At 46.7% G+C, this 226,318-nt stretch overlaps 2 protein-coding genes and 1 long non-coding RNA gene across 4 annotated transcripts; 2 read left to right on the forward strand and 1 right to left on the reverse strand.

Moving 5' to 3' along the window:
* Positions 1-14,015: 14,015 nt before the first annotated feature.
* On the forward strand, positions 14,016-25,354 carry LOC139228300 (uncharacterized). The gene is made up of 3 exons (XR_011587541.1): positions 14,016-14,055; positions 23,427-23,451; positions 25,299-25,354. It is a non-coding gene; the product is annotated as an uncharacterized lncRNA (long non-coding RNA).
* Positions 25,355-39,146: 13,792 nt separating this feature from the next.
* LOC139228040 (uncharacterized) lies at positions 39,147-63,278 on the forward strand. Its single transcript, XM_070859189.1, has 8 exons — positions 39,147-39,201; positions 40,875-40,922; positions 45,144-45,283; positions 46,042-46,119; positions 50,985-51,039; positions 56,317-56,480; positions 59,212-59,280; positions 63,198-63,278. Exons 1-8 carry the CDS (start codon positions 39,147-39,149, stop codon positions 63,276-63,278), a joined length of 690 nt encoding a protein of 229 aa, XP_070715290.1.
* Positions 63,279-93,077: 29,799 nt separating this feature from the next.
* dstyk (dual serine/threonine and tyrosine protein kinase) lies at positions 93,078-199,795 on the reverse strand. 2 transcript variants are annotated; one of them, XM_070859479.1, is made up of 13 exons: positions 199,482-199,795; positions 164,699-165,087; positions 130,868-131,552; positions 119,140-119,378; positions 116,249-116,332; positions 112,739-112,915; positions 108,786-108,915; positions 107,579-107,735; positions 106,265-106,397; positions 103,186-103,299; positions 97,891-98,005; positions 94,819-94,953; positions 93,078-93,714 (listed from the first exon to the last, which is right to left on the reverse strand). In XM_070859479.1, exons 1-13 carry the CDS (start codon positions 199,708-199,710, stop codon positions 93,533-93,535), a joined length of 2,769 nt encoding a protein of 922 aa, XP_070715580.1. In that variant the 5' UTR covers positions 199,711-199,795; the 3' UTR covers positions 93,078-93,532. The 2 variants fall into 2 exon arrangements, with proteins under 2 accessions (XP_070715580.1, XP_070715579.1); XM_070859478.1 differs by having other exon boundaries at positions 199,419-199,795.
* Positions 199,796-226,318: the final 26,523 nt, after the last annotated feature.

Here is a 226,318-nt window from a genome sequence, read left to right on the forward strand (position 1 = left end):
ACAAACATCAAATTAAAATTTGGTTGCCGGGGGTGATGATGCACTCCAGTCCCTCCGGTGCCCACTGTCATGTATTCAACCAGCAATGTAACCCATGTATAATCTGACCTAAGTTGTACACTGTGAGAACACTGACCACTAGGTGGTGAACTTGTGGGAGACGCTCCTAACCTGGACCTTCAGATATAAAGGTCCCACTTCCATCACTTGAGTGCTATGGAATAAAGGACAGGTCACAGACTGACCTTCTCTCAAGCATGGGCCTCGTGTGCATTTATACTGTATAGTAAGGACGTATCACCCACCTCTCGCGGAAGGCCGCGAGCGTACTGGTACACACCGTGCGCTACATCTCCAGGGACAGCCTGGCTCGAAAGTAACCGCGGAAGAGAGGCAGGCAGTCGGGCTGAACGACCCCCTCGACCGCCCGCTGCCTGGACCGGCTGATGGCCCCCTTGGCCAGGTCCAGGAGCAGCCCCAAGAGAAGTGCCAACCCTACAGGATCCACCTGGTTTGGAGCATCCAGTAACTAAAGGTTAATCTCCAGAACATCACAGCAAGACAAAGATCATAGGAGCAATAAATATTCTGTTTTTTAAAAAAAATCTTTGAACACTTTTGTTAACTGGTTATCAAAATATTGGACATGGCAAATAGGGTGTTTGGCTGACAGTCATGAATCACTGATTCCTGGGATCAGAGGGTTGTCCTAGGAGGAGAGATTGAGGAGATTGGAGTTTACAAGAATGGGAGGTGATCTGAAGCATATAAAATTCTGAGGGTGATTGACAGGGTAGATGCTGAGAGGTTGTTACCCCTGGCTGGAGAGTCTAGAACCAAACTCCTGAGATTTAGGCTCACTCTAGAACATAGAAATTAAGAGCAGGAGTTGGCCATTCGGCCCCTCGAGCCTGCTCTGCCATTCAATAAGATCATGGCTGATCTACCTCAACTCCACTTTCCTGCACTACCCCATATTCCATGATTCCCTTAATATTCAAAAATCTATCGATCTCTGTCTGGGACATACTCAACAACTGAGCATCCACAGCCCTCTGAGGTAGAGAATTCCAAAAATTCATCACCTTCTGAGTGAAGAAATTTCTCCTCAGCTCAGCCCTAAATAGCCGACCTCTTATTCTGAGACTGTGACCCCTAGTTCTGCTCAATCTCTCCTCATAGGACAACTTTCTCATCTGAGGAATCAATCTAGTAAACCTTCATTGCACCCTTTCTAAGGCAAGTATATCCTTCCTGGGCGAATTTAATCTACAGATAGATTGGGCTAACCAAGCTGGTAGCAATGCGGTGGAGGAGGATTTCCTGGAGTGTATAAGGGATGGCTTTCTAGACCAATATGTCGAGGAACCAACTAGAGAGCGGGCCATCCTTACTTCGTGTTGTGTAATGAGAGAGGACTAATTAGCAATCTTGTTTTGCAAGGGCCCCTGGGGAAGAGTGACCATAATATGGTAGAATTCTTTATTAAGATGGAGAATGAGAGTGTTAATTCAGAGACTAGGGTCCTGAACTTAAGGAAAGGTAACTTCGATGGAATGAGTCGTGAATTGGCTAGAATAGACTGGCAAATGATACTTAAAGGGTTGATGGTGGATAGGCAATGGCAAACATTTAAAGATCACATGGATGAACTTCAACAATTGAACATCCCTGTCTGGAGTAAAAATAAAAAGGGGAAGGTGGCTCAACTGTGGCTAACAAGGGAAATTAAGGATAGTGTTAAATCCAAGGAAGAGGCATATAAATTGGCCAGAAAAAGCAGCAAACCTGAGGACAAGGAGAAATTTAGAATTCAGCAGAGGAGGACAAAGGGTTTAATTAGGAGGGGGAAAATAAAGGATGAGAGGAAGCTTGCAGGGAATATAAAAACTGACTGCAAAAGCTTCTATAGATATGTGAAGAGAAAAAGATTAGTAAAGACCAACATAGGTCCATTGTAGTCAGAATCAGGTGAATTTATAATGGGGAACAAAGAAATGGCTAACGAACTGAACAAATACTTTGGTTCTGTCTTCACTAAGGAAGACACAAATAACCTTCCGGAAATACTAGGGGACCGAGGGTCTAGTGAGAAGGTGGAACTGAAGGAAATCCTTATTAGTAAGGAAATTGTCTTAGGGAAATTGATGGGATTGAAGGCCGATAAATCCCCAGGGCCTGATAGGCTGCATCCCAGAGTACTCAAGGAAGTGGCCCTAGAAATAGTGGATGCACTGGTGATCATTTTCCAACAGTCTATTGACTCTGGATCAGTTCCTATGGACTAAAGGGTACCTAATGTAACACCACTTTTTAAAAAAGAAGTAAGAGAGAAAACAGGGAATTCTTGACCGGTTAGCCTGACATCAGTAGTGGGGAAAATGTTGGAATCAATTATTAAAGATGAAATAGCAGCGCATTTGGAAAGCAGTGACAGGATTGGTCCAAGTCAGCATGGATTTATGAAAGGGAAATCATGTTTGACAAATCTTCTAGATTATTTGAGGATGTAACTAATAGAATGGACAAGGGAGAACCAGTGGATGTGGTGTATTTGGACTTTCAAAAGGCTTTTGACAAGGTCCCAAACAAGAGATTGGTGTGCAAAATTAAAGCACGTGGTATTTGGGATAATGTATTGATGTGGATAGAGAACTGGTTGGCAGACAGGAAGCAGAGAGTCGGAATGAATGGGTCCTTTTCAGAATGGCAGGCAGTGACCAATGGGGTGCCACAGGGCTCAGTGCTGGGACCCCAGCTATTTACAATATTCATCAATGATTTAGATGAAGGAATTGAATTTAATATCTCCAAGTTTGCAGATGACACTAAGGTGGGTGGCGGTGTGAGCTGTGAGGAGGAAGCTAAGAGGCTGCAGGGTGACTTGGACAGGTTAGGTGAGTGGGCAAATGCATGGCAGATGCAGTATAATGTGGATAAATATGAGGTTATCCACTTTGGTGGCAAAAACAGGAAGACAGAATATTATCTGAATGGTAACAGATTAGGAAAAGGGGAGGTGCAACGAGACCTGGGTGTCATGGTACATCAGTCATTGAAGGTTGGCATGCAGGGTACAGCAGGTGGTGAAGAAGGCAAATAGCATGCTGGCCTTCAAAGCTAGAGGATTTGAGTATAGGAGCAGGGAGGTCTTACTGCAATTGTACAGAGCCTTGGTGAGGCCACACCTGGAATATTGCGTTCAGTTTTGGTCTCCTAATCTGAGGAAGGACGTTCTTGCTATTGAGGGAGTACAGTGAAGGTTCACCAGATTGATTCCTGGGATGGCAGGACTGACATATGAGGAGAGACTGGATCAACTGGGCTTGTATCCACTGGAGTCTAGAAGACTGAGAGGGGCTCTCATAGAAACGTATAAAATTCTGACAGGATTGGACAGGTTAGAGGCAGGAAGAATGTTCCCATTGCTGGGGAGTTCCAGAATCAGGGGTCACAGTCTAAGAATAAGGGGTAAGCCACTTAGGACCGAGATGAGGAGAAACTTCTTCATTCAGAGAGCGGTTAACCTGTGGCATTCTCTACCGCAGAACGTTGTTGAGGCCAGTTCGTTGGATATATTCAAAAGGGAGTTAGATATGACCCTTATGGCTAAAGGGATCAAGGGGTATGGAGAGAAAGCAGGAAAGGGGTACTGAGATTGAATGATCAGCCATGATCTTATTGAATGGCGGTGCAGGCTCGAAGGGCCGAATGGTCTACTCCTGCACCTAATTTCTATGTTTCTATGTTTCCTTAGGTAAGAAGACCAAAACTGTATACAATACTCTAGATGTGGTCTCACCAAAGCCCTATATAATTGCAGCAAGACTTCCTTATCCTATACTCCAACCCCCTTGTAATAGAAACATGGAAAGTAGATGCAGGAGTAGGCCATTCGGCCCTTTGAGCCTGCACCACTATTCAATATGATCATGGCTGATCATGCAACTTCAGTACTCCATTCCTGCTTTCTCTCCATACCCCTTGATCCCTTTGGCTGTAAGGGCCACATCTAACTCCCTTTTGAATATATCTAACAAACTGGCCTCAACAACTTTCTGTGGTAGAGAATTCCACAGGTTCACAATTCTCTGAGTGAAGAAGTTTCTCCTTATCTCAGTCCTAAATGGCTTACCCCTGGTTCTGGACTTCCCCAACATCAGGAACATTCTTCCTGCGCCTAACCTGTCCAATCCCGTCAGAATTTTATATATTTCTATGAGATCCCCTCTCATTTTTTGAAATTCCAGTGAATATAAGCCTGGTCAATCCAGTCTTTCTTTATATGTCAGTCCTGCTATCCCGGGATTCAGTCTGGTGAACCTTCACTGCACTCCCTCAATAGCAAGAATGTCCTTCCTCAGATTAGGAGACCAAAACTGTCATGTATCTTACATTATTATATATAACTGTATCCTAACATGCTACACATGACTGTAATAAGATATGACCTGTAACCACCAGCATACCTTACCACCAGGAGTGCACTTGCAAGAGACAGGTATATAAGGACAGGTCTCAGGCAAGTGCAGCATTCCAGAGCTGTGAAATGAAGGTGCAGGTCCAGAGTGACCTTGACTTCACTACATGCCTCGTGTGCTGAGGGGACAGGACTTTACAGTGGCGACGAGTTACAGGATTACAGAATCCACAGAATGGCGAACAACGGATCAGATGAAAAGTACAATGCGGGAGACAATTGGGAGGACTTTATAGAAAGGCTCCAGCAAAGCTTTGTAACCAAAGACTGGTTAGGTGACGATAAGGCCGACAAGAGAAGAGCTGTGGCTCGAAAACATACGCTTTAATGAAGGATCTGTTGGCACCCGAGAAACCAGCAAGCAAGTCGTTTGAAGAATTGAGCACACTGGTAAGAAACCACCTGAAGCCAGCGAGCAGCCTACACATGGCCAGACACAGGTTCTACAACTACAGACACTGTGTGGGCCAGAGCATACCCGACTCCGTGGCGGAACTTCGGAGGTTGGCTAGTTTATGTGAGTTCTCCGATGAACTGAGGAGAGAAATGCTGAGAGACTTTTTCATTGAAGGAATAGGCCACGCAGGCATATTCCGAAAGCTCATAGGGACCAAGAACCTGACCTTAGAGGCAGCAGCACTGGTTGCACAGACATTCTTGGTAGGGGAAGAAGAAACGAGGTTGATTTACAATGCAGGTACAACAACTAACGAAATATCGGAACAAGAAGTTCACAGCACTAAACAAGCTGCTACCCCCACACACAGACAAAACCAGGAGAACAGGCTCTCGATAGCAGGCAGAAGCCATCGAGGGCCAGAGGAACGGCCGTTCACACCTCATCAACCCACAATGCGAGCAAGCAACTACAAACTGAGAGAAGCTCAAGAGAGATCAGCCAGATGCAGCTCATTCTTTGGGAACACTTTGAACAATGGAACAGGTCTGTGCTGGAGGTGTGGGGGTGGGCACTCGTCAAGGGGATGTCGATTTCAGCAGGCTGTTTGCAGAAATTGTGAATTTACAGGGCATTTGGCCCACATGTGCAAAAAAAGGGCAGCTCGGCTGGTGTACGAATTGGATGGGTCGGAAAGCGGACCAGAAGATGGTGGGGACAGTATCCGGGACACCGATATACAGCGGGTCAACACGATCAATGGCCGCTGCTCCTACAACAGGACGCCTCCTATAATGATGAGGGTCCTACTCAACGGGATATCTGAGAACATGGAGCTGGATACGGGAGCGAGTCAATCTCTCATGGGCGCTCAACAATTTGAACAACTGTGGCCGCATAAAAGAGACAGACCAAAACTCACAAGGGTCGACACCAAACTAAGTACCTATACCAAAGAAATTGTACCAGTCCTCGGCAGCACCATGCTCTCTGTCACATACAAAGGGACAGTGAACCGACTTCCCCTGTGGATTGTCCCCGGAGACCCCCCAGCACTGCTGGGGAGAAGCTGGCTGGCAAAACTAAACTGGAAATGGGATGATGTCCATGCCATGTCATTAGAGGAACGGACCTCCTGCTCAACAGTTATAAAGCGATTTGAACATCTCTTTCAGCCAGGTGTGGGCACTTTCAAAGAGGCCAAAGTCAAAATCTACATCACACAAGATGCTAGACCGGTCCATCACAAGGCCAGAGCTGTACCCTATGTGATGAGGGAAAAGATTGAACACGAACTAGACAGGCTTCTGCGGGAAGGCATTATATCACCTGTGGAATTTAGCGACTGGGCAAGTCCCATCGTCCCAGTCATGAAGCCTGATGGATCCGTACGAATCTGTGGGGACTACAAATCTACCATAAACAGAGTCTCCCTACAGGACCAGTACCTGCTGCCCAGAGCGGAGGACTTATTTGCCACATAGGCTGGAGGTAAACTTTTCTCAAAATTAGACCTCACATCTGCGTATATGACGCAAGAATTGACCGAGGAATCCAAGCTACTCACCACCATCAACACACATCGAGGCCTTTTCATGTACAATCGAGGCCCATTCGGCATCAGGTCGGCAGCTGCCATATTCCAGCGCAACATGGAGAGTCTGGTTGTATTTCAAGACGACATACTTATCACGGGCAGGGTCACCGACTCCCATCTCCGTAATTTGGAGGAAGTACTAAAGCGGTTGGATCGGGTAGGCCTACGAGTCAAGAAATCCAAGTGCCTGTTTCTCGCACCCGAGGTTGAATTTTTGGGCAGAAGGATTGCCGCTGATGGAATCCGCCCAACAGCGTCCAAAACAGAAGCAATTCGCCTGACACACAGGCCCCAGAATGTCTCAGAACTGCGCGCCTTTCGCGGCCTACTCAATTACTTTGGGAACTTTATGCAGAACTTAAGCACGCTGCTGGAGCCTCTCCACGTGCTACTCAGGAAGGGGTGCAATTGGTTTTGGGGGGATGCCCAGGAACGCGCCTTCAATAAGGCACGCAGCCTTCTGTGTTCCAACAGTGTTTTGACTTTCTTTGACCCAGGTAAAAAGCTAGTTCTCACATGCGATGCGTCAGCGTATGGGGTTGGGTGCGTTTTGCAACATGTCAATAGTGTGGGCAAATTACAACCCATAGCTTATGCCTCCAGGTCACTTTCACGGGCGGAACGCGGGTACGGAATGGTAGAGAAGGAGGCGCTCGCGTGCGTGTACGGTGTCAAAAAGATGCACCAATACCTTTTCGGGGCCAAGTTCGCGTTAGAAACCAACCACAAGCCCCTCACGTCCCTCCTATCCGAGAGCAAGGCAATAAACCACTGTGGAGAGCCTCGCAACCATGTTTGCAACGCACGGAATCCTGAACATATTGGTCAGTGACAATGGTCCGTGCTTCACCAGTGCAGAATTCCAAGACTTTATAATTGACCACGGCATAAATCACGTCAAGACGGCACCGTTCAAGCCGGCCTCCAACGGCCAGGCGGAGAGAGCAGTGCAAATCATTAAACAAGGCATGCTTAAAATCCAAGGTCCCACGCTGCAGGGTCACCTGTCGCGACTGCTGCTGGCATACAGATCTCGTCCGCACTCACTGACTGGGATCCCCCCCCATGCAACTGTTGATGAAAAGGACTTTAAAAACAAGGCTCTCATTAATCCTCCCAGACATGCACGAAATCTTTGAGGCAAAGCGCTGTAAGCTGACTGAGTACCATGACAGAAATTCGAGGGGGAGATGGAATGAGATAGGGGACAAAGTGTTTGTACTAAACTATGGCAGGGGTCCCAAATGGCTTGGAGGGACAGTAACGGGCAAGGAAGGAAACAGGCTACTGGTAGTACAAATGGAAAATGGCAAAACCTGCCATAGGCATGTAGACCAAGTCAAAAGCAGATTTACCAACAACACTGCGGAACCAGAGGCAGACTACAATGTGGAACTCGCACCACACCTGGTGGACAGACAGAGGGAACAACCTGAGGAAAGGGCAATCCCAACAGACAGCCCAGGCGAGTCAACAACAATCACACCAATCGAAACAGACAGCCCAGGCGAGATACCAGCAACCACACCCAAAGAAAAACAGACACCAAGGCAAACAACTGAACCACAACTCAGACGCTCTACACGAGAGCGTAGACCACCTGAGAGACTGAACCTATAAAGACAATAAGACCTTGGGGGAGGGTGATGTCATGTATCTTACATTATTATATATAACTGTATCCTAACATGCGATACATGACTGTAATAAGATATGACCTGTAACCAGCAGCATACCTTACCATCAGGGGTGCACTTGCAAGAGACAGGTATATAAGGACAGGTCTCAGGCAAGTGCAGCATTCCAGAGCTGTGAAATAAAGGTGCAGGTCCAGAGTGACCTTGACTTCACTACATGCCTCGTGTGAATCTGTACTGAGGGAACAGGACTTTACAAAATCGGCACACAATACTCAAGGTGTGGTCTCACCAAGGCCCTGTACAACTGCAGTAAGACCTCCCTGCTCCTATACCATTTGTTTTCTTAATGGTTTGCTGTACCTGCATATTAACTTACAAGGACACACAAATCCTGCTGAATTCCAACATTTACTAATCTCTCAGCTTTTAAAAATATTCTGCTTTTCCATTCTTCCTACCAAATAATATCACATATTATTGGGCCTTTCCCTTGAACTGCTGCAGTCCTTGCTGTGATGGTGCTCCCACAATGGTGTGAGGTCAGGAATTCCAGGGTATACTTGCATTGGAGGCTGTTCAGAGAAGGTTCACTAGGTTGATTCCGGAGATGAAGGGGTTGACTTATGAGGAAAGGTTGAGTAGGTTGGGCCTCTATTCATTGGAGTTCAGAAGAATGAGAGGTGATCTTATCGAAACATATAAGATAATGAGGGGGCTCGACAAGGTGGATGCAGAGAGGATATTTCCACTCATAGGGGAAACTAAAACTAGGGGACATAGTCTAGAATAAGGGACCGCCCATTTAAAACTAAGATGAGGAGGAATTTCTTCTCTCAGAGGGTCGTGAATCGTTGGATTTCTCTGCCCCAGAGAGCTGTGGAGGCTGGGTCATTGAATATATTTAAGGCGCAGAGAGACCGATTTTTGAGCGATAAGTGAATAAAGGGTTATGGGGAGCAGGGAGGGAAGTGGTGCTGAGTCCATGATCAGATCAGCCATGATCTTATTGAGTGGCGGAGCAGGCTCGAGGGGCTGAATGGCCGACTCCTGCTCCTATTTCTTATGTTCTTATGTTAATGAAGGGATGGCAATATATGTCCATGTAATCCACCTTTCTCTCTTACTTTCTTTTTCCCATCAGCATTATCTAGGCTGGTATTAGGGGTAATATAAGGCCATAGATATATAGTTACTAATCATAGAATGGTTACGCTGTGCGCTTCTGAAATGATGAATGCTTCATGCACGGGGCCACCTTGCCCAGGCCTTCGCAGCCCAGAGTTAGAAACTTTAACACAGAAGCTTTGCGGTTTACGGTGCGGTGCTGATTATGTTGCGTCGAGTACTTCTGTTTAATTACATTTTACATAACATAAGAACATAAGAAATAGGAGCAGGAGTCGGCCATTTGGCCCCTCGAGCCTGTTCCGCCATTCAATAAGAGCATGGCTGATCTGATCATGGACTGAGCTCCACTTCCCCGCCCACTCCCCATAACCCTTCACGCCCTTATCGCTCAAAAATCTGTCTCTCTGCGCCTTAAATATATTCAATGACCCAGCCTCCGCAGCTCTCTGGGGCAGAGAATTCCACAGATTCACGACCCTCAGAGAAGAAATTCCTTCTCACCTCCGGTTTAAATGGGCGACCCCTTATTCTGAAATTATGCCCCCTAGTTCCAGATTCCCCCCATGAAGGGAAACATCCTCTCAGCATCTACCCTGTCGAGCCCCCTCAGAATCTTATACGTTTCAATATTGTGGGTTATGCTGCTGTCTGACTGCATCTGACTGCTCAGGTCTCGATAGTAAGCTGGGAATCTGCTGCCCCCACTACTCAGCTGCAAGATCAAATTCCCTTTTAAGTCAAAGGGACAATATTGTCTTGCAGTACACCAATTATGCAATCCCTTCTAATATTACCCGAAGATTTAAATACAATGATACTAAAATATGCAGTACAGAGCGGAGACGTGAAGCTTTGCCACGACTCTCCTCTTTGTTTGTTCGACTCTTCAACGGCAAACAACCAGAAATGCCCAAACTTCGCTCATGCTTGGGTTGCCAACTCTCCAGGATTGGCCTGGAGTCTCCAAGAATTGAAGAACACTGCAGCCAGCATAAACCAAGAAGGAAAATCATCGAGACATTAAAATAAAATGGTGTTTTTTGTCATTTTATGTTTGACAACTTTTGCGGATTAGTTATGAAAATATTGGAGATGGGGGAAAAGTCAATGGTCATCCAATCGGGTAGCAAAGAGGCTGTTCCTTTTCCAGAGGATGGACCAATTAAACAAAAAGCCCTGCATTTACATAGCGCCTTTCATGATCACCACAGGGAGTGGTTGAGGCGAATAGCATAGATTCTTTTAAGGGGAAGCTAGATAGGTATTGCTCAGGCCACCTCCCATCCTTCCAATGAAGTACTTGTTAAAGTGTAGTCACTGTTGTAACGTAGGAATCGTGGCAGCCAAACAGCGCACAGCAAGCTCCCGCAAACAGCAATGTGATAATGACCAGATCATCCTTTAAGTGATGATGGTTGAGGGATAAATATTGGCCAGGACACCGGGGATAGCTCCCTTCCTCTTCTTCAAAATAGAGCCATGGGATCTTTTAACGTCCACCTGAGAGAGCAGACGGGGCCTCGGTTTAGCGTCTCATCTGAAAGACAGCACCTCCGACAGTGCAGCACTCCCTCAGCACTGCACTGGAGTGTCAGCCTAGATTTGTGTGCTCAAGTCTCTGGTGTGTGATCTGTCTGCAGAATGGGGCGGAGGGGGGGGGGGAGGGGCATCTGAGGCAGGAGGTCATGTGATGAAATCTCCAGGAATACACCCAACCAGAGTTGGCAACCCTATCTCACACTGTGCATAGTTTCACTGTGCCTAAAATTATCTTCTTAATTATACGCAAAGACCGAACTAGTTTAGAAGAATAAGAGGTGATCTTGAGAGGTGATCTCTTTGAAACATATAAGATTCTGAGGGGGATTGACAGAGTAGACACTGAGTGGTTGTTTCCCCCTGGCTGGAGAGTCTAGAACCAGGGACCATAGTCTCAGGATAAGGGGTCGGCCATTTAAGACTGAGATGAGGAAGACTTTCTTCACTCAGAGTGTTTGAAATCCTCTACTCCAAGGGCTGTGGAAGTTGAGTTGTTGTTATATTCAAGGCTGAGATAGATAGATTTTTTGACTCCTGGGGAATCAAGGGATATGTGAATTGGGCAGGAAAGTGTTGAGGTCGAAGATCAGACATGATCTTATTGAATGGTGCAGGCTCGAGGGGCAGAATGGCCGAGTCCTGCTCCCAATTCTTATATTCTTATCTACAAGTTAAGCTTGAGGTGATGCTCATAAGAACATAAGAATTAGGAACAGGAGTAGGCCATCTAGCCCCTCGAGCCTGCTCCGCCATTCAAAAAATCATAGCTGATCTGGCCGTGGACTCAGCTCCACTTACCCGCCCGCTCCCCATAACCCTTAATTCCCTTATTGGTTAACAATCTATCTATCTGTGATTTGAATACATTCAATGAGCTAGCCCCAACTGCTTCCTTGAGCAGAGAATTCCACAGATTCACAACCCTCTCAGAAATTCCTTCTCAACTCGGTTCTATCTGCATATGAACAAGGGCTTCCTGTGATATGTCTGCCCAATAGCTCTAAGGGTTAGCAGCTACATAGACTAACAAAGGATATACAGCACAGAAACAGGCCATTCGGCCCAACCAGTCCATGCCGGCGTTTATGCTCCACTCGAGCCTTCTCCCGTCCTTCATCAGTTAACTTTAATCAGCATAGCCCTCTATTCCCTTCTCCCTCATATACTTTGTCTAACCTCCCCTTAAATGCATCGATATTATTTGCTTCAACAACTCCCTGTGGCAGCGAGTTCCACATTCTCACCACTCTCTGAGTAAAGAGGCCAGTAAAGTGGAGTTGAAGTGGAAGATCAGCCATGGTCTTATTAAATAGTGGAGCAGGCTCGAGGGGCCGAATGGCTAATACAGCTCCTAATTCTAGTGTTCTTAACAGCAGAGATGTGGGAGCGGTTTTCTTTGGAACAGAGGAGGCTGAGGGAAGATCTAATTGAGGTGTATAAAATTAGGAGGGCCCTGAATAGGAAGGACCTGTTTCCCTTAGCAGAGGGATCGATAACCAGGGGACATAGATTTAAAGTAGTTGGTAAAACGATGAGAGGGGAGTTGAGGAGAACTTTTTTTAATCCAGAGGGTGGTGGGGTCTGCAACTCACTGCCTGAAAGGGTGGTAGAGGCAGAAACCCTCATCGCATTTAAAGACAGAAAAGAGAGAGATAGACAGAAAGAGGGAACGAGAGAAAGAGAGAAAGAGAGAAAGAAAGGGAGAAAGAAAGAGAGACAGAAAGAGAGAAAGAAAGAGAGAAAGAAAGAAAGAGAGAGCGAGGGAAAGAAAGAAAGAAAGAAAGAAAGAAAGAAAGAAAGAAAGAAAGAAAGAAAGAAAGAAAGAAAGAGAGAGAAAGAAAGACTTGCATTTATATAGCGCCTTTCATGACCACCGGACGTCTCAAAGCGCTTTATAACCAATGAAGTTCCATGACCTACAGGGCTACAGACCAAGTGCTGGAAGGTGGGATGAGCTAGATAGTTCTTTTTTGATCGGGACGATTGGCCGAATGACCTCCTCCTACGCTGTAAATTTCTATGATGCTAAGATAGGCTGCTTGGCCATTCTGTCAGTGGGGGAGTGATGCTACCCGCTACAACAGGTATATGAATAGGAAGACAAATAGCTAAATTAGAGTTATTTAAAAACACAAAATACTGTCCATGTGAAAGGGATGCATTATCAATGTAACACCAGAGTTCATTTTCAAAATATTGTTGGAATTTGCCATCTGCACTCCCCCCAACAGGAATATCCCTCTCAGTAAAGCATTGCTCTATCAATATCAAAAGAGAGGAAATATTCTCCCACATGTTTAAACAGGAGTGTGTGCACCCACCTCATAAGGGTCCTTCTCTGACACTTTCTTCCTGGCGATGGCTTCAGTAAAAAAAAGACTTGCATTTATATAGTGCCTTTCATGACTACCGGATGCCCCAAAGCGCTTTACAGCCAATGAAGTACTTTTTGGAATGTAGTCACTGTTGTAATGTGGGAAACGTGGCAGCCAACTTGCGCACAGCAAGCTCCCACAAACAGCAGTGTGATAATGACCAGATAATCTGTTTTAGTGTTGTTGATTGAGAGATAAATATTGGCCCCAGGACACCGGGGATAACTCCTCTGCTCTTCTTCAAAATAGTGCCGTGGGATCGTTTACGTCCACCTGAGAGAGACGGGGCCTCGGTTTAACGTCTCATCCGAAAGACGGCACCTCCGACAGTGCAGCACTCCCTCAGCACTGCACTGGGAGTGTCAGCCTAGATTTATGTGCTCAAGTCCCTGGAGTGGGACTTAAACCCACAACCTTCTGACTCAGAGGCGAGGGTGCTGCCCACTGAGCCACTGGCTGGCACAATACCTACATCTGGCACCAAAAAAAATACAAATGGGCCAATGACTAAGGCCTCACTCATCACAAGGGTTGCGGTAAACACCCTTGGGCAGCTCCACACCTCCGCTGAGAAGTGGGTTGGATCAACATTTCTGCCTGACAAAAGTTCCCCGGTTCCCTCTGCGTGGAGCCTCTGCAAATTCTCCCCAGCCATGGGCTTCTAGCCCTGGGTGAGAGGGTCCTTTTCTCTGCGCTGCACCTGACTGGGCTGGGACAACCCCCTGTAACCAGCTATCCACTGCTGGGGAAGCATGCTACCTGCCCGGGCGCCGCAGTGTTATTTCTTCCTGACAGCCGTATCGCTGATCGCTGCGAGATTGGCAGACAGGGGCAGCTACCAAGTGCTGCAAGTCTCGGAGAAGACTGTGGAGAGTTGCACCCAGCACTGCTCGCAGACGGTAAGCTCTTCTCTCACCAGGCGATACGGAAAGTTGTGCACCCTTGCAGATTTTTTGCCAAATGCAAAATTCACGAAAAAAAACTCTTCTCTGAAAACGATCAACTCCACTTGGTGAGGTTTCACCAGTTTCCTGTTCGCTGTTAAATGTTGCATTGATGTGATGTGGAGTCATGTTAAGAGCTCTCTGTTTTCTCTCTCTCTCTTAAGTTCAGCAAATCATTTGTTCTGTTGAATTTGACTGTTCCCCGGCAGATCTACAGAGGCCAATCCTATAGTTCAATATATTTTTTAAATCATAAGCAAATTGAAATTATTTGTCTTCTTCCCTCTCTCCTAAAGCCTCGCCATCATCATAGGCGGTCCCTCGAACGAGGATGACTTGCTTCCAGATGAGTTCACAGATGTTCCAATGAAGGACCCGATGTTCCAGTCCTGAACTCCAATTAATTAAAATGCTATTTAATTAAATATTTAAAACAAAAACATTTTTTTTTGTTTGAAAAATAAATTTAAATGTTTTGAAGGGGCTAAAAAAAATAACCTTACCTTATTGTACAGGTTTTTTAATGTTTAAATTATTTTAAATATATATATTTTAATGTTTTTTTAAACTCATACGCCGAGCAGGCCTTGCGCTTTTCCCGGCGTAAGAATTCCACGGGTATTCGCTGGGCATATAGCCCAACTCTCTGCCGGCGGAGGCCCTCTTCCCGGGGATGGCTACGATCTGTCAAGAGAATTCCTGACAGATCGCAAGTTCCGGGGTGTGTGTAGGTGAACCCTAATTCCAGAATCCCCTCTGGGTGGGGTAACAACGGCCGAGGCTCACAACTCAGTATTCTTTTAACTGTTAACTTCTTAAAGATTGACTCATTGCCCATTAGAAATGAGAGAGAAATTCACAGAATCATATAACAGTTACAGCACAGAAGGAGGCCAGTCGGCCCGTTGAGCCCGTGCCGGCTCTCTGCAAGAGCACCTCAACCAGTCCCACTCCCCCGCCCTTTCCCCATAGCCCAGCGATTTTTTCCCCCCTTTAGGTAACAGGGGTCACAGTCTAAGGATAAGGGGTAAGCCATTTAGGACCGATATGAGGAGAAACTTGAGAAACTTCTTCACCCAGAGAGTGGTGAACCTGTGGAATTCTCTACCACAGAAAGTTGTTGAGGCCAATTCACTAAATATATTCAAAAAGGAGTTAGATGTAGTCCTTACTACTAGGGGGATCAAGGGGTATGGCGAGAAAGCAGGAATGGGGTACTGAAGTTGCATGTTCAGCCATGAACTCATTGAATGGCGGTGCAGGCTCGAAGGGCCGAATGACCTACTCCTGCACCTATTTTCTATGTTTATGTTACTTATCCAATTCCCTTTTGAAAGCCACAATTGAGTCTGCCTACCCCCCTCTCAAGCAGTGCATTCCAGATCCTAACCACTTGCTGCGTAAAAAGGTTTTTTCTTACATTGCTACCACAAGGAGTAGCTGAGGCAAATAGCAATAGAGGCATTTCAGGGGAAGTGAGAGAGGGAGGGAGAAAGGAATAGAAGCAGTTGTAGACAAGGTTGGATGAAGTAGGGTGGAAGGAGAGTTGTGAGGAATATCAAAGCCAGCACGGACCATTTGGGCCGAATGGCCTATTTCTGTGCTGTAAATACTGTGTAACTCAACATAAAATACAAAAACTATTACTGCACCAAATTACCAGGTGGCAGTGACAGTGTGTCCGTATTCATAGAATCGCAGAATGGTTACAGCACGGAAGGAGGCCATTCGGCTAGTCCCACTCCCCCGCTCTTTCCCCGTAGCCCTGAAAAAAAAATGATTTCAGGCACTTATCCGACTCCCTTTTGAAAGCCACGATTGAGTCTGCCTCCACCACCCTCTCAGGCAGCGCATTCCAGATCCTAACCACTCGCTGTGTAAAAACATTTTTCCTCATGTCGCCTTTGGTTCTTTTGCCAATCGCCTTAAATCTGTCTCCTCTGGTTCTTGACCCTTCCGCCAATGGGAACAGTTTCTCTCTCTCTGTCTGGACCCCTCGTGATTTTGAACACCTCAATCAAACTTCATATCTCCTCTCCAACTTCTCTGTTGTTGCAATATTCTAAACGCACAGCAAATGGACTCGCATCTGAAAGAGCAAGGGTGGTTGAGTATTTCAGCACCGACTTACACTTATATACCACGCGTTCCTTTCCAACATTACAACACTGACTACAGTTCTCGGGGTCTTTTAAATATGTTGTGTGGGCACCTGTAAATACTTTGCAAAGGAAATTCGTCGCTGAAAATGGTGGAATATCGAGGGGCTTGAGGAGCAGGTGGAGGGGAGATAGGGAATTGAGATGTAAATTGGCAGGAGCTAATCCAGAAGATTTTTTTTAAATTAGCAAGTGCCTTTGTTTTTGTGGACTGATTGCTTAGTGATTGACTGGACGAAGGAAATCAGCCTCTTAAAAATGTTAAACCATTAAACTTGAGTCAGGAACAGTGTGGCAAAAAGGGGAACTTGGGGATAAAGTATCTTCACTGGCTCTTTGCTCCCAGTTGTGTGGCACCTTAACACGCTCACCCCGCCCCATTTATGGGCAGCTATGTTGCCTACCTGCCCTCAAATGTGCATGCCATTCTGACAGATGGCAAAAGGGGTGGGGACCCATCGTGAATGGGCCTGTGCCAAAGTACGACACACCCCGCCCAGATTACAGCACTTTCAACAACAGGGCACTTCACCGGTGTGAAACATAGAAACATAGAAAATAGGTGCAGGAGTAGGCCATTCGGCCCTGCGAGCCTGCACCACCATTCAATATGATCATGGCTGATCATTCACCTCAGTACCCCACTCTTGCCTTCTCTCCATACCCCCTGATCCTTTTAGCCATAAGGGCCACATCTAACTCCCTTTTGAATATATCCAACGAACTGGCCTCAACAACTTTCTGTGGTAGAGAATTCCACAGGTTCACAATTCTCTGACTGAAGAAATTTTTCCTCATCTCAGTCCTAAATGCCTTACCCCTTATCCTTAGACTGTGACCCCTGGTTCTGGACTTCCCCAACATTGGGAACATTCTTCACGGGAACAGCCTCCTCCCATCTTTCCTCATCTAACTCTAATCGCATAACCCTCTATTCTCTTGTCCCTCATACGCTTGTCTCATCATCATCATAGGCAGTCCCTCGGAATCGAGGAAGACTTGCTTCCACTCTTAAAATGAGTTCTTAGATGGCTGGACAGTGTCTTAAGACAAAAAAATAAATTTGACACCGAGCCACATAAGTAGAAATTAGGGCAGGTGACCAAAAGCTTGGTCAAAGAGATAGGTTTTAAGGAGCGTCTTGAAGGAGGAAAGAGAGGTAGGGAGGCGGAGAGATTTAGGGAGGGAGTTTAGGGCCCAGGCAGCTGAAGGCACGGCCACCGATGGTTGAGCGATTATAATCAGGGATACTCAAGAGGGTAGAATTTGAGGAACGCAGACATCTCATGGGGTTGTGAGGCTGAAGGAGATTATAGAGATAGGGAGGGGCGAGGCCATGGAGGGTTTTATAAACAAGGATGAGAATTTTGAAATCGAGGCCTTGCTTAAGCGGGAGCCAATGTAGGTGACCGAGCACAGGGGTGATGGGTGAACGGGACTTGGTGTGAGTTAGGACACGGGCAGCCGAGTTTTGGATCACCTCTAGGTCACGTAGAGTAGAATGCCGGAGGCCAGCCAGGAGTGCGTTGGAATAGTCAAGTCCAGAGGTAACAAAGGCACGGATGAGAGCAGAAATGATAAATTACATAGGATTACATAGAATATATGACACAGAAATACACCATTTGGATCAACCAGTCCATGCTGGCGTTTATGCTCCATTCCCGTCTTTCCTCATCTAACTCTATCTGCATAACCCTCTATTCCCTTCTCCATCATACGCTTGTCTCATCATCATCATAGGCAGTCCCTCGGAATCGAGGAAGACTTGTTTCCACTCTTAAAATGAGTCCTTAGGTGGCTGAACAGTCCAATACGAGAACCACAGTCCCTGTCACAGGTGGGACAGATAGACGTTGAGGGAAAGGGTGGGTGGGACTGGTTTGCCGCATGCTCTTTCTGCTGCCTGCGTTTGGTTTCTGCATGCTCTCGACGATGAGACTCGAGGTGCTCAGCGCCCTCCCGGATGCACTTCCTCCATTTAGGGCGGTCTTTGGCCAGGGACTCCCAGATGTCAGTGGGGATGTTGCACTTTATCAGGGAGGCTTTGAGGGTGTCCTTATACCATTTCCTCTGCCCGCCTTTGGCTCATTTGCAGTGAAGGAGTTCCGAGTAGAGCGCTTGCTTTGAAAGTCTCGTGTCTGGCATGCGGATGATGTGACCTGCCCAGCGGAGCTGATCAAGTGTGGTCAGTGCTTCAATGCTGGGGATGTTGGCCTGGTCGAGGACGGTAATGTTGGTGCATCTGTCCTCCCAGGGGATTTGTAGGATCTTGCGGAGGCATCGTTGGTGGTATTTCTCCAGCGACTTGAGTTGTCTACTGTACATAGTCCATGTCGCTGAACCATACAGGAGGCCATTAGCTTGGTGGCAGTTTTAAGGGCCTGGTCTTTGAACACTCTTTTCCTCAGGTGGCCGAAAGCTGCACTGGTGCACTGGAGGCGGTATTGAATCTCATTATCAATGTCTGTTCTTATTGATAAGAGGCTCCCGAGGCATGGGAAATGGTCCACGTTGTCCAGGGCCGCGCCGTGGATCTTGATGACTGGGGCGCATGTCTAGCCTCGCCTTATTATTTGCTTCAACCACTCCCTGTGGCAGCGAGTTCCACATTCTCACCACTGTCTGGGTAAAAAAGTTTCTTCTGAATTCCCCATTGGATCTTGGTGACCATCTTATTCTATTTTTATTTCAGTTTCCAGCATCCGCACTATTTTGCTTTTGTATGTTATATTGATGTTCTCTAGTTTTGCTCTTCCCCACAAATGGAAACACTCTCTCTCTGTATCCACTCTAACAAAACTTTTCCTAATTTTAAAGACCTCTATTAGCTCACCCCTCAGCCTTCTCTTTTCAAGAGTCTAATCATCCTTTCCTGATCGGTATAACCCTTTCTTCTGATCGGTATAATTTCAGAGCCGACAGTTATATTTTTTTGCATTTCAATTTATTTTTTATTATGAATATATCATTTCCATTGGAGTTGAGAGTATGGAAAGGTCTTTAATATTTCCTCTGGTGTTCAGTGAAAGCTCTATCCTCAGTACCTCAGTACCTCGGCACCTGGGAGCCCCTGGCCAAAGACCGCCCAAAGTGGAGGAAGAGCATCCGGGAGGGCGCTGAGCACCTCGAGTCTCGTCGACGAGAGCATGCAGAAATCAAGCGCAGGCAGCAGAAGGAGCGTGTGGCAAAACAGACTCCCCACCCACCCTTTCCTCCAACCACTGACTGTCCCACCTGTGACAGAGACTGTAATGCCCGTATTGTTCAGTCACCTGAGAACTCACTTTTGTAGTGGAAGCAAGTCTTCCTCGATTTCGAGGGACTGCCTATGATGATGACTCAGCATGGTTCTGCAGACATTATTCATACTCTGATACAACAGCTTAGGTTGTCACCTATTGGCCACTCCAACAACCAGATCAAGGTATGTCATGAGGTGTTCTAATTATAGATTCATTCGAAATCACAGCACAGGAGGAGGCAATTTGGCCCATCATAAATGTTCCACCACTAGCTCTTCAAATAGAGCATTACACTCTAATTGAATTCTCTTTGGCAGTTACCAAGTTGCAGGAACATGTCAGTGAAAAGGTGAAAGATGTGAGGGGCAGGCTGGTGCTCTTCAAGATACAAAGCTGATGTAAGTGGGCATGCAGGTACAGCAGACAGTGAAGAAGGCAAATGGTATGTTGGCCTTCATAGCTAGGGGATTTGAGTATAGGAGCAGGGAGGTCTTACTGCAGTTGTATAGGGCTTACTAAGGCCTCACCTGGAATATTGTGTTCAGTTTTGGTCTCCTAATCTGAGAAAGGACGTTCTTGCTATTGAGGGAGTGCAGCGAAGGTTCACCAGACTGATTCCCGGGTTGGCTGGACTGTCATATGAGGAGAGACTGGATCAACTGGGCCTTTATTCACTGGAGTTTAGAAGGATGAGAGGGGATCTCATAGAAACGTATAAGATTCTGATGGGACTGGACAGGTTAGATGCGGGAAGAATGTTCCCGATGTTGGGAAGTCCAGAATCAGGGGACACAGTCTTAGGATAAGGGGTAGGCCATTTAGGACTGAGATGAGGAGAAACTTCTTCACTCAGAGAGTTGTTAACCTATGGAATTCCCTGCCGCAGAGAGTTGTTGATGCCAGTTTATTGGATATATTCAAGAGGGAGTTAGATATGGCCCTTACGGCTAAGGGGATCAAGGGGTATGGAGAGAAAGCAGGAAAGGGATACTGAGGGAACGATCAGCCATGATCTTATTGAATGGCAGTGCAGGCTTGAAGGGCCGAATGGCCTACTCCTGCACCTATTTTCTATGTTTCTATGTTTCTATGTAACACCACACTGTGGGCTCAGTGCTTTTTCTTTATTCATTCACGGGATGTGGGAGTCACTGGCAAGGTCGGCATTTATTGCCCTTCCCTAGTTGCCCTTGAGAAGGTGGTGGTGAGCCGCCTTCTTGAACCGCTGCAGTCCGTGTGGTGAAGGTGCTCCCACAGTGCTGTTAGGGAGGGAGTTCCAGGATTTTGACCCAGCGACAATGAAGGAACGGCCGATATATTTCCAAATCGGGATGGTGTGTGACTTGGAGGGGAACTCATCATCATCATCATAGGCAGTCCCTCAGAATCGAGGAAGACTTGCTTCCACTCTTAGAATGAGTCCTTAGGTGGCTGAACAGTCCAATACGAGAACCACAGTCCCTGTCACAGGTGGGACAGACAGTCGTTGAGGGAAAGGGAGGGTGGGACTGGTTTGCCGCGCGTTCCTTCCGCTGCCTGCGCTTGGTTTCTGCATGCACTCGGCGATGAGACTCAAGGAGCTCAGCACCCTCCCTGATGCACTTCCTCCACTTAGGGTGGTCTTTGGCCAGGGACTCCCAGCTGTCGGTGGGGATGTTGCACTTTATCAGGGAGGCTTTGATGGTCCTTGTAACTTTTCCTCTGTCCACCCTTGACTCGTTTGCCGTGAAGGAGTTCCGAGTAGAGCGCTTGCTTTGGAAGTCTCGTGTCTGGCATGCAGACAATGTGGCCTGCCCAGTGGAGCTGATCAAGTGTGGTCAGTGCTTCAATGCTGGGGATGTTGGCCTGGTCGAAAGATGCTAATGTTGGTTCGTCTGTCCTCCCAGAGGATTTTTAGGATCTTGCGAAACCATCGTTGATGGTATTTCTCCAGCTACTTGAGGTGTCTACTGTACATAGTCCATGTCTCTGAGCCATATAGGAGGGTGGGTATTACTACAGCCCTGTAGACCATGAGCTTGGTGGTAGATTTGAGGGCCTGGTCTTCGAACACTCTTTTTTTCTCAGGCAGCCGAAGGCTGCACTGGCGCACTGGAGGCGATGCTGAATGTCCTCATCAATGTCTGCTTTTGTGGACCATTTCCCATATCTTGGGAGCCTCTTATCAACAAAAGCAGACATTGATGAGAGGAACTAGGAGGTGGTGTTCCATGCACCTGCTGCCCTTGTCATTTGAGGTGGTACCATATACAGTAGACACCTCAAATCACTGGAGAAGTAGCACCAACGATGTCTCCGCAAGATCCTGCAAATCCCCTGGGAGGACAGATGCACTAACGTTAGCGTTCTCGATCAGGCCAACATCCCCAGCATCGAAGCACTGACCACACTTGATCAGCTCCGCTGGGCGGGCCACATTGTCCGCATGCCTGACACAAGAATCCAAAGCAAGCACTCTACTCGGAACTCCTACATGGCAAGCGAGCTCCAGGTGGGCAGAGGAAACATTTCAAGGCCACCCTCAAAGCCTCTATGATAAAATGCAACATCCCCACTGTCACCTGGGAGTCCCTGGCCAAAGACCACCCTAAGTGGAGGAAGTGCATCTGGAAGGGTGCTGAGCACCTCGAGTCTCGTCGCAGCGAACATTCAGAAACCAAGCGCAGGCAGCGGAAGGAGCGAGCGGCAAACCAGACTCTCCACCCACCCTTTCCCTCAATGACTGTCTGTCCCACCTGTGACAGAGACTGTAATTCCCGTATTGGACTGTACAGTCACCTAAGAACTCACTTTTAAAGTGGAAGCAAGTCTTCCTCGATTTTGAGGGACTGCCTATGAATGAATGAATGGTCGCGGGTTTGGGAGATGCTGCCGAAGAAGCAGTGGTGAGTTGCAAAATTGCAAAGTGCTGCAGTACAGCGGGACCTGGAGGTACTTGTGCATGAAACATTCAGGTACAGCAAGTGATCAGGAAGGCCAATGGAATAAATGCCTTTATTGCAAAGGGGATGGAGTATAAAAGCAGAGAAGTCTTGCTACAGTTATACAGGGTATTGGTGAGGCCACACCTGGAATACTGCGTACAGTTTTGGTTTCCATATTTAAGAAAGGATATATTTGCTTTGGAGGCAGTTCAGAGAAGGGTCAGGGTTGATTTATGAGGAAAGGTTGAGTAGGTTGGGCCTCATTGGAATTCAAAAGACCGCAATCATCCAGGCAAGTGGAGATTATTCCATCAGTTGCTTGTCACATGCTTAGTACAGGCATTCCTTTCAATTGAGTAGACACATTTCCATAAATTGGAACTCTTAATCAGGCCAGAGAACTTTAAAATATCTTCATTCTTGGGATGTGAGTTGCTGGCAAGGCCGGCATTGTTGCCCATCCCTAGCTTACTGATGTTATGAATCTTTGGAATTCTCTACTCCAGAGGGCCATGGATGCTGAACCGTTGAGTAGATTCAAGGCTGAGATCGATAGATTTTTGGACTCGAGGGGAATCAATGCATATGGAGATCGGATGGGAAAGTGGAGTTGAGGTCAAAGATTAGCCATGATCTTATTGAATGGCGGAGCAGGCTCGAGGGGCCGTACAGCCGACTCCTGCTCTGAATTCTTATGTTCTTATGAACTTGAGACCTTATGCTCTATACCAGCAGCAACAGCAGAGGTAGTATTGGCACAGTTAAATAACCAAGTCATTCTCTCTGCAAACAACAGCTGCACATTTGGAAAAATGTGACATTCTTCACTAAACTTGCAAGGAATGAAAACAAACTCATCTGAATAACTCTCAGCACCTTGTATTGCCGGTTACATAACCAACACGTCACTCCCGAAACAATAGATACAGTTCTGAACGATTGGAAAGATGTGTGTTACAACAGATCTAATGTTCTGTTTCTCATTTGTCTATTTACAGAATCTTCCATGCCGAGTTATTAAAGGTATGTTTCGCTGTGAGATTATTTTGATTTGTTTTTTCTCCCCCAGTTAAAATAATACGGCGTCAATGTTTCACTGCTCTACAGCGCAGGGGCAGCAGAGGAAAACAGACAGTGGCACTTCGGAGTTGAACAATTTACACTTGTGTGCACAAACCCTCACCCAATGAGGGTCATTTTGACTCGGCAGTCGCTTTACATCGTTCCCCATTTGTATTTCCATTGAAACGGAAGGTCAATCAATGTTCCCCCCCAATTGTGTCAGCCGTGGCTCAGTGGGCAGCACTCTCGCCTCTGGGTCAAAAGGTTGTGGGTTCAAGTCCCACTCCAGGGATTTGAACACAAAAAAATCCAGGCTGACACTCCCAGTGCAGTGCTGAGGGAGTGCTGCACTGTCAGAGGTTCTGTCTTTCAGATGAGATGTTAAACCGAGGCCCCGTCTACCCTCTCAGATGGATATAAAATATCCCGTGGCACTATTTCGAAGAAAAGCAGGGGAGTTATCCCCGAAGTCAATATTGTGTCTCACCTGATGTGTCAGCTGTGGCTCAGTGGGTAGCATGCTTGCCTCTTTTAAGTTAGAAGGGTGTGGGTTCAATTCCCACTCCAAGAAACTTAAGCACAAAAATCTAGGCTGGCAGTCTCTGTGCAGTGCTGAGGGAGTGCTGCACTGTCGGAGGTGCCGTCTTTTAGCTGAGACATTAAACTGAGCTCCAAAGATCCCGTGGCACTATTTTGAAGAGCAAGGGGAGTTCTCTCCTGGTGTCCAGGCCAATATTTATCCCTCAATCAACATCACTATAACCGATTATCTGCTCATTATCACATTGCTGTTTGTGGGAGCTTGCTGTGCGCAAATTGGCTGCCGCGTTTCCCACATTACAACAGTGACTACGCTCCCAAAGTACTTCATTGGCTGTAAAATGCTTTGGGACGTCCTGAAAGAAAGAAAGACTTGAATTTTTATAGCACCTGTCACAACCTCAAAACATTCCCAGGCACTTTACAGCCATTGAAGTACTTCTTGATAGTAGAAGTGACAGTGAGTGTCACCAGGGAGAGTGCAAGGAGGGAATCTACAGCCACACCTGATCCTGTCCTCCCCGATACTTCCCTGCACCTTTGCCAGCAGGGGTCAGGGGTCACTGGAGGGTGGGCAGCAACTCTCCAGGTGGCTCTGATGCTTCACCCTGGGGAACACCAGTGAAATGGCCAGAGACCAACAAACAAACCTGAGACCTCCTGGCCTGTGTCCTTTAATGCTACTTCAGCTGAAGGCTTTGGCCACTGGAAGATCGCACCAGGAGGAGTCCATTCAGCCCCTCGAGCCTGTTCCGTCATTGAATTAGATCACGGCTGATCGGTATCTTAACCTCATTTACCCGCCTTGGTTCCGTGACCCTTAATTACCCTCGCCTAACAAAGAGCTACCAACTTCAGTCTTGAAATTTTCAATTGACACCCAGTTTCAACAGCTTTTTGGGGAGAGAGTTCCAGATTCCCACCACCCTCTGCTTCCTGACATCACTCCTGAACGGCCTGGCTCTAATTTTAAGTTTATGCCCCTTGTTCCCCCACCAGAGGAAATCATTTCTCTCCACCTACCTATCATCTCAAACACCTCGATTAGAGCACCTTGTAATCTGCCATTGAAAAGCACTTCATTGGCTGTAAAGCGCTTTGAGATGTCCGGTGGTCGTGAAAGGCGCTATATAAATGCAAGGCTATACTCAAGGGAATACGATACGTACTAGGCAACCAGGAGGGATTTAGGATTAGACGTTTTTAAGCCAAGAGCTGCTGTGAGGATCATCTTTCCCTCGCTCACGTTTCCTTCTATATTTTGTTAGGAGACTGTCTGCCCGAGTACCAGGATACCTGGCCTCTCTCACCACCTCGAAACACCGAGATCCACATCGTTCTGCTGAAGGGGGTCGGTCCAGTGCTGGAGATTAACTTCACCTATTCAGCTGACGGTAAGAATGACGGGAAATTAAAAAAATAAGCAGCCTTTCCAATAGCGTAGTGGGTAAACGGATTGCTGCGTGGGAAGATTTCGGCCGGCTGAATGCTTGGCTCTGTGTACGGTCGCACAGCGGTCATGTTACTAGACCAGTAATCCCGAGGTCTGGACTACTGATCCCGAGACGCGAGTTCAAATCCCACCACGGCAACTGGGAGAATTTAAATTCAATTAAATAAATAAATCTGGAATAAAAAGATTGTTGTAAAAACCCATCTGGTTCACTAATGTCCTTTAGGGAAGGAAATCTGCCGCCCTTACCCGGTCTGGGCCTATATGTGACTCCAGACCCACAGCGATGTAGTTGACTCTTCATGCCCTCTGAAATGGCCCAGCGAGACACTTCGTTGTATAAGGAGGCAGCTCACCGTCACCTTCCCGAGGGCAATTAGGGAGGGGCAATAAATGTTGGCCTTGCCAGCGACGCCCACATCCCGTGAAAGAATTAAAAATATATTCTCATGGCTTTTAATTCACAGAGGGCATCGCAGATGTGGCCCAAATCTGACCTCGTCATTTCCACGTACTGTCCAGCAAGGTTCACTGCACTGTAGTCAGGAGACTTATTGTCGACTTTGGTCAGACTTATTGTAGACCATGTGTACGCTTTTTGACTCAGAACCCCACCACCCGACGACCTGTACTTCACTGGGCCCTTGCGGAGGGTGAGGGGCTGTGCTGTATATGATGCTCATTGTACTGAGTTTCGTTGTTTTGAACAGGAGGCTCGCTGCCTTTCACAATCTCCATTATTTAGGTAAATTAAGCACCAGACATTGACATTGAAATTCCCGCAGGGTATCAGACTAACATAAGAACATAAGAAATAGGAGCAGGAGTCGGCCGTTCAGCCCCTCGAGCCTGCTCCGCCATTCAATAAGATCATGGCTGATCTTCGATCTCAACTCCACTTTCCCGCCCGATCCCCACATCCCTTGATTCCCTTAATGCACAAACAGCTGTTGATCTCAGTCTTGAAGATACTCAACGACTGAGCATACAGACATCAGAGAATTCACAGCCCTGCTCATCGGTGGGATGGAGGGTGGGGGTAGGGTGGGCCGGAGACATTCATTGGTCGTGTCCTGGTCTGACTGGGGACCAGCCTGACACCTATGGAGATGACCACAGGACCGGAGCATCATTTGATTGGACAAGAGGGAAGAGAATAAGATGGAAGAATACAAAAGATGCGGGACCCCCAAATTTTCTTTCACTAACTTTTGAATTTTTTTCTTCAGCAAACCTCGTCTCCACCAATAGGACGGTGATCGCCATCTCCCAAGTAGGGTGGATACATTGCGTAACATTCTGGTACATCAGGGGATTCCCTGCACAGACCAACCACAGGGGTGAACGGGTCAGTAACAATTCCTTTATTAAATAATCTCTCGTGCTCCTCTTGTCCCCCCAGGGCATCTCAGTATCAGCCTTGCCTCTGTGGGCAGCAATCTCGCCTCGGAGTCAGGAGGTCATCGGTTCATAGTCCCACTCTAGCAACTTCAGCACATAATCTAGGCTGGCACTCCCGAGGCGCTGTCTTCCGGATGAGGCATTAAACCGAGGCCCCGTCTGCCCTCTCGGGTAGACATAAAAGATCCCATGGCACTATTTCACAGAAAAGCAGCGGAGTTATAAGAAATAGGAGCAGGAGTAGGCCATTCGGCCCCTTGAGCCTTCGCCGTCATTCAATGAGATCATGGCTGATCTTCTACCTCAACTCCACTTTCCTGTACTGTCCCCATAATCCCTTGATTCACTTAATGACCAAAAAATCTATCGATCTCTGTCTTGAAGACTGAGCCTCCATAGCTCTCTGGGCTAGATAATCCCAAAGATTCATCACCCTCTGAGTTCCAAAGGTTCACCACCCTTATCCCCACTATCCTGGCCAATATTTATCCCTTAACCAACAGCACTAAAACAGATTATCTGCTCATTGTCACCTTGCTGTTGTGCGGACTTACTGCGCGCAACTTGGCTGCCGTGTTTCCTATCGTACTACACTTCGGGACATGCTGAGGTCGTGAAAGGCGCCATAGAAATGCAAGTTATTTCATTTTCATTGATCTGAAGGTTTTAAGTTTTGCTGGGGGCACGGGCCAACTTAAATAGCGAGGGCGAGAATGGTTCATGGTGGGAGGGCACGACCATGTTTACACCACGGTTCTCCTGACCGTCCACTGTAATCACGGCAGCAGATTCATGGAAAGTCCGGGGAAATGACCTAGCCTGCGTTTCCGCCGTTCCTCAGGGTTTCCGCCAAAGGTCCGGCGGATGTTTCCCGAGAACTCCCAAGGATATTCAACGACTGTGCGTGTGTGTTGTGTCAAATTATAATAGAAAGGAGGCCAGTCATGTGTTCTGTAATCTTTTCTTTCCCCAGTGGAGTCTAACCTTCTATTCCTGTCATCGGCTAAAACCTGCACAACTTCTGTCTGTTAATATCTACAGCATCCCGCCCACACAAGCGCTAGTGAAGAATGTCCGGTTACCGGGTGAGTATCTCTCCGTCTGGCACAGCACAGCCAACTGGGCAAGCTGGATTGGGCAAATTTAACAGTGAACGTCTGTGCCAAGTAGAGTTGCCAAGTCTGGTTGGGCCTATTCCTGAAGGCTTGTTCACATGACATTAGACATAAGAAATAGGAGCAGGTGTAGGCCATTTGGCCCCTCGAGCCTGCTCCGCCATTCAGTAAGATCATGGCTGATCTTCGACCTCAACTCCATTCTCCCACCCAATCTCCACATCCCTCTATTCCCCTAGACTCCAAAATTCCATCGATCTCAGCCTTGAATATATTCAGGGACTCAACATCCACAGCGCTCTGGGGCAGAGAATTCCAAAGATTCACACGACATCTAATCGCACGTCACTTGATCATGTGACATCTAATCATGTGACACTTGAGAGTGTGGCATCCGATCACCATGGCACCTCATCACGTGACATATGATCACACGGCACTTGATCACCTGACATCATACCACGGGGCATTTGATCACGTGAAATCTGATCACACGGCACGTGATCATGTGACGGCAGATCACGTGCTCGCAATTTGCAGATGTTATTGCCTGTACCATATAAAGGTTGGATTGCGTGTAATTGGATGCCTTTGCGCGTGGTTTTGAGTGAGAGTCGGGGGTCTGCCCGCGAGCAGGCGGAGGAAGTTATGGGCGCAAAGTTCTGCTCTTTTCTTGAGTTCCTCGGAGCAGTGCCCGAGCGATTCCGTCTCCATTCCCGGAGACTCCTGGATAACGTGGGAGGGTTGGGATATCCTGATACCATCACCAGCTCGCCCAAGAGATCCCTGGCAAAGAAATGATCCCTAATCCAGGGTTACAGCCAAGCTGTTCTCTTCCACATGTATTATGTTTCAATCAGATAATTATTTAAAAGTAAACATTTCAGGATGAACCTGTATCAGTGCAATTATTTTGGAAAATGCAGTATGCAAGCACATTAGTCTGTGCTATTACATAACAAATTGAAACTTTTAGAATGCCACGCTCGGTTACACATCATTTCAAACTCATTATACACTTTAAATAGGTTGTAGTTACTTTTGTACAGGCTGTGGATGAGCTTACAATACCATGGGACATTTTTACTACAATAAAGAACAAGAACTTGCATTTCCGTAGCACCTTTACTGTAGTAAAACGTCCCAAGACGCTTCTGTTAAGTATAGAAACATAGAAACATAGAAAATAGGTGCAGGAGTAGGCCATTCGGCCCTTCTAGCCTGCACCGCCATTCAATGAGTTCATGGCTGAACATGCAACTTCAGTACCCCATTCCTGCTTTCTCACCATACCCCTTGATCCCCCGAGTAGTAAGGACTTCATCTAACTCCTTTTTGAATATATTTAGTGAATTGGCCTCAACAACTTTCTGTGGTAGAGAATTCCACAGGTTCACCACTCTCTGGGTGAAGAAATTCCTCCTCATCTCGGTCCTAAATGGCTTCCCCCTTATCCTTATGCAATAAAGGTTCACACTGAGTACTGTTTAACTAAGCAAGGTACAACCTTGCTTCTGCTTTATTACGGCCCAAAGTGCCTGACTCTCAAAATGGCTGGCCTTTTATACCAGAGCAGCACCATGTGCGTGCTGCTCAGTGGCCTCCAACAATGACGCCATCTGGTGGCTAAAAACAGAATGTACATACATGACAATACTCCCCCTCTGAGATCTTATCACAGCCTTTCACAGGTTGAGATGGTCTGTTGCTTTACTCTCCCGGGTTGACCGTCTCAGTTCGATTCCGGCCTTGCATGAATGTGCGGAGTCTGTTGTGGCTGATGGCTGGATGACTGAATTGTTGGGGGTGGCAGTGGCCTTGTCAGGAATTGCAAGTCCATTTTTATTGAACAAGTCAGTGATGGAAATTCCGGGTTCACTGATGACCCTTGAACCCACTGAAGGCTGCTGGTAGGTTGGTTGGTCGTCGACGGTTTCTTCGTCCGACTGCTCTGGCTCGTCTGTGTGCCTCAGCTTTGTCTGATCCATGTGTTTCCTGCAAGTCTGCCCATTCTTGAGCTTAATAACAAATACTCTGTTGCCCTCCTTGGCCATGACCGTACCAGTGATCCATTTGGGACCCTGACCATAATTCAACACATATACAGGATCATTAACAGAAAACTCGTGTGACACAGTTGCGCGATCGAGGTACCCTTATTGACTCTGTCTTCTGTATTCAACATGACTACCTAAATTCAGGTGTACAAGAGATAACTTGGTCTTAAGACCTCTTTTCATCATGAGTTCAGCAGGCGAGACCCCTGTGAGTGTGTGGGGTCTTGTCCTGTAACTCAGCAGTATGCAAGACAAGTGGGTCTGCAGTGACCCTTGGGTTACTCTCCTCATGCTTTGCTTGATAATTTGTACTGCACGTTCTGCTTGCCCGTTGGACGCAGGCTTGAACGGTGCTGACCTTACATGTTTTATGCCGTTACGTTTTACAAACTCCTGAAACTCCTGACTGGTGAAGCATGACCAATTGTCGCGAACATGACATTGAGATTCTCTATGGTTGCCGTGGATTTACTGGATGACATGATTATGCATTCTATCCACTTTGAATAAGCATCCACCACCACTAAAAACATCTTGCCCAGGAAGGGACCTGCAAAATCTACATGGGTCCTGGACGAAGGTTTGGATGGCCATGACCACAGACTATTTGGCGATTCCGCTGGTGCTTTGCTGAGCTGCATGCAGATGCTGCACTGATGCATGCATGCTTCCAGCTCAGAATCAATTCCTGGCCACCATACGTGGGACCTGGCAATGGCCTTCATCATCACTATACCAGGATGTTTGCTGTGTAACTCACACAAACTTCGCTCTCCCTTTCTTAGGCATTACAACACGATTACCCCACAATATGCAATCTGCTTGAATAGACAGTTCGTCCTTGCGACGAATGTATGGCTTGGCCTCCTCGCACATTTGCTCAGGTATGGCAGACCAATCCCCTTTTGAGGATGCAACCCTTTACCATCGATATCATCGGGTCCTGGCTGGTCCAGGTCTTTCTTGTTGAGCCGTGACAGGGGTACCTTCACTCTCAAAAGCATCCATGATTAACATTAAATCTGCCGGTTGTGGCGTTTCCATCTCCGGTGTGGGCAACGGCAACCGGCTCAAAGCATCGGCACAATTCTCTGTGCCAGGTCTGTGGTGAATGACATAATCATAGGCAGATAATATCAGCGCCCACCTTTGGATGCGGGATGAAGCGTTGGTATTGATACCTTTGCTCTCAGAAAACAATGAAATGACGAAGCAGCTTGTGATCGGTCTCTAATTCAAACCTCAGACCGAACAGGTATTGATGCATCTTTTTAACACTGTACACACACGCTAAAGCTTCTTTTTCTACCATACTGTCGGCTCTTTTTGCTTTAGACAAACTTTTCGATGCATACGCGACAGGTTGAAGTTTCCCCGACGCATTGGCTTGTTGTAACACGCAACCAATTCCACATGACGATGCGTCACAGGCCAAAACTAAATGTTTACATGGGTCTTAATGTACCAGCAGCTTGTTCGAGCAAAGCAGACTGGTGCCTTTCTCGAAAGCTCTGTCTTGCAATGCGCCCCACACCCAGGTGTTGTCTTTTCTCAATAGCATGTGCAGTGGTTCTAGTAAGGTGCTCAATTTAGGTAGGAAGTTACAAAAGTATTTGAGTAGACCCAGGAATGAACGCAGCTCCGTCATGTTCTGCGGCTTGAGTTCTTGATGGCTTTGGTTTTCACGTCAGTAGGTCTGATGCCATCAGCGGCGATTTTCCTCCCAAGGAATTTGACCTCCGGTGCCATGAAGACGCACCTCGAGCGTTTAAGTCTGAGTCCCACTTTGTCCAAACTCAGTCGAACCTCTTCCAGATGGTTCAGATATTCCTTGGAGTCATGACCGGTGACCAGGATGTCACCTTGGAACATGACGGTTCTAGGAATGGACTTCAGTAAACTTTCCATTGCTGCAACCGAGCGAATTCCAAACGGGCACCTGCGGTAAATCAACAGTCCTTTGTGCGTGTTAATGCACGTAAGTCTCTTCGACACCTCAACCAATTCCTGCGTCATATAGGCCGACATCAAGTCCAGTTTTGTGAACGACTTCCCTCCGGCTAGCGTTGCAAACAAGTCATCAGCCTTCGGTAACGGGTACTGATCTTGTTTCGAAACCCTGTTGATCGTAACCTTGTAGTCTCCACAGATTCTGACTGTGCCATCACTTTTCAGCACAGGAACAATGGGGCTGGCCCATTCATTTAATTCGACCGGTGATATGATCCCTTCACACTGGAGACTGTCCAGTTCAATTTCAGCCTTCTCCCTCATCATATACGGCACTGCCCGAGCTTTATGATGGATGGGTCTTCTATCTGAGTCCACGTGGATCTGCACCTTGGCTCCCGTGAGGTTGCCGATACCCAGTTCGAACAGCGAGGGGAACTTGCTCAATACTTGGTCACATGTATCTTCCTCCGACGACAAAGTCTTTATGTAGTTCCAGTCGCATCTGATTTTCTCCAACCAGCTCCTGCCGAGCAGCGTTGGGCCATTGCCTGGAACAATCCACAGCGGGAACTCGTGAACCGCACGGTTATGCGACACATTAATTTGTGCACTGCCAATCACCTTTATCAGTTCTTTGGTGTACGTGCGCAGCTTGGCGTTAACAGGGCTCAGCCTGGGCCTCGCAGTCTTAGTATCCCACAGCTTATTAAATGCCCTCTCGTCCATGATCGATTGACTCGTCCCCGTGTCCAGTTCCATCAATACCGGTATCCCGTTAAACTTCACATTAATCAAAATTGGTTTACTCTTGGTTATGAAAGAGTGCAGTCCATACACTTCCTCCTCTGGCATCTCGGATTGTGTATCTGGATCCGCGCTAGTCTGACTCTCATCCTCCACGTGATGTGTCGCAGCACGCTTGCTCAACTGCGGACACTTGCATTGGAGATGCCCCACTCTCAGACAGCCTTTGCAACTATATAGCTTAAATCGGCACTGCTGGTGCCGATGATTTCCCCCATAATGCCAACACGGAGAAGTCGGATACATTCCCACTGGCGGATTTTGGGCAGCCACAGGTTTTGCGAACGCAGCCGGATAGGCCCTGCCATGTGCCGCTCTGCCGAATCAAGTGCATTTACAGTACTTGCCGAGGTCCAGTTCTTCACCGACATTTGCTTTAAACTCCTGTCTGTCGTCATACATGATTGAGCGATCTGGATGGCCCTTTTTAAATCCAACTCCTCCACCGGCAGAAGTTTGCGCTGGATCACCTCGTGGTTGATACCGATAACAAAGAAGTCCCGCAACATGTCTGCCAACACCATCCCGAACGTGCACGGTCCCGCTAGACACCTCAGACCGGCAACGAATTCCGCCGCGCTCTGGCCCTCCGATCGAACGTGTGTATAAAACCTGTATCTCGAGATGATGATGACGTCGTCTGGCTTGAGGTGCTCCCATACCAATGTACACAACTCCTTGTACGTTTTCTCTGTTGGATCACTAGGCATGAGTAGATTCTTTATCAGACCGTAGATCTTTGAACCGCACACAGTGAGCAACACGACCCGGTGCCGATCTGCATCATCGACCCCCTTCATTTTGTTGGCCATGAAGTAATGGCTCACAGAGTCTGCCCAATCTTCTCCCTCCACGAATCGCTCTAAAAATCCAATCGTGCTCATTTTGCAAACAAAGGTATTCTCGTCGCCAAATGTTATGTATGCAATAAAGGTACTGTTTAACTAAGCAAGGTACGACCTTGCCTATGCTTTATTTAGTCCAAAAGTGCCTGACTCACCAAATGGCTGGCCTTTTATACCCGAGCAGCACCATGTGTGTGCTGCTCAGTGGCCTCCAACAATGACGCCATCTGGTGACTACAAACAGCAAGTACATACGTAACAGAAATGATCCCGAATCCAGGGTTACAGCCAAGCTGTTCTCTTACGCATTATTATATTTCAATCAGATAATTATTTAAAAATAAACATTTCAGGATGAACCTGTATCAGTGCAATTAATTTGGAAAACACAGCACGCAAACACATTAGTCTGTGCTGTTACATAATAAATTGAAACTTTCAGAATGCCATGCTCGATTACACATCATTTCATACTCATTATACGCTTTAAATAGGTTTTAGTTACTTTTGAACAGGCTGTGCATGAGTTTACAGCACCATGGGACATTTTTACGACAATAACAAACAACAGCTTGCATTTCTATAGCACCTTTACTGTAGTAAAACGTCCCAAGGCGCGTCATGGGACCGTTATGAGACAAAATTTGACACCGAGCTGCGTTAGGACAGATGACCAAAAGCTTGGTCAAAGAGGTAGGATTTAAGGAGCGACTTAAAGGAGGGGAGAGAGATAGAGAGGCAGAGAGTCTTAGGGAGGGAATTCCAGAGCTTGGGGCCTAGGCAGCTGAAGGCAAAGCCGCCAATGGTGGAGCGAAGGAAATTGGGGATGCGCAGGAAGCTAAGGGGATCAAGGGATATGGGGATAGGGCGATAAAGTGTTGAGGTTGAAGATCAACCAATCTTATTGAATGGCAGCGCAGGCTTGGGGGGCCGAATGGCCGACTCCTGCTGCTAATTCTTATGTTTAAGGGAATTTAAGGAAACAGCAGCATAGTGGTTATGTCATTGAACCAGAGGCCTGGACTAATGATCCAGACACATGAGTTCAAATCCCACGACGGCAGCTGGGGAATTTAAATTCACTTTAATTAAATGAATCTGGAATTAAATAAAAAGCTAATGTCAGTAATGGTGACCATGAAACTACTGGATTGTTCACATTAGGGAAGGAAATCTGCTGCATTTACCCGGTCTGGCCTATATGTGACTCCAGACCCACAGTAATGTGAACTGTCCCTCTGAAATAGCTTAGTGAGACACTAAAGGGCAATTTTGGATGGGCTCTAAATGCTGGCCTTTTTTTAAATTCTTATGTTCCGAGAATTGGAGGAGGGCAGAGATCTTGGGGCACCCAGGATTTGCTTCTGATCGTAGTGGCACTCCCAGCCCTGGTGCAAGTGAGGCGCTCTCCCAGTGACCCCACGAACTCAGTCAGGGTCAGAGGGCACGGGTTAGGCATAATCCCCTGGGACGGGGGCCCGCACATGCTTGGGGCCTCATAGCCTACGGCCTGAATTTAGAACTGCTGACTGTGTGAGGTAACAGAGGGCACCAGTGAAACAGCAGTCTGCATTTCCTGGGGTGGGGAGGGCAGGTGGGGGGGGGGGCGTGGGGGTGTGTGAAATCCCGAGCACGTACATTTCATCGGTGTAATGTAAGCACCTGCGAACATGCTCACAGGTTTGCAGGCCGCCTGTAATCTCTGCGGTCTGGAATAGTCCGTGTTCCATGTGTATGTAGAGTGTGTGAGGTTGCAGCCCCTCTTCCATTATTTGAAGGGGCTGCTCCTCAAATTGTGGTTGCACTTCAGTCCCACGCTCCTGATCTTTGGGCACCCTGTGCGGAGGGGAGCGGGCGGGTCGGAAGGCCTCCTCGTAGGACTGCTCCTGGGCACAGCCAAGGGGGCCATCAGCCGGTCCAGGCAGCGGGCGGTCGAGGGGCTCGTTCAGCTCGACTGCCTGCCTCTCTTCCGCGGTTACATCCGAGCCAGGGTGTCCCTGGAGATGGAGCACGCGGTGTCCACCGGTACGCTCACGGCCTTCCGCGAGAGGTGGGCACCGGAGGGACTGGAGTGCATCATCACCCCCGGCAACCAAATTTAGATTTGATTTAAGTTACTAGTAAAAGTTTAATTTGATTGTGTCGGTTTTAGTGCCCCCCTTTAATCAGGGAGCACTTGTATTAAAGTTTGCAACAAAATAGATGTGGGGCTGTTGCACTGTGAGTGGCTTAGCCACGTCATGTGATGCTTGTGACAGCTTGGGCACTCCCAGGCCTGGTGCAAGCGAGGCACCCTCCCAATGATCCCACTAACTCGGTCAGGTATAAATTTATGAGGGGCCTAGATAGAGTGGATAGGAAGAACCTATATATCTCCTCTCAGGTGGACGTAAAAGATCCCATGGCAATATTATCAAGACGAGCAGGGGAGTTATCCCCGGTGTCCTGGGGCCAATATTTATCCCTCAATCAACATAACAAAAAAACAAATTATCTGGTCATTATCACAGTGCTGTTTGTGGGAGCTTGCTGTGCGCAAATTGGCTGCCACATTTCCCACATTACAAGAGTGACTACACTCCAAAAGTACATTGGCTGTAAAGCACTTTGGGATGTCCGGTGGTTGTGAAAGGCGCTATATAAATTCAAGTCTCTGTCACAGATCGATAGATTTTTAACCAATAAGGGAATTAAGGGTTATGGGGAGCGGGCGGGTAAGTGGAGCTGAGTCCACGGCCAGATCAGCTATGATCTTTTTAAATGGCGGAGCAGGCTCGAGGGGCTAGATGGTCTACTCCTGTTCCTAATTCTTATGTTCTTTAGCAAGTGGTCAACAACCAGGGGGCATAGATTTAAAGTAATTAGTAGAAGGTTTAGAGGGGATTTGAGGGGAAATGTTTTCACCCAGAGGGCGGTGGGGGTCTGGAACTCACTGCCTGAAAGGGTGGTAGAGGCAGAAACCTCACCACATTTGGAAAGTACTTGGATGTGCACTTGAAGTGCTGTAACCTACAGGGCTACGGACCTAGAGCTGGAAAGTGGGATTAGGCTGGGTAGCTCTTTGCCGGCCGGCACGGACATGATGGGCCGAAATGGCCTCCTTCTGTGCTGTAAATGTCTATGTCTATGTTCATGAGACTTAATAAAACCCCAGTTAATTGAGTTAAGGTTCTCCACGATGAGGCGTGCCGTTGTGGTGGATGAACTGGTAGGGTTCAGTTTATTGTTAAACCTTTGCTAATAAACCAGCTAGCTCTTTACAGCAAATGTGTAGCTGTGAATTCTTAAGCAAAGAACCCATGAAGCAAATACACTAGGTATGTATGAGACAGAGCTCCTCCCCAAGGTTGGGTAAACTTCATTAAACCCTGCGTGCCTGCAGTGCCCCGAACCCTTTCACTCGGTTTCACACGTTGGTAAAACCGGTTTAACCTGCAGCAGAATAACACCAGTTTCGACTATAAATTTTCTCACATAAAGTGAGGCGGAACCTGATCCTATCAATGAACATCCACTGTGAGAACGAGAAACTGAATTGTGCCCCCAGCAGAAATTAAAAGTTTCAGATAAAAGACAGATAAGAACATAAAAAACATAAGAACAAAAGAATTAGGGGCAGGAGTAGACCATTCGGCCCCTCGAGCCTGCTCCGCCATTCAATGAGATCATGGCTGATCTTCTACCTCAACTCCACTTTCTTGCACTATCCCCATAGCCCTTGATCCATTAATAACCAAGAATCTATGCCTTGAATATACCCAATGACTGAGCCTCCACAGCCTTTTGAGGTATAGAATTCCAGAGATTTACAACCCTCTGAGTGAAGAAATTTCTCCTCATCTTAGTCCTAAATGGCTGACCCCTTATTCTGAGACTGTGACCCCTGGTTCTAGACTCCCCAGCCAGAGGAAACTTCCTCCCTGCATCTACCCTGTCAAGCCCTGCAAGAATTTTATATGTTTCAATGAGATCACCTCTCATTCTTCTAAACTCTAGAGAATATAGGCCTGGTCTGCTCAATCTCTCCCCATAGGACAATCCCCCCATCCCAGGAATCAGTCCGGTGAACCTTCGTTGCACTCCCTCAATGGCAAGAATATCCTTCCTTAGGTAAGGAGACCAGAACTGTACACAATACTCCAGGTGTGGTCTCACCAGGGCCCTATATAATTGCAATAAGATGTCTTTACTCTTATACTCAAATCCTCTTGTAATAAAGGCCAACATACCATTTGCTTTCTTAATTGCTTGCTGTACCTGCATGTTAACTTTCAGCGATTCATGTACTGTGCCAGCTGTGGCTCAGTGGGTAGCACTTTCGCCTCTAAGTCAGAAGGTTGTGGGTTTAAGTCCCACTCCAGGAACTTGAGCACATAAATCCAGGCTGACACTCCCAGTGCAGTACTGAGAGAGTGCTGCACTGTCGGAGGTGCCGTCTTTCAGATGAGACGTTAAACCGAGGCCCCGTCTGCTCTCTCAGGTGGACGTAAAAGATCCCATGGCACTATTTCAAAGAAGAGCAGGGGAGTTATCCCCGGTGTCCTGGCCAATATTTATCCTTCAATCAACATAATAAAAATAGATTATCTGGTCATTATCACATTGCTATTTGTGGGAGTTTGCTGTGTGCAAATTGGCTGCTGTGTTTCCTACATTACAACAGTGACTACATTTCTAAAGTACTTCATTGGCGGTAAAGCGCTTTGAGATGTCCGGTGGTCGTGAAAGGTGCTTTTATTTTACAAGGACACCCAGGTCCCTCTGAATGTAAACATTTCCCAATTTTTCACCTTTTTAATATACTCTGTTTTTCTATTTTTCCTACCAAAGATAGGACTTACATGTCTATCGCATCTTTCATGACATTAGGATGTCCCAGAGAGGTTTACAGCCAATTAAGTATATTTGGAGTGTAGTTACTGTTGTATTGTGGGAAACGCGGCAGCCAATTTGTAAACAGCAAGATCCCACAAATAACAATGTGACGAATGAGTTTTAGCGATGTTGATTGAGGGATAAATATAGGCCAGGACACCTGGGAGAACTCCCCTGCTCTTCTGCAGAATAGTGCCATGGGATCTTTTACGTCCACCTGAGAGAGCAGACAAGGCCTCAGTTTAACGTCTCATCCAAAAGACAGCACCTCTGATAGTGCAGCACTCCCGTGGAGTGTCAGCCTAGATTTATTATGCCTAAGTCCCTGGGGTGGGACTTCAACCCACAACCTTCTGACCCAGAGGCGAGTGTGCTGCCCACTGAGCCACAGCAGACACCACACTCTGGAACAAAATGGGGAGGGGAAAGCTCACCCTTCCTATCCTATGGATTGATTTTGGTGCTTATTAAGTTGAAGGCTTTCTCATTTTATCCGGGACAACTAAATTGCTAGTTGGGTTCCGGACAAGTTCATTTCCTCAAGAATCATTTGCCCGAACATGGGCAGAAACCACAAAGAGATCCCGAAGGAAATTCCCAGCGACGATGTCTAATGCAGTCGCAGCTCCTGCAACAGGAGGCCGGTGCCTCAAATGTGGAAGAAGGAGGTTGGAGTTTGGCCTCGAAATTCCTGAGTTTGGGAAAGATTTCTGCCCAGCGAGGGCTAGGAGTTAGAGGCAGAATCCAGTTTCAGTGGGATTTTTCTCTGTTTAAAGTCACCGTTAAATTCTGGTGGGGGATGGGAGAGGGGGAGGTAGGTGGATATTCTGATCACCTCTCCCCACTTCTGAAGGGGCGTCAAGGGCTCCCTAGCTATCTCGGAAAGTACCGTCCATTCTGTTCTTATAAGGCCATCTTCACGTGATCTCACACACACCCACACCATCTCATATTCTCTCAAACCCTGTCACATTCTGTCACACTCCCTTACATTCTCTCACACTCCCTCAGTCCCTCAGTCCCTCTCATACTCGAACATTCCCTCACACTCCTTCAGAGGGAGTGAGGGAGAATGTGAGGGAGAATGGGAGAGAGTGTGAGGGAGTGAGACAGAGTGTGAGGGAGAGAATGTGAAGGAGTCAGAGAGAATGTGAGAGAGAAGGAAGATACATTTATATAGTGCTTTTCACAAACTCATAACAGCCAACAAACCATTTTTTGAACTGCAGTACCTGTTGTAGGAAACACGACGGCTAATTTACGTACAGCAAGCTCCCACAAACAGCAATGTGACAATAGCCAGACAATCAGTTTTAGTGAGGTTGGTTGAGAGATAAATATTGGTTAGAACTCCTGGGATAACTCCCCTGCTCTTTTTCGAGAGAGGGCTCCAATATCTTTTACATCCACCTGAGAGGGCAGACGGGGCCTCGGTTTAACATCACTTCCGAAAGACGGCACCTCCGACAGTGCAGCGCTCCCTCAGCACTGCACTGGGAATGTCAGCCTAGATTTATGTGCTTAAGACCCTGGAGTGGGACTTGAACCCACGACCTTCTGACTCAGGGGCAAGAGTGCTGCCCACTGAGCCACAGCTGTCACTGTAACAACAACAACAACAACAACGTGTATTTATATAGCGCCTTTAACGTAGTGAAATGTCCCGAGGCGCTTCACAGGAATATTATGCGATAAAAATTTGACACCGAGCCACATAAGTAGAAATTAGTGCAGGAAAGGGTAGGTTTTAAGGAGCGTCTTGAAGGAGGAAAACGAGGTAGAGAGGTGGAGAAGTTTAGGGAGGGAGTTTCAGAGCTTGGGGCCAAGGCAACAGAAGGCACGGCCACCGATGGTTGAGCGATTATAATCAGGGATGCTCAGGAGGGCAGAATTAGAGGAGCCTAGACATCTCAGGGGGGTTGTGGGGCTGGAGGAGATTACAGAGGTAGGGAGGGGCGAGGCCAGGGAGGGATTTGAAAATAAGGATGAGAATTTTGAAATCGAGGCGCTGCTTAACCGGAAGCCAATGTAGGTCAGCGAGCACCGGGGGTGATGGGTGAGCGGGACTTAGTGAAAGTTAGGACACAGGGCAGCCAAGTTTTGGATCACCACTAGCTTACATAGGGTAGAATGTGGGAGGCCGTCCAGGAGTGGATTGGAATAGTCAAGTCTAGAGGTAACAAAGGCATGGATGCCTTTAGTGTGAGAGAATGTGAAGGCATGTGAGGCAGTGTTCTAGTGCAGCAACCTAAGAAACAATGTATGTGTAAATATTTCTCAGATGTTGTTCGAATCTTAAATAACACGGAATCTTCCAGTGACTCAATTCCTCTATTTTCAGATTGCAACAATCCCATCATGAAAAGATATGCTGAGGATGACTGTCCAGGTACGGGGAGGCGAGGGGGGAGGCGGGGGGGGGGGGGTGAGGAATGGGTATGAGGGAGCAGGCCTGTTTACAGTGCAGAATGTATACCTCCCCCTCAGAGAAGAACTTGACCAGAGTCTGACATTTCTACTCCCTGTGGCTGTCAGGCTGAAGAACAGCTCAAGGAGCAATGTGAACAGCTCTGGTCTCCTTATTATTAAAAGGATGCACTGGAGAAGGTGCAAGAATGATTTACCAGGATGCTACCAGAACTGAGAGGATATACCTAGCAGGAAAGGCGGAAGAGGTGTGTTTTCTGGAAAAGAGGGGCGACCTCGTTTGAGTTTTTGAAGAGGAAGACGTGGAGATAATGTTTTCACTTGTGGGGTGTCCAAACTAGAGGTCAGATATATAAGACAGTCACTAATATAAAATCCATCGGGGAACTCAGGAGAAACTTCTTTACCCAGAGAGTGGTGAGAAAGTGGAACTCGCTGCCACAGGGAGTGGTTGAGGCGAATAGAACAGATACATTTAAGGGGAGGCTAGACATGTACATGAGGGAGAAAGGAATAGAAGGATGTGCAGACAAGGTTGGATGAAGTAGGGTGGAAGGAGAGTCGTGAGGAATATCAAAGCCAGCACGGACCAGGTGGGCCGAATGGCCTGTTGCTGTGCTGTAAATACTGTGTAACTCGATAGAAAATACAAAAACTATTTGAATAAATTACTGCACCAAATTACCAGGTGGCAGTGACAGTGTGTCCGTATTCATAGAATCGCAGAATGGTTACAGCATGGAAGGAGGCCATTCGGCCCGTCGAGCCCGTGCCGGCTCTCTGCAAGAGCACCTCAGCCAGTCTCACTCCCCCGCCCTTTCCCCCTATCACTGCATATTTTGTTCCTTCAGCTACTTATCCAATTCCCTTTTGAAAGCAGTGATTGAGTCTGCCTCCACCACCCTCTCAGGCAGCGCATTCCAGATCCTAACCACTCGCTGCGTACAGTTTTTCCTCATGTCGCCAATCGCCTTAAATCTGTGACCTCTGGTTCTCGACCCTTCCACCAATGGGAACAGTTTCTCTCTATCTACTCTGTCCAGACCCCTCGTGATTTTGAACACCTCGATCAAATCTCCTCTCAACCTTCTCTGCTCTGGGGAGAACAACCCCAGCTTCTCCAGTCTATCCACATAACTGAAGTCCCTCATCCCTTTTCTGCACCCTCTCTAAGGCCTTCACATCCTTCCTAAAGTGCGGTGCCCGGAATTGGACACAATCCTCCAGTTGAGGCCGAACAGAGAGACAGACTATTATCTGAATGGTGACAGATTAGGAAAAGGGGAGGTGCAAAGAGACCTGGGTGTCATGGTACATCAGTCATTGAAGGTTGGCATGCAGGTACAGCAGGCGGTTAAGAAAGAAAATGGCATGTTGGCCTTCATAGCGAGGGGATTTGAGTACAGGGGCAGGGAGGTGTTGCTACAGTTGTACAGGGCCTTGGTGAGGCCACACCTGGAGTATTGTGTACAGTTTTGGTCTCCTAACCTGAGGAAGGACATTCTTGCTATTGAGGGAGTGCAGCGAAGGTTCACCAGACTGATTCCCGGGATGGCGGGACTGACCTATCAAGAAAGACTGGATCAACTGGGCTTGTATTCACTGGAGTTCAGAAGAATGAGAGGGGACCTCATAGAAACGTTTAAAATTCTGACGGGGTTAGACAGGTTAGATGCAGGAAGAATGTTCCCAATGTTGGGGAAGTCCAGAACCAGGGGACACAGTCTAAGGATAAGGGGTAAGCCATTTAGGACCGAGATGAGGAGGAATTTCTTCACCCAGAGAGTGGTAAACCTGTGGAATTCTCTACCACAGAAAGTTGTTGAGGCCAATTCACTAAATATATTCAAAAAGGAGTTAGATGAGGTCCTTACTACTCGGGGGATCAAGGGGTATGGTGAGAAAGCAGGAATGGGGTACTGAAGTTGCATGTTCAGCCATGAACTCATTGAATGGCGGTGCAGGCTAGAAGGGCCGAATGGCCTGCTCCTGCACCTATTTTCTATGTTTCTATGTTTATACCAAGTTCGTCATAATTTCCACGCTTTTATACTCTACGCCTCGATTTATGAAGCCCAGGATCCCGTAAGCTTTTTTACCCGCTTTCTCAACCTGTCTTGCCACCTTAACGATTTGTGCTCATATACCCCCGAGGTCTCTCTGTTCATGCACCGCTTTTAAGATTACACCCTTTAGTTTATATTGCCTCTCCTCGTTCTTCCTACCAAAATGTTTCACCGCGCTTGTCTCCGTTAAATTTAATCTGCCAAACCTTTGTTTGAGTCCTGGTCCTGTGTTTGCATCCTGAGAAATGGAAGCTGACTGAACCAGAGTGACCTCCGAGCGGAGGAATAAGGTTCTGTGACTGTCCTATTGCAGGTCAGAAAATAGAAACAAAAGTACGATTAAAAAGTTATTCATTTTCCCTTCCGAATGGCTCAGTGGGTGATTGCACTACATGGAGTAAGGCTGAGTCCAATAGACCCTCACTAGGAGGGAGTGACAGGGTAGATGTTTCCCCGGGCTGGGGAGTCCAGAACCAGGGCTCACAGTCTCAGAATAAGGGGTCGGTCATTTAGGACTGAGATGAGGAGAAACTTCTTCACTCAGAATCTTTGGAATTCTCTACCTCAAAGGGCTGTTGGAGACTCAGCCATTGAGTATATTCAAGGCTGAGATCGATAGATTTTGACACTAAGGGAATCAAGTGATCTGGGGATCGGGCGGGAGAGTGGAGTTAGAAACATAGAAACATAGAAAATAGGTGCAGGAGTAGGCCATTCGGCCCTTCGAGCCTGCACCGCCATTCAATGAGTTCATGGCTGAACAAGTTGAGGTAGAAGATCAGCTATGCTCTTATTGAACAGCGGAGCAGGCTCGAGGGGCCGTATGGCCCGCTCCCACTCCTAATTCTTCTGTTCTTATGTAGACAAGGACTGATCAGTACCCAGTTAGCGCTGATCTCGGGGTGCTGCTAAGAATTCTAAATTCTGCAAAACCCTTTCAGTGGGGAGGAGAGAATCTCGGCAAGGGTTTCTGATTATTACCCATGGCCGGAGCTGGAAAGCAGGTGTGTCAGAGGAAGCCAGGATTGGACTAGGCTCCGATGGCCCTCCCTGTGTAATGTATTTACTTCATGGGTTCTTTGCTTAAGAATTCATAGCAACACATTGCTATCAAGAACTAGTTGGTTTATTAGTAAAGGTTTAACAATCACACCACACATTACCAGTTCATCCACCAGGTTCACAACCACCTGCCTCATCGTGGATCCCCCGAACCCAACTGACTGGGGTTTTATTGAGTCTTGTGAACATCACGTGACTGGCTAAGCCACTCACAATGCAACAGCTCTACAAACCTGTGAGCATACTCACAGGTACATACATTACAAACGCCTTTCATACGGCCCCTCAATAAAATCATGGCTGATCTTTGACCTCAACTCCATTTTCCCGCCTGATCCCCATATCCTTTTATTCCTTTACTCTTCACAGCCATTGAGGTACTTTATGGCATGTAGCCATACATTGGATAGGAGGGCGAGATGGGAGCAGGAGAAGGCCCAACGGCCCCTTGAGTCTGCTCTGCCATTCAATAAAATCACGGCTGAACTTCGAATTCAACTCCACTTTCCCGCCCGATCCCGATGTCCCTTGATTCCCCTAGACTCTAATAATCTACCTATCTCAGCCTTGAATATATTCAGAGACTCAGCACCCACAGCCCTCTGGGGCAGAGAATTCCAAAGATTCGCAACCCTCTGAGTGAAGAAAGTCCTCCTCATCTCTGTCTGAAATGGCCGACCGCTTATCCTGAGACTGTAACCCCTGGTTCTAGACACTCCAGCCCGGGAGAAACAGCCTCTCAGCATCTACCCCGTCAATCCCCTTCAGAACCTTCTATGTTTCAATGAGATCACCTCACATTCTTCTAAACTCCAGAGAGTATAGGCCCAGTCTACTCAATCTCTCCTCATAAGACAGCCCTCTCCTCCCAGGAATTAATCTTGTGAACCTCCGCTGTACCGCTTTCAAGGCAAAGTATATCCTTCCTTAGATAAGGAGCCCCAACCTGTGCGCAGTGCTCCAGGTGTGGTCTCACCAAGGCCCTGTACCGTTGTAGCATTTCCTGCCTGAACCTGTTGCCATATAACTGTGTAACGTAACCTCCTGTTCTCCAGAGATCGCCATCCAGTGCGTCCTGAACAACACTGACTTCAACGTGACCTACACCAGTTCCCATCCCAACCACGAGTACTTTGTGTCGCTCTGCATCTGGAAGGGCCGATACTGCAGTGCCGCAGAGGCCGAGCACCTCGCGGTAAGTATGCAGCAACCCCTCCCCCCCCCCCCCACATCGCCAACTCGATCAGAAACAGGAACTGAACCTTCCGGAAGGCAGACCGCGGGCCGGTCGGCGTCTGAACGGCAAGTGACAGGGCCCACGTGGTTCAGGCTTGGAACTGAGCTCTTCCGGCACCTGACACCGATCGACCTGCGTGTGTACGTTTCCAGAACTTTCCGCGTTCGAAAGCACGAATCCATCAGGCAGAAGTAGTGCAGGTGTTCTGTGTTTGAATTAGTATAGTATTAGGCGGTCCCTCGTATCGAGGATGACTTGCTTCCACACCAAAAAGGGACGAGTTCACAGATGTTTCAATGAAGGACCTAATATTCCAGATCCTGAACTACATCCTGAAGGGTGGAAGATGCCTGTGCGTGGATTTTTTTAACGTGGGCTGGCCGTTGCACACCAGCCACCACACGGGCTTGACAGAGCTCGGTCTTGGTCCAGTGGTAAGGGTTAACCAGGACAACTGGAGACCAGCTCTGCTGCACGGACCTAGTGCGCACACATGCTCCTACTGTCCAGAGATCGCAGTGTGGTCTGGGCCGTGCTGCCCCTGAGCCCTCGGCTCTCCTGGGCCCCGAACCCTCGGCTCTCCTGGGCCCCGATCTCTCACCGTTCCTCCGCCCCGATCAAAAATGGAGCAGTAACAGAACATCAGTTAGTCTCCTCTTATCTTGGAGACATCAAATATCGACGCAATGTGTTTGAATTCTGTGTTTGAATTACAGGCCCCCGTGGACACGATTGGGAAAACCAACAGCGTCATCTTTAAGAATGTTCTGGCCATTCCGTGTCTGTGTGTGCGGGTCAGTGTTCCAGCTTCTCTTCAATCTTTTGCTTTTAGCATGGAATGTACAACACAGAACCAGACTATGGGCCCACGGTTCCGTGCCGGTGTTTATGCTCCACACGCGCCTCCTCCCACCCCTCTCCATCTCCCCCTCTCAGCGTCTATTCCTTTCTCCCTCATGTGCTTATCGAGCTTCCCCTTGGCGGAGATGCCGCCTTTCGGATGAGACGTTAAACCGAGGCCCCGTCTGCCCTCTCAGGTGGATGTAAAAGATCCCACGGCACTATTTCGAAGAAGAGCAGGGGAGTTATCCCCGGTGTCCTGGGACAATATTTATCCCTCAATCAACATAACAAAAAAACAGATTATCTGATCATTATCACATTGCTGTTTGTGGGAGCTTGCTGTGCACAAATTGGCTGTCGCGTTTCCCACATTACAACAGTGACTACACCCCAAAATGGAATTCATTGGCTGTAAAGCGCTTTGGGACGTCCGGTGGTCGTGAAAGGTGCGATATAAATGCAAGTCTTTCTTTCTTTAAATGCATCGATACTATTCGCCTCAAACCCTCCCTGTGGCAGCGAGTTCCACATTCTCACCACACTCTGGGTGAAGAAATTTCTTCTGAATTCCCTGTTGGATTTATTAGTGACTGTCTTATATTTATGACCCCAGGTATTGTTCTCCCCTTTGCTGGAGAAGAAAGCCCCGGCCTGTTCAGTCTCTCTTGATAGTTACAACCTCTCAGTTCTGGTATCACCCTTGTATACCTTTATTTGCACCTTTTCCAGTGCAAAATATAATTGTTAGATAAATAGTTGAATTAAGCGTGAATAAAAAGTCAATGTTTCAAAAGCAGGGTACAGCAGCGTTATCTGTTTATTCTACCTTGTACTCATTCGTTTTCAATTAATGCCAACTAACTATCTCACCAAAATTGACGAGGGGTGTTTAATATGTTTGTCCATCTGTGATGTCCTTACCGAATAAAATTCTATCCATCTCAATCTTGAAAATTGCAATTGACCCCCCAGCGTGCCCAGCCAACAGAGGGAGATAGTTCCAGATTTCCACTACCCTTTGTATGGAAAGGTGCTCCCTGATTTCACTCCTGAAAGACTTAGCTCCAATTTTAAGATGGTGTCCTATTGTTGTGCATTCACCCCGACAGAGGCAATAGCTTCTAAAATCACATTATCAAATCACTTTATCATTTTAAACAAGTTACAATGTGTCTGGACCTGCGAAACTCAAGGAAATACAAGCCTCGTTTAGGCAACCTGTCCTCGAAATTTAACCCTTTTAGCCCCAGTCATCATCATCAAAGGCGGTCCCTCGAACGAGGATGACTTGCTTCCATGAGTTCACAGGTGTTTCAATGACGTTCCAGTCCTGAACTCCAATTGAGGGGGTGGAAGATGCCTGTGCGTGGACTTTTTTAACGTGTGGTGACCATTGCACATCAACCACCACACGGGTTTGACAGAGCTTGGCCTTTATCCAGTGGCAAGGGTTAACCAGGATGACTGGAGACCAGCTCTGCTGCACCGACCTAGTGCGCGCACATATCGCAGTGTGGGCTGGTCCGTGCTGCCCCTGGGCCCTTGGCCTCTTCTGGGCCCGTACCCTCATTTGCCCCACCTCCGCCCCGATCACTCGACGCAAGTCCGCCACGGCCTTCCCGCTCCTCTGCTGTACCAGGGCCCCGCTGAAGCTCCTGCCCACGCGCCAAACTGGGTCCTGGCGCAGAAACTGCAGCTTCCAGTGTGAGCTGACACAAATGTGCGACGGCTTCGAGGTGGGTGACTGGGTGACGTAGCCCTGGTATCGTTCTGGGGAATCTTCACTGAACCCCCTCCAAGGCCAATATATCCTTCCTGAGGTGAGGTGCCCAAAACTGAACCCATTTACTCCAGATGTGGTCTGACCAACGCTCCTTACAACTAAAGCTTCACTTCTTTTTCAGTGTCAGCTGTGGCTCAGTGGGTAACACACTCACCTCTAAACCTAGAAAGTTGTGGGTTCACAATCCCACTCCAGGGATTTGAGCACATAAATCTAGGCTGATAGTGCAGTGCTGAGGAAGTGCCGCACTGTCGGAGGTGCCGTTTTTCGCTAGGCACATTAAACTGAGGCCCTGTCTACTCTCTCTAGGTGGATGTAAAAAGATCCCATGGCACTATTTTGAAGAAGAGCACGGGGGTTCTCTCCAGTGTCCTGGGGCCAATATTTATCCCTCAATCAACATCACTAAAATAGATTATCTGGTCATTATCACGTAAGAACATAAGAATTAGGAACAGGAGTAGGCCATCTAGCCCCTCGAGCCTGCTCCGCCATTCAATAAGATCAGGGCTGATCTGGCCGTGGACTCAGCTCCACTTACCCACCCGCTCCCCATAACCCTTAATTCCCTTATTGGTTAAAAATCTATCTATCTGTGATTTGAATACATGCAATGAGCTAGCCTCAACTGCTTCCTTGGGCAGAGAATTCCACAGATTCACAACCCTCTGGGAGAAGAAATTCCTTCTCAACTCAGTTTTAAATTGGCTCCCCCGTATTTTGAGGCTGTGCCCCCTAGTTCTAGTCTCCCGTGACCAGTGGAAACAACCTCTCTGCCTCTATCTTGTCTATCCCTTTCATTATTTTAAATGTTTCTATAAGATCACCCCTCATCCTTCTGAACTCCAACGAGTAAAGACCCAGTCTACTCAATCTATCATCATAAGGTAACCCCCTCATCTCCGGAATCAGCCTAGTGAATCGTCTCTGTACCCCCTCCAAAGCCAGTATATCCTTCCTTAAGTAAGGTGACCAAAACTGCACGCAGTACTCCAGGTGCGGCCTCACCAATACCCTATACAGTTGCAGCAGGACCTCCCTGCTTTTGTACTCCATCCCTCTCGCAATGAAGGCCAACATTCCATTCGCCTTCCTGATTACCTGCTGCACCTGCAAACTAACTTTTTGGGATTCATGCACAAGGACCCCCAGGTCTCTCTGCACTGCAGCATGTTGTAATTTCTCCCCATTCAAGTAATATTCCCTTTTACTGTTTTTTGTCCCAAGGTGGATAACCTCACACTTTCCGACATTGTATTCCATCTGCCAAACCTTAGCCCATTCGCTTAACCTATCCAAATCTCTTTGCAGCCTCTCTGTGTCCTCCACACAACCCGCTTTCCCACTAATCTTTGTGTCATCTCAAATTTTGTTACACTACACTCTGTCCCCTCTTCCAGGTCATCTATGTATATTGTTAACAGTTGTGGTCCCAGCACCGATCCCTGTGGCACACCACTAACCACCGATTTCCAACCCGAAAAGGACCCATTTATCCCGACTCTCTGCTTTCTGTTAGCCAGCCAATTCTCTATCCATGCTGATACATTTCCTCTGACTCCGCGTACCTCTATCTTCTGCAGTAACCTTTTGTGTGGCACCTTATCGAATGCCTTTTGAAAATCTAAATACACCACATCCATTGGTACACCTCTATTATATCCTCAAAGAATTCCAGTAAATTAGTTAAACATGATTTCCCCTTTATGAATCCATGCTGTGTCTGCTTGATTGCACTATTCCTATCTAGATGTCCCGCTATTTCTTCCTTAATAATAGTTTCAAGCATTTTTCCCACTACAGATGTTAAACTAACCGGCCTATAGTTACCTGCCTTTTGTCTGCCCCCTTTTTTAAACAGAGGAATTGCTGTTTGTGGGAGCTTGCTGTGTGTAAATTGGCTGCCGTGTTTCCCACATTAAAATAGTGACTACACTTCAAAAGTACTTCATTGGCTGTAAAGCGCATTGAGACGTCCGGTGGTCTTGAAAGGTGCTATATAAATGCAAGTCTTTTCTTTTCTTGTTTATATTCCAGTCATGTTGAGATAAAGACCATGAGCTTTTGTGATTATTTTCTGTACTTGCATTAGCTTTTGGTCTGGCCTCGTCTGCATCCTGATTCCCCTTCGCTCCTGGGACTCTCACTATGAACTTCCCTCCCAAAACCTCTCCACCTCCTTCTTCTCCTTTAAGACCCTCCTTAAAAACTCAGCTATCTAACCAAGCTCCGAATGTCTCCTTCTTCGGCTCGGAAGTTACTATTTTCCTTGGCTACGGTGAAGAGCCTTGGAACTACTTTCTATGTAAAAAGGCACTATATAAGAACAAAAGAATTAGGAGCAGGAGTAGGCCATTTGGTCCTCTTCGGACTACTCCACCATTCAGTAAGATCATGGCTGATCTTCTACCTCAACTCCACTTTCCCACCCGATCCCTATACCCCTTGGTTCCCTTAGTATTCAAGTATATTTTCTATATGTATCCCTATATACTCATATACAGGTTGAACCTCCCTTATCCAGAACTCCCTTATCCGGAACCACCCCTCATCCAGAACCATTCCCGGCCACCGGGTGGCGCATGCGCAGAACTCCGACATGAACAAATTGAAGTCCTTCCTCGCTGCCGACTCCCACAATCGCTGGCCTGACCCCACGATCCACTGCCCCCACCCCCACCCCCCATTATCTCTCTGTCGCACTCCCAGTCCCAAGCCAGTTCGCCCCGATATCCCCTTGCTCAGTACCTGCACCAGCCAATTTAACGTGACCACCCCTCGTACAGAAAAATCCCTTATCCGGAACAGGCCAGCTCCCGAGGGTTCCGGATAAAGGAGGTTCAACCTGTACAAGCAGGTTGATGTTGTTTTGACTGTGGCAGTCACTCCCCCTGTAATGTTCTGATGTAACTTGGCTGCCCTGCTCTGGAGGTCCATGCAACAGAGAAAAACTGGTCATTTCCCCTTGGGGAATCAGGTTAGCAGTGAAGAGTAATCCCCACGATGACCAACTCTCTATTCCTTTTGCCACAGGTAGCCACAAAAAGCCACAGTCTGCACCATGAGGAAATCGAGTGCCCATTCAAAGGTACGCGAGGGGCTCACGGGAGCGCCCAACGACTATAAAGTGCCTCAACCTGATACTCATAATGACGCACACGTCCTTGTTGTTATCTGCAGTGCAGTTTTGTGTAGGAAGCTCACTTCTCCTTGGAGATGCTTACATTCTCTCTTTGGGATCACTCAATTTGTTTCTGAAGTTTAGAATTTGGTTTCTACTCAAAGCTCATTCCCATGATGGTTTTGTCTGGGGCAGAAGGGTCGTGAGTTCAAGCCAAACTCCAGAGACTTGAGCACATAATCTCGGCTGATGCTTCTGCACTGTCAGAGGTGCCTTCTTTCGGATGAGACATTAAACCGAGGGCCCGTCTGCCCTCTCAGGTGGACATAAAAGATCCCAGGGATCTATTTCAAAGAAGAGAAGGCGAGTTATCCCTGGTGTCCTGGCCCGTTATTTGACCCTCAACCAACATCACTAAAAGAAACAGATTATCTGGTCATTATCTCAGTGCTGTTTTTTGGGAGCTTGCTGTGCGCAACTTTGGCTGCTGCGTTTCCCACATTGCAACAGCAACTACACTTCAAAAAGTACTTCGTTGGTTGTAAAGTGCTTTGGAACGTCCTGAGGTCTCATCGGAACAACGACCACTCCGACAGTGCAGCGCTCCCTCAGTGCTGCACTAAGGTGTCAGCCTAGAATATGTCACTAGAATGCGAACTGAAATACAATCTTCAATCTCAGAGGGGAGAGCGCTAACATAGGGCTAGGGCTAGTAAATGAGGGAAAGGGGTGGGGGGGGGTCACATAGTGATTTCAATGTGTTATAAAATCGGTTCAACAGGCTTGGGCAAGGGCATCATCCCAATAGGCCTTGTGTTGCGTCGAATTAGCTAGATGTTCGAAAGGTCAAACAAATAGGTTCGCAATTTTCCTTTTAGGGTTCCCACAGTAAGTTTAACCTGAACAAAAGACTATGACACTAGATTCACAAGCCAACTTATCTTTAATAAATGCTTTAACATACATTGCTTCAAGAATATAGGACTCACAATCTATATAGATATTACCCAATTTGGTCTGAGGTGATCAGTCTCCATCTACATTAATGATTTGGATGAAGGAATTGAGTGTAATATTTTCAAGTTTGCGAATGACACTAAACTGGGTGGCAGTGTGAGCTGTGAGGAGGACGCTAAGAGGCTGCAGGGTGACTTGGACAGGTTAGGTGAGTGGGCAAATGCATGGCAGATGCAGTATAATGTGGATAAATGTGAGGTTATCCATTTTGGGGGCAAAAACACGAAGGCAGAATATTATCTGAATGGCGGCAGACTAGAAAAAGGGGAGGTGCAACGAGACCTGGGTGTCATGGTTCATCAGTCACTGAAAGTGGGCACGCAGGTACAGCAGGCGGTAAGGAGGGCAAATGGTATGTTGGCCTTCATAGCTAGGGGATTTGAATAAAGGAGCATGGAGGTCTTATTGCAGTTGTACAGGGCCTTGGTGAGGCTTCACATGGAATATTGTGCTCAGTTTTGATCTCCCGAAGGTTCACCAGACTGATTCCAGGGATGGCTGGACTGTCATATGAGGAGAGACTGGATCAACTGGGCCTTTATTCACTGGCGTTTAGAAGGATGAGAGGGGATCTCATAGAAACATATAAGATTCTGACGGGACTGGACAGGTTAGATGTGGGAAGAATGTTCTCGATGTTGGGGAAGTCCAGAACCAGGGGACATAGTCTTAGGATAAGGGGTAGGCCATTTAGGACTGAGATGAGGAGAAACTTATTCACTCGGAGAGTTGTTGACCTGTGGAATTCCCTGCTGCAGAGAGTTGTTGAGGCCAATTCATTGGATAAATTCAAGAGGGAGTTAGATATGGCCCTTACGGTTAAGAGGATCAAGGGGTATGGAGAGAAAGCAGGAAAGGGGTACTGAAGGAATGATCAGCCATGATTATATTGAATGGTGGTGCAGGCTCGAAGGGCCGAATGGCCTACTCCTGCACCTATTTTCTATGTTTCTATGTTTCTATCTGACTTCAGCTTAGGGATTTTACCCCAGGTTCCTGCGGTCGAGCGTTGCTCCTAGGTTCTCGCTAACTTCCTTCAAAACCTTGCGCCTAGTTATACCCTTTCTTCTCTCAAGTAAACACGCGTCGGTTTTGACAGATTCTGCTGACATTTCATCTTTGTACATATACAGCCTTCTGTTAAGCCTGTCTTGCCTCCGTGAATTATTACCAAATTGGTGTCTTTGTTACTGCGTGTGCCCCATATCTTGATCAGTTAGGTCTTTTCATCTCTTCCCACCCTCTGCTGTTTCCTACAGCGTGTTTCTGCTAAGGTCACTTCCCCCTGCCATTTGGCCTACATCTATTATTCCTGCAACTGACCTTTTGTTGGTTCATTAGCGTTTGTGGGGACCCTGTTAACAGACATTCCTTATTCACACACACTTTCTTACACATGGTGACTCCTTTGAATTTGGCATTACTATTTGGCAGCTTTTATCCTCATCCACTGGGAAGTGCCTGTTGTTTTCAGTTCAAGAGACACTGAGTCTACCCTGAAGCAGTAATTAAATTCTTATTAATCATGAATTCTTTCTGATATTTCCACACCTTGGCAAAAGCCCAAAGGCATATGTTTGACATGCCTGATCTCATCTTTTCTCTTTCGGGTGCCCACAAATCAGTTGTGCTGTTTCCCATCATTGTATCTTACAAGTCTCATATCCCTGCTCTTTCCTTGACCTGAAGCGAACAGTTTCTCCTTATTTACTCTGTCAAAAACCTTCATGATTTTAAGTGCCTCCATTTAATCACCCTTCTCTGCTCTAAGGAAGGCAACCCCAGCTTCTCCAGTCTCTCCATATAACTGAAGTCCCTCATCCCTGGAACCATTGGAGTAAATCTCCTCCGCACCCTCTCCCAGGCCTTCACATCCTTCCTAAAGTGCGATGCCCAGAATTGGACACAACACTCCAGCTGGAGCCTAACCAGTGATTTATAAAGGTTTAGCCTGACATCCTTGTCATTGTACTCTGGCTCTGTTCATACAGCCAAGAACCCCTGAGTTTTTTTTCAATATTTTTCTCTGCTTGTCCGGCCATCTACAAAGATTTGTGAAAGTACACCCCCAGGTCTCTCTGTTCCTGCACCCAAGTTAAAATTGTATCATTTAGTTTATATTGTCTCTCTTCATTCTTCCTAGCAAAATTAATCACTTCACACTTCTCTGTTAAATTTCCCCCGCCACCTGTCTGCCCACTTCACCAGTCCGTCGATGTCCTCCTGAAGTCTGTTACCATCCGCCTCACTGTTCACTACTTTTCTGAGTTTTGTGTCATCTTCAGACATTTAAATGATTCCCTGTATACCCAATTCCAAGTCATTAATATATATTAAAACACAGTAACTATTTGTACTATGTCTCCTGATGCATGCGCAGAAGCGAGAGTTAGGACAAATATCAACGACCCACCTCCCCCCCATCCCCAGCGCAATTCCCACTAACCCTTTTCTGCGCATGTGCCCAACGCCACGTTACTAACCCACAGTGACGGTAGTGGGAGGCGGGGAGAGCAAGCTGGGGTAGGGGATAGGCAGAGTGAGAGAGAGAGAGAGAGAGATAAAGAGAGCTTGGGGGGTCAGAGAGAGAGAGCTTGAGAGGGCAGAGAGAGAGCTTGGGGGTGAGAGAGAGAGAGAGAGCTTGGTGGGGAGAGCGAGCTCGGGCAGAGCGAGAGAGAGAGAACTTTGGGGGGGGGGTGGGGGAAGAGATAGCTTGGGAGTGGGGAGAGCGAGTTTTGGGGAGGAGCTTGGGGGCAGAGAGAGAGAAAGAGAGAGAGAGAACTTGGCGGGGGGGGGGAAGAGAGCTTGGGGGGTGAGAGAGCTTGGGGGGGCAGAGAGAGAGCGAGCGCTTGGGGGGTGGGGGTGGGGAAGAGAGAGACACAGATGGGGGGTGGGATCGAAGGGAAGAGAGGGAACTCGGGGAAGATGGATCACGTTCTTCCAACCCCCTGGTGCGTGCTAGCTTGGTGCGTGTGTTACAAGGGGCATTGTTGGGGTGGATGAAATCCAGAAGTCACAACATTGTCACTATTCACTTCATACCCAATAAACCTGTTAACAATCCGCACACAATGCCCCATCTATGGGGGCAGGGGGGCGCGGTTTAAGGTCTTGCGCTTGGGTAAGGATCTTCAGCTGGCGGAGGCAGCACACAGGGCCTTTGGCTGGAACTTGGTGGCTTTTGGGGAGATCTATCCTCTTTGGCTTTTGAAGTCAAAATGGATCGAATTACAAATTGGAAAGTCAGTCAGAACTTGGGCTGGGCGGTTCCAGTTACACATTCCAGAGGAACTTCAGGATGTGGCTTATCCTCCAAGGGGACCAATCAGCAATAAGTCTGGAGAGCCAATCAGAGAAACGCCGCATTTATACTAAAAAAAGCGGTGGTGCCAATACTGACCCGTTGGAACACCACCGTATACCTCTCTCCAGTCTGAAAAGTAACTGTTCACCACCACTCTGCTTAGTCAGTTTTGTACCCAAGCTGCCACTATCCCTTTACTCCAATGGGCTTCAATTTTGCTAACCTGTGGTACTTGATCAAACATTTTTTGAAAGTCCAGATACATAACATCAACTGCACTATCCTCATCCACCCTCTCCATTACTTCATCAAAGAATTCAATCAAGTTAGTCACGATTTGCCTTTCACAAATCTGGCTGTCATTGATTAACCCATGCTTTTCCAAGTGAAAATGAATTTTGTAGAACAGTTCCCCCACCACCAGCGTTAGGCTGACTGTCCTCAGTCTCCTTCCCACTATTTTGTGACCTATAATATAAACCCAGCACCATAACAGCTCCTCTTCTGCTCCTTAACTCTACCCTGTCTTTGAACCCCTCACAAACATCATCCCTTTCCAGGGCTGTAAAAGTATCTTCGATCAATACTGCTACAGTCCATTCCTTTTTTCCTTCCCTATTTTTCCTGAATACATCGTAGCCAGGGATTTTAAGTTCCAATTGCTCCCTTTGTTTGAGCCAGGTCTCTGTTATTGCCACTATATCACAATGCCATGTGGTGACTTGCGCCCGAAACTCACCAACCTTACTTGCCATGCTGGGTCCACTTAACGTACATGTACCCCACCTTAGTCTGACTTGTGTCTCTCAGGTTGTCTGATCCCTCCTATTGCTGAACTGCTCTTAATTATCACGCTGTTTGTCCCTCACAGTTCTCAGTGCCATTAAAAAAGAAGTTATTTCTACCTTGCTATTCGCTTGCAGGGAGCCATTGCCTGAACATTAAGCTGGAGCCAACGTCTTTATTTCTCCAATTGCAACCCAGTTGCTTTCCAGCGATCTGCACGATCAGGATCAAGGCGATGTTCTACTTCAAGGAGGGCAACACAGGCTGGCTCACAAACATGTCGGAAGTACAAGAATTTCTGGTAGGTTTCAATTGATGCCTCTTAACAAATGGCACCACTGCCAGTTATGGTCAGCGGCAAGCTCCAAGATCCTGTAAGGCCTGGCCAATAAGGGCCAATTGGTTCGGTTGTCGGTGGATAAATGGGTGGAATCAGCAACGATTGAGTGGAGGGGCCATTAACTGCTGGCTCAGTAGTAGTCAATGGTTAAAAAGAAAGACTTGCATTGACATAGCACCTTTCACGTCCACCGGATGTCTCAAAGCGCTTTACAGCCAATGAAGTACATTTGGAGTGTAGTCACTGTTGTAATGTAGGAAATGTGGCAGCCAGTTTGTGCACAGCAAGCTCTCACAAACAGCAATGTGATCATGACCAGATAATCTGTTTTTTTAATGTGTTGATTGAGCGATAAATATTGACCAGGATGCTGGGGATAACTCCCCCGCTCTCCTTCAAAATAGTGCCATGGGATCTTCAACATCCACCTGAGAGAGCAGACGGGGCCTCGGTTTAACGTCTCATCTGAAAGACGGCACCTCTGACAGTGCAGCACTCCCTCAGCCCTGCACTGGGAGTGTCACCCTAGATTTTTGTGCTCAAGTCCCTGGAGTGGGATTTGAACCCACAACCTTCTGACTCAGAGGCGAGTGTACTGCCCACTGGGCCACGGCTGGCACAGTTGTGGTTTAAATTGAATTTTCATTGCAAGAAGGAAAAGTCAGTTTAAAATTCCTGAAAGAGGGAAAACATCAATTTGAACATCAACAAGAAGCAGTAGGGATAATTATTGCCTCTCCCTGTGATAAGAAATTTAAAAAGGATTAGTTTAATTTTTACAGGGGCTATCTTGTTATTATTTTATACACTCGAGCATTTAGCTCGGGGACTTTCTACTCCGACTCTATAACTGTTATTCAACTGCCACTTATGTTCATTCAGCTTTTGTTAAATACATTTGCTCAATGGCATTATACTTAGAATGAGGTATGAAGGCATAATGCTCTATTTACTTATCAAAGGCAAGCTAGATCCGATGAAGTTGTCGGATAAGTGCAGGAACTGAAAGCAATTAGGAGATAGAGCTTTCGGTTTTATTATCCCTGGTGCGTTACTGATAGCTTACCACGGGCCACAAGCTCAGTGATCCTCCTTCCCTCTCCTGGTCACCTTCCTCCTGCCCCGCCCACTCCACCAATTTAAGTGTCAGCTGTGACTCAGTGGCTGGCACTCTCTCACTTCTGAGTCAGAAGGTTGTGGGTTCAAGTCCCACTCCAGGGATTTGAGCACATAAATCAGGGCTGACACTCCCAGTGCAGTGCTGAGGGAGTGCTGCACTGTTGGAGGTGCCGTCTTTCGAATGAAACATAGAAACATAGAAACATAGAAAATAGGTGCAGGAGTTGGCCATTCCACCCTTCGAGCCTGCACCACCATTCAATAAGATCATGGCTGATCATTCACCTCAGTACCCCATTCCTGCTTTCTCTCCATATCCCTTGATCCCTTTAGCCGTAAGGACCATATCTAACTCCCTCTTGAATATATCCAATGAACTGGCATCAACAAGTCTCTGCGGTAGGGAATTCCACAGGTTAACAACTCTCTGAGTGAAGAAGTTTCTCCTCATCTCAGTCCTAAATGGCTTACCCCTTATCCTTAGACTGTGTCCCCTGGTTCTGGACTTCCCCAACTTTAAACCAAGCCTGCTCTCTTAGTTGCAGGTAAAAGATCCCATGGCACTATTTCGAAGAACAGGGGAGTTCTCCCCGGTGTCCTGGCCAATATTTATCCCTCAATCAACATCACCACCGCAGATTATCTGGTCATTATCACATTGCTGTTTGTGGGAGCTTGCTGTGCGCAAATTGGCTGCCGCGTTTCCTACATTACAACAGTGACCACACTTCGAACAGTACTTCATTGGCTGTCATGAAAGCTGCTTTCATAGTGCTGCAAGTAGTATGTGCTGAATTAACTGTTCGTGGTCAAAGAGCTACTGGAACTGTATCCAACCAAGAGTCAACATTTTTAGGATGGAGAGGGAGATAGGCGGGGGAGGGGAAACAAAAACATAAGATTATCCTTCCCTATTATACGTTGCATCAACGCATGACTGAGGTCTTACCGTGTGTGGTAACAAAAGGCTCTCGAGACACACACTGCAATTCTAGCGTCTCTGCCTGCTCTCGAGATTCACATTTTCCAGTGTGTCTCTGCTAAAACAATGTTCACTCACAACTCTTATACAGGTCTTTGAACTCTATATTCCATACATACATGGCACATCAAAATACAGACAAATAACAAACTGACAATAAAAACTAAACACACAGACACTCAACGTCCTGAAATTGGTTTATTGCCACAATCAACTCTTGCCTTGAATGTTATTACTATAACTCGCAGGTGACCATTGGAATGGCTTTCCTGTGGAGATTTAAACTTTGCTTTGCTTTGATTTTCCTTTTACAATCCATGCTCCTCCGAAAAGATGCTTGAACGTTTGACCCAGCGTGTGCCATCTCGGACTGCGCCCAAAGCGAGGTGTACCGGAAATACGAGCTTTCGCTCCCACAATGTCCTTCAGGGAAGGGAAGCTTCTGCTCCCAGCCGAGTCTGATCGACAACTGACTCTAGTCCCGGGGCCACTGGGGAGGTGGCACTGCCCACGTCCCAAGAGAACGTAAGAGAGGGGAGTCGCCCCGGACACAATGGTTGTGTAGTAATGTGGATCTTTGCCAACTTGCAGGTCTCCGAATCGAAGACGCACGAGTTCAGCATCAAGTCATCCCTGCAACACAAGCTGTTGTGTGTGAAGGTGGGTGTCTCCTTCTGTTGTGTTCTTGCAGTGTTTATCATGTTTACTGTCCATGTAGGATGCACCAAACATCGATTCTTTCCTTCTTCCTCCCTTTTCTGCCTGTTTCCTTCTATCTGCTCCTGATGGTGTTGAATCCTTGCTGGCGCATGGCTCTTGGGGAAAGGTAACTTCGATGGTATGAGACGTGAATTGGCTAGAATAGACTGGCGAGTGATATTTAAAGGGTTGATGGTGGATAGGCAATGGCAGACATCTACAGATGACATGGATGAACTTCAACAATTGTACATCCCTGTCTGGAGTAAAAATAAAATGGGGAAGGTGGCTCAACCGTGGCTAACAAGGGAAATTAAGGATAGTGTTAAATCCAAGGAAGAGGCATATAAATTGGCCAGAAAAAGCAGCAAACCGGAGTACTGTGAGGATTTTGTAATACAGCAGAGGAGGACAAAGGGTTTAATTAGGAGGGGGAAAATAGAGTATGAGAGGAAGCTTGCTGGGAACATAAAAACTGACTGCAAAAGCTTCTATCGATATGTGAAGAGAAAAAGATTAGTGAAAACGAATGTAGGTCCCTTGCAGTCAGGTTCAGGTGAATTTATAATGGAGAACAAAGAAATGGCGGACCAGTTAAACAAATACTTTGGTTCTGTCTTCACGAAGGAAGACACGAATAACCTTCCGGAAATACTAGGGGTCCGAGGGTCTAGTGAGAAGGAGGAACTGAAGGATATCCTTATAAAGCTGGAAATTGTGTTAGGGAAATTGATGAGATTGAAGGCCGATAAATCCCCGGGGCCTGATAGTCAGCATCCCAAAGTACTTAAGGAAGTGGCCCTAGAAATAGTCTATCGATTCTGCATCAGTTCCTATAGACTGGAGGGTAGCTAATGTAACATCACTATTTTAAAAAGGAGGGAGAGAGAAAACGGGGAATTATAGATCGGTTAGCCTGACATCAGTAGTGGGGAAAATGTTGGAATCAATTATTAAAGATAAAATAGCAGCACATTTGGAAAGCAGCGACAGGATCGGTCCAAGTCAGCATGGATTTATGAAAGGGAAATCATGCTTGACAAATCTTCTGGAATTTTTTGAGGATGTAACTAGCAGAGTGGACAAGGGAGAACCAGTGGATGTGGTGTATTTGGACTTTCAAAAGGCTTTTGACAAGGTTCCACACAAGAGATTGGTGTGCAAAATAAAGTACATGGTATTGGGGGTAATAGAGAACTGGTTGGCAAACAGGAAGCATAGAGTCGGGATAAATGGGTCCTTTTCAGAATGGCAGGCAGTGACTAGTGGAGTGCCGCAGGGCTCAGTGCTGGGACCCCAGCTCTTTACAATATACATTAATGATTTAGATGAAGGAATTGAGTGTAATATCTCCAAGTTTGCAGATGATACTAAACTGGGTGACGGTGTGAGCTGTGAGGAGGACGCTAAAAGGCTGCAGGGTGACTTGGACAGGTTAGGTGAGTGGGCAAATGCATGGCAGATGCAGTATAATGTGGATAAATGTGAGGTTATCCACTTTGGGGACAAAAACACAAAGGCAGAATATCATCTGAATGGCGGCAGATTAGGAAAAGGGGAGATGCAACGAGACCTGGGTGTCATGGTACATCAGTCATTGAAGGTTGGCATGCAGGTACAGCAGGCGGTGAAGAAGGCAAATGGTATGTTAGCCTTCAAAGCATAAGAACAGGGAGGTCTTACTGCAGTTGTACAGGGCCTTGGTGAGGCCTCACCTGGAATATTGTGTTCAGTTTTGGTCTTCTAATCTGAGGAAGGACGTTCTTGCTATTGAGGGAATGCAGCGAAAGTTCACCAGACTGATTCCTGGGATGGCAGGACTGACATATGAGAAGAAAATGGATCAACTGGGCCTTCATACACTGGAGTTTAGAAGGATGAGAGGGGATCTCATAGAAACTTACAAGATTTTGACAGGACTGGACAGGTTAGATGCGGAAAGAATGTTCCCGATGATGGGGAAGTCCAGAACCAGAGGACAGTCTAAGGATAAGGGGTAAGCCATTTAGGACTGAGATGATAAGAAACCTCTTCACTCAGAGAGTTGTTAGCCTGTAGAATTCTCTACCGCAGAGAGTTGTTAATGCCAGTCCATTGGAGATATTCAAGAGGGAGTTAGATATGGCCCTTATGGCTAAAGGGATCAAGGGGTATGGAGGGAAAGCAGGAAAGGGGTACTGAAGGAATGATCAGCCATGAACTTATTGAATGGTGGTGCAGGCTCGAAGAGCTGAATGGCCTACTCCTGCACCTATTTTCAATGTTTCTATCGGAACCAGGGCAGTGCCCATCAACCTCGCCCATGCAGCCACTCGCATTGTGACAACTCTAGACCATGGGTGTCGGGAGGTTGGCACCCCAAAAGATGATGTCTCAGCTGAACCCATTCTTCACCCAACATCCACACAATAGTAACTCTTGCTTGGGAGTGCACAGTCTATTTAAGGCTTTATTATGTGCCTGTATATACTAAGTATTTACAGCACAGAAACAGGCCATTCGGCCTAACAGGTCCGTGCTGGTGTTCATGCTCCACACGAGCCTCCTCTCTCCCTTCTTCATCTAAGCCCATCTACATATCCTAATACATCCATTCCTGGAGCTGATTCCTGGAAGCATTGCTGTTATTGTGGGTTCAAGTCTCACTCCAGAGACATAAAAATCTAGGCTGACACTTGAGTGCAGTGCTGAGGGAGTGCTGCACTGTTGGAAGTGCTGTCTTTCAGATGAGACGTTAAGCCGAGGCCTTATCTAGTCTCAGGTGGATGTAAAAGATCCCATGGCACTATTTTGAAGAAGGGCAGGAGAGTTCTCCACTGGTTTCCCGACCAATATTTATCCCTCAATCAACATAAACAAAGAAACAGGTTATCTGGTCATTATCACATTACTGTTTCTGGGAGCTTGCTGTGTGCAAATTGGCTGCCGTGTTTCCTAAATTACAACAGTGTCTACATTCCAAAAGTACTTCATTGGTTAAAAAGCACTTTGGGACTTCTGGTGGTCGTGAAAGGCAAGTCTGTCTTCCTCTCAGTCTTTATTCTTTCTCTTTTTCTGCCCCACCCACCCTTCCTCCCTCCCTGCCTGGCTGGAAGGTAATGGATAAACATATGGACAGGAAAAGACCCACTGGTCCATTCAGCCTGTCCTACGACAACAACAACAACTTATATTTATATAGCGCCTTTAATGTAGTAAAACGTCCCAAGGTGCATCACAGAAGCAATTGGAAAGAAAATTTGACACTGAGCCACATAAAGAGATATTAGGACAGGTGACCAAAAGCTTGGTCAAAGAGTTAGATTTTAAGGAGCGACTTAAAGGAGAATAGAGAGCCGGAGAGGTTTAGGGAGGGAATTCCAGAGCTTGGGGCCAGGCAGCTGAAGGCACGGCCACCAATGGTGGAGCGATTGAAATCGGGGATGATCAAGAAGCCAGAATTGGAGAAACGCAGATATCTCAGAAGGTTGTGGGACTGGAGGAGATTACAGAGATAGGGAGAAGGGTTGCCATGGACTGTGATACCAAAAATAAAAATAACCTCCCCAACATCTTTCAATCATCTTGTATCACTTTCTCTGCGTGCTTCAACATAACCTTTCTAGTAATCTTCTCCAAATCCTTCCTGCAACTTCAAAGTAGCCCACTCAAAAAGCCTTCTCATTCAGATGAATAATGTTCAAGCTCACATACCTACTATAGTCAAACACCACTTCAGGCAATCTTTACAAATACGTCCTCTTTTGTGAATAAATGCCGCCCCACCTCAGTCAGTGGTGCCTGTGAGGGAGGAGAGACAATGGAGGTACTGATTGGTGTGTGGGTGTAGTCGATTTAAGCTGACGTTACTGTTCATGCAACTTTTCATTCTCTTACAGGTCTGGTCTGATGATATCTACGCACTGCCTGAAAAAATCTACTGTACACAGCCAAGTAGGAAAGCCCTTATAGTTACTTAAAGCGGCCTTTCATTTATATTGAATGTGAATAACTTCGAATCTTCCTATTGTAAGCTCGAGGAACAGCAACTTACCTTTCGATTAGGCCCTTTACAGTCTTCCTGACTCAACAATTGAGTTCAACAATTTCAGAGCGTAACCTCTGCCCCCATTATTTTCAGACGGCAGCTGTTGATGACTCTGCCTTTTCCATTCACACCTCTCGACCCATCTTTTTGTTTCTTCACTTGTCCCGTTAACTTCTCACTTTGCCTCACACCATCATAACTGTTTGTCATTTAATCTCTCCTGCCTTCCACCCTATCACAGACCTTCCCTTTTGTTCTTTCCTCCCCTCCCTGCCCCTGCACTTGCTTAAAATCTGTTACATAGCATTACACGGGATATGCGGCACAGAAACAGGCCATTCGGCCCAACCAGTCCATGCCGGCGTTTATGCTCCACTCGAGCCTCCTCCCGTCTTTCCTCATCTAACTATCAGCATAACCCTCTATTCTCTTCTCCCCTATATGCTTGTCTAGCCTCCCCTTAAATGCATCGATACTATTCGCCTCAACCACTCTCTGTGGCAGCGAGTTCCAGTCTCACCGCTCTCTGGGTAAAGAAGTTTCTCCTGAATTCCCTATTGGATTTCTTGGTGACGATCTTATATTGATGGTCTCTAGTTATGCTCTTCCCCACAAGTGGAAACACTCTCTCTGTATCCACTCTATCAAAACCTTTCATCATTTTAAAGACCTCTATTAGGTCACCCCTCAGCCTTCATTTTTCAAGAGAAAAGAGACCCAGCCTGTTCACCCTTTCCTGATATATATATATATATATACCCTTGCATTTAGAATTTTTTCCCAGTTCTGAAGAAAGGTCATCAACCTGAAACGTTAACTCTGTTTCTCTCTCCACAGATGCTGCCTGATCCACTGAGTATTTCCAGCATTTTCTGTTTTTATTTAAGATTTTGCTTTTGTTCTGATCTTCATTCATGCTGAGGTAGCTTTGTTTTATATTTAATTATGAAAATTGTTAGTTATCTCTACTTTTCACTCAGCCTCTCTCCTGTGTGCTGCCGCCACACTAAATTAGGGCGAGTTACTATCCTGGAATCAGCTGAGGACATAGAGTCTTTTCTGACTTTAATTCAGATGGTCTGCATTTAGAATTTTTTTAATGAAGTACTGTCTAGGTTCAGAGTCAGGGAAAAGAACGGAGCGAAAAAAAGACTTGCATTTATATAGCGCCTTTCACGACCACCAGGCGTCTCAAAGCGCTTTACAGCCAATTAAGTACTTTTGGAGTATAGTCAGTGTTGTAATGTAGGAAACATGGCAGCTAATTTGCGCACAGCAAGCTCCCACAAACAGCAATGTGATAATGACCAGATAATCTGTTATTGTGATGTTGGTTGAGGGATAAATATTGGCCCAGGTTGCCAAATTAGGTTATTTTAAGGGTTAAGTCATGGCAGGAGAGCCCAGACCCGTGTCATACTCCTCCTGTGCCATGTGGGAAATCAGGGATGCTTCCAGTGTCCTTGACAACTATGTGTGCAGGAAGTGTATCCAGCTACAGCTCCTGTTAGACCGCATGACGGCACTGGAACTGTGTATGGATTCACTCTGGAGCATGCGCGATGCTGAGGATGTCGTGGATAGCACATTCAGTCAGTTGGTCACACTGTAGGTAAAGGTTACAAAGGCAGATAGGGAACAGGTGACCATCAGGCAGAGCAGGAGTAGGAAGGCAGTGCAGGGGTCCCCTGTGGTCACCTCCCTCCAAAACAAATATACCGTTTTGGATGTTGTTGGGGGAGATGGCTCACCAGGGGAAGGCAGCAGCAGCCAAGTTCATGGCACCGTGGGTGGCTCTGCTGCACAGGAGAGCAGGAAAAAGAGTGGGAGAGCGATAGTGGTAGGGGATTCTATTGTAAGGGGGAAGTCACAACCGAGACTCCAGGATGGTATGTTGCCTCCCTGGTGCAAGGGTCAAGGATGTCTCAGAGCGGCTGCAGGGCATTCTGGAGAGGGAGGGCGAACAGCCAGTTGTCGTGGTACATGTAGGTACTAATGATATAGGTAAAAAGCGGGATGAGGTCCTACAAGCTGAATTTAGGGAGCTAGCAGTTAAATTAAAAAGCAAGACCTCAAAGGTAGTAATCTCAGGATTGCTACCAGTACCACGTGCTAGTCAGAGTAGAAATAGCAGGATAGCTCAGGTGAATTCGTGGCTTGAGTGGTGGTACAAGAGGGAGGGATTCAAATTCCTGGGACATTGGAACCGGTTCCGGGGGAAGGTGAGACCAGTACAAACCAGACGGTCTGCACCTGGGCAGGACCGGAACAAATGTCCGAGGAGGAATGTTTGCTAGTGCTGTTGGGGAGGGGTTAAACTAATATGGCAGGGGGATGGGAACCTATGCAGGGAGACAGAGGGAAATAAAATGGGGGCAGAAGCAAAAGATAGAAAGGAGAATAGTAAAAATGGAGGGCAGAGAAACACAAGGCAAAAATCAAAAAGGGCCACATTACAGCAAAATTCTAAAGGGACAAAGCGTGTTAAAAAGACAAGCCTGAATGCTCTGTGCCTCAATGCGAGGAGTATTCATAATAAGATGGATGAATTAACTGCGCAGGCAGCTATTAACGAATTGGGATTATGGAGGCATGGCTCCAGGGTGACCAAGGCTGGGAACTCAACATTCAGGGGTATTCAACATTCAGGAAGGATAGACAGAAGGGAAAAGGAGGTGGGGTGGCGTTGCTGGTTAAAGAGGAAATTAACGCAATAGTAAGAAAGGACATTAGCTTGGATGGTATGGAATCTGTATGGATAGAGCTGCGGAATACCAAAGGGCAGAAAACGTTAGTGGGAGTTGTGTACAGACCACCAAACAGTAGTAGTGAGGTTGGGGATGGCATCAAACAAGAAATCATGTTGCCTTTGGTTCTTCTGCCAATCACCTTAAATCTGTGTCCGCTGGTTCCCGACCCTTCCGCCAATGGGATAGTTGCTCTCTATCTACTCTGTCTAGACCCATCATAGGATGGTTACAGCACGGAAGGAGGCCATTCGGTTCCTCGAGCCCGTGCCGGCTCTTTGCAAGAGCACCTCAGCCAGTCCCACTCCCCCGCCTTCTCCCCGGAGCCCCGAAGGGTTGAATGGTTTTCTTCCGTGCTGTAACCATTCTATGATTTTGATCACCTCTATCAAATCTTCTCTCATCCTTGTCTGCTGATAGAAAATTGGATGGATTGCTTTCAGTCTTTCAGTCGTCTCTATGCTTGGTGTTAACACTGGTTGTTGAGAGTAGAAATGTGTTGCATTCCCGAATGGTGACCTTACTCCAGGAGCTCCAAATATTCCCAGCGCTTGTTAGTCTCATTTTTCAGTCGGTATTATCAGGCTATTCTGAGATCTGATTAGCAAACAGACTTCTCTGAGCTGCCAGGAACTCACTTTAATCCGTTTACTCAGTACTGGACTTGTGATTTCAATTACCCCAACACTCAGTTTCAGGTTCATCAGAAGTCCGCTGGGATCGCACCCACTCACAGTGTCGGAGACTATTTATCTAAGGGCGGAGCGGGGGTGGGGAGGCAGTAGGGAGGGAGAGCGGGAGGAGGAGCGGGGGTTGGGCAGCGGGAGTGAGAGTGGGGTCACAGGGAGAGGGGGCAGCGGGAAGGGGAGCGGGGGAAGCGGGAGTGAGAGCGGGGGGGGCCGCGGGGAAAGTGGGCAGTGGGAGGGCGAGACAAGGTCCTTGCAACCTCATCATCGTCATCATCATAGGCAGTCCCTCGGAATCGAGGAAGACTTGCTTCCACTCCTGAAGTGAGTTCTTTGGTGGCTGAACAGTCCGATATGAGAGCCACAGACTGTTACAGGTGAGACAGACATTCGTCGAGGGAAGGAGTGGGTGGGACTGGTTTGCCGCACGCTCTTTCCGCTGCCTGCGCTTGATTTCTGCATGCTCTCGGCGACGAGACTCGAAGAGCTCAACGACCTCCCGGGTGCACTTTCTCCACATAGGGACTGGTCAGGGACTCCCAGGTGTCAGTGGGGGTATCCCACTTTATCAAGGAGGCTTTGAGGGTGTCCTTGTAACGTTTCCGCTGCCCACCTTTGGCTCGTTTGCCGTGAAGGAGCTCCACATGGAGCACTTGCTTTGGGAGTCTCGTGTCTGGCATGCGAACTATGTGGCCTGCCCAGTGAAGCTGATCGAGTGTGGTCAGTGCTTCAATACTGGGGATGTTAGCCTGGTCGAGGGTACTGATGTTGGTGCGCCTGTCCTCCCAGGGGATTTGCAGGATCTTGCGGAGACATCGTTGGTGATATATCTCCAGCGACTTGAGGTGTCTTCTGTACATCGTCCATGCCTCTGATCCATACAGGAGGGTGGGTATTACTAAAGTCCTGTAGACCATGAGCTTGGCCCAATCCACATCCGGACCGGGGTCAAACAGGGCTGCGTCATAGCTCCAACCCTCTTCTCAATCTTCCTAGCTGCCATGTTCCACCTCAGTCAACAAGCTCCCCGCTGGAATGGAACTAAACTACAGAACCTCGCAACCAAACCTAATCTTGTCTCCGCCCGATTTTCAAGACCACGTTTTTAAAGCAGAAATGTCTGGAGACCAATCATGACCAGGCACTCTTCAAACTACCAGTAAAACACTGCGGAAGCTGAAATAGATACCGAAAATGCTGGAAGCACTCAGCAGGTCAGGCAGCGTCCTCGGAAAAAAGAAAGACTTGGATTTATATAGCGCCTTTCACGACCACCGAACGTCTCAAAGCGCTTTACAGCCAACGAAGTACTTTTTGGAGTGAAGTCACTGTTGTATATGTAAGAAACGCAGCAGCCAATCTGCGCACAGCAAGCTCCCACAAACAGCAACGTGATAACGAACAGATAATCTTTCTTAATTATGTAGATTGAGGGATCAATATTGGCCAGGGCACCAGGAATAACTCCACTGCTCTTCTTCGAAATGGGATGGGATCTTTTATGTCCACCTGAGAGAGTAGACGGGGCCTCGGTTTAACGTCTCACCCGAAAGACGGCACCTCCGACAGTGCAGCACTCCCTCAGCACTGCACTGGGAGTGTCACCCTAGATTTTTGCGCTCAAGTCCCTGGAGTGGGACTGGAACCCACAACCTTCTGACTCAGAGGTGTGATTTTTCTCTGGTGGAGAGAGTCCAGCATAACCTTAAAATTAGAGTCAGGCCGTTCGGGGGTGATATCAGGAAGCACCACTTCACACAAAGGGCAGTGGAAATATGGAACTCTCCCCCCAAAATGTGTCGAGGCTGGAGGGGTCAATTGAAAATTTACAAAACAGAGATCGATAGATTTTTGTTAGGCAAGGGTATTAAGGGTTACGGAACCGAGGCGGGAAGATGGAGTTAAGATACAGATCAGCCACGATCTAATTGAATGGCGGAACAGGCTCGAGGGACTGAACGGCCTCCTCCTGTTCCTATGTCCCTTTTCAAAGACCTGTTGATGAAGGTTCACAGTAATTTGTTTGGGCCACACAGCCCGTTCAAAAATCCGCGCGTGCATGGCTTTTATTCAATTTAAAAACCGTCTCACTGGGCGCGCGGGTCCCCTGGAGCGCTGCATGTTTGCAGGTTAAAGGAAACACTGAGTTTGGTGTGTCGTGACTCGCAGCACGGACAGCTTTCAGAAAAGTAATCCCACTCGGCCATTTCAACCGCGATTCAAATGTCTTGTTCTGTTTCCATCTTTCAGAGAGAACTGTATCTGGGTGGTTTGCTGCCACGTCTTTGCTAGGCCTGATCGTCTGCCTGCCAGCCGCACTGATCCTTTACAAGAAGTGTGAGTGTCAGAGGTTTGCACAGTTGTTGCTGTTGTAAAACTTTTTAAAGGTTCTGGGACAAGACACCAATAGGCAGCAGTTAGTATGTTTGAGCAATAGATCAAGATTTATTAAGCTTACAGCAGTAGTATACTTAACAAAAGGCGATAACTGAACGAAAGCTCGCAGCCCTTGGTCTCTGCAATCTTTCGGACACAGGTGACTTGGTCTTCAGTCTGTTTGTTGCTCTTCCAGCCGTTTGTGTGTGAAGCTAGAGTATCGCTGTTTTAACCAATTCTTTATCAAAGGTTCGTTTGGCCAATGTCCATATATGGTCTTTAACAAAATCACCTTGTTAATTGGTTCTAATGGCCAAAATACCAGTGTCACTCAAACCAGAGTTAGTATCTTGACCACTCCTGCCTCCAGTAATTTTCCATCAACCCTACTTTGTCCATGTTATCTTGTTTACAAATTCCTTCACCTCCTCGGAATTGGTCTGATTTATGCTCCTTTATGCTAACCGTTAGCGTTGCCTAGCAATTTCTACTTTGTTAATATAATCATTTGACCTTGACCCACAGCCCATGGCTACTTGTTATTTTTGACTGCCTTTGCGCACATTTGAGCACCCTTGAACATTCCATGCCCACAGAGAATCATGGGTAAGATTAGTTTGGTCAATGACCAGAAATTGAATATATATACGAATCTCTAATACCAGTCTTTCATACACTATACTTAGAGCGCCCTCTGCAACCAGTAACAACTTGATAATAGCGTAGGAAACCCTCAAAGACACTTCACCGAGGGGTAAGGGAAACGACTGAGAAGCAGAAAGAAAGAGTTGCATTTATATAGCGCCTTTCACGACCAAAGCGCTTTACAGCCAATGAAGTACTGTTTGGTGTGTAGTCACTGTTGTCGGAAACGCGGCATCAATTTTTGCACACAGCAAGCTCCCACAAAGAGCAATGTGAGAATCGGCAGATAATCTGTTTTTTTAATTATGTTGATTGAGGGATAAATATTGGCCCAGGACACCGGGGATAACTCCCCTGCTCTTCTTCGAAATAGTGTCATAGGATCTTTTACGTCCACCTGAGAGCAGACGGGGCCTCGGTTTAACGTCTCTTCAGCACTGCACTGGAGTGTCAGCTTAGATTTTTTGTGCTACAAGTTCCTGGAGCAGGACTTGAACCCGTGACCTTCAGGTGAGAATGCTATCCTGAGCCACGGCTGACAGAGTGATCGCACAGAAATTCAATTTAATCAAACGGACAAACTCAAATTAAAAATCAAGTCAAAGCTCTCCGTTGTGAATCAGTTACATCCAGGGGCGGATTAACTACGGGGGCGGATGGGGCTGGCCCACCAAAGAACATAGGCCCAGCAAATAAATGTAGGAATAAATATATAAGGCCTCCAAAATAGGCTGAATAGAATAGACAATGAGAGGAAAAAGATCGAGGAAAATAGATTCACTTGTTCATACCTATATAAACTAATGTACCGATATACAGAAGTACCTATATACACTAATGTACCAATATATGGAACAGAATATGTACTAGCCTGTTTCATTTCACGTTATTGAGAGAAATTTGCATATATGTATAGGAATCTAGTATTACAATGTTACCGGAACCAGAATATATACCTACTTGATACAGAATATATGTTTTCATTGTTGAATACACTGGCCTATGTTTTCATACTGAGAATCAGAATCATATACATAATGTAATGAACATGAACAAAGATAACTATCGTCCCATTGGGATCAGTTTACCCCAGGCCCATCAGGCCCTGCTGCAGTGCTAACCTAGGTTATGTGCTCAAGTCCAGGAGTGGGACTTGAACCCATGACCAACCAACTCAGAAGCGAGCTACAGTGTTGGAGCCATTGATCCGTCAGTGCATGATGTCTCAAGCAGAATCTTTCCATGGTTTATATTCGAGTCCCACCTGCCAACTGAACCAATCTAAGATCATTTTAATTGCACCTTTCTAGATTGTCACTCAGTAGAGAGACAGGTCTTAGAATGTTGTAACTATCGGTGAGAAGATGCTTCTTTTATTTATTCATTCTTGGGATGTGGGCATTGCTGGCAAGCCCGGCATTTATTGCCCATCCCTAATTGCCCTTGAGAAGGTGGTGGTGAGCCGCCTTCTTGAACCGCTGCAGTCCGTGTGGTGAAGGTACTCCCACAGTGCTGTTAGGGAGGGAGTTCCAGGAGTTTGACCCAGCGATGATGAAGGAATGGCCGACATATTTCCAAGTCAGGCTGTGTAACTTGGAGGTGGTGGTGTTCCCATGCGCCCGCTGCCCTGGCCCTTCTAGGTGGTAGAGGTCGCGGGTTTGGCAGGTGCTGCCGAAAAAGCTTCACTAATAAGAGTCACGCCAGTCCTGTGCACACTTTCTCATCCAATCTCAAACAGTATTGGTTCAGAGTTCTTATCCAAGGCCCTAAGCTGCTTGAGCCAAGAAGAATTTTCCTTCATAGAATCATCGAATAGTACAGCACAGAAGGAGGCCATTCGGTCCATCGAGTTTCTGCCGGCTCTTTCGAAGAGCAACCCAGTCAGTCCCACTCCCCCGCTCTTTCCCCCTATCCCTGCAATTTTTCTCCTTCAAGTATTTATCCAATTCCCTTTTGAAGGCTACTATTGAATCTGTATCCACCAATCAGCGACCTGGCTTCGCCGTCGTCACGTTCCTGCAGTGGCATGCCGTCGCACACTGCTCCCTCCAATGGCTCCGGCCGGCCTGCGGGCAGGAACAGCAGGAGGGACGAAGGAGCGGCAAGAGTCTGTAGAGGGATGTGATCGGGGCCCAGAAGAGGCGAGGGCCCAGGGGCAACACAGGCCCAGCCCACACTGCGATATGTGTACGCACTAGGTCCGTGCAGCAGAGCAGGTCTCCAGTCATCTTGGTTAACCCTTGCCACTGGACCAAGACCTAGCTCTGTCAAGCCCGTGTGGTGGCTGGTGTGCAACGGGCAGCCCACGTTAAAAAAATCCACGCACAGGCATCTTCCACCCTTCAGGATGTAGTTCGGGACCTGGAATATTAGGTCCTTCATTGAAACACCTGTGAACTCATCCTTTTTTGGCGTGGAAGCAAGTCATCCTCGCTTTGAGGGACTACCTCTGATGATGATCCACCACCCTATCAGGTTCCAGATCCTAACCACTTGTTGCATAAACAAGTTTTTCCCTCAGCTCGCCTCTGGTTGTTTTGCTAATCATCTTAAATCCACGTCCTCTGGTTATCGACCCTTCAGCCATTGGAAACCGTTTCTCTTTATTTACTCTATCTAAATCCTTCATGGTTTTAAGTACTTCTATCAAATCTCCTCTTCGCCTTCACTGCTACACTCGCCTTATTTCGTGTAGTGGTAGCTATATGCTACAGGGGGAATACACACTTAGGCCAATTGCCCAGCACCATGCCCGGTATTGTGGGGCGCAATCCGGAAATGTAGCGTCCGGCGAGACGGGCAGTTAAATCTCTCGCAATTGGCCTGTTCCAAAAAGATAATTGTTGGCGACAATAACGGGGTGCTCGCCCGGCGCTAGCAGGATGTGACGCTCAGCACCAGCTCCGCACATCGTCACAACCCCCCCCCCCTCCCCCTTCAGTTAGTGACGCGCACTGGGCCACCAGGGAGGGTTTTGTGGCCCAGTAGCCACGAGGAGACGCCAGACTGCCTGTTGGCGGCCCGGGCGAACCAGCGGCCGCCATTGTCGTGCCAACTGCAGAGTCAGCTGACAAAAAAAAATGATGGCTGCCGCCACGCTAGGCCCTATCCTTTTGGAACATTGGGTCACTACGTAAAATCACAAGCGAATCAACACCTTTTTGCTACTGTACAACTGTGAATCAATCGTGCGTGAATCAAACACCAGGGTGTCACTCCAACAGGATCCCTGGCCTGATGAAGAATGTTGTTTTGATGTACATCAGCTGCTTGTAACTTTGCAGGGGAGGAGTTTGGCTTGTAACCTTGCCTGAGGTTGCATTAAGAAAGTAAAGCTTGCATTTCTATAGCACCTTTCACGACCACCGAATGTCCCAAAGCGCTTTAGAGCCAATGAAATACTTTTTGAAGTGTAGTCACTGTTGTAATGTAGGAAAAGCAGCAGCAAATTTGCGCACAGCAAGCTCCCATACACAGCAACATGATAATGAACAGATAATCTGTTTTTGTTATGTAGATTGAGGGATTAATAATGGCCAGGACACCGGGGATAACTCCCCTGCTCTTCTTCGAAATAGCACCATGGGATCTTTTACATCCACATGAGAGAGCAGATGGGGCCTCGGTTTAACATCTCATCCAGAAGATGGCACCTCCGACAGTGCAGCACTCCCTCAGCACTGCACTGGAGTGTCAGCCTAGATTTTGTGCTCAAATCCCTGGAGTGGGACTTGAACCCACAACCTTCTGACTCAGGGGCAAGAGTGCTACCCACTGAGCCATGGCTGACCTCGACAGTTAAATGTGGTTAGCACCAACAGATCTTGTAACATAGGATCCTATTTATTTACATCCTTGACACTGTGCACTGTGAGCACGGACATCACATCTCATTAAACATTTATTGACCTACATTCTGTTTGTTTCGCTGTTTTCCTTATACCGGGTGCTTCAGTTAATACAGCTCCTGTGATAGTCTAGTTAGTGACCTTACCAGTCAGTGTGATTACTGAACCACACAGTAACCCATGTCAGTCGTGACTCAGTGGGCAGCACTCTCGCCTCGGAGTCAGAAGGTTGCAGGTTCAAATCCCACCCCAGGGACTGGAGCACGTGATCCAGACGGACACTGCAGTACCAGTACTGAGGGAGTGCTGCACTGCCGGAGGTTCTGCCCTTCGGATAAGACATTAAACCAAAGCCCCGTCTGCTCTCTCAGGTGGATGTAAAAGATCCTGTTCAAAAAAGAGCAGGGAGTTCCCCCTGGTAAAGAGGCGGAGAAGTTTAGGGAGGTAATTCGAGAGCTTAGGGCCTTGGCAGCTGAAGGCACGGCCGCCAATGGTGGAGCGATGACAATCTAATGGAACTCTGAGATGCTTGAACTTCAGCATGCCAGGGAGTGATGGTACAAGGGTCCACGGCAGCAAACCAGCGCAGTGAGCTCCAGACCTCAGCCACTCCGTCAGCCATGGCCACAGGAATCCTGGCACATTTTCTCAGTAACAGGGAGATTAACCAAAGATTATACTGATGGGGCTGATAGCCCGTGGGCTACCTGTGGCCCTCTGCATTCTGCCAATCCGTCCCTTGAAGGTCAGACAACTCCGGCTCGCCTTGGACTTAAGATTTCTTATTCGCTGCTTTGCCCTGTTTGAATTTTGTCAGCCAGGAGATTTGGAAAAGACTGCTTTTAGCCTCATTGTTGGATAAATCCTAAAGCAGAACACCCAGATCTGTTAGTACCAGCAAGTTGAGGTATCTGTAAATTGATGGGAACATGGATTTAAATTTTATGGGGCTGAAATTGGCCTTCGCAGGCAACGCAACATGCATTCATAAATAAAAGACTTGCATTTATATAGCGCCTGACATCCCAAAGCGCTTTACATTCAATGAAGTGCTTTTGGAGTGTAGTTACTGTTGCAATGTAGGAAATGCGGCAGACAATTTGCACACAGCAAGCTCCCACAAACAGCAATGTGATAATGATCAGATAATCTATTTTTTTGTTATGTGGATTGAGGGATAAATATTGGTCAGGACACCGGGGATAACTCCTTTGCTCTTCTTCAAAATAGTGCCATGGGATCTTTTACGTCCACCCGTGGGGGCGGACGGGGCCTCGGTTAAACGTCTCACCCGAAAGACGGCACCTACCGACAGTGTAGCACTCCCTCAGCACTGAACTGGAAGTGTCAGCCTAGATTTATGCGTTCAAATCTCTGGAGTGGGATTCGAACCCACCAACCTTCTGAGTCAGAGGCGAGAGTGCTGCCCTCTGAGCGACGGCTCAATCACAGCAAATCAGGAGCAGGCTTTACATTGAAGACTACGGGACAGACAATCGTGCACAGTGTAATACGGGCGGCCGATTTGCTATAGGCATCTTCCAGTATATTGGTGAAGACCACACTCTTTATGAAGCCCCTCTGGATCCATAGATGCACTTAACCAGCTCACAAAGATCAAAGGCTTGGAAACTCCTGCTTTGGTGGACCTATCTTTCATATAGATGGAGCTACAGATCATGTGGTAGATGCTGAGAGGGTGTTTCCCCTGGCTGGAGAGTCTAGAACTAGGGGGCACAGTCTCAGGATAAGGGGTTGGCCAGATAAGACCGATGAGGAATTTCTTCATTCAGAGGGGTGTGAATTTTTGGAATTATCTGTCCCAAGGGGCTGTGGCTGCTGAGTCTCTGAATATATTCACGGCTGAGATAGAGTCTAAAAATCTATCTAAGGGAATCAAGGGATATGGGGATCGGGCAGGGAAGCGGAGTGGAGGTCGATGATCAGCCGTGATCTCATTGAATGGCGGAGCCGGCTCGAGGGGCCAAATGGCCGACTCTTGCTCCTATTTCTCATGTTCTTATCAAGACAGACTAATAGATGGATAGAGGCGGAGGCTATAGGCCTATAAATAAGATAGTGTCTTTCAATGCTCTACTTGTTGAATTAGCCCCAGCACCAAAATAGTGTTCCTTTGCATGTTCTTACTGGTGAGCAACAGGGATAAGTAACAGTATTGGAACCAAACTCCACCAACACCCATAGCGCCAGGCGATGAACAGATCCCAGGACATGTTAAGCAACACGTCCGCTGAGCACCCCAGGGGAAAGGGAAGCGAGTGATTGCCGCACCACTATTGTAGCCTGTTTTTATGAGCCTCTTTCTGATGCCACACAGACTTCATGCACTGAGTCGGGATAAATGGGTCATTTTCCGAATGGCAAACAGTGACTAGTGGGGTTCTGCAGGGATCGGTGCTGGGTCCTCAACTATTTACAATCTATATTAATGACTTGGATGGAGGGACCGAGTGTAATGTAGCCAAGTTTGCTGATGATACAAAGATGGGTGGGAAAGCAAATTGTGAGGAGGATACAAAAAATCTGCAAAGGGATATAGACAGGCTAAGTGAGTGGGCAAAAATTTGACAGATGGAGTACAACGTGAGAAAATGTGAGGTTATCCACTTTGGCAGAAATAACAGAAAAGAAAATTATAATTTAAATGGAGAAAAATTGCAAAGTGCTGCAGTACAGAAACCTGGGGGTCCTTGTGCATAAAACACAAAAAGTTAGTATGCAGGTACAGCAAGTGATCAGGAAGGCAAATGGAATGTTGGCCTTTATTGCAAGGGGGATAGAGTATAAAAGCAGAGAAGTCCTGCTACAACTGTACAGGGTATTGGTGAGGCCACACCTGGAGTACTGTGTACAATTTTGGTCTCCGTATTTAAGGAAGGATATATTTGCATTGGAGGCTGTTCAGAGAAGGTTCACTCGGTTGATTCCGAAGATGAGGGGTTGACTTATGAGGAAAGGTTGAGCCTATACACATTGAAGTTCAGAAGAATGAGAGGGGATCTTATCGAAACATATAAGATAATGAGGGGGCTCGACAAGGTGGATGTAGAGAGGATATTTCCACTCATGGGGGAAACTAAAACTAGGGGACATAGTCTCAGAATAAGGGGCCGCCAATTTAAAACTGAGATGAGGAGAAATTTCTTCTAAGGGTTGTAAATCCGTGGAATTCTCTGCCCCAGAGAGCAGTGGAGGCTGGGTCATTGAATATATTTAAGGCGGAGATAGACAGATTTTTGAGCAATAAGGGAGTAAAGGATTTTGGGGAGTGGGCGGGGAAGTGGAGCTGAGTCCATGATCAGATCAGCCATGATCTTATTGAATGGCAGAGCAGGCTCGAGGGGCCCATTCCTGCTTCAATATCTTATGTTCTTATATCTCCTTTTGCATCCCACAGATAGGAAGAAATCTCGGCTTTGTCGGAAACTCCAGGAAGAAAATGAACAGCTGAAAATGCTAATGGTGCCAGGTAATAGCACACACCGCTGTGCTCGACTTGTGTTCTTCCCCAGTAACTTTCCCAACATCTCTACTTCCCTCTGAACATGGAACAGGAGGAGGCCATTCAGCCCCTCGGGCCTGCTCCCACCATTCAATGAGATCATGGCTGATCCGTATCTCAACTCCATTTATCTGCCTTCAATCCATATCCCTTGATGCCCTTACCCGACAAAAATCTACCAATTTCAATCAAACAACCTTTTTTGGGGGAAGAGTGTGCCAGATTTTCACTAGCCTTTGTGTGAAGAAGTGCTTCTTGACATCACCCCTGAACGGCCTGGCTCTCACTTTATTATGCCCTCTTGTTTCAAACTCCCCCAGCACAGAAAATAGTTTCTCTCTATCTACCCCATCAAATCATTTTAGCATGTCACATCTTGGGACTTGTGACCATTATTCCACAGAAAAGATTTGAGGGAAGAAAAGAGTTACGTTTAAATGTTGTTTTACTTTAAAAAGCAAAGTATTCAGACAAGTTTAGAAACATAGAAAATAGGTGCAGGAGCAGGCCATTCAGCCCTTCGAGCCTGCACCGCCATTCAATATGATCATGGCTGATCATGCAACTTCAATATCCCATTCCTGCTTTCTCTCCATATCCCCTGATCCCTTTAGCCGTAAAGGCCACATCCAACTCCCTTTTAAATATATCTAACGAACTGGCCTCAACAACTTTCTGTGGTAGAGAATTCCACAGGTTCACCACTCTCTGAGTGAAGAAGTTTCTCCTCACCTCAGTCCTAAATGGCTTACCCCTTATCCTTAGACTGTGACCCTTGGTTCTGGACTTCCCCAACATTGGGAACATTCTTCCTGCATCTAACCTGGGGGAAATAACAATGAGGTGAAAGGTGCTTAATATACTAATGGTCTGAGAGTATTGAACTTGTTTTCCTCAAAGACCATAAACATCATTACAGAAACGGAAAATGATGGAAACACTCCGGGTCAGGCAGCAGCTGTGGAGAGAGAAACAGAGATAACGTTTCTGGTCGATGACCCTGCGTCAGACCTGGCAAAAGTTGGAGATGGAACAGGTTTGAAGCAAATGTATGGCAGGGAAAGGGGGGAGGAAAGAACAAAAGGGAAGGTCTGTGATAGGATGGAAGGCGGGAGAGATTAAATGACAAAAGGGATGATGGTATGAGGCGAAAAGGGACGGTAATGGGACAAGTAAAGAAACAAAAGATGGGTGTAGAGGAGGTGTAAATGGGAATGGCAAAATCAGCAACAGCTGCCTTCTGAAAAAATAGGGGCAAAGGTTATGGTCTGAAATTGTTGAACTCGATGTTGAGTCCCGAAGGCTGTAACGTGCCTAAACGAAAGATGAGGTGCTGTTCCTCGAGCTTGCGTTGAGCTTCATTGGAACAGTGTCGGAGGCCGAGGATGGAGAGGTCAGAGTGGGAGTAGTCAGGGGAATTAAAGTGACAGGTGACTGGATACTCGGGGTCACAATTTACAGACTGAAAGGAGGTGTTCTGCGAAGCGGTCACCCAATCTACGCTTGGTCTGCTCAATGTAGAGGTGACCACATCGTGAGCAGCAAATACAGTATATTAAATTGCAAGAAGTACAAGTAAATCGCTGTTTCACCTGGAAGGAGTGTTTGGGGCCCTGGACAGCGGGAAGGGAGGAGGCAAAAGGGCAGGTGTTGCATCTCCTGCACTTGCACGGGAAGGTTCTGTGGGAAGGGGACGGGGTGCTGGGGGTGATTGCAGAATGGACCAGAGTGTCACAGAGGGAGCGGTCCCTCCGGAATGCTGAGAGGGGAGTGGAGGGAAAGATGTGCTTGGTGCTACCATTGTGCTGGAGGTGGCAGAAATAGCAGAGGATTATCCGCTGAATGTGGAGGCTGGTGGGGTGAAATGTGAGGACAAGGGGAACCCTATCATGGATCAGGGAGGGGAAGGGCAGAAGTGCGGGAACTGGGATTCTCCTTCTCTATTGCATCTGTTCCGACAATGCCACCTCCCGCACCACTGCTTCCGACACGTCTTCCTTTTTTCTCAAACGAGGAATCCCCTCGACCCTGTCCTTCCCATTTCCCGCACTTCTGCTCTCACCCCCCCCCCCCCTCCCTCCCAGGACCACGGCAGAGGTCTCCTGTTGTATCGCTCATGGATGAGTCTGTACTTCCCTATGCCTCCGAGAATGCCCTCAATAACCTTCTCAGCCAGGTAAACTTTCAGTAAACAACAGAAAACCCAGTCAGTAAATAATTTCTAAGCTACGAGAATTATTCCTACAGGGTGTCTCTCTCTCCATTTCTCAATGTGATAAGAGTATCATCATACTAACTTGCAATGATTAAACAAATTTACTAGACAATGAGCAAGTTTTAAAAAATCCATTCTCGGGATGTGGCAAGGCCGGTATTTATTGCCCATTCCACATTACCCCGAGGAGGTGGTGATGGGCCTTCATGAACCGCTGCATTATTAGTAGCGGTTTTGATACAACTGGGTGACTCGCTAGGCCTTCAGAGGTCAGTTAAGGGTCAACCTCGTTGGTGCGGGACTGGAGTCACGTATAGGCCCAGATTTCTTTCCCTCAAGGACATCTGTGAACCAGATGGGTTTTTACGACAATCCGACAGTTTCATGGTCACTATTTACCGAGACCAGATTTTTTATTTCCAGACGGTGGGATTTGATTTCCCGTTCAAGATTATTAGCCCAGGCCTCTGAATTACTCGTACCACCTCTGCTGCTGAAACCCTCATCCATGCCTTTGTTACCGCAAGACTTGACTATGTCAACACACTCCTGGTCAGCTTCCCATGTCCTGCCCTCCAAAAACTTATCATCCAAAACTCAGCTGCCCATGTCCTAACTCGCACCAAGTCCCGCTCACCCATCAGCCCCCATGCTCGCTGACCTACATTGGCTCCCGGTTAAGCACCACCTCAATTTAAAAATTCTCACCCTGGGTTTCAAATCCCTCCATGGCCTCGCCCCTTCCCTATCTTTGTAATCTCCTCCAGCCCCACAACTGCCCTCCGAGATATCTGCGCTTCTCTAATTCTGGTCTCTTGAGCAACCCAGATTTTAATCGCTCAACCAATGGTGGCTGTGCCTTCAGCGACCAAGGCCCGGAGTTCTGTAATTCCCTGCCTAAACCTCTCCACTTCCCTTTCCTCCTTTAAGACACTCCTTAAAACCTACCTCTATGACCAAGCTTTTGGTCATCTGTTCTAATACCTCCTTATAAGAACATAAGAAATAGGAGCAGGAGTAGGCCATTCAGCCCCTCGAGTCTGCTCCGCCATTCAATGAGATCACGGCTGATCATCTACATCAGCTGCACTTCCTGCACTATCCCGGGGATAACTCCTCTGCTTGGGATGTTTAATTGCGTTGAAGTCGCTATATAAATAAAGTTGTTGCTGTATCAGTACAGTGCCTGTGTAACAGAAGTTGGTATTTGTTGCTCCCACAGTCAAGCTGCTGTTGCTCTGCTCCTGGGATCACGGGTACTTCCAGGATGTGATCGAGGCCTTTGCCTGCTACCTCCAGCAGGACTGCATGTGCGAGGTGAGCCTGGAGCTGTGGGAGAGGAGGCAGATCGCCGAGACGGGCACCGCTATCTGGCTGTCGGAGAAACTGGCAACGGCCGATAAAGTCACCGTGATCTGGTCGAGGGGGGCAGAGGTGAAGTGGCGAGCCAAGTCGCTGGGGGAGGGGGACAAACCTTACTTCGTGGAGTTTGAATTCGGCGACTTGTTCACCCCGGGGCTGGTCAGCGTGGCGGACAAGCTGGCAAAGTCCCCGACGGACAAGTTCTCCGTCGTCCACTTTGAGCGGATCAGCGCGGATGTCCAGTTGCCAGAGATCTTCAGGAAGCAGCACACATACAGACTGATGCGGGACCTGCAGAAATTCCAGCGGAGGCTCACTTGTGCGGCAGAGACGGACTCCACGGGAAGCAAGGCGCAGCAGAAGCTGAGTGACAGAATCGAGGCATTTGCCACGTACCAGCAGCTCTCCCCGACCTGGTTCGAGGACTGGCATTACAGAGAAGGGGACAGTCGGGCACTGCGCTCTTCATCTGCACTTACGGAAGAGAAAAAAGACATTTATATAGCGCCTTTCACGACCACCGGGTGTCTCAAAGCGCTTTACAGCCAATGAAGTACTTTTTTTGGAACTGTAGTCACTGTTATAACGTGGGAAATGCGGCAGCCAATTTGTGCACAGCAAGCTCCCACAAACAGCAATGTGATAATGACCAGATAATGTTTTTTTTTGTTATGATGATTGAGGCATAAATATTGGCCCCAGGACACCGGGGATAACTCCTCTGCTCTTCTTCGAAATAGTGCCATGGGATCTTTTACGTCCACCTGAGGGGGCAGATGGGGCCTCGGTTTAACGTCTCATCCGAAAGACGGCACCTCCGAGAGTGTAGCACTCCCTCAGTACTGCACTGGGAGAGTGAGCCCAGGTTTGTGTGCTCAAGTCCCTAGATTGGGACTTGAATCCACAGCCTTCTGACCCAGAGGCTAGAGTTCTACCCACTGAGCCACAGTTCAAATTTCTTATTTAATAAATTAATCTGGAAGCAACCAAAATGATTCAACAATGTTTAATTTGAAGTAAAACAAAAATAAGCTGAAGCCTTGAACACACACTCACAGGGAAGAGTTGAGGGCCCACTTGCTTTCAAAAGGTATCAAGCAGAATGTGTCTGAAGGGCAGGGAGTAGCTCTTGACAGAGCTCTCTGCTTTTCATCGGTCTCTTATTTCTCATGTCAACACATTCAACAATGGGCATAAAGTATAGAACTTCTGGTTCCTCAGGATTCCTTCTAGGTGATTCATACTCCGGGAACTCGCCAATTTGAACCGCAAATTCTTTGCCGATTATTATTTTCACTCTCTGTCTCAATCATCCAATGTCATGGCCATCGTTCCCGAGCTTGGGGCCCAGGCATCCGAAGGCACATCACCAATGGTGGAACCATGAAAATTAGGGATGCGCAAGAGGCCAGAATTGGAGGAACGCAGGGATCTCGGAGTTCTGTCGGTGCTGGAGAAGGTGAAAGAGATAGGGAGGCAGCGCTTGCACCTCAGCAGGTTGTAGGTCAAGTCCCACTTCAGAGACTTGAGTACAAAGATCTAGGCTGACACTCCACTGCAGCGCTGAGGGAGCGCTGCACTATCAGAAGTGCTGCCTTTCGGATGAGACGTTAAACCGAGTCCCCATTTGCCCTCTCAGGGTGAATGTAAAAGATCCCTCGGCACTATTTTGACAATGCTCTGTGGAATTAGCTCCGGTGTCCCAGCAAATAATTAGCCCTCAACCAACATCACTAAAATTACATTTTCTGGTCACTGTGGAAGTTTGCTGTGCGAAAATTGGCTACCGTGTTTCCTACATTACAACAATGACTACACTTTAAAATTACTTTGCTTTAAAATTCGTGAAATACAAGTTCTTTCTTGTTATGGAGCACGTACATAGAGACAATGCACCTGCAATAATAGACACATCTGCTGGTTGGGAGCTCTCTAAAGCAGACAGCTCTTACAGTTCTGTGCCCAGCCTCTGAGCGCCATCTTGTGATAAGTCAGAGAAATGTGAACACCAAGGGCGAGTGGTGAAAATGCCTTCGGTTCATTTTAAGCAATGTACTGATCAGCACAATCCCCAGTTCATGCTGTATTAGGCGATCTCGGAATGGGACAGTGGGTCTCCTACCAGAACAGAATCAGATAGGGTTAGTGCTTCTGAGGGCGGTAAAGTGTGCATGTGTGGACATCACGTTGGGTTAGGTCAGCTGAGATACCCCAAGGTGCGAGGCCTGTGGACACTGTCTGTCTGAACTTGCACATCAAGTGAGAAAGGACAGAACAATCCCGGAGGGAAGTGTGAGGGCGGAGGTGGATTCCTGTACCTCGGTTCTGCACTGGTCGATCTGCTGTCACTCCTTTCTGTTCAAATCTGCTCCGACTACGTTTTGTACAGCTTCGGACTCCAGCTTTCATTCAGCAGCCCCCACAATGTGATAATGGCCAGATAATCTGTTTTTGTTATGTTGATCTGGGAACAAAGAAATGGCAGACCAATTGAACAAGTACTTTGGTTCAGTATTCACTAAGGAGGACACCAACAACCTTCCGGATATAAAAGGGGTCGGAGGGTCTAGTAAGGATGAGAAACTGAGGGAAATCTTTTAGTCGGGAAATTGTGTTGGGGAAATTGATGGGATTGAAGGCCGATAAATCCCCAGGGCCTGATGGACTGCATCCCAGAGTACTTAAGGAGGTGGCCTTGGAAATAGCGGATGCATTGACAGTCATTTTCCAACATTTCATTGACTCTGGATCAGTTCCGATCGAGTGGAGGGTAGCCAATGTAACCCCACTTTTTAAAAAAGGAGGGAGAGCAAACAGAGAATTATAGACCGGTCAGCCTGACCTCAGTAGTGGGTAAAATGATGGAATCAATTATTAAGGATGTCATAGCAGTGCATTTGGAAAATGGTGACATGATAGGTCCAAGTCAGCATGGATTTGTGAAAGGGAAATCATGCTTGACAAACCTTCGGGAATTTTTTTGAGGATGTTTCCAGTAAAGTGGACAAGGAAGAACCAGTTGATGTGGTATATTTGGACTTTCAGAAGGCTTTCGACAAGGTCCCACACAAGAGATTAATGTGCAAAGTTAAAGCACATGGGATTGGGGGTAGTGTGCTGACGTGGATTGAGAACTGGTTGTCAGACAGGAAGCAAAGAGTAGGAGTAAATGGGTACTTTTCAGAATGGCAGGCAGTGACTAGTGGGGTACCGCAAGGCTCTGTGCTGGGGCCCCAGCTGTTTACATTAATGTACAATGATTTAGACGAGGGGATTAAATGTAGTATCTCCAAATTTGCGGATGACACTAAGTTGGGTGGCAGTGTGAGCTGCGAGGAGGATGCTATGAGGCTGCAGAGTGACTTGGATAGGTTAGGTGAGTGGGCAAATGCATGGCAGATGAAGTATAATGTGGATAAATGTGAGGTTATCCACTTTGGTGGTAAAAACAGAGAGACAGAGTATTATCTGAATGGTGACAGATTAGGAAAAGGGGAGGTGCAACGAGACCTGGGTGTCATGGTACATCAGTCATTGAAGGTTGGCATGCAGGTACAGCAGGCGGTTAAGAAAGCAAATGGCATGTTGACCTTCATAGCAAGGGGATTTGAGTACAGGGGCAGGGAGGTGTTGCTACAGTTGTACAGGGCCTTGGTGAGGCCACACCTGGAGTATTGTGTACAGTTTTGGTCTCCTAACCTGAGGAAGGACATTCTTGCTATTGAGGGAGTGCAGCGAAGGTTCACCAGACTGATTCCCGGGATGGCGGGACTGACCTATCAAGAAAGACTGGATCAACTGGGCTTGTATTCACTGGAGTTCAGAAGAATGAGAGGGGACCTCATAGAAACGTTTAAAATTCTGACGGGTTTAGACAGGTTAGATGCAGGAAGAATGTTCCCAATGTTGGGGAAGTCCAGAACCAGGGGTCACAGTCTAAGGATAAGGGGTAAGCCATTTAGGACCGAGATGAGGAGAAACTTCTTCACCCAGAGAGTGGTGAACCTGTGGAATTCTCTACCACAGAAAGTAGTTGAGGCCAATTCACTAAATATATTCAAAAGGGAGTTAGATGAAGTCCTTACTACTCGGGGGATCAAGGGGTATGGCGAGAAAGCAGGAAGGGGGTACTGAGTGCATGTTCAGCCATGAACTCATTGAATGGCGGTGCAGGCTAGAGGGGCTGAATGGCCTACTCCTGCACCTATTTTCTATGTTTCTATGTTAATATTGGCCCAGGACACCTGGGATAATTCCCCTGCTGCTCTTCGAAATGGTGCCATGGGATCTTTTACGTCCACCTGGGAGCAGACAGGGCCTTAATATGTCACGACACTCCCTCAGCACTGCACTGGGAGTGTCAGCCTAGATTTTTGTGCTCGAGTCTCTGGAGTACGAGTTGAACCCACAACCTTCTGATTCAAGGTGAGGGTGCTGCCCACTGAGCCACAGCTGATACTACAGCACTACTATTCATGGGGGTTCTTAGGAAAGCTCCCAATTATCCATATTAAATATTGGAAAGATTGAAGCCATTTTCTTTGGTCCCTGCCACAAACTGCATTCCTTAGCTTCTCCCTAGCATCTGGGAGGCTGAACCACACTGTAAACAACCTTGGTGTCATATCGGATCCTGAAAAGGAGCTTCCGGCCACATATCCACAGCATAACTAAAGCCGCCTATTTCCACCTCCGTAACATCGCCCGTCTCAGCCCCTGCCTCAGCTCATCTGCTGCTGAAACCCCAATCCCTGCCTTTGTTACCTCTAGACTTGACTATTCCAATGCACTCCTGGCTGGCCTCCCACATTCTACCCGATGTAAACTGGAGGTCATCCAAAACTCAGCAGCCAGTGTCCTAACTCGCACCAAGTCCCGCTCACCCATCATCCCTCGTGCTCGCTGACCTACAATGACTCCTGGTTAAGCAACGCTTTGATTTCAAAATTCTCATCCTTGTTTTCAAATCCCTCCATGGTCTTACCCCTCTCGCCTATTCCTGCACCTATCCACCTTGTGCATACACCTTTCCCTCTCACCTGCCCCTTTGAATGTGAAAAGAGGTGGGGATAATTATATCTTGGCTCAATTGTTCAAACATGTCTGATGGGAGGAACTAGTGCAGAACAGTAGAGCATGTGATCTATTAAAAACACAAGGAATAGGTTAATGTTCATCTTTATTATATAGCACCTTGTATTTTGTGCATTTTTTTCAGTTTTTATATAAAACAAAAGGATTTGAGAGCAGAGGCATTTTAACAATGGAATAACGTTTCTTTTTAAAACAAGTACTTGATCTTGAAACTTTACTCAATGGCTTAATTGGAGAAAGATTACAAGGAATACACAATGGTAAAATATTAATAATGCACCCAACTAGATACCGTTTTCTCATTGCACTGGAGTCCAATCATATTTAGCATTTTTTTAAAATCTCCATTATACTGCCAAGTCTAGTCACCATTTACATTAAAACAAAAAAAAACAGAATTGTGTCAGAATGTAACAACAGGGAAACAAACAATTGTTCTATACAGGATTGTGCTAATGAATTGTGCAGATCGCCAACAAGCTTTTCCCCACAGGAGTCTCCCTCATAACTGGATAGACGGTGATGTTTAAACTCCTGTCCCTGTCCTCTCCTCAATTAGAGGGGAGTGGATAGCGGAGTCACACGGGTGCACACACAAAAATACGCACACACACAGAAAATGCCCATCTAGGTTGTGGAATCCTTTCCCCACTAACAGGGTTTAACCGAAGCAGGAGGTTTCATCAAGTGCTGTGGCGAGTGGTTTGAGAACAGTCACAGAATGGCATTGGGCAATTTAGGGGCAAGGTGACAGAGTTGAAAGGGAGGACAGAAGATGGGAGAGAATAATAGGGAGAGTTTTAAAAAGAGAATGTGGGACTCATTTACTAAAAATTGCATTCCATTTCCCCCTCTCCCACGAGCTACATCAAAATGCCAGTGTAAGTGTTCACCCACTCCAAGTCCTTGCTGTTCCTCGCTCTGCTTACCAAATCCTGTTGCAGTGCACGTGGCCAGAGTGCGCAATGGTTGGAGGAGGTCTTTTAAGCATTGCTTAGGCAACTATGACACTATGAATACACTGGCCTCCCTCTCAAGTTCTGCAGCGGTGTATTCAACAGCTAGCCCACTGACACCGGGATGATCCAAGAGGCGAGCTTATTTTTCCCCAAACATAAATGCGTAATTGGGCTGAAAATATAAAATCAAAAAAGCCGTAAATTCTCAGACATTAAAAGTCACAAGGAATAAATCAGAAGCTTTATCGAGGGATCTTTAGGATTACTGATAATTTGCACGGGTGTTTTTTTTTTAAAAAAAGCAGTCATTTAGCTACTTGTCCAATGCACTTTTCCTAATAAAGGTTTCAAACTGGGTCTCACCGATAGGATTAATGAACCTTGATGGGCATTTCTCACGCACCACGTACACACATTACACAAAAGGATGCAGTTATACTCCTGCTCAGTGTATTATACAAACAAACTGTTTAACATGATGTAGAGTGTCTAAATTATTCATAAATCATATATGCATGGGCCACATGAATTAGGAGATCATGCGGACAAGTGCACATATCCCCCTCCCACACCCGGGGCTTGACACACATGGGACAAGGAGAGAGAGAGAGAGAGAGAGAGAGAGAGAGAGGGAATGCTGGCTGGTCACGTTACCAGATGGAGAATGGAGGTCGATATGGATTTGGCACGACTGAAGAGGACAGTGTGCACAGCCTTGTGTAAACATGTCGAGCCACGAGTCAGCATTTCGGGAGTTTGTAAAAATACTAGACTGGTGTGTTTTCTTTTGACTATGGAGTGAAAACCAGTACCTTAAAACAATAAAAACACCACATTGCCAAACCGGTTCAGGTAACAGTGTTGAAAGGTAGAGAGAGCTCACCAAGAACAGATTTACACACACACACACACACACACACACGGAATTGTCTCCCCTCTCCAGCCTGTGAGTTGAGCAGAGAAATTACTCCTTTCGCCCAGTGGGAATTTACAAAAAAAACAAACTGCGAGGTGCAATGGCTCTCGTTGCCTCTGCACAAATGCAAAATGAGGAACAAGCTTGTGCATGGGGTGTCTTTTAAAAAAATAACTGCAGCAGCCGAGGCAAGTTGGCTTTGCCTTCCAGAGTGTCCAATTTAAAACTGGCTGGAGTTGAGCTCACCTCCGCAGTTCAGTGCTGTAACCGTCTGCCTTCAGGCCTCACGTCAAGAGCTTTTTGTTTTTAAACCTCAGTCGCACCGTGCAGCAGATAAGTCCAAGTGCCTTTTTTAATTAAAAATTGTAAGCCTCTTTTTCCAAGGGTTGAAATGCTATGAGGGAGACTAGCCCACAACCGGACAAGACAACACAAGTGAGATAAAGTACTTAATCGAGTTGTTTTTACAAAAAATACTGACCTGCATCCCCAATAGCCTTTCTTAAATGGTTGAACATAGCATCCAAACATCTCAGTACAGGTCATCTTGTGGGACTAACGAGAGATTTATACGTTTTGAGTTAAAACTCTTGCACTCACACCACTGCTTAGAAGTCCAACATTCAAAGTGGTCTGAATTAGTGTTGCTACAATTGGTTGATTTTATCTTCAACACTCGAGAATCTTTGGCGATGATCCCTGTGCATTCCATGGCGTATAACCTGGTTTTATTCGCTTGCATGAAATCTCTTCAATCCCTCCCTCACTTTCTGTACAGACCGGGCAGCTCCTGCGGCTGTTGGGATGACATGGCCTGCTCCTGCACCGCACAGGGCAGGCTGTACAGCTGCATTCACTGTAATAACTTGGCAAATAATTATACTTCCTATTTTCTCCATCTTCCATATCCAATTGAGAGAGGGGGACACAAAACCAATCGCCTGGACCCGACCATACCTTAACACAATGCGCCAATACACTTATACCACAGCTTCACTCAAGTGTTTAAAGCAATGAGGTGTTATCTTGAGAAACCCAAATTAAATCCAGCAATTACCAGGAGTGACCCAAAGAGAATTAATTTAAAAAAAAAGACAAATTGCACACACATCATCTTCCATCTGGAATTTGAGCAGAGTTGGCAGAGTGTATCAGAGATGGACTTAATGCTTTTCAAAAAGTGATGCACTACCTAGATTTATTTACAGAAGGATCTGAAAACTTGGCAAATGATTCTCTGTGATTGAGTGAAGCTCCCCCTTTTAAAAGACTATGTAAAATCTAACAGGCTAAAGATTTACTGCTCCCTCCAAAACCATTCACTTTTACAACGCAGACTGTAAACTACTTCCTTTGGAGATAAACCCTGGGCCTAAGAAAGGGGTTCTGGTTATCTAAACTCAAGAACGCTTCAATAGATTGAGATTTCTTACACGGCTTGCTTTGAAAGCAGTCCTGCCTCTTTTAGTGTTTTTCTCACCTCAATACTGGTTTGCTGTGAACCATGTTCAAGTCAGTAGTGATTTCTCTCATTTCTTGGGCTTCTGCAAAAAGGAGGTTTTATCTTCTAGGGTTTAACAGGACCATTAATGTTTTCCAAGTGCTATTGTTTCCCACCCAAATTCCCAATATCGGTGAACTTTTTTTTGTGCTCATTGAGGGAGGTCAATGGCCAAATGGAACTTTCCATTGGACACCCAGCACCAGCAATACACAACCCGCAAGTCACGTACAGCAGGGGCCAGATGGAGAATGAAGCATTCTCTTGAGCCGCAACAATATCTTTTAATCAAATCTCTACTCCGTTAGTTTGAATGTTCCTGTTCACCCACCACCTGCGGTTGCCCGTGTGGCCAATGGAATTAAGGCTGGTGTCATCTCAGTTAATGCAGAATCCTTTGGCAGTCTGAGAGAAATGATTTCCCCATCACTGGTCTGATTTGGGTTCACACCCAGGTCCCAGAGGAGAATGAATATTGCACCAAACCCCCCTCTGCTGCCCCTGCGCCACCTCGTCTCGTGTTTTACACCCCATGGGATGTGGTTCGGAACTCGCTCGGCTAGTTCTAGCTCCATTTAAAAAAATATATATATTCTCCCGTACACAAATGCAGGGAACCAAAAATCTGAGCTACTTTAAGCAAGACAAATTGTAACTAATCCAAGTTACAGCTAATCTAGACTGATGGGCACAGTCGATTTAGGACAATATCTCCCCTCTGGACACAAGCCAGAATCCCATCCAGACAGCAGAAAGTTAGGTCTAAAGTTATTGCTAAGTCTCTGGAAAATAAAATGAACAAATTTCAGAAAGTCTCAATCCAGTTATTGGTGGGCTAATGACAACACAAATAAGACCGACATTAAGTTGTGTAGACAGGCTGATCACCCCCGTGACCCCCTCTCCCCCACACCCCCAAATTCTACAAACCAAATGGGACCTTCTGCTAATTGTCCAGTGGTTTTGAGGAGTTAAGTGTTAACCTCCCCTTGTAGTAATTATCTGTGGGGTAAGAGTTGTGTCACGTACAGGGTCTCGCTTGTATAGCAGCTCCTTTTATCTTCAAACTTTTAATTTCAAAACCGTGCCCAGCCCCAGAGCTGCTACATCCATCCAATTTGCTTCACTGTCAAGTACAATAGATCCATGGGGATTAAATGGGGGAAAAGAGGGGCCACCTGCCCTCCTGTGCAGTGTAGTGTTTCGGGGTTTGGCGGTTTTATTAGGGAAAAGTCACAGACCAAGACTACTTCCCTCTCCTCCCTGCATCCACCAAAGTCCGGCGGAGACTTGGAAGTGGGGCGGAACCAAGAGCTGGTTTCCAAGGCGACCTCCCAACAGATCAGTAAATGCTACCAAGGAGACCCATCACTCTATCCACCCTGACAGTAAAGCAAACGGGGCATTAAGGTTTCAAACTTTAAAACATGTAAAATCCAGGACAACTACCCATCAGTGATGCTACTTGCCCTCGGATCTCACCTCCCCCTATAAAATTATTTGTATTTCTAATGCATGATTTAGAAGACTTTCAGATCAGTGACACTGTACTTTTTTCTTCCAAAAGAAACACTGGTAAAAATACATCAAAGCGCATTGAGAAACTCACTGACCACGAGAGATAGCTTCCACATGTGTCCAAGGTGGTGCAGTCCTTGAAAGGCACTCAGGTTCTCAAACATAAGTGCAGCCGCTCGGAATGCCTCTCTCATCTTGGGGGAACACAAGAGTCGGGCAAACAGCAGAATTAGTATCAACAGGATCATCCATCCCGCAATCTCTCGGTAGCTGCGAGACATTTGGGGAGGATTCTCTCTCCCTTTCAGTCTGTGCGCTCCTGTATTGCGACATGTTGCTAAATTGCTCAGACGGAGCTATATCGCTGCCGCCCTCACTCATCCGCCAACCCCCGAGAACTGCATCCTTCTCTCAACCGTACTAACTTACACACAGTCCCAGACACTGTCCATCGAAAGAGCCGCTACCAAAACACGTCAACAATTCAAAGACCTGCATTTTAGCACCAACAAAACAACCAATCTGAACCGGTCAGAGTAACTGAGGAAGTCGCTACAAGAGTCCATTCTAAAATGCAACTAACCAGGGGATTTTTTTTTTGGTAATAAAATTAGTGTTTACATCACCGTCAAGCGGCTGTAGAAGGATGAAGTGTTAAATCCAACAATCGGTCCTCAGTGCAGAGTGATGCAGTGAAGCAAAACCTGAACTCGTCAATTCGGCTGTGTGTGCTGGGGCCAAAGTGATAAATTGAGGGGTTTCTCGGTCCAAGGATGAATTTGAGCCCGTTTTCCACAGCCTCTGGTCGCTCGGATAGGCCTCATTCAATCTCTCTTCTGCCCAACAAGACATCCATACAAGACATCTTTCCTGTGTTACCACAGCATATGCTGCTGAAGGTATGCCTATCTCTTAGTTTACTATGGGGGGAAAAAAGCAACGTTTTGGAAAGATTATGGACTTCAACAGGGCACAACTCAAACATTTAGAACAGAAGCCCTTTAACCTCAAGAGAGGTACAACTCTCACTGAACATGTTAATTAAACACAACAGTTTAAAAATAACACACATTTATAAAACACCAGATTAGAACACAAATCTCTTAAGGGGGGGCGGATAGGCTTGGACGGTACAACAAAATGCGAGATAGCAAATCAGCACCAGCACTCTTTTTGGCTAAAATAGGATGGAGTGTTAAACGAGGCTGTCGATTTGCTATCTCGCCTATTCACCTAGCACCACACCCACATCCTCCTAGTTTCCTATCACAATGCATTTATCGAATGGAGTTGACCCTCCCAGTTTGCTTACAACCAACCAATGCGCCCATACATCCAGGCAGAGCCTGCCATTGCTCAACAGCTACACAATGTGACAAGAGGGCAGGCAGGCAAGGTCACTAGAGCAAGTCAAACTGGGTGGTCTTCAACTTGGTTCTTCCAACACCTAAAATGGAGGCAATGTAGTGTTTAACGTTGGGCAGTTCCAAGGGTTCTCAAGTCTGGGGGGGGGGGGTTTCCACTCCTTCATTTCTTGGATGCGTTTTATGGGTAGTGCAGGACTGTAGTGACCTTTGCTCTCCATCGCCCCCCTCCCAGGAGTTACACTTGCTTTAGGTAATCACCAGAAGCTGAAGATGCCATTGGGTGGCAAACACTTGGCTAGCGGTGGAATTCACTCCCTGGAACATCGCTAAAGGCACACCAAGGGCTTTTCTTCCGCATTTCACTTTCAAGCATCAACACTTTTCTTATTGCCAGCACACTTTCATGTTTTCCAATTCAGTTGAACTATGATTATGTGCAGTAGTGCTATTGTTCATTGACAAGGATCTTCATTCAACAGGAAAAACCCCATGTAAGCTGCTTGGGGGTGTGATTCTTGTGTAAAGCCTCCCACCAGGCATAAGCAGGGACAAGGAACTAGGGAGCGACACATTCAAAAGGAGGGGGGGGGGGGGGGGGGGAAAGAAAAAAAAAAAAAAAAAGAGTACAGGAGCTATAATCTTCATCCCCCGACTTCAATCCAGTACACAGCAGTACAGATGCAACAAATAGTGTGACTCTGCAGTAGCTTCCCAACAGTTCCGAGTTTCAAGCCAAAAATTAAAGTGTAAAATTAGTGCAAAGTGATACTATTTTGGAAAAGACACACACACACAGACACACAGAGTGCCAGCGGTGCAAAAAACATATACTACTGTGTCCGGGATTAAAAGCGGTTGACGAGAAAATAAACTGTGAAAAATGCCAATGTGCAAACCTTCAGCCTCGAACAGACAAACACTTACCCCCCCCCCCCCACCCCCCACCGCCTCCAATCCATGAACACTAAGGCAGCAGTTTACATGGATCAGAGTGGAGAGAGAGAGAGAGAGAGAGAGAGAGATGGATGAGAGAGATGGAAGGAGCAATGAAATGAGCAGCTGCATTCCTATCGGTCCCTTCTCTTAATGGCATTGTGTAACAACTCTGGAGAACCCCCAAGCAAGGTTTGCTCAAAAATACTGTCCAGAAAGGAACACCCAGTGAGTTCCTTGCACCAGTCCCTACAAGCCGTCAAATCGCATCCCCACACAAGTCCAAAAAAAAATGAATAAAAATATCAAGTTTTGCTTTCTTGCTGCATAGCAGAAGGTAAACAGTGATGCTGCTGAACTAGTGTTAATACTGAGTTGACCGAAACAACCTTGCCTCAATCAACTGGTTTCTTTCTTGGCGTTCGCCCCCCACTCCCCTCCCCTCCCCCACTTTGTGGAGAGTTCCTGCAAATCCGCGCTGCCTCTTGCTCACTCTTCACGTTGAGCCATCTTTGCACTGCGGCCCGGAGTTGCTTTTGCAGAGCCTGCTCATGATGCTTTGCAGGATGGGCTGGACTATCCCGAGCAGGGGCCTCTGCGAAGGGTCGCCGCTCCAACACGCCTCCATCAGCTGCCAGCATTCCTCGTCAAACGCAGGTAGCCGCTCCGGCCTCACACCTAGGGCCAAGAGAATCAGAGATATGGAGTATAAAAGTAGGGAAGTCCTGCTGCAACTGTACAGGGCCTTGGTGAGCCCACACCTGGAGTACTGCGTACAGTTTTGGTCTCATTTTTTAAAAGGAGGGACATGCTTGCATTGGAGGCAGTTCAGAGAAGGTTCACAAGGTGATTCCTGAGGTGATCAGGTTGTCATATGAAGAAAGGTTGAGCCTATATTCATTGGAGTTTAGAAGACTGAGAAGTGATCTTATTGAAACGTATAAGATTCTGAGGGGGCTTGACAGGGTAGATAGAGAGTGGATGTTTCCTCTCGTGGGGGAATCGAGAACTAAGGGGCATAGTCTCAGAATAAGGGGTCGCCCATTTAAATGAAAATGGGGAAGAATTTCTTCTCAGAAGGCCATGAATCTTTGGAATGTTCTACTCGAGAGCACTGTGGAAGTTGGGTCATTGAGTACAGTTAAGGTGGCGACAGACAGATATTTGAAGGATAAGGGAGTCAGAGGTTGTGGGGAGCTGGCAGGGAAGTGGAGTTGAGGCCATGATCTTATTGAATGGTGGAGCAGGCTCGAGGGGCCAAATGGCCGACTCCTGCTCCTATTTCTTATGTTCTTATGAATCACGTTGTGCAGGAAGCCGCCATTCGGGCCATCCTCAAATCCCCTCCAATCCTTCTCCCAATTACTTTAAATCTGTGTCCCCCTGGTTATTGACCCCTCTGCCAAGGAAAATAGATGCTTCCTATCCACTCAATCTAGGCCCCTCAAATTTATACACCTCAATCAAGTCTCCCCTCTGCCGCCTGTGTTCCAAAGAAAGCAACCCGAGCCTATCCAATCTGTCCTCATAGCTAAAATTCTCCAGTCCTGGCAATGTGCTCGTAAATCTCCTCTGTACCCTCTCTGGTGCAATGACATCTTTCATGTAATGCGGTGACCAGAACTGCATGCAGTACTCTAGCTGTGCCTAACTAGTGTTTTATACATTTCAACTTCTGCTACTTTAAAGGATGCTATTCAAATACGAGTATTGGTTGAGGCAACCTCCATCTTATTTCATTTGGCACGTGTATAGTTAAATAGAAGGGTGGTTACTAAGTACCTTTCTTCACATTGGTCCACAACTGATCCTTGCTTGAACATTTTTCAAAAGCTTCAGGGAGCTTAATCGTTCCTGTGCAGAGATACCAGAAAAGGATTCCGAATGCGTACACATCCACGGAATTATCGTACTTTCCTAAAGAAGTGGGGGGGGGGGGGGAGGGGGGGAAAGAGGGAAAAAAAATGCAAGGATTACAATATTAATGTTTGAGGATATGCTGTGGCAGTGTCAGCTGTGGCTCAGTGGGTAGCACTCTCGCCTCCGAGTCAGAAGGTTGTGGATTCCAATCTCACTCCAGGGACTTGAGCACATAAATCTAGGCCGACACTCCAGTACAGTGCTGAGGGACTGGTGCACTGTTGGAGGTGCCGTCTTTCGGATGAGGCGTTAAACCGAGGCCCGGTCTGCTCTCTCAAGTGAATGTAAAAGATTCCATTGCACTATTTCGAAGAAGAGCAGGGGAGTTATCTCCGGAGTCCTGGCCAATATTTATCCCTCAATCAACATTTTAAAAAAAAGATTATCTGGTCATTATCACATTGCTGTTTGTGGGAGCTTGCTATGCTCAAATCTTTCCGCCGCGTTTCCCACATTACAACAGTGACTACGCTCCAAAAGTACTTCATTGGCTGCAAGGGGCTTGGAGACGTCCAGTTCTCGTGAAAGGCGCTATATCAATCTAAGTCTTTGCTTCTTTAGTATTGTTGTGCGCGCTAGAGGGGTACAGGTCAGGGTCGTGCATTCAATTCCACATGTGATACAATTCTACTAGTGCTCCTCTTCCTCACCCTCCCTCCCCAACACAGAGTCTCAGTAAAGCCATTCAGGGGCTTGCTGTTAGAGGCACCACTGAAGACAAGACGTCGGGTTTCTCCTGTCCGCTTCTCAGTGGGCAGTATTTGCAGAGACCTGGCACCAGGCTCGCTCGGGGCTATCTTGCACCCGCTGTTCGTATCAATAGATTGAAAAGTGGGATGTTGGATTTGAGGTGCAGATCAGCCATGATAATGAGGGGCTGAATGTCCCACTGTGCTGTGCCTTTGACGAAGCCAATTCCAATGAAAGTGGCTCAGTAACGGAGTGGGTTCCCTTTACGTCAAATTAAGTCTGGTTACATTGCAATAGCCCTGTACACAAGAATATAATTTTCTCACTTTTACTGCAGACCCTCTCTGCTGATTTTTTTTTGTGCGGGGATGGGGGGGGGGGGGAAACGACACACACATACACAGAGCAGGAGTATGGTAGCATACTGGTTATGTTACTGGACCAGTAATCCAGAGGCCTGGAATAATGATCCGGAGACACGAGCTCAAATCCCACCACGGCAGCTGGGTGGGATTAAATTAAATAAATCTGTAACATGAAACTACCGCATTGTCCAAAAAAAAACATCTGGTTCACTAATGTAACTTTAGGGAAGGAAATCTGGCATCCTTATCCAGTCTGGGCCTGTGTGTGACTCCAGACCCACAGCAATGTGTTTGATACTTAACTTCACTAGCCAGTTAGTACTACAAAGTATACGAAGAATACCTTCACCACACGGACTGCAGCGGTTCAAGGTGGTGGCTCACTACCACTTTCCTCAAGGGCAATTAGGGATGGGCAATAAATGCCAGCCTTGCCAGCGACACCAATATCCCATGAACACACTTTTTAAAAAAAAATATATATAAAAGATCTGGGAAAAGGAGACCATCCATTCGGCCCAGACCAGAATTAGACTGGTGGCCGAGAGTCTGTGACAACAGCCTTGCTGCAGTCGTCACTCTGCCTCCGGAGGCATAGAGCAACACTACTTCCTTGAGCAGTGATTAATTGATTCCAATGGCACTGTTTGTATTGTTTGCACCACAGACAATGGCTGAATGGCTAACCAGAGTATAAATCACAGGACAACACACGTTTCTGGCTGGCGGCTGACAGCGTTCAAAATCAGAACTCCAATCATCAGAACGGCTCGACTGAATTGTAGCTTTACCTGCATGCTAAAGTATAGATCAGCAAACTGATCTCCCAGCATAACCGGTAATACAGGACTGGAGAGGGGACGCCACACACCTTTCCAAGCCCATCGCAGCTTTCAATGCCAGAACCGAAGAATGGCAAGAAAATAAAAGGTAAAAACAGATTTGACATTAAAGTAGCAGATATTAGAAATACAGCAGTTAGTCAACCAGCATCAGAAACACTGCGGCACATTTTATTACATTAAAGGCGCTATATAAATGCAAGTTATTGTTGCCACCAATGTTCCCGCTCAGGTCGCGGCCGTGCACTGATCGTGAAGTCCCACGCAGGCCGCTCACCAGCCTCTGGAAAAGATGCGGTGCACGTGCGGCCTCGCGGCAAATTTAAAGGGCTGCCACATCGGTACGTCTCGACCCAAGCCGTCCCCATGTGTTTCATGTGTGGGGTAAGCTATTCAACAAAGGGCATCAGATCTGTGCCAGATCCTGCTCTCACCTGACGTCGGCGCACCTAGTGGAGCGATCAAGAGTGGAACCCCCTCTCTGACTTTATCCTCCTCAGAGTGGCTGCTGAGAGGTTGTTTCCTCTGGCTGGAGAGTCTCTGACTAGGAGGCTCAGTCTCAGGATAAGGGGCAGGCCATTTAAGACTAAGATGAGGAGGAATTTCTTCACTTAGAGCATTATGAAGCTTTGGAATTCTCTAGCCCAAAAGTACTGTGGATGCTCAGTTGTTGAGTATATTCAAGGTTGAGATCATTAGCATTTTTGGACACCAGAGGAATTATAGGATGTGAGGATAAGGCGGGAAGGTGGAGTTGAGGTTGATGATCAGCCATCAGAGGGGACATATGGCCTACTGCTGCTCCTAATTTTTATGTTATGTTTTTAGCTCAGAGACACAGCAACCCTAAACAGACACTGCTGCCAGGTCAGCCGGGATCAGCTAACTCAGGGGCATTGAACCCGGTAGCATGTCGGCCGTGCGGCTTTGTACGACCTTTACCCACAATCCTGAGAGCCCACAACTCTTTCCCAACACGACCCTGGATAACAATTGTGCCTGGAAGTTACCCCCGTAAAACAAGTCTGCGCATTTACCTGAGAACAGCTCAGGGGCCATGTGTATAGGGGTTCCCACGATGCTCCCAGACATCATCGCTTCGGGCTTGCAGAACCCCAGGTCAGTGATTTTGGCTCGATTCTGCTTATCCAACTATTGAATTACAAAGAGAGACATCAAATACATTTTAAACTAAAAACACCCAGTGCACTGCTGAGAAAATGAGACGACAAAATGCAATTTTAGCAGGATAGGTAGATAAGGTGGTTATGACATACAGGATACTTCCCTTTATTATCTGAGACATAAAATACAAATGCAGAGAGGTTATGCTTGAACTGCATAAAACACGAGTTAGGCCACAGCTCGAGCACTGCTGCAGTTTTGGTCACCACATTGCCCATCATCATAGGCGGCCCCTCGAAGAGAGGATGACTTGCTTCCGCGCCAAAAAGGGATGAGTTCACAGGTGTTTCAATGAAGGACCCAATATTCCAGGTCCCGAACTACATCGTGAAGGGTGGAAGATGCCTGTGCGTGGATTTTTTTAATGTGGGGTGGCCGTTGCACACCAGCCACCACACGGGCTCGACCAGTGCTAGGTCTTTGTCCAGTGGCAAGGACTACCCAAGTCTAACTGGAGACCAGCTCTGCTGCACAGTCCGAGCGCACACACATATTGCAGTGTGGGCTGGCCCGTGCTGCCTCTGGGCTCTCACCTCTTCTGGACCCCGGTCACTTCCCTCTACGGAACCATGCCACTCCTTCGCCCCCTCCTGCTGTGCCTGCCCGCGCTGCAATCAGCGACCTGGCTTCGTAGCAGTCACCCTCCTGCAGTGGTATGCCGTTGCACGCTACTCCCTCCAATGGCCCCGGCCTGCTGATGGTCAGATTACAGGAAAGATGTGATTGCACTCGAGAGGGTACAGAGGATATTTATGAGGATCTTGCCTGGACTGGAGAATTTTAGCTAGAGGAAAGATTGGATAGGCTGAGCTCATTTTCTTTGGAACAGAATTTAGCAGAGTGCAGTGTCAGCCGTGGCTCAGTGGACAGCACACGCGCCCGAGTCAGAAGGTTGTGGATTCAAGCCCCACTCCAGGGACTTGAGCACATAAATCTAGGCTGACACTCCAGTGCCCTGCAGAGGGAGTGCTGCACTGTCAGAGGTGCCGTCTTTCAGATGAAACATTAAACCGAAACCATGTCTGCTCTGTCAAAGATCCCATGGCACTATTTTGAAGAAGAGCAGGGGAGTTATCCCCAGTGTCCTGGCCAATATTTATCCCTCAACCAACATAAAAACAGATTATCTGGTCATTATCACATTGCTCTTTGTGGGAGTTTGCTGTGTGCAAATTGGCTGCTGCGTTTCCCACATTACCAGTGACTACATTCCAAAAAATGCTGTAAAGCACTTTGAGATGTCTGGTGGTCATGAAATATGCTATATAAAATGCAAGTCTCTTTCTCTTTGAGCAGATTCGGGGAGATTTAATTGAGGTGGAAAAATTATGAGGGGCCTAAAGCGGATAGGAAGGACCTATTTACCTTAGAGTGGTCAATAACCAGGGGGCATAGATTTAAAGTAATTGGTAGAAGGATTAGAGGGGAGTTGAGGAGAATTTTCTTTGGTGACTCAGAGGGTGGTAGAGGCAGAAACCCTCATCACATTTAAGAAGTATTTGGATATACAACTCAAGTGCCGCAACTTACAGGGTTACGGACCAAGGGCTAGAAAGTGGGATTAGGCGGGATAGCTTTTTCCACAGGCGCGGACACGGTGGGCCTCCTCCTGTGCCGTAAATTTCCAGGATTCTATGAGATAAATAAAAACAACTTCTAACAATGTGGTGCTGCCATTTTGCCCAGTAACTATTCGAACGGCAGGAGGGAGCATGCCTGATGTCCTCGTGAACAATCTTCCCTCAACCAACCCACCAGCAATAACAGATCACCCGATTATCCCATCGTGGTAGCGTCCTAGCTCAGTACATACTAGGTCGTGCATTCACTCACAGATCAATCAGGCAGCTTTTGACTCACTTTACTCATGGCCTACTGCTGAGTTGTAGCATTGTGGTGCCATAAAAGAATGAGTATTAAAGGTGAATGAGTGAGACAGTTGGTTAAGACTAGGTGGCTCACGTGGAGAAAGAGCATGTCAAAGACTTGATGGGCTGAAGGACCGTTACAGTAGAGAAAGGCCAATGATATTTAAAAGTTACAAAACATTGGGGGTGAATTTCCTTGGGATGACTCCTGCTTCACCGCCATAACTTTCGTGGAAATCCCCCTCACCCATGTAGACAAGGAACATAAGAATTAGGAACAGGAGTAGGCCATCTAGCCCCTCGAACCTGCTTCGCCATTCAATAAGATCATGGCTGATCTGGTCGTGGACTCAGCTCCACTTACCCGCCCTCTCCCCGTAACCCTTAATTCCCTTATTGCTTAAAAATCTATCTTTGACTTGAAAACATTCAATGAGCCAGCCTCAACTGAACGGGAGAAACCTGGAGGAAATTCAGCCCCATTATGTTGTTGGAGAGTTAATACTGTACTTTTTGGTTCCAAACTTTTCCCATGTAACAGTAGCCACACTTAAAAAGTAATTCATTGGTTACAAAATGGGCCTATACTCTCGAGTTCAGAAGAATGAGAGATGATCTCATTGAAACATACAAGATTCTAAGGGGGGTTGACAGGGTAAATGCTGAGAGGTTGTTTCCCCCTGGCTGGAGTGTCTAGAACTAGGAGTCACAGTCTCAGGGTAAGAGTCGTCCATTTAAGACTGAGGGTTGTGAATCTTTTGAATTCTCTGCCCCAGATGGCTGTGTATGCTGAGGCTTTTAATACATTCAAGCCTGAAATGGATAGATTTTTGGAGTCTAGGGGAAATAAGGGATATGGAGATCGGGCAGGAAAATGGAGTTGAAGTCAATGATCAGCCATGATCTTATTGAATGGTGGAACAGGCTCGAGGGGCAGAATGGCTCTACTGCTCCTAATTCTTATGTTCCAAGGAGAACAACCCCATCTTCTCCAGTCTATCCATGTAACTGTAATCCCCCACTCCTGGAATCATTCGAGTAAATCTCTTCTGCACCCTCTCCAACCTTCACATCTCTCCTAAAGTGTGGTGCCCCAAATTGAACACAATACTTCAAGCTGGGGACGAACTAGTGTTTTATATAAGTTTAGCATAAATTCCTGGCTTTTTTCATCTATGCCTTTATTTATAAAGCCAAGGATCACGTATACTAAATTATTGACTATAATTTTGTCGTCATAAAGGTTATACCGATGTGTGATGACTCATTCTTCAGGTAGAGAGAATTTGGCAAGGACTGAGTGAAATGCTTTGAGAAAAAGACACAATAAAATGTCTTTTTTTTTTTTAAAAGCAGCCTTGACATATCCAAATGAATTATAATGAAGGGTTTTCATTGTCAGCTAAATGTGCATCATTCTTCTTTCAGCTTAGTGCTTCAGTATTGAAAGACACAATTTCATTTACAACACAAACCAGGAAAGGTTGGTGATGAACAGGCGAGGAAATCAATTGTGCTTCAAAGTTTAAAAAAAGATCTTGTGATAATAAATGCCAAACTCAATTGCCAATGATGGCAATTTCCTCCCTTTTGTGCAAGAAATAACAGAAAACTAGTTAATATTTAGACAGTGTTCATTAAAATGAAAGGAGCAGAAAATTTGAATCAATAGCCAGACCAATTTTTAGATCTACAAAAAATAACTGAGTTCCTGAACTCAGCACCCAGCATCAAGAAAGAATCTTGCATCTCATTGTTTCGGCAACACGTTAAACTGAGGACGCGTCTGCTCTCTCAAGTGGACGTAAAAGATCCCGTGGCACTTATTTCAAAGAGCAGGGGAGTTATCCCCAGTGTCCTGGACAATATTTATCTCTCAATCAAAATAACAAAAACAGATTATCTGGTCATTACCACATTACTGTTTGAGAGCTTGCTGTGCGCAAATTGACTGCTGCGTTTCCCACAGTACAACAGCGATTGCACTCCAAAAGTTATTCATTGGCTGTAAAACGCTTTGAGATGTCTGGTGGTTGTGAAAGGCACTATATAAATGCAAGTCTTTCTTTTATTTCTGCCTGACCTCAGCAAAGGTTGATTCCCCTCCATAGAAGCAGTGTCAATTTTTCTTATTTCCAACACTAGCTGCTCCTGCATCAAGCGCGAAATTACCAGGTGTTATGGATCAACATGGTCTAATATGCAGATTACAACGACACCAAATAATTTCAAATAGGTCTCTTGGAAATGGCACAGAACCATCTACTTGCATTGGATTCAAAACTAGGCTACAAAGATGGAAAAAAAAACACGGGTGCATCCATATATCCATATTCACTGCACCACATTGTTCCATGAAGAAAGTCTCGAGAGAGTGAGAAGAAACAATGTCCCTAGACTCAGCTGAAATATTGAAAGAACAAAAATAGACAGAAGCCCGATTCAAAAGTTTGTCAAACACACAGATTTGGGGTCGAAGGAGGGGGAGGATCCAAGCCGCATTACAGGTTTTGATAACTGGGATGAACAACTTTTTATTCACATTGAATAAGACACAAAGTTAAGGCTTAGCATCAACTCTTTCCACATGTTCGCAGCTATATTGCAGATTCCTTGGAGAGTGTCTTATGAACCATATCCGACCGCTGCCACGAGTCAACGGATGTGGGGTCAACAATTAACCTTGAAACTGGGTAACCTGCTACTGGAGAATACATAGAAGGGTGCGACCACTGCCAATGAACCGGAAGTGCTCTGTGCATGCCCGCTGCCGTTTGTCATGGGAGCGGGTTCGATACATTGTTTTTTAAAGCCGGGAAGGGAGAAGAGTTGTTGAGAAAGCCAGGAAAATTTTGAAAAGGGGAGAAAGGGAGCAGGCTGCTGAAAAAGCCGGGATCCTCCGTCTGTTGTGGTGAATGTTATTTTTAGATTTCGGACCAGTTACGCGCAGAATGCTTCTGCGCAGTTTCCGGTTCGTTGACAGCAGTCACCCCACACACAGAAATCCCATGAAATTCTACCAGCATCTCAGAAGGTAGAAAATGAGTACAGACCAATGAGCACAGGCTAAACCTGCTTTGTCAGATATATTCTAAAGAGGGACCAAAAGAGCATTTCAAATGACTAAAACCAGTGGAGAGACGAGAGAAGCTGGGATCATTCTCCTTTGAGTAGAGAAGGTTAAATAGAACAGACCGAATAACCAACCATTCAATAAACAACAGACAGGTAAAAGGCAACACAAGCCTACTGTGTGACGTTAGAATCTTGAGATCTTACCAAGACGTTTTTCAATTTGATATCTCTATGCACGAGTCCTTGGCGATGGAGAAAGCGGATACCTTCCACTACATCGAGTGCAATCAGCAAACGCACTTCAAGCTTGAGACCAACCTAGAAATTGGAGAGCAATTTCTCAATTCAGAGCAAGACTTTGGTGACTTTATTAGGATCAGACAGTGTGTCAGAGGTCACCAACCATTGTGATGCCATGGTTTCAAAATCCTCCACTGAATTTCTTAAACAATAAAATGCTCACCAATCCGAGAGAAATGCATTTCTTTTAAGAAAATTGAATTACGTTGAGGCTCTATAAAGTAAGATGCGTGTGTAAAGAAATGCAAGATCCAAATCTATGCTCGCTAGTGTATATTCAGCTTGCTACTCCAAGATTAATGCACTGATCTATACTGCAGTCTCTGAAAACCAGAGAGAGGACATATGTGTGTGTGTGTGTGTGTGTGTGTGTGTGTGTGTGTGTATGTGTGTGGTGGGAGGGGGGTTGGGGGGTGTGCGTGTGCACACTAGGCCCATGCAGCAGAGCCAATCGTCTTGGATCCCCTTGCCATTGGACCAAGACCTTGCTCGGTCAAGTTCATGTGGTAGCTGGTGTGCAACAGCCACCCCACGTTAACAAGTCACACACGGGCATCTTCCCTCTTCCTGCTTCCCCCTGCCCCCCCACCCCGCCCCACCCCATAAATTCGGGCCCTGGAACAACAGGCTCGCATTGGTCTCATCAGTCACCCGAGAACTCATTTTAGTACAGAAGCAAGTAATGCCCGACTCCGAGGGACTGCCCAAGAAGAAAATCTTGGAAATCTGAAGTGCTGGACATCTGGAACTAGATCTAGGCCCCAAGTTTGCATATGTGTTCCTTCTTAAAATGGGGAGAGAGCACGGTGAGAGTTTTCCGATAACATGCTGACTGCATTTTGGTAGCAAAGTAGCAACCAGCTGATTGAGGCTGAGAGTTCAATGTGATGTCTAAAGATCTACCTCTGCGAGGAAAACAAACAACTTGCATCGATTTCACCCCTCGTCAAGTCTCTCAGAAATGTCTCAGCGTACAATGAATTACTCAGTGACAGTTGGCATGTCGACAAAGAAAGCAGTCACTTTGCAAACAAAGGTGGACCAGTTAAATCTATTTTAGTGGTACTGAGACAAGAGGAATGTTGGCCAAGTTATCTGAAAATCCTCTGCCACAATTTCCTGGGACTCTTGCGCTGTTCAACGGGTCCTACGCCAGGAAATTCCAGGCCAAGAAGTTCGATTTGGATGAAAAGCACATCAGCGATGCTCTCGCTAATTCTTTTTGGGCGCACGTCCCCTTTAACGGGCGGCGTGGCCCATTCAAATTCCACGGGTGCACGGTTTTTCAATTTAAAAGCTGGTGAGCAGCCGGCGCAGGACTTCCAACCACTACGCAGCTAAACAGGAACATTGCACATCAACCCTCCCTTTCCTCAACAGCAGATCATCTTAATGGAACTCCTTTAAATCAAGAGCATGAGAGACAAACAAGAATCTTTAAAGTCATCCTCGATTCATTTCCCTCAGCGTTGCTTATGAATCATGAAAGTCATTAATTATTCCCTCACTCAACAAATCTGACCAATAGTCATGCAAATGAACCAAAAGGAATTATTCCTCTTTACTCCATTTTATTTTGGAATTATGTTAAACTTGTACAAAACCTTGTTTAGACCACACTTGGGAGTAGTGATCAGTTCTGGTCTCCAGATTATATAAAAAGGATACAGAGGTACCGGGGAAGGTGCAAAAAAGGATTTGCTAGAATGATACCAGAACTGAGAGGTTACACCTATTTTGGAAAGATTGAACAGGCTGGGTTTCTTTTCTCCAGAAAAAATAAGTCTGAGGGGTAACCTGATGGAGGGTTTTAAGATTATGAAAGGGTTTGAATAGGGTAGACGTAGAGAAGATGCTTCTACTTGCGGGCGAGACCACAACTGAGGAGCCATAAATACAAGAGTCACCAATAGGGAATTCAGATGAAATTTCTTTACCCAGATGGTGATTAGAATGTGGAACTCGCCACCGCAAGGAGTAATCAGGGTGAATAGCATAGATGTATTTAAAGGGAAGCTAGATAAGCACAGGAGAGAAAAGAGAAGGGTATGTTGTTGGGGTGAGATGTAGAGGACTGGGAGGAGGCTTGTGTGGAGCATAAACACTGGCATGGACGAGTTGGGCCGAACGGCCTCTCTCTGCGCTGTAAAGACTCTAATTTTCACCACCCCACCCCCCCCCGCCCCAAATATGAGTTAAGGGGACTGACAGGTAGCAAACCTGCTCCAGTATCCACGGCAGTCTGTGAGCAGCAGACAGAAGGGATGAGCATGGCTTGTCCTTTGATTGTTTGTTCCTTGTGGAGAGGTGCCCATTTTTGTTCCAGAGCGAGCGAGAGAGAGAGAGAGAGAGATGGCAGCATGTGCATGAGGTGGTGCACAAAAGTTACTAGTTACAGCTCCACACTGCCCAGCAACTTCCTTCTCCAGGAACAACATTCATAAGATGGAGATAGACTGATTTTTGAACGATAAGGAAGTTAAGGGTTATGGGGAGCAGGCAGGGAAGTGGAGTCGAGGCCAAGATTAGATCAGCCATGATCTATAGAGCAGGCTCGAGGGGCCAAATGGCCAACTCCTGCTCCTATTTCTTATAAACTCTTGCTGCAGGTGGTAGATCTGATCGATGGGTTTAAAAAGTTAAAAAGGATTTGATTGGGTTGACACAGAGAAACCATTTCCTCTGGTGGAGAAAATCAAGAACAAGGGGGCATAACTTTACAAAAGGTAGGAGAAATCTGGAACTCTCTCTCTCTCTCTCTCAAGTGTTATGGATGCTCGGGGTCAACTGGAAAACTTGCAAGACTGAGATCAATAGATTTTTGTTGTGCAAGGGTAACAAGGGTATGGAGCAAAGGGGCGTAAATGAAGTTGGGGTGTAGATCAGCAATAATTTAATTGAGCGGCGGAGCAGGTTTGAGGGAGCTGAATGGACAGAGCCAGAGACTTGATGTGGAATAGCAGTCGGCCTCCTCTGTGCTTACCTTCAGCCCAGCATAGAGATCTCGATGTAGTCTCTCCATGATTAACAGGACAGCAATACTGGTGCCACCTCCATAACTGTAGTCTATAACTGACCCATGAAGATCAACCAGTCGCTCGTGCCTGGGTAAAGATCTGTTGGAGGGAAGAAAAAAAACAACCATGGTTTCTAAAAATGGGAATGCCATAGATAAAATGCTGCAGGAGGGCTGTCCCCATATCTAGCAACATTCGGAATTCTGTATTTCAATGGAGTTCAACGCTGACCAAGATATTGCTCTTCCATTCCAGCCATCTGTACTTGAAGGAATTTAGAAACAAGCAGCACGCACCTCCCTCCTACTTACCTTCACCTTCCAAATCAGAGGTGACTTCCACTGAGAATGTCAAACTCGAGGATGTCTTCTGAGCAAGTTATTTCCCAGATTTAAAATCAAATCCTTGCTGCAAAATGTCACGGCTAGGATTCTCTTCCCATCCCCGTCTCTCTCCTTCCCACTATTCTATTATTTAATCTTACTACAGAACCTCTTACATAGTCACATAACAATAGTTACTTATGAAATGTAATAAGTCAATAAGAGTCAACTCTTAAGAATTGATATTTTATTTTTTAGTAAACACATTTTGTGGTTAATTTTCTGCAGCTATCAAAGCAAGGCATGTCCATTTTGGGCAACAGATCCTATTTCTTAAGTTATTATACGATAAGGGAGTCTAGGGTTATGGGGAGCGGGCAGGGAAAGGGAGTTGAGGCTAAGATCAGATATGACCTTATTGAACAGCTCGAGAGGCCAAATGGCCAACTCCGGCTCCTATTATGTTATAACAGAATATTTTCAACTTTGGTAATCCAGTGTCCGCATCAAGCACGCTTAAAATCAGGTACAACCAGATGTACAGTGAAGGTCCCAACAATATGGTCAACTTCAGAAACTCCCACCTGTGAATTTTTCCAATTTTGAACGGTGGGAATTTGGTGTCGGAACCCACTCTCACCAGGACTGGGTGGAGACAGTCCAAACTCATTTTACACAGGACCAGCACAAGACCTCAATCAGCTTGCACTGGATTCAAAGCTAGGGTTTCAGCGATAAAACCTCATCATCGAGAGCAAGCTATCGATCGCAGCCAGACAAGAGCTGCCCTGACTGAGAACAGTTAACAGACACCAGACGAGGAGGAACTTCGGGCCAGTGTAAATTAGCACGATGCAGAATGTAACTTTACACGATTGGAGGAGATGGCCCTCTCTGAGAAAAGACGCAGCTCCGTGGCACAACAATCTCAGATGACCAGCTCGGCACAGCTCCTACCTGGTGTAGTGGAATTCTAGCGCGAGGTCATTCCAGTGCTTGTCATCTGGAGGTACGACAGACTTCAGTGCACAGGGCGAGTGACCAGCCCAACTGTCACACAGGTACACTACTCCATACTGGCCACGGCCCAGCTCACGCCCAAGTTTAGGTTTACCTGTGTTAGAGAGACAAACACCTTTAGAGTACTGCGTTCAGTTCTAGGCACCGCGCTGCAGGGAGGATATATTGGTCCTACAGTGCAGATTCACCAGAACGATACCGGGGCTAAAAGGGTGAAATTTTGAGGACAGATAGCATAGACTTATATTCCCTCAATTGTAGCAGATTAAACTGTTACATATGTGGATTTATATTTACTCTGCACAGCCACCAGAGGGCACATCCCCTGGAGTGCCAAGGGATCCCATAATCCCTTGGGAGCACAGGTATTTAAGGAGGCTTCACATGTTGGAGAGGCACTCTGGAGACCTGCAATAAAAGACTAGGGTCACACTTTACTTTGAGCTCACAGTGTTCAGTCTGACTCTTTCTCCATACACAACATAAACAGTGATCTGATTGAGGTGTTTGAGATAATTAAAGGATTGATAGAGTAGATAGAGAGAAACCATTTCCTCTGGTGGGGGGCATCCAGAACAAGGGGGCAGAACGCTATTAGAGCTGGGCCATTCAGGGGTGAAGTCAGGAAGCACTGCTTCACACAAAGGGTGGTAGAAATCTGTAACACTCTCCCCCAAAACAGCTGCTGAGGCTGGGGATCAATTGAAAATTTCAAAACTGAGAGATTGTAAGATTTTTGTTCGGCAAGGGCATTAAGAGATACAGAACCAAGGCGGGTAGATGGAGTTAAGATATCGATCAGCCATGATCAAATTGAATGGAGGAACAGACTCAAGGGGCTGAACAGCCTCCTCATGTTCCTATTACAGATAGAGATTTTTTAAAAAAAAGTCTGGCTATATAGTAGGATTATTATTTCGTGCATACGCTCTTCATTAGTGAACAATGCATGCATTAACTCAGAGGTCACGTAAAGCATGGTTATAGTGACCTCTACGTTAAAGAGAGGGTGTTTTATGGGGTATCTCTACTCAAGAAGCAGTTGACCGCCCCGCGCCCCCGCCTGCCGCCCCTGCCCCCCCCACCACCCCCCCCGCCAAAAGCCCAACAAAAAGTAAACGAAACACAGAAATAGCAACTTTACCGTGTAGCAGCAAGTCCCGGAGAGAACGACTTTCCAGTGAAAGTCGAGCGAGTCGTGGGGCATGATCTTTCCGTACCCTCAGCCACAGATCTTCCGTCTTCTCAAGTCTTCCTGAAAGACCCGTTTCAAGCTGCAGAGGAACAGCAGAGAAATCAAACCATTTGATGCATTTAAGGGGAAGTCAGTGCGTTAGAGAGGGAAGTTAGATAAGTAAAAATGAATAGAAGGTTATGTTGACAGGGTTGGATGGAGAGGGATGGGAGGAGGATAGAGTGGAGCATAAACACCAGCACGGACCTGTTGGGCTGAATGGCCCGATTGTAATTCTATGTAACATGCTTCAGTGGCCCCTTCAATTTCAGTCTATTTTCACTTTCTATCAGGAGACAGGTGGGGCAAAGTCTCTGACAGAAGAGTTTTTGTGCATCACGTCTCAGAAACATCCCAAAGTGCTTCATGTACAATGAATCACTTCGCAGCACAGTGACTTATTCAGAGAGCCACCTTGCACACAGCAAGATCCCACAAGCAGCAATAAGATGAACGACCAATTAATCTGTGATACTGGTTGAGGGAAGAACTTTGGCCAGAATATCAGGACGATAAATAGCACCGTGGGATCTAGAATGTCCCGCTGGAACTGGTGGAAGGAGCCTTGGTTTGGTGTCCCATCCAAAGAGGGCTCAGGCATGGTCAGTATACTCTGCATTGAAGAGTCAGCCTGGATTATATGTTCCAGTCCTGAAATGGGACCTGAACACAAAGCAAGTCAGAAACAAGTGTAATAAAAACAGGAAATGCTGGAAATCTCAGCGGGTCAGGCAGCATGTGTGGAGAGGAAGCAGAGTTAACATTTCGGGTCAATGACCCTTCGTCAGAACTGGAGTGTGTTCGGAAAGAACAGATTCTTAACCAGCACTGAAAGGGGGAGGGGAAGAAAGAACAGTGATAGGGTGGAAGACAGGAGAGATTAGAGATACAAAAGGGATGATGGGCTGAATTGAAATGGTAATGCCAGGAGTTAGAAAAACATTAGTCAAGACAGGGCGTGAATGGTGGGATAATGACCAGCTGCCATTAGAGAATAAATAAATAAATAAATAAACAGGCTCGGGAGGAGGGGGGGGGGGGGGAAAGAGAAAGGGAGCCAAAGATTGGCAGCAGTTACGCTCTGAAATTGTTGAATTTGCTGTTGAGTCCAAAAGGTTGTAAAGTGCCCAAACAAAAGATGCGTTGCTGTGCTTTGAGCTTACATCAAGCTTCACTGGAACAATGCAGGAAACCGAGGACAGAGAAGTCAGAGTGGGAATGGAGCAGGGAATTAAAGGGACAGGCGACCGGAAGCTCAGGGTCACACTTACAGACTGAACGGAGGTGCTCCGCAAAGCGGTCACCCAATCTATACTGGGTCTCGCCAATGTAGAGACCACTACATCGTGAGCAGCGAATACAGTATACTGAATTGAAAGTACAAGTAAATCGCTGTTTCACCTGGAAGGAGTATTTGGGGCCCTGGAGTGCTAAGTAATCCAACACAACACTCACTGCTCAGAGACGTGTTTCAACTCCCCTTAAAGCAGCCATCTGAAATCAGGGCCGTTAATAGCATTAAATCATTTCTATCCACAATGCAATAAGCTGGGACCACCATCAGAAAATCCCAGAAACGTGAGTGTTATATATGTAAACTTGTATATGCCTTGTACAGCCACCAGAGGGCTCATCCCCTGGAGTCCCAAGGGATCCCACAATCCCTTGGGAGCACAGGTACTTAAGGAGGCCTCACAGGCTGGAGAGGCACTCTGAAAACCTGCAATAAAAGACTAAGGTCACACTTTACTTTGAGCTCACAGTATCCAGTCAGACTCTTTATTCATACATAACAGTGAGGATGGAAGAATATTAACGAGGAGGATAGAATCATACAGCTTATAGCCCTGCATATATTTCCATTTCAAGTCGGCAGCAGAGGGTCGGTAACTAGAGGACATATTTATGCTCATTGGCACAAGAACTAGGGGGTAGTTAAGATTTTTTTTTCCCCACGCAGAGTGTGGTTACAATCTGGAATACACTGGGTAAAAGGGTGGTGGGAGTAGATTTAATAGTAACTTTCAAAAGGGAATTGGATAAATACTTGAAAAGGAGAAATTTACAAGGCGATGGACTTACCAACCCACACACTTTCTTGTCGTGATTCTCAGGATGTGAGAGTCACTGGCAAGGGCAGCATTCAATGCCCAGGCCTAACTTTCCAGCAATCAGCCTGAGCAAATTATAGAAGTTTACAGCACAGAAGGAGGCCATTCAGCTAATGGTGTCTGTGCCAGCCGAAAGAGAGCTATCCAGCCTAATCCCACTTTCCAGCTCTTGGTCCTTAGCCTTGTAGGTTACGGCACTTCAAGTGCATATCCAAATACTAAAAAACAATGCTGAGGGTTTCTGCCTCTACCACCCTTTCAGGCACGGAGTTCCAGACCCCCACCACCCTCTGACTGAAAAAAGTTCTTAACTCCCCTCTAATCCTTCTACTAATTACTTTAGATCTGGTTATTGGCCCTCTCCTCTGCAAAGGGAAATAGATCCTTCCTATCCACTCTATGCCCCTCATAATTTTATACACCTCAATTAAATCTCCCCACTGCTCCAAAGAAAACACCAGCCTATCCAATCTTTCCTCATAGCTAAAATTCTCCAGTCCTGCCACCATCCTCAGAAATCTCCTCTGTACACTCTTCAGTGCAATCACATCTTTCCTGTAATGTGGCGACCAGAACTGCACACAGTACTCCAGCTGCAGTCGAACTAGTGTTTTATGCAGTTCTAGCATAACCTCCCTGCTCTTGTATTCTATGCCTCGGCTAATAAAAGGAAAGTATCCCGTATGCCTTCTTAACCACCTTATCTACCTGTACTGCTACCTTTAGGGATCTGTGGACAGATACTCCAAGGTCCCTCTGTTCCTCTACATTTCTCAGTATCCTACCATTTATGATGTATCTCCCTTGCCTTGTTAGCCCTCCCCAAATGCATTATTACCTCATACCTCTCCTGATTAAACTCCATTTGCCACTTTTCTGCCCACCTGACCAGTCCATTGATATCTTCCCACAGTCTACAGCTTGCTTCCTCGCTATCAACCACAAAATCTGCCAAGGGTACTCTGGGATTGCGACCTGCTGTGCGAGACATGCCAGCCCTAACAGCCTAAAGACAAAGTTGAAGCAGTTAAAATCGCCTGTCGTTCCAGGGGAACACAGCCGACCTTGGGTCCAACCCACAACACCCCCTCCCACCAAATCTCCGGTACTGCATTGAGCTATCAGCCTAGGTTGTGGTCAAGTCTCTGGAGTGGAACTAAAACCCACAACCTTCTGACTTGGAGGAGACAGCTACCCACTGAGCCACAGCTGACACACGAGCCTATACAAGGTATACCTTTCAACCCTAAGTGTAGAGTGACACTTGCCTTGGACTAAGCAATGCCTCAATTTCAAAATTCTCATCTTTGCTGTCAAATCCCTCCATGGCCTCGCCCCTCCCTATCCCTTTAATCTCCTCCAGCCCTGCAACACCCACTCCCCTCCGAGATGTCTGCGCTCCTCTAATTCTGCCTCTTGAGCATCCCTGATTATAATCGCTCCACCATAGGTGCCATGCCTTCTGTTGCCTAAGCCCCAAGCTCTGGAACTCCCTGCCTAAACTTTGAGACACTTCTTAAAACCAAACTCTTTGACCAAGCCTTTGGTCACCTGCCCCAATTTCTCCTTATGTGGCTCGGTGTCAAATTTTTTGTCTCATAATACTCCTGTGAAGTGCCTTGGTACGTTTCATTATTTTAAAGGTGCTATATAAATATAAGTTGTTGCTGCTAAGGGAACAGAATCGATCACCATGCCTGAAGTATGCGAGGGTCCTGGTGCAAACGTTAAGTGTAAATGCAAAGAACAAACCTGACGTAGAGAGGCAGCAAATGCTTCATGTGAGCTGTTGAGCCGGGTACGGAACTGACTACATATGCTCTTCGCAAGTTTTGATGCACAGAGGCTCTCGATGGCGTCCTGTGCAATTTTCCTCTTCCACTCAATCGTCACAGCTGGGGGATGTACCCAAGGCATCCTATGAATAATCTACGTGACGGGAAAAGACACATACACAACAGGAATGAGCTTTGAGACTTTCCAACAAGGAACCTCACCAGTCTCTGGAAACTTGCACCTGAAGATTTTGTCAATTTTAGTTTTTTTTTTTTTTGGCAACTTTTTATGCTCGAAAGATGCTCTTTTGCAGTTTCACGGGTTCCAGCAACCCTCCTGTACATCACCCAAGTGGCCAGTCTTCATCGATGCGTCCACAGACAACATACTGGCAGATAACTTTGATAGTGAAGACATGCATTTATATCGTGCCTTTTACGGCCACTGGCAGTCTCAAAAACACCATACAGCCAATGAAGTAATGTAGGAAATACGGCAGTCAATCTGCGCACAACAAGCTCCCACAAACAGCAATGTGACAATGACCACATAATCGGTTTTAGTGATGTTGATTGAGGGATAAGTATTGGCCCCAGGACACTGGGGAGAACTCCCTGCTCTTCTTCGAAATAGTGCCATTTTACCTCTGAATCTACATCCACCTGAGTGTTTAATGTCTCATCTGAAAAAAAACACCTCCAACAGTGCAGCACTGGAGTGTCAGCTTAGATTTTTGTGCTCAAGTCCCACAACCTTTTGACTCAGTGGAGAGGGTACTATCCACTGAGCCACAGCTGACATCACATGGCAGATCTGGCCATTCACATCCAGCAGGAGACACTGGACTGCATTCGGGAGTGGGAACCCTGGTTATCTTTCTTGCAGCCCTCCCATTACTAAACACAGAAACATGGAGGGCAAATGCACTGCCCCATATTGCTATTCCTCAGTTGAGATCAAGCAACTCAATATACACCAGCAAGGGATAGAACTCTTCTGGTCTGCATGAATCAGGATATACAACTCGCAGATTATCAGGCCAAGTCATTGTTGAGAAATTAACCAAATGGAGGTGGACTACAATGTAATTGAAATTACACTGAATTGAAATAATTGTTCACCAATCTGAAGATTATACTCTTAACATTATATTTCAACAGTGCTAAAACAACACTTGCCATTTTCCCTCCAATTCCCTTTTTGGCTGATGGGTCAGGAGATGTCCTCCTCTCAATCTTCTGCCAGCACTATTCTGTACCCAGCCAGCAGATGTACAAGTGCAGCCTGGAGCCACTCGCACTCCAGTTTGCTGCTTTCCCTGTACACAAATACCGAGGCTTTCACTCAACATCAATTACCAATAACATTCCATCCCAACTTATCCCAAGGGTCAATCCTAAGGGTGAATCCATGTTGTATCAAGCACCAGTACAACCTGACCAACACATTGCCTCGACAAGGGAAACCAGAGTTCAATTTTGCAAATCCTTAAGGTTAGCTGGATAATGCTGTCCCTCTTAAAGCCCCATGCTTAAATCAGCAGTGCAATGCTTGAACCTCACAACATCACCATACAAGAAAATAAAGTATTCAGTATATATTCACTGGACAGGGTCCCTCTGATGGAGAGAATGGGTCACAAAACCAGACCTTTCCTGATTGCATTTCACTCAGCTCTGCTGGAAGGTATGCCTATGGGGTTTAGAAATGCCTTTGGGGTGGAGGAGAGATGAGTTTTGCAGCACAGCCCTGTGACTTACAGATGGTGGGAGGGTTGTTGTGGGTCAGGTTCAAGGTGGTCTATGTTCCCCTGGAACGATAGGACATTTTGCCTGTTTTTAAGGTTGTGCTAGGACAGGCAAGTTCCATACATCTTGGCCACAATCACAGAGTACATTTCATATCAAGTGGATACGAAATTGGTCAAGGGACAGAAGGCATAGAGTAGTGGCGAAAGATTGTTTTCCAGACCGGAGGGAAGGATACTGGGGTGTTCCAAGGGAGTCGGTATTAGGGCCATTGTTCTTTGGTATATATTAATGACCAGGCCTTGGGTACACAGGGCATAATTCAAAGTTTGCAGATGACACGAAACTCAAATGTAGTAAACAATGAGCAGCATATTATATTAACAGACTTCAGGAGAACATACAGACTGGTAAAATGGGCAGACACATGGCAGATGAAATTTAATGCAGAGAAATGTGAAATGGTACATTTTGGTTGGAAGAAAGAAGAGAGGCAACAAGAAATAAACGTTACAAATTTAAAGGGGGTGTAGGAACAGCGAGACCTGGGGGCGTAAGTACACAAATCTTTGAAGGTGGCTGAACAAGTTGGGAAGACTATTAAAAAAAGCATATGGATCCTTGGCTTTATGAAGAGAGGCACAGAGTACAAAGCAAAGTTATGCTAAGCCTTTATAAAATACTGGTTAGGGCCCAGCTAGAGTACCGTGGACAATTCTGGGCATCACACTTTCGGAATGATGTCTAGACCCTGGAGAGGGCACAGAAGAGAGTTACTAGAATGGTACGAAGGATGTTGTGATTTCAGTTATTCGGAGAGACTGGAGAAACTAGAATTGTTCGCCTTAGGTTAAGGGGAGATTTAATAGTGTTCAAAATCATGAAGGGTTTGACCGAGTAAATAAGGAGAAACTGTTTCTAGTAGCAGAGCGTTGGTAACTGGAGAACATAAATTTAAGGTAATTGGCAAAAGAACCAGAGACGACATGAGGAATCATTTTTTATGCAGTGAGTTGTTACAATCTGGACTGCCTGAAAGGGTGGTGGAAACTGATTCAATATTAACTTTCAAAAAGGGAATTGGATAAATATTTGAAGAGTGATCATTTACCGGGCTATGGAGAGTGGGATTAATTGGAGATATCTTTCAGAGAGCCAAGCAGCACAGGGATGATGGGCCGAATGGCCCCCTGCTGTGCTGCATGATTCTATGATTCTTTTCTCCTGAAGGCACTGACTTATGTTGGAGGTGCAGTTGCCAGGTACCTCATGAAAGTGGCCATTCTTGACATATGAAGCCTAGACTGCAAGGGTCATTGGTACATTTGACTGCGGGGAGCATCACATCCACACATGCATACCTTTCAGCAGAGGTGACTGGACAGCAATCAGCACAGGCACCCTGGCTGATTGCTCCACTGCCCAGTGCAAGGGCCGAGATCGAATGTACCGCCATTACTGCTCCCGTAGCGGAGATAAGTTACCCGGAATTAAACCTGGGCACCTTCCAATCAAAATGCCTACCCACGCAGTACATTTAGCCATCGGTGGACATAACGTAAAAGTATTTCCACATTAGGGGACATAAAAGGAGGACACGTCTGTGGACACAAATGACAAGGACAGACATCTAATGATTTGGGAGATACTGTACTGGAATGGGGTGACTTTGAAAGCCTTTAAAACACCAACGACTATTCAATGGTGCTTCTCAATTCACCAGAAAAAGCATCTTTACCTGCTTGATCTGCTCCCAAAGCAACCGGGACACCGTTGATCCTGAATGGAATGTCACCTCAACGTGATATGCAGCGTTTAAAATCTAGAAAAAGACAGTATTATTTCCCAAAAGGCTGAAAAGTTACAGTATTTAGCTTCAAATCACAGCACAAGTATCACCGAGACATGGCGCGTGGCAAGTGCAGTATACTTGGGACTTTAGCCCTTATGGTTAAGCAATGCCTCGATTTCAAAATTCTCATCCTCGTTTACAAATCCTCCATGGCCTCACCCCTCCCGATCTCTAATCTCCTTCAGCCTCACAACCCCCCCCACCCCCACCGAGATGTCTGCACTCCACAAATTCTGCCCTTGAGCATTCCCTGATTATAACTGCTCCAACCATCCGTGACCGTGCTTTCAGCTGCATAGGTCCCAAGCTCTAGAACGCCCTCCCTAAACCTCTCTTCCTTCCTTTAAGATGCTCCTTAAAACCGACCTCTTTGACCAAGCTTTTGGTCACCTGCACTAATTTCTTCTTGTGTGGCTCGGTGTTAAATTTGTTTTGTTTTGTCTTAAAACATTCCTGTGAAGCACCTTGGGACGTTTTACTATGTTAAAGGCGCTATATAAATACAAGTAGTTGTTGTTGCTGTATGGTTCCCAAAGCTCTCCACCACTAGGGTTTTCCTCATCCCATGTCTGGGTCTGTTATAGACGCATTGATGGATATTGATTGCTGCGATAAGTCAACAACTCCATTATTGTCGTATCATGCGACTACAAGGATGGCAGAAGGCAAACGAGATGGACCCGGGTCTTTTATCATCCATCAATTCCTCATATCCGAAAAGTTTTGGCCTTAAAAAGCGTACTGACGTAGAGTCTTTTGCTTGCAGTGCTGATTGGTCTGTATGGTTTTATAGGTCACATGGTCATAGACTAATCACACGTGCAGAATCAATTCCAACACGGCGTATTGGTCTCCGCCCCGAGCCTCAGTTTGCCATTGGGGGACTCCCAATCGCCAACACACTTTGGCTCTCATCTCCTGCTTGCTGGCAATACTACAGGAGGCACGCTCGTTGGATGACACGAGTACGTGTTGCCGAGCTGTACCACTTGACATGACAAGCAGGAGCCAGGGCTGAGTGACACCAGAATTTAAAACAAGGGAGTAAAAAGCAACTTCTAAAATGAGGGAGAGGGTGGGAACAAAATACCAAAAAAGAATGCATTAAAAAGGAAAATAACTTTGTAGCTTATGAAAAACGGTCAGGAATATTATAAGTTTCCGGTAAATCCTGGGTCCAATCATTATTGGCACCTTCAGGCATCTCACTGGGGTTGCAAAGATATTACAGGACAGGACGAGCATTGGGGCAAGTATCTGTAATGAAAGCTCTACATAATAAGAAAGGAGGGTTTGCAGGCAATTAGAAACGTGGACATGCAACTGCCCTGCAGTAAGGACCTATTGCTGCAAGGGAGTTGTGTGATGCCCCCCCCCCCCCAGAGTCCCAGCAATCCATCCCTCAAAGCTCAAGAAAAGCATTCCTACTTGCTATTATGTTTCTCATTCTTTGGGCTTGCCTTGTGTGCATTTTGTGGACCTGCTTGTTTGGAGATGTGGTCGACAATTCCTAAATCACAGCAGCAAGATCGCAAAGATATCGCCAAATACTGGACTGATTCCTGAGATGAGCAGGTTATCCAATGAGGAGAGCTCGAGTAGACTGGGTCTATACTCTCTGGAGTGAAGAAGAATGAGAGGTGATCTTTGAAACATAAAATTCTTGGGAGGACTTGACAGAAGCTATTTGCCCCTGGTTGCAGAGTCCAGAACTAGGGGTCTGAATCTCAGGGTAAGAGGTCACCCATTCAGGACTGAGATGAGGAGGAACTTCTTCACTCGGAGGGTTGTGAATCTTTGGAATTCTCCAACCCAGAGGGCAGTTGATGAGTATATTAAAGACTAAGAGCGATAGGTTTTTGGGCATCAAGGGATGAGGGATAGGGCGGGAAAGGAGAGTTGATGTACAAGTTCAGCCATCACCATACTGAATAGCAGAGCAGACTCGAGGGGCCGTTTGGCCTACTCCTGCTCCTGCTCCTATTTCTTATCTTATGTAGATAAATGGGAAGCTGGATTCAAACGTCTGCTCACTGACCTTCCAAGGCATTGCACAGAGAGTCAAAAACCAAGTGAAGCGAGGTTAGACGGTTCGGGGTGGGGTGGGGGGGGGGGCGTTAATTAGATAGGGACTTGCACACATATGCAATTCAGTCCCCAATTAAACTCGTATGCTCGATCCTTAATTTTATACATATGTTGCTTTAATTTTATGAATAAATCGCAGAAGTTATGGCAACTTGGGAACCAGTGAAGTCGAGCTGGTTGGAGCAGTAGAGGCCGAGAAGCTGTACGCAGCGAAACAGAGTTGCTACTGCACAAGTCTACACAGACAACTTCCATTTTGAATGGGGCATTAGAATTTAGCTCGGCACTTGACATGAAATGAAGAATATAGTATAGGCCATTCGGCCCATCACACATGTGCAGGTTCTTTGAAAGAGTGATTCAATTGCTCCCACTCCCCTGCTCACTCCCCATAGCTGTGCAGATATTCACATTTCAATTCCTCTTAGAATCTGCTTCCACCACCCTTTCAGGCAGTGCAATCCAGATCATATCTCACTGCGTTAAAAAACATTCTCCTTGTCCTCCCCCTCTGGTCCTGTTGTCATTTTTTTGAACAATGTGTTATAGCTATCTGGCCCCGAGAGTCCGGTGCACACAACCATGAACCCACCAAGGCAAAAAGGTTCAAACACGGCCGCTGTACAAGTGCAGAGAACCCTCGCTCTCTGCCATCAGATCTTCTGATCTTTCACCCACTTTTGACGCACCTGTTTCAGGTGATTGCTGGTGACATTGTTCGTGGCAGAATCCTGATTGGATTTCTCCAGGCTCTTGAGGCAGCGTTCCAAGGTCCCGACAAAACTCTCGCGAAGGTAGTCGACGGAGCTGATCAGTTTATTGGCGACCGCCTGATTTAACCGTGAAATAATCAACTCTTGAATCTGTTTGATGCAGCACTTAATGTCATTATTGCCAACAGTCTCACCATTCTCTGAGATGATTATGTCTGCGGGGGGAGGGGGGGACACACATAATAGAAGAGGCACAATTATGACGACTGGTATTAGGCTAGTTTTGAAATACAAATCAAATGACAAAAATATTGAAAACAGAGATTACATTTCATTTTAATGATGTTATTACCACTGAGGCACATCCATAACTGAACCAAAGATTAGAACAGTCTCATTGAATCAATGCAAGTTAAGTTTGTCACATGATTCAGGACAAAGCAGGTCACTTGATCAGCACCCCATCCACCACCTTCAACATTCACTCCCTCCACCACCGGCGCACCGTGACTGCAGTGTGCACCATCTACAAGATGCACTGCAGCAACTCGCCAAGGCTTCTTCAGCAGTACCTCCCAAACCCACGACCTCTACCCCCTAGAAGGACAAGGACAGCAGGCGCATGGGAACACCACCACCTCCACGTTCCCCTCCAAGTTACACACCATCCAGACTTGGAAATACATCACTGCTTCTTCATCGTCGCTGGGTCAAAATCCCGGAACTCCCACCTGAACAGCACTGTGGGAGCACCTTCACCACACGGACTGCAGCGGTTCAAGGCGGCGGCTCACCACCACCTTCTCAAGGTCAATTAGGGATGGGCAATAACTGCTTGCCAGCGACACCACATCCCATGAATGAATTTTAAAAAATTGTTCATTAATTCAGAAAAACAAACTTTGGCGGGGGCGAACATCCTATAAGTGATCCATGACTTAATATAAATTCATCAGTAGAACACTGGAGGTTTGAAATACAGCAGATGGCATATATTGCAATGGAACCTTCGAGTGCAATGTGTGACAACAGGATTTGAGCTCACAATGCTGGACCTGTGAAATTTGCATTTCATCCCTGGAAAAGATTCCAGATTCCCAAACTTGGATTAAGTGCATTGTGAACTTAGCGCAAAGTACTGTTGGCTATAGGTCTGTCACTAGGGCTGGCATAGGAACACAGAACAGGAAGAGGCCATTCAGCCCCTTGAGCCATGATCACGGCTGATCTGCACCTTAACTTCATCCGCCTACCGTGGCTCTGTATCAATGAAAGCAAGTTGAGGGGATGAACTAAGACATTAAAGTAAATTGGCTTAAGTGTGACTTATTGCATAGGTGTAGAATTCGGACAAAGATTCTTTACCCAAATTGTGGATACACTTTGTTTGTTGTGCTGTTGCACACTGCTATCAATATGTTAAAATGCTGTTTCCCCTGGCTGGGGAATCCAGAACCAGGGGTTAAGTCTCGGGATAAGGGGCTGGCCATTTAGAGCTGAGATGAGGAGAAATTTCTTTATTCAGAGGGTTGTGAATCTTTGGAATTCTCTACCCTAAAGGGCTATGGATGCTGTATCGTTGATTATATTCAAGGCAGAGCTAGATAGATTTGTGGACTTCAGGGGAAATAGAGGGATATGGCGATAGCGCAGGGAAGTGGAGTTGAGGTCGATGATCAACCATGATCTTATTGAATGGCACAGCAGGCTCCTGCTCCCAATTCTTATGCTTTTATAATGACAGCATTGGCAATTACATAGAAACACAGAAAATAGGTGCAGGAGTAGGCCCTTCGAGCCGGCACCGCCATTCAAGATCATGGCTGATCATTCCCTCAGTACCCCTTTCCTGCTTTCTCTCCATACACCTTGATCCCTTTAGCCGTAAGGGCCATATTCAAGAGGGAGTTGGATATATCCAACAAACTGGCATCAATAACTCTGCGGCAGGGAATTCCATAGGTTAACAACTCAGTGAAGAAGTTTCTCCTCAGCTCAGTCCTAAACGGCCTACCCTTTATCCTAAGACTGTGTTCCCTGGTGCTGGACTTCCCCAACGTCAGAAACGTTCTTCCCACACCTAACTTGTCCAGTCCCGTCAGAATCTTGTATGTTTCTATGAGATCCCCTCTCTTCCTTCTAAACTCCAGTGTATAAAGGCCCAGTTGATCCAGTCTCTCCTCATATGTCAGTCCAGCCAACCCAGGAATCAGCCTGGTGAACCTTCGCTGCACTCCCTCAATAGCAAGAATGTCCTTCCTCAGATTAGGAGACCAAAACTGAACACAATATTCCAGGTGAGGCCTCACTAAGGCCCTGCACAACTGCAGGAAGACCTCCCTTCTCCTATACTCAAATCCCCTAGCTATGAAGGCCAACATACCAATTGCCTTCTTCACCGCCTGCTGTACCTGCATGCCAACTTTCAATGACTGATGAACCATGACACCTAGGTCTCGTTACACCTCTGTTTTCCTAACCTGCCGCCATTCAGATAATATTCTGCCTTCGTGTTTTTGCCCCCAAAGTGGATAACCTCACATTTACCCACTCACCTAACCTGTCCAAGTCACCCTGCAACCTCTTAGCGTCCTCCTCACAGCTCACACCGCCACCCAGTTTAGTGTCATCTGCAAACTTGGAGATATTACACTCAATTCCTTCATCTAAATCATTAATGTATATTGTAAAGAGCTGGTGTCCCAGCACTGAGCCCTGCGGCACTCCACTAGTCACTGCCCGTCATTCTGAAAAGGACCAGTTAATCCCGATTCTCTGCTTCCTGTCTGCCAACCAGTTCTCTATCCACATCAGTACATTACCCCCAAGACCATGTGCTTTGATTTTGCACACCAATCTCTTGTGTGGGACCTTGTCAAAAGCTTTTTGAAAGTCCAAATACACCACATCCACTGGTTCTCCCTTGTCCACTCTACTAGTTACATCCTCAAAAAAATTCTAGAAGATTTGTCAAGCATGATTTCCCCTTCATGCTGACTTGGACCAATCCTGTCACTGCTTTTCAAATGCACTGTTATTTCATCCTTAATGATTGATTCCAACATTTTCCCCACTACTGATGTCAGGCTAACTGGTCTATAATTACCCGTTTTCTCTCTCCCTCCCTTTTAAAAAAAATTGTAACACTAGCTCCCCTCCAGTCCATAGGAACTGATCCAGAGTCCATAGATTGTTGGAAAATGATCACCAATGCATCCACTATTTCTAGGGCCATTTCCTTAAGTACTCTGGGATGCAGACTATCAGGCCCCGGGAATTTATCGGCCTTCAATCCCATCAATTTCCCTAACACAAGTTCTTGCCCAAGAAGAATATCCTTCAGTTCCTCCTTCTCACTAGACCCTCAGTCCCCTAGTACTTCCGGAAGATTATTTGTGTCTTCCTTCGTGAAAGCAGAACCAAAGTATTTGTTCAATTTCTTTGTTCCCCATTATAAATTCACCTTTTTGGGTATTTGGGCATGGCTTACTCATGCATGGAATAGAATCGATTCCCTCGTCTCTCCCCCCACCCTCCCTTGACACTGGTTCCAGGGGAAGGTAAGGAAACAGACACTCTAAAATATACTGCAGTATCTCTGTTAGATATGTTAACGGAAGTTATCTGCGGTGTCCTGGTCAATATTTATTTCCTCAATCAACGTCACAAAAAAAAAAAATCTAATTATTTGGTCATCATCACATTGCTGTTTGTGGGAGCTTGTTCTGCCACCCTTACCGAGCAGAGCTGCCTGTGCAAGGCCAATTATCCCATGGGGAAATGACTGGCAATGCAAGACTGGCAGAGCAGCACGTGGCCAGCCTGGCATTGCCCATGGACCTTGATGCACAATTCACAAGAACCGTGGCAAACACAAGGTGCTGGGCTGGCTTACAGCCCCCGAGATACTGGACTGGGCAGTTTGCAAGCTACTTGCCAGAGGAAGACACTTTGTTGGTCACTCCTGAATGGAACGGCTGAGGAAGCTCTCCGGGGGAGTAGGGGAGGGAGCCCAATGACTTATTATTCGCTGAACTGTTGAGAATCATATCTGTGCCCCATATTACACCAAGGTTTGGTGGCTTTGCCAAGATAAAATAGTCACTGGACCTAAAAGTAACTGACTGTGAAGACCTCTGAAACAGTGACGATTTGATGGGGTGCTGTATAAACACAGGGTCAGGATATCGTGGGCCAAACACCATTTGAGCAACTAACTGAGGCCAACACTCCAACACACATTGTCAAAGGTGCTGCCCTTCAACACATAAAACCATCTACCTATCCCAGTGCTTCAGCTGGATGTTAAAGATCACAACAGTACGATTTGAAGAGCAGATATTTCTGTGTTGACCAGGCCAATGTTCCTCCTCAACCATTAGGGTCAATTGGTCACTCGCACAGAGAGAAATCACCTAGAATTTACAGCAGAGAGATAGGCCATTCAGCCCAACAGGTCCACGCCAGTGTTTACACTCCACACAGGCCTTCTATCACCCTTCTTCATCTCACCCCATCCTTCTATCCCTTCCTCCCTCGTGTTTATCTAGCTTCCCTTTGAACACATCTATGCTGTTCCCATGATCTTTCCTACCACCTACGTTAAGCTAACTGGTCCGTAGCTATGTTGCCGCTCAGCTGTGCAGTCTTCTGCAAGGTCCCGCACAAGCCGCTCACCAGCTTTAATAAGAGAGACATTGCGCAGGCGCAAACATTTTATTGGGCCGCGCATGAGAGTCGGGCGGAGCAGGGGGCAGTGCAGCTTATTGGGGACATTGGTGCAGAGTTCCCAGGGCTTGTTCGCTCTCCCATTAATATAGGAGTAACATTAGTTATCTGCCAGTCCTCTGGCACTATCCTCTTTTCTAATGAAATTTTATATATAATATATATATAAAATTATATATGTGTGTATGTAATAAGTGCCTCTGACATCTCTTCCCTAGTTGCTTTCAAGATATGTGAAAGAACTTGCCTCATCGTCTGGTACAGATTGGCATCACTTTTGCCTCCAACAACCACTCGTTGCATTTCAAAGTGCCCTTTGAAATATTTCGACAACATGTTATATAAATACAAGCGTTACATGTCTTGTGAATTTTTGCTCTGTGGGCGATTTAAGAGCTGTTGCAGTGAGACATAGGGCCACTAGGTGTCACTCTTGGCCATACAAGTATCTGAATGCAAGCTTCAGACACAAACATGAAATAGACTTTTAACGGCCAGCTTCAGGAGCAACAAAAAGCGTGGCACAAGATGCCATACGGTCTGGTGCATGGACTTTAGCTTCTTTGCTCCACCGATATCAATTTTAATTCATTTGGAAGTCGTGTCACTGCCATGTTGGGTAATGCGAGAGCAAGGTCCCAAAAACAGCAGGGAGACTTAAAGAAAAAAACACAAATCTGCTTTAAGGATGTTGGAGAAGAATGTTGGCCATGATGTGGAGCTCGAAATCTCTTCTTAGCCTTCCCTACTTCAATGGTAACAACCCCAGTATCTCGAGCCTTCTCTTGTAACCGCATACTGCCTTGGGAGTTACGTGGGTTTCTTCCATTCTGCTGCAATAACTTCACATATCCTTTAATTTCCTGAGCACTGTTGCAATCTCCATTTCCCACACTCAGCCTCTATCATCAGTCAATTGGGACAAACTGTGGGCAGTGTCACACTGCCGCTCCACAGACACGCGCTTGAGATTGAGCCACATTGCCCAAAACTCCTTTCACTCACGATCCTTGCAGCTGTAGAACGAGCGAGCACGTGGACAGGTCAGTGCTCGACTCGCAGAGTTTTGTGCACAAGATGCGCACGTTCCACACATTTGCAAGTGAATGCCAGTATCATGCCTGTATGTCTTGGCGGCGGCTCAGTGCGTAGCGCTTTAGACTCAGAGTCAGAAGGTTGTGGGTTCAATTCCCAGTCCAGAGACTCAAACACATCAGTGCAGTGCTGAGGGAATGCTGCACTGTCGGAGGTGCCAGCTTTCGGAGGAGATGTTAAACCGAGGCCCCATCTGCGATCTCAGGTGAACGTAAAAGATCGCACGGCACTATTTAAAGATCAGGGTAGTTCTCTCCAATGTTATGGCCAATATTTATTCCTCAACCAACATCACTGGCACAGATTATCTGGTTGTTTATTTAATTGCTGTTTGTGGGAGCTTGCAGTGTGCAAACTGGTTGCTGCATTTCCTAACACTGCTACACTTCAAAAGCACTTCATTGGCTGTAAAGCACTTTGGGACATCCCAAGGACCTGAAAGATGCTACAGAAATGCAATTTCTTTCCTTACATCTCAGGCAGGTCGAGACTGGGGTTTTTTTTTTTAAAACTCAATTATTGTACGAGACCAAACAAAACATATTTAGCTTAAATAGGAATCTATACCAACCACAATAACATTAGCGGAGGGGGAACATGATCACTGCAAATGCTGGGCATCTCGCAACAGTTGCATATCCCTACGATTTCTGTCCATGAAACAAGCTCTCCGTTTAACCAGTTACCTCCTGCGCCCCCTTGAACAGATTACACCCAGGCCTTGTGACACTCACCATACTGCGCAGGGCCAAACACCTCTTTCTAAACTCCCTGCGGCCTGCTCCAGGGCTCCCGTGTCACCCCCCAGCATTTTTTGTTACTCATAAAGCTGCATCACCAATTCTTGGTGTATGTATGCTGAACCTCACCCTGCCACCAGAGGACGCTCATTCCCCTCGTCACAGCCTCTCGCCAGTCAACTGTGCATTGAGAAGACAAAATACTTAAACTCCTGTCATTATTCATCATCCCTTCGAGAGTGGGGGGAGGGGGGTGGGGGTGCTAAAGAGAAAGAGAGACTGGAATTTTTTTTCATTTCAATTACAGCACATGACAAACTCCACATCAAACCAATAAAACAAGGGCTGACAATTACCCCGCTCGTGGGCAAGACTTCAGCGTGTGCCAGGAATGCTGCACCAACAGCTGGCATCTCTACTGAATCAACCGGAACTCAAAAACAGTCCATTTTAAATAGTAAGAGGAAAACGCTGGCAATGCCCAACAGGCTCGCTCGTCCTGCAAGGAGCATCTCAACAGTGTCAACAAGACGGATCTTACATGGAGGCTTGTTTGTGGAGACAGCTTTGTTTTTAAACTGGAGCAAGACTGAAGCTTGAACAGGACAAATTAACCCCTTGTGGAATGTTTCCACATCTATTAGCTGTTGATGCATTATATAGCCGATGCCTAATTATCTAAGCCTAAACGGATGTGAACTTGGGATAAATGGTTCATTCTCGGGTTGGCCCAAGAAGTAACCAGTGGGGTGCCACAGGGATCAGTGTTGGGACCCCAACTATTTACAATCTATATTAACGACTTGGAGGGACAGTGTGTAATGTAGCCAAGTTTGCTGATGATACAAAGATGGGAGGAAAAGCAGTGTGTGAGGAAGACATTAAAAAATCTGCAAACAGACAGACAGGCTAAGGGAGTGGGCAAAAATTTGGCAGGTAGAGTATAATGTTGGAAAGTGTGAGGTCATGCACTTTGGCAGAAAAAAAATCAAAGAGCAAGTTATTATTTAAATGGAGAAAGACTGCAAAGTGCTGCAGTACAGCAGGACCTGGGGGTACTTGTGCATGAAACACAAAAGGTTAGTCTGCAGGTACAGCAAGTGATCAGGAAGGCCAATGGAATCTTGGCCTTTATTGCAAAGGGGATGGAGTATAAAAGCAGGGAAGTCTTGCTACAGCTATACAGGGTATTGGTGAGGCCTGGAATACTGCATACAGTTTTAGTTTCCATATTTACAAACGGATATACTTGCTTTGGAGGCAATGCAGAGAAGGTTCACAAGGTTGATTCCAGAGATGAGGGAGTTGACTTATTAAGAAAGGTTGAGTAGGTTGGGCCTCTACTCATTGAAATTCAGAACAATGAGAGGTGATCTTATTGAAACGTATAAGATTATGAGGGGGCTTGACAAGGTGGATGCAGAGAGGATATTTCCACTATAGGAGAGACTAGAACTAGAGGGCATAATCTTCGAATAAGGGGCTGTCCTTTTAAAATTGAGATGGGGAGAAATTTTTTCTCTGCGGGTTGTGGATCTGTGGAATTCGCTGCCTCAGAGAGCTATGGAAGCTGGGACATTGAATAAATTTAAGACAGAGAGAGACAGTTTCTTAAACGATAAGGAAATAAGGGGTGATGGAGCATGGATAGGTTAGTAGACCCGAGTCCATGATCGGATCAACCATGATCGGATCAACCATGATCTATTAAATGGCGGAGCAGGCTCGAAGGGCCGTATGGCTCCTATTTCCTATGTTCTTATGTAACTTGTATTTATATAGCGCCTTTAACGTAGTGAAACAACCCAAGGCGCTTCACAGGGGTATTATGCGATAAAAATTTGACACCGAGCCGCATAAGTAGAAATTAGCGCAGGTGAGCAAAAGCTTGGCTAATGAGGTATGTTTTACGGAGCGGCTTGAAGGAGGAAAGAGAGGAAGAGAGATGGAGAGGTTTAGGCAGGGAGTTCCAGAGCTTGGGGCCTAGGCAACAAAAGGCACGGCCACCAATAGTTGAGCGATTATAATCAGGGATGCTCAAGAGGGCAGAATTAGAGGAGCGCAGGCATCTTGGGGATGTTATGGGGCTGGAGGAGATTACAGAGATAGGGAGGGGCGAGGCCTTGGAGAGATTTGAAAATGAGAATTTTGAAATTGAGGCGTTGCTTAAACTGGAAGCCAATGTAGGTCAACGAGCACAGGGGCGATGGGTGAGTGGGATTTGGTGCGAATTAGGACATGGGCAGCCGAGTTTTGGATCACCTCTAGTTTCTGTGGGAGGCCTGCCAGGATTACTTTGCAATAGTCAAGTCTATTTTGTTAATTTAGCTAGTATAGAATCATACAGCACAGACGACCATTCGGCCCATCGTGTTTGTGACGACTCTTTGAAAGGGCTATCCAAATTTCCTAGCCCTGAAAATTCTTGTCAAGTATATATCCAATTCCCGAGTGAATGTATAAATATATTTCAATATGGAACAGACTGCAGATATGGTGGGAATCCAACATAAAATCCATTTGCAGTGTTCATTCTTACACAAGGCAGAAGTTGAAGAGTCATTAAGATGGCAGTTGGTCAAGTTTGAACAAGAAATTGGTTTTAAAAAAAACACGAACTGCAACATCATCAACACGCACAGTGCTGTCCTTCCCTCAGATCGAACGTAATCTTAAATCGGACTGATCGAACACTGTGGGCCAAAATCCAAGCCTCCCCAGGGCGTGTACGGACCCGGGAGGGCATCGCAAAAGCCAGTTTTCAGCGCACAATGTGCATGCGCTGAAAATCGGCTTTACCGATCTGTCAAGCTGGGGCTTGACAAATCCTCCGCATCTCTGGAGTGAGGACATTTGCAAGGGCAAAATTGCGGGATTTATCCATATCTTGCCCAGCGAATGTCCTGAAAACTCTTGCACCTGATAAAAGCAGGCGCATAGCCTACTTTTACAGGCGTTAAGAGTTTTAAAATACACAAACATTTTAGAATATTATAAAAACACATTTTATTGTTAAAAACCCTCCCCACTACGGTAAGTTTATTTTAAATCATAATTTTAAAAATGTAAAATTTAAAAAAAGAAAATTGGAATATATATTTTTTATAACAAATAACTAATTTAATTAATAAAAATGTGGTGTATTTTTTCTATTTTTTTATTAGAAGTGTGTGTGTTTGGGGGGGGGGGGTGGGGGGGTGGGGGGGAGTTCTCATTTATAACAATGGGCACTCCAAGTTATGGAGTTCCCATTATTATGAATGAGAACATACTTTACCTGATTGGCTGCCCAGAGCCATGTGACTGCAGCTCCAGCCCTGTGCACGTCCCGACGAGCACGCGCTGCAACGCGCATGCCGACCGGGATTTCTGGGCCAATGTGTCAATTCCCCCTCCACTCACCCCATCCTGCCAGGATCTGAGTCGGGACAAATCCCAGTCAGAAACAATTTCTCCAACAAGCCACTATTTCCTTCATTATCATCGTCAGCGGTGGCTCAGTGGGTTGCGCTCTCGCTTGAGTTAGAAGGTTGTGGGTTCAAGTCCCACTTCAGGAACTTGAGCACATAACTCTAGGCTGACACTCCAGTGCAGTACTGAGGAATGCTGCACTGTCGGATAAGACATTAAACCGAGGCCCCGTCTTCTCTCTCAAGTGAACGTAAATTATTCCATGGCACTATTTTGAAGAGCAAGGGAGCTCTCCCCGGTGTCCTGGCCCAATATTTATCCCTCAATCAGTATAACAAAAACAGATTATCTGGTCAATCATCACATTTCTGTTTGTGGGAGCTTGCTGTGTGCAAGTTGGTTGCCACGTTTCCCACATTACAACAGTGACTACACTCCCAAAGTACTTCATTGGTTGTAAAGTGCTTTGAGACGTCCAGTGGACATGAAAGGCGCTATATAAATCCAAGTCTTTCTTTTTTCATGAATTCTCAATGCACAGATCGATGATCAGGGAGTTTATAAGGCGGGTTGGGGGGGGGGGGGGGGTGCGTGGAGGGAGGGAGAGAATCTGCTCCAAGTCACACACCATCCTGGCTTGGAAATATATTGCTGTTCCTTCACTGACTCTGGGTCAAAATCCTGGAACGCCCTCCCCAACAGCGCGATGGGACTGTAGTGGTTCACCACCACCTTCTCAGGGGCAAGTCATCAATAAATGCTGGCCTTGCCAGCAATACCGACATCCCAGGATCAATTTTTTTTTTTAAAGTCAACCAGCAAAAAAAAAAATGCATGTAAAATAATTAGCCCAATCAAATGTTTGGCAAGTCATGCTGAAAGGCATTGCTTCAGTTACACAATACAAATGAAGCATATCTTTGGCTTCTGCAAATATGGGACAGCCAAAGACTTTCAAGACAACCGTGCTCCTTTAGTAGATGACTCCATTTCTGTCACTAGTCTTTACTTTTGTCTGCTAACTTTACAAGCTCCTAAATCATTCCTGCGCCCTCCCCTCCCCCGCAGCAGAACTAAGACTGCTTTGTTTCCACCTCCGTAACATTGCCAGTCTCCGCCATTGCCTCGGCTTATCCCACGGCTGAATCCTTCAGCCGTGCCTTTGCTACCGCTAGACTCTAGACTCGACTGCTCCAATGCACTCCTGGCTGGTCTCCCACATTCCACCCTACGCAAATTAGAGGTGATCCAAAACTCGGCTGCCCGTGAGCCAATTCACACCGAATCCCGCTCACCCATCACCGCTGTGCTCGCTGACCTACATTGGCTTCCGGTTGAGCATGGCCTCGATTTCAAAATTCTCATCTTTATTTTCAAATCCCTCCAGGGCCTCGCCCCTCCCTATCTTCCCCTCCCCCCACCCACCCTATGAAGTCTGCCCCCCTCTAATTCTGCCCTCGAGGATCCCCAATTATAATCACTCAACCATTGGTGGCCATGCCTTCTGTTACCTAGGCCCTAAGCTCTGGAACTCCCTGCCTAAACCTCTCTTTCCTCCTTCAAGAGGCTCCTTAAACCTACCTCTTTGACCAAGCTTTTGGTTACATGCGCTAATTTCTACTTATGCCTCCCGGTGTCAAATTTTTAATCTGACAACACTCCTGTGAAGCTTTAAAAGCGCTATATAAATACAAGTTGTTAACCCGTAATAGAAAACACTTGACCCTCACCTTTGAATTGCAAGTTCGCCGCCTCTTCCAAGAGCTCCTCCTTCATGCTGCTGAGAGTCTCGACGATCATGTCTCTCATTTCCTCCTGCTTCCTGTTGGCAATGTTCATCAGCGACTGGAACAGCTCATTCTCCTTGTCCCGGGTGTACTCCAGCCTCTTGGGAGTGATCTGCAGGTCGCGCTGCATGTCGAAGGCCTGGTTGATGAAGATGTCCAAGCAGCGGCAATGAACACCGTTCAGCACAGTGGCCGCGTCCACCAGGTGCATCTGCACCACCTGCTTGGCAAAAGGGCCGAGCTGCCGCAGCTTCTCAAAGTGCTCCACCAGCGTGCTCTGGGCCTTGCTGGTGCCGGCCAGCCCGCCCCCCGCGGGGCTCAGGTACTCCAGTTTGGTGAGCTGGCGGTGAAGGCAGCTCTTCTCCTTCTCGGACTTGGAACTTTTCACCGGGGGCTCCTTGTCCGGTCCAGAGTGCAGCTCGCTGCTCAAGTGCTTGGGCACCTTGATGAAGAAAACGGGCAGGGTGTGCTTCTTCTTCAGCTCCTGCAACTCTCTCTCTTCGCTGTCCGCCAAACGATCCTCGCTGATGGCATAGACGACAACCGGCAGCGAATGTCTCAAACAGTCGTCAAGCACGCCCCCGTCTGCCCGGGTTTCGTGGCATGGAAGAACTAGAATATCCATTTCCTGCAAAAAGAGAAAGAGAATGGTTAGAAAGGAGAGAAAATCCCACATTAACCTCGGCACCACTCTTGCCCCGGAGTCAGGTGGTCATGGGTGCCAGACCCATTCCAGAGACTCGAGTACATAACTCCAGGAAGACACGACTGCACTGTCAGGCATTAAATCTAGGGCACCCGCCTGCCCGCACGGGTGGACGCGAAAGATCCCAAGGCGCTATTCAAAGACAATCAGCGGTGTTTTTCTGGTGTCCTGGCCAAGTTATTCCCTCAGCCCACCTAACCAAAACAGATTATCTGGTCCCTTATCGCATTGATGTTTGTGGGAGCTTGCTGTGCACAAACTGGCTAACGCGTTTCCTACACTCCAAAAAGTACTTCATTGGCTGTAAAGCGCTTTGGGATGTCCTGAAAGGTGCTATATAAATGCAAGTTTGTTCTATTCTTTCTTTAAGACGGCATTAACATTCCGCCAAAGAGTATTTTCTTTTTGTAAGGACGCGACTGCCAACGAAACGGAAGCGGACTGCGTACGCATTGCTGCCCGTTTATCACGGGAGCGGGTTCGCCCCCAAAAAATTTTTTAATTCCGGGAGGGAACGAGCTGGTTCAAAAATGCTGGGAGGGAGCAGGAAAACTGTTGGGAGCAGCTGCGAGAAAAAGTGGTCAAAAATGCTCTTTGGAAAAATAGCTTCCGGTTCCAGAATAATGCACAGTATGCTTCTGTGCAGCTCCCAGGGCATTGGCAGGAGTCACTCCGTTTTTTAAATTAGTTCCTGGGATGTGGGTGTCACTGGCAAGGCCGGCATTTATTGCCCATCCCGAATTGCCCTGGTGAAGGTGGTGGTGAGCCGCCTTCTTGAACCGCTGCAGTCCGTTTGGTGAAGATGCTCCCACAGTGCTGCTAGGGATTAAGTTCCAGGATTTTGACCCAGCGACGATGAAGGAATGGCCGATATATTTCCAAGTCAAGATGATGTGTGACTTGGAGGGGAACATGGAGGTGATGGTGTTCCCATTCGCCTGCTGCCTTTTTCCTTCTAGGTGGTAGAGGTCGTGGGTTTGGGAGATGCCGTCGAAGAAGCCTTGGCGAGTTGCTGCAGTGCATCTTTTAGATGGTACATACTGCAGCCACGGTGCGTCGGTGGTGGAGGGAGTGAATGTTTAAGGTGGTGGATGGGGTGCCAATCAAGCGGGCTGTTTTGTCCTGGATGGTGTCAAGCTTCCTCAGGAGTTGCTGGAGCTGCACTCGTGCATTGTAAGGACTGAATGCTGGAGTCAGGGAGCGGAACTGGCCTGGCAAGTGTCACATGTTTGCACGACAGCGCAATGCAAGCTTTGACTCGAGGCACTGAAAGCATGGACCAAGGATTCAGCAATCGAGGGCAGAGATAGGGGCAAAAGCAGGCAATGCTGAGGAAATGGAAGAAAGTGCTTCAAGTAACGGAATGGATATTGGAGGCAGAATTCAGCTCGAGATCGAGCAGGAAACTAAGGTTCTGCATCTCAAAAGAGCCAGAGATGACACCTGGAAGTTTCTGGGATGATGCCACCAGCACAAGGTGACAGCTAAAGAGGATTAGATCGTATTTACAACACAAACCGGCTATTCGGCCCAACAGGACCATGTCAGTTTGTGTTCGGCATTTTTGCCAACGTTCGGCTCATCAAGGTCTTGGCGTCAGGAGAATTTGGCACCAAAAACAGATTACCTGGTAGTTCAACTAATTACTGTTTGTGGGATTGGGCTGTGAGCAACTTGACTACTGCCTTTGCAAAAACTGCGCTTGCAAGTAATTAATTGTACATGAAGCGGCGAGTTAAGATGCTATATAAATACAAGTTTTTCTCACAGCCCTTCCACCTTTCCCCTTCAACAATACAAACATTTTGGCGGGGAAAAAAAATAGAAAAGCAAATTATAATTTAAATGGAGAAAAATTACAAAATGCTGCCGTACAGAGGAACCTGGGGGTCCTTGTGCATGAAACGTAGAGTTAGTATGCAGATATAGCAAGTAATCAGGAAGGCAAATGGAATGTTGGCCTTTATTGCAAGGGGGACATAATATAAAAGCAGAGAAGTCCTGCTACAACTATACAGGGTATTGGTGAGACCACACCTGGAGTACTGCGTACAGTTTCGGTCTCCATATTTAAGGATATACTTGCATTGGAGGTTGTTCAGAGAAAGTTCACCAGGTTGATTCCAGAGATGAAGGGGTTAACTTATGAAGGTAGGTTGAGTAGGTTTGGCCTATACACATTGGAGTTCAGAAGAATGAGAGGTGATCTTTTCGAAACATAAGATAACGAAGGTGCTCGACAGGGTGGATGCAGAGAGGATGCTTCCACTGATAGGGGAGACAAGAACTAGAGGGCATAATCTTAAATAATCTTAGATAATAATCAATAATTAAAGATGAAATAGCAGTGCATTTGGAAAGCAGTGACAGGATCGGTCCAAGTCAGCATGGATTTATGAAAGGGAAATCATGCTCGACAAATCTTCTAGAATTTTGAGGATGTAACTAGTAGAGTGGACAAGGGAGAACCAATGGATGTGGTGTATTTGGACTTTCAAAAGGCTTTTGACAAAGGTCCCACACAAGAGATTGGTGAGAAAATTAAAGCACATGGTATTGGAGGTAATGTACTGACGTGGATAGAGAACTGGTTGGCAGACAGGAAGCAGAGAGTCAGAATAAACAGTCCTTTTCAGAATGGCAGGCAGTGACCAGTGGGGTGCCGCAGGGTTCAGTGCTGGGACCCCAGCTATTTACAATATACATCAATGATTTAGATGAAGGAATTTAATGTAATATCTCCAAGTTTGCAGATGACAATAAGCTGGGTGGTAGTGTGAGCTGTGAGGAGGATGCCGAGAGACTGCAGGGTGACTTGGACAGGTTAGGTGAGTGGGCAAATGCATGGCAGATGCAGTATAATGTGGATAAATGTGAGGTTATCCACTTTGGTGGCAAAAACAGGAAGACACATTATCTGAATGGTGACAGATTAGGAAAAAGGGAGGTGCAACGAGACCTGGAGGTCATGGTACATCAGTCATTGAAGTTTGGCAGGTACAGCAGGCGGTGAAGGCGGCAAATGGTATGTTGGCCTTCATAGCTAGAGGATTTGAGTATAGGAGCAGGAAGGTGTTACTGCAGTTGTACAAAGCCTTGGTGAGGCCACACCTGGAATATTGTGTTCAGTTTTGGTCTCCTAGTCTGAGGAAGGATGTTCTTGCTATTGAGGGAGTACAGTGAAGGTTCACCAGATTGATTCCCGGGATGGCAGGACTGACATACGAGGAGAGACTGGATCAACTAGGCTTGTATTCACTGGAGTTTAGATGAATGAGAGGGGATCTCAAAGAAAGATATAAAATTGACAGGATTGGACAGATTAGAGGCAGGAAGAATGTTCCCATTGCTGGAGAGTTCCAGAACCAAGGGTCACAGTCTAAGAATAAGAGGTAAGCCATTTAGGACCGAGATGAGGAGAAACTTCACTCAGAGTGGTTAACCTGTGGAATTCTCTACCGCAAAAAGTTGTTGAGGCTAGTTCGTTAGATATATTCAAAAAGGGAGTTAGATATGGCCCTTATGGCCAAAGGGGTATGGAGAGAAAGCAGGAAAGGGGTACTGAAGTTGAATGATCAGCCAAGATCTTATTGGATGGCGGTGCAGGCTCGAAGGGCCGAATGGCCTGCTCCTGCACCTAATTTCTATGTTTCTAGAATAAGGGGCCACCTATTTAAAACTGATGAGAAGGAATTTCTTCTCAGAGAGTTGTAAATCTGTGGAGATTGGGGTCATTGAATATATTTAAGGTGGAGATTTTTGAGTGATAAGGGAGTAAAGGGTTATGGGGAGCGGGCAGGGAAGTGGAGCCGAGTCCATGATCAGATCAGCCATGATCTTGTTAAATGGCGGAGCAGGCTCGAGGGGCCGTATGGCCTGCTCCTGCTTATGTCCTTATGTAAATATCTTGTATTTATATAGCGCCTTTAACGTAGTAAAACGTGCCAAGGCACTTTACAGGAGCGTTATCAGACAAAAATTGATACCGAATAAGAAGAAAACAGAGTAAGATCTGCTAAAAGTGTTACACAGCTGGCTCTCGAAGACAAGATCCCACGGAGGAACGGGGCAGAAGCAATAGCTGAAGGAATCCAACGAAAGAGTTCTCTTCTTACCCTGGGAACTATCTGATATTTTACCTAGTTCTTGGAGAAACATACACAAAGAATCGGAGGGAGCAAGTGCACCCGAGAGACCAGCCTGCATTCAGGAATAACTTTGGGGCCTGGTGTTTCTTCCCGCTGTTCCACTGTTTCTGGACCAGGCATCTGCCCTTTGGACTGGTCATTCAACTTCAAAGACGAAAGAAAATCCCCTTGTCTGCCTCCCCGCACACATTCTTCAGCCGGGGCTCAGCCACCAGCCCCCTCCGAGATCGGAACCGCTGCCACCCTTTGATGGTTTGCAGGAGCCGTGTAACGTCACCAGGCACAATCTCCAGCTGGTGCCCACCTCCGCTCCCACTGCCGCCCCCAACCCGCCTCGCTCTCCTGGTTACAAGGCCCTGAATCAAAGAAATGATATGGGGAGGGTTATGTAAGAACCGAACCTCCATCCTTGGTAGGGTGGGACAGAGCCATTCAATGCAAGGATTTCAGAGTAAATATTTGACCATGTGTGGGGTGATGGAATGAGGAAGCAGCTACTCCACTTTTGTTATTTTGAGCATCATTTTTGCAATCGGCCGAGAGGGAGAAGAACCCACAAAGAGGAACTCGGAACTCACTGGTTACTCGGCTTCTTGCAAGTTGTTTTTTTTCTCCACTGGCCCAATTTCAAAAGTTTTGATTCTCCCTCGGCACGGAACACCTTCCAGCCCCAGTCCCAAATGGCTCTGCCTCACACAAAAATGGACAGACAGTGCTCGTTTCCCAGCACGAGTGACTGTGGCTTGCTGATTCTGAACGTTACTTTTATTTAATCATTCGTTTCCTACATTACAACAGTGACTACACTTCATAAGTACTTCATTGGCTTCACGAGACATCTGGTGGTCGTGAAAGGCTGTATATAAATCCAAGTCTTTCTTTCATTCACGGGATGCTGGCAATTGATTGCCCATCCCTAGTTACCCTGGAGAAGGTGGTAGGCCGCCGCCTTCTTCAGCCGTCGCAGTCAGTGTGGTGTAGGTACTTCCACGGTGCAGTTAGAGAGGCAGTTCCAGGATTTTGAACCAGCGACGATTAAGGAATGCTGATATTTCTCCAAGTCAGGATGTTGTGCGACTTGGGAGGGGAACTTGCAGGTGATGGTGTTCCCAAGCACCTGCTGCCCTTGTCCTTCTAAGTGGTAGAGGTCGCAGGTTTGGAGGTGCTGTTGAAGCAGCCTTAGCAAGTTGCTGCAGTGCATGTTGTAGATGGTAGACACTGCAAGCAGGATGTGCTGGTGGTGGAGGTGCAAATATTTAAGCTAGTGATTGAGGTGCCGATCAAGTGGGCTGCTTTGTCCTGGAGGGCGTCAAGCTTCTTGTTTGTTGTTGGAGCTGCACTCATCCAGGCAAGTGGAGAATATCCTATCACACTCCTGACTTGTGTCTTGTAGGTGATGCAAAGGCTTGAGAGTCAGGAGATGAGTCACTTGCCTTTATACTGCACTGTCTGCTCTTCCATCCCAAATAAAATTGCCCTCGCCAATGTACATCGGCCCCCAACTACGCATATTTAAATCTGTTCCATGACCTCACTCCTTCTTATCTCTAACCTATTCAGGCTTACAACTCTCTTCCCAAAACCTGCCATTACCCTGACTCTTGGGCATGTCCCTCTTTTTGCCCCACCATTGGCAACTGTGCCTTCGGTCACCCAGATCCCACATTATGGAATTGCCTCCCTAAACCCCTCCACCTTCCTGTCTTTTAAAACCTTGCTTAAAACCCACCTCTTTCACCAAGCTTTTGGTTATCCCTGATGTCATGTATTCAACCAGCATTGTAACCCATGTATAATCTGACCTAAGTTGTACACTGTGGGAACAATGACCACTAGGTGGTGAACTTGTGGGAGACACTCCTAACCTAGACCTTCAGATATAAAAGGGGAAGCTCCACCCACTTCCAGCACTTGAGTGCTTGGAAATAAAAGGACAGGTCACAGACTGACGACCTCTCAAGCATGAGCCTCGTGTGCATTTATACTGTATAGTAAGGACGTATCACCTCCTAATAGCTCCTGCTTTGATTGTGTCAATTTTTTTTTTTTGAGTATGCCATTTTAAAGCACTTTTCTACGTTAAAGGCAGACAAATAATGTTGTAGTTTCATGAGTCTAAACTTAGTTTTTTTTTAAAGTATTCTTTAAATGTGAGAGACTCATTCTCTCCACACATTGCTGACAACACTACCACCATCGCCAGTGACTTCACGCCAGTGTTAAACAACTCCAAATCCATTCTTCAGTTGCAAGCCAAGCTTGGAAGGGAAGATTCCACAATTGTATTGCTGGGTATTTCAACGCTCCCCTGGCTGGCCTTCCATATTGCACCTTCTGTAAACTTGAGTTCAACCAAAACTCGCCCGTGTCCTAACTTGCACCAAGTCCCGTTCATCCATCACCCCTGTTCTCCCTAACCGAGGTAGGCTCCCGGTCCGGCAACACCTCAAATTTTAACATTCTCAACCTTGTTTTCAAATCCCTCCGAGGCCTCGCATCTCCCCATTTCTAACCTCCTCCAGCTCGACAACCCACAGAGCTCTGCGCTCTTCCAATTCTGGTCTCTTGTGCATCCCCGATTTTAATCATTGCACCATTGGCGATCGTGCCTTCAGCTGCCGAGACCCTGAGCTCTGGAATTCCCTCCCTAAATCTCACCTCCACGCTTCTCCTCCTTTAAGATGCTTCTTAAAACCTCCCTCTTTGACCGATTTTAGTCACCTGCCCCAATATCTCCTTCTGTGGCCCTTTTACAACATTAAAGGCTCTACATAAATGCAAGCTTTTGCATTTTACACAGTTCAAATAGGCACTGCAGATAAATTTCACGCACCCACAATTTACTTAGGCAACTAAAAAGAAACACTGATACTTGAGCCTTAATAACTAACAAAGGACTCGGCTCATGAAATCCTGGAACCGTATGCATCAAATCCAAGAAACACCACCTCCTATTTATATAACACTCTTCGCATGGAAGTATGTCTTTTCAGGAAAGTGTTTTTTGGGAGGTGGCTGAGCCTATTGAACAGATTTAAACACTGAATAAAATGGTAAAGTAAACCCAAAATATTGCTTCAACGGTAGTCGGAGCAAATGACATTAAATTAACGAAGAATAAACATCAAACTGATAGAGATAATTCTTTCATTTAGAGTAGTTAATACTTGGACTATACTTTGGCAGGGAAGGTTGGTTCAAAATGCAGTTAAAAATGTAGTCTTGAAAAAAAAAGACAGCCTTGCATTTATATAGCACCTTTCACGACCTCAGGACGTCCCAAAGCGCCTTACAATGAGTTACTTTTGACGTGTAGTCAGTGTTGTATGTAGGAAAGGTTTGTGTACTAGAGGAACCAGTTTCAATGGGTAGAATAGCCTTTCCTCACCCTGCACTGCTCCAATAAGAACATAAGAAATAGGAGCAGGAGTAGGCCTAAGGGCCCCTCGAGCCTGATCCACCATTCAGCAAGATCATGGTTGATCAACAACCTCAACTCCACTTTCCTGCCCGATCTCCACATCCCTCGATTCCCCTAGACTCCAAAAATCTATCGATCTCAACCTTGAATATATTCAGAGACTCAGCATCCACAGCCCTCTGGGGCAGAGAATACCAAAGATTCACCAGCCTCCTGAGTGAAGAAATTCCTCATCTCGGTCTTAAGTGGCCTTCCTCTTTTTCGAGACTGCGACCACTAGTTCGAGACACTCCAGCCAGGAGCAACCACCTCTCGGCATCTACCCTGTCAATCCCCTTCAGAATCTTGTATGTTTCAATGAGATCACCTCTCAATCTTCTAAACTCGAGAGTATAGGCCCAATCTACACTGATCCAATATCTGTTCTTTGAATTGGTTCCATCTGAATCTTAGATTTGTTTGAACAGTTAAAACTGGGAAGGAGTAACATCATGGAATTAATTCCAGGAGGTACGTAGCCTATGATACGGGCTGAGGGTCTGCGGCATCAGTTCTCCACACAACCAGGTGGCTTAACCTTCGCAGCCTCCTAACAAAATTGTAAAAATGAGCTCAAATGGACAGAAACAACACTAGCGCCAAAATCAGTCACACCTCCTGGTCGCCGTTTGAATGTGGGGCATATGCTCTAGAGTGATCTCCAGCAAGTTGTTCACTCTTCTCGGAAATCATTCAGACTCCCAAACCAAACACTCACCACATTTTTCGGAGGAGACATTAAACAGTCTGCCCTCTCGGGTGGACGTAAAGGATCCCATGGCACTATTTCGAAAAAGAGCGGGGGAGTTATCCCCGGTGCCCTTTATCCCTCCATCAACATCACTAAAACAGATTATCTGGTCACTATTGCACTGCTGTTTGTGGGAGCTTGCTGTGCGCAGATTGGTGGCTAAGTTTCCTACAGCGACAACATTTCAAAAGTACTTGAGCAAAATGCTGCAGATGCTAGAATCTGAAATAAAAACAGAAAATGCTGGAAATCTCAGCGGGTCAAGCAGCATCTGCGGAGCAAGAGAGACGCAGTTAATGTTTCAGGACTGTGACCCTCCGTCAGAACTGGAAGAGATAAGAGATGCAACAGGTTCTGCTTGGCCTGCTGAGATTTCCAGCATTTTCTCTTTTTACTTCAAAAGTACTTCATTGGCTGTGAAGCGTTTATGGACGCCTCGAGATGGTGGAATGCACTATATAAATGCATGTCTTTCTTAAGGGAGGCCACCAGAAAGGGGCCGCGTCAGCTGCAATTTAGCACCAGACTCCATCATAAACCCCTCCCTGCAACTCAACACTGCCATTCCTGACTGGAAACTTTATGGCAAAAGGAAAGACACTTTTGGAGGCCTACTTCTTCCGACAGCAAAACTCGAATCCATCTACTACCCTGCTCCTTTCCCACTCCCCCCTATGTCTCCCCCACCACCACACAAATAAAACAAGAGCCAAAACTACCAGAGTCCTCGGAGCAGGGGTGCCAACACTGGTTGGACACATTCCTGGAGGGTTCCTGCCCAGTTAAACAGCCTTTTCCTTGATCTGCAATTTTTTTTTTTAAACGAGTAAATGAAAGTGCTAAGAGAAATTGAAGAAAAACCTCTTTTTTATTACAGTCCGATGATGTCCCTCCCCAGATTACATGCAGCAGTGTCCAGGAGATTAATCTTCAATTCCTGGAGACTCTGGGGTAATCCTGGACGGTTGGCGACCCCTACCTCCGAGCTACAGCGAGCTTGTGCCTCCGTCTCGCGACACCTTTTCACAAAGAGCTATTTCTGCAGCACTGAATCGCAGACTCGTCAGCTAAACCACTGCTATGATTCACCGTGAACAAGCAGGTCGAGAAGGTGTGAACAACCACAAAAGTGGTCAGCAATTTCAAATTTAAAACCACGGTCTTATTCCCCCAATGGCTTGTGTGTTTGTTTGTTTAAAATCAGTGCGAGACGGATCTGAAAGCCCACTTGCACTCTTCAGCCTCTGCTGAGCTGGCGAGGTGGGAGTAGGGTAACTGCAAGAAAGGAGGCATAGAAATCGTCCATTCCTCAGTCAATCATAAAATATACCATCCACATCACCGCTCTCCCGCTCACTTGATGACCTCCCAGACCCCACACCCCAGCTTGCTTCAGCCTCCACAAATGATACATTTCAGGAATTGTAATGTGAAAGCACCAACACAAGACAAACAATGAGGAACGAACGAACTTGCATTTATATAGCGGCGTTCACGACCACCACTCGTCTCAAAGCGCTTTACAGCCAATGAAGTGCTTTTGGAGTGCAGTCACTGTTGTAATGTGGGAAACGCGGCAGCGAACTTGCGCACAGCAAGCTCCCACACACAGCAATGTGACAATGACCAGATAATCTGTTTTTTTAATGTTGACTGAGGGATAAATATTGGCCCCAGGACACCGGGGATAACTCCCCTGCTCTTCTTCGAAATAGTGCCATGGGATCTTTTATGCCCACCTGAGAGCAGACTGGGCCTCGGTTTAACGTCTCATCCGAAAGACGGAACCTCTAACAGTGCAGCACTCCCTCAGCACTGCACTGGAGCATCAGCCTAGATTTTTGTGTTCAAGTCCCTGGCGTGGGACACGAACCTGCAATCTTCTGACTCAAAGGCGAGTGTGCTACCCACTGAGCCACGGCTGACACTGTAAAACAGCCAATGAAGTACTTTTGCAGTATAGTCACTGTTGTAATGCAAGAAACACGGCAGCCTATTTGCACACAGCAAGCTCCCAAAAATATGGCTATCAGATAATCCGTTTTAGTGATGTTGGTCGTGGGATAAATATTGGCCAGTACACCAGGGAGAACACCCCCGCTTTTCCCTCGAATAATGCCACGGGCTCTTTTATGACCACCTGAGGGGGCACAGGGGTCCTCGGTTTAACGTCTTATCTGAATAGATAGTACCTCTGATGCAGTACTGCACTATCAGCACTGCACTTGAGTGTCAGCCGAGATTACGTGCTCAAGTGCCTGAAGCGAGACTTCAGCCCAAAATCTTGAGAGAGGAGAGAGTACTACCCACTGAGTCACGGCTGACACACTCATTTTCCTCTCGATCAGCTCGGCACCTGACATCAGCTTCACTTGGTACTTCTCTGACACTACAGCACTCAACAACACCAACGTGTATTTATATAGCACCTTTAACATAGTGAAACGTCCCAAGGCGCTTCTCACAGGAGCATTGAGATTTTAAAAATGGACACCGAGCTGCATAAGTAGATATCAGCACAGGTGACCTAAAGCTTGGTCAAAGATGTATGTTTTAAGGAGTGTCTTGAAGGAGGAAAGAGAGGAGGAGAGGTTTAGGCAGGGAGTTCCAGAGCTTGGGACCAAGGCAACAGAAGCATGGCCACCAATAGTTGAGTGATTCTAATCAGGGGTGCTCAAGAAGGCAGAGTTCGAGGAATGCAGATATCTTGGAGGAGGGGATTGTGGGGCTGGAGGAGATTAAAAGAAATAGGAGTAAGCCATACAGCCACTCGAGCCTGCCCCGCCATTGAATACGATCATGGCTGATCTGATCATGGCCTCAGGTCCACTTCCCTGCCCGCTCGCCATATTGTTCAAGAAACCATCTATTTCTGTCTTAAATTTATTCAATGTCCCAGCTTCCACAGCTCTCTGAGGCAACAAATTCCACAGATTTACCACCCTCAGAAAAGAAATTTCTCCTCATCTCAGTTTTAAATGGGCGGCCCCTTATTCTATCATGCCCTCTAGTTTTAGTCTCCCCCATCAGTGGAAACATCCTCTCTGCATCCACCTTGTCGAGCCCCCTCATAATCTTATAAGTTTCGATAAGATCACCTCTCATTCTTCTGAATTCTAATGAGTAGAGACCCAATCTACTCAACTTTTCCTCAAGTCAACCCCTCTCTTTGCAGGGTAATATCCACACTAAATTCTGGAGTTTGCACTGGATAATAAGAGCTCACACTGCCCAAGCTGAATATGCATGGCGCCCATCATAGCCAGAGGAGAAACTCACTGCCAATCCGTACTGGAGTGAAGCTCAGGTTCCAGGAGAGAAGAGAGAGAGTGTGCAACTACATATCACGAGACATTCACATAAACCCAGATAACGCTGACTTCGGCTGGATGCTATTTTTCACATTTTAAAACTGTGCAAATTAAATAAGTGAAGAATTTCTCCAATTCAGAAGGGGAAGAAAAAATCTTTCACAGACGAGGCAGAAATAAAATCAAGAGAAGTTTAAATGTTTCAAGAACTCAGCAGCAGTCATCTCAAATTACAATCTAAAGTCTTCAACAAAATGTAAAATGACATATTTCAGTCCTCAAAACAATTAGTGAAAAAGAAAAATGCCTCAAATATTTAAAATCCCTTTCTGTTAGAATGTTCAAAGTGCTGGAAATTAAATCAGGAGGATGGAGACAAAAACAAGATTTAATCAAATGAAAATTTGTTTAAAAAGGAACTATTAAAGCCGGACTCAACTGGTCGTGGCTTTGCCCGCTTGAGGCCGAGAGGAATGAAAGACTCCAGTCTAATCTGCTCCCACAATGGAGGCAGTCACTGGTATCTCCAAGATACCACGCAACAAGCCCGAAATGGAACTCACTCAGCCACAAATAAATAAATGAAATGCTTCAAAGTTGAAGAAGTAGCCCTGGCAGATGATGAACTGGAATGTGGTGCTTCGCTCAGTCAGTTAAGGCAGGAAGCGGTGGATCCGGAGTCAGGCCCAGGATAGTCGCAGTTCTGCTCCACGGGCTGAGTTTGCGGATCTGGGCTGGGGTATCATCAGTCAGAGCATTCAAACTGTCCTTGGTATTGCTCAGAGAGGGAGGAGGAAGAATAAAAAAATTCATCAGTCAGGGCTCCTGCTCGCTGCCCAGCCACTAGTCCTGGAACGTGTGGGCGTGTATGGGCACACAATCAGACTCCCTCATCCACCCACCCCCGACAGAAAAGCAGTGAGCCGACACCCAGTCTAGGCTTCACACGTGAAGATCGGCCTCTTGGGTGAGGCATCGCGGGACAACTCTACTGTGCAGAGTTTTGGTCTCCTTACCCAAGGAAGGATATACTTGCCATTGAGGGAGTGCAACAAAGGTTCACCAGACTGATTCCTGGGATGGGGAGATTGTCCTATGAGGAAACATTGAGTAGACTCGGCCTATTCTCTCAAGTGTGAGAAGGGGAGGTGAACTCATTGAAACATGGAAAATTCTTACAGGGCTTGACAGAGTGGATGTTTCCTCTGTAGCAGAGTCTAGAACTAGGGGTCAGTCTAATAAGGGGTCGAACATTTAGGACTGAGATGAGGAGAAACTTCTTCACTCTTCCACCCAGAGGGCTGTGATTGCTCAGTCTTTGAATATATTGAAGACAGAGATCGATAGATTTTTGGATATTAAGGGAATCAAGGGATGGCGGAGCAGGCTCGAGGGGCTGAATGCCTACTCCTGCTCCTAATTCTTATGTTCTTATGTAACCAGTGCCTCTGGACTCCGAGCCCAGCATGGAGTCCACTCCTTCATAAGATCACAAAGCAATTATGGATGAGGATCACCATTAAGTCCCATGGTTCATCCATCCTGAATCGCCCTCAGTCCCCCATTGTAGAATCTAGTTATTTCGGAAATGCATCCAAAAGGTTTTCATTCCCACCCACGCTACCATGAAGCCAATTCCAAGTGTTGATCACTCCTTGCGTGATGAAAAAAAATTCCTGGTACCTTTCGTTACTTGAAACTTGTGTCTTCTTCCCAACTCTCGATTTACTCTGAATATTCCAGCCTTGCATTTTCCATATAATATAGTATCTGGAAGATCAACTCTCATATCTCTGTCCCAGGCTGAAAAGCACAAGCTTTTTCTCATCATCCCTCGTGGACAAGACCCTCACACTATAGATCAGCCTTGTGGCTCTTCTCGACACCATCTCCAGCGCTTCAATGTCTCCTTCGTTTCTTGGCAAGTAGAACTGGACTTGGTATTCGCGTGATTTGACCAGTACCTCAGACATGCATTCTCCTCTGTACTGGCTGGATATGCGAGCGTCCCGTCGACACATCATCCTTGGCTATTTCATCATTCGTGGAGTACTTCTTGCTTAACCTTCTATCCTACCTGTCAGCATTGAATCTCACCTGTCATTGAAACATATCTGAGCTGCTTCCTCCAATTCCATTGCCTCTTCCAGTTTGGCCATATCAGCAGATTGAACTACTTTTTATTGAGTTTGAGTCGAGGTCACGAACGTAAATAACAAACCATTGCACAGTCACCAAGCCCTCAGGTACCCCAATTAGTGCTCCTTCCCGCATCCTCATCTATCTCCTCCAACGAGTACTTGTGTCTACCAACCAGCTCCTTATCCATTCACAGCATTTACAGTGAATCCAAAATATTTTCAAAAGTCTAGGTACACCACATTGCCACGCCTTCCATGGTCCACCTGGGATCGAGGTGGTCAGTCAGGTATGACGTTTCTCCAAATCCATTTTGGCTACTGCTAACTAGGTTATACACCAAGTACAAACAGGGGAAGAAGCATGTGACAAACCAAGCACCCCACCCACCCATCCCTTCAACCACCACCTGCCCCACCTGTGACAGCATCTGTAGATCCCGTGTTGGTCTCATCAGTCACCTTAGAACTCATTTTAGTGTGGAAGCAAATCATCCTCAACTCTGGGGGACTGCCTAAGATGATGATGATTCTTACAGAGGTAGTCAAGTTTACTCGATGACTGGCTCCATTAAGTTACACAGAATGGAGGAAAGACTGATGGATCTTTAGTTGTCTGGGTCTCTTGTCGCCGTTTGCAGATGGGCACCACATTTGCCCGTTTGCAGCTTGCAGGGAACATTAAGACGGATTGCAAAAGTTTCTATAGATATGTAAAGAGAAAAAGGTTAGTAAAGACAAACGTAGGTCCCCTGCAGTCAGAATCAGGGGAAGTCATAACGGGGAACAAAGAAATGGCGGACCAATTGAACAAGTACTTTGGTTCGGTATTCACGAAGGAGGACACGAACAACCTTCCGGTTATAAAAGGGGTCGGGGGGTCTAGTAAGGAGGAGGAACTGAGGGAAATCCTTATTAGCCGGGAAATTGTGTTGGGGAAATTGATGGGATTGAAGGCCGATAAATCCCCAGGGCCTGATGGACTGCATCCCAGAGTACTTAAGGAGGTGGCCTTGGAAATAGTGGATGCGTTGACAGTCATTTTCCAATATTCCATTGACTCTGGATCAGTTCCTCTGGAGTGGAGGGTAGCCAATGTAACCCCACTTTTTAAAAAAGGAGGGAGAGAGAAAACAGGGAATTATAGACCGGTCAGCCTGACATCGGTAGTGGGTAAAATGATGGAATCAATTATTAAGGATGTCATAGCAGTGCATTTGGAAAGAGGTGACATGATAGGTCCAAGTCAGCATGGATTTGTGAAAGGGAAATCATGCTTGACAAATCTTCTGGAATTTTTTGAGGATGTTTCCAGTAGAGTGGATAAGGGAGAACCAGTTGATGTAGTATATTTGGACTTTCAGAAGGCGTTCGACAAGGTCCCACACAAGAGATTGATGTGCAAAGTTAGAGCACATGGGATTGGGGGTAGTGTACTGACATGGATTGAGAACTGGTTGTCAGACAGGAAGCAAAGAGTAGGAGTAAATGGGTACTTTTCAGAATGGCAGGCAGTGACTAGTGGGGTACCGCAAGATTCTGTGCTGGGGCCCCAGCTGTTTACACTGTACATTAATGATTTAGATGAGGGGATTAAATGTAGTATCTCCAAATTTGCGGATGACACCAAGTTGGGTGGCAGTGTGAGCTGCGAGGAGGATGCTGTGAGGCTGCAGAGCGACTTGGATAGGTTAGGTGAGTGGGCAAATGCATGGCAGATGAAGTATAATGTGGATAAATGTGAGGTTATCCACTTTGGTGGTAAAAACAGAGAGACAGACTATTATCTGAATGGTGACAGATTAGGAAAAGGGGAGGTGCAAAGAGGCCTGGGTGTCATGGTACATCAGTCATTGAAGGTTGGCATGCAGGTGCAGCAGGCGGTTAAGAAAGCAAATGGCATGTTGGCCTTCATAGCAAGGGGATTTGAGTACAGGGGCAGGGAGGTGTTGCTACAGTTGTACAGGGCATTGGTGAGGCCACACCTGGAGTATTGTGTATAGTTTTGGTCTCCTAACCTGAGGAAGGACATTCTTGCTATTGAGGGAGTGCAGCGAAGGTTCACCAGACTGATTCCCGGGATGGCGGGACTGACCTATCAGAAAGACTGGATCAACTGGGCTTGTATTCACTGGAGTTCAGAAGAATGAGAGGGGACCTCATAGAAACATTTAAAATTCTGACGGGGTTAGACAGGTTAGATGCAGGAAGAATGTTCCCAATGTTGGGGAAGTCCAGAACCAGAGGTCACAGTCTAAGGATAAGGGGTAAGCCATTTAGGACCGAGATGCGGAGGAACTTCTTCACCCAGAGAGTGGTGAACCTGTGGAATTCTCTACCACAGAAAGTTGTTGAGGCCAATTCACTAAATATATTCAAAAAAGGAGTTAGATGAGGTCCTTACTACTCGGGGGATTAACGGCTATGGCGAGAAAGCAGGAATGGGGTACTGAAGTTGAATGTTCAGCCATGAACTCATTGAATGGCAGTGTAGGCTCGAAGGGCCGAATGGCCTACTCCTGCACCTATTTTCTATGTTTCTATGTTTCTATGTTTTCAATTTAGTAGCATCGTTCCAGTGTCCAGTGACTCCCTCATAGTTGTCATCGGGGCTTCACAAGTCTCCTCCAGAGTCGTTTTCAGCACTCTGGGATAAATATGATCCATCCCAAGCGATGAGTTAGCTTTGAGCTCTTTTAACCTGTCCGTGACATCCATCTAATTTATTCTGGTTGTTCGTTTTACTTTATTTACCTTCATTTGGGAAGGGTGCTCCTCATATTCTCCCCGTAACTATTCTGAGCCAGTAATCATTCAGAATATTGTCTCGTGCTGGCTCTCAGAATTGCTTCTGATTGCATCATTTGTGATTTTCACCTCTTCCCTGAATACCCTCACTGCTGTGGCACTGAAAGAATGTGGATGAATTTTATTACTATTATGTTTAGCCTCTGCTGCTTTGCTTTTTTGGTCTCTCTCGGCATCTCTGGTTACCCTTTTAATTCATTTCTGCATTTTCTTGCATTGCTTCCATCGAACCCTTGTAAGAGAAGTACTGAGTCAGCAAGAAACTGCTGAACATACATCATTAACGCAGGGATGCTACAGCAATCACAATATTTAAACTATGTACATTGGTCACATTCTTGCAGTTCTTTTCCAGGAGCACTTCAGTTGATCAGTAACATACACAGGACAAAGAAAATCTTTTCCACAACCAAACTAGACTAGTTTTATTAAACTAGTGTTATTTCCCCACACACCCATCAGGGAACACAAAGTCAATTGTCTTTGCTGAATTTAAAATAACTGGCGAAACAGCATGATTTTTAGATTCTGAAATCCAAGCACTGAAGACTGAAGCTGCACCTCCAGTTCATGCCAAAATTTGGTCCTTCCTCCTTCATTCTCAACAAACACGAAATTAAGTGAGGTCAGGATGTGGAATAGATAACTCAGCAGGAGGAGCAAGATTTGTTCAACATTAAAGTGCGGTTTAAAACAAAACATTTCTCATCAAAAAGGGCAGGCAAAACGCTGGTGTCAGGGGATGGAGGGGGATGAGAGACAATTGGCCTGACAACTTTCTTACATCACAACAAAGATCAGGAACTCAACAACAGTTTGCATTGTGGGTTCAAATCCCACTTCAGGGACTTGAGCGCATAAATCTAGGCCAACACTCCCAGTGCAGTGCTGAGGGAGTGCTGCACTGTCGGAGACGCCATCTTTAAGATGAGACGTTAAACCGAGGCCCCGTCTGCTCTCTCAAGTGGATCCCATGGCACTATTTCGACGAAGAGCAGGGGAGTTATCCCTGGTGTCCTGGCCAATATTTATATCAACATCACTAAAAACAGATTATCTGGTCATTATCACATTGCTGTTTGTGCAAGCTTGCTGTGCACAAATTGGCTGCCACGTTTCCCACATTACAACAGTGACTACTCTCCGAAAGTACTTCATTGCCTTGGTGGTCATGAAAGGCACTATATGAACACAAGTTATATATAAAAAAAAGTTAAAATTTTTTTTTTTTAAATAGTGCGTTTAACATAAAATGTCCCAAGGTGCTTCACAGGAGCATATTCAGTCAGAGACTGACATCAAGCTAAAGGAGGAGATATCAGGACAGGTGACCAAAATTTTGGTCAGAGGGAGGTCAAAGAGGTTTTAAGAGAAGAGGGAGGGATAGATAGAAGCAGAGAGGTTTCGGAAGGGAATTCCAGAGCTTAGGGCCTGTATAACTGATGTGTAAACAGGACTGGTTAGGATACGGACAACGGGTGTTATTGACAAGCTCAAGTTTATGGAAGGCAGGAGGCTGGTCAGGAGAACACTGGAATCGTGCAGTCTGGAAATAACTAAAGCGATTTTGGCAACATAAAAGGAACAGGAGTAGGCCATTCGGCCCCTCGAGCCTGCTCCGCCATTTAATAAGATCATGGCTGATCCGATCATGGGCTCAGGTCCACTTCCCTGCGCGCTCCCCATAATCTCTCATTCCCTTATCGGTTAAGAAACTGTCCATTTCTGTCTTAAATGTATTCATTGACCCAGCTTCCACAGCGCTCGGAGGCAGCGAATTCCACAGATTTACAAATCTGAGAGAGAAGAAATTCCTCCTCATCTCTGTTTTAAATGGGTGGCCCCTTATTCTAAGGTTATGCCCCCTAGTTCTAGTCTCCCCACATCCTCTCTGCATCCACCTTGTCAAGCCCCCTCAATCTTATACGTTTCGATAAGTGGATGAACTACCCAAATGGGTGAGAAAACACTGCTAGGCTCTCCAGATCGGCTGAACCAAAACCCAAATCGCATTTTCCTAATAAAAAAATAAACGTTGCTCAAAGCTTCTGCCAATATTTATCCCTCAACCAACATCTAAAACAGAAGATCTGATCGCGCAACTCATTGCCGTTTGTGGGAGCTTGCTGTGCGCAAATTAGCTGCCACATTTCCTACATTACAGCAGTGACTACATTTCAAAAGTATTTAGTTGGCCGTAAAGCTCTTTGTGACGAGGTTGTGAAAGGTGCTACATGGACCCAAGCCCTTTCTTTTAATCAAACGAGGCACGGTGCATCACACTGGGAAGAGGGGGGGGACCCAGGCAAATATTTTTCTGTTTCCTCCCCTCAAGGAACTGCTGTGTGGCCTTCTGCAGACGGTGAAATCTTGGCAAATGGAAAACGGTAAGCAGAATCCCACAGCCAAATAACTGCTCACATCGACAGCACTGAAACACTTTGCAATTTATGGGGCTTAAATGCTGATAAGGAATCCCAAAGCAGAGAGGCTTTAAAAGCTGGAGTAAGTGAGCCAGAAGTGGCATCGAACAGCAGCACTGGAGTGTATTCCTTCCAGCCGCGTTTTTCAAACTAATTAGAAGCTCACTGAGGAATTTTGCAGCTTTCCAAAACTAGCTGTTCGACTGAAGGCCCTTTATCACAGATGGCATTCAATGCTATCAATTTGCCATCTCCCAAACTAATGTTATTAGAGCAAGCCTTTGAGTAAACATCTTTCTCGGACATAGATTGTGTAACACGTGCTTGTGTGCGCACAAACAGTACACAATGAAGGCACGAAAAAAAACATCTGCAGTCTCCTACAAGTTACATGCTCAAAACTCAACAGAAACATGTTTCTCTCAAGAAGCTACACAACCATTTTCAAAGGAAACTTGAGATAGCTCCTGAAAGTGTAGCGCTGTCCCAACAGTCAGCGTACACCCCATGCACATGGGCGAGAAATTGACCCAAAAATAGAAATAGCAGCTTGTTGGGAAGAACGGGGGGTACCTGAAGTTTAATCTTTCCAAATACCGATCAAACCCCCTTCTCGCCTGAAGGTGCCGAGTAAAGCTGGTAACTGGCAGACCTGGGGTAACTTGCACAAAGGCGGCCATCCCTCACAAGTTAACCGAAATGATGATTGCTGCCTATTCGACCATGGGGGCTGCACAGACAAGCCCGGTCGCGTCCTCACCAGGTAGTGGCACGCGTGCACTGGTCAGCAGGAGTCACGCAATGACCAGCAGAAGCTGCTGCACAGAAGCACGACTGAGTAAGAGCTAACTGAGCCCACGATTGTCTCCACTCATTCAATTCGCTCTTTATACTTGAGCAATGAATGGAAGGTACATAAGAACATAAGAATTAGGAACAGGAGTAGGCCATCTAGCCCCTTGAGCCTGCTCTGCTATTCAAGATCAGGGCTGATCTGGCCGTGGACTCAGCTCCACTTACCCGCCCTCTCCCCATAACCCTTAATTCCCTTATTGGTTAAAAATCTATCTATCTGTGATTTGAATACATTCAATGAGCTCGCCTCAACTGCTTCCTTGGGCAGAGAATTCCACAGATTCACAACCTACTGGGAGAAGAAATTCCTTCTCAACTCGGTTTTAAATTGGCTCCCCCGTATTTTGAGGCTGTGCCCCCTCGTTCTAGTCTCCCCGACCAGTGGAAACAACCTCTCTGCCTCTATATTGTCTATCCCTTTCATTATCTTAAATGTTTCTATAAGATCACCCCTCATCCTTCTGAACTCCAACGAGTAAAGACCCAGTCTACTCAATCTATCATCATAAGGTAACCCCCTCATCTCCGGAATCAGCCTAGTGAATCGTCTCTGTACCCCCTCCAAAGCTAGTATATCCTTCCTTAAGTAAGGTGACCAAAACTGCACGCAGTACTCCAGGTGCGGCCTCACCAATACCCTGTACAGTTGCAGCAGGACCTCCCTGCTTTTGCACTCCATCCGTCTCTCTATGAAGGCCAACATTCCATTCGCCTTCCTGATTACCTGCTGCACCTGCAAACTAACTTTTTGGGAGTTTCATGCACAAGGACCCCCAGGTCCCTCTGCACCGCAGCATGTTGTAATTTCTCCCCATTCAAATAATATTCCCTTTTACTGTTTTTTTTTTCTTTTTTCCTCCTGGTACTTTCAAGCAGTTACAAGACAGATCTGTTAAAAATGCAATCGCTGTACCGACTGCAGACTCGCATAACAGCTTGGATCTTATACTCCTCATTCTCTTGGTTAGAAAGATGCAGAAAATATAGAAGAGCAGAGACAAAACGTCACAAAACTTGAATAAAGATTAAACATGAAGCACAAGATCGCTAGGACCACAACTATGCAGCATTGCAAAAGTATACACATCCACTGTACAGGAAGGCAGCTCAAGCATTTATTGATAACTTGAGGGATACCCATCAAGCGTCATTTCCTGAACAGGTAAACGCTATAGTCTGCTGCTCTCTTCCCTGATTATAAAAACATCAGGCTTATTGTGGGGAAAGAGAAATCAGCAAGGTGGATAAACGAGCCCAATTCTACATCAACAACGTGGACGTCTCCATTTTGTTCTTTCCCTGCCCCTTTCCCTGGCTCTGCACTTGTTTAAAAGCTATTTGTCATTAACATCTTCCAGTGATGGTGAGAAGTGAATGGCCTGAAATCCCAGCCTCCCCAGATCCGATCGAAGTTTCTACGGACCCGGGAAGGCATCGGAAAAGCCAGTTTTCAGCGCTCAATGCGCATGCGCTGAAAACCGGCTTTTCCGATCCGTCAAGCTGGAGCTCACAATTAAAATTAATTGAAGTTAAAGTTAATAAATGAGAATTTTTTTCCCAAGTTTTTAAAATTATGGTTAAAAATAAATGTAATGTGGTGGGCGGGATTTTTAAAAATATGTTTTTTAAATTTAATTTAATTATATTTTTGCATGTTTTTAAAACTGAAGCTGGAGCTTGACAGATCTCACGCATCTCGGGAGCGAGGACATTTGCCAGGGTAAGATTGCAGGATTTACCCATATCTTGCCCAGCAAATGTCCTCAAAATTCTTGCGCCTGATAAAAGCAGGCATAGCTTACTTTTACAGGGGTAAAGAGTTTAAAAACATACAAAAATATAATTAAATTTAAAAAACATTTTTTTTAAAACCCTGCTCATCACATTACATTTATTTTTAACCATAATTTTAAAAAAAACTTTACAAACTCTGGGGGAAAAAAATTCAGATATTAAAATTAATTGAAATTGAAGTTGGTGTGTTTTTTTTCTCATTAATAGCAATGAGAACTGAGATACAGAGCTCTCATTGCTATTAATGAGAAAGCTGTGGAATACAGTATCTGATTGGCTGAGCAGTCACACGTGATTGCACCATCTCCGTGGGAACCAGGAGTTCGGGAGCGCGCTTCACAAAGCGGGAAGAGAAGGCCTCCCCACCGGAATCCCACGCTCCTCCCGGACCACCAGATAAATTCGTTGCCGAGTGCAATTTCAGCCCCAATATTTCAGGTTAATGACGTGTCACTCCTCTCCACAGATGCTGCCTGAAGCACAAGGAAGAGCTGCATAAGCCTATGACTGTCCACCAATTCTTTATCTAAGCTTCGGCAATGAATGGAAGGTATGCTCCTGATACTTTCGAGCAACGTTATAAATCAATTTTGGTTACAAATGCAATCACTGTACCGACTGCACACTGGCACAACTGCTTGGAGCTTTAGCTTCTCGGTCTCTTAAGGGGGTTTCCCAGCATTTTCCTTTTTTGTATTTCAGATAATATGCACATCATTAAAGTACAAAATCCCTGGAGAGTTATTTGATTCAGAGCATGGCTGCTGTTTTTAAACTAGACTTGACTATTCCAACGCACTCCTGGCTGGCCTCCCACATTCTACTGGACGTACACTAGAGGTGATCCAAACCTGCCCATGTCCTAACTCGCTCACCCATTACCCCTGTGCTCACTGACCTACATTGTCTGCTGGTTAAGCAACACCTCAATTTCAAAATTCTCATCCTGATTTTCAAGTTCCTCTGTGAGCTCACCCCTCCCTCTCTCTAATCTCCTCCAGCTCCAGCCCCACAACTCCCGAGATATCTGCGCTCCTCTAATTCTGCCCTCTTGAGCAAACCTGATTATAAAACGCTCAATCATGGGTGGCCATGCCTTCTGTTGCCTGAAACCCAAGCTCTGGATCTCCCTGCCTAAATTTCTCTCCCTCCCTAAATTTCTCTCCCTCCCTCTCCTCCTTCAAGATGCTCCTTAAAAACTACCTCTTTGACCAAGCTTTTGGTCCCCTGTGCTAATTTCTCCTGATTTGGCTCGGTGTCAAATTTTTTCATCTTATAATACTCCTGTGAAGCGCATTGGGATGTTTCAGTACGTTAAAGGCGCCATATAAATAAAAGTTGTTATTGTAGTTGAGCGAAAGTATGCCCAACTCAACACCATAAGCTTGCTTCATTTTTGCACAGATGTTTGAAACTTCCAACACAAACTGCTCCAATATTAACTCTGCTGCTATTCAGAGCTGCCCCAGAGGTGTTGCAATGTGTGCAAGTGGCAGGAACGGAAACAACTGGAGCAGACAACACTTCAATTTTCAAATGACTCAGCTTTTTGTAAGAGGAATCTCGTACATCAGGACAGCAGCACCACAAGAATGATCAAGGACGTGATGCATTCAAGCTGGTACTCCAGTCAGAGACCCCCGATAGTGCACGGCTACACACTGCCTCCTTCAGTGCATTCCCACAAAAGTGTATGCAAGGCTTACCGGCACTTTGCTGTAACTACAGTTCCTTTCATCACTCGTCCCTCCCACCCAGCAGGTTCTCACAAAATTACAAACTTCAGATCACAATACAATTGACAGATACAAGCGAAATACTGCGGATGCTGGAAATCTGAAAAAAAATGTTGGAAATGCTCAGGTCAGGCAGCATCTGCGCAGAGAGAAGTAGAGTAAACATTTCAGGTCGATGACCTTTCATCAGAACTGGAAAAAGTTAGAGGCCAATAGAGGGGTTGGGAAAAGAAAGGTGGGGGGGGGGGGGAAAGATCAAAAGGGAAGGTCTGTGACAGGTTATTCTTTCCTCCCCTCCTCTGTACTTGCTTAAAACCTGTTATATCTAACTTTTTCCAGCTTTGACATAATTTTATCTGAAAACGTGAGCTCTTTCTCTCTCTCTCTCTCTACAATTGTTGTGTTCCTTGAAGAAATGTTGATTCAACCCTTGACCATCATAAGAAAATAGCAGGAAAAGGCCATTTGGCCCCTCGATCCGACTCCACCATTTAATATCATGGCCGATCTGAGCGAGATCGCCAAGAGATCATCCTTGTTCCCACCATATATAATTTTTTTTAATATTCATTCACGGGATGCAAGTGTTGCCGGCAAGGCCAGCATTTATTGTCCATCCCTTGAGGTGGTGGTGGTGAGGCGCCTTCTTGAATACAACTGAATAGCTTGAAGGGCCATTTCATAGGGCAGTTAAGAGTCAACCACATAGCTGTGGGTCTGGAGTCACATATCGGCCAGACCAGATAAGAACAGCAGATTTCCTTCCCGAAATAACATAAGTGAACTAGGTGGGTTTTTATGACAATCCAGTAATTCCATGGTCATCCTTACTGATACTAGCTTTTTATTCCATTTTTAATTAAATTTAAATTCCCAAGCTGCCCTGATGAGATTTGAACTCATCTCCAAATCATTAATCCAGGCTTCTGAATTACTAGTCCAGAAAAAGGAAGAGTGGCTAAAGTTGGTCCCATAGAGGATGAGACTGAGGAATTAAAGAGAGAACATGGAAACGGCAGAGACGTTGAACAAATATTTTGCATCGGTCTTCACGGTAGAAGAAACTAAAAACATCCCAATAGTGGATAATCAAGGGGCCATAGGGAGGGAGGAACTTAATACAATCACTATCACTAATGAAGTAGTACTCGGTAAAATAATGGGACTAAAGGCGGACAAGTCCCCTGGTCCTGATGGCTTGCATCCTAGGGTATTGAGAAGTGGCTGCAGAGATAGTGGATGCATTGGTTGTAATCTACCAAAATTTTCTGGATTCTGGGGCAATCCCAGCAGATTGGAAAATCGCAAATGTAACGCCCCTATTTAAAAAAGGAGGCAGACAAAAAGCAGGAAACTATAGACCAGTTAGCCTAACATCTGTTGTTGGTAAAATGTTGGAGTCCATTATTAAGGAAGCAGTAGCGGGACAATTGGAAAAGCATGATTTAATTAAGCAGAGTCAGCATTGTTTCATGAAAGGGAAATCATGTTTGACAAATTGGCTGGAGTTCTTTGAGGATGTAACGAGCAGAGTGGATAAGGGGGAACCAGTGGATGTGGTGTATCTGGATTTCCAGAAGGCATTCGATAAGGTGCCACATAAAAGGTTACAGCACAAGATAAAAGTTCACAGGGTTGTGGGCAATATATTGGCATGGATAGAGGATTGGCTAACTAACAGAAAACAGAGAGTCGGGATAAATGGGTCATTTTCCGGTTGGCAAACAGTGACTAGTGGGGTGCTGCAGGGATTCGTGTTGGGTCCTCAACTATTTACAATCTATATTAATGAATTGGATGAAGAGACCGAGTGTAATGTAGCCAAGTTTGCTGATGCTACAAAGATGGGTGGGAAAGCAAATTGTGAGGAGGCCACTAGAAATCTGCAAAGGGATATAGACAGGCTAAGTGAGTGGGCAAAAATTTGGTAGATGGAGTATAATGTGGGAAAATGTGAGGTTATCCACTTTGGCCGAAAAAATAGAAAAGCAAATTATAATTTAAAATAGAGAAAAATTGCAAAGGGACCTGGGGGTCCTTGTGCATGAAACACAAAAGTTAGTATGCAGGTATAGCAAGTAATCAGGAAGGCCAATGGAATGTTGGCCTTTATTGCAAGGGGGATAGAATATAAAAGCAGAGACGTCCTGCTACAACTATAGAGGGTTTAGAGTACTGCATACAGTTTTGGTCTCCACATTTAAGGAAGGATATACTTGCATTGGAGGCTGTTCAGAGAAGGTTCACTAGGTTGATTCCAGAGATGAGGGGTTTGACTTATGAAGATAGGTTGAGCAAGTTGGGCCTATACACATTGGAGTTCAAAAGAATGAGGTGATCTTATCGAAACATACAAGATCATGAGAGGGCTCGACAAGGTGGATGTCGAGAGGATATTTTCACTCATAGGGGAAACTAAAACTAGGGGACATCGTCTCAGAATAAGGAGCTGCCCATTTAAAACTGAGATGAGGAGAAATTTCTTTGCAGAGGGTTGTAAATCGATGGAATTCTCTGCCCCAGAGAGCTGTGGAGGCTGGGTCATTGAATATATTTAAGGCAGGGATAGACAGATTTTTGAGCGATAAGGGAATAAAGAATTATGGGGAGCAGGCAGGGAAGTGGAGCTGAGTCCATGATCAGATCAGCCATGATCTTATTAAATGACGGAGCAGGCTCAAGGGGCCAAATGACCTACTCCTGCTCCTATTTCTTTTGTTCTTATGACCGCTACCGCATCCTGTAATGGCTCTACGGATAATAGCTCTCTAATGGCTCGAGTACACTATCTACATAGTGAACGAAGATAATACCAGCTACAATTTCCTGTCTGCCGCAAGTTTGCTGACCTCAACCATGGTTTTGGTGGGAGAACGAGAAATCGGCCAGCATCTCTCACACTTCTATTCGCTATCCAGTAAACCCTGCTGGAAAGAGTGTGTTCGTGGTCAGGGCAGGGACAGTACTGCATGTGTCTCCCAGGTCCCCTCCTACAAATCAAACAGTATGTTTGCACTCACCATCTGTGCTCACACAAACAACAGAGTGCGGGGTTATCACAGGATTGCCAATACCTGTGGAACTGTACTCCAATCTGCTTACAGCAAAAGGGGAGAGAGAGAGAAAATTGTGGTGGTGGGGGCAATGAAAGAATTTGAAAAATCTGGCACCCCACACAGAAAATGTTTATTTTGCATTCTGATTTTAAAAGTGCAAAACCTGTGCCAAAGACGTTGGCAAACATGCACTGGCATAACTTTATCAAGAATGACACATGGCTGCTCAGAGACTGAAGTGCCTCTTTAAATAGTGCTCAATGGAAGCAGAAAAGGCAGTTCAAGGAAGTAGGGTGGAGGTGGGCAGAAAAGAAACACATTAACTTGTATGTTAGGCTGGTATAGTACATGAATACACTACACCAAGTCCAATCAATTCCTTGACACCTATCAGACTGTTTCATGGTAGGCATATAGCTATTAATTGAGAATGTGTACAGAAGGATTGTGAATGTGGCAGAGGGATGGAGATAGGGAATCATGGGAAAATAGCTAAAGAAATGTCAAGATGCAGACCATTGAAGAATCCAGAAAAAAAAAAGGGGTTACTGAGAGTTGAGGTTAAACACGGGTCACGGGAAAGAAAAAGCAATCACGGATAGGAGAGGGTAACATTATGGTTTTTACTGATATGAAGGAAATAGGTTTTACTGATAAGGAAGGAGAATTTAATGAAGCTATAAATAAGCTGACGTCGGGGCCAGCCGTAATTAGGAGACCTCCGCGCCTGCCATTGGACATACTCTGGGGGAGGAAGAAAAGGAGTGGATAGACCAAGTGCATATCAAATGTGTTATGTTTCGAAAATGTATAACTACTGTGTTTTCACGCTGTAAAGGGGCTTGTCCTGAGGAAGGTGAACAAGCTCTGATTGAGTGTTCCTTTGTCTTGACAAGTCCCGGCCGGAGAATCTTCAATAAAGGTCTTTTACAGAAAAGGCAGCAAGGTGTTCGTGTGTCAGTGTATTCGCTGAAACAGATTGAGGGAAAAAAAATCCGTATTAACATAATTACATTGTTTTTGATTGTGACAGTGATGTAATCAATTTGTCTAAAGCCTGTGGTGAGTGAGTCTGTGATTGAGTGGTAATCGATATGAGCTTCAGTACACAAGATTTCTGAAATGGCTCCATTCCCAACACTATTCAGTACTCTGACAATGTCCAAACTAGGTTCTTTTCCTTCAGATACTCCCAACATTTACACCTTCTGGAACCTGCTTTGGTTTTTTTTCACCACTTGGTTGGATGGGCGCAGCTCCAACAACACTGACTAAGGTCAACATCTTCCAGGATAAAGCAGCCCACTTGATTGGCACCTCAATCACCAGCTGAAATATCCATGCCTCCACCACCGGTGCACCGTGCTTGCAGTGTGCATCATCTACAAGATGCACTGCAGCACCTCGTCAAGACTTCAACAGCAACCTCCCAAACCCACACATCTACCATCTAGAAGGACAAGGGCAGCAGGTGTATGGGAGCACCATCACCTCCACGTTCCCCTCCAAGTCACACACCATCCTTGGAATTATATTGCTGTTCCATCATCATTATCGTTCCATCAAATTCCTGGCACTCCCTCCCTAACAGCACTGTGGGAGAACCATCACCACATGGACTGCAGCGGTTCAAGAAGGCAGCTCACCACCACCTTGTCAAGGGCAATTAGGGCTGGCTTGGTCAGCGACTCCCACATCCTATTAATAAATTTTTTTTTAAAAACGTCCGCCTCATTACTTCTGTCCTTGCCTTTAAGAGTCTCAACATCTCTCTCTCTTAGATAATGCTTTGTCATCTTTCCTAATTCCTCTATCACTGCCCGTTTTTCCTGTGTAATGTCTCTCGTCAGTTACTATGCTAAAAGCTCCAAAAGAAAATAAAGTTGTTATAATGCTCTGATCTGTGAACATAACAGAAGCAGGAGTCGGCCATTCAGCCCCTCGAGCCTGCTCCGCCATTCAGTGAGATCATGGCTGATCTTTGACATCAACTCCACTTTCCTGCGCTATCCCTTGATTCCCTTAGTATTCATAAAATCTATCAATCTCCGTCTTAAATATACTCATCAACTGAGCATCCACAGCCCTCTGGGGTAGAGAACACCAAAGATTCACCACCCTGAGTGTGGAGAAATTTCTCATTCACTCTTAAATGGCCGACTCCTTATTCGGAGACTGTGATCCCTAGTTCTAGACTCTCCAGCCAGGGGCAACATCCTTCCTGCATCTACCCTGTCAATCCCCTTAAGAATTTTACATGTTTCAACATGATCGCCTCATGTTCTTCTAAACTCGAGGGAATATAGGCCAAGTCTACTCAATCGTTCCTCATAAGACAATCTCCTCATCCCAGGAATCAGTCCAGTAACCCAATGATGCACTCACTCTATGGCAAGTATATCTTTTCTTAGGTAAGGAGCCCAAACTGTAAACAGTCATGTCATACCTAGTCACAGAGACAGGTGGAAGTTCAAGCCGAGGGGTGAGGATTGGTTCAGTAAAGAGTCAAGAGACTGATCACTAGGATCAAGGGGACTGTTACGAGGACAGACTGAAGAAACTTGTGCTTTTCAGCTTTGAAAGGAGCATGTAATCGAGGCCGACCCTCACGGCATAACAGACAGTGCTGCACTGCTGGAGAGATGCCGTTCCCTGCACAAAACCTTAAACCAAGGCCCTGCCTGTCCAGGTTGATGTAAAGTTCATTATCATTGCTCAAAGAGGAACAGGCAGGTCACCCAGCATCCTGGCCACTAATCTTCCTTCCCTCAACCAATGCCAACAACAGATTTACCTCGCCCTTCATCTCGTGGCTGCTTGGGGCAGTCGAATGTCAGCCCGTATTACACTCTCCAGTCCTGTTGACACACAAGCGAGGACAATCAATCACATGCAGATCTACAGGGTTTCTTAAACAAACCCAAATCAGGCGACAACATATATTTAAACACCCAATAATAGATCTTGTGCATTCTTTCGCCCTGCAGTAGCTCAGGAAACTTGCTACAAAAAAAGCTCATAGGAAGCACTTGAACAAAAAGCTAAATAGTGCAGTGGCTGGAAATCAAAGAGGGAGAACACAAACAACTTGCGTTTCAGGCTTGCACAACTCACCGGAACTTTTCTGACAAACGGTGCAATCCTGCACCGTCAACTGGTTTGTGGTCCCTCTGCAGGTACTGCTGAGTGCAGCCAGCATTTGCTATTTTTGCTCATTACAATGCTTACTGCTTCCTTGTAGCACAGCGCAAACAGATCAATACTAATGCTGCAACATTCTGACAAAAGCATATTGCGCCTCTGAATGATAAATTAGTCGACAGCGGCAATAAATATTACACAAAGTATGCTGAGAATGAAGGGATCGCAAAGTCACTGTACCACTCCCAATATACAACAGCAACACAGCAAATTATCATCCTCACCCAAATTCCCGGCTGTCGTCAAAAAAAAAGATTCAGGAGCTAAAATATTTTGTGAATTTGCACCATAGCTCATATCTAGACTTTTTGAAGTGAATGGCCACAGTTCTGTATTTAACACAATCGAATGCTCAGGAGCCGGAGGAGAAAAAACATGCAGCAAATGAATCTCTGGTACCACGAGTTTGAATTTGAGCCCCCAAATTTCCAGGACTCAGTTTCTAACTCTGGGCTCCATTAAAACAAGGGCTAATCACCACCAGCCAAGGACCACCCACCGATTATCTTCTCCTTACGCCAATCCCACGTGAAATGTCTCGACAAACATTCAGTGACATCATTCAGGAGCAGAGTACCTGGTGATTATCACTCAAAGGTACAGACACGAACAAAAACATTCGAGAGACTACAGCTTTAAGAATCTTCCGCAGAGTATGAGCAAGTTAATAGCTGCAGCTTGTTCTCATGCTTCACTCAATATCACCCGGGTCCCTTCATTGCATTAGACTTCGAGCCCAATCCAAGGCAGTCACTCAATACTTTCAATATATTACGCGGTGCGGGCAATGCGGCAATGACCTGGGACTATCTCAGAATAAAAGCTTGACTGAGTTGGAGCAGAGCGCGCACAGAGTCTTGGAATAAGCTTTCATTGGATTAGAGATAAAACAAAAAACTCCGTTAAGACTCCAAGTCAATGCGGCCTGCTCCTGATAAATCGAACCTCCATTTTGTACCAAGAAATTTGAATTTATCCAGTTATTTGAATTAAGAGCAACATAAATAACAATGATAAACAGAGAAACATAGAAAATAGGTGCAAGAGTCGGCCATTCTGCCCTGCGAGCCTACACCACCATTCAATATCATGGCTGATTAAGCATCTTCAGTATCCCATTCCTGCTTTCTCTCCTTACTCCTTGATCCCTTTAGCCGTAAGGGCCACATCTAACGCCCTTTTGAATATATCTAAAACTGGCCTCAACAACTTTCTGTGGTAGAGAATTCCACAGGTTCACAATTCTCAGTGAAGAAGTTTCTCCTCATCTCGGTCCCAAATGGCTACCCCTTATCCTTAGACTGTGACCCCTGATTCTGGACTTCTGCAACACTCTGTGATAATTCTAAAACAAATTGAGTGCCAGATTATTTGAAATAAACTATACATAGGTCAGTTAACCTATTTTTCTGCTCCACTTTCAGATGTGAACAGGGCTGAACGTCTGATGGGGAGCCACCCCATCCAAACATTAACCGACCTTTCAGTTCTGATGAACACCCGAAACGTTAACTCTGTTCCTCTCGCTACAGATTCTGCCTGACCTGCTGAGAGTTTCCAGCATTGTCTATCAACCTACCACTCTCTTGTGCATTTCCATAATTTAAAAGCATACATCTCATTAATGTTTTCATATTTTGTCTCGTTCAAGCACGGCAACGGAAGCCAGCTTTTAAAAAAAAATTCATTCATTCACGGGATGTGGGCGTCGCTGGCAAGGCCAGCATTTATTGCCTATCCCTAATTGCCCTTCAGAAGGTGGTGAGCTGCCATTTCAGAGGGGAGTTAACCAAAATTGTTGTGGGTCGAGTGTGACATGTAGGCCAGATCGGGTAAGGGCGGTAGATTTCCTTCCTTAAAAGGACACCAGCGAACCAGATAGGTTTTTTCCCCCCGACAACCTGGTAGTTTCATTGTGACACTAGCTTTTTATTCCAGATTTATTGAATTAACAGATTTTAAATTCCTCAGCTGGCATGGTGGGATTTGAACTTATGTCTCTGGATCATTAGTCCAGCCCTCTGGATTACGAGGTTGAGGGAGTTAATCCCGTGTTGCTGGAGTTGGACCCATTACTGGTTCGGTGACTGTGCCATGATGCTTGCTTTGCCTCTGTACTTTGTTCTCTCTTTGAAAACACAAATATGCATGAAGAAGTCATCCTACCCCGGAGGCAAAAAGTGTCTGTTGAATTCTTTCAATTGAAAAGATAAGGGAGAATAAACAAAAATTTTATTCTGGGAAAGGAGAGCCCAAAAAGTATTTCAATGTAAAATATTTCCTTCCCTCGTGTCTCCCCCAAATATTTTCAAATTTATCTACACAAGAGAAAGCTGACTGTTTAACCATGCCAACACGGTCACCTCCCCCTCCAATTACCAACAGGGTGAAACCAATATTTTGGACTGGAGTGTCATTTGAGTTATTAAGCTGACTCGGTGGGGCACAAGCTCAATTGACTGACATCCCTATCATTCCCTAACTTGCAGTCATTTTTCAGCTGTGGCTCAGTAGGTAGCGCACTAGCCTCTGAGTCAGAAGATTGTGGGTTCAAGTCCCACTCCAGGGACTTGAGCACATAAATCTAGGCTGACACTGCAGTGCAGTGCTGAGGGAGTGCTGCACCGCCAGAGGTGCCGTCTTTCGGATGAGAACCGAGGCCCCATCTTCCCTCAGAGGTGGCGTTAAAGATCCCATGGTCACTATTTCGAAGAAGAGCAGGGGAATTATCCCTGGTGTCCTGGCCAATATTTATCCCTCAACCAACAGAACAAAAACAGATCATCACATTGCTGTTTGTGGGAGTTTGCTGAGCGCAAATTGGCTGCTGCGTTTCCCACATTACAACAGTGACTACACTCCAAAAGTACTTCATTGGCTGTAAAGCGCTTTGAGACGTCCGGTGGACATGAAAGGTGCTATATAAATGCAAGTCTTATTTTAAATTCAGAGCTAGTCAGCAGCATGGCAGATTCTGGATTAATTAACTGAATTAATTCAGCGGAGGAAGAAAATGGATCTTCTATCCTGTATTGATTCAGCAGGTCAGATGTGGCTGAGTGGAAAGATGCATACCTGCTCATGAACTTGAGACATGAACACAGAACAACCACCAGACCTTTAACAGCCGGGTGTCAATTATGACCTGAACAGATACAGCAGCATTCCAGCACTCAAGGGGCCATGGTGAAATTATTCCCAAACCCAGGTTAATGGTACGAAGGCAAAATACTGCAGGATGCTGGAGTATAAACAGAAAGTGCTGGAAATACTCAGGTCAGGGCAGCATCTGCAGAGAAACAGAGTTAACGTTTCAAGTCGGCGCCCTTCATCTGAACAAGGCACGAGACAAAACTAAAATCCCAGTGTCCAGATTAATCCCGTTACCTGCAACAACGGATGGTGCAGCGTTACTTCCAGATGAGCCGCACGATGTGCGGGGTCGTCGCTGCTATCCTGGATTTCCAGGTCCTCCTCGGGAATGGTGTCCCACTTGCCCTGGTGTGCAGCGAGGTGATGGACCAACACATATTGTCCGGGCAAGGCTAGGCTAATACTGGTCCTCTTTCCGTGGGTGAACTTCAGCCGCCGCCTTTTGCACTTCTTTTCGTTGCCGCCCTTAACGACCGACAAGAGCCGTTCACCCAACAGACTGTTCAGTACATGACACTTGGCCCCGCAGTTCTGACCCAGAATCATGATGCATGGAAAGCAGCCAACTGTTGCCTGGAGGTACTCCTCTTCATGCCGTGGGAATGTTATGCAGCTCAAAGCACCTGGAGGATAAGCAGAAGAGAAATTAAAGAGACGCCGCCAGAAGATTTCACAGGGGGCGCTGCTCACAACATCTTTTTTTTAATTCTCAGGATGTGGCCGTCGCTAGCAAGACTGGCATTTATTACCCATCCCAAGTTGCCCTGAGAAGGCGGTGATGGCCGTGCTCCCTGATACGACTGTGTGGTTTGCTTGGCCACTTCGTGGAGCAGTTCGGAGTCAAACATGGTAGTGTGGGACTGGAGTGACACATATAGGCCCAGGCTAGATAAGAATGGCATGTTTATTTCCCTGAAGGACATTAAAAACCCCATTGGTTCATATGAACACAAGAACTGGGAGCAGGAGTAGGCCATTTGGTCCCTCGAGCCTGCTCCGCCATTCAATAAGATCATGGCTGATCCGATCATGGACTCAGCTCCACTTCCCTGCCCACTCCCCATAACCCTTTATTCCCTTATCGTTCAAAAATCTGTCTATCTCCACCTTATGCTAATGACATGACTGACAATGCGCTCTACCATGTAAAATATAATGCTCAAGTGTAGCTGTTCTGTCACTTTAATGTTAATTACGATTAAATCCGAGTAAATTCACAGATCAGTTAAGAGGCTGCAGATATTGTGGCTCACTACAGCCACACAGCAACAAAAAGTGGCCTACCCCCAGCATCAACACCCACCATAAGCATCACACTTATCAAAAGTAATTTTATGGGGAGATCATCAATATCTTTAGGTTGGTCTTGCTGTACAGCACACTGTTGTACCCACCCAGTGCTTAGGGCAAATTAAAACAAACACGATTAGCATCGAGCAGAAGGACAGCACATCTCATTGGGCCTCATTTACTTTGTCATCTTGACTTATTTTAAGTATCAGCTTGGCTCAGTTGGTGGCAGTCTCACTATGTTTCTATGTTTATATGTTTGTGTCTCACGGTTGTGGCTTCAAGCCCTACTCATTGACTTGACGCTGCAGTGCAGTAATGAAGGAGTGCCTCATTTTTGGAGGTACCACCCTTTGGGTGAAACGTTAAACCGAGGCCGCGTCCACCTGCCCAGTGGAGGTTAAAGATGCCGCGACTCAAGTAGGTAGTTCTCCCAGTGTCCTAACCAACACTGACTCTCAAACAACACCAGCAAAAAATAGATCAATTTGGTTCTTTACAGGCTCTTGCGGTGCTTGGATGGAACTGAAAGATCTTGCACTTTCCTCATCCCACCTTGTATTAACAAGGAGATCGGGTTGCACCCTACAAGTTTGAACTGATTCCAACTGTTGTGCTGATGTGCGATTTTGCAATTTGTTGTACTGAAGATTTTTTTTTTTAAAAAGGCAGCGCCCACTACCAAGCTGCATGATGTCGCACTCCCAAGTTTGGTAAGTGGGCGAGTTCGAGCAAATGGGGGCGGCAGGTGCTGTTTTGTCTTGTTTTTCTGACCAGTGCTGACACTAGAGCAGCTGATAAGGAGTGCGAGAGTAGGAGACGGAGGCCCAGAGACCAGCCCAACCAGCTGCAGACAAAGATAGAGGGGTGTGAAATCGAGAGGTGACGTCACAGCCAAGTTGGTAAGTGGTTGGCTGTTCGACTGGTAAGTATAACTATTTCAGACTGACTTTTAGATTGGTTTATTTGGCAGTGAACTACTAAGTAGCTGTTTGGTGTTAAATTAATTGACTTACTAAAATTTACTTAAGGGTTAAGTCATGGCAGGTGAGCTCGGACCCATGTCATGCTCCTCCTGTGCGATGTGGGAAGTCAGGGACACTTCCCTGACTACGTGTGCGGGAAGTGTGTCCAGTTGCAGCTCCTGACAGACCGCATGACGGCACTGGAGCTGCGGATGGACTCACTCTGGAGCATGCGCGATGCTGAGAATGTTGTGGAGAGCACATTTAGTGAATTGGTCACACCGCAGGTAAGGGTTAGGACAGATAGTGAATGGGTGACCAAGAGACAAGGCAAGAGCAGGAAGGTAGTGCAGGAGTCAATTGCGGTCATCTCCCTCCAAAACAGATATACCGTTTTGGATACTGTTTGGGGGAGATGACTTACCAGGGGAAGGCACCAGCAGCCAAGTTGACGGCACCATGGGTGGCTCTTCTGCACAGAAGGGCGGGAAAAAGAGTGAGAGAGCTATAGTGATAGGGACTCTATTGTAAGGGGAATAGATAGGAGTTTCTTCAGCCGCAACCGAGACTCCAGGATAGTATGTTGCCTCCCTGGTGCAAGGGTCAAGGATGTCTCGGAGCGGCTGCAGAGCATTCTGGAGAGGGAGGGTGAACAGCCAGTTGTCGTGGTACATGTAGGTACCAACGATATAGGTAAGAAGCGAGAAGAGGTCCTACAAGCTAAATTTAGGGAGCTTGGAGTTAAATTAAAAAGTAGGACCTCAAAAGGTAGTAATCTCTGGATTGCTACCAGTACCACGTGCTAATCGAGTAGAGGGAGCAGGATAGTTAGAATAAATATGTGGCTTGAGCAGTGGTGCAAGAGGGAGGGATTCAAATTCCTGGGACATTGAAACCAGTTCTGGGGGAAGTGGGACCTGTACAAAAGGGACAGTCTGGAATTGATGTCCTGGGGGTAACATTTGCTAATGCAGTTCGGGAGTGTTTAAACTAATATGGCAGGGGGATGGGAACCTATGCAGCGAGACAGGGCGAAGTAATCTGGAGTCAGAAACAGATGGTAGAAAGGTAAAAAGCAATAGTGGAAGGCAGAGTAAACAAAGGCAAGAAACAAAAAGGGCCAAACTACATCATAATTCTAAAATAAAGTCGATGAATTAACTGTGCAAATAAATGTTAACAGATATGATGTGATTGGGATTACAGAGACGTGGCTCCAGGATGATCAGGGCTGGGAACTCAACATCCAAGGTTATTCAACATTCAGGAAGGATAGAATAAAAGGAAAAGGAGGTGAGGGAGCATTGCTGGTTAAAGAGGAGATTAATGCAATAGTTAGGAAGGACATTAAGCTTGGATGAAGTGGAATCTATATAGGTAGAGCTCCAGAACTCCAAAGGGCAAAAAACATTAGTGGGAGTTGTGTACAGACCTCCAAACAGTAGTAGTGATGTTGGGGAGGGCATCAAACAGGAAATTAGGGATGCATGCAATAAAGGTGCAGCAGTTATCACGGGTAACTTTAATATGCATATAGATTAGGCTAACCAAAGTGGAAGCAATACGGTGGAGGAAGATTTCCTGGAGTGCATAAGGGATGGTTTTCTAGACCAATATGTCGAGGAACCAACTAGGAGGGAGGCCATCTTAGACTGGGTGTTGTGTAATAAGAGAGGATTAATTAGCAATCTCATTGTGCGAGGCCCCTTGGGGAAGAGTGACCATAATATGGTGGAATTCTACATTAGGATGGAGAATGAAACAGTTAATTCAGAGACCATGGTCCAGAACTTAAAGAAGGGTAACTTTGAAGGTATGAGGCGTGAATTGGCTGGGATAGATTGGCGAATGATACTTAAGGGGTCGACAGTGGATGGGCAATGGCAGACATTTAGAGACCGCATGGATGAACTACAACAATTGTACATCCCTGTCCGGCGTAAAAATAAAAAAAGGGAAGGTGGCTCAACCGTGGCTATCAAGGGAAATCAGGGATAGTATTAAAACCAAGGAGGTGGCATACAAATTGGCCAGAAATAGCAGCGAACCCAGGGACTGGGAGAAATTTAGAACTCAGCAGAGGAGGACAAAGGGTTTGATTAGGGCAGGGAAAATAGAGTACGAGAGAAAGCTTGCAGGGAACATTAAAACGGACTGTAAAAGCTTCTATAGATATGTAAAAAGAAAAAGGTTAGTAACGACAAACGTAGATCCCCTGCAGTCAGAATCAGGGGAAGTCATAACGGGGAACAAAGAAATGGCAGACCAATTGAACAAGTACTTTGGTTCGGTATTCACTAAGGAGGACACAAACAACCTTCCGGATATAAAAGGGGTCAGAGGGTCTAGTAAGGAGGAGGAACTGAGGGAAATCCTTATTAGTTGGGAAATTGTGCTGGGGAAATTGATGGGATTGAAGGCCGATAAATCCCCAGGGCCTGATGGACTGCATCCCAGAGTACTTAAGGAGGTGGCCTTGGAAATAGCGGATGCATTGAGTGTCATTTTCCAACATTCCATAGACTCTGGATCAGTTCCTATCGAGTGGAGGGTAGCCAATGTAACCCCACTTTTTAAAAAAGGAGGGAGAGAGAAAACAGGGAATTATCGACCGGTCAGCCAGACATCGGTAGTGGGTAAAATGATGGAATCAATTATTAAGGATGTCATAGCAGCGCATTTGGAAAGAGGTGACACGATAGGTCCAAGTCAGCATGGATTTGTGAAAGGGAAATCATGCTTGACAAATCTTCTGGAATTTTTTGAGGATGTTTCTAGCAGAGTGGACAAGGGAGAACCAGTTGATGTGGTGTATTTGGACTTTCAGAAGGCTTTCGACAAGGTCCCACACAAGAGATTAATGTGAAAAGTTAAAGCACATGGGATTGGGGGTAGTGTGCTGACGTGGATTGAGAACTGGTTGTCAGACAGGAAGCAAAGAGTAGGAGTAAATGGGTACTTTTCAGAATGGCAGGCAGTGACTAGTGGGGTACCACAAGGTTCTGTGCTGGGGCCCCAGCTGTTTACATTGTACATTAATGATTTAGACAAGGGGATTAAATGTAATATCTCCAAATTTGCAGATGACACTAAGTTGGGTGGCAATGAGAGCTGCGAGGAGGATGCTATGAGGCTGCAGAGTGACTTGGATAGGTTAGGTGAGTGGGCAAATGCGTGGCAGATGAAGTATAATGTGGATAAATGTGAGGTTATCCACTTTAGTGGTAAAAAGAGAGAGAGATTATCTGAATAGTGACAGATTCGGAAAAGGGGAGGTGCAACGAGACATGGGTGTCATGGTACAACAGTCATTGAAGGTTGGCATGCAGGTACAACAGGCGGTTAAGAAAGAAAATGGCATGTTAGCCTTCATAGCGAGGGGATTTGAGTACAGGGGCAGGGATGTGTTACTGCAGCTGTACAGGGCCTTGGGTGAGGCCACACCTGGAGTATTGTGCACAGTTTTGGTCTCCTAACTTGAGGAAGGACATTCTTGCTATTGAGGGAGTGCAGCGAAGGTTCACCAGACTGATTCCCGGGATGTCGGGACTGACATATCAAGAAAGACTGGATCAACTGGGCTTGTATTCACTGGAGTTCAGAAGAATGAGAGGGGATCTCATAGAAACGTTTAAAATTGACGGGTTTAGACAGGTTAGATGCAGGAAGAATGTTCCCAATGTTGGGGAAGTCCAGAACCATGGGTCACAGTCGAAGGATAAGGGGTAATCCATTTAGGACCGAGATGAGGAGAAACTTCTTCACCCAGAGAGTGGTGAACCTGTGGAATTCTCTACCACAGAAAGTTGTTGAGGCCAATTCACTAAATATATTCAAAAAAGAGTTAGATGTAGTCCTTACGACTAGGGGGATCAAGGGGTATGGCGAGAAAGCAGGAATGGGGTACTGAAGTTGCATGTTCAGCCATGAACTCATTGAATGGTGGTGCAGGCTTGAAGGGCCGAATAGCCTACTCCTGCACCTATTTTTCTGTGTCTATGTTTCTATGTATCTATCAAATAAAATATTGGACAGTATTTATTCGTAACATTCATCTGGTAACAATTACCACACCTCAAAGTAATTAATTGTATGTGACGCACCTTGCGATGATGCGATAAGTTGATCAATAAATGCAAGCCTTTCCTGAATTACCCTTGCTCGTTAGAAGTAACAGATCTATTGAAAAACAACATCTAAATCATGCCATGCACACTACTCTGCATGGAAAGGAAGTTCTGACTTTTACTAAATGCAGAAGTTACTTCAAAACATTCCAATGAGTCAGCTTAGCAAGAGCTTTCAACCTCAAAAATATTGCGTATAGTGCATCAACTTTAGAAATAATCAAATGAAGGAGCACATCACAGATTACAAGTATTTGGTGCATAAATCTAAATGACAGTTTAACGGCACATCATGAGACGAAATCAGCCTGTCTTCCACAGCCCAATCATCATAGGCAGTCCCTCGGAATCAAGGAAAACTTGCTTCCACTCTAAAAATGAGTCCTTAGGTGACTGAACAGTCCAATACGAGAACCACAGTGCCTGTCACAGGTGGGACAGATGGTCGTTGAGGGTAAGGGAGGGTGGGACTAGTTTGCCGCACGCTCTTTCCACTGCCCGCGTTTGATTTCTGCATGCTCTCGGCGATGAGACTCGAGGTGCTCAGCACCCTCCCGGATGCACTTCCTCCACTTAGGGCGGTCTTTGGCCAGGGACTCCCAGGTGTCAGTGGGGATGTTGCACTTTATCAGGGAGACTTTCAGGGTGTCCTCGTAACGTTTCCTCTGCCCACCTTTGGCTCGCTTGCTGTGAAGGAGTCCCAAGTGAAGGAACCACATTGTTCACTTGCCAGACTTGAGGCTCCCAAAGCAAGTGCTCTGCAGCTCAATAGCTAGCCATGTCTATCGAGCACAGGATGGCAGGAAGTTTCCACAATACAACAAACTTGGGTGCAAGCTCGTTGGAATACCAATCCAGACTCGGATTGAGACTCCACCGCCACCTTTGCTCGACTTGGGGGTGGAAAACAGGAGGGGGATTTTCCCAGATCACTGAAAGTATTCTGCAGGCGAGGAATCTTGCTGCAGCACCCACAGGGAATCTCCACGGACTGCCATTCTAGTGATTGGGGAAGGTGGTCAGTACACAGTTAGACGAGAGGAGGTGTCTACAAACCCACATTTCAACGTGTGTCCAGAAACAAGCATTGTTTTAATTATCTATGAAATCTCAGTTGTCTTTGCTTAACTGCAGTTCAGGGTGGTCCATGTGGCAAAGTATATAAATAGTGACTATTTCAGAGACTGAATGAATTCGAACACTGCAGTGCCAGCAGATTATCTCCACAAGGTTTTAATTCAACTGCGTACAATTTTTTTTTCCAAGCCTCATATGTTCCGATATCCAATTTGGCGGAAATAAATACTGCCCAATATTTTATTTGACAGATACGTCACCATACTCGGGAGTGCGGCATCATGCAGCTTGATAGTGGGCTCTGCTTTTAAAAATCTTCAGTACAACAAACTGCAAAATCGCACATCAGCACAACTGGAATCAGTTTGAATCTGTCGGGTGCAACCTGATGTTCTCCTTGTTGCCAAAACAAGGTGTGATGAGGAAAGTGCAAGGTTGATTCCAGAGATGAGGGCGTTGACTCATGAGGAAAGGTTGAGTAGGTTGGGCCTCTCCTCACTGGAGTTTCGAACAATGAGAGGTGATCTTATCGAAACGACTACGATTATGAGGGGGCTTGACAAGGTGGACGCAGAGAGGATGTTTCCACTGATGGCATCAGATGAGGGCATGATCTTCGAATAAGGGACCACCCATTTAAATCAGAGATGAGGAGGAATTTCTTCTGAGGGTTGTAAATCTGTGGAATTTGCTGCCTCAGAGAGCTGTGGAAGCTGGGACATTGAATAAATTTAAGACAGAAATAGACAGTTTCTTAAGGGGATAAGGGGTTATGGGGAGCGGGAAGGGAAGTGGACCCGAGTCCATGATCGGATCAGACACGATCGTATTAAATGGCAGAGCAGGCTCGAGGGACCGAATGGCCTACTCCTGCTCCTATTATTTTTCAGCTCCTTTCAAGCAGTACAATTTCTGCATGCTTGCCTCAAAAGGCCACAACTCACTTAGGGTATGACCCCACAAACGCCTGCAATCTTCTGGCACCTCACTCAAGTGGCCATTCTTTTGTTTTTCTGTGCGAGTTCAGACAGTGAGCATTCGGCAGGCCGTTCATTCATGGAGAGCATCGGAACTAAACTAAGTGATGTCCTCGTCCAACCGCCGCACTCGCATTTACAATGTCAGCCGTGGCTTCTGTGTCGGAAGGTTGTGGGTTTCAAGTCCCACTCCAGGGACTTGAGTGCAAAAAACCTTGGCTGACACTCCCAGTGCAGTGCCGAGGGAGCATTGCATTGTCGGAGGTGCTGTCTTTCAACTGAGACATTAAACCAAGGATCCTACGACATCATTTCGAAGAAGAGTAGGGGAGCTATCCAATGTTCTGGCCAATATTTATCCCTCAACGAACATCACTACAACAGATTATCTGGTTATCACATTGCTGTTTGCGGGAGCTTGCTGTGTGCAAATTAGCTACCACGTATCCTACATTACAACAGTGACTACACTTCAAAAGCTATTTCATTAGCTACAAAGCGCTTTGAGACGTCTGGTGGTCATGAAAGGCGCTATACAAATGCAAGTTTTTCTTTTTTTCTTTCTACTAGCACAGGTCAGGGGTGGGAACCCTGTCTAACTTGCTCCCTGTCTCTGCTCCAGAACTCGTATAATCCAGTATGTTTATCTAATGCAGCATGAGACCCAAGATCGATCAATCAAGATCCTTTTCTTTTGCAACCAAATCCAGTTCAGGTTTCTGACTGGTTTTGTTTTTGCATGAACAGTCGGTGCTGATGAGCTCACCAAGGTAGTGGCTTGCTAGAATGCCATAATGTAAGCGAGCTGAACTCACAACTGTGCACACAGCCGGAACAATGTCATAATTTAACACCCCAGGTTAAAAAAGGTGTTGCCTTTCACATCCAGTTCATTGAACTCAAACTAGTCATCAGGCGGTCCCTCATAACGAGGATGACTTGCTTCCACATGAGTTCACAAATGGACAAACAGTGTCAGCCCTGCCTCAGTGGGTGGCACCCCTTGCCACAGAAGGTTGTGGGTTCAAGTCCCACTCCAGGGACTTGAGCACATAAATCTAGGTTGGCACTCCAGTGCAGTGCTGAGGGAGCTCTGCATTGTCAGTGGTGCTGTCTTTTGGATGAGATGTTAAACCAAGGCCTCATCTTGATGTAAAAGATCCTATGGCACTATTTTGAAGAAGAGCAGGGGAGTTATCCCCGCTGTCCTGACCAATATTTATCCCTCTTAACAAAAACAGATGATCTGGTCATTATCACATTGCTGTTTGTGGGCGCTTGCTGTGCATAAACTCCCCGTTCCCTACATTACAACAGTGACTACACTTCAAAAAGGTACTTCATTGGCCGTAAAGCGCTTTGGGAAATCCTGAGGTGATGAAAGGCACTATATAAATGCAGGTCACTCATATTTTAGCCCCATTATACATGTCTCATGACCTACATGTCCACTTGCTCTTTCTTCATCCCCATCAGCTGCAGGCACTGACTCTTGCTCTGGAATGACAACACAGGTGCCAGACACCTCCCAGTACTCTGTCCAAGCGGCTAAGTTGGCACTTAGCATCTGGGCTCATACTTTTGACCATGGGGTGTCTCGAGCACAATCCTGTACTCATCCAATAGTGACTTGCATGTACTTACAGAGCAGCAATCAGGAGCAAGAACCCTGGCCAGATTTCCCCTCCCGAAGCCAGAGGCACCGACGGCTATTGTGAACCTCTGATTGGCTAACTCTCAGAGTGGACCATGGATTAAACCTGGTATATACCTGGGCTAGGTGGCTGAGCTGCTCATCACCCATGAGCTGACCACTGGGGAGGATCAGACACATCATCTGCAAAAACCAACGCTTTTCTCTTCCCTGTCCCCGCCCCTGTGAGGTGTCTCCACACCTTTCAGCCATGACCCAGAGTATCGCATTCAAGGTGCGGCGGGAGGTCTTGGCGGAGGTGCGGCGAATGTTTGGTGCGGAGGTGTGGAGAGTGTTTTTGTGGCGGAGGAGAGGCAAGAAATTGTAGTGGAGGAGCGGCACATGAGGGTACGGGACCCAGAAGAGCCGAAGGCCCAGGGGCAGCATGGGCCAGCTCACACTGCGATATGTGCGCGCGCTAGGTCCGGGCATCAGAGCAGGTCTTCAGTCATCCTGGTTAACCCTTGCTACTGGATAAAGGCCGAGCTCTGTCAAGCCCGTATGGTGGTTGATGTGCAACGGTCACCACACGTTAAAAAAATGCACGCACAGGCATCTTCCACCCCTTCAATTGGAGTTCAGGACCGGAACATCGGGTCCTTCATTGAAACATGTGAACCCATGTGGAAGCATGTCATCCTCGTTCGAGGGACTGCCCATGATGATGATATCTTGTCAATGTGACAATTGTCATTCCAACACCTTTTACCAGATCACAATTGGAAGTGCTGGAAATTCACCTGCAAGACTGCACCTGACCTCGGGAGTTTAGAAATGGCCATAAACGCAGAAACTGAAGAAGTTATGCTTAACCAGTCAAAATATTCACATGGTACAAACCTCAACATGCTGCACACAATTGGGTTTTTATTCAAATTTCCTTTACAATGCATTGCTCAGCAGCAAAACACATTGCATAACTTAAGATATTCGAGTCCATGACTCTCTCCGTTCCCACCTCATGATTTCTATCCTTCCCAATACTCTATCCTTCCCATCCCTGTGAGGTCCTAAGCGTAGCCACACTGAAACCAGATTCTACTGTTCCTTGGGGTAATAGGCAGATCGAGCATTTCGCCCAGCGACCCTTTACACAATGTTACGGGATACAAAAACCTGGGGGAGGGTGGGGGGGTAAAAGAGAGAGGGGAAATGCTCCCACATCGGACCATTATCCAATGATCCCGCCTGGAAGGGTGGATGAGTGAATGAATCGCAGGCAACTGCCGGATCAGATTGAGTCTCCTACTCTCCCTGCACTGGCAAAAACCTGATCAGCCCCCCCCCCACAATAGTTCAGCAACTTGCACTTTATGGTGCGATACTGAGTCACATGCCAGGAGGGTGCAAGGACTAATCTCCGCAATCACTCAACTGATCCCAGCCAGAGGTGGTGATGCACTGCAACTGGTTTTTAGTATTTCTTGGCTTCTTTTGATGGTTTGGGGGGGGGGGGGGGGGTGGGGGGGGTTGGAGGAAAGACGTACATTTATATAGCGCCTTTCGTGACCACTGGACGTCTCAAAGCGCTTTACAGGCAATGAAATACTTTTGAAGTGTAATGTGGAAAATGCGGCATCCAACTTGTGCACAGCAAGCTCCCACAAACAGCAATGTGATAATGACTAGATAATCTGTTTTTGTTATGTTGATCGGGGGATAAATATTGGCCCAGGACACGAGGGATAACGCCCCTGCTCCTCTTCAAAATAGTGCCATGGGATCTTTTACGTCCACCCAAGGGGGCAGGCGGGGCCTCGGTATAACGTCTCATCCGAAAGATGGCAGCTCAGACAGTGCAGCACTCCCTCAGCACTGCACTGGAGTGTCAGCCTAGATTTGTACGCTCAAGTCCCTGGAGCGGGACTTGAACCCACAACCTTCTGACTCAGACGAGGGTGTACCCACTGTGACACTAGCGGACACAAAAAAGATCAGGAAACAGTCCCACATCTGACCATTAACCAGTGATGTTGTCTGGAGGCGTGGATGGGCAGAAACATAGAAAATAGGTGCAGGAGTAGGACATTCGGTCCTTCGAGCCTGCACCACCATTCAATAAGATCATGGCTGATCATTCACCTCAGTACCCCTTCCCTGCTTTCCCATCCATACCCCTTGAACCCTTTAGCCATATCTAACTCCCTCTTGAATATATCCAATGAACTGGCATCAACACTCTGCGACAAGGAATTCCACAGGTTAACAACTCTGAAGAAGTTCCTCCTCATCTGTGTCCTAAATGGCCTACCCCGTATCCTAAGACTGTGTCCCCTGGTTCTAGACTTCCCCAACGTCGGGATCATTCTTCCCGCATCTAACCTGTCCCGTCCCGTCAGAATCTTATACGTTTCTGAGATCCCCTCTCATCCTTCTAAATTCCAGTGTATAAAGGCCCAGTTGATCCAGTCTCTCCTCATATGTCAGTTCAGCCATCCCGGGAATCAGTCTGGTGAACCTTCGCTGCACTCCCTCAATAGCAAGAACGTCCTTCCTCAGATTAAGAGACCAAAACTGAACACAATATTCCAGGTGAGGCCTCACCAAGGCCCTGTACATACTTTATTAAGATGGAGAGTGACACAGTTAATTCAGAAACTAAGGTCCTGAACTTAGGGAAAGCTAACTTCAACGGCATGAGGCGTGAATTGGTTAGAATAGACTGGCAAATGATACTTAAAGGGTTGACGGTGGATAGGCAATGGTAAACATTTATAGATCACATGGATGAACTTCAACAGTTGTACATCCCTGTCTGGAGTAAAAATAAAACAGGGAAGGTGGCTTAACCGTGGCTAACGAGGGAAATTAAAGATCGTGTTAGATCCAAGGAAGAGGCATATAAATTGGCCAGAAAAAGCAGCAAACCCGAGGACTGAGGATCGCAGGCAACGAGGGGATCAGGTTGAGCTGAGACTCTTCCTCATCGATCTGCCTGCCCACTCAACCAAAGGCTGGAAAAAGGAGATATACTGTTCAATCGGTTCTTACACAAGCTTTTTATTAATAGTTATCTTGCAGACCAGTACAGCTGGTGAGTTCTAATCAACGGAGCATTGACATGGGACCCAGTAATAACTCATAACTTCACGGGCATATCATGGGTGATGTACAAATCATTGATCTCTCCAAGATTAGCAACAATGACAGACCCTGATGAAGTACATCTCAAGTCCAGAATGCCACGGACTATACTCTAATTACAATTAACTCAATCTTACAGTTGCTGTTTAAAAAAACTTATGATTCTCAATCAAAACTCAAGTCATATGACCATCACGAGTCGATGAACTGGAAATGTACTGCAGAGATGAAAATGTAACCAAAACCATCGTTATTCCTTCATCAGCATCATGCTGGTGTGATTAATGGGGCAAAACTTGATACCACGCTCAAAAATTCACAACCCCCATTACGACTGGAGCTCCTCCAGATATTACTTCTTGCGTCCAACACTAAAAGCCTGCTTCTATTGCAGTGAAACAAGCCTTTGCGAGCAAAAGAAAAACAAAGAGGCATAAGCATGCCTTGGGTAAACAATACATCCGTTTATTGAGCCTTGGATCACACACAGGATTCCCACTATGTGCCCACGGCACTGGAGCAGACGATCAGACAAGACCGACACCTTCAGAACAGATGAAACAACCAAAGAGGTTTAGAGAAGCTTGCAGTCCCGAGTTGGTGAAGCCAGTTGAAATAATAGACCAATATGTAACCAGATTACAATGCAAATATCATCACAAATCAAGCACCCCACCCAACCGTCCCTCCAACCACCGTCTGCCACACCTATGACAGAGACTGCGGGTCCCACATTGGCCTCTTCAGTCAGCTTCAGTGTGGAAGCAAGTCATCCTCGAATCCGGGGGACCGCCCAAGAAGAAAAGACAATGCTTTCCTAAAAACTTAGTCCATTGAAAAATAGTAAAAAGCCTCAATTTTCATATCATCGAATCATAGAAATTTACAGCACGGAAGGAGGCCATTCGGTCCATCGTGTCCGCGCCGGCCAACAAAGAGCGATCCAGCCTAATTCCACTTTCCAGCTTTTGATCCATAGTCCTTGCAGGTTACGGCACTTCAAGTGCACATCCAAGTACTTTTTAAATGTGGTGAGGGTTTCTGCCCTAACCGTCCTGTCAGGCAGTGAGTTCCAGACCTCCACCACTCTCTGGGTGAAAGAATATCCCCTATCCCTTCTAAACCTCCCCCCAATTACTTTAAATCTATGCCCCCTGGTTGTTGACCCCTCTGCTCAGGGAAATAGGTCCGTCCTATTCATTCTATCTCGGCCCCTCATCATTTTATACACTTCTATTAAATCTCCCCTCATAATATATCAGTCAAGTTGTATCAATAGCCCCAACAGCAGGGAAATCCATCTAACTGTGAGAATGATGGGGACAGGAAGGCGAGGGAAAGAGGACTGATTTTGGAAGAGGGCTGAGTGAGGGAGAGGTGACTCCAGTTCAATTTTTGTTGGGATCTCACTGTAAGGGCAAGTGATTTGCCCAGAATGCTCCAATCACTTGACCTGTTCAATTGTAACTGAAAAGAAAGCACAACTACTTGAATCTATACTTCACCAGTGCAGCTTGAGAAAAAAAAATAAGCTTCCATGAAGAAACAGGTCAATAAAGCACTGGGACACCTTGCTTCTGGGATGAGTCGATTGGCCTCCTTCTGTGCTATACGAGTCAATGGGGCTGAAATTGCCCTCTGCCCCTTTTGGGGCGGATAATTCTAATTATGTGGTGAATTCCCGCCTGAAATCGATGGGGCTGGGAATAGAGAGACATTGCCTTCTTTTCTTTTCAAACATCGGGGCGGTAACGAGTCGGTAGTGGGGGCAAAAGGCGGGCACAGTGTCATCGGTGCCTCGCTGATGCTTAGTAACGGCCCTCCCCTTCACTTAAAGGGGAGGGACGCTGCGAGGTCGACTTGGCGCCCACTGGTTCACCCGGGGGGGGGGGGGGGGGGGGTGGGCTTCGGCCGGGCCAGCAGTGCCGGTAACCAAAGAGGGGGCACCGGGCTGCCTGATGGCGGCTTTGCTGAACCCGTAGCTGCCATCGTCGGGCCGATTGCAGAGTCGGCCGACAATTAAAATACAATGGCGGCCGCGATAGTGCGCCCTCCCCTTTAAGGGCAGACACGCCACCCAGCCACTGGAGCTTCCCGCCGCGCGAAGCTGTCGGGGACGCCGACAAGCGGCCATTCGATTATTTGAGGGCAATGTCGCTTCCAGACGGGGACCAGGCAGTGCGCGCTCAAATGACATCATTACCACCGTTCGCAAAGGAGCGGGGCAGATACCTTCCCCGCCTCAAAAAATCACGAGGGCAATGTCCCGATCGTCGGAGAGTTCGCCCCGACTGCGCGGAAAAAAAGGGGCAATTTCGGCCCCTATATCTTTACTGCTTGGTTATATAATGTTGCACATCTTTCATCGCTTTTAAGCTCGCAGTGCATCGCAGACAGAAAGTCACACCAATAGAGTTTAGTTTCACGGTGCTAAATCATCTCAAGGAGGCAGATCAAATGTGCTTTAATACTGCACGGTGCCACAAGAACTGTCTCGCGGGCAACGCTTTGAGCCCCCTTCGATTTGGGCTGAAGCTGCTGGGCAGAATCTGTGCTCGAGGAACTTGGCACAAACAAGAGTCTCGTGTGATACAGGAATGATCTGAAGTGCTTTCAGGGGGACTTTTACATTGGGTTTTTCATTTACCTTTCACCTGGGTCGATAAGCCAATGCCAATCTATAGAAACTGGGCATCTGGCTGCCAAAAGGGAAGGGCTCCTGTAACCAGACTTGAGGGACCAATATAAAAGCAGTTTAACAATCAGCACTGCTGTTGCTTGGATCGAGCGGGAGCACTGGTGCATGCTGCCTCCCCAGGGTCTCAACGGCAGAGCTGAAGAACAATTCTGCTGTTAGGAAAAAGGAAAAAAGGAGTCTGGTTCACCCATCTCCCCTGTGTTCGCTGACCTACATTGGCTCCCGGTTTAGCAACGCCTCGATTTTAAAATTCTCATCCTGGTTTTCAAATCCCTCCATGGCCTTGTCCCCCTCCTCCCCATCTCTGTAATCTCCTCCAGCCCACAACCCCCAACCCCCCCCCCCCACTCCGAGATATCTGCACTCCTCCAATTTTGCTCTCTTGTGCATCCCCGATTTTCATCGCTTCACCATTGGCGGCCGTGCCTTCAGCTGCCTCAGCCACAAGCTCTGGAATTCCCTCCCCACCTCTCTTTCCTCCTGCAAGATGCTCCTTAAAACCAACCTCTTATCTGCTCTCATTTCTTCTTGTGGCTCAGTGTCAAATTTTGTTTTATAACGCTCCTGTGAAGCGCCTTGGGATGTTTTACTACGTTAAAGGTGCTATATTAATGCAAGTTGTTGTTGTTATTGACCAGTCACTCAGGAAGCCCCCTCACAGACGTTACTCTGACAGTGTTTAAACAAAACAAGCACCAAATGTATGAAGCGCCTTCATAGTAAAACTATAACCAATGGAAAGCAAACTTGAAAAGACACCCCAATGATGAAATTGGTCACAATGTTTATTTCTTAACTTTTCAGCTTTGTGATGTTACAAAGAGATGAACATAGGAACAGGAGTTGACCATTCAGCCCCTCGAGCCCATTCCACCGTTCAATTAGATCATAGCTGATCCGTATCTTAACTCCATCCACCCGTCTTGGTTCCACAACCCACAATACCCTTGCCTAACAAATGAATCTTAGTTTTGACATTTTCAAATGTTTCCCAGCCTCAATGCTTGGGGGGGGGGGGGGGGTTTGAGGAGTGTTCCAGATTTCCCTTTCTGTGAAGAAGTTCTTCCTGACATCACCCCTGAATGGACTAGCTCTAATTTTAAGGTTATGCTCTCCACGAGATGTCTGCGCTCCTCAAATTCTTCCCTTTTGAGCATCACAGATTGTAACTGCTCAACCATCAGTGGCCGGGCCTTCTGCTGCCTGGGCGCCCCCCCAAGTCTGAAACTCCCTGCCAAAAGCTCTCTGCCTCTCTTTCGTCCTTTAAGACACTCCTTAAAACCTACCTCTAAACAAGCTTTGGCCTGTAATTTCTTCTTTTGTGGCTGTGTCAAATTTATCTGTTTGTCTTGTAACACTGCTTTGAAGCACCTTGGGATGTTTTACTACGTTAAAGGCGCTATACAAATACAAGTTGTTGTTCTTGATTCCTCCATCAGAGGAAATCGTTTCTCTCTATTAATCTTTAATCATCTTAAACACCTGAATTAGATTACCCCTTAACCTTCTATATTCAAGCAAATACAAGCCGAGTCCAATATACACATTAAGCTGCACAGCCATCAGGAAGTCCCACACAGAACGCTTGCTGGCTTTTCAACGGGACATTTCTCACATGCGCAAAATTTTGAATGGGCCACGCAGTGCCTTAAAGGAACTGCGCATCCCAAAATAAGTGTTGGGGGGGGGGGGGGGGGGGGGGGGAAATGAGGGGGTGGTGACATTGGTCCAGTCGATGCAACTGGAGCTACGGGTGGATTCACTCTGGAGCATGCACGATGTGGAGAATGATGTGAGTAGCACATTTAGCGAGTTGGTCTTACCGCAGGTAAAGGGGACAGAGCCAGATAGGGAATGGAAGACCAACAGGAAGAGCAGTGCAAGGAAGGTAGTGCAGGGGTCCCCTGCGGTCATCCCCCTGCAAAACAAATACACCGCTTTGGATACTGTTGAGGGGGATGACTCATCAGGGGAGGGCAGCAGCAGCCAGGTTCATGGCACCGTGGGTGGCTCTGCTGCACAGGAGGGCAGGAAAAAAAAAAAGAGTGGGAGAGCAATAGTGATAGGGGATTAGATTGTAAGGGGAATAGATAGGCGTTTCTGCGGCCGCAATCGAGACTCCAGGATGGTATGTTGCCTCTCTGGTGCAAGGGTCAAGGACATCTCGGAGCAGGTGCAGGACATTCTGAAAACGGAGGGTGAACAGCCAGTTGTCGTGGTGCATATAGGTACCAACGACATAGGTAAAAAAACAGGATGAGGTCCTACGAGACGAATTGAGGGAGCTAGGAGTAACATTTAAATTAAAAAGTAGGACTTCAAAAGTAGTAATCTCAGGATTGCAACGTGCTAGTTAGAGTAGGAATCGCAGGATAGCTCAGATGAATACGTGGCTTGAGCAGTGGTGCAGCAGGGAGGGATTCAAATTCCTGGGGCATTGGAACCGGTTCTGGGGGAGGTGGGACCAGTACAAACCAGACTGTCTGCACCTGGGCAGGACCGGAACCAATGTCCTCGGGGGAGTGTTTGCTCGTGCTGTTGGGGAGGAGTTAAACTAATATGGCAGGGGGATGGGAACCAATGCAGGGGGACAGAGGGAAACAAAATGGAGACAGAAGCAAAAGACAGAAAGGAGAAGAGTAAAAGTGGAGGGCAGAGAAACCCAAGGCAAAAAACAAAAAGGGCCACTTTACAGCAAAATTCTAAAGGAGCAAAATGTGTTAAAAAGGCAAGCCTGAAGGCTCTGTGCCTCAATGCGAGGAGTATTCGGAATAAGGTGGACGAATTAACTGTGCAGATAGCAGTCAACGGATACGATGTGGTTGGCATCACGGAGACATGGCTCCAGGGTGACCAAGGAATATTCAACATTTAGGAAGGATAGACAGAAAGGAAGAGGAGGTGGGGTGGTGTTGCTGGTTAAAGAGGAAATTAATGCAATTGTAAGGAAAGACATTAGCTTGGATGATGTGGAATTGGTATGGGTGGAGCTACAGAATACCAAAGGGCAGAAAACGCTAGTGGGAGTTGTGTACAGACCTCCAAACAGTAGCAGTGATGTTGGGGAGGGCATCAAACAAGAAATTAGGGGTGCATGCAATAAAGGTGCAGCAGTTATCATGGGTGACTTAAATATGCATATAGATTGGGCTAACCAAACTGGAAACAATACAGTGGAGGAGGATTTCCTGGAGTGCGTAAGGGATGGTTTTCTAGACCAATATGTCGAGGAACCAACTAGGGGGGAGGCCATCTTAGACTGGGTGTTGTGTAATGAGAGAGGATTAATTAGAAATCTCATTGTGCGAGGCCCCTTGGGTAAGAGTGACCATAATATGGTGGAATTCTACATTAGGATGGAGAATGAAACAGTTAATTCAGAGACCATGGTCCAGAACTTAAAGAAGGGTAACTTTGAAGGTATGAGGTGTGAATTGGCTAGGATAGATTGGCAAATGATACTTAATGGGTTGACTGTGGATGGGCAATGGTAGACATTTAGAGACCGCATGGATGAACTACAACAATTGTACATCCCTGTCCGGCGTAAAAATAAAAAAGGGAAGGTGGCTCAACCGTGGCTATCAAGGGAAATCAGGGATAGTATTAAAGCCAAGGAAGTTGCATACAAATTGGCCAGAAATAGCAGTGAACCCAGGGTCTGGGAGAAATTTAGAATTCAGCAGAGGAGGACAAAGGGTTTGATTGGGGCAGAGAAAATAGAGTACAAGAGGAAGCTTGCAGGGAACATTAAGACAGACTGCAAAAGCTTCTATAGATATGTAAAGAGAAAAAGGTTAGTAAAGACAAACGTAGGTCCCCTGCAGTCAGAATCAGGGGAAGTCATAACGGGGAACAAAGAAATGGCAGACCAATTGAACAAGTACTTTGGTTCGGTATTCACTAAGGAGGACACAAACAACCTTCCGGATATAAAAGGGGTCAGTTGGTCTCATAAGAAGGAGAAACGGAGAGAAATCCTTATTAGTCGGAAAATTGTGTTGGGGAAATTGATGGGATTGAAGGCTGATAAATCCCCAGGTCCTGATGGACTGCATCCCAGAGTACTTAAGGAGGTGGCCTTGGAAATAGCGGATGCATTGACAGTCATTTTCCAACATTCCATTGACTCTGGATCAGTTCCTATGGAGTGGAGGGTAGCCAATGTAACTCCACTTTTTAAAAAAGGAGGGAAAGAAAAAACAGGGAATTATAGACCGGTCAGCCTGACATCAGTAGTGGGTAAAATGATGGAATCAATTATTAAAGGATGTCATAGCAGCGCATTTGGAAAGCAGTGGCATGATAGGTCCAAGTCAGCATGGATTTGTGAAAGGGAAATCATGCTTGACAAATCTTCTGGACTTTGAGGATGTTTCCAGTAGAGTGGACAAGGGAGAACCAATTGCTGTGGTGTATTTGGACTTTTAGAAGGCTTTCGACAAGGTCCCACACAAGAGATTAATGTGCAAAGTTAAAGCACATGGGATTGGGGGTAGTGTGCTGACGTGGATTGAAAACTGGTTGGCAGACAGGAAGCAAAGAGTAGGAGTAAATGGGTACTTTTCAGAATGGCAGGTAGTGACTAGTGGAATACCACAAGTTTCTGTGCTGAGGCCTCAGCTGTTTACATTGTACATTAATGATTTCGACGAGGGGATTAAATGTATTATCTCCAAATTTGCGGTTGACACAAAGTTGGGTGGCAGTGAGAGCTGCGAGGAGGATGCTATGAGGCTGCAGAGTGATTTGGATAGATTAGGTGAGTGGGCAAATGCATGGCAGATGAAGTATAATGTGGATAAGTGTGAGGTTATCCACTTTGGTGGTAAAAAGAGAGACAGACTATTATCTGAATGGTGACAGATTAGGAAAAGGGGAGGTGCAACGAGACCTGGGTGTCATGGTACATCAGTCATTGAAGGTTGGCATGCAGGTACAGCAGGCGGTTAAGAAAGAAAATGGCATGTTAGCCTTCATAGCGAGGGGATTTGAGTACAGGGGCAGGGATATGTTACTACAGTTGCACAGGGCCTTGGTGAGGCCACACCTGGAGTATTGTGTACAGTTTTGGTCTCCTAACTTGAGGAAGGACATTCTTGCTATTGAGGGAGTGCAGCGAAAGTTCACCAGACTGATTCCCAGGATGGTGAGACTGGCATATCAAGAAAGACTGGATCAACTGGGCTTGTATTCACTGGAGTTCAGAAGAGAGGGGATCTCATAGAAACGTTTAAAATTCTAATGGGTTTAGACAGGTTAGATGCAGGAAGAATGTTCCCAATGTTGGGGAAGTCCAGAACCAGGGGTCACAGTCTAAGGATAAGGGGTAATCCATTTAGGACCGAGATGAGGAGAAACTTCTTCACCCAGAGAGTGGTGAACCTGTGGAATTCTCTAGCACAGAAAGTTGTTGAGGCCAATTCACTAAATATATTCAAAAAGGAGTTAGATGTAGTCCTTACTACTAGGGGGATCAAGGGGTATGGTGAGAAAGCAGGAATGGGGTACTGAAGTTGCATGTTCAGCCATGAACTCATTGAATGGTGGTGCAGGCTTGAAGGGCCGAATGGCCTACTCCTGCACCTATTTTCTATGTTTCTAACTCTGATCCATCTTTCCTCGGTCCAAATGGATGAACGTTTAGTCAGTACTTTACCAACAGTAAAATAATTACCAGCACCTGGAGTCATTATTTTTAATGAGGAAAATAGTTACCTAAATTATTGATTTTTTTGTCAAGGGTAATGCTGCAATTATATAGCTTGCTGCACGACGTTGGTATTAAGAATGCGAGGTGATCTTATCAAAACGTGTAAGATTATGAGGGGGCTTGACAAGGTGGATGCAGAGAGGATGTTTTCACTGATGGGAGAGACTAGAACTAGAGGGCACGACCTTAGAATAAGGGGCCGCCTATTTAAAACTGAGATGAGGAATTTCTTCTCAGAGGGTTGTAAATCTGTGGAATTCACTGCCTCAGAGCTGGGTCATTGAATAAATTTAAGACAGAAATAGAGAGTTTCTTAACCGATGAGGGGATAAGGGGTTATGGGGAGCGGGCAGGGAAGTGGAGCTGAGTCCATGATCAGATCAACCATGATCTTATTAAATGGCGGAGCAGGCTCGAGGGGCCATATGGCCTACTCCTGCTCCTATTTCTTCTGTTCTTTGACAGGCTGACACAGCCTGAAGCACTCGATTTATACTGCCAGCTGTGAATTATACACAAACACATGGAAAAGGCCGTGGGTTCCAGTCCCACTCCACACTAGAACCCACTCCACACTTCAGTGCAGAGGCAGTGCTGCAGAGGCAGTGCTGCATTGGCCCCCCCCACCCACCCACCGAAATATTCTGCCCTCCCCGATTTTAAATCGCTCCACTTTTGGAGGCCGTGCCTTCTACTCCCATGGCCCCAAGCTCTGTAATTCCATCCTTGAAGCTCTCTATCCTAAATTAAGACACTCCTTAAAATCTACCTTTGACCAAGCTTTTGGTCATCTGCCATAATTCCTCATGTGGCTCGGTGTCAAATGTTATTTTATGACACTCTAAGTGCCTTGGGACGTTTTACTATGTGAAAGGCGCTTCAGAAACACAAGTTGTTACTGGGGAGGGCATCACGGCAGAGCCGAAACCGGTCCTCACCCGCTCACTTTCCACCACGTGTCACTGGATGGTGCTGAGCAGCAGGAGGCCTGGCTGTTTTCCCCCTCTCCCTGGCCCAGGGACACGGATGTGAAATGAGTCATCCTCAAAAATCGATGGCAGCGCCGATATCTGCTAACTGAGCACAGGCCAGGAACCAAGCCAAGGGTCAGTTTGGTTTTTACGATTTGGTGCTGTGTCAGGCAGGCATAGCAACAGACAGTGAGCTCATCGTGTTTGTCCCTGTACTACATGCTGTCTGGTTAAATGGAATCAGCTTACAGTTCAGTAGGAAACGCTCAGTCACAGAATCGGAATCTTGCAGAAGTGGGAACCCTGCACCATTAAACTTCAATTTGGCAGCGGTCACTGGTGGATCCACGATCAAGGGATGTTGGGGACCGGGCGAGAAGAGTGGACTCGAGGTAGGTGGTCAGCCATAAATCAGCACAAAAATCCAGGTCGACGCTCGCTGAGGGAGAGCTGCACTGTTGGAGGTGCCGTCTTTCAAATGAGACATTAAACCGAGGCTCCGTCTGCTCTCTCAGATGGACGTAAAAGATCCCATGGCACTATTTCTAAGAGCAGGGGAGTTATCCCTGGTGTCCTGGCCAATATTTATCCCTCAATCAACATCACTAAAAATTACCAGGTCATTATAACATTGCTGTCTGTGGAAGCTTGCTGTGTGCAGTTGGCTGCAGTGTTTCCGACATCGTCATCATAGGCAGTCCCTCGAATCGAGGATGACTTGCTTCCACATCAAAAAGGGTGTTTCAATGAACGACCTAATATTCCAAGTCCCGAACTACATCGTGAAGGGTGGAAGATGCCTGCGCGTGGATTTAAAAAAATATATAAACGTGTGGTGTTCGTTGCACACCAGCCACCACACGGGCTTGACAGAGCTCGGTCTTGGTCCAGTGGCAAGGGTTGAACAAGGATGACTGGAGACCAGCTCTGCTGCACGGACCAAGTGCGCGCATATATCGCAGTGTGGGCTGGGCCCGTACTGCCCCTGGGCCCTCGTCTCTTCTGGGCCCCGAACTCCCGCCTCTCTCTCGCCGCTCCTTCGCCCCGACCTCGCCGCTCCTACCAGCGACCTGGATTTGGACGACGTCCGATCCAGTCGCCCGCTTCATAGCCATTGCCCTCCTGCAGCAGCACGCGCTGTATCACGTCGTGGTATGCTGCCATGCTCTTTTTAAGGCCCCAAGCTGCCTCTGGTGTTCCTCACAGGCCTGGGCCGCGCCAAATCCACCACCACCATGCTCTTTTCCTACATTGCAACAGTGACTACACTTCAAAAGTACTTCAGAGGCTGTAAAAGCTCTTTGGGGCGTTCTGAGGTTGCGAAAGGCGCTATATAAATGCAAGTCTTTCATTATGATCTTATTGAATGGCGGTGTAGGCTCGATGGGCCGATGGCCTACCACTGCTCCAAAAATCTTACGTTCTTAAGAGCAGCAATTGAAACAGTACATGAAATCATCCATTTTGTTTCAAACAAGAGAAAGGGAACTTTTATCTAGCACCTCATCACATCCCAAACAACCAACAAATTACTTTGGAAGTGCAGACATTGTTGGCATTATTTTCAAATCCCTCCTTGGCCTCGCCCCTCCCTATCTCTAATCTCCTCCAGCCCCACAACCACCGGCCCCCAGAGATGTCTGCGTTCCTCTAATTCTGACCTCTTGAGCATCCCTGATTATAATCGCTCAACCATTGGTGGCCGTGCCTTCTGTTGCCTCGGCCCTAAGCTTTGCAACTCTCTGCCTAAACCTCTCCGCCTCTACCTTTCTTTTCTCCTTCAAGACCTTCCTTAAAACCTACCTCTTTGACCAAGCTTTTAGTCACCTGCGCTAATTTCTACTTATGCGGCTCGGTGTCAAATTTTTTTAAAATCTTAATATTCCTGTGAAGTGCCTTGGGACATGTCACTACGTTAAAAGGCGCTATATAAATACAAGTTGTTGTTTTTGTATATCAGCTAAACTTTCAGAGTTCATTGAGAAGGGAATTATGTGGGAGAATACTAAACCATTCCACCTCTGTGCAATTCACAGGTCTCAGCCCAGACAGAAGCAGCCGGTTCCCTGGGGTTTTCCTACAAGATTCCATTCACTCGCCCCAGTACTGTCAGGAAACTCCACCCCTGACTCCATCCACCTTGCTGCTGTTTCATCCCCTCGTTACAGGTCTTCTCAAAACCCATCTTTGGGCTGTGCTCACTATTACCTCTCCTACTCTTGCTCAGCAACTGTTTCTCCTCTGTAAACACCCTGGAGCCTTTACTCTGCTAATCAAATACAAGCCGAAGAAATAAAAAGACCTGCAATTTCCAATATTTTGTACAAATTCCTCAAATACAGAAAGTTATAAAATGCTGGAGAACTCCAAGATCGAGATACCGCTCAAATATGCAAATCGCTGCCTTTTAACATTTAGACAATTGATTTCTGCCCTGATGCAGATGTGCAATGATGTACATCACAATAACCCTTTTCAGTTTATAACTAGAAAAATTAAACCAACGATGCAGAGTGGAAAAATTCACATCTACACAAATACTACCCAAACTGCCAGTCTGGCTCAGTGGATAGCACTGTCATCTTCGGAGTCGGAAGGTTGTGGGTTCAAGTCCCACTCCAGGAGTTCAGCAGATAACCGAGGCTGACAATTCAGGGCAGTACTGAGGGAGGTGCCGTATTTCGGATGAGATATGACAGAGTTCCCGTCAGGTAGACATTAAAGATCCCATGGCTCTATTTGATGAAGAGCAGATGAATTCTCCTCTGGTCTCCTGGCCAACACTTATCCCTGAACCACTGTGACAAATGACATTTAATTGTTGTGTCGTCTGAAGTAGTCGAAACACAACCTGCTCACTTTGCACCAGATTTAATGAAAAAAACAGACAGACACAGTGAGGGGCCACACGCATAAAAAGCCAGCCCATTTATCAGACAATACTTACAGCTGTTAGCCAGCTAACTTTACAATCCTACCAGTTTATGGAGTCCCTGTGCAGATGCACGCTGTACCACTCGACAATGTTGGCTTGATTTTTCTGGTGTACGCTGAAAAGTATCAGCCTAGATTTATACGCTCAAGCCCCTGGAGTGGGACTTGAACCCACAACATTCTGACGGAGGAGAGAGTGCTACCCACTGAGCCACAGCTGACCACCCTGTTGTATCTGGGCTACACTAACCCAAGCTGGCAATGAATAAAGACACTGTAATCAGTTCGTAGGAGATTCAGTCTTCTCATGGACACCATCTTGAGAACACATCCAAATCACAACACTTCATTAACTGACCTTACACCCCTGAAGCATTGCTCATTACTGTAACAGTAAGCATCTCAAACAGTGTTTGAAAAACAAGAGCTTGTGTCGCTAATTATATGTCATGTCAACTATGTAATAGAATATACAACTGGGACTGGAAGTTTACATAAAATAAGCCACCAATGCCCAAGAACTCCTGGTTTAGTCTGCAAACCGGAGTAACTTGTGTCCTTTATGTAGTCGCCATGCTAAAAAAAAAAAGAGACCCATTTGCAAAAGGGAGTTCCTTCTGCTTAAAACACTGCAGACAACTCATTTAGATTAGACGGGTAATCTAGGCGAGTACAAGGTAATTGATTTAAGCCATTACCAGCATCGGTTGCACAAACAGACAGGGGCATCAGCAAATCCCCACAGGCCTCACTTAAAGATCACGAGGAAGCAACGCACATTCAATACAAAACTAACGAGAACCACCTCCTTGTCAGACACCATTTCCAACCTCTGATTTTCATTTGTGGTAGACATAGCGCCATAGATTTTGTATAATTACTTACTTATCCTGATTATACAATATTGGCTTGCAATAATATGCTGCTATACTACAGCATACTGCCTCCTTCCTATAGTGTAACAACTTGCATTGATGTAGCACCTTTAACATGGGACATTTGCCAAAGCACTTCTCACGCGCGTTAACAAAATTTGATACGGAGCCACATAAAGAGCGATTAGGACAGATGACCGTTTGGTCACAGAAATAGGGGTTAAGGAGCGCTTTAAAAAGGATGAGTGTGGTAGAGACAAAGCGATTTCCAGAGCTTAGAGCCTCCGTGGCTGAAGGCAGGGCCGGCAACAGTGGAGCGATTAAAATTAGAGGATCCGCAGGAGGCCAGAATTGAAGGAGTGTAGAGTTTTGAGGGTCCTAGAATAGGAAGAGGTTACACAGATGTAGGGAGGGGTGAGGCCATGGAGGGATTGGAGTACCAGAATGAGAATTTAAAAAAAAAAAATCAAGGTGTTGCAGGATCAAGAGTCAATGCAGGTCAGCAAGCACAGGGGTGATGGGTGAATGGGACTTGGTGCGAGTTAGGATACGGGCAGCAGAATTTTGGTTCAAGCTGATGTCGGGTGGAAGATGGGAGGCTGGCCGGGAGAGAATTGGAAGTCAAATCTCGATGTAAAAAATTGCATGGATGAGGGTTTCAGCAGCTGATGAAGGCACGGCCACCGATGGTTGAGCGATTATAAATCAGGGATTCTCAAGAGGGCAGATTCAGAGGAGCGCAGACAGCTCGGGGGAGGATCCGGGGTTGGACAAGAGGGGAATACCAGAGGAGGAGGAAATACAAGTACAAAGCATAATTTCAAGTAAAAGCACATCAAAAGTCACACGGATGGACTCGGTTTCAACATGTCTTTTGCAGTATACTTAGTTACAGTGAGAATATTAGTGAGCACACTCGTGCATATGTTTAAAAGCTGTGGCTCCCAATGCAACATTTTTTTATCTAGCTGTTAAAATGTTTGAAAGGTTGGCTTCTCTTCCTTCGTACACCGTTACAGTGTCGCATATTACTGTTATAGCATTCCATTCTCAAATATAAATTGCTGCAAATATAGAGCAAGGATGTGTAAAGAAAAATGTCACATTGCTCACTTTTGCCTCGTCTATCAGAAATTCAACTGCTCTGCAACTGAACTGCCAAACTGTGCCAGGAATGACTTCAGCTTCAAGTATGATTTGCTACTTTTGTTATTGAGGACTAAAGTGGTCCAAACATTTCACAGGTCGATGGGAATATTTGCAACAACACAAGAATTAGGAGCTGGAGCAGGAGTAGGCCATTCTGCCCCTTGAGCCCGCTCCGCCATTCAATAAGATCATGGCGGACCTTCGACCTCAAATCCACATTCCCGCCCTATCAACATATCCCGTGATTTCCCTGGAGTTCAAAAATCTATCTGTCTCAGCCTTGAATATACTCATCGTTTCTGCATCCAGAGCCCTTTGGGGTCAAGTATTCCAAAGATTCACAAACCTCTGAAGAAATTCCTCCTCATTACAGTCTTAAATGGCCGACCCTTTGTTCGGAGACCATGCCCCCTTGCTCTGGACACCAGCCAGGGGGAAACAACCTCTAAGCATCAACCCTGTCAATCCCCCTCAGTATCTTGTTTCAATGAGATCCCTCTCATTCTTCTAAAGTCCAGAGAGTATAGGCCCAAGCTACACAATCTCTCCACATCGGACATCCCTTTCATCCCAAGGATCAATGTTGGGTTAGATTCCCTACCTCTACACTCCTTTTATGCTGAAGACCAAAATGCAGAGGTAACCACTACCTCCTCTATCAAAGTTATTTGAGCATATACAAGGCTATGGGAAGGAGGCTCCTTTTATCAAATGAACAACTTGCATTTCTATAGCGCCTTTCACGATCTCAGGATGTGCCAAAGTGCTTTACAGCCAATGAAGTACTTTTTGCTTTGAAGTGTTGTCACTGTTGTAAAGTAGGAAACACGGGAGGCAATTTGCACACCGTAAGCTCCCACAAACTGCAATCCGTTCTCAGCTGTTGGCTAGAACCTTCTTGCAACTGGTCAAATGGTGGCCGTGGGATTTATTATGTCTACCTGAGGGAGCAGACGGGGCCTCGTTGTCACGCTTATCTGAAAGACGGCACCTGTAATAGTGCAGTGCTCCCTCAGTGCTGCACTGGGAGCGTTGGCTTGGATTTTTGTGCTCAAGTCTCGAGTGGGGCTGGAACCCACGACCTTCTGACTCTCGGGCGAGAGTGCTGCCCACTGAACCACAGCTGACGATGAGGACAGGAAGGTACTGACCAGTTTCTCCTCCTTCCATCCGACCAGTCAACAACCTGGTACAAAAATGGTTGCACCCGAGTGAGAGTTTATTTCCAACCTCCCAGGCACTCGCAAAACTTTTGTTTGACAAAAGTTAGCATATTATTATTACACCAAAGCACGTGGTCGAGATTAGCTTGGGATGAACACTAGATTGTAGCAATGTTTTAAGATTGCATGGCGAATTGAAGCAAGCCTCCATTAACATCTGGCTTTTCACTGCTCTCTATCGAGTACAGCGTTTGCAGGCCTTCACAGTGAAAAAATAATTTGCACGGATTTTATTAAAAGAACATAAGAACATAAGAATTAGGAATAGGAGTAGGCCATCTAGCCCCTCGAGCCTGCTCCGCCATTCAATATCATGGCTGATCTGGTCGTGGACTCAGCTCCACTTACCCGCCCGCTCCCCGTAACCCTTAATTCCCTTAATGGTTAAAAATCTATCTATCTGTGACTTGAATACATTCAATGAGCTAGCCTCAACTGCTTCCTTGGGCAGAGAATTCCACAGATTCACAACCCTCTGGGAGAAGAAATTCCTTCTCAACTCGGTTTTAAATTGGCTCCCTGGTATTTTGAGGCTGTGCCCCCTAGTTCTAGTCTCCCCGACCAGTGGAAACAATCTCTCTGCCTCTATCCTGTCTATCCCTTTCATGATTTTAAATGTTTCTATAAGATCACCCCTCATCCTTCTGAACTCCAACGAGTAAAGACCCAGTCTACTCAATCTATCATCATAAGGTAACCCCCTCATCTCCGGAATCAGCCTAGTAATTGTCTCTATAAAAGTCACTGCATAATCCATTCTGTTTATAAAGTTATTTTTCACAGCTAAATGTCATTACTTTCATCAGTGCAAATGTCAAGACATTGTTTGTGGATGTCGCAAGGATGCCTGTGAATGCACACTCTCTTGTTTACTGCCTTTTCCCCGCAATTCACTTGTGCGGCACTGTTCCTCTCGCCTGCTCCAATGCATCCAGCACTTCTCCTGCAGTGGCTTCTCTTCCTAAGCCCACACACATTATCTGGGAAATTTCCCAACGTCCCATCCCTGGCACATTGTCCCACTGCCCGTCTTCATGCTCAGCAACATCTGTGGGCATGGAGTGAGCGTCCACCAGTTTGCCACCGATGCCCATTACCCTCGACTGCCATTGTGGTGTTGTGGTTGAGCCGAAACTCAACAGGAGCAAGATCTAACCGCTGCATTTGGTTCCTTCCAAGAACACTTTTCATCCTCACCACCAACTGCCTCCCCCCACCCCACCACGACATCATCCTCCCTCTTTTCCCTCCCCCGTTCACGACATCATCTCTCCCCCCAATCATCCCCCCCTCCCCATTATTCCTCCTTTCCCCCATCCCATTATTATTCCTCTCCCCCTTCCCAATGATTCCTCTCTTCACACCCCCATTCCACCTCTTCCCCACCCCCCATTATTCCTCCTCCCCACCCCCCATTATTCCTCCTCTTACTTCACCATCTCTTTATTCCTCTCTGCCACTCCCCCTATTCCTCCAATATTCTCCTCTCCTCCCCCACCCCACCAATTATTCCTCTCCATTTCCCAACAACTGCCTGTTCAAGCTCACGCTCTCCAACCCCGTATCACTTGAATCACCAAGACTATCCATTTCTTCTTCAGCAACATCACTTGTCTCAGTCATACCAAAACCCTCATCCAGACTTGATGTCCCCAAATACTCCTCTCGCCACCCGTACAAGTGCCACTCCACAGCTTGCCCAAATCTCTGCCGCCCGCAAACAAAATCCTGCTCCCCCCAGTCTCGTAATCCTCCATTGCCTCCTTATTCCCCCAAGCCTCCAATTCAAAAATCCTCATCACGTCCTTCCACAGCCGTGCTCCGCACCGCCCTCTGCTCCCGCGTCCGCCCCGCCCTCTGCCGGCAAAGTCTTCAGCTGTCTTGGCTCATCCAAGTTGTGGGATGGCACTTTGCGGGCGGCGAGAGGAGTATTGGGAACATCAAGTTTGCAGGCGATGAAGCCGCGGATGTGGGTTTTGGTGTGACTGAGACAAGTGATGTTGCAGAAGAAGAAATGGACAGTCTTGGTGATTGAAGTGATGAGGGGTTGCACAGTGTGGGCGAGACTCATCCCTCAAATCCTCTGCCTAGCTACCTCTCCTTCAAGATGGTTCTCCACTTGATGACACATCTGACCCTTCCAATATCACATCTATTATCGCTCAGCATCCACTCGCGCCTCGGAAGAGCATGGATTATAGCCAACTATGGTCAAGCTGCTATATAAACGGACGCAGTATTTTCTGTCGCAAACATAGTGATCGAGATGTCACTACATGAAAACCAAGCATTTGAGAGGGGGGGGGGGGGGGGGGGGGGGGGGGAAGGAAGGGAGAAAGAGAGGAACAAGAGAGGAGAAAGGGGAGGGGAGTCCTTTGTGTATGACATTTGAATGCCCCAACCAAAGTCCTCTTGTTCGGACATGTCCCAGAATTTCGATTTGGTTAACTGCCATTTATCTTATTTGTTCCATTCGTCATCTTTTTTTTTTTGCATACGAGGGGATAGAAAGGAAAAAGGATCCAAAGCATCCAAGAATATGCCAAATAAGGCTGCTATTTCCATTATCAATTAATTTGGAACAAATAAAACATTACAGAGCTAGCTTTGACCACAAACCGAGGATCCCAATTGTTCCAATTGATATTACTGAGACTTCAGATCTGTAGATATCTTATCCGCTTTTTGAAAAAATTCATTCATGGGATTTGACTTTCCCAACGCACTCCTGGCTGGCCTCCCACATTCTATCCTGCGTAAACTAGAGGCGATCCAAAACTCAGCAGCATGTGCCCTAACTCGCACCAAGTCCCATGGCTCCCGGTTAAGCTGTGACTTCATTTCAAAATTCTCATCCTTGTTTTCAAATCCCTCCATGGTCTCCAGCCGCACGTCGCCGCCCCCCCGCCCCCTCACCCCGTCCCCGAGATGTCTGCGCTCCTCTAATTCTGCCCTCCGGAGCATAATCACTCAACCATTCTGTTGCCTCGACCCCAAGCACTGTAACTCCCTGCCGAAGCTTCTCCGCTTCTCTACCCCTCTCTCCTCCTTCAAGACGCTCCTTAAAACCTACCTCTTTGACCAAGCTTTTGATCACCTGCACTAATTTCTACTTATGCGGCTCGGTGTAAAATGTTTTAATCTCATAATGCTCCTGTGAAGCGCCTTGGGATGATTCACTGTGTTAAAGGCGCTATAGAAATGCAAGTTGTTGTTGTTGGATATGGCCATCTCTAATTGCCCTTGTGCAGGTGGTGGTGAGCCGCCGCCTTGAACCGCTGCAGTCCGTGTGGTGAAGGTGCCCACAGTGCTGTTGGGGAGGGAGTTCCAGGATTGTGACCCAGTGACGATGAAGGAACGGCCGATATATCTCCAAGTCTTCAGTTGCGTCAGTCACTCCTCAAGCTGTCCCGAGTGTCTCACCGATACGAGAGTTGACTCGCTTCCACCGCTATTGACTTGTCCAATAGTGCAATCTGGGGGCGTAACTATAGGGGATATCAACATCTTCTGCTCGCGTTTCTCTTCGATCTCGCTCAGGGGTGAGCCAAGGCTCGGCTCAAGTCGTTCAGTTGCTTTATTCCACAGTTCAGATGAACTATTCCACAGTTCAGATGAACGTACAGAGCAAGAGTCATAATCATATTTATTTGCTTCGATTGCTATAATTCATCTCTACCGAACATAAAAATAACGTGCACGGTAGACTACTTCACTTCACCATGTCATCTTGCTTGATCTAAATCGACCAACTCCTCTGCTTTCTGCCTTTCTCGCCCTCCTTATTCAGGGGCCTCTATGCCTAAATTGCAGATTATATTGCAACAGCTAGACTGGTTTTTTGTTTAGGTATCTGACCTTCTGCTTTATTTCTGTCTATTCAGTCAGAAGGAGACCACAGACCTTCCAACACAATGGGAGAGATATTTATCAATGATGAAGACAGGCCGCCAGATTGCATGTTATTTACAGTGTGACTAAATATCAAGACTAGCTCGTTAACATTTAACTACCTACGGCCCAGACCTCTTTTTGCAGGAATATACTTTTAAAACATTTAAAAGCAATTCTTACCAAATCCTTTCAGTGCCAAACACAATCCTGCAACATGACTGATCTCCCAATATTTCTGTGTTTGGATAAACTGCCAACCCAAAACCAGGGTATCCAAAAGGCATTGCCCCAAAAAAACAAAAATGAAAGGTAACTGTACACAGGGTTAGCTAATAGTTATACAATTAACTGGTTCAGTCAGCCAATGCCGGCAACACAAATCACTGATAAATGACCTCCGAAGGCCAGTCTGCATTTACTGCACTGTGCTCTGTGCAGACGCAACATGTAAACCTCTGTAAACAGTGTCAGCTGTGGCTCAGTGGGTAGCACTCTCGCCTCTGTCAGAAGATTGTGGGTTCAAGTCCCACTCCAGGGACGTGAACACATAAATCTTGGCCGACACTCCACTACAGTGCGGAGGGAGTGCTGCACTGTCGGAGGTGCCGTCTTTCAGATGAGACCAAGGCTCCTTCTGCTCGCTCAAGTGGACGTAAAAGATCCCATGGCACTATTTCGAAGAGGAGCAGGGGAGTTATCCCCGGTGTCCTCGGCCAATATTTATCCCTTAATCAACATCACTAAAACAGATTATCTGGTCGTTATCACATTGGTGTGTGTGGGAGCTTGCTTGTGCGCAAATTGGCTGCCGCGCTGCCCACATTACAACAGTGACTACACTCCAAAAAGTACTTCATTGGCTGTAAAGCACTTTGAAAGGTCTGGTAGTACATAAATCCAAGTCTTTCTTTCTTTATAAACAGCCTGTCCATGTATATATGGAGGTGCAGTAAGCACATTCGGTTTCTGGTATACTGGGAGACTTTTTCATCTGTTGGGCACTGAGTGGTGAGACACTGTCCTGTTGATTTGAATTAGAGCACAGTTGTACAACTATGATGCATTCAAACAGAAGCTAGATGGGCACGTGAGGGAGAAAGGAATAAGGATCGGTTTATGGGATTAGATGAAGTAGGGTGGGAGAAAACCAGTGTGGTGTATAAACACCAGTCATGACGAAAAGTCGTTGAACTGAAACGTTAACTGTTTCTCTCCATAGATGCTGTCTGACCTGCTGAGTATTTTTTGTTTATGTTACCAGCATATAGACATTGGGCTGAATGACCCGTTTCTGCATTGCAGATTCTAGATAATTCTATGAGTAAAACTTAGATCAAGACACAATTACCAAATTGGAGCATTGCTATCTTCAACCTACTTGGTGACTGTTTCTTTCATAGGTCAGATTGTATGCAGCGTGAGGATGGAGGGGTTTTTCTATTCATCTTAGCTGCGAGCATCAAGCTCGGGGTGGTGATAAGCCCTTACTCTGTTCCAACAATTTATCTTAACCTCCTGTTGCACTAAATGGCATTGCTTTCACTCTGTTGCCTGTGTGAGCAGCCCTGGTCAACCATTACATGGTTCTTCACAATTCGCAAAGAGAATGCAAAAGTCCCTCTCTCCTCTATCTGGCCTGGATTCAAACATCCTGGAAGTGAAAGAATCTTCCAAACAAATTCAAGTCAGCAAAACACCACAATACTTCAAAATTAAACAGGCACAAGATTTTGTGTTGAACTATCCAGTGCTGCTTCAAAGTCAGATCCTTGCTAAAGATTTTGCTACCTGCAGTATTTCAGCACAGGACTTTTTCATCAGTGTTAAAACTTTGAAGACCCCATCTTATGTATTTACAAATCTTAGCAGCAATCGCTTATGCTTTTATACATACATTTCTGGAGAGAGTGCACCATTTTGGGTTGGGATTGTATCCCTACAATAGTCCCAATATCTGTCCTATCTCTTCCCTCAATTCCATCACATCCCAGAACAGCAGCACCAGCCAACACCCACCACCCCAAGCCCATCCCGGACCAGGTATCCCACCCTGATCCCAATCCCTGCACCATTCCCAGTCCCAACCACTCCAAACGTGTCCCTCTCTCACCTCAGCCCCTGTCAAAGCCCCGACTTGCCCCAGCCCCAGCTCCTGCCTGTCCCAACATGGCCCAGTCCCAGCCCTGGTCCTGCCGGCCCCTCTCTCTGGCCCTTGCCCAAACCTGTCGCTGGCCCAGTCCCAGGAAGCCCAGCCCCCGCCCCCGCTGCTCCAAGCCCGGCTCACCTTCCTCTCCCTGGGCCCCGGTGTCTCCCTCTCCCGGGGCCCCGGTGTGTCCCTGAGGCTCACCTCCCGGGGGTGCGGGCACGGGCGCGGGCTCGGCCTCTCCCTGCCCCGGGGCCGGGGGCGGGGTGCCGGGCCGGCCGCAGTGCGAGTGCCGCAGCTCCCTGAAGTATTTCTTGGTCTCCCGCAGGTTCTGCCGCAGGTACGACGCGTGTTTGCTGCAGCTGCCCAGGCTCCGCAGCAGCTCGCGGGCCGCCGGGCTCAGAGAGCGGCCGCCGCCGCCCGCAGCCTCCATGTCCGGCCCGGGGCTCCGGGGACACCGAGTCCGGGCTCCGGGCTTCAGCCTGACACCAGCGCCGCTCCCTCACCCCGGCAACTGGGGCGCCCCGGCCCCTGGGTAATGTAGTCCCGCCGGCCCCTGGGTAATGTAGTCCACTGCCCCCTGGGTAATGTAGTCACTGCACCCTGGGTAATGTAGTCCGCGCCGCCCCCCTGGGTAATGTAATCCTGCCGCCCACTGGGTAATGTAGTCATTGCACCCTGGGTAATGTAGTCCACTGCCCTCTGGGTAATGTAGTCACTGTATCCTGGGTAATGTAGTCACTGTACCCTGGGTAATGTAGTCCGCGCCGCCCCCTGGGTAATGTAGTCCATACACTGCCCCCTGGATAATGTAGTCACTGTATCCTGGGTAATGTAGTCACTGCACCCTGGGTAATGTAGTCCATACACTGCCCGCTGGGTAATGTAGTCCATACACTGCCCCCTGGGTAATGTAGTCTACTGCCCCCTGGGTAATGTAGTCACTGCACACTGGGTAATGCAGTCCACTGCCCCCTGGGTAATGTAGTCCACTGCCCCCTGGGTAATGTAGTCACTGAATGGCCACTTGGGTAATGTAGTCACTGAATGGCCACTTGGGTACTGTAGTCCATACATGGCCCACTGGGTAATGTAGTCCACACACTGCCCCCTGGGTAATGTGGTCCATACATGGCTCCCTGGGTAATGTAGTCCATACACTGCCCCCGGGTAACATAGTCCGTGTTGCCCCCTGGGTAATGTAGTCTATTCACTGCCCCCTGGGTAATGTAGCCTGCGCTGCCCCCTGGGTAATGTAGTCACTGCATGGCCCACTGGGTAATGTAGTCCCGTCGCCCCCTGTGTAGTCCATACACTGCTCCCTGTGGAATGTTATCACTGCATGGCCCTCTGGGTAATGTAGTTCCTGCACTGCCTCCTGCATAATATAGTCTGCGCCACCCCCTGGGTAATGTAGTCCACGCCACCCCCCTGGGTAATGTAGTCCATGTATTGCCCCCTGGGTAATGTAGTCCACGCCACCCCCTGGGTAATGTAGTCCATATACTGCCCCCTGGGTAATGTAGTCTGCTCATTGCCCCCCTGGGTAATGTAGTCGCTGCACTGCCCCCTGGGTAATGTAGTCACTGCACTGCCCCCTGGGTAATGTAGTCACTGCACTGTCCCCTGGTAATGTAGTCCCGCCGTACCCTGGGTAATATAGTCACTCTGCTACCCCCTGGGTAATGTAATCCCATCGTCCCCTGGGTAATGTAGTCACTCTGCTGCCCCCTGGGTAATGTAGTCCATGCATTGCCCCCATGAAAGGCGCTATAATATATTCAACAATTTCTAATTCACATTTCTGAATCCTGTTCATCAAACTACAGATGTATTGCTGATTCTGGTGTCTGTGATGTGTTTTGGTATCCTCAAAAGAATAGTCTTCATGGTAAGATTCGGAGACCATTTTATTTTGGAAACAGGAGGGAAATGTCAGTTTTGACGATTGAATCATGGGCAAATGACCTCATGATATGTTATGCTGTAATTTAGAAAGTATTTACAGGGTAGAAATGGTCCATTCAACCAAACAGGTCCACGTTGGTGTTCATGCTCCACATGAGCCTCCTCCTACCCCTGCTTCATCTCACCCCATCATCATATCCTTCTGTTCCTTTCTTCCTCGTGTACTTATCTAACTTCTCCTTCCCAAACACATCACAGGCACCAGAATCATTCTGAGGTTTGATTAATAGGATTCAGAAATGTGAATTGGAAATTGTTGAATATATTATAGAAAGAAAGACAGACTTACATTTATATAGCACCTTTCATGGCCACCGGACGTCTCAAAGTGCTTTACAGCCAGTGAATTACTTTTGGGGTGTAGTCACTGTTGTAATGTGGGAAAAGCGGCAGCCAATTTGTGCACAGCAAGCTCCCACAAACAGCAATGTGATAATGACCAGATAATCTGTTTTTGTTATGTTGATTGAGGGATAAATATTGACCTGGACACTGGGGATAACTCCCCTGCTCTTCTTCGAAATAGTGCCGTGGGATCTTTTACATCCACCTGAGAGGGCAAACAGGTTTAACATCTCATCAAACGACAACACCTCTGACAGTGCAGTACTCCCTCAGCACTGCACTGGGAGTATCAACTTAGATTTATGTGCTCAAGTCCCTGGAGTGGGATTTGAAGCCACCACCTTCTAACTCAGGGGCAAGTGTGCTACCCACTGAGCCACAGCCAACATATGGGGTGTTGCTCTTCTCATCTATGCTATTCACCTACTTTACATCTTTTTATTATCAGTTTATGAACATTTGCCAAATACCTTTTCCCATGAAGGCATTGCCCCTTTGAAGCAATAGTTCTTTATTTTTAAACATACCGAATCATATATAGTGAAAAAGTTACTTTAAAAAACTGAAACATTCTCACATATCTCTGAAAGCCACATCGTTGATTTTGAGGTTATATTCTTTTCTAGAGAACCATTGCTTTCTTTACAGATTACCACATTACAACAGTGACTACACTCCCAAAAAAATGTCATTGCTGTAAAGCGCTTTAAGACGTCCAGTGGTCGGGAAAGGCTCTATATAAATCCAAGTCTTTCTTTTATAGGATATACGGCACAGAAACAGGCCATTCAGCCCAACCAGTCCATGCCGGCGTTTATGCCCCACTCGAGCCTCCTCCCGTCTTTCCTCATCTAAATCTATCAGCATAACCCTCTATTCCCTTCTCCCTCATATGCTTGTCTAGCCTCCCCTTAAATGCATCGATACTATTCGCTTCAACCCCTCCCTGTGGCAGCGAGTTCCACATTCTCACCACTCTCTGGGTAAAGAAGTTTCTTCTGAATTCCCTATTGGATTTCTTGGTGACTATCTTATATTAATGGCATCTAGTTTTGCTCTTCCCCAAAAGTGGAAACATTCCCTCTGTATCCACTCTGTCAAAACCTTTCATAATTTTAAAGTCTCTATTAGCTCACTGTTCAGCCTTCTCTTTTCAAAAAAAAAGAGACCCAGCCTGTTCATCCTTTCCCGATAGGTATAATGCCTTCTTTCCACCTTCTGTCTCTTTACCGACCCATGCATTCTCTACAGCCAGCGGAATGAGTTATCGCCGTGGTAATTTAGTGGAATTGCGAAGGAGGAGCATAAAAGAGATTGGGGTGATATCTTCCCCTCCCCGTCCCTCCAACACAACATGGTCCGGCCTTTGCTCCCTATCACCCCACAGCTTAACGCCCGAGATCAGAAATCACTCAGCAGTCCTGGAGGACTTAGCTTTTAAAATCATTATTATTTTTCATAATTGCTCCAGTATGCATCCACCCCAGAGGATAATTGGCTTCTGTGACATGATACTAGACTACCTATAGCTTGTAAGGCGGCAGGTGGGAGGAGTGTCCAACTGCATTCAACGCAGTCTTACTTATGCTCAAAATGCCATCTTGGCCAAGCTCGCTGCTTGAAATTTTTTTTTCCTACTAATCTTTTAATTGGTAGGCTGTCGATAACACAGCACTAATGATATACCCCATCACCAACACAGGAGGCACTGCAGCAGCTCACCAAGCATGCCCCCAGCCTGCTTTGTATTTCCCACATTATCTGGTTTTTATTTCAAATTTCCAGCATTTGCAGTTTTTTCTTTACACAGGATATACGGCACAGAAACAGGCCATTCGGCCCAACCAATCCATGCCGGTGTTTATGCTCCACTCGAGCCTCCTCCTGTCTTTCCTCATCTAACTCTATCAGCATAACCCTCTATTCCCTTCTCCCTCATACGCTTGTCTAGCCCCCCCGCTTAAATGCATCGATACTATTCGCTTCAACCCCTCCCTGTGGCAGCGAGTTCCACATTCTCACCACTCTCTGGGTAAAGAAGTTTCTTCTAAATTCCCTATTGGATTTCTTGGTGACGATCTTATATCGATGGCCTCTAATTATGCTCTTCCCCACAAGTGGAAACACTCTCTCTGTATCCACTCTATCAAAACCTTTCATCATTTTAAAAACCTCTATTAGGTCACCCCTCAGCCTTCACTTTTCAAGAGAAAAGAGACCCAGCCTGTTCACCCTTTCCTGATAGGTATGCCCTCGCATTTCTGGTATCATCCTTGTAAATCTTCTCTGCACCCTCTCCAGTGCCTCTATGTCCTTTTTATAATAAGGTGATCTGAAAACAAGATCCATTCTCTTTAGTGCGTTCTTGTTTTACTCGTTCATTTTCACCATCCCATGCACCATCATTCCTGAGCCAACCGGTTGCTTCTCTGTAACCTCCTCCAGCCCTACAACCCTCCGAGATCTCTGTAATCTCCTCCAGTCCTACAACCCTCCGAGATCTCTGTAATCTCCACCAGTCCTGCAACCCTCTGAGATCTCTGTAATCTCCTCCAGTCCTACAACCCTCCGAGATCTCTGTAATCTCCTCCAGTCCTACAACCCTCTGAGATCTCTGTAATCTCCACCAGCCCTACAACCCTCCGAGATCTCTGTAATCTCCTCCAGTCCTACAACCCTCTGAGATCTCTGTAATCTCCACCAGCCCTGCAACCCTCTGAGATCTCTGCAACCTCCTCCAGTCCTACAAGCTTCAAGATCTATGTATCCTCCTCCAGCCCTGCAACCCTTTGAGACCTCTGTACCTTCCTCCAGCCCTACAATGCTCCAGGATCTCTAACCTCCTCCAGCCCTACAAGCCACCCTATTTCTGTAACCTCCACATCCCTACTACCCTCCAAAATTTCTGCTGTCCTCCAATTTTGGCTTCTTGGGCATCCCCGATTTTCATTACTCCACCATTGCCGGCTGTGCCTTCAGCTACCTGGATACTAACCTCTCTGCCTCTCTCTCCTCCTTTAAGACGCTCCTTAAAACCTATCTCTTTGACCAAGCTTTTGGTCACCTGCCCTAATATTTCCTTATGTGGTTGGGTTTCAAATATTAGTTTGATAACGCTCTTGTGAAGCACCTTGGGATGTTTTTACTACAATATAGGGTGGAGAGAGGCTACGGAAGGATTTGAAGGCAAGGATGAGAATATTAAAATTGAGACATTGTTGAATCGGGAGCCAATGTAGGTCAGCGAGCACAGGGGTGATGGGTGAAGGGGACTTGGTGCGAGTTTGGACACAGGCAGTTGAGTTTTCTTATTCTTCTAGCTATATTCTTATTTTCAAACCTCCTCCGCACACACTTTGTCCAGGACTCAAAGTGAGACTGCAGTTGCCCTATACTTGCAAACTAGTGTCCTGTATTCGCTGCTCACGATGTGATTTCCTCTACACTGGGGACACCAAACACAGATCAGTTGCCCTCTTTGCCGACCAGCTCCATTCTGTCTGCAAGTGCAACGTGCAGCTGCCTGTGGCTCAGCATGTTAAACGCCCCCCGCCCCCCCCCTCCGCACCCCACCTCCCATTCTGACCTCTCAAGCCGTTGGCCTCGTACACTGTTCCAATGAAGCTCAATGGAAGCTTCAAGATCAAGATGTCGTGCTGGATTTTCAGCTTGTTGCGTTTTCGCCCGTTTTCAGGCGCAATTCACGGCGGGTTCAAAAATTTTGCGCCGGGTTAGCGTTAGCGCCAGAGCGAGCAACTTTCACCAAATAAACATTCACGAGGAGTGTTGGCACTAACTTCGGCGTTGCACCACATAATTTGTGCGCCGGAGACAAAAGTTCCGTGCTAAAATATTTGGCCGTTCTGCGCATGCGCAAATTTTTTATTTCTTCCCACGCCTCTGGTCTGCTGTCCGGTCGCAAGCGCTAATGCAGGGCGCGGCCGCACGCATGCGCAGTACGCCCGGCGCTGAATCAGCCATTTTACATTTGGATTTTGATGATGGAGGATGACAAATCAAGGCAGCGTGCCAGGCGATTCAGCCTCGAGGTTAATGAAGCTCTGGTGGGGGCTGTGGAGAGAAGATGGCAGGAGTTACTTCGTAGGGGTGGATCTAGACCACTGTCATCGATTTTTAAAAGAACTTGGAAGGAAATCGCTGAGTAGTTCTGTGCCTCAGACCCTGTGATCAGGACTGGCACATAATGCCGGAAGAAGTTTAATGATCTTTTAATGGTCGTTAGAGTGAGTACAATTTAAATTCATGCACTCCTTCATGACTTCAATTATAAATCTGACACATTATCTGTTCTCGTGCTGTTAGTGTCTCTCAGCACTCTGTGGGTTGCCTTCTAAAATGCATGACACATAGGTAGGCTTAGTTCAGCACCCTATTTGCCATGAATGATCTTTACACATTATTAAGATTGCTTTCTGTGATCTCATAAGATGGCTCCGCACTTCAATGTCCACCTGATGAACCACGTGCAATTTCCAAGGCCATTAAACAGAGAACTCTATTACATTCAGACAGTACGGTATACGTGTTTTGGTGCCTATCTGTGCCACAACAGCAGATGGACCCTCTTGTAACCATTCCCATTTTCATCTTTGCAGGCCAAGAAGTCACACAATCGCCGAGAACAAGTGCGGACAGGCGGTAGTCCGCCTCAGACCCTGCCACTCATGGACATCGAGGAGAGAGTGGCAGGCCTCATTGGCATCTCAAGTCAGCAGCTGCCAGTGGGGGTGCCGGCCCCCCCACTTGGAAATTGAGGGTAAGTCTTGCGCAATCCCTGGGCTGGGTTGGGCAATCTCATGCAGTGTCTGTGGACTTGGGTTGGGGCAATGTCCTGCATACTCCCTGGGCTGGGTTGGGCAATGTCATGCAGTGTCTGTTGAATAAGGTTGGGCAGTGTCCGGCACACTCCCTGGGCTGGGTTGGGACAATGTCATGCAGTGTCTCTGGGTATAATGGAGTAGCGGCAGTCCTTCAAATGAGCCTGTGCTATGTGACCTTCCTCATGTAACCCTTCCCCTCCCCTACTGCTAACCACTCATCTATTGCTTTATACTTCCAGGTGACCAACCACTGGCGCAGCATCCCTCAAGGGACCACTCCACGTCAGGCCATTGTCTGGAGGAGGAGGAAGAGATGGAGGATACTGATCAGCCGACTCCGGCACAGCATCCAGTGCAGCATCAATCTACCCCTGTTTTCTCGGGGTTTGACGACTCCGCAGCTCCTGGGACCAGTGGTGTGCAGCAGCGCAGTGCTGGGGTTGAATCCATGGGCCATCTCTCCGGAGGGTGAGTCGGCAAAGTCGGTCTGCTGACAGACAGGCAGACGTGGAACTGGACATGGTGGGAATGTCCAGGGTCAGCTGTCAGCTCCTTGATGTCTTGGGCAGAATTCCCGCAAGCATCGGCAGTCTGAAAGTGACCATTACAGAGGTAAGGTCGGAGATTGTCAGGGTGAGCCATGATACCAGCGAGGCCATGAATGCCCACACGAGACTGGTGGCCTCCAACAGTGACACTGGAGTCGCGGAGAGTGTGACGCGAACCTTTGCGGAATATGGCGCATCACAGGCACAAGCTCTGCTTCAGTTTGGGCAGGTGATGCAGGCCATAAACCCTCCCACCATACTCGCTGCATTCCCCACTGTCACACCCAAACCAAAACCACCTGTGACTGAAGAGGCAAGCGAGTCAGAAGCCGGGCCTTCCATGCCACGAGCTGGTCCAGTGCGTCTCGAGGTGGCGTCTCCATTGTCTCTCCCCCCGAACACTGCAGCGCTTTGACAACCTTGCTGCACGCCACCTTGGTACCAGGAGCAGCATTCAAGGGAGGATGATAAGGGGAAGGGGGGCAAAAGCCAGTGGTAAAAATAGTGGGGCAGGGGTTGCTGCATTATGTTGTTGATGCTGGATATCACACTGTTATTATATTCTGGATTATGTTGTTGATAATGTTGTTGAATGATCACACTGCTGGAGGCAGCTAATTATTTTATGTTATTTTATTAAAGTTTCACAATGAAGGTTACATGACAAAGTTTACAATGTTACAATGTTAAATAAATTATTTTGTTCACCTTAACCATTCCTTTGTAGTATCTCATTTGCAGAATAAGAGGGGGAATTGTCAATATGGTGGGATAGAGTCTCGGATATCTAGGATAGAGACCTAGCTCTGTCAAGCTCGTGTGATGGCTGATGTGCAACGGTCACCACACATTAAAAAAATTCACGTACTGGCATCTTCCACCCTTTAAGGTGTAACTCATTGCAACACCTGTGAGCCCATCTTTTTTTTGGTGTGAAGAGCGTCATCCTTGTTACGGGGGACTGCCTCGTAGTAGGGATAGCATGGCCAGGCAATGGTTAAATGTGCTTTCACTCTTCAAGCAAAGTGTTCAATTATGAGCTGCCGACGTAAGGCTTTCGCAGCGGTGAAATCTCCACGATGCCTCCCCTGTGGTTGTGGTGAGGGTGGTGGTGGCATGGGTTCCTCGCTAGGCTTCTCTTCCTCGTTTTCCTCCTCCTCCTCCTCCCGCCGCCCCCCCCCCCCCACCCACCCTTCTCCTGAGGTGGTCCCGCAATCCCCATTGCAATTCCTGTCCCCCCAGTGAAGGCTAATTTGTGTAGCATACAGCACATCACAATGAACTCAGGGACCTGCTGAGGAGAGTATTGCAGGCAGCCTCCAGAGTGGTCCAGGCATCAGAAGCATTGTTTGAGTATCCCAATTGTCTGTTTGACAATGTTGCATGTGGCTGCATGGCTTTCATTATTGTTATATATGCAGACTATAGATATACTCTCTGTGTAGTCACCGTATAGTTGCACAAGATGGAAACTTGTTTATCTGATGTACTATTAATAAGGTTTACACTGTGTATATACTATGCTGGTACCACTAGAGGGTGCAACTGGTGGAGACCGGGGTTTCCTGCCCCTGTGGCAGGAACCGTCCATCAGAGGGCACTGCGGTGGGAGACCTGAGGGTCACCTGCATAGGTGTCCAGGGCCCAGTATAAAAGGCTGCCCACTATACTTGTGCCTCACTCTGGAGTTACGAATAAAGGACCAAGGTCACTACAGTTTGAGTACAACACAGTGCTTTGTGGAGTAAGTGCATTACAGACATAACAATATGCTCGGCTTCTGTCTGAGGGTTCTGGAGGGGGGATCATGAGTCAGGTGGCGAGGCTGTAACCCTTGTCCCCGAGCAGCTAGCTCTGGTCTTGTGGTTGATGCTGGAACATGCATGAGATACTGCTCTCACGCAAGATGAAAGCATCATGGATGCTCCCTGGATATTGGACATTGACTGCCATGATGCGCTGAGTATGGTCGCAGAGGATCTGTATGTTCAAGCTGTAAAGATGCCCGCAGGGCGATCTGCGTATAGTCAAGGGCACCCTGAACCTTGAGGAAGCCAGCAAATCGTCCAAAAACTACAGCCCTCTCATTTTGGGTCTCCTTGGTCATTGGGAAGTTTATGACATCCATTCTGTGTGCGTACAGTACATTTGTCACCTGACGAATGCAGCAATGTGTAGCGTGCTGCGAGATGGAGCATATGTCCCCTGCTGATGCCTGAAAAGAGCCGGAGGCATAGAAGGCAAGCGCCACAGTCACCTTCACCTCGACGGGCAGTGCAGTCCTGTTGTCGCTAGTAGGCTGTAGGTCTGCCTGTATGAGCTGGCATATCTCTGTGACCACCACTTTTCGGAAGCACAGCCTTCTAACGCACTGTGCCTCAGAGAGCTGGAGATATGAGCGATGTTCCCTGTAAACTCTTGGGGATAAGGTCTCTTCCCCATATGTCTGCGACCTCTTAGATTATGTTGCAAATGATCAACAATAGGTCTTCTTCCAGCTCAAAGTCATATGAATATAGCAGCCAGGATTACCGGCTCCTGACATAGCATGGCCCCCATCTTTTAAAATGTCCTTTACAACAAACTAGAAACTCACATAAACTTCACAATCAAAAGTATGCAGTAACGCATTGTTTTTCTCCTAATCCTTTTAACCTCACAATTGTGACTTTCTCCTCTGTTTTCAAGATGGCACCGTTAGCGCCTGGTGCGCCCTGAGTCCGACTGTGGTTTTTTTTGGCGGGTTCGCGGGCGGATGCTAAACCGGGCGAAATGCTTGAAAGTTCCACCCAGGGCGCTAGCGCAGCGGTGCACGACGATTTACGTCAGCCAAATGGTCAAAACAGCGGCGGGAGGCTAAGTTGCAGCCCCGCCGCAAAACCATTGGTGAACTTTTCGCCTGGGCGCAAAAATCTTGTGCGTCTCATTTCATGCCCAGAAAATAATTTTTGCGCCCCACCGATGCGCTAAATGGGGCACAAATGAGTCTAAAATCCAGCCCGTCATCTTTCTCCCAGGTACCCTCCAACCCTCCGGTCTGAGCAGCGACTTTAGTCAATTTAGTCTTTCGCTGTCTTCTTATTTTCAAACCCTCGGGGAGGTGCTAAAGGGTTTTCGCCTGGGGACAGGCGGCGGAAGCGAGGAGGGGGATGGCGGAAACGGGTTTGCGTCACCGCCCCATAATTTTCACCCCAGGCGCCGCGCTCACACGGCAATGCTGTCATGGCTGTGCGTGCCGACCTCTTATTGCCCTGCGCTGACCCCTTTGCGCCCCGTGGGGGATATGCCAGCGACACTTTCGCGGGTTGCTCCGTCCGCCCTTACAAGGGAGGGCTTTGCGCTGCGGCCGGCAGCTTTTTTTTGTCAGCCGCTTTGCAATCGGCACGGCAATGGCGGCCGCTGGTTCGGCCGGACCACCTGCACCCCCTCTTGGGTGCCCGGCTGCTGGCCCGGCCGAGACCCTCCCTGGTGGCCCAGCGGGAGCCACTAAAGTGGCTGCAGAGCTCGCAGCGGACCTTCCCTTTAAAAGGGGGGGGGGGGGGGAACGTTGTGATGCATCAGCATGAACGCGGCACATCCGCATCGCGCTGACATCGTCAATGCGGCGCTCCCCGCGAGTGCCCCATTACCGCCCCCCAGAAAAATGTTTCTGCCTCCAACTGCCCCGCCCAGTCAAACAGCTTTTCTTCTCCCATTCAAATATTTTACTGACTAATAATGCTCAAAGAAAATTTTAAAACCGCACCAATTTTAACGCGCCTATGATTTATTTTTCTCCCGCGTTTGATCACCGCCGATTAATCGTTAATTCCTGGAGATTCCAGGACATCCCCGGAGAATTGGCGACCCAGCTTTCCACATTTTCCATCTTTTACTATTTTCTCGCATTTCCGCAAACCCTCCCACTTCCTTGGCTTTGTGTTTCTTTGACAACTTGACTGAGATGATCATTTTCACCATTCCTCGCTGGGTTTGTGCGCTGTAGCTGAAGGGCCAAGAACCAGAGGGCACAGATTTGAGATGTTCGGTAAAAGAACCAGAGGCGACACGAGGAAAAACATTTTTTTACGCAACGAGTGATTAGTATTTGGAACGCACTGCCTGATAGGGCGGTGGATACAGATTCAATAGTAGCCTTCAATTGGATAAAAACTTGAAAGAGAAAAAATTGCAGGGATATGGGGAAAGCAGGGAGTGGGACTAAGTGGATCGCTCTTCGAAAGAGCCGGCGCAGACTCGATGGCCTTCTTCCGTGCTGTACTATTCTCTGATTCCAAGATTTCCTATTTTTCTGATTTTATTAATACATCTGCCTGCTTCTAATTTTTCAGTTCTGAAGAGCTTCCATGTTTACATAAGAACATAAGAAATAGGAACAGGAGTAGGCCATACGGCCCCTCAAGCCTGCTCCGCCATTCAATAAGATCATGGCTGATCTGATCATGGACTCAGGTCCACTTCCCTGCCCGCTCTCCATATCCCCTTATTGTTTAAGAAACTGTCTATTTCTGTCTTAAATTTATTCAATGACCCAGCTTCCACAGCTCTCTGAGGCAGCAAACTCCACAGATTTACAACCCTCCGAGAGAAGAAATTTCTCCTCATCTCAGTTTTAAATGGGCGGCCCCTTATTCTAAGATCATGCCCCCTAGTTCTAGTCTCCCCCATCAGTGGAAACATCCTCTCTGCATCCACCTTGTCAAGTCCCCTCATAATCTTATACGTTTCGATAAGATCACCTCTCATTCTTCTGAATGCCAACGGTTGAGTAGAAGCCCAAACTACTCAACCGTTCCTCATAAGTCAACCCCCTCATCCCTGGAATCAACCGAAGTGAACCTTCTCTGAACTGCCTCCAAAGCAAGTATATCCTTTAGTAAATATGGAAACCAAAACTGCACGCAGTATTCCAGGTGTGGCCTCACTGAATAGCTGTAGCAAGACTTTCCTGCTTTTATACTCCGTCCCCTTTGCAACAAAGGCCAAGACTCCATTGGCCTTCCTGATCACTTGCTGTACCTGCATACTAACCTTTTGTGTTTCATGCACAAGTACCCCCAGGTCCTGCTGTACTGCAGCACTTTGCAATCTTTCTCCATTTAAATAATAACTTGCTCCTTGATTTTTTTCTGCCAAAGTGCATGACCTCACACTTTCTAACATTATACTTCATCTGCCAAATTTTTGCCCACTCACTTAACCTGTCGATATCCTTTTGCAGATTTTTTGTGTCCTCCTCACACATTGCTTTTCCTCCCATCTTTGTATCTATGTTTGTTTCACATTCCTAGCCTGTGCAGTATTTGTTTGCTTATAACTTGTTTTTCAGAGCTAGACTTTCTTTTCTCAGATGCAGGGCAGATAGCTCACTGTCAAGGGTCAATAAAGATTGGGTAGAGGAGCAATACTGCGGAGGCTCTTCTGACACACTCAGAGGGCTGTGAATCTTTGGAATTCGCTACTCCAGAGGGCTGTGGATTCTCAGTCGTTGAGTATATTCAAGTCTGAGATTGATAGATGTTTGGACTCTAGAGGAACCAAGGGATATGGGGATCTGGCAGGAAAGTGGAGTTGAGGTTGAAGATCAGCCTTGATCTTATTGAATGATGGAGCAGGCTCGAGGGGCCATATGGCCGACTCCTGCTCCTAATTCTTATGTTCTTATGTTCAATGGAGTCGTATCCCAACACGACACAGCAGAGTAACAGGAATTCCAGTACCTTGTCAGTCGTGGATGCTTTTTCTTTTCATTTTGGTAATTTAATTGAAAATGACCAAAATTAGGAGGGGTTTTAGAGTAGATAGGGAGAAACAGTTTCCAGTGGCAGGAGGGTATGTAACTAAAGGACACAGATTTAAGATAATTGGCAAGAGAACCAGAGGGGGAGATGAGGAGAATTTTTTTTACTTAGCAAGTTGTGGAACGCGCTGCCTGAAAGGGCGGTGGAAGCAGATTCAATAGTAACTTTCAAAAGGGAATTGGATAAATACTTGAAAAGGAAAACAAAAATTGCAGGGTTATAGGAAAGGAGTGAGATTAATTGGAGAGCTCTTTCAAAGAGCTGGCACAGGCACGATGGGCCAAATGGCCCCCTTCTGTGTTGTCTCATTCTACGACTAAAGTCACTGAGATACAGTTTTCACGGAAGAATTGATGGAATCATAACTACCAAAATACTGGTAAAGATCCCTGAGTCCTACGTAATAAAAATGGAATTTAAATTATTCAGTAACCGTGAAACAGCAGCCCTGAAAATGACATTTCAGCTCTTTTTCAGAAAGAGGAGAAGGAAAGAAAATAATCTTTGGACTGTATTGAGAAGCAGCTCCCTGGATTTCATTTCAATGTGTAATTACAAAAGGAAAGTAAATCAAAATAAATGATTAAACATCTGCTCATTTTTTGCTGAGTTTTGAAAAACTCAACAAATCAAATTAAAAATTGATTCATAAGTCCAGGAGCCAGGGAGAGACTAAAAATATCCATCGTAAGACATTCTTTGGCAATGCGAGCTATCTTTGGAAACAGTAGCATTAAAATACCTCATTGAAATACAAACTGTACTTTTATAAAAACAACAATTACTTGTTTATATTTATATAGCGCCTTTAATGTAGTAAAACCTCCCAAGGTTCTTCACAGGAGCGTGATCGAACAGAATTTGACACCGAGCCACATAAGGAGATATTAGGACAGGTGACCAAGGGTCACAGAGGTAGGTTTTAATGAGCGTCTTAAAGGAAGAAAGGGAGGTAGAGAGGGGGAGAGATTTAGGGCGGGAACGCCAGAGAATAAGGCTTAGGCAGCTGAAGGCATGACCGCCAATGGTGGAGCGATTAAAATCGGGGAATGCGCAAGAGGCCAGAATTAGAGGAGCGCAGAGATCTTGGAGGGTTGTGGAGCTGGAGGAGAGTACAGCGATCGGGAGGGGCAAGGCCATGAAGGGATTTGAAAACAAGGATGAGAATTTTTAATATTGAGGCGTTGCTGGAGCGGGAGCCAATGTAGGTCAGTGAGAATAGGGCTGAAGATGATGAATGCTCATGATTGATACCAGATCTGAGGAAAGGTTATACTTTAAACTTTAACCTTTCCTTCTCTCAGATTCAGTTCAATCTGCTGTACAATTTACTTTAATACTGTCTTATGTCTGGTTAAAGATTCATTTTGCTTTGCAAACAAACAATGGCACCATTGATCTTATCCTGGATCTTGATTAATAAGAGTTATTCGTTTTTTGCTTTGTTCATATAAAGTTCATTTCTGGTGAACTACCGTGCTCGTCCAGGTGAAGGATGTGCTTGGTGCTAACCCAACCAAGCACTCCCAGTTCAGGGATCATAAGTTAGATGCGGAATTAATTATCCTTTAGTTTGCTACTCTTCAAAAGAGCTTGCGCAGAATCGAAGGGCCGAATGGCTTCCTTCTGTGCTGTACTATTCTATGATTCTATGAATAATGAGCGTTAACCATAACCGACTAGCAGCACCTTCGACTGGAAGTGATTATTTTTCATTTCCAACATCATGTCTCAGAACATAAGAAATAGGAGCAGAAGTAGGCCATATGGCCCCTCAAGCCTGCTCTGCCATTTAATACGATCGTGGCTGATCCGAGCATGGACTCAGGTCCACTTCCCCGCCCGCTCCTCATAACCCCTTATTCCCTTATCGGTTAAGAAACTGTCTATTTCTGTCTTAAATTTATTCAATATCCCAGCCTCCACAACTCTCTGAGGCAGCAAATTCCACAGATTTACAATCTTCTGAGAGAAGAAATTCCTCCTCATCTCAGTTTTAAATCGGTAGCTCCTTATTCTAAGATTATGCCCACTAGTTCTAGTCTCCCCCATCAGTGGAAACATCCTCTCTGCATCCACCTTGTCAAGCCTCCTCATAATCTTACACGTTTCGATAAGGTCATCTCTCATTTTTCTGAATTCCAATGAGTAGAGGCCCAACCTCCTCAACCTTTCCTCATATGTCAACCCTCTCATTTCCGGAATCAACCTAGTGAACCTTCTCTGAACTGCCTCCAAAGCAAGTATATCCTTTCGTAAATATGGAAACCAAAACTGCATGCAGTATTCCAGGTGTGGCCTCACCAATAGCTGAAAAGCTGTAGCAAGACTTCCCTGCTTTTATACTCCATCCCCTTTGCACTCTAGGCCTCTGCATTCACTGACCGCAATACGAAGCGCCCAAGGTGGGTCGGTGTTTAGTGATTCAAAGTCCGGGACAGCCTCCGTGCATCATAATCCACCCCCCACGCGCCCCCCCACCCCCCCGCCCCAGGCCCGCACCAGCCTCCCGGCCAAAGGCCCAGCTCCCGAAGAGCTGCTGTGCTCCGTCACCGTGGAAATGCTGTGTCCGTGCAGCGGCTGGCTGGATCTGGGGGGGGGCTGGGGATGTCCGGGCCGCTTGCTTCCCCAGTGAGCCCCGTATCTGAAGCTGATGGCCCCATCTGACCAGGGGAGCGCTGCCGGGCTGGAGGCACTTGTGGCACTCCCTCAGCGTCCGCCCCAGTTCAGGGTGATCAGCGTGATGGATCCGGTCTCGCAATGGGAGTCCCGATATCGGGGAGAGGAGTGGAGGGGGGGGCGGTGGGGGGTCGTTACTGTAAAGTCCTGACCCTGCCATACAGACTTACACGAGGCACATGCTGAAGTCAAGGTCACTCAGGACCTGCACCTTTATTTCACAGCTCTCGAATGCGACACTTGCCTGAGACCTGCCTTTATATACCTGTGTGGAACAGGTATGCAGTGTCTCCTGCAAGTGCACCCCTGGTGGTAAGGTATGCTTGTGGTTACAGGTCATATCTAGTTACAGTCATGTATAACATGGTAAGATACAGTTATGTACAGTAGTGTGAGATATATGACATCACCCTCCCCCAAGGTCTTATTGTCTTTATAGATTCAGTCTCTCAGGTGGTCTACTCTCTCGCGTGGAGCGTCTTAGTTGTGGTTCAGTTGTTTGCCTTGGTGCCTGTTTTTCTTTCGGTGTGATTGTTGATATCTCGCCTGGGCTGTCTGTTGAGATTGCCCTTTCCTCAGGTTGTTCCCTCTGTCTGTCCACCAGGTGTGGTGTGAGTTCCACATTGTAGTCTGCCTCTGGTTCTGCAGTGTTGTTAATCTACTTTTTACTTGGTCTACATGCCTCCGGCAGGTTTGGCCATTGTCCATTTGTACAACCAGTAGCCTGTTTCCTTCCTTGCCTGTAACTGTCCCTGCAAGCCATTTGAGACTCCTGCCATAGTTTAGCACAAATACTTTGTCCCCTATCTCATTCCACCTCCCCCTGGAATTTCGGTCATGGTACTCAGTTAGTTGCCGGCGCTTTGCCTCAACAATTTCATGCATGTCTGTGAGGATTAACGAGAGCCTAGTCATCAATAGTTGCGCGGGGGGAACCCCAGTCAACGAATGCGGACGAGATCTGTATGCCAGCAGCAGTCGCGACAGGCGGCTCTGCAGCGTGGGACCTTGGATTTTAAGCATGCCTTGTTTAACGATTTGCACTGCTCACTCTGCCTGGCCATTGGAGGTCGGCTTGAACAGTGCCATTTTAACGTGATTTATGCCGTGGCCAACTATAAAATCTTGGAATTCTGCGCTGGTGAAGTACGGACCATTATCACTGACCAATATGTCAGGAATCCCGTGCATTGCAAACATGGTTCTAAGGCTCTCCACAGTGGTGGAGGTGGTGCTCAAGTTTAAAATGGTGCATTCGATCCACTTTGAAAATGCATCGACGACTACGAGGAATATTTTGCCCATGAATGGGCCCGCATAGTCTACATGCACCCGCGACCACGGTTTGGTGGGCCAGAGCCAGGGGCTCAGGGTGACCTCCCTGGGGGCATTACTGAGTTGGGCACAAATGGTGCACCGTCGGATGCAGAGCTCCAAGTCCGTGTCAATGCCAGGCTACCAGACGTGGGATCTGGCTATGGCCTTCAAGAGAACGATCCCCGGGTGCTCGCGGTGGAGCTCCCGGACAAACGCCTCTCTGCCTTAAAGGCATAACTACTCGGCTGCCCCACATCAGGCAGTATGCCTGTTGTGATAGTTCATGCATGCGCCTATGGAAAGGTTTGATCTCCTCGGGGCAGGCATCACGAGCCTTTGCCCAGTCACCAGTTAAAACACATCTTTTGACTAAGGATAACGTGGGGTCGCTGTCGTGACCATCTCACAGTCCTGTTCGTCAGACCCTTCTGTGGTCGCCAGGGGTAGCCTGCTAAGCGCGTCGGCACAGTTGTCTGTGCTAGGTCTGTGCCTTATTGTGTAGTCGTAGGACGCCAGCATGAGTGCCCACCGTTGAATTTGCGCTGAGGCGTTGGCGTTTATTGCCTTGCTCTCGGATAGCAGGGACGAGAGGGGCTTGTGGTCGGTTTCTAACACAAACTTGGCCCCGAAAAGGTATTGGTACATCTTTTTGACACCGTACACGTACGCGAGCGCCTCCTTCTCCACCATACCGTACCCGCGCTCCGCCCGCGAAAGTGACCTGGAGGCATAAGCAATGGGTTGTAATTTACCCGCACCATTGACATGTTGTAAAATGCACCCGACCCCATACGCTGACGCATTACATGGAAGAACTAGCTTTTTACCTGGGTCAAAAAAAGCCAAAACACTCTTGGAACATAGAAGGTTGCGTGCCTTATTGAAGGCGCGTTCTTGGGCGTCCCCCCAAAACCAATTGCGCCCCTTTCTGAGTAGCACGTGGAGAGGCTCCAGCAGCATGCTCAAGTTCTGCATAAAGTTCCCAAAGTAATTGAATAGCCCGAGAAAGGCGCGCAGTTCCGAGACATTCCGGGGCCTGGGTGGCAGACGAATTGCTTTGGTTTTGGATTCTGTTGGGCGGATTCCATCAGCGGCAATCCTTCTGCCCAAAAATTCAACCTCGGGCATGAGAAACAGACACTTGGATTTCTTAACTCTTCGGCCTACCCGATCCAATCAACTTAGTACTTCCTCCAAATTGCGGAGATGGGAGTCGGTGTCCCTGCCCGTGATGTGTATGTTGTCTTGAAACACAACCGTCCCCGGGATGGACTTGAGCAGACTCTCCATGTTACGCTGGAATATAGCAGCTGCTGACCTGATGCCGAATGTGCATCGATTGTACATGAAAAGGCCTCGATGTGTGTTGATGGTGGTGAGTAGCTTAGACTCTTCGGTCAGATCTTGCGTCATATACACAGATGTGAGATCTAGTTTCGAGAAAAGCTTTCCTCCAGCCAATGTGGTAAATAGGTCCTCCGCTCTGGGCAGCAGGTACTGGTCCTGTAGGGAGACCCTGTTTATGGTAGATTTGTAATCCCCACAGATTCGTACGGATCCATCAGGCTTCATGACGGGGACGATGGGGCTTGCCCAGTTGCTAAATTCCACGGGTGTTATAATGCCTTCCCGCAGAAGCCGGTCCAGTTCATGTTCAATCTTTTTCCTCATCACATAAGGCACAGCTCTAGCCTTGTGATGGACCAGTCTAGCACCCTGTGTGATGTAGATTTTAACTTTAGCCCCTTTGAAGGTGACCACACCTGGCTGAAAGAAATGTTCAAATCAACTGAGAACTGTTGAGCAGGAGGTCCGTTCCTCTGACGACATGGCGTGAACATCATCCCATTTCCAATTTAGTTTTGCCAGCCAGCTTCTCCCCAACAGTGCTGGGTGATCTCCGGGTACAATCCACAGGGGAAGTCGGTTCACCGTCCCTTTGTGTGTGACTGAGAGCATGGCGCTGCCAAGGACTGGGACGATTTATTTGGTATAGGTCCTTAGTTTGGTGTCGACCCTTGTGAGTTTTGGTCTGTTGCTTTTGTGCGGCCACAGCTGTTCAAATTATTGGATGCTCATGAGAGATTGACACTCTCCCGTGTCCAGTTCCATGTTGACGGGTATCCCATTGAGTAGGACCCTCATCATTATTGGAGGCGTCTTGTTGTAAGAACAGTGGACATTGATCGTGTTGACCCGCTGTACCTCGGTCACATTAGAGAGCTGTGAAATAAAGGTGCAGACCAGAGTGACCTTGACTTCAGCATGAGCCTCGTGTAAGTCTGTACGGCAGGGTCAGGACTTTACAGTGGCGACGAGTTACGGGATCACAGAATCCACAGAATGGCGACCAACGGCTCAGATGAGAAATACAATGCTGGAGATAATTGGGAGGACTTTATAGAAGGGCTCCAGCAAAGCTTTGTAACTAAAGACTGGTTGGGCGACGATAAGGCAGACAAGAGAAGAGCCCATCTCTTGACCAGCTGTGGCTCGAAAACATACGCCTTAATGAAGGACCTGCTGGCACCCGAGAAACCAGCAAGCAAGTCGTTTGAAGAGTTGAGCACACTGGTGAGAGACCACCTGAAGCCAGCAAGCAGCCTACACATGGCCAGACACAGGTGGGCACTGTCCCCACCGTCTTCTGGTCCGCTTTCCGACCCTTCCGATTCGTATACCAGCCGAGCTGCTGTTTTTCTGCACATGCGGACCAGATGCCCTGTATAGTTGCAGTTTCTGCAAACAGCATGCTGAAATCGACACCCCCTTGATGAGTGCCTTCCCCTGTATCTCCAGCACAGACTGCTTCCATTGTTTCCAAAGGATAAGCTGCACCTGGCTGATCTCTCTAGAGCTTCTCTCAGTTTGTAGTTGATTGCTCGCATTGTGGGTTGATGAGGTGTGAACGGCCGTTCATGTGGCCCTTGATGGCTTCTGGTGCCACTGCCTGCTGTTGAAGGCCTGCTCTCCTGCCTTTGTCTGTGTGTGGGGTTAGCGGCTTGTTTCACGCTGTGAACCCCTTGTTCCGATGTTTCGTTAGTTGTCGTACCCGCAGTATAGATCAACCTCGTTTCTTCTTCTCCTGCCAAGAATGTCTGTGCGAGCAGTGCTGCTGCCTCTAGGGTCAAGTTCTTGGTCTCTATGAGCTTTCGGAATATGCCTGCTTGGCCTATTCCTTCAATAAAAAAGTCTCTCAGTACTTCTCCCCTTAGTTCATCGGAGAACTCACATAAACTAGCCAGCCTCCGAAGTTCTGCCACAAAGTCGGGTATGCTCTGGCCCACACAGCGTCTGTAGTTGTAGAACCTGTGTCTGGCCATGTGTAGGCTGCTCGCTGGCTTCAGGTGGTCTCTCACCAGTGTGCTCAACTCTTCAAACGACTTGCTTGCTGGTTTCTCGGGTGCCAGCAGGTCCTTCATTAAGGCGTATGTTTTCGAGCCACAACTGGTCAAGAGATGGGCTCTTCTCTTGTCTGCCTTATCGTCGCCCAACCAGTCTTTAGTTACAAAGCTTTGCTGGAGCCTTTCTATAAAGTCCTCCCAATTATCTCCAGCATTGTAGTTCTCATCTGAGCCGTTGGTCGCTATTCTGTGGATTCTGTGATCCCGTAACTCGTCGCCACTGTAAAGTCCTGACCCTGCCGTACAGACTTACACGAGGCACATGCTGAAGTCAAGGTCACTCAGGTCTGCACCTTTATTTCACAGCTCTCTAATGTGACACTTGCCTGAGACCTGCCTTTATATACCTGTGTGGAACAGCTATGCAGTGTCTCCTGCAAATGCACCCTTGGTGGTAAGATATGCTTGTGGTTACAGGTCATATCGAGTTATAGTCATGTATAGCATGGTAAGATACAGTTATGTACAGTAGTGTGAGATACATGACAGTTACCTGTAGAAGCTTTGATATGAGATCGAGTCCCTCGGTGTCTAGTCTGGGCACGTGTTTCGCTGATTGCTTTTGTTGTGTATGGAGAAAGAGTCAGACTGAACATGGTGAGCTGAAAGTAAAGTGTGACCTTAGTCTTTTATTGCAGGTCTCCAGAGTGCCTCTCCAACCTGTGAAGCCTCCTTAAATACCTGTGCTCCCAAGGGATTATGGGATCCCTTGAGACTCCAGGGGATGAGCCCCCTGGTGGCTGTACAGAGTAAATATAAGTCCACATATATAACAGCTATGTTCCTAGTTTAGTATAAAATTATAGTAACAGCTTCAGGCAGAATAAGACCTTCAGTCTAGCTAGCTCACTTATTCCCTGGGTACATTTCTAATAACTCTGAATGCTATTTGTGGATAAGAACCTGTCCAATCCCTTCTTGAAATCATTATGGTTCCTTGCACCCTCCATAAACTTGAGCTCATCCAAAACTCTGCTGCCCTTATCCTAACTCTCACCAAGTTCCACTTACCCATTACCCCTGTGCTCGCTGACCTACATTAGCTCCCGGTCCATCAATGCCTCGATTTAAAAATTCTGATCCTTGTCTTCAAATCCCTCCATGGCATCACCCCTCTCCATCTCAGTAACCTCCCCCAACCCCACCACCCCCCGAGATCTCTGCACTCCTCCAATTCTGGCCTCTTGCGCATCCCTGATTTTTTAACTTCACCGTTGGTAGTTGACCCTTCAGTTGCCAGGGCTCTGAGGTGTAGAATTGCCTCTCTACCTCTCTCGCCTCCTTGAAGACACTCCTTAAAACTCTCTTCTACCAAGCTTTTGGTCAGCTCTCCTAATATCTCGTTATGTGGCTCGGAGTCAAAGTTTGTTTGATAATCATTCCTGTAAAGCGCCTTGAGATGTTTTACGACGTTAAATGTCCTTCACTGATGTCCTTTAGGGAAGGAAATTTGCTGCCCTTACCCGGTCTGGCCTATATGTGACTCCAGACCTACAGCCTTCTGAAATGGCCCAGCGAGACACTCAGTTGTCGAGAAGGTCACACCACCACTTTCTCAAGCTCATTAGGGACGGGCAATAAATGCTGGCCTTGCAGCGAAGCGCACATCCCATGAATGAATTTTTTAAAAAGTACTTTTTTCCACAGGGTCCCATGAATCTGACAATACAGCAATGCGTTAGTTGTCATGTGTTACAATGGCTCCTCTTTAACAAGGAAAATTGTTGGATGAGCCAGAGTACGGGGCCTCGTGGTTAAGGTATTACAGTTACAGATCCCACAGCATGATTGAAACAAGAGCAGGGGAGTTATCCCTGGTGTCCTGGCCAATATTTATCCCTCAATCAACATCACTAAAACAGATTATCTGGTCATTATCACAGTGCTGTTTGTGGGAGCTTACTGTGCACAAATTGGCTGCCACGTTTCCCACATTGCAACAGTGACCAGACTTCAAAAAGAAAACTCCATTGGCTGTAAAGTGCATTGGGACACACTGAGGTTGTGAAAGGCGCTATAGAAATGCAAGTTCTTTCTTTATTAGATGAGCAACCCACAGTTTGTGAGTTCAAATCCTGTCACGACCAGTTGTAAAAGTGAATTCATTAAATAATCATGAAACTGTTTGGATTGTTCTAAAAAAGCGGACTAGTTCACTAATGTCCCTCAGGGAGGAATACTATGTAGCTGACTCTTAATACTCTCAAAGCAATAGTCAGTTGTGGCTCAGTGGGTCGCACCCTTATTTCTGAGTCAGAAGGTTGCGGGTTCAAGTTCCACTCCAGAGAATTAAACACAAAACAATCCAGTGCCATAATGAGGAAGTGCTGCCTTGTCAGAGGTGCTGTCTTTCAGATGAGATGTTAAACTGCGACCTGGGGGTGGATTTTGCCGGCGCTCAGAGTGCAGGTTTGGAGGCGGGTCCGCTATCAAATTCTAAAAGATTGACAGCGGGGCGGTATCCCGCTCTGAACCCGCCTCCGTGTAAGTTTCCCAAGTGCCGGGTCTGCCTGCGCTTAACAGGCCTGGAACGAAGTGACGGGTGAGCCAACTGAAATAGTTAAGAGGGTGTTTAGAAACATAGAAACATAGAAAATAGGTGCAGGAGTAGGCCATTCGGCCCTTCTAGCCTGCACCGCCATTCAATGAGTTCATGGCTGAACATGAAACTTCAGTACCCCATTCCTGCTTTCTCGCCATACCCCTTGATCCCCCGAGTAGTAAGGACCTCATCTAACTCCTTTTTGAATATATTTAGTGAATTGGCCTCAACAACTTTCTGTGGTAGAGAATTCCACAGGTTCACACTCTCTGGGTGAAGAAGTTCCTCCGCATCTCGGTCCTAAATGGCTTACCCCTTATCCTTAGACTGTGACCTCTGGTTCTGGACTTCCCCAACATTGGGAACATTCTTCCTGCATCTAACCTGTCTAACCCCGTCAGAATTTTAAATGTTTCTATGAGGTCCCCTCTCATTCTTCTGAACTCCAGTGAATACAAGCCCAGTTGATCCAGTCTTTCTTGATAGGTCAGTCCCGCCATCCCGGGAATCAGTCTGGTGAACCTTCGCTGCACTCCCTCAATAGCAAGAATGTCCTTCCTCAGGTTAGGAGACCAAAACTGTACACAATAAAGGTAGTTGAACAGCATTTTACCAGCGACTAACCATTTTTCCAACTTTTTCACGAGGTAAGTAAGTCGTGTTTTCAACATAGAATCAGAGGGCCCAATTTTGGCCATGTCTTGCGTCAATTTTTTTGGAGTAAGTTGTTTTTTCTGGCGTAAGTTAAAAAATGCCATTATCCCCCAAAAATTTGCTCCAGAGTCAGATATGATTTTTTTTAGTCCAGTTTTTTTTTCAAAAGTGGGTGATCCCGGACATTTACGCCAGTTTTGGCCATTTATGCCACTTTGGCCAGCTAAAACTTACTCCAAATTGACTTAGGTCAGCGTATGTGGCCAGCTCTGAAAAACATTGCGGGCAGTTAAGAATTCGGCGGAGGTTAGTACATTTAAAGCACCAAGACTTACAAAGCACTAAACAAAGGCCAGAAAGTAATAAGCAATTAGTTAACAAATAAAAAATTGAAGGAAGCTGAGGATCTGCACCAAGACTTACAAAGTACTAAACATACCACAAAAAGCAATAAGCGATCAATCAATAACAAATAAAAAATAGAAGTCGTACCTTTATGCCAGAAGCAAGTTTTTTTTTAAAGTTCCCCTCCGCCCCCCCAAGCACAACCATCAATAAATAAAAAGTAAAACTGAAGTCCTACCTCGGCCCAGAAAGTCAGCGGGCCGGCTGGCCGGTGCAGGAGCCCACTTGGCCGGGGATAGGGAGTGGCGAACATCGGGGCAGCCCTTCGGCCGGGGATAGGGGCTGCGAGCATGGGGTCCTGCTCACAGCCCGCAGGACATGCTGGGAGGGTGAAGAGCACGCACGCAGACTTCATTGCGCATGCGCGCAGCTGCCGGCAGTGTTTTCTGCGCTGGGCTGTTGCTCCGCCCCCTACTTCACTATCTACGCCACGCTGGGACACCGGAGACTCGGTAGAGCGGGCAGGATGGGGGCCACTTTTTTTCGGCGCCGTCTCCGGCGCGCAAAGTCGCCGCATTGAAGGTAAGTGCGCCGAAAAAAGGGGTTGGGGAAAATTGGGCCCATAGAATGGTTACAGCACAGAAAGAGGCCATTCGGTCCCGTCGAGCCCGTGCCGGCTCTCTGCAAGAGCACTTCAGCTAGTCCCACTCCCCCGCCTTTCCCCGTAGCCCTGAACATTATTGTTCCTTCAGGTATTTATCCAATTTCCTTTTCAAAGCCACAATTGAGACTGCCTCCACCACCCTTTCAGGCAGCGGATTCCAGATCCTAACCACTCGCAGCGTACAAAAGTTTTTCCTCGTGTTGCCTTTGTTTTTTTTGCCAATCACCTTAAATCTGTGTCTGCTGGTTCTCTTCCGCCAATGGGGAACAGTTTCTCTCTCTCCACTTTGTCCAGACCCATCATTACTTTAAACACCTTTATCAAATCTCCTCTCACTCTTCTCTGCTCGAAGGAGAACAACCCCAGCTTCTCAGGTCTGTCCACGTAACTGAAGTCCCTCGTCCCTGGAACCATTCTCGTCAATTTTTTCTGCACCCTCTCCAAGGCTTTCACATCCTTCCTAAAGTGCGGTGCCCAGAATTGGACGCAATACTCCAGTTGAGGCTGAACCAGTTTTTTTATAAAGGTTCATCATAACTTCCTTGCTTTTCTACTCTATACCTCTATTAATACAGCCCAGGATCCCGTAAGCCTTTTTAACCACTTTCTCAACCTGGCCGCCCACCTTCAACGATTTGTGCACATATACACCCAGGTCTCTCTGCACGGAGTCGGGAGACGGAGCGGCAGCGTGGTGAGGCCTACAAAAGGCAAGCGTTTGACCAGGAGGCCCAGCAGGGAGTCGGGTGGCGGAGCGGCAGTGGTGAGGCCTACAAAAGGCCAGTTTATGCAGCTGCAGCCGGGAGAGATGGCAAAAAAGTAGAAAGAAATTGAAAAGTGACATCACAGCCAAGGGGGTAAGTGATTGGCTGGTGATTGGTAAGTAGTTTGTCTTTTTATTTTCTATATCCGTAAGTAACATTTAGCACTGTTGTTGCCAAATTAATTTAATCTAGGGGTTAAGTCATGGCAGGACAGCTCGGATTCGTGTTATGCTCCTCCTGCACTATGTGGGAAGTCAGGGACGCTTCCAGTGTCCCTGACGACTACCTGTGCGGAAAGTGTATCTGCCTGCAGATCCTAACCAACCACATTGCGGCACTGGAGCTGCGGGTGGATTCACTCTGGAGCATTCATGATGCTGAGAATGACGTGAATAGTACGTTTAGCGAGTTGGTCTTACCGCAGGAAAAAGGTACACAGCCAGATAGGGAATGGAAGACCAACAGGAAGAGCAGTGCAAGGAAGGTAGTGCAGGGGTTCCCTGCGGTCATCCCCCTGCAAAACAGATACACCGCTTTGGGTAATGTTGAGGGGGATAACTCATCTAGGGAGAGCAGCAGCAGCCAAGTTCATGGCACCGTGGATGGCTCTGCTGCACAGGAGGGCAGGAAAAAGAGTGGGAGAGCTATAGTGATAGGGGATTCTATTGTAAGGGGAATAGATAGACGTTTCTGCGGCCGCAACCGAGACTCCAGGATGGTATGTTGCCTCCCTGGTGCAAGGGTCAAGGATGTCTCGGAGTGGGTGCAGGTCATTCTAAAAAGGGAGGGTGAACAGCCAGTTGTCATGGTACATATAGGTATCGATGACATAGGTAAAAAATGGGATGAGGTCCTACGAGACGAATTTATGGAACTAGGAGTTAAATTAAAAAGTAGGACCTCAAAAGTAGTAATCTCAGGATTGCTACCAGTGCCACGTGCTAGTCAGAGTAGGAATCGCAGGATAGCTCAGATGAATACGTGGCTTGAGCAATGGTGCAGAAGGGAAGGATTCAAATTCCTGGTACAAACCGGATGGTCTGCAGCTGGGCAGGACCGGAACCAATGTCCTCGGGGGAGTGTTTGCTAGTGCTGTTTGGGAGGAGTTAAACTAATATAGCAGGGGGATGGGAACCTATGCAGGGAGACAGAGGGGAATAAAATGGAGA

This window comes from Pristiophorus japonicus, chromosome 17 (genome assembly GCF_044704955.1).
Source record: "Pristiophorus japonicus isolate sPriJap1 chromosome 17, sPriJap1.hap1, whole genome shotgun sequence".
Taxonomy (NCBI): Eukaryota; Metazoa; Chordata; class Chondrichthyes; family Pristiophoridae; genus Pristiophorus; species Pristiophorus japonicus.

Excerpts from the sequence above, each read along its gene's own strand:
- LOC139228040 (XM_070859189.1), top strand. The coding sequence starts at position 39,147 with ATGCAGTCGCAGCTCCTGCAACAGGAGGCCGGTGCCTCAAATGTGGAA. Across the intron at positions 40,923-45,143 it reads TGCTGAGGATGACTGTCCAG|AGATCGCCATCCAGTGCGTC; the intron begins GTACGGGGAGGC and ends CCTGTTCTCCAG. Across the intron at positions 51,040-56,316 it reads AATCGAGTGCCCATTCAAAG|GGAGCCATTGCCTGAACATT; the intron begins GTACGCGAGGGG and ends ATTCGCTTGCAG.
- dstyk (XM_070859478.1), bottom strand. The coding sequence starts at position 199,710 with ATGGAGGCTGCGGGCGGCGGCGGCCGCTCTCTGAGCCCGGCGGCCCGC. Across the intron at positions 116,333-119,139 it reads CCAGCAATCACCTGAAACAG|ATTTTAAACGCTGCATATCA; the intron begins GTGCGTCAAAAG and ends GTCTTTTTCTAG. Across the intron at positions 94,954-97,890 it reads GGCCCCTGAGCTGTTCTCAG|GAAAGTACGATAATTCCGTG; the intron begins GTAAATGCGCAG and ends CCACTTCTTTAG.